Source organism: Purpureocillium lilacinum, assembly GCF_023168085.1.
Source record: "Purpureocillium lilacinum CBS 284.36 DNA, scaffold_4, whole genome shotgun sequence".
Taxonomy (NCBI): Eukaryota; Fungi; Ascomycota; class Sordariomycetes; order Hypocreales; family Ophiocordycipitaceae; genus Purpureocillium; species Purpureocillium lilacinum.
Window position 1 is genome coordinate 4,210,037 of NW_027072114.1, and position 245,374 is coordinate 4,455,410.

The 245,374-nt window shown below is 58.5% G+C and overlaps 73 protein-coding genes across 73 annotated transcripts; 34 read left to right on the forward strand and 39 right to left on the reverse strand.

The window, feature by feature from the left end:
- Window positions 1-1,267: 1,267 nt before the first annotated feature.
- On the forward strand, window positions 1,268-2,072 carry PLICBS_006439 (uncharacterized protein; the record flags this gene model as incomplete). Its single annotated transcript, XM_018327485.2, has 2 exons — window positions 1,268-1,811; window positions 1,864-2,072. 2 exons carry the CDS (start codon window positions 1,268-1,270, stop codon window positions 2,070-2,072), a joined length of 753 nt encoding a protein of 250 aa, XP_018173913.2.
- Window positions 2,073-3,082: 1,010 nt separating this feature from the next.
- On the forward strand, window positions 3,083-4,585 carry PLICBS_006440 (uncharacterized protein; the record flags this gene model as incomplete). The annotated part of the gene is made up of 1 exon (XM_018327484.2): window positions 3,083-4,585. The coding sequence occupies one exon, from the start codon at window positions 3,083-3,085 to the stop codon at window positions 4,583-4,585; it is 1,503 nt and encodes a 500-aa protein (XP_018173912.2).
- Window positions 4,586-5,172: 587 nt separating this feature from the next.
- On the forward strand, window positions 5,173-5,631 carry PLICBS_006441 (uncharacterized protein; the record flags this gene model as incomplete). Its single annotated transcript, XM_018327483.1, has 2 exons — window positions 5,173-5,410; window positions 5,468-5,631. The coding sequence occupies 2 exons, from the start codon at window positions 5,173-5,175 to the stop codon at window positions 5,629-5,631; spliced, it is 402 nt and encodes a 133-aa protein (XP_018173911.1).
- A 201-nt stretch (window positions 5,632-5,832) lies between these two features.
- On the reverse strand, window positions 5,833-6,807 carry PLICBS_006442 (uncharacterized protein; the record flags this gene model as incomplete). The annotated part of the gene is made up of 1 exon (XM_018327482.1): window positions 5,833-6,807. The coding sequence occupies one exon, from the start codon at window positions 6,805-6,807 to the stop codon at window positions 5,833-5,835; it is 975 nt and encodes a 324-aa protein (XP_018173910.1).
- An 894-nt stretch (window positions 6,808-7,701) lies between these two features.
- On the reverse strand, window positions 7,702-9,134 carry PLICBS_006443 (uncharacterized protein; the record flags this gene model as incomplete). Its single annotated transcript, XM_018327481.2, has 3 exons — window positions 7,702-8,533; window positions 8,588-8,905; window positions 8,965-9,134. The coding sequence occupies 3 exons, from the start codon at window positions 9,132-9,134 to the stop codon at window positions 7,702-7,704; spliced, it is 1,320 nt and encodes a 439-aa protein (XP_018173909.2).
- Window positions 9,135-12,549: 3,415 nt separating this feature from the next.
- On the reverse strand, window positions 12,550-13,490 carry PLICBS_006444 (uncharacterized protein; the record flags this gene model as incomplete). The annotated part of the gene is made up of 2 exons (XM_018327480.2): window positions 12,550-13,314; window positions 13,365-13,490. 2 exons carry the CDS (start codon window positions 13,488-13,490, stop codon window positions 12,550-12,552), a joined length of 891 nt encoding a protein of 296 aa, XP_018173908.1.
- A 425-nt stretch (window positions 13,491-13,915) lies between these two features.
- On the reverse strand, window positions 13,916-15,617 carry PLICBS_006445 (uncharacterized protein; the record flags this gene model as incomplete). Its single annotated transcript, XM_018327479.2, has 2 exons — window positions 13,916-15,086; window positions 15,139-15,617. 2 exons carry the CDS (start codon window positions 15,615-15,617, stop codon window positions 13,916-13,918), a joined length of 1,650 nt encoding a protein of 549 aa, XP_018173907.2.
- A 572-nt stretch (window positions 15,618-16,189) lies between these two features.
- PLICBS_006446 (uncharacterized protein) lies at window positions 16,190-17,681 on the reverse strand (the record flags this gene model as incomplete). The annotated part of the gene is made up of 2 exons (XM_018327478.2): window positions 16,190-17,349; window positions 17,408-17,681. 2 exons carry the CDS (start codon window positions 17,679-17,681, stop codon window positions 16,190-16,192), a joined length of 1,434 nt encoding a protein of 477 aa, XP_018173906.1.
- Window positions 17,682-20,961: 3,280 nt separating this feature from the next.
- PLICBS_006447 (subtilisin-like serine protease) lies at window positions 20,962-22,329 on the forward strand (the record flags this gene model as incomplete). The annotated part of the gene is made up of 4 exons (XM_018327475.2): window positions 20,962-21,240; window positions 21,293-21,478; window positions 21,574-22,086; window positions 22,138-22,329. 4 exons carry the CDS (start codon window positions 20,962-20,964, stop codon window positions 22,327-22,329), a joined length of 1,170 nt encoding a protein of 389 aa, XP_018173903.2.
- A 340-nt stretch (window positions 22,330-22,669) lies between these two features.
- Window positions 22,670-24,621, reverse strand: PLICBS_006448 (uncharacterized protein; the record flags this gene model as incomplete). The annotated part of the gene is made up of 2 exons (XM_018327474.2): window positions 22,670-23,916; window positions 23,973-24,621. 2 exons carry the CDS (start codon window positions 24,619-24,621, stop codon window positions 22,670-22,672), a joined length of 1,896 nt encoding a protein of 631 aa, XP_018173902.2.
- A 3,003-nt stretch (window positions 24,622-27,624) lies between these two features.
- On the reverse strand, window positions 27,625-28,734 carry PLICBS_006449 (uncharacterized protein; the record flags this gene model as incomplete). Its single annotated transcript, XM_018327473.2, has 1 exon — window positions 27,625-28,734. One exon carries the CDS (start codon window positions 28,732-28,734, stop codon window positions 27,625-27,627), a length of 1,110 nt encoding a protein of 369 aa, XP_018173901.2.
- A 1,927-nt stretch (window positions 28,735-30,661) lies between these two features.
- Window positions 30,662-32,494, reverse strand: PLICBS_006450 (uncharacterized protein; the record flags this gene model as incomplete). Its single annotated transcript, XM_018327472.2, has 2 exons — window positions 30,662-31,558; window positions 31,619-32,494. 2 exons carry the CDS (start codon window positions 32,492-32,494, stop codon window positions 30,662-30,664), a joined length of 1,773 nt encoding a protein of 590 aa, XP_018173900.2.
- A 587-nt stretch (window positions 32,495-33,081) lies between these two features.
- PLICBS_006451 (uncharacterized protein) lies at window positions 33,082-36,114 on the reverse strand (the record flags this gene model as incomplete). The annotated part of the gene is made up of 6 exons (XM_018327471.2): window positions 33,082-33,270; window positions 33,333-34,883; window positions 34,972-35,157; window positions 35,241-35,747; window positions 35,809-35,863; window positions 35,951-36,114. 6 exons carry the CDS (start codon window positions 36,112-36,114, stop codon window positions 33,082-33,084), a joined length of 2,652 nt encoding a protein of 883 aa, XP_018173899.2.
- A 2,398-nt stretch (window positions 36,115-38,512) lies between these two features.
- On the forward strand, window positions 38,513-40,792 carry PLICBS_006452 (uncharacterized protein; the record flags this gene model as incomplete). The annotated part of the gene is made up of 1 exon (XM_018327470.1): window positions 38,513-40,792. One exon carries the CDS (start codon window positions 38,513-38,515, stop codon window positions 40,790-40,792), a length of 2,280 nt encoding a protein of 759 aa, XP_018173898.1.
- Window positions 40,793-41,048: 256 nt separating this feature from the next.
- PLICBS_006453 (uncharacterized protein) lies at window positions 41,049-42,056 on the reverse strand (the record flags this gene model as incomplete). Its single annotated transcript, XM_018327469.2, has 1 exon — window positions 41,049-42,056. The coding sequence occupies one exon, from the start codon at window positions 42,054-42,056 to the stop codon at window positions 41,049-41,051; it is 1,008 nt and encodes a 335-aa protein (XP_018173897.2).
- A 1,857-nt stretch (window positions 42,057-43,913) lies between these two features.
- PLICBS_006454 (uncharacterized protein) lies at window positions 43,914-44,411 on the reverse strand (the record flags this gene model as incomplete). Its single annotated transcript, XM_018327467.1, has 1 exon — window positions 43,914-44,411. The coding sequence occupies one exon, from the start codon at window positions 44,409-44,411 to the stop codon at window positions 43,914-43,916; it is 498 nt and encodes a 165-aa protein (XP_018173895.1).
- Window positions 44,412-46,321: 1,910 nt separating this feature from the next.
- PLICBS_006455 (uncharacterized protein) lies at window positions 46,322-48,146 on the forward strand (the record flags this gene model as incomplete). Its single annotated transcript, XM_018327466.1, has 3 exons — window positions 46,322-46,504; window positions 46,588-47,346; window positions 47,403-48,146. The coding sequence occupies 3 exons, from the start codon at window positions 46,322-46,324 to the stop codon at window positions 48,144-48,146; spliced, it is 1,686 nt and encodes a 561-aa protein (XP_018173894.1).
- Window positions 48,147-48,461: 315 nt separating this feature from the next.
- On the reverse strand, window positions 48,462-51,107 carry PLICBS_006456 (uncharacterized protein; the record flags this gene model as incomplete). The annotated part of the gene is made up of 1 exon (XM_018327465.2): window positions 48,462-51,107. The coding sequence occupies one exon, from the start codon at window positions 51,105-51,107 to the stop codon at window positions 48,462-48,464; it is 2,646 nt and encodes an 881-aa protein (XP_018173893.2).
- Window positions 51,108-51,382: 275 nt separating this feature from the next.
- On the reverse strand, window positions 51,383-53,052 carry PLICBS_006457 (uncharacterized protein; the record flags this gene model as incomplete). Its single annotated transcript, XM_018327464.2, has 2 exons — window positions 51,383-52,548; window positions 52,680-53,052. 2 exons carry the CDS (start codon window positions 53,050-53,052, stop codon window positions 51,383-51,385), a joined length of 1,539 nt encoding a protein of 512 aa, XP_018173892.2.
- Window positions 53,053-54,613: 1,561 nt separating this feature from the next.
- Window positions 54,614-56,394, forward strand: PLICBS_006458 (uncharacterized protein; the record flags this gene model as incomplete). The annotated part of the gene is made up of 5 exons (XM_018327462.1): window positions 54,614-54,851; window positions 54,935-55,132; window positions 55,200-56,039; window positions 56,093-56,325; window positions 56,383-56,394. 5 exons carry the CDS (start codon window positions 54,614-54,616, stop codon window positions 56,392-56,394), a joined length of 1,521 nt encoding a protein of 506 aa, XP_018173890.1.
- A 112-nt stretch (window positions 56,395-56,506) lies between these two features.
- On the reverse strand, window positions 56,507-57,562 carry PLICBS_006459 (uncharacterized protein; the record flags this gene model as incomplete). Its single annotated transcript, XM_018327461.2, has 1 exon — window positions 56,507-57,562. The coding sequence occupies one exon, from the start codon at window positions 57,560-57,562 to the stop codon at window positions 56,507-56,509; it is 1,056 nt and encodes a 351-aa protein (XP_018173889.2).
- Window positions 57,563-58,627: 1,065 nt separating this feature from the next.
- PLICBS_006460 (uncharacterized protein) lies at window positions 58,628-61,875 on the reverse strand (the record flags this gene model as incomplete). Its single annotated transcript, XM_018327460.1, has 3 exons — window positions 58,628-60,814; window positions 60,870-61,244; window positions 61,336-61,875. 3 exons carry the CDS (start codon window positions 61,873-61,875, stop codon window positions 58,628-58,630), a joined length of 3,102 nt encoding a protein of 1,033 aa, XP_018173888.1.
- A 2,034-nt stretch (window positions 61,876-63,909) lies between these two features.
- PLICBS_006461 (uncharacterized protein) lies at window positions 63,910-64,914 on the forward strand (the record flags this gene model as incomplete). Its single annotated transcript, XM_018327459.1, has 1 exon — window positions 63,910-64,914. The coding sequence occupies one exon, from the start codon at window positions 63,910-63,912 to the stop codon at window positions 64,912-64,914; it is 1,005 nt and encodes a 334-aa protein (XP_018173887.1).
- Window positions 64,915-65,537: 623 nt separating this feature from the next.
- Window positions 65,538-67,574, forward strand: PLICBS_006462 (uncharacterized protein; the record flags this gene model as incomplete). The annotated part of the gene is made up of 6 exons (XM_018327458.2): window positions 65,538-65,804; window positions 65,895-66,244; window positions 66,313-66,494; window positions 66,572-66,867; window positions 66,937-67,204; window positions 67,267-67,574. The coding sequence occupies 6 exons, from the start codon at window positions 65,538-65,540 to the stop codon at window positions 67,572-67,574; spliced, it is 1,671 nt and encodes a 556-aa protein (XP_018173886.2).
- Window positions 67,575-79,378: 11,804 nt separating this feature from the next.
- On the forward strand, window positions 79,379-81,256 carry PLICBS_006463 (uncharacterized protein; the record flags this gene model as incomplete). Its single annotated transcript, XM_065600943.1, has 3 exons — window positions 79,379-80,007; window positions 80,077-80,345; window positions 80,706-81,256. The coding sequence occupies 3 exons, from the start codon at window positions 79,379-79,381 to the stop codon at window positions 81,254-81,256; spliced, it is 1,449 nt and encodes a 482-aa protein (XP_065457015.1).
- An 870-nt stretch (window positions 81,257-82,126) lies between these two features.
- Window positions 82,127-83,900, forward strand: PLICBS_006464 (uncharacterized protein; the record flags this gene model as incomplete). The annotated part of the gene is made up of 3 exons (XM_018327456.2): window positions 82,127-82,334; window positions 82,412-83,353; window positions 83,425-83,900. The coding sequence occupies 3 exons, from the start codon at window positions 82,127-82,129 to the stop codon at window positions 83,898-83,900; spliced, it is 1,626 nt and encodes a 541-aa protein (XP_018173884.1).
- A 305-nt stretch (window positions 83,901-84,205) lies between these two features.
- On the reverse strand, window positions 84,206-87,643 carry PLICBS_006465 (uncharacterized protein; the record flags this gene model as incomplete). Its single annotated transcript, XM_018327455.2, has 6 exons — window positions 84,206-84,396; window positions 84,456-84,821; window positions 84,888-85,454; window positions 85,514-85,578; window positions 85,631-85,879; window positions 86,742-87,643. 6 exons carry the CDS (start codon window positions 87,641-87,643, stop codon window positions 84,206-84,208), a joined length of 2,340 nt encoding a protein of 779 aa, XP_018173883.2.
- Window positions 87,644-89,821: 2,178 nt separating this feature from the next.
- Window positions 89,822-90,424, forward strand: PLICBS_006466 (uncharacterized protein; the record flags this gene model as incomplete). The annotated part of the gene is made up of 1 exon (XM_018327454.1): window positions 89,822-90,424. The coding sequence occupies one exon, from the start codon at window positions 89,822-89,824 to the stop codon at window positions 90,422-90,424; it is 603 nt and encodes a 200-aa protein (XP_018173882.1).
- Window positions 90,425-94,086: 3,662 nt separating this feature from the next.
- On the reverse strand, window positions 94,087-95,184 carry PLICBS_006467 (uncharacterized protein; the record flags this gene model as incomplete). The annotated part of the gene is made up of 1 exon (XM_018327452.2): window positions 94,087-95,184. One exon carries the CDS (start codon window positions 95,182-95,184, stop codon window positions 94,087-94,089), a length of 1,098 nt encoding a protein of 365 aa, XP_018173880.2.
- A 516-nt stretch (window positions 95,185-95,700) lies between these two features.
- On the reverse strand, window positions 95,701-96,562 carry PLICBS_006468 (uncharacterized protein; the record flags this gene model as incomplete). The annotated part of the gene is made up of 2 exons (XM_065600944.1): window positions 95,701-96,221; window positions 96,277-96,562. 2 exons carry the CDS (start codon window positions 96,560-96,562, stop codon window positions 95,701-95,703), a joined length of 807 nt encoding a protein of 268 aa, XP_065457016.1.
- A 14,141-nt stretch (window positions 96,563-110,703) lies between these two features.
- Window positions 110,704-111,834, forward strand: PLICBS_006469 (uncharacterized protein; the record flags this gene model as incomplete). The annotated part of the gene is made up of 1 exon (XM_018327450.2): window positions 110,704-111,834. One exon carries the CDS (start codon window positions 110,704-110,706, stop codon window positions 111,832-111,834), a length of 1,131 nt encoding a protein of 376 aa, XP_018173878.2.
- A 1,990-nt stretch (window positions 111,835-113,824) lies between these two features.
- Window positions 113,825-114,973, forward strand: PLICBS_006470 (uncharacterized protein; the record flags this gene model as incomplete). Its single annotated transcript, XM_018327449.2, has 1 exon — window positions 113,825-114,973. One exon carries the CDS (start codon window positions 113,825-113,827, stop codon window positions 114,971-114,973), a length of 1,149 nt encoding a protein of 382 aa, XP_018173877.2.
- A 385-nt stretch (window positions 114,974-115,358) lies between these two features.
- PLICBS_006471 (uncharacterized protein) lies at window positions 115,359-116,792 on the reverse strand (the record flags this gene model as incomplete). The annotated part of the gene is made up of 1 exon (XM_018327448.2): window positions 115,359-116,792. The coding sequence occupies one exon, from the start codon at window positions 116,790-116,792 to the stop codon at window positions 115,359-115,361; it is 1,434 nt and encodes a 477-aa protein (XP_018173876.2).
- Window positions 116,793-118,018: 1,226 nt separating this feature from the next.
- Window positions 118,019-119,887, reverse strand: PLICBS_006472 (uncharacterized protein; the record flags this gene model as incomplete). The annotated part of the gene is made up of 1 exon (XM_018327447.2): window positions 118,019-119,887. One exon carries the CDS (start codon window positions 119,885-119,887, stop codon window positions 118,019-118,021), a length of 1,869 nt encoding a protein of 622 aa, XP_018173875.2.
- Window positions 119,888-121,431: 1,544 nt separating this feature from the next.
- Window positions 121,432-122,568, reverse strand: PLICBS_006473 (uncharacterized protein; the record flags this gene model as incomplete). The annotated part of the gene is made up of 2 exons (XM_065600945.1): window positions 121,432-122,210; window positions 122,331-122,568. 2 exons carry the CDS (start codon window positions 122,566-122,568, stop codon window positions 121,432-121,434), a joined length of 1,017 nt encoding a protein of 338 aa, XP_065457017.1.
- A 638-nt stretch (window positions 122,569-123,206) lies between these two features.
- PLICBS_006474 (uncharacterized protein) lies at window positions 123,207-123,739 on the forward strand (the record flags this gene model as incomplete). The annotated part of the gene is made up of 2 exons (XM_018327446.1): window positions 123,207-123,215; window positions 123,272-123,739. 2 exons carry the CDS (start codon window positions 123,207-123,209, stop codon window positions 123,737-123,739), a joined length of 477 nt encoding a protein of 158 aa, XP_018173874.1.
- Window positions 123,740-123,873: 134 nt separating this feature from the next.
- Window positions 123,874-126,307, reverse strand: PLICBS_006475 (uncharacterized protein; the record flags this gene model as incomplete). The annotated part of the gene is made up of 6 exons (XM_065600946.1): window positions 123,874-124,339; window positions 124,398-124,751; window positions 124,809-125,143; window positions 125,233-125,531; window positions 125,590-126,078; window positions 126,286-126,307. 6 exons carry the CDS (start codon window positions 126,305-126,307, stop codon window positions 123,874-123,876), a joined length of 1,965 nt encoding a protein of 654 aa, XP_065457018.1.
- Window positions 126,308-130,261: 3,954 nt separating this feature from the next.
- PLICBS_006476 (uncharacterized protein) lies at window positions 130,262-134,600 on the forward strand (the record flags this gene model as incomplete). The annotated part of the gene is made up of 5 exons (XM_018327443.2): window positions 130,262-130,459; window positions 130,539-130,726; window positions 130,862-132,098; window positions 132,155-132,913; window positions 133,014-134,600. 5 exons carry the CDS (start codon window positions 130,262-130,264, stop codon window positions 134,598-134,600), a joined length of 3,969 nt encoding a protein of 1,322 aa, XP_018173871.2.
- A 348-nt stretch (window positions 134,601-134,948) lies between these two features.
- PLICBS_006477 (uncharacterized protein) lies at window positions 134,949-136,370 on the reverse strand (the record flags this gene model as incomplete). The annotated part of the gene is made up of 2 exons (XM_018327442.2): window positions 134,949-135,989; window positions 136,077-136,370. The coding sequence occupies 2 exons, from the start codon at window positions 136,368-136,370 to the stop codon at window positions 134,949-134,951; spliced, it is 1,335 nt and encodes a 444-aa protein (XP_018173870.1).
- Window positions 136,371-136,976: 606 nt separating this feature from the next.
- Window positions 136,977-137,458, forward strand: PLICBS_006478 (mitochondrial zinc maintenance protein 1, mitochondrial; the record flags this gene model as incomplete). The annotated part of the gene is made up of 2 exons (XM_065600947.1): window positions 136,977-137,292; window positions 137,358-137,458. The coding sequence occupies 2 exons, from the start codon at window positions 136,977-136,979 to the stop codon at window positions 137,456-137,458; spliced, it is 417 nt and encodes a 138-aa protein (XP_065457019.1).
- Window positions 137,459-137,669: 211 nt separating this feature from the next.
- Window positions 137,670-138,864, reverse strand: PLICBS_006479 (pre-mRNA-splicing factor slt11; the record flags this gene model as incomplete). Its single annotated transcript, XM_018327440.2, has 2 exons — window positions 137,670-138,665; window positions 138,727-138,864. 2 exons carry the CDS (start codon window positions 138,862-138,864, stop codon window positions 137,670-137,672), a joined length of 1,134 nt encoding a protein of 377 aa, XP_018173868.2.
- An 843-nt stretch (window positions 138,865-139,707) lies between these two features.
- PLICBS_006480 (delta(24)-sterol C-methyltransferase) lies at window positions 139,708-141,033 on the forward strand (the record flags this gene model as incomplete). Its single annotated transcript, XM_018327439.2, has 4 exons — window positions 139,708-139,920; window positions 139,983-140,017; window positions 140,074-140,395; window positions 140,458-141,033. 4 exons carry the CDS (start codon window positions 139,708-139,710, stop codon window positions 141,031-141,033), a joined length of 1,146 nt encoding a protein of 381 aa, XP_018173867.1.
- Window positions 141,034-141,667: 634 nt separating this feature from the next.
- On the forward strand, window positions 141,668-143,404 carry PLICBS_006481 (uncharacterized protein; the record flags this gene model as incomplete). The annotated part of the gene is made up of 1 exon (XM_018327438.2): window positions 141,668-143,404. One exon carries the CDS (start codon window positions 141,668-141,670, stop codon window positions 143,402-143,404), a length of 1,737 nt encoding a protein of 578 aa, XP_018173866.2.
- A 4,384-nt stretch (window positions 143,405-147,788) lies between these two features.
- On the forward strand, window positions 147,789-148,859 carry PLICBS_006482 (uncharacterized protein; the record flags this gene model as incomplete). Its single annotated transcript, XM_065600948.1, has 2 exons — window positions 147,789-148,175; window positions 148,293-148,859. The coding sequence occupies 2 exons, from the start codon at window positions 147,789-147,791 to the stop codon at window positions 148,857-148,859; spliced, it is 954 nt and encodes a 317-aa protein (XP_065457020.1).
- A 242-nt stretch (window positions 148,860-149,101) lies between these two features.
- On the reverse strand, window positions 149,102-149,758 carry PLICBS_006483 (uncharacterized protein; the record flags this gene model as incomplete). Its single annotated transcript, XM_018328309.1, has 1 exon — window positions 149,102-149,758. One exon carries the CDS (start codon window positions 149,756-149,758, stop codon window positions 149,102-149,104), a length of 657 nt encoding a protein of 218 aa, XP_018173167.1.
- Window positions 149,759-150,386: 628 nt separating this feature from the next.
- Window positions 150,387-151,577, reverse strand: PLICBS_006484 (uncharacterized protein; the record flags this gene model as incomplete). Its single annotated transcript, XM_018328308.1, has 1 exon — window positions 150,387-151,577. The coding sequence occupies one exon, from the start codon at window positions 151,575-151,577 to the stop codon at window positions 150,387-150,389; it is 1,191 nt and encodes a 396-aa protein (XP_018173166.1).
- Window positions 151,578-152,298: 721 nt separating this feature from the next.
- PLICBS_006485 (uncharacterized protein) lies at window positions 152,299-157,487 on the reverse strand (the record flags this gene model as incomplete). The annotated part of the gene is made up of 17 exons (XM_065600949.1): window positions 152,299-152,980; window positions 153,034-153,229; window positions 153,314-154,147; window positions 154,254-154,569; window positions 154,615-154,648; window positions 154,705-154,882; window positions 154,932-155,086; window positions 155,158-155,350; window positions 155,412-155,880; window positions 155,936-156,021; window positions 156,067-156,132; window positions 156,185-156,356; window positions 156,408-156,536; window positions 156,588-156,646; window positions 156,698-156,821; window positions 156,957-157,402; window positions 157,463-157,487. 17 exons carry the CDS (start codon window positions 157,485-157,487, stop codon window positions 152,299-152,301), a joined length of 4,164 nt encoding a protein of 1,387 aa, XP_065457021.1.
- Window positions 157,488-161,243: 3,756 nt separating this feature from the next.
- PLICBS_006486 (uncharacterized protein) lies at window positions 161,244-161,858 on the reverse strand (the record flags this gene model as incomplete). Its single annotated transcript, XM_018328305.2, has 1 exon — window positions 161,244-161,858. The coding sequence occupies one exon, from the start codon at window positions 161,856-161,858 to the stop codon at window positions 161,244-161,246; it is 615 nt and encodes a 204-aa protein (XP_018173163.2).
- A 753-nt stretch (window positions 161,859-162,611) lies between these two features.
- On the reverse strand, window positions 162,612-163,682 carry PLICBS_006487 (uncharacterized protein; the record flags this gene model as incomplete). Its single annotated transcript, XM_018328304.1, has 1 exon — window positions 162,612-163,682. One exon carries the CDS (start codon window positions 163,680-163,682, stop codon window positions 162,612-162,614), a length of 1,071 nt encoding a protein of 356 aa, XP_018173162.1.
- A 2,143-nt stretch (window positions 163,683-165,825) lies between these two features.
- PLICBS_006488 (uncharacterized protein) lies at window positions 165,826-167,202 on the forward strand (the record flags this gene model as incomplete). Its single annotated transcript, XM_018328303.1, has 4 exons — window positions 165,826-166,561; window positions 166,675-166,889; window positions 166,994-167,086; window positions 167,164-167,202. The coding sequence occupies 4 exons, from the start codon at window positions 165,826-165,828 to the stop codon at window positions 167,200-167,202; spliced, it is 1,083 nt and encodes a 360-aa protein (XP_018173161.1).
- A 135-nt stretch (window positions 167,203-167,337) lies between these two features.
- Window positions 167,338-168,634, reverse strand: PLICBS_006489 (uncharacterized protein; the record flags this gene model as incomplete). The annotated part of the gene is made up of 5 exons (XM_065600950.1): window positions 167,338-167,483; window positions 167,575-167,674; window positions 167,790-167,878; window positions 168,017-168,479; window positions 168,512-168,634. 5 exons carry the CDS (start codon window positions 168,632-168,634, stop codon window positions 167,338-167,340), a joined length of 921 nt encoding a protein of 306 aa, XP_065457022.1.
- Window positions 168,635-169,138: 504 nt separating this feature from the next.
- Window positions 169,139-169,996, reverse strand: PLICBS_006490 (uncharacterized protein; the record flags this gene model as incomplete). Its single annotated transcript, XM_065600951.1, has 1 exon — window positions 169,139-169,996. The coding sequence occupies one exon, from the start codon at window positions 169,994-169,996 to the stop codon at window positions 169,139-169,141; it is 858 nt and encodes a 285-aa protein (XP_065457023.1).
- A 2,136-nt stretch (window positions 169,997-172,132) lies between these two features.
- PLICBS_006491 (uncharacterized protein) lies at window positions 172,133-174,109 on the reverse strand (the record flags this gene model as incomplete). The annotated part of the gene is made up of 1 exon (XM_018328299.2): window positions 172,133-174,109. One exon carries the CDS (start codon window positions 174,107-174,109, stop codon window positions 172,133-172,135), a length of 1,977 nt encoding a protein of 658 aa, XP_018173157.1.
- Window positions 174,110-181,602: 7,493 nt separating this feature from the next.
- Window positions 181,603-182,982, reverse strand: PLICBS_006492 (peroxisomal membrane protein pex16; the record flags this gene model as incomplete). The annotated part of the gene is made up of 2 exons (XM_018328297.1): window positions 181,603-182,630; window positions 182,817-182,982. 2 exons carry the CDS (start codon window positions 182,980-182,982, stop codon window positions 181,603-181,605), a joined length of 1,194 nt encoding a protein of 397 aa, XP_018173155.1.
- Window positions 182,983-184,562: 1,580 nt separating this feature from the next.
- Window positions 184,563-187,412, reverse strand: PLICBS_006493 (uncharacterized protein; the record flags this gene model as incomplete). Its single annotated transcript, XM_018328296.2, has 5 exons — window positions 184,563-185,316; window positions 185,408-185,642; window positions 185,703-185,821; window positions 185,894-187,056; window positions 187,203-187,412. 5 exons carry the CDS (start codon window positions 187,410-187,412, stop codon window positions 184,563-184,565), a joined length of 2,481 nt encoding a protein of 826 aa, XP_018173154.2.
- Window positions 187,413-189,973: 2,561 nt separating this feature from the next.
- On the reverse strand, window positions 189,974-191,584 carry PLICBS_006494 (uncharacterized protein; the record flags this gene model as incomplete). Its single annotated transcript, XM_018328295.2, has 3 exons — window positions 189,974-190,336; window positions 190,395-191,386; window positions 191,473-191,584. The coding sequence occupies 3 exons, from the start codon at window positions 191,582-191,584 to the stop codon at window positions 189,974-189,976; spliced, it is 1,467 nt and encodes a 488-aa protein (XP_018173153.2).
- Window positions 191,585-192,150: 566 nt separating this feature from the next.
- On the forward strand, window positions 192,151-193,540 carry PLICBS_006495 (transcription factor iws1; the record flags this gene model as incomplete). The annotated part of the gene is made up of 3 exons (XM_018328294.2): window positions 192,151-192,690; window positions 192,744-193,222; window positions 193,285-193,540. The coding sequence occupies 3 exons, from the start codon at window positions 192,151-192,153 to the stop codon at window positions 193,538-193,540; spliced, it is 1,275 nt and encodes a 424-aa protein (XP_018173152.1).
- Window positions 193,541-195,981: 2,441 nt separating this feature from the next.
- Window positions 195,982-196,878, forward strand: PLICBS_006496 (uncharacterized protein; the record flags this gene model as incomplete). Its single annotated transcript, XM_065600952.1, has 2 exons — window positions 195,982-196,277; window positions 196,767-196,878. The coding sequence occupies 2 exons, from the start codon at window positions 195,982-195,984 to the stop codon at window positions 196,876-196,878; spliced, it is 408 nt and encodes a 135-aa protein (XP_065457024.1).
- Window positions 196,879-199,497: 2,619 nt separating this feature from the next.
- Window positions 199,498-201,259, forward strand: PLICBS_006497 (serine/threonine protein kinase, CMGC group; the record flags this gene model as incomplete). Its single annotated transcript, XM_018328291.2, has 4 exons — window positions 199,498-200,263; window positions 200,339-200,408; window positions 200,484-200,742; window positions 200,819-201,259. The coding sequence occupies 4 exons, from the start codon at window positions 199,498-199,500 to the stop codon at window positions 201,257-201,259; spliced, it is 1,536 nt and encodes a 511-aa protein (XP_018173149.1).
- A 739-nt stretch (window positions 201,260-201,998) lies between these two features.
- On the reverse strand, window positions 201,999-203,464 carry PLICBS_006498 (uncharacterized protein; the record flags this gene model as incomplete). The annotated part of the gene is made up of 3 exons (XM_018328290.1): window positions 201,999-202,956; window positions 203,102-203,337; window positions 203,441-203,464. The coding sequence occupies 3 exons, from the start codon at window positions 203,462-203,464 to the stop codon at window positions 201,999-202,001; spliced, it is 1,218 nt and encodes a 405-aa protein (XP_018173148.1).
- A 730-nt stretch (window positions 203,465-204,194) lies between these two features.
- PLICBS_006499 (uncharacterized protein) lies at window positions 204,195-207,833 on the forward strand (the record flags this gene model as incomplete). Its single annotated transcript, XM_018328289.2, has 4 exons — window positions 204,195-204,203; window positions 204,284-204,785; window positions 204,849-207,720; window positions 207,782-207,833. The coding sequence occupies 4 exons, from the start codon at window positions 204,195-204,197 to the stop codon at window positions 207,831-207,833; spliced, it is 3,435 nt and encodes a 1,144-aa protein (XP_018173147.2).
- Window positions 207,834-208,457: 624 nt separating this feature from the next.
- On the forward strand, window positions 208,458-209,578 carry PLICBS_006500 (uncharacterized protein; the record flags this gene model as incomplete). Its single annotated transcript, XM_018328288.2, has 2 exons — window positions 208,458-208,533; window positions 208,593-209,578. 2 exons carry the CDS (start codon window positions 208,458-208,460, stop codon window positions 209,576-209,578), a joined length of 1,062 nt encoding a protein of 353 aa, XP_018173146.2.
- Window positions 209,579-209,962: 384 nt separating this feature from the next.
- Window positions 209,963-211,615, forward strand: PLICBS_006501 (uncharacterized protein; the record flags this gene model as incomplete). Its single annotated transcript, XM_065600953.1, has 1 exon — window positions 209,963-211,615. The coding sequence occupies one exon, from the start codon at window positions 209,963-209,965 to the stop codon at window positions 211,613-211,615; it is 1,653 nt and encodes a 550-aa protein (XP_065457025.1).
- Window positions 211,616-211,925: 310 nt separating this feature from the next.
- On the reverse strand, window positions 211,926-212,765 carry PLICBS_006502 (uncharacterized protein; the record flags this gene model as incomplete). Its single annotated transcript, XM_018328286.2, has 1 exon — window positions 211,926-212,765. One exon carries the CDS (start codon window positions 212,763-212,765, stop codon window positions 211,926-211,928), a length of 840 nt encoding a protein of 279 aa, XP_018173144.2.
- Window positions 212,766-213,520: 755 nt separating this feature from the next.
- Window positions 213,521-214,712, forward strand: PLICBS_006503 (uncharacterized protein; the record flags this gene model as incomplete). Its single annotated transcript, XM_018328285.1, has 5 exons — window positions 213,521-213,776; window positions 213,827-214,118; window positions 214,196-214,243; window positions 214,428-214,490; window positions 214,565-214,712. The coding sequence occupies 5 exons, from the start codon at window positions 213,521-213,523 to the stop codon at window positions 214,710-214,712; spliced, it is 807 nt and encodes a 268-aa protein (XP_018173143.1).
- Window positions 214,713-219,064: 4,352 nt separating this feature from the next.
- On the forward strand, window positions 219,065-220,288 carry PLICBS_006504 (uncharacterized protein; the record flags this gene model as incomplete). The annotated part of the gene is made up of 1 exon (XM_018328284.2): window positions 219,065-220,288. One exon carries the CDS (start codon window positions 219,065-219,067, stop codon window positions 220,286-220,288), a length of 1,224 nt encoding a protein of 407 aa, XP_018173142.2.
- Window positions 220,289-220,611: 323 nt separating this feature from the next.
- PLICBS_006505 (uncharacterized protein) lies at window positions 220,612-221,410 on the reverse strand (the record flags this gene model as incomplete). The annotated part of the gene is made up of 3 exons (XM_018328283.1): window positions 220,612-220,885; window positions 220,949-221,163; window positions 221,213-221,410. The coding sequence occupies 3 exons, from the start codon at window positions 221,408-221,410 to the stop codon at window positions 220,612-220,614; spliced, it is 687 nt and encodes a 228-aa protein (XP_018173141.1).
- Window positions 221,411-224,820: 3,410 nt separating this feature from the next.
- PLICBS_006506 (uncharacterized protein) lies at window positions 224,821-225,326 on the forward strand (the record flags this gene model as incomplete). The annotated part of the gene is made up of 2 exons (XM_018328282.1): window positions 224,821-224,870; window positions 224,948-225,326. 2 exons carry the CDS (start codon window positions 224,821-224,823, stop codon window positions 225,324-225,326), a joined length of 429 nt encoding a protein of 142 aa, XP_018173140.1.
- Window positions 225,327-227,421: 2,095 nt separating this feature from the next.
- On the forward strand, window positions 227,422-229,003 carry PLICBS_006507 (uncharacterized protein; the record flags this gene model as incomplete). Its single annotated transcript, XM_018328281.2, has 2 exons — window positions 227,422-227,464; window positions 227,520-229,003. 2 exons carry the CDS (start codon window positions 227,422-227,424, stop codon window positions 229,001-229,003), a joined length of 1,527 nt encoding a protein of 508 aa, XP_018173139.1.
- A 1,582-nt stretch (window positions 229,004-230,585) lies between these two features.
- PLICBS_006508 (uncharacterized protein) lies at window positions 230,586-232,374 on the forward strand (the record flags this gene model as incomplete). The annotated part of the gene is made up of 3 exons (XM_018328280.2): window positions 230,586-231,239; window positions 231,297-231,592; window positions 231,720-232,374. 3 exons carry the CDS (start codon window positions 230,586-230,588, stop codon window positions 232,372-232,374), a joined length of 1,605 nt encoding a protein of 534 aa, XP_018173138.2.
- Window positions 232,375-233,794: 1,420 nt separating this feature from the next.
- On the forward strand, window positions 233,795-235,261 carry PLICBS_006509 (uncharacterized protein; the record flags this gene model as incomplete). The annotated part of the gene is made up of 2 exons (XM_018328279.1): window positions 233,795-233,893; window positions 233,963-235,261. The coding sequence occupies 2 exons, from the start codon at window positions 233,795-233,797 to the stop codon at window positions 235,259-235,261; spliced, it is 1,398 nt and encodes a 465-aa protein (XP_018173137.1).
- A 2,227-nt stretch (window positions 235,262-237,488) lies between these two features.
- PLICBS_006510 (uncharacterized protein) lies at window positions 237,489-237,848 on the forward strand (the record flags this gene model as incomplete). Its single annotated transcript, XM_018328277.1, has 1 exon — window positions 237,489-237,848. The coding sequence occupies one exon, from the start codon at window positions 237,489-237,491 to the stop codon at window positions 237,846-237,848; it is 360 nt and encodes a 119-aa protein (XP_018173135.1).
- Window positions 237,849-239,771: 1,923 nt separating this feature from the next.
- PLICBS_006511 (uncharacterized protein) lies at window positions 239,772-240,464 on the reverse strand (the record flags this gene model as incomplete). The annotated part of the gene is made up of 1 exon (XM_018328276.2): window positions 239,772-240,464. The coding sequence occupies one exon, from the start codon at window positions 240,462-240,464 to the stop codon at window positions 239,772-239,774; it is 693 nt and encodes a 230-aa protein (XP_018173134.2).
- Window positions 240,465-245,374: the final 4,910 nt, after the last annotated feature.

A 245,374-nucleotide genomic window follows, 5' to 3' on the forward strand; every position in this document is an offset into this window, starting at 1 on the left:
CAGGGCCGATGATTCGACAGACTACTTCAAGTCAGCAGTGTGCGTGATCCTGTTGATCCGACGACGGGGACAGGGAGAAATGGTGCAGTACAAGACGGTGATTTGCGCGAGCTACCGAGACTCGTTGTAATGAAAGGCGGGTGCGGGAAAGTGACTTACGGATGCTGCCATAGAATGCAGACAGACAGCGGTAGCAGGAGTTTCGAAGCTGAAGTAGCGAGTAAGCGCTCGCCCTTCGCCGAGAGCCGTGTTACCGCGTTGGCAAGTGTCTGGTAGATGCCGCAGGCGCGATGGGTAGAGCGGATCGCCAATTTATACGAACCGGCGATTCCTCATGCTGACCGCATAATCGCCTCCCTGACAAGACCTGTTGGTAGTGTCTGACACTGCCAGCATGAGTCAGTCAAACATGAGCATCGGAAGAGAGGAACAAATACAAGAAACAGAGAGTGTTGCTCACACGGGGCGACTGGCGGCGGCGAGCACGGTGACCCACGAGTTACGCCTGGGCCTGGCCTGCACGTGAAGGCCAGACAGAAGCGGCTGGAAGATGGAAGAGGAACAAAAGGTTGGAGCTATGGGGTGGCGATTGAGAGAGGTTTTATATCTGTTTGGATTGAGCAGTGATGCCAGTGAAGCACAGCGCCTGCGGTCCGTTTACCGTGGTTGCGAGTGAATGATGCAAACGTCGGCGTCGGCTCAACCGTGAAATGTTCCGGGCGAACTTGATCCGGTTTGCGGCCAACCCGGCGGCGCTGGCTCAGCCGCATACCGCCGAGAAGAGCGCGGAATGCCCGTTTGTGCTCCCAGGCGTGGAATCTCTTGTCTGCCCGCGCGTTTGTCTCGGGTCGCGGTTTGCTTGCAACACGAAGATGTCGAGAACGAGTGCGGCTATGGTCTGGCGCTTTGCCGTGGAAATCGAGGCTACGTTATAGTCACCGAAGATCTGGGACGCTGGCCTGGCAAACTGCAGCAGTCGGCATGCGGATGGGTTCATTCGGGTAAGCCTGGGGTCGCATGAACGAGAGAGCATCACATCCGCGCGGCGATTTGCGACACCGCTCGGCGGTCTCGGTTCTCCGATGCAGCCACCTTTCGACTCTGAGCGGGCATTTAAGAGGGCGCGGCCAAGCACCAAACCCGTGATCGTTTGCAATGGCTCGATGGCAAACGTCTTCCGTTGCGGCGTTTCACGGACTGAATCAGGTGTCGTCATCAAAACCAACACACAGAGCCAGAGACTTACAAACAGCCTTCAAACGCTACAATGGCACCGCCTGCGGCAGCGACCCGGGCCCTCGAGGCCAGCGCCCGCATCCACGACCTCCTGCAACGCCTGCACGCGGCGTCCGAGGCACAGGAAAAGTCGCTGTCCCAAATCTTCTTCTACGTTAAGATGCTTGCGTCGTATTACATTTGGGGCTCAGGCTGGTCCGCCTCGGCTGACGACCACATGCGAGACAAGTACGTCTCGCTCGAGCAGGACAAGTGCCAGTTCATGTACCTCCTCGCCCGGGCCATGGGCGCGCGCAACATTGTGGAGGCCGGCACCAGCTTCGGCGTGTCCACCATATACCTGGCCCTCGCCGTGGGACAAAACGTCGCCGATGCGCGGGCCGCCGGGGGGCGGGCGACGGGCAAGGTCATCGCGACGGAGCAGGAGCCGACCAAGGCTGCGAAAGCACGCGAGCACTGGAAGCAGGCGGGCGACGAGGTGGAACCTTGGATTGAGCTGCGCGAGGGTGACTTGCGCGAGACGTTGAAGGTCGCTGAGGGAATGCCGGAGCAGATTGACATGCTGCTGCTTGACAGTATGTCGTTCCCGTATCGGCCGGAATGGCATCCATGGCTAACGGGTCGCAGTCTGGACGCCAATGGCACTGCCCGTGCTGGAGATTGTCAAACCACGGCTGCGCAAGGGAGCACTTATCCTAGCCGACAACACGGTCATGGCAAAGGCGCTGTACAAGGAGTTTCTGGCCTACATCCACAATCCGGAAAATGGTTTCAAGACGACGACGACGCCGTACTCCGGCGGGCTGGAAATGATTGTGTATCTACCGTCGAACTGACGACGGGATGAAGTTGTGAGGAGCGTTGACCAGACGAGAGGCGCACGAGAACATGGAGGCGCAGGATGCAGAGACGCTTTTCCGGGATGACGATTACCATTTGCAAGACTTGCTTACCTGTCCACTCATTCAATGGCAACACGGTTATTACACCACGTGAGTCGAATTCAATGGTGCAACTTGGCTCAGTGTGCAGTCTGGTGAATGATAAGATGCCAAGTGCCTGACAGAGCTGAGCTCAGAGCGACTGCGAAGAGAGCGACAGAAGCAATCGCAGAAAGTTGAGGCGCGTTACGAGATGGATGAGGGACCGGACAGCAAAAAGAGACCAAGACCAGAGGCTTGGTAGTTGTTGCACACCAAGTGACTCCATCCCACAACACATGTGTTTGTGCAGGCCTGGCCTCACCCCAGACCGCTCGGACGCGGGTGCCTGTCACAGCGAACCCTTTGCTCATCTCGCGAGCTTCTTGGCAACCCCATTACAGCAGTCGCCGAACCACCCATCCCACCATCCACGCCTGGGGGGGCCCCTGACCCTGCCCTACGACAGTGGATCGCCGGCGGCGGCGTCGAGGCGCGGGATTGGCAGCGGGAGCGGGCCTGCGTCCCGTTTGGCTCTCGGCCGGAGCCAGAACACTGCGCTAAGAATAGGCAATATTCGACCCTGCAGGGGGGTCGATACTGGAGATGGCGAATCATCCCACGCGCGGGTTGCCGTGGTTCGTGAACAGAGGCAGGGCAGGCAGGCTAACCGTCGTGGACCGGTCCAGGCTAACGGCAGCCTGGTGGGAAAATATTTGCTGGGAGCCCGGATGACTGGAGGAGTGAGAGTGAGCCGCATCTCCAGCACCACCCGAGTCGCGGGCGCTATGAAAACCACGGTGGCGCCACGACAAGAAGACCACCCCTTGTGGTGGCCTTTTTGATCTCTTCCGTTCCGTCTTTTCCACCCAGTCTCTCGTTCCTCATCACTTTCCCGCTTCTTCGCGGGTGCGACCATAGCCATCATGTTGCTGGCTCTCGGGCGGCCGCAACGTCAAGGCGCCACCGGCGGTGGTGGTTTCACCGCCGTGTTCGCCGTGTCTCTCGTTTGGCTTCTTGCCCTGGCCCGTCTTGCCGACGCGGCGCAATGGACGGTCACGTCATACTACGCCGTGTCCATCACGACGTACAGCTACACGTACCGCAACTACCAGTACACGACGACCCGCGTGTACACCGACAGCAGCCTGTACTCGCTCAAGGCGAGCGCCACGACTCTGCCCGCCTCGGCCGCCGTCTCGACCGTCACGCTGGGCGACTACGACGGGGACGTCGAGACCGTTCGCATCTACCTGCCCATATCGGCCGTGCCCTCGTCGGATCTCAGCGTCTATGGCGACGACACTGACCGCTCTTCGCGATACGTCTACACATACTACGTGCAACCGATGGCGTACTCGGCGCCGTCGTCTTGCCCGACGCCCTTCACCGTGACTTCGTCGCGCACTCTATCCCTGCCCAGCGCCGTCGCCGCCCAGGTGACGCCCACGTCCACCACCAGCACCGTCCGCGACTACGGCGACGGCACGCTCTACACGACGGTCAAGGCCTACATCGACAAGACGTACTGGCCGACGGGCAGTTCGCTCTCGAGAGACTTTACGTACAGCTACTACGTCTCCAACTGCCGGAACCCGCAAGCCTCGTCCACCACCAGCACAAGCTCGCGATACCGGGGAGGCGACGTCAGCGGCCCCGGCAACAGCAATGGCGACCTTGACAGCGACAGCTCCATGTGCGGCGCTGACGGGTCCGGCTGCGTCGGCGGGGTCCCCATCTGGGGTATCGTCCTTGCCGCGGTGCTCCCCTCCGTCTTCCTGTTCGGCTTCGTCGAGTCCTTCCTCTGGTTCCGCAGGCTCATGCTCGGCAAGAGCACTATGCGCTTCGCCACCATCTCCTGGATCCTCCTGTGCCCGCCCATCATCTTCCTCCTGCGGCGCGTCCCGCCCCGCCTCGTCGAGGACCAGGAGCGCCTGCGGGAGCAGTGGACGGGTATGACCGCCGGCAGCAAGTTCCGCCTCTGGGCGAAGCTGGGCCTGCGGCACAGGTATCCGTTTGAGCTGCTCGGCGAGCACGACGACTGGAAGCCCGACGGGTACCTGGACGAGAGCGACCTGCCGGCGACGTCGGCCATGGGTGCGGCGTACGGGACGCAGCCCATGGTGCAGCGCCCGCGAGAGTCGCTGCCGCCGCCGGTGGCAGGACGAAGCGCAAGCGGGCGACAGCAGCAGCGGAGATCGCAATCGCAGCGAATGTCGACCGGCATGCCCACGATCCACGAGCAGCCGCGCGTTCCGCCGCAGGCACGACTTGCCGGGGAGAGGTCGCCGTCGCCAGTCGTCTCGAGCGTCTCCGACGCGGCCCCTGTCTCGGAACCGACGCCGCCCCCGATGCCGCCCCGGAGGCCCGACGGGCACTCTGAGGCTGGGCCGTCCAATTCCAGACCTGATGGTGGCTCGCAGGCATGAAGTACGGCAGTGAAACGACGACGGTTTTCAGAGGTTTCTTGGAGTTGATTTGAACGGTCTGATACCCAGGCATACTTGAGCGCGTGCATTCTTCCTGCTTTTCATAGACGCATAGCCCGCAATAATGTCAAATCATTTTCATCTCACCGAGGCGCCTTCGGCGCTTGTTTTTGAGGGACGCAGTTGCAGGGCTGACCCGACCCTACTTACATGTTGAATGTGGCGTGCGGCTGGAATGCCCTTCACTGCAAGACACTGATTCCTGCGCCGACCGTGAATGTGGGGTGGCTGACGAAATAAACCAGGCTCAGGTTTCACACATTCAGACGCTTAACAGTCGTGGCTTTATTGTCGACCATTGGGACGGGCTGTAGAGTTTCACGCAACCCCCCTTGGAACCGAGATCCAGCGAGAGGACAAGTCGGTTCAGCGGAGGGGCACCAAGGAAACGTCACGCGAAGGCTGTTCCCCCGCTATAAAGCCTCCCGTGGTTGCATGTTGCTTGACCATTCAGACAAAGACCCCTACTGTCCGGGCGTTCAACATTGGCCTGTCCATCAACCTCACCAAATTCAACAACCAGCACCATGACCATTGACCACGTCGGACTGACCGTCTCCGAGTCCAAGTTTCAGGAGACGCTACAAGTCTACCTCGAGGCCCTGAAGCCACTCGGGTACACCAAGACGCACCAGTTCGGCGACTACGTCGTCGGGCTCGGGTCTGCGCAGGGCTGCCCGGACAACAAGCCGGTTCCCGACTTCTGGCTCACGGGGGCCAAGGACGTCGGTGAGAGCAAGACGCACGTTGCATTCAAAACAAACGGTGAGCATGCCGGGGTGAGTTATGTAGTCTGTGCCCGAGGTCTAAAGTCAACCACAGATCGTGCGACCGTGGACGCTTTCCATGCTGCGGCGCTCAAGGCTGGCGCGAAGGACAACGGCGCACCGGGCGTGAGGGCCATGTACCACCCCAACTACTATGGGGCGTTCTTGATCGACCCGGCGGGCAACAATTTCGAGGCCGTCTGCCACCTGCCTGCATAGATCTGGGACCGGACTGCTGCTGGCTGGGTGCCTCCCGCCATCGATTCTGTTGAGGTTGTACTTGTAGCATTGCAGGCGAATGAGAGCTGTGAGCGTCGGGATCAGAGTTTGAGGGAAACGATTGAATACAGAGGAGAAAGGGAGATAGCCTCCAAGACGCCCAATCCTGTGCGGTGCACTGGGCTCTACGGCGGTTGCACGTCACAGCTTCGTCAAGAAGTGCTCAATCGCCTCGTTCGTCTCCTCGGGCCGCTCCAAGTGCACCCAATGCCCCGAGTCCACCTTGACGACCGTCAAATCCGCTGCCCAGGCGGCCAGCATCTGCGTCTGCTGGTCTGCGCCGGTCTCAGGCTCCCTGGGTACCACAAACAGCACCGGCTGCGCAATCTTTGCATCCTCGTACCCAACTTCCTCGGGCGCGAATCGGTTCTCGAGCCACATGCGGTACCACCGCGTTGCGCCCGTGTAGCCGCCTCCTTGGCCAAACGCCGCGAGATGGAGCCGTTGGAGGTCCTCGGTGTACCATTCCCCGATGGGCACCCGTTTGTCTTTGGTGACGAATTGCTCCATCCGATGTAGAGGGTGGAACCACTCGACCCAGGACGCCTTGTCGGCGGCGAACATGAGGCTCATGGCCGCGCGAGGGTTCTCCTCCAGCGTCGCTTGGGCATCGGTGTCAGCACCGCCGAGCCATGGGATGTACCCGAGGAGCTCAAAACCCATCGCCTGCTTCGTCATGGTGTTGATGGCGTCGACGTTGAATGGCGTGCCGAGCTTGGGCGGGCCGACGGCGAGGAAGACGAGTGCCGTCCATCTCTCGGGATGGTATGCGGCCATGCGCGAAAGCAAAGTCGACCCTACATCGTGGCCGACGCCAACAACCTGCGTCAATTCGAGGTGGTCGAGGAGCTCAACGATTCCATCACCCATGGGCCGGAGGCGGTAGCTGTCCACGTCGGTCGGCTTGCTGCTGCTACCATACCCCAACAAGTCCACCGCAAGGATCCCGTAGCCGAGCGACGCAAAATGCTGGATTTGATGCTTCCAATCAGGGATATGCGAAGGGAAGCCGTGCAGAAAGAGGAGAGTCGGTAGCGCGTGGGTCGGTGCGACATGGACGTAGGAGATTGTGTGTTGACGAGACGTCACAAAATCCTGTCGGGACGAGAGAGCCATGGTGAGCAGTCTCAAAGAATTGAGGGAGCGTGCATTGACAGACGAGGTCGTCTTCCGTTAGATGAGTCGTCGGCTGCAGTCTTGAGGCGGGGAGTTTTCGGACCATTTCAGCGACCTTTACCGACATTCGTGCTAGTCTAAATCCTTCGCCAGCGGTCCACGTCATAGAGCCCCGGGCAGGTCTTTGTGCATTGCTACTCTGCAAGGTTCCATTGACAACAAATTTACGCGGCATATTTACACCGGGAGCTCAAAGTTGTTGCTTGTCGCGTTAAAGCTATGCGTTCATCTTAGGCAGACATGGAGTAACACGACCCGAAGAGAGGGAGGGGGGCTGCTCGCAATAGGGATATCTGATCGGCAGTATACTTACCATACGGAATAGCCTGTCAATAATGGTACAGCTATTGTATGCTGCGATTCCCGAAATTTCGATCGCGCGTCATGACGACCAGAACTTGACTGGAGGCAGGATTCAGCGGCCGAAGGAGGGTACACGTCGAAGGCAGCATCGATAGCAATGAAATAATGTATGTCTTCGTGGATGACGACCCATGGCGCCATTCAGGTTTAACTATTCCCCACTATGCGCGCCCATGAAATACGTAACATTGGCAAGAAAAGGGCTGGCGCTTCGGTGCATTTTGTTGGGCCAGTTCAAGACGTCTCTGATGTTCATCTTGGGTTCGCCCCAGTCTGGACGAGTGAGCCCGAGACGATGATTCCACACTGCTCCGACAGCAGATGCCCATGTAGTAGCCCGGAGGCTCAGCTTATCGTGCTACCCTTCCTCTCGTCGTAGTACAAAACAGCGTCCAAGAGTGCCTGTGTACCGATGGCGCTGTGGGATGTTAGTCGCTTCTGACCAGTCGAGCGTAGCAAGACGGCCGCCACTCACCAGTCCTCTGGGCTGCAATACTCCTCCGGGTGATGGCTCACGCCGTCTCGGCATGGAACGAAGATCATGGTCGTCGGACATCTGCTGCTCGTGTAGACACTGTCATGACCTGCCCCGCTGGTAATGGGGAGCCAGCCGTCAGGGCCGACAAGCTCAGTGGCCGCCGCCTCGACCGCCTGTATGCAATCCCAATCGAACTTGACGGCCGGGGAGTCGGTATCGAGAGTCCAGCTCAAGGCTACCCCCTTCCCGTCTTCCTTGCTTATTTGCCGAAAGGAGTCGAGGCACAGCTTCTCCACCTCGGCAACGACCCCGTCTTCCGGGTGCCGTATATCCAGGGTGAAACTCGTCTCAGAGGCGATCGTGTTGGTGGAGGAGTTTGTTGGAATCTTGACAATGCCGGTCGACGCCAGCGCACCGTACTTCTTTGCGATTGCATGCGAGCTCGCAATCATCTTGGCCGCCGCGAGCAAGGGGTCGCTGCGGGCTTCGAGGGGTGTCGTGCCAGTGTGGGCGTCGCGGCCGACGACTGTGAAGGTGAACCACTTGTACGCCTGAGCTCCAGAGACGACGCCAATCTTCTTGCCCGCGCGCTCGAGGATCGGGCCCTGTTCGATGTGCAGCTCGAAGTGAGCGGACAGAGGGACACCTGCTGCCGCGTCGCTCGAGCAGGCCACGTCGCCCAGGTAGCCGTGCTTCTGGAGCTCCGACTTCATCGTTGTCGCCGGGTCGAAAACGTCTGCCAGATTCCAGGCCTTGTCTATCGGGATCGCACCTGCCCAGACGCCGGACGAGACCATGGACTTGGGAAACCGGGCTCCCTCCTCGCTGCGACGCGTCAGTGCTGGTGACCGCAACTGGCTCATATCTGGCGTGGCTCACTTTGTCCAGTTGACGAGGCCAATGTCGAAATTTGTCTTGTAGCCGTTCTCTTGCAGCGTGCGGAGCGCCTCAAGACCAGCCATCACGCCTAGGATACCGTCGTAGCGGCCGCCGCGTGGCTGCGTGTCGAGATGGCTGCCCATGGCAATCATCGGGGCCTTGACCTTGCCCGCGCCTGGGCGCTTCGCAAACATATTGCCCATTTGATCAACCGTGAGGCTGCAGCCAAGGCTTTTGACCTCGTCGGCGAACCATCGCCTGACGTGAGCATCGTCGTCTGTAAGGGCGAGACGAGCCATTCCCGTCTCCGTCGGACCACTGTCCCGGATCAGCATCAAGAGTCACAGCACTAGGCGACCTACGGAGCAGAAACACACCTTCCATATCGATGAGCGGCACCCCATTGGCATGTGTCGTGCAGCGTCTTGTTGAGGCGGTCGGCGTTGATCTTGAGGCCCGCGGACTGGCGGGGGCCGGATGTGGAGAATTGGCGGACGTTCAGCGCGGCGTTTGCCCAGCGCGTCATAATCTGTCGCCGGCCAGCCATTGCGTGGGACATGACTGCAACCAGGACGTCTGTAAATCTCAACAAAGTACTTTCCGGAGCTACGTTGATGCCAGGAGTTGATGAGGAAGTGAAAAGTTTAACTTGCGAAGCCCCGCAGTGATGTCGCAGCTTTTGTTCCGTTATACATGACCCGGTGCGCCCTCTCGCCGTCTCTTCATCCGTGGAAGAGTGGGTAGCGATTCGTGACTACGTTGGCGCCACATGTAGAGGGGTCAGCTGTGTTCTATCAAGCCAAGCATCAATGATACGTCGCAGCGATTGCTATTGAATGGCGACGACATCCTAGAAACAAGATTACTATGTCGCGATGGCAGAAATCGCCATACAGAAACGTGAAGGTGGTCCACTACCCGCTTTTTGCGCTCCCTCGTAGGTTATTCGCCTGCGGCGGCGGTACTATCTGCGACTGCAACACGAAGAGCGTGCTTGTATCAGGTCGAGGAGGTCGGTCGCCTGGGCTTTACTGACTGACCATAGGGACCTGCATAGAGGCCAAGGGTCGTTTGTCTTGAATGATTGCGATTGCTCATTGATGACTCCCCTTGGCTGGCTGCAAGAACAGGCGCAGTAGATAACTGGTCTTGCTCGACCGAGACCAGACTCCATGTCAGCCTGGACAGCTGGGCTTGGTTGGCTGGGCAGTCTCATGAAGGGCGACTGCTGTCAGTCGACTGCACGTGCAGAGACGGCAAGGATATGAATTATAAAGAAAAACTAGTCTTAGCTATCTATTTTTACCCTTTAGTTCTTCTCGTCCCCCTTTCCCGTCTGTTCAATTCCTTTCGTTCCTCCCGCCCCCTCCAGTCCGCAAACGGCTTGCCTATAGATGGGTCATCGACGATCACGACATTGCCCACGGACGGGGCGAACTGAACAAGGGGTATTGGCCAATCTTTTCTTCAGAACAGACACCGCTGGGCACTTTTCCTTTTCGCGGGAGGCACTTCGAGGTCACCGGAACGGCAGCAAACGGCCATGCAAGTCCGACTAATGTGGAAAGGGACATGAACTTCGCAACGGTCTCGCAGGCTGAATAGGCACCCGCGATATCTGCAAAGTTCAATTGTAACGACGTCTGTATAGCAATTTACTTGCTTCTTTGTAGTTCATCGTTGACTGAAATCCAGCCACTGGACCAGCAGGCGCGCCAGGGGCCCTCCTTCCTCAACCACAGGCTCTACGACCACGTCTACTCCTTCCACGACCAGAGCTCGACACCCACGACCACACACAATGGCTCTGTCGACGTAGCTTCTTGTCCTTCTTGCTCCCGTCTTAAACACCGTCCGAAGCTCTGGTCCCCTGTGTGGCACCGGTCCTGTCTATTCCTTCGGCCTGTCTGGTCTGCGCCCTCTTATCCTGTCTCGACAGGGCCATCGTACCGAGCGGCCCTGCCACAGTGAGGGGGCGCAAGCGTGACTACCCTGCCCCTGGCACCCATCGGCTCTGCTCTGACCTCCATCGATTGCACAGTTTGGGATGACCAGGGAACCGCTGGAACGATCGGTGCCACTGGCCCCATCATCAAGCCCAGGCCGCGTCCGGCTGATGGTGACCCGGACGCTCCTCACCGGATGTCAACCAGGCTGGCGCTTCACTACGCTCGGCCAATCCTCACAGACATGGAGTCGTCCGTGCCAGTGCCTCCGTCACCAGGCCTTTTCTGCTCGAATGCGACCCAAAGGCCCCTCGTCGAAAGTCCGCCAAAATCGCACAGACACACACAAGGCAGAAGAGCAGCTTGAATAACCCCTCCGAGGACCTTGTGGACGTTGACATCGGAAAGGCCCGGGGGATAATCAGGAGAACGACAATAACTGCATACCCATCGACGACGCCAATGGCTGCACTGTCGTTCACGAAGAATATCCCAACCCAGATTCAAAGTATGAATCGTTCAGTGCTGAAGAGCACGGTTCTGCCATGGGCATCAGCAAACTCAATATCACTACGGAGTTCAAACTAGAACATTCTCTTTCGTTCCCTTCGTTCCTTTCGTTCCTTTCGTTCCTTTCGTTCCTTTCGTTCCTTTCGTTCCTTTCGTCCCTTTCGTTCCTCTCGTTCCTTTCGTTCCTTTCGTTCCTATCGTTCCTATCGTTTCCGTTGAGAACGAAATGGTCATGCCTCTCACACAACCGGCACGGCCGTAAGGGAGAGCTGATTTCGACGACGGCCGGCACCATCGTCGTAGGGCGATGTCACGAGAGGCGATGGCCTTGCAAACGCCCGCGATCACAACCTGGCGCCTCTTGAACTTGACGCCGACTCGCCTATCGTACCGCTGCAAATTGTTAGTTCGTCATGTACAGCTTGAACGTGACGAAACGCCAGATGGGCCCCCTCGTTCTGCCACTGATAGCGGAATGCGTCCGGCTCAGAGAGAATACGGACTTCGCGAGCTGGAAGTCGAGAATATCTTGGTGCTACAACGCGTTATTCAATGCCACCATTCTCAGCACAGTCTTTAAGACTAGAGGATCACACCAGAAACGGGTAGATCGCTGGAGCAAGCTCGACCCAACAGAGCTCGGTCACATGCTTACCGCAATGAGAACTGGGACTATGAGTTCGACCCTCGAAGGCGCGATTGCTGATGCGCTCAAGGAGCCCATCTTTTCACCATTATCGCGCTATCTTAAGCCTGCGATTCGGGCACATTTTAGCATGTCGACACTCAAGAAGATTGCCGCACGCTACGGGCTATCGTCGGTCGAGTTTAATTACTTCTTGACTATCCCAACATTCGGGCGGTCGCTGCTTCTACCCATATCACGTCCTCTCTAGGCCCCAGGCGCTGGCAATTAGGTGGCACGACGGGTTCTTGGTGACAATTGCGAAGACCATGCTCGAGACGATGCGGTCAAATTGCAAAAAGTGCGCCGAGGGTAAGGGATGTGGCGAGAAGATACTGGACTGGGAAGGTGTTATCTGCTGGATGGCAGCCTTTTATTGCAATAAGATCAAGGGCCTCATGGAACGACTGCCATACGCTACCATGGAGGAGATCTTATTCTTCAATCTGGATCGATGGGGTTTGCCAATGGTACCGTGGGTTAGGAGCCCACTCAAGGCATCCCTTTGCAAAGGGCCAGACCATGGAATTGCGATACTCTTCGGTGTCACGACGCAGCTTGGCGCCGACTTTGACGCGCTAAATATTGACTTTATACGTTTGTCGATTGCCTTCATCACTATCCTCGCCAATTTCGTAATGCGGAAATATGCTGTAGGCTCCTGGAGGTAATTCAACCTGCGCCCTCCCGCGTTCCTCTCGTTCCTCTCGCTCCTCTCGCTCCTCTCGCTCCTCCTCTCGCCACTTAACGTCACTCTTCAAAGTAGCGACCAAATAGAAGCGTTCTTAAAACCAAGGAGCCCTTCTTTATAGCCCTAGTCGCTACACTCTAGAATACATGGACCCTCCCGCTTCGGCATCAACGGCCGTCGCTTTCTCCAAGCCAACCACGGTAAACAGCTTCTTTGGTGTGAAATCCTTGCTTATGCCCGAGGTGCCCGTCTTCTTGAAGTGCTGCAGTGAGGACTTGATGGCCTCGTACGCGGGCGCGATCGTCAAGAAGGGAAAGATGATGATCTTGAACCCAAACTCCCTGGCCTGGTCCGGCGTCCACGACGGCGTCGCCCCGTTCTCAACCATGTTGAGCAGCACCGGTGTCGGAGCGAGCTCGCGACAGACACCCCTCGCCTGCTCCTCCGTCTGGACGCCCTCGAGGAACGCCACGTCGGCGCCAGCCGCGACGGCGAGCTTGAGCCTCCGCACCGCCTCCTCGTAGCCGTCCGTCTGGAGGGCGTCCGTGCGCGCAATGATGACAATGTCCGAGTGCACTCTCTTGCGCGCCTGCGCAGCGGCCGCGATCCGCTGACTGAACGTCTCCGCGGACACGACCTCCTTCCCGCCGAGGTGCCCGCAGCGCTTCGTCTGGATCTGGTCCTCGATGTGCAGGCCCGCGACGCCGCTGCGGTGGTACTGCTCGATGGTACGGGCAATCATGTTGGGCCCGCCGTAGCCCGTGTCGGCGTCGGCGATGAGAGGCGTAGACGGGTCCAGGTTGGCAATCATCTCCGCATGGGCGCGCATGTCGTTGAGCGAGGCAAAGCCCAGATCGGGCTGGCCGAGCCGGGATGCGCTCGTGCCAGCACCAGTCTTACGTCTGGTCAGCGACATATCGAGGCAGTCACGGAGCCGAAACGAACCATGTAAATACAGTCAAAGCCAACCTCGAGGGCGATGCGGGCGCTGAAGCCATCGTAGACGCCCGGCGCCACGACGAAGGACTGGGGGTCCTCGACCATCTTGCGGAGTTTCGTCGCAGCAGCCATCGTGAGAGTAGCGAGTCGGCCCGTGAGGGAAATAAAAAAAAACTTGTATAGCTGTGTGGATGAGGGCACGACACTGGATGGACAGGCATCGTCTGGGCAGCACTTATACGCGACGGCGAGGTCTTCTGGGAGACCGATATCGCTCGGGAATGCCACGGGTGCAACGCAAAGATGACGTTCGCCACTGAGCGAAATGCCGGGCGGATGAGTGGCCACGGCTGTCAGTGCCGCCAGTAACCCCGTCCTGGGGCATGCGGGCCGATGGTGCCCTGGTGGCGGCTAAAGTTCAACTACGGCCCCGTGGTGCCCGTGTACGTGTAAGTGGGCATGTGTTCCACTGCTCGGCGCGGATCTTTTTGTTGCAGGGTCGCACTTATTAAACGCAATGAATCCGGCTATTGTGATGCCCATGACCAAAGACTCGCTCAGACGCCCGCAAGGCACGAGAACCGGTTGTCGTGTCCTGACAGGTATCCCGCCATCCCTCCGCTCGCCCGGTCCTCCCGCCCGCCGTCAGCTTCCCACCCGGATGGCTTGATCAGATCCTCAATGGCCCAGGATATCCTCTCCGCGCCGAGTTTCGCACCGCCAATGTTGGGCGCCGCCGGGCCGAGCTGCAGCGACGCCAGCCTTCCGGCCACGAACAACGGCACTCCGTCCGCCCACATCAGGTCCTCGTTTAGACAGGGAAAGCCGCCGAAGCCTTGGATGGGGTGCTTGTCCAGCATGCCACGCAGGTACGGCAACGCCCGAAAGTCTGTCTGGATGCCCGTGGCAAAGTAGATGTAGTCAAAGGCTGGCAGGCCGTCGACGGGAGGCTCCGTCGACACGGTCCAACGTCCCGCTCCGTCTGCCTCGCAGTCCGACTCTTCAAAGCAGACATCGCTCAGGGCGGTCCTCTCAAAAAGCGCCAACTTGCCTGCTGCGATGTGCTTCTTGAGCCGCTTGTTGAACAAGGGCGTGATGCTTCCGCCGCCACGAGCCTCCTTGATGATGGCCAGCCGCTCCTCGTCCGAGTCTGCCGTCCAGAACCGCGCCTGCTCCGCGTTCTTGTACTTGCCCATCCACTGCAAGTCCACGTCAAAATGCTTGATGCGCAAGGGGCCGCGCATCATGTGCCAGACCTTGGTGACGCCGCGGCGGATCGCCAGGTCTGACAGCTGCGCGGATGTGAGACCTCCGCCGACGACGAGGATATGCGTCGGCCGGCCGGCCTGCATGCGCGAAGTGACGACAGGGTCCGGAAACTCCTGAATCTGCATGCTGTGGCAGGCCTGCCGGAGCTGGGCTTGGTTCGTGGGCATCGAGGGCAGGCGAGGCAGTTGAGGGCCATTGGCAGGACCGACTGCGAGGACGACGACCTTGGCGTACCGACGGACGCCGCCATCCGTGGTGACGGTGAAGAGCCTCTCGTCGTCGATGGAAACGCCATTCACCACGCCATAGTCAATGTCGTGTAGGGCGCCTTTTTGAACCAGGCCCGCGCCGAGGTTGTATCGCGCGACCACGTCGTCGCAGTTGTCGCAGAAGAGGGACTGCGACGGGGTATAGTAGTCGTTGCGATCTCGCAGATTGATGGCTACTCTGGCCTCTTGCCTAGGGTTGATGGATGAGCAAAGTTGCACCCGAAGACTCGACAGGTGCTCACTTCTTCCCGCAGGCCTTGCTGCCGGCCAGCTTCTTTTTCGCATGCTTGCTCATCTCCTTACCCACGCAGTTCCGAATCTCCACAAGCTCCCCCTCGCGCTCTTCGCGGTAGGCATGGGCCAGCAGTGCGTCTCGATCCAAGGGGTCCACGTGCCAGAGCATCGGGCTGCGGAGGTGAGAAATATCAAAGGTGCGAAACAGCCGCCTCCAACGGCCCAACCACGACTCGTCCGTGGCGTCGAGTACGAGCATCTTGTACTCGGGTCGCGCTCGCGCACGTCCTCTGTTGGAGACCTTGCCGCTTCGCACGTGCTTGAGCGAGACGTTGCTGCCATACTTGCCGATCCAGTGGTATCGGCGATGCTCCTCGTCGGTAAAGAGCGCGGCGGGCGTATGCTCGCGCAGTCGAGCCGCCGTGGCAAGACCGCAGGGCCCTGCGCCGACAATGATGACATCGTATACTTCGCTCTCAGCGTCCATGGTATTGCGATACAGGCGCGAAGACAGTCCGGTTTGGCGTGTGAGATTCGACGTACGTATGTACAAGACGATCCGGCGGCCAACTATAGATATTGCAAAGAGTGTCAGAGTCCGTTTCGGGTACCCTTGTGGCCCATATGAGGACCACACAAACGTGACGCAGTATACCCAAGGCCTCGTGCGTGCGCCGCGACTCACCTTGATGGCCAACGTGGAGGGTCCGACCTGGACCATCAAGGTGGATTGAGGTGTCGCGCCAAAAGCGTCTCGGCGACGTGACGATTCGTGCCTACAAGCGACACCTACCCCAAAGAAAAGTAACATGGCCGCGACGACGCGCCTGTGCCTCTCAGTGCTCACCGTGGGAACGCCGGAGCGCACCGTTCAATCCATCGCTCAAACCCACCACACCGACGTACATCACGTAACCAGCATCCACGACACGCCATCGTAACGATACCAATCGTGTATTGATGGATACGAGGCTATCCGTATGCTAGGGCGCTGAGACTATGTACATGGTTTGTCGTGGCCGCGTCCGTTGGTCCATGTCGATTTGGCCGCCTCGCTCCTTATTTCGACTTCCACTCCCCAGCCAGCCATCGGTTGAAAAAGTCGAGGGCTGCCTCGGGCTGGTCCATCGGGGTCATATGTCCCGCACCAAAGACCTGGAGGAAGGCAAAGTTCTGCGCTGTCGTGATCTTGCCGTAGTCTTTGCCGCCCGCGGCGGTACGGAGCGTCTGGGGTTGAGCGCTGTTGAAGGCGTCCTTTCCAGGCCACGCAAGCGCCTTGGTCCATGCCTGGTTGCCCAGCCAATTGCAGATGAAGTCGGCGTCGCCCGCGTAGATGAGCACGGGGATCTGCTCGAGCAGCTTGGGCACGTTGCGGTGCTCGGGAAGCATCCAATCGCCGTGGGCGGCAAAGTTGCGGTTGATGTCGTAGTTGCAGCTCTCGAAGCTAGACACCTCGACGCCCAGGGCCTCAATCACTTCCTTTTTGTTGAGATACTGCGAGATCCACTCGAGCTCGTCGTAGCAGAGGTTGCTGCCCTCGCAGTTCTTGCGGACGTCGTACACGTTCTTGCCCGTCTGCTGGAACGGGCCGAGCATGGCGTTGTTGCAGTACGAGGTAGCGCTCGAGCATGCTTGCGGGTCGCTCGAGTTGTAGCATGACTGGATGAGCGACTGGCATCTCGGCAGCGCATTGTCCATCGACTGGCAGTCGCTTTGGCTCAGCACAGCAGGGTAGCCGCCTTCGCCGCAGGCCATGGGACGGTAGTACTTGTACTGCGTCAAGGGGTCCGTCAAGCCGTTTCCAATGAGCGCGCTCTTGAGGTTGATGTTGCGATCGCTATGGGACAGGATCTCTGCGGAGAAGACGGGAATGTAGTGGCCGGCATACGACTCGCCGGCAATGTGGAATGGCTGCTTCGAGTATTCCGGGAATTGTTGGAAGAAAAGAGTCAGCAGGGCGTATATGTCTTTCCCGGCGGCCTCTGTGCTGTCCACCTGCTGCTTGCTGTAGGAAAATCCGGTGTTGACGGGCTGGTCAAGGAAGATGACGGATGCGTTGCTGTTCCAAGAGTGCGGGTTGTTGACGACCTGGAGATTCTGATCAATCTTGGCCGGGCCGAGCTCGAGGAACAGGCCGGTCAACGACGAGCATCCGGGGCCGCCGTTGAGCCACAGCACGACGGGATCATTCTTTGGGTCATTGCGCGACTCGAAGAACCCTGCGCACGGCGGGTTAAACTTGCTGGTCTCATGCACGCATCCTGGTCGGTGGCTTACAATAGAACAGATGCTTGTCCTGCTGGTCGTCGTCCAAATAGCCGCTGTACTGCTTGACCTTGTCAACGCCCAGCTTGGACGGGTCGACTTTGTTGACGCGTAAATTGTAGTTGGAGAGTGCGTCTTTGCTCGCGCCCTGGACGCTCGAGCCTCGAACGATTGCGTCCCAGTGATCGTCGGGTCTTTGGGAGCTGTCCTTGGGCTGGCTGCCGACGGGGCGCAGCGCGAGGGCCGGCAAGGCGCCCAGAAAGAACGCCGCCAGCGTAGGCTTCATGGTCAGAGTCTCGGTGCGAAAGCAGAAGGCGACGTGGATGTTTTGACGTCGGTTCCAGAGTCAGGTTGATGCGAACTATGGTACCGATACAATCGAAAGCTCAACAGCCTGGGGAACTGGCAGCCCAAGGATGTAATGGGACGGAGAGCAAAAAAGCATGCGAGCAGCGTACCCGAGGACGATGAGATGGCCATGGCAAGGGATATATGTGTTCGCTACGCCTGACAATCGTCGGTCGGGGGCAATCGCACCGCACGGCGTGCCGCTCAGTCCTTGTCGTGATAGCATAGTTGCCGGCGAGTCATCGCTTGCCGTCGCAGTTTCCGTGGAGAGAACCACAAAGTCATGAGCATCACTAGGACTGGACAGGAAGGTCCCGCAGCAACCACGGCGCGACTGCCAGTGCCATCGCCTCCGGTCCGGGTGCGATTCCCGGGGGTGACCTAGGACGCAGCGGTGCGCAGGAAACGATCATCTCCATAACAAGCAGGTCTGCGCCGGCGCTCAGCATCGAATGGGGCGACTTTTTGTCGTGATGAAGGGGGCGTACCTAGCGTCAGATTCGATCAGGCGTCACGGAACCCGAAACGACTGGCCCGCAACATGAATGGCGAGGACCGATGCCGCACCCGAACCATACTCGAGCTTGCCGCACTGCGCACCAAGTACGAATACGTATGTCCCTGTGCGTTGGGGGGCATCTGCTGTGATGATGGGCGGGTCGGGTCGCCACGCTGCGGCTGACCACTGACTGTATCTTCAGATGGCAGACCAGGCTGGGCGCATGCCTTGGACTTGGAGGTCGCAACTCGCACGGCGCGTGGCCGCTGGGGGGAGGGGCACGGTCGTTTCAGCGCCACGAGGCGGGACGAATCGTCGCAGGTCCAGTGGCTTCCGGGGGCTGGAGCAGCAAGGAAAGCTTGGAAAGGTCCCCTGGCCAAGCTCGCCAAGCCCGTCACGCCGTCCGTCGGTCGCGGAGAGGCTGAGGGCACCCAGCTTGGCAAGATGTGCCGACGATCCGTTTCGCTGTGGGGTGCAGATTGGAGGGTGGAACTGCCGGTTCGGCCAAATGCCGCTGTGCAGCTCGCTCGCGGACGGAGAGGCTCGGGTCTTGGCTGACGGGTGGATGAAGGGCAAGCCATGCCAAAGGGGCGCGGGAGCCTGCGTGTTGCGTGTGGCAGCAGAATCGGAGTCTCCGGGTTGGGCAACAGAGCAGGTTGTGTCCTTGGTCGGTGTCCGGCCAAAGTGCCTCCAGGACGTCCATGACGCTGGCTGGCCTTTTTCTCCGCCCAAGCGATGTACGTACCAATGATTGGGAAGCGTGCCTCTTCTACCTGAACCCAGCCAAAATGAGCCACTGGTTCACATCGCGCAACTGCTGCTACATGGTTGTACGCTGCTTCAACAGACCCGGCAGCCATTTTCGGGCCAGGTCGTAAAGTACCCAGCGGCCACAGTACACCCCGTTTGCTACGGACGGCTTTGCCGGCCGCGACGCGCGCGCAAAGCATCGCCGACATCCATAGTGTTGGAACTCAACTTGGGGAGGATCGGATTTTTGGCTGTCCGGCGCCTGCAACGGGTCAGAGGCCATCCTCCCCGCAGCGCAGCGACGAGCACCTCGTTTCGTTGCCATGTTGCCCATCAGAGATCCAGCACCTGCAAAGAGCGACTGCGACCGCGGGGCTGGCTGTCCCCGTTTACGCGTGGGTATGAGCGCGCCCATTCCGCTTCAAGAAGCTGGAAACAGCCTCTACTGGGGCACCGCACATGTGATGTGCAAGCTCTCGCTCACGTCCAACATCGCCTCGTCTCTGTGTGCACTTCTCGTCGCTGCTCGTTCGCGTTCTACATACGTACGTGTCGTGCAGATCACGACACCGAGGCTCACAAGTAGGCTACCCTACGGCATGTCAAACAGGAAGGCCTACCAGAGCGATCGGCGTCCGTGACACGCATCAATGGATCGGGAAGGCGGCGCAAGTGATCGGCAGCGCAGGCGGGAGAACCCACGGCTCGAACCTTGCCGGCTGCTGCGAAGAGCCAGGCATCCAGACCACCAAGGTTCAATGCGACAGCTTGATTACACCGCCCAGACCCTCCCACGGATATCGCCAACAGGGTTGTGCCACGGACCTCCGAGTCCATGTTTGCTTTGGTCCACAATATCTGCCTCTCTCGCCGAGGGTGAATCGCGATTGAAGAATCAACGCACCGTCGACGCTTCGCAACATAAACACCGACAACGTCGAGACCTGATTACGTCAAGGCCAGACTCTCTCACACAGTCGCCACCTTGGATCTGCGTATCAACAAAGAACAATCGATTTCTCGGGCACTCTGAGCTGGTGTCCCTATCAGCTTGAACTTGAGGAGCGGAATGATCCTGGGGCCGCGGCAGAGTTGTCGCAGCCGCAAAGGGCCGTCCCACAAGCAGCGCGTGGCACGATTGAGCGCCACCTCGAGTGCTGCAAGACTGGAGTCTGGGGACTGCCGTCGAAGTGGAGACGAGATGGGGGAAGGATCCTGCCGCCCTTCGCTCAAGCTTAAAATAGCAAGTCAAGGCCCGTCCCGATGGCTTGGAGCAGTCAAACGCCCATGACGCCCGCATCGGCGGCATCAAATTCGTCTGGTGGCTTTTCCGTGGGCGACTCGTACTAGGATTTATCAAGCAGCTGCCAACGCCGTCTGACACACGCATCGCACCGCGTCTTGGAAATCGTGTCTATTGGAGGCATCCCGTGGGAGCTGTTTGTTGCCCCTGGTGTCACGGAGACAACCTCCTTTGCCCCAAGCCATCGTAGCTCCGTCGGAGAAAGCCAGTCCACTTCCACTACGCTTGGACTCATGACGATCGCCACAGCGCAAACTCTCGACATGTTGTCGCATCAAGGAGCTTGCCCGATGACCACCAGCCTCGAACGGCAAAGGCGGGCAGACCAACAACGTAGACTAGGATTCATACAGAAGCTGGCGTTGCGTTGCGTTGGCGTCAACACACTTCCCAAGTACAACTCATCATATCGAAGACAGGATCATTGCAAGGCGCGCCGTCGAATTTTGTACAATGGAGAAGGCAAGAGAACCGCCATTCCTCACGAGGAAGGTCATAGTCCATTCCCTTGAGCTCACGGCCGCTCCTCTTCGGAATCTCGACGTATAAAGACGGACACAGTCTTCAAAACTCGAGACGAAACTCTCGCTGTTCGCCAAACGCTCAGGCTCACTCATAATAATATTCTGGATCCATTCGAAATACCAACTCGCAACGGCCAACATCATGCGCTTGTCTCTGCTTCTCTCGATCCTCCCCATGGTGCTGGCTGCGCCGGCCACCAAGCGTTCCGAGCCCGCCCCCTTGCTGGTTCCGCGTGGCAATCACCAGCTCATTGCCGACAAGTACATCGTCAAGTTCAAGCAGGGAAGCGCCCTGTCTGTTCTTGAGGATGCTTTGAGCTCCTTTGGTGGCAAGCCCGACCACATGTACGACAGTGTCTTCAAAGGATTTGCTCTTCACCTGAATGAGCGTATGCTCAAGACTCTTCGGGACCACCCTGATGTGTGACATTTTGTTGTCTTGCTGTCCGCTCTTGCGCTGATGATGGGTCTAGGTCGACTATGTCGAGCAGGATGCCATGGTCACGCTCTCCGGGTTTGAGTCTCAGCCCGATGCTACTTGGGGACTATCGCGCATCTCGCACCGTCAGGCAGGCGCTTCAACCTACGATTTTGATTCGAGCGCCGGGGAGGGCACGTGCTCTTATGTCATTGATACCGGCGTTGAGGCCGATCACCCTGTACGTTTTCCGATTTGACGGGAGGCGATGGGACGAGTAGTGCACTCGTGCTGCTTCCAAGGGAGACCCATGGAGTCTTCACTAACACGTAGCAGGAGTTTGAGGGGCGTGCCGAGCTTCTCAAGAGTTTCATCGACGGGCAGAACGCTGACGGAAACGGCCACGGCACGCACGTCTCCGGAACGATCGGCAGCAAGACGTATGGCGTAGCCAAAAAGACCAAAATTTATGGCGTCAAGGTCCTGGACGACCAAGGTAGCGGGCCTTACTCCGGCATCATTGCCGGGATGGACTTTGTAGCCAAGGACGCAAAAACGCGCGGTTGCCCCAAAGGCACCGTAGCGAATATGAGCTTGGAAGGAGGATACGCTGCGTCCGTGAACAACGCGGCCGCGTCGCTAGTGCAGAGTGGAGTGTTCGTCGGCGTAGCAGCGGGCAACTCAGCCAAGGACGCTGGAGAGTCGTCTCCGGCATCGGAGCCAAGCGTTTGCACGGTTGGGGCGACGGACAGGAACGACAACAAGTCGTCCTTTTCCAACTACGGAGACGTCCTCGACATCTTTGGACCGGGCACCGATGTCTTGTCCACCTGGATCGGCGGTCAAATTGTGAGTTTTGGCCACACGACCACGCGGGAGGCTCACTACTGACACCAACAGAAAACGATCTCGGGCACGTCCATGGCTACGCCGCATATCGTAGGCCTTGCCGCGTACCTTGCGGCGTTGGAGGGAAAGACGGGCGGCTCAGCCTGCGACCGCATCCAAGAGCTTGCTACCGAGGGTTCCATCAGCGGTATTCCGGCCGGCACTGTTAACCTTCTTGCGTTCAACGGAAACCCGTCGGGCTAGACGAAGCACCTGCAGGATGGGCATCAAATCGCAGGCAACAAGGTCCCTCAGGCCGCGGCTCTTCTTCCTACCTCATGTCACGAGCTGCTGACAGTAATCGGAATTTCATTCAAAGTGTTTGAGTACGATCGGCAGAATGTACGTGACATTGCGTAACTAGCAATCACTTGACGGTGATCTAGACAACTTGACATGAGACGAGATGCTAGAGCTGACGATCATTGGCCCGTCGCAACCACTCTAAACGTCGTACATGGATGTGTAGCTGCGTCGCGATGCAATGAAAAAGGATTGAGTGGCTTCCGGTTACCTTCAATAGCAGAGCAAGGCGGCGGCAGGCCTAAATGTCACCATATGCATAGAGACCCTCCTCGAGCCCCTTGATCTGCAACGCCAGAAGCCTCGAGAAGAAACGGCAGAGTGCCAGGTTGCCGCCGTGCAGCCAGAGCCCCGGATGTCCACTCTTCTGCCAGACGGTCCGCATCTCCCCTTCTTCGTTCAGGCCCCAGGCATCATGGACTTTGTCTGCCACCGCGTCACCAAACATGACCCTAGTCTGCGTCCTCATGTTCTCGTAACCCGTCGCGAGGATAATTTCATCCGCCTCCAACTCGGACCCATCCGCGAAGCGGATGCCGCCGGGGAGTATCTCGGAGATCTCCTGGCCTTGCTTAATCTTGATCCTGCCATCGGCAATCAGCTTTGCGGCGCCGACATCGATGTAGTATCCCCCGCCGCGTTGGAAATACTTCAAGAAGAGACCCGAGTCGTCCGGTCCATGGTCGACGTTGAAGCCAGCTCTGGCCAGGCCCTCAAGCATGCCCCTGTCGTGCTCCCGTTGACGCGCAGCGACCTTGACCTGCACAGCCTTGAGCACGGCCAGCGGCATGCCCTGCACAATCATGTCGGAAGTGTCGACCGGCGGGGCATCTTCCGAGTAGAGACCCTTGAAGGCAATGTCCAAAATAGCTTTGGAGGACACGACGTGCGTGCTTGACCGCTGCACTATTGTCACGTCGTAGCCTTTGTCGAGGTACTCTTGGGCGATGTCATGTGCGGAATTGCAGCAGCCCACTATCACGGCCCTTTTTCCTACAGAGTCCTTGCGCGCGCCCGAGAATTCGGACGAGTGGCAGAGCACGCCCCCCTTGAAAGCCTCCGCGCCCTTGAAAACGGGCTGGCACTTCATCCCAGAGGCACCCGTGGCCTGGATGATGTGTCGCGGACGAAGCTCTCGCGTTTGCGTTGCCCCGTCTCCGAGCTTGCGTGTGACAGTCACTGTCCAGTTGCCCTCTTTCTCATTCCATCGGCTGCTTGCAAGCTCTGTATTCATCCAGACGTTGAGCTCCATCAACTCTGCGTACGACGCCAGGAACTGGGCCAGCTTGTCCTTCGGGGTAAAGATGGGCCATTGCGGTGGGAAATTGAGGTATGGCAGGTGGTCGTACCATACGGGGTCGTGAAGGACAAGTTGGCGATATCGCTTGCGCCAGTTATCGCCCACACGCTCATTCTTGTCTATGAGTAGTGCCCTGACACCCAGTACCTGAAGTCTGGCGGCCGCGGTCAGGCCTGCCTGCCCGGCCCCTGGAGAGGATTGTTAGCCTGGCAAGGTTGTGAGGGCGCATGGAACTCCAGCTCACCAACGATAAGCACAGCAGGCTCGATCCCATCATCGATGGCAACCTCGGCGGCCCGCCTGTCAGCCCAGTTCTTGCCATCCGTCGGTGCGCCATGCTCAACGCCTGGGGGCCGATGAACAAAGGTACGTTCTGGATGGCCATTCAATTCCCGCAGGCTGGTGTAGATTGTGAAAATCTTCCATTTTCCATCTTCGAGGGCGAGGCGCAAGGTGCCTTCACCCGTCCCGATGGAAGTCTCGAAGCGAAAGAAGGCGTGGATACCGTTGACACCGGCTCCGCCATCTATGGGCATGATGACTGGCGCCCTTGCCGTGTCCAGCTCGAGCCGCTGCAGCCGAAAGCCATCCCTGGATCGGGCACAGTGCTGCAAGAAGGCCAAGATGCCGTCGTTGCCCTTGACGGTGCGAAACGCCCACGACAGGGCCAGGTGGTCGCGCCAGTAGCCGTTGTGGGCGAACAACCCAGACGCCGCGTTGAAGTCGGCCTTCGAGATCGTTGCATTGAGAGCCTCGATTGCGGCCTGCGCCTCCGATTCCGCATTCACGGAGTCGATCGCAGCCGGCGGTGGAAAGTCAGCGAGAGGTACGTTCGTCGACCCGGGGAGGACATGGACGGTCTGCGGCGGAGCGGCAGCGGCGGCAGCGGTCATGTTGTTGATCGATACTGGCTTGCTCGGTGAGGAGGACAGACAGATGGAATGTGGTCTGTGCAGGGCGGGTATACGGCACCGTGTGTACAGAGTCGCCCGAGGGTGTTTGGGTTTTAGCATGAGACGCCGCTGTCGTCGACGCAATGCCCAACGGGGATAGGCACCTTGACAGGACGACTGCGGGGGTTGCGGGGTGGTGGCCGGATGACCGGACTTGTTGCCAGTGCCAACACAATCTGCATTGCTCCATGGGGCTCTAGTACTGTTGCAGTCGACGTCTTTGATTCCTCAGCGGCATGACCCTGCCGCCGACAGCGGAGCGCCTCGAGCGCATAAGCCCTGCATTGCGCCTGCATACCTTATTGGGTCTCCGTAAGTATGTCGTTATCCATGTCGGGTTGCAATTACGGTGCGAAGCACGATCCTCGCATACGTACCATTTCGGCTAACGGCAATTCGACACAGCTGGACGCTCCACGAGCCTGCCTCGACCCTGGCCTGCTTTATTTCGGCTCGGGACGCAGTCCATGCCGGGGTGCATGTGTGTGTGTGTGTGTGTGTGAGGCACCGAGACATAAGCGCAGTGCGTGCGTGGGTTGTGCCTGGGCGTCGCACCGTTTGAGCATTGCAGTGAGTGATGTGTGTCGACGATGCAGCGACAAACTAGATCCTGTTGGAATTCTTGGGGCATGAAACAGGAGACACGGGCCAGGACTCCAGGAGAGCTATAGGACGCTTTGTGATTGCGTGGGCTCGATGCAGTCGAGTGGTCCGGTATTATGGGCAGACCCAGGACAAGTTGTAGAACAAGGCCAGCACTCACAGTTGTCTGGCTCTGTGTAGAGTCTCACTTGGGACAGAGTCCCCAGGCCTGCAGGGTTGCGTCGAATCGGAGTGCGTAAGCACGGATATGAGATGTTCACGACCGCAACGGAGTCCAAGGGACGGAGTGAGGACAACCCAACAACACAGAGAGTGTTGACCGAGCGAGTGTAAACGAGCAAGGGAACAATATGAACGAAAGTGGAATAGATCAAAATGGTATTTTGAGCGAGATGTGCCATTTGGACACCACCCGTTTTCTATTTGGACACCACGAGCCTAAGATGCCTTAAAGCGGCAGCGGTCGTCAAGGTATAGCAGCAGGTCGAAGGCATCGCAGGCTGCCGGGCTGCAGCAGACAATCGAGGCCATCGCGCAATTGAAGGCATCGCGGGCATCGCGGTCTGCTGGGCTGCAGCAGCCAATTGAACGCATCGCGGGCTGCTGGGCTGTAGCAGCAATTGAAGGCATCGCGGGCTGCCGGGCTGCCGGGCTATAGCAGGCAATTGAAGGCATCGCGGTCTGCGCGGGCTGCAGCAGCAATTGAAGGCATCGCGGGCTGCCGGGCTGCCGGGCTGCAGCAGGCTAATGCGCGGCTACTGCAGCAATTGAAGGCATCGCGACTGACCGACTGCTGCAGCAGCATCTGAGGCCATCGCAGCGGGCCAGTTCGAGCCCTATCGCGGCATGCCGCATTTGCCTCTTTCGGAGAGCTTGGCACCTAGTCTAGTGTCTGGATAGGAAACGGGTGGTGTCGAAATAGCTGCTCACTTTTGAGGAGACAGGAGTGAGCGCGTAGTGCGACCGGACACTACCGAGTGGGCGTCGGGCAGACGCGAGCGACAGTGACAGTACGCCTTCCGAAACCGTGCCGAGCGTGGCGAGCTGCGGGTGAGGTCCGTATGTTTGGTTATAAGGCGAACCATGGAACCATGGAACCACCGCGGCGCCAGCATGACTACGGAAAGCCACCTATAGGGTTGCTATCTACGGAGTGCCGTAAGGCATGATAGTCGACTATACTGCCCGAAGTCCGTCAGGCTCCAGCCCAGCCTCTGGCATAGGCCATAATATTGTTTCGCCTTATCTTTATGAAGCAGTCACGCACGCTCTGGCCACAGCCCCTTACTGCATGTCCAAGTTGCCCAGCGCAAGTAGCCATGAGTCTCATATCAGGCCACGAGCCAGGCCATCTACATGGATCCGCAGCAGAACCAGCTTCGCAGTCTATCGTATGGTGTTTATAGACGCTATTACGTCCTGCCCTGTCTATAACCTATTGCGGAACGAGTATAAAAGCACAGCCCAAGGCCGACAGAGAGATAAATGGGTATACAAAGCAGTCTTAACACAAGTTGCAGCACATTCATATCGTAGTCCAGCTGGCCCTCCGAAAAGGTATTTGAGGCCCTTTGTGTTTGTTGGCATGCCTAACCGAGACGTCCGTAGATGCACTCTCAGGGCATTTTGCTTGCTGTTATGATGCCCGTTACTGCAGTTGCAACAGGCGTGAGTTGTGAGGACAGTCACCCGGAGTGCTATTTTTTCAGACCTCCGTGGCACCTAGTGAATAAAGGAATGTACAAGGTACAAGACGACAGGACGTGGAAGAGCGGACAGCGTATCTTGTGCGGGATCCGGAAGCCGGGACCAGGCTCAATTTGCATTTCTGCCGAAAACATGAAGAAGCCGAACATTACGGGTGCGGAGATTAAGGAACTCTGGAAGGTATTGCATGCCAAAAGGTGCCCGACATGTGAGCGGGTGGACATGGAAAATGATCCGGGATATCTCAAGCTGGATTATAACCCACGGACAGATAGCAGTGGGGCCTACCTCTACCGCTGCGTATTCTTCCACGCATCGCATTGCATTGGATCTGCAGACAAGAAAGTGTCCTCGCGGTTGTTCCCGGTATCGTCCAGCCTGCGCTGGTAATTTACAACCCGCCCTTGAATAGGCGTTGATAATCCCTCGACTTGTGCACCTCCCGGGCGCGAAATTGTTGGCGAATTCGCGACCTGTGTTGTACTTGAGAGACGTCCTTTCGGCCTTCCAGGTATCAGGTTGACATAATCGTCCACTACGACATGGGGCCGATAGCCGCACCCGGGAGATGCTTGGTGGCTTGGAACTTGTTACGGGGCTGCACGTGCACAGGCAAAACTGCTTTGAATCTACTCACGATAGAGTACTAAGGGGTTCTCCGTACTTGACCAACACGTGCCAAAGGAGCTTCAGCTCCTGTAGGATCTCTTCGTACGTTCCCCTGTCACGCCACTGGTCTCGATTGTCAAACAAGCCCTGGGCTGCCGTGCCGATTGCCCGGGCGTCAACTCGCGTCGTGGTGACCCTGGCAGCCAGAGATGGCATGCAGGGTCCCCGGAAGTCTGGCGGTATGCTTTCCACAGGCAGCTGAAAGCCGCGGTTGAATCGAACGGGGAACCCGAACCTCTCGCCGATGGCTTTGAGGATCTGGCCGGTATCCCCATCTGCAAACGACCCGTCCGCGATCAGGGCCTCGACGTCGCGGTCGAGGCAGATGTCGCCGTGGACCTGTGCCTCGACCATGTGGTCTAGGTTGTGGCTGGCGTCGTCGGTTCGGAATTGTCTAGGCGTGGTGAGACTCTCGCGTAGCAAACACATGGCGGGGCCAGGCCTGATATCGCTCACGCCCAGCATAAAGTCCCTGGTGAAGGATTCCTCGAGAATAGCCGACAGGATGGCGTCGAACTCGTCAATCGTGCCCCGAAACTTGGGGTCCGCCTGCGAGCCGCCAAAGGTAAACGTCGACCGGCGTGATACTTCTGGCTTCAGTACCAGGTAGCAGGAACCGAAACGAGGAGCCGGGCCGTCTGGGTGGCAGGTGAGATCCAGCGCGCCATACTTGGGTCTCTCGGCCGCCCGTAGTCCTGTGCCGTCATGGTAGGCGCCAGAAAAGAGGCTTTTCTCCCAGCTGTCACGAGGCCCATCCAGCGCTGTCGACACCAGGCCATTCGAAATGCCAGTTTCGAACTGGTTGCGGTAGACGCCGTCTTCCAGCAGCGCCCGCGCAACGACGCGAGACCCGACCGGCCGGTCAGGGTGAAAGTGTATCACAACGTGAGCGTGGTCGCGAATGGCGGCCCTGACGGCATCCGCGGTAGAGGGCTCGACGTTGGACATGTTTAGGATATGCGAGATCGTTATGACTGCGTCGGCGCGCAGGTCCTGCGCTCGCTGCCGGATGTTGCTGATGGCACTGCGCTGCGCAGGCGTCAGCGCGTCGGATTCCGCAACGGCCAACGACATGTTGAAGCGTGAGAAACTTCCCAAAAGATCTCAAGAAACAACGTCAGTTACTTTCATGGGGCGTAGCTGCAAACGGCGGCCGGCCACAATGCGGCTCACAACAGTCGCATCTCGTGTCAACGGATCAAAGAGTTGAGTCACTCCAACACCAGACGGCACATGCCCCGCCAAACCATTTTGAGCAGGTAATAACTGTGCCGTTGTACTTTAGCGCCCATTGGTTGGGGAGCACCAATATGGGGAACGCGAAGCGGGAGCCAGCAAGGGTAGTCAGGGCAAGCCAAAGGGTCAAAACGCTTGAAGCCATTTCAGACCGTGATTTTTACACTACTTACACTACCAGACTCCAGAGCCGGAGGGATAACAGGGGATCGTGGTGAAGAATTCACTCTCATGATGGCACATCAATCGCTCAAACTATAGCGCGTAGGGATTTGGATCCACGTGCACGGAATTCCCACATGCACCACCTGGCCTAATGGCGCACCTTATCGCGTACCTCGCAGCGCGTTTTGGCCGCGCGCCTTTCAGCGGGTTTCAGCAGTGCATTGTGTGGCCAGTAGCCTCGAATCGTTCGACACCTAACAATACAGGGGGTATGGTAGCCATTTATGCTGTTAATTAGCACACTTCAATGTTGGCGGGGTGAAATTAGCTAAACGTCGTTTGGATACCGTCTTCCCTGTGGCTTGCCGTCTCCAGGTCGCCTCTGGCCATAATCAGCCGAATCGCTGCCATGGAGAAGTGCGAGCACTGCGGATTTGGAAGAGCGTAATGTGGCTCCCAGCTGGGACAGCGCAGTATGAAATCATGGCCACTCTTGGAAAATGTGTTTTTTCCGTTTACGATGGGGTAACTATGGAGTTAATGGACTGCCAACAGCCTGTCACGGCCCAGTGTTCATGTTGTCGGGGGTCTCGGCACATCTGACGGCCCCATTCATGTTTGAACTCGCTCACCCGGACGGGTTGCCGTTGAAAGCCAGCAAGTTGACCGTGCCCGACGGAACGCCCTGCAACGCATTTTTGGTCCCCAGTGCCTTGATCCGCGAGCAGAGCGCATCCCCGTTGGATGTGCCCTCCAGTGTCGCCAAGTACGCCGCCAGGCCCACAACATGAACGTGCGGCGTTGCCATGGACGTTCCAGACATGACGCTCTGTCCGCCCAAGTCGTACATGTGCGCGAGTGCATCGCTCATTGATGAGATTGTCAGGCTTCCAAAACCTGCATTCCGTTGGCCGCAAATACAAGGAATTCCTAGTCATATTGATCCGTCGAGTTGTCTATGTAACGGTCTCATCCAGCCCTCGCCGCGTCCACGCCGGGAAAGAGTTATATGCACCACCGGCACGACGACGTGGATGCGTCCAAGTCTGAGTTGTCGGCGATTGAAGCTTGGCAAAGCCGACATGGTACATTTGATGGTAGGCGCGGGCAAGATCTCCGAGGACATTTCCCCGCATGCAAAGGCGGCACTCATGGCTTTTTTGCAAGCCAGGAAGGAGTTTGCGTGCAGTCAAATCTTTGCTCACGCCTGGCCATACTCAATCGCTGCCAACGCGGCACAGCAGGGCTCCATCGTCTGCACTGGGGTCACGTCTCACGAAGAAGTCGCCGCTAATGTTTCGCTCGCACAGGCTGCGTGAAAAGCAACAGAAACGCACGTAGGCTCACATACATGTACAAAGGCACGGATGCCGCCCATGCTCACGCAGGTACATATGAGGCTCACAACATGCCAGGATGGGGGAAACGCGGTGGTATTGCTTTGTTTCCACGGCGCCCGTGTTCATGGCATCGCTGTCTAAGTAGGGCGCTCCATAGCCTATGCCTACAAGCACGTTGCGACGACCTCGGGGAGGACCATCATCTACCTACCTGAAGCCCGGCGTTACACCCCATACCAAGCACTTCACGTCCGTTTCGCTCATCGGGGTAGGTGCGCTCTCTCCACCGGACAGGGCCACCAGGGGCTGCAGTCGGGCTCGCATTCGGTCCCCTCGGGAGGCAGCCGCCCAGTGTCCATGTAGTCCCGGACGTACCGCTTTGTGCATTCGCTCGGGGCGGAGAGAAAGGCGCAATGCCCAACGGATTTTTGCAGCAGGACGCGCGACCCGGGATGGCCGCGCGCCACCTTTGCCGCGCTCCGAAGCGGCGTGACGGGGTCGTACAGGCTGGACAGGAGCAACAGCGGCGCGGAGGGTCGGCCACTGTGGATGGCTGCTGGGTCGTGCTCTGGCGACGTGAAGGGTCCATCGTAGCGGTACTTGGGTCGGGTCTTCCAGCCGGAGCAGGCGAACGGAACCTCGACCCAGAGGCCGCCGATATCCGCCGAGAGGTTCCCGAGCTTCTGCGCGTAGGCACCCCAGAACGCCAGGTCGCGGTCTGTGACATCCTTGGCATCACCACACCGGACCGCCATGGATGCCTGGTCCATCCAGGTATACGCGAGCGCCCTGGAAGCGGAGCAGGTATCTCGGTGGCCGGTGATGCCCGTCCGCTGGAGGAGAAGCGTGTAGTTGCCCTGCAGTGCATCGTGCAGGAGTGTTGCTAAGCCCTCAAACAGGTCCAGCGGGGCATAGAGGGGATCCATCATGGCGATGCGAATCTCGTCGCCGGTGATGACCGTCTCGGGCCCGTCCGTGTTCGCGATAGCCAGCGGGTTGGCATCGAGATCGGCCACGAGTTTGTCCACCCGCGACTTGATTGTGCTCCAAGACATGTCAAACGCTCTCCACAGGGGGCAGTAGGGCCCGGCCTCGAAACACGACTGGTAAAAGTAGTCGACAACATGTGCCGTGTCGGCGAGGTTCGTGGACCAGTCCTGGACTCGGTCAGCCTTCTAGATCGTTGGGACCAGACGTCGTGGGCGATTGAATCGTACCAGATCAACGTACTCCTCGCCGACCACGAGGCCATCGAGCACCATTCGGTGAACACGGCCCGGGAACATGGACAGGAACGTGTTTCCCAAAAACGTGCCATAGGATGTGCCAAAGTACTGCAGCCTTGCCTCGGCTCTCTTGTTGGCGGACTGTGAGCGGAGTTCGAGTCTCTGCGCACTGTCGTCATGACCACCTTGCCTCGTCGCTTTCGCCAGTGCGGCGGATCTCGACGCCTCAATCTTGTCGACAATGGCCAGCATGTCGCGGGCCACTGAGGCGGTGGACATGAACTCTCGGATGGAGGACTGGCCCTTGTCGGCCTCCGCACAGCGCTGCCCTCGCGCTGTCGCGTGTGCCCTGCGTCGCCGCAGCTGCTGTGTTGATCCGTCCAGGAGGCCGAACCCCCGCATCTGCCACTCGGCAAGGTCGCCGTCCGCCTCGTTCTCATAGCAGTTGGCGATGGGCGTGCTGTAGAAGATGCCGCGCGGGTCAAACGACAGCACCTCGTAGTGCCGGTTCCCATCAACCATGCTCTGCAGAAAGTGGCCATTCTTGATCATGTGGACGACGCCCGAGTCGCCGGGGCCCCCCGGGTTCGTGATGACGGTGCCCCCGAAGCTGTCATGGTCGGCGCCCACCTTGGCAGGTAACTTGGCGATGGCAATGGCGACGGTCGCATTGAGTTCGTCGCGGGGGTTGAGCCAGTCCAGCGGCAGAAGAAGTCGGGCGCACTGGAGACCGTCATAGCATGGCGTGTACTCGAGATCCCAAGACGGCTCGATGTGGCTCCAATTGAACTCGCTGCTGCCAGCTGCCTTGTGAACCAGCAAGCTCGCCACGGCCAGCTTCGACGCCAGCGAGACCATGGACGACATGATGATGGGACACCGATTCTGCAGTCGACCGGGCTTGTTTCCGACAAAGCAAGCAGCGAGCCCGTGGGGTCCGATCCCCAACCAGCCGGGCTTTTATCTCCCCGTCCTGCCGCATCACAGAGGTCAGCACTAACGGCAACTGTAGCCCGCCGCCGTTGCGCGCAGATGATTAGACCGAAAGGGCAGGTGAGGCAAATCAACCTGGAATCAATCCATCTGATGGACCGAGTAGTCATGGCCGCGCCGACCGTGGCCGTGTTGCGCATTGTGCACGCGATTTGTTCAAGCAAGTCCATCGCTCATGTCTCGTCGCAACAGCCATCCCATTGTTTCATGCTTTTTGAGCAACGAACGGCGTCCAGTGACTCTATTGTAGCGACATTCCGTCAGAGCGCAGCCCTTTGCAGAAGTATAACATGCCATCATTACATTCAATGTATCCTCCAACTCCGGTTCCGTCCCGTCCGTCCATTCATGCGTTGCGCCGCTGGTATACACACATCTTACAACACCCAAGCCGTCAAACAAAACGACCCAAAGAGAGAGAAAAAAAAAAGGTTCGCTGCCTCGGGCCTGGTCCAAGGCCCTTACAGCGCGTCCCTGGACTTGTCCACTACCATGCTCATGGACAGCAACTCATCCAGGAAATCGCGCTGCTCGCCCCCTTTTCTTGCGTCTTTCTCGCCCGTGGCAATGGCCGTGTACGGGGCGGTACTCTCTGCCTTGGATCGGAGAGTATTTAGCTCTGTACTGCCGTCATGCGCCGCCGGCTGGTTCTAGATGGAGAGGGTCAGTTGTCGCTCACCAGCACAGGCCAAAGGAACATCAGAGTACTCACCTCTTGGACGTCGACCATGATCTCCTGCGAGACCATGATGCCGCCAAAGAGCTGCTTGGTGCTGTGCTGCTGCAGCTCTCCGAGCTCCTCGACGCCGGACGACGCACTCATGGAGCCCAGCTTGTGCCCGTCTTCAAAGCTGCTGTCGTCCCTCGCATGGAACACGGAGCTGGGGTGAGATGGTACGCGCGAGAGCTCTTCCTGGCTCCGCGTAGATGGGAGTCTTGATGAATGCGTCCCGCCGCGCCGCCGCCCCGGAAGCGCATGGCTCATGCTGTCTACGGCACGCGAAAAGGACGACTTGGGCTTGTGCGCACCGCGCGTCGCCGTGCTGGCGCGCCTTGCCGAGTCTTCTGGCGGCACGTACGACATGTCGCGATGCACCATGTGCGAAAACTCAACATGGTGAGGCGATCCCTCGTACGTGAGCTGGCGCAGTTTGAAGAAGTTGAGCGGCGTGAACTCGCACTGCGTCGACTCGACGGTCGCGTGGATGGGCAGCACGATCCGGAAGGCAATGAGCGTGCACGTCGACGGGCGCGGTGTCTCCTCGCGGGTGAAACAGGGCACCTGCACCTCCCGCGGCAGAAGCGTCGCCTCGTCGAAGCGCGCGTCATCGAGGCCTTGCCGGAGGGCGGAGATGGCGTGGCGAAGGTCCGACGCGAAGAGCCTCTCTTGCGTCGACGCGTGCTCCATCGTCTCCAGCCTCTGCGCCAACGCAAGGACGGTCATGCTCTGATGGCGAGCCAGGAACCGCGTCTGCCACGGCTCCAGGTGGTCCATCGGCATGGCCACGGTGGGTAGCAGATTCCTGGCGTCCTTTTGGGCCAACACGTCGAACCCGCTGCGGTCCAGCCTCGCGCGGACGGCAAACATGCCCAGGTGGACGCCGGGGCCGAGCATCGCGGCCTTTTCGTTATGGGTCGACATGGTCCGCAGGCGTGCTTCGAGGTCCTGCGCCTTGATCTGCATGCTCGAGCGGATGCCCCCGACAACCTGATGGACCTCGGCGAAGCGGTAGCCCGCCGCCTCGAGGTTCTCGGCATCGCGCTTGTGGTCGACCCGCCGCACAAGAAACATGAGGCAACCGCGGCCGTACTCTTGCATGTGCGTGGGAGAGAGCCCCTTTTCGGCCAGGCTTTGGAAGATGGACTTATCCTTGGACGACTGGTCGGCCTGGTCCGGCCCCTGGCTGCTGTCGTTGCCGTGCGCCGTCATGGGCCGACTGCCGAGCGTCGAGCTGTCGCCGGTGGTGAAGATTTCATCCCAGAGCACGCCGACGTTGGCCAGCGTTTCTCGTGTGCGGGTCGCCAGCGCGGTCGCGGCAAGGCAGAAGAGCTCGCGCAAGATGATGTCGTAGTTGTCGACCAGCAGGCCGTCGTCGCCGACCAGCTGCACGCCGGTCCTGCCGGCAATGTTGCCGTCGGGCGACAGCCGGCCAATGTGGTCGGCCATCTTGGCAACGACGGCAGCAATGGTGTTCCAGTTGCGCGAGGCCCGAAACATCCAGTGGAACAGGGGGTGGCCGGTGCTGAAGATGTCGTCGTTGGACTAGTTATTCGAGACACTGTTAGCAGGCGGGCCCCAAGCACAGGCAACCCTTCATGTAAGCGCGCAGTTGGGGATGGGGGACACCAACCTTGGGCACCAGCGTGTCGGTCACGACCTCGGTGGGCAGAAAGCCTTCTTGGTTGACCATGATCCTGCCCTTGCTGTCGAAGACGGCGGCCGCCAAGACGACCTGCTGCGACTTGCTGGCGTAGTCTCTCCTGATCCAGCTTGAGTACGCGGCGCTGGCCGTCATGACGATGCCAGCGGCGACAGACTACAGTACATATCCGTCAGTGGCAACGTCACTTTCCAACGTGTTCACGGGCCCAGGCCAGAGTGTTGTCACCAAAAACATACCAGGCAGATGACCACAATCATGGCCTCTTGGCGGGAGACGCCCTTGCCCGGCGAGTGCAGCTCGCGCAGCCGGTAGCTCGTGCCGACGGCGGCACACCAGTGCATGCCCGACACGGCTCCGGCGAGGATCATGGCGCATCCCAATCGCTTCCACCAGACGCCCTTCCACGTTGCCTCGAAGACGAAGAAGACGGCGAGCGCCGTCGCGCTGGCCGACACGGCAATGATAGCCGAGCCCACCACATTGGGGACCTTGTAGGAGCTGGTGTAGTTGCTAATCGAGGAGTCGGCAAGATAGTGCATGCCGCAGATGGCGCCGCCCGACAGCAGGCCCGCAAGGCCGATGCGCCACCAGCGGATGCGCCCGTTGCCGCTGACGGCGAGGAACGCGAGGATGAGCACGAGAATCGGCACCAGGATGGAAAGGACAGTCAGGCTCGTCGAATACGCGATCTGGAAGGACTCTTGGCCGTTGAGCATGTAGATGGCTCGGTTGCCAATAAAGTGCTACGGGTGGCGTCGTTATTAGGGTGAAAAGAGTCACTCGCGAACGAAGAGCGAGACGTACCATGGACCAGATGGCGATACCGCCCATGGAAATCGCGGCGCCGACCAGTAACAGTCTTGTTCAAGTTCGTCAGCCATCGTTGGACCAGACCTTGACGTGCGCCAGTGGTAGGAGACGAAAGGGGGGGGCGCTCGGCACCTACAAGTTGTGAAGTCCCCTGTGCGACGTTCGACGTCGGATGAGTTCGAGCGTCGTGCTCGTGCCAATCAAGCTGATGGCATAACTCAGACACACAAACCCAGCATGGAAATCGTACGGGACCAGCTGGCCCCCGTACTGCCGCAGCAGTTCCTCTGAGCTCGACATGGCGGCGACCGGAGGCGTGCTGCAGTGTCTGAGACGACGATGTTGACTTTGGGAGCCGTCACGAACCCGGTCGGTTGGAGACGTCCGCGGGTTCGAGCAGGGCACTTGCTACATATCTACGCGTACGCTTCTTCGCCTGCCCGCCCGCAGCAGACAAAAGTCGCTAGTCATCAGCGTGGTGTCTGGGTCCGGGCAAAGCCGAGTTGTGCTGGAAAGGACCTTGCCAGTCGAGTGTGGGACTCGACGGGGCCCCAAAGGGCCAGACGCACTGATGCGAGCTGAGCGACGCGACCACAAAGACCCCAGAATCCGTGCCGTCACTCCAGTCCTCATGCTCTGGAGTCTGCACGGCCATGGCCCTCCGCAGGACTTTCCGCTCGCGTCGAGGCGGACCAAGAGTACGAGACTGGTCTAGCACACCCAAGGCAAGCATGGGCACGGCCAGCTGGGTCAAGGTATACCCCTGTCCAGAGCCCTTTAGCGTTGCCGAAGGTGGGTGCTCCGGACCGCGTCATTGGGAACTAAGGTGCTAGTATGCTGCTGAAAAAGTAAAGTCGGGGTCGTTGAGAAAGCCACAACTACGAGGCAAACCGGCGCCTCTCCAAGCCCCCCTTGCCCTCTTTAGGTCATTGTGCGTGGGTGATGCGAATGCAAGGACAAAAGAAGAAAAAAAAAATACCCCCTCCGTCCACAGGGACGTCTCCATTGACGCCACCGGCGACAACTATTCCCTCACCATCCCGTCGGCTTTGCTTTGTCGAAAGAGCAAAAGCCCCCAGAGCAGGATTTCGTCGCTGTGCTCTCTTTCCTCATCACATTCGCGTACGTACGGAGTGGGTAGAGCGGGGGAACGAGGGGCATGTGCGCAAGGGAGGGGGGGCCGCTCGCTTGAAGGAAGCATTCGAGGGAGGTCTATGCGACGCGGTCCAGCTCGTCGTCCGTTGCTCCAAGAGGCCGTGCAGTGAAACCGGAGCGCCACCGCGCCGATCACTTTGTCGACAGCGTTCCGACAACCGAACAATGAGCACAGGACGCGCTCGCCCCTGACCCGATGGGGACAATATCGAGTCGAGCATGTCTGGGTTGACAGCAACGTCCGGGGGCCCGGGCGGAAGGCGGACGGATCGCGCACGTGCAGTCACTGGGGGGGGGAAGAGTCGTCGATCGGCAACATGGAGTCTCGGCCCCTCCATTCGGCAGCCTTGGCCGACGAAAAAAAAAAAAAAAAAACAAGCCCCCTCCAAGGCCCCTGGGGGTTCCTGTCTAGCAGGCGGGCGGGCCTTCCATGGGTGGCGCGCTGGGTGGGCGATGGGGCCAGTTGAGCCGAGATCTAAGTCATACGCGCCGCGTATTATTGATTCCTCCACCCAGATCCCCTAGATCGACCACGATACCGGGACGCACAAAAGTGGATTCACGGACCCCAGGTCGTTGGGCGCCCGATGCCATCCGATGAAAGTTTCCCCGTCGACGCGCTGGCAGGAAGCACCAGACGGGTTGGATCGCTGATGGCACCAGACGACAGAAGAAAGGGGCTGGGGCCATCCGGACAGGCAAGTTGCCATCCCAACTCTTCCCTGCGTACAGTACCAGCAGCACACCCCGACCGGACAGAGCTGCGCGGACCCAACGAACCCCAACCCGGTCGTCGACCCCTAGCGCGCCCGTTTCAGTCCAGTGCTAGGCCTGTCCGGGCGGTCGCTGTCGTATGCGAGAAATAACGAGCCGGCGCCACGAAAGCCTCAACCACCAATCGCGAACAGTACGCCGCACCACTATTTGTGCAGCTTTGAAGACCGCACGGGGCGCCATCAGAGCGCACGCACTGGTCTAACGTACCCGTCGGCAACGAGGCCGCAGCCACAACGGTGCGCGGCAGTCTGTTGCGACTGACTACTCATGTCTGGTGGCCAAGCCATTATAGTACAGACGGTTTGCGCAATGACCCCCGGCACTGCATACAATGCTACCCCTCCTCCACCCATTGCAGAACGCCCAAATGGGGGGTTGCGGTGGCCCACGATTTCCCATTCTGGCTCGTCATTGTGACCAAAACTCCTCAGCTCTAGCCGCAAGGGGTGTGTTGCGGACTACGAGGGCTTTCGTCCGTACACGTAGGGAACTCCAGGTCTCGTCCGATGATGGAGGGCGCCACGGCAAACGATTGTATATAACGACAGCTGAAGCAGTCTGAAGGGGGGTTCCCTGCCTTATCGCGCGCCTCTTCCCCACTCAACTGTCAACGCACAACCTGGGATAGCTTCAAACAGAGCTTTTTTTGCCTTTTCTTTGCCTTTTTTCTGGCCCGCGGAAGGTTTCCGGGGACACCGCCACAAAGCAACTACCAGCATCCACGTGCAGTCATCAGTTGTTTGCCCCTGGCAAAGAGCGCCCAATCATGCGCATCCTCCTTCTCTGTACCGCACACAATTCACTGTCGCAGAGGCTGTCCTTGGTCTTGTCCAAGAAGCACTCTGTCACGGTCGAGTATGCTTTATCCGAGGCCACCATGATGGAAGCGGCTCGGCTGGCCCAGCCGCACCTCATTGTTTGCCCCTTCCTCACCACACGGGTCCCTCGAGAGGTGTACAACGCCTACCTCACCCTCATTGTACATCCTGGCCCTCCCGGCGATGCTGGACCCAGCGCTCTGGATTGGCTTCTGATGGGCGACGACGGTACGGAGCCCGACAGTACCCGCTTGCTAGAACCCAGTCGGCAGAGACTCAGCGCCAAGGGCCGCAGCCACTGGGGGGTCACTGTCCTCCAAGCCATCGGAGAGCTCGACGCCGGCCAGGTCTGGGCGTATGACCAGTTCCCTGTCGATATCGACGAGCCCGGACTCACCAAGTCAACCTTGTATCGTGGGGCCGTCACTCGAGCTGCCATAACGGCTGTTCTCGCCGCCATAGATAGGATCGAAGAAGAAGCACCTTCCCGTCTGGAGGAACCCTTTGGCTCGCCACTGACTCCACCAGAGTCGCCTTGTAATGATGAGCAATCGTCTGATCCACACGGAGCCATCGTCAAGATCCACCCCGGCCTCGTGGCCCGTGGGGAATATGCCTTCTTCTCTGCCGGCTCTGGAGAGCCCTTTTGCGGTGGACAGACGCACTGTCGTCCACTGCTCAAAGCGGCGCATCGCGACTTTGACCCCAACACGCATCCAGCAGTGGAGATTTCGCGTAGGATCCGGAGCGCAGACTCGCAGCCCGGCTGTCTCAGCGCGCTCTTTGGTCCCAAACTGTACCTGTATGGTGGACTCGTCGAACCGGCCGTGGCGTCAGATGTCTCGCCGGGAAGCATCATCGGCATCCGTGATGAGGCCGTATGCGTTGCGACTGCGGACCACAAGGGCGTCTGGATCACCCATATTCGGCGTGTCAAGGCAAAGACGGATCCAGAACTCTGGCCAAAAGTCCCAGCCGCGGCTGGCCTCGCCGAGCTTGGCATCATTGAGAACCCGAGGTCATCGTCACAGGTTGTGCCTGGCACCGCCGCACGGTCGCCCGCGAACATTGATGAGTGGACAAAGGACAGCCACACCGCTTTCCAAGAGATATGGGTGGAGTTTGCCGTTGATGAAAACAGGCACGTGGCGTACGTTCACTTTGCGCTGTATAACGGCGCCATGAGCACCTCGCAATGCCGGCGACTCAGCGAATGCCTGAGAGCCTTGCTCCGCGTGGCCGACAACCTGCCTCTGACTGCTGTTGTGCTCATGGGTGGTAGGTCCTACTTCAGCAATGGCATTCACCTAAACGTCATCGACGCGGCGCAGGATCCGGCATTGGAGTCGTGGTACAATATCAATGCCATCAACGACGTCGTTCAGTTGATATTGGGCGACTTTCCCTCCCGCGGCGTCACCATGGTCGCGGCTCTGCGCGGCAATTGCGCTGCCGGGGGTGTCGCTCTAGCCGCCGCGTGCGACGTCGTCCTGGCTGGCGAGCACGTCGTCTTGAACCCTGCGTACCGCGCGTTGGGTCTCCATGGATCCGAGTTCCACAGCCTGAGCTATCCGGGCCGCTGCGGCGCAGAGAGCGCCGCAACACTCTTGCGATCGATGACTCCTCTGAGTGCGGACGATGCTCTGCGCGTAGGCCTCGTCGACGCCGTCGTCCCGGGCTATGGCGACATGCTTGACTCGGCGATTCGGCAGCGGGTGGACGCCATGCTCGCGCCGAACTCGTGGCCGTTCCGCAACATGTCCCTCGGGCGGTGGAAGCGCAATGCCGACTTGTCTGCGGGCGCGCTGGCCCGAGCACGCGCCACAGAGCTCGCGCAAATGTCCATGGACTTTTGGAGCGCGCGTTCACAGCGCTACCATGAACGTCGCCGCGCGTTTGTGCGCAAGGCAAAGCCCCCGGCGACGCCCCTCCGCTTCGCTACGCATCGCAGGGGCCAGTCGAGGCTGGACCAAGAGGAGCATGATTGCTTCGACTCGGTGGAGTGGTTCGCGGAGAAATCGAGAGCGGAGGCAAAAAGACGGCTCTGTGGGCAAATTTCGCAACTTCTCGATGAATTTTCGCAAACAAAGTCTAGCGACAGCCCACGTCCTCTCCTCGTGGCGGCGTCGGAAGCACCACCGCTGTCTGTGCGCGTGCCTGGCCGCGACGAGAGCGTCGATCGCACAGCTTCTTCTGGCCTTCTTTTCCCTTGTTATTATACCCTATAGCCTCTCATTCAGACACAATAATTGGCCGTATTCATTGCTCCATGGTCCCTGGCTTCTAGTAGAAGACAAATTGTCATTGCATCAAATGGCAGACCACATGCCTCCTTATTACTGCGATCCGTCGCCAGAAAAACGAGAGCCGTGACCACGGACATGGCTAGTGCAACGTGAGATACAAGCTTTCAGCCATTGATGATGTGGCATGTGCGAAGTAGCGGTGCGTGGACGGGACATGGCCCCTGCGTCCAGTATGTCCCTATTCGGCCAGGAGGCGTTGCACCTCCCTGCTGATGACCTTTTGGCCCTCCTCTGGCCCAAACTCCCCGCCAGCCAGATGGCCCCATACGCTCTCAATGATGACAAGCCGCCCACGTGCCAGGTGCTTCACTTCTTCCTCGCTGTCCTCGGGCGGAAAGTACAAGTCCGTTCGAGACGGCATCAGGAGGACCTTGGCTTTGATGCGTGCCAGCGCTTGTTCCAGGTTTTCCCCAGCCGGGCCCTGGCCTACGGCCGCGATGTCGCCTCCGACCCAGGTGGTCAGCATGCACAGCAAGTCATGCGCGTCCAGCATCCCCATTTCGTCATCCCAATTCGTGCGCAAGTAGTCCTCGACCGAGGCGCAGCCGAGTCTCTCCCAGCTGCGCTGTCGGAACCACGCGGAGCTCAGTGCCCAGGTCGAGTACGCCCGCGCGAACGCTACGGTGCCTTTGCGTGCCGGCTGACTGTACTTGCCGTCGTGCCAGTCGATGCTGTTGAGCAGTGCTGTCTTGGGTCCCTCGAGGAAGGACTTGTTGTGCCAGCTGGTGCGGGCCGAGCTGGCGAGGACGGCGATGCGCTTCACAAAGTCAGGATACAGCGTGGCCATATAGTATGCCTGCTGGCCTCCCATGGAAAATCCAATGTATGCCTCGAGCTGCGCCACTCCAAGGGCTTGGCAAAGTGCATACTGTAGACGGATGTTGTCCTCATATGTGACCTTGGGAAAGCGAGGGCCGCGCAAGGAAGCTGGCGCGTTGGACGGAGAGGAGGAGTCGCTGCCTCCGAGGAGGCCGCAGACAATGACAAAGTAGTTCGCGAGGGGCGCATCAGAGCCTTCATACAAGAAGTTGAGGGTAAAGTCGACGCGACCACTGAAGCATGTTGGTATGAAGACAGCCGGGTTGCTCGGCGAGCCAAAGGTCTTGTACGCCAAAGTGAGGTCTTCGTTTTCGCATGGAGCTTTGGCGTCCACGTTTGGGACCGGGTCTATTGTGAAATACTTCATCGCGACGAGATCTGATTAATGAACTTTCTGCCCGACGGGATCGACGCAATACTTATCACGCGTCGCTGCATGGTCTACATGTATGCGGTGTGCTGAATGACGCTTCCTGCCGAGGGAAAGAAACTTGATATTATTTTTCCCGTTCGAGCCTGGACTGGCTTCCTCTGGACCGACCTACTACAAGTTGAGGTTGAGCATTAATAATGGAACGAGGGGTTCAATTAGTAATGGAGCAGCGACAGAGCCAAGAGATCGCAAGCCGTGTTGACTATCGTCTACCATGTCGGCCAAGTATGGGAGCCGGTGGGATACAATTTGTCATGATCATGGCAGAATCAGGAGAGGAGGATGTCATGTTGAAGTGTGAGGATTCTGCGTGGCAGACCACGGCAATATCACAACCGCATACACCAGCCCGCTCCGGTAGCAGCTTTCAGCTGACTGGAGAGGCAGGCGTCGAGAGTTGGCTTCCAGCATTTGTCAACAAAACAGAAGCTAAGCTTTGGGCCGCTTGAGGATTTTCCCTGGTCGCTCGGAAGGGATTCGCAGTCACATGGGGATAGAGAATGGCCTTTGGGAATCTGGATCACCACGCATGGCAGGCCCTGCGCATGGGCCACCCTACACCACAACAGTGAGCCTCTCAAGCTGGACGCGACACTTCAGAGCTTCATAGCACCGGATTCACTGCCTTTTTATGCTCTACTCAACCAAGGGGAGCGAACGAGAACATGGTACATTATTGAAGAAGCGCACTTTCCAGGCAACAAAAAGCACAGACAGCCTTCCACCCGGCGAATTACCCCAACGACACCCCTCTACGTTTGGTCGTTCTTCTCTTGGGAACCATCGTCAAAACATCATCCTTCAACAACGCGACCAAAGTATAAAGACGCATACACATTGGTATTCTTTACTAGAGTGTCAAGGAAGAGCTTCGAGGTGTCTGCAGGGTTCTTGAGATGCCGGCGTCTTCATCGCAACATTTGGTGTTGTGTGTGCAACTGGCGCGTTTCCAATTTTTCTTCGCGGTCATCCAGCGACATGGAGTCGCTGACAACGGCGCCGCTACATGTAAGAGCAATCGCCAGTTCATGCCGTTGGCCACGCCTTCAGCTTCTGCCATGCACTCAGCACCCGTCTCCCCCATGGGAACAGTCCTTGCAAAAGAACGGCAGAGCATCGCCACATGGCGCCTCCTCCAGCTTGTCCCCGGACCCGTCCCTGTTCAGGCACGTGCAGGAGCCGCCAGTGCGGCGCCGAATCCAGAACCTCTCACTCGACTGAGCCTCGAGGACATCGTACACGGCGTCGGTGGGCGTCGCCGGGACAGGATAGATGGTGTGTCCAATTTGTCCGCAGTATGCCTGCGCGTCTTGCCAAATGAGAGGGGTGGGTATGACAACCACTGTGGACGTCTGGGCCAACGCTGTCGGCCAAAGCAGGATCGCGTAGAGGCCGTACGAAGGTAGCCAGGGCATCTTGTTGGCTTCAATGGTGCTCTTTCGCGCCTGCGGCAGGGGTTTTGCCAGTGCAGTGCATATGCAGGCTTCAGAGCGAGAACATCTCTCACGCGCGCTGGCGCTTACTGGGATGCCGGGTTTAAATAAGATTGCATGGCAATGCATCGTATTCCGCTGCCAGTACGATGCGGAGAAGGTTGCATCCCGCGGCTCGACACAAATCCGACCATTCGCTCACCGAGGCCAGGGCTGACGGGCCTCAGCTGGCTCCATGCCCTTTCAGCCAGCCCATATCGCGGCTCCGGTCCTGCAGTTGAGGTCACTGGGCACAGTCGGGCCGCTTAGCCATGAAAAGACTGCAGTTGACCATGAGTTTGGAAGCCAAGGTTTCCCCTTACTTTCCGCTGCCGCGGGCTTTTGACTGCGGTGTTGTGGACGCGCTCGCGACAAACGCCTGGTGGGTGCGACGGCGCTCGCTGTAGCTCTGACCCCTGTTTGAGCGACTCTGTCTCGATAGATGACTTGAATCACCGCTTGCATAACTCCCTGTGGAACCGTATCTCTGATTGGACTGATTGTGGCTTGATGCGTGGCTTGGGCCGACGGCCGTGCTACCTGCCGACATGGAGGAATAACTCGGGTTGCGACCCTGACCGCTGCTTGCACCGCGTTCCTCGCTCTTCAGCTTCTTCCATGTTTTCTTCTCCTTTGACGTCGTGTACGTATCATAGAACCCATACGTACTGGGATCGTCGTGCTTGTCGCGCAACTTCTTGGCCGTCTTGGACTTTTGCTCAGACGTCATGGCGCCGTCAAAGAGAAGCAGGGCAGCCGCATCCATGGCGCTGAACGTCCTGCTCTTCTTGTTCTTTTTGCCCGTCCTATCAGACATCCTGTATAGTCGAAGATGCCAAACTGCTGCGTAGTAATCTCTGGGTATGCTCTTGGCGGTCTTTCTACAGGTTGTGATTACGGATCTAGGTTTCTTGGAACTATATGGACAAAGGGAAAATCCTGCGCTCTCTGAGATTTCCGAGTTAATATAGCTGCGGCCCTGTGGACGCTGCATCACATCATTGTTTAGCCACTGGTGACGGCGGTACGTCACTACAGTGGAAGCTCGTGGTGATGCAAGTCTACCAGTATGACTGATGATGCTCGCCCTGTGGACATCGACTTGGTCGGCGCAAGTGATCTCGGCAGCCGCGGGGCGGCAGCACGGCGACCGCGCCATTGAGATGCTGCGTAGTTCCTACGCCAATCTCTAATGACAGCTTCCTCCAGGTGCTGATGTTTACAAGCTCAAACACCAAACATCAATGCCACGCCGGAATCACTGTCAAGACCAAAAGGATTCCTTCAAGACGTTTATGCATTATTAATACTCGTGAGACTTTCTATGGAGGTATCGAAGCAAGGCATTTCACGAGAAGGTGACGGCAGTTTTGAACGTCTCTGTCCTAAAATGGACAAAAGAAGACAAGGTATGTCCTCCCTTCGCCTTGCTCAATTGACTGGAAGTAGGCTAGCATTTGCTCCCTCATCGGTCGCATCCTTATCATGCGAAGTCTACAAGCGGCCCCCAATTCACGGACGGGGCCTAGTTGAGCACAGTACATTGAACCAAATAGTCGCACGATAGTAGCGCCGTCGCTGACTACTGAAACGTCAGCATTTCTGGCGCATATACTGCTGGATTGCTTGTCTACTAGATCGACTGTTGGCATGACTGCCGGATTGACTGCTTGATTGACTTCATTCGTTTCGTGGGTACTCTCGTCAGAGGGGCAATCAATGAAGCATGCAGTCAATCTAGCATAGCGGACCAACGGGAGGGCAACGTGACACGCACGCTTGGAATCTCATCTCGTGTCGTCCCATGGCCTCAAGGCACCAAGTGCTGCGTTTTGACAGCCTGGTAGACTCACTGGCAGCTGTGTGATGTTGCACATCGCGCACGCTGAAGCCACGCTTGTTGGTCGTGCTCGTCGCTGCATGGTCGACCAGGCGCACACCCCATGACGTTAGCCCCCCAAAAAGACCACCTACCCATCACTATCGGCTCCCCGCCCTCAGGCATGAGGAAGTCGGTTGCGGGGAGCCTAGCAGTTGGCAATGTGTGGTTGCATTGCAACAATTCCATGTCTTCCCCTCGCCACCGTGAGCGACGACTTGTCTTAAAGAGGCCTCATTGAGCGACGATACCTAACTACGGCGCCCCATGTCTACAGACTTCGTTGCGTGCTGTGTGGAATCACAACCCTGTCTCAGCACCGGCCCCTCGCTGCGCCGCGCCTTACAGAGACGGTGCGTGAGCCCCAACACCCTGGAGTGCACCACGGGTCGGGATCACGGCTATTAATCATCAAAAGGCTATCCAAACACGAGCCCGGGTTCCTGCATATCTTGCATCTACCCGATGCTTATGCGCCATTTGTTATCGAGGTTCGGGGAACTCACGTAAGATCAGGCGTCAGACGCCGGCTTTGTTTGCTGCACCAGACGACGTGTGTCGGGCTGATATGGGCTTCGTCCGAGCCCTGGATCGCCACCACGCCTGCCGGTCGTCAGAATGGGGCGGCACAGAGGGCAACTTGACGGTAGTATTGTCGACTCCGCATCCATGTCAAGGACTCACCCCGTTTATTCACTTGCCGGAGCACGAGGGCTTGAAAGGGGCCGTCCCCGTGCAGACACAGATCCTTTGCATTATAAGCCTGGCATCCCGGCCACCATTCGCGCGCTGAGCGAGTCAGTACTCAGTGGACCAGCATCACATCGCAACGCGCGACCCCCGTAACAATGGTTGTTCTCAGGCCGGAATCCGAGTTTGGGCATGCCCCGCCCCCGCAGACGCCCTACAGCATCGTCACCAACCTCCCGGGATGGGACGTCGCGCGCACCATCCGCGATGGCGACATGTCGGCGTTGTCGCGCATCGTCCACATCTACCCGCGCTTCTCGCCGACGCACTATGCAGCCGAGGTACCGTCACTACCGTCACTTCGTGTGGTGCTCCGTCGCGTGTTCCCTCGCTAACCCGTCGGCAATGGGCCGCTCTGTATTAGCTGGGCAAGGCCATCGCCGACAAGCTCGGCATGGAGGGCTCCGTCGCCCTGCCGTATCTCAACCCGGAAATGGGCCCGTATACGCGCCGCCACATCACGCTGGAGCAGCGCAAGGAGCACGTCATGAAGGCCGACGACATTCACTTCAAGTGCGTCGACGTCGGGGGCCACCGGCTCTTTGTTGTGCTCTACGACCCCAAGCACATGCTGGGCGCCATGGCGACGTGGAGCAACCCAGGCATCGGTCTGTCCATTCGAGCGGGAGAGCAGCTCCTCAAGGATGTCGCCACGATCAAGGAGGTCGAGATGCCGGCTGCGATAGACGCCGCGATCGCCGACATGCCGGCGCCAACGTGGACGCCCGAGGGTCCCTCGCACCAGGGCCTCCGCGAGCGCATCGTCGAGCTACTGCATCGGGCTCCGCTGGACCCGACCAAGGTAACGTGCGCGCCCAAGGATGTGTATCTGTATCCTACAGGCATGGCAGCCGTCTTTCACACGAGCAACGCCCTTGTGCGCTTCCGCCCGGGGACCATTGTCGTTCTCGGCGTCGTCTTCCACAACACGTACCACCATCTGATTGAGGAGTCACCGCACGGCTGGAAGCATTTCGGCCGCGTCGATGAGGAAGGCATCAACGCGTTCGAGTCGTGGTTGGATGAAGAAACCAAGAGCAGCAGAGACGTCAGCCACGTGCTCGTCGAGGTGCCTGGGAACCCCACGCTCGACACTGTCGATGTGGCGCGCCTCAAGAAACTGGTTCGTCTAGGCCTAGCGAGTGCCGAGAGATGTTTGGAGCTGACCACGCTGGACAGTCGGAGAAGCATGGCTTCGTCCTTATTCTCGACGATACCGTCGCCGGCTTCGGCAACGTCGACATCCTTGCCGAGTCGGACATTCTCTTGACCTCCCTCACCAAGTCGTTTAGCGGTCTCTCCAACGTCATGGGCGGCTCCATCGTTCTCAACCCGCTGTCGCGACACTATGCGGCCATATCCCCGGTGTTCTCGTCGACGCACCACAACGAGCTCTTCATTGCCGATGCGGACGTGCTGCTGGCCAACTCGCAAAACTTTTTCGCCCGCACGCGCCGCCTGAACCGCAATGCCTATGCCATGGCGACGTTCCTCGACAGCACCATCGGTAAGGCCGATTCTCCCGTAGTTAGCGTCCAATATCCGGGACTCCTGCCTAGCAAGGCGCTATACGACAAGTACAAGAGACACAGCACCAAGGAGCTGCCCGAGCTGGGATACGGCTGTCTCATGACGGTCAACTTTGAAAGCGTGGCCACGGCGAGGGCCTTTTACGACCGGCTTGGGTTCTACCCGAGCCCGCATCTGGGCGGCCACGTCACCCTCGCGCTGTGCTACAACATGTTCATGTTCTCCAAGCACCCCGAAGAGAGGGCATACATGCGTACGTGCGGTGTCAAGGAGGAGAGCGTGAGAATCTCGGCTGGATTGGAAGACGTGGAGGACCTCATTGATACTCTGATGGATGCCCTGGATGCTGCAACGGCGTTCAAGAAGAATGGCGACAAGAAGCTCGAGTCCTGAGATTCGGCGCCCAGAAGGGTGGCGCGATAGATTCTGCACGGGATAGAGAGGTCCAATGCGAAGCCCATATCGGAACGTCGGTGAATACTGGCATCGGTACCCGACGCCAACGACGCCTGATCCGGGGCGCGAGACGCAAACTAGTGCGGTAGAGTCGCGTTCACTCTGGCCTGCGTGTTGGTGTTGAAGCAAGTGTATATTGGCATGAGAACAGGGCTCAGCATTACGAGCTGTCTATGATGCTATTCGCGGTCGCTTCAATACAACACCGACCGACGCCATCCCCATGACCGGGACATCGAGTTTGGTCTCGGACTAATACCGTTCTATGAGCCATTGTCTCCGTGCTTCACTGTCCATCGTCCCGAGAAACTCCGTCTCAATCTCCTTGACCGCTAGGTACCTGTCCACCAGCTCCTCGCCGAGCAGGCCGCGCAGCGTAGTATCCTTCCGAAGCGCAGCGAAAGCCTCTGTGAGGCTGGCAGGAAACTTTTCAGTCACCCCAAACTGCTCCCTCTCCTCGTCGGAGAGCGTGTGAGGTTCCTCCGTGCAGTCACTCCATCTCAGGGGCGTTTGGCTCCGCACTCCATCCAGCCCAGCCAGGAGGATCGCTGACATGGCCAGGTACGGGTTAGCCAGTCCATCGACGCACTTGAGTTCCCAGTGGCTCCCGTCAATCTTGCGCAGCGGCGCCTCTCGGTTCTGTGTGCCCCACGTAATCCAGGTGCCGCCCGCCCACCACCCGTCCCGCACTCGCTCGTAGCTCGCAGGGTTGCTATAGGTAAACGCGGCTATCGCTTTGAGGTGATGCAATATACCGGCGTAAAAGGGTTCGTAGACGTCCTTGCTCTCGCCGCCAGGTGACGAGATGGACATGTGAACGTGGCCCCCCGTTCCGCAGTCGTCGGCAAAGGGCTTGGGGTGCAGAGTGGCTTTGTATCCCCGCGCTGTCGCGCAGCAGGAGATGACATCGCGCGCAAAGAGAAGAGTGTCGACGGCCTCGAGGGGTGTCGACTTGGGCAGGATAATCTCGTATTGCCCACTGGCGCTTTCGGCATGCACCATCTCCACGAACACGCCAGCCGCCTCCAACTGCTCAATCGCGGTCTCAATGACTGTCGCGACAACCTCATGATCCATTGCGCGGGCAATGCACCACTGATGGCCGACTCCTCTGAGCGGCTCATATCCGGAGTCGGCGACTCCCAGAATAACAACCTCGACCTCGAAGCCAATCTCAAACGTCAGCCCCTCCAGTGCCGCCATTCGAGCCGCTCGCTGCAACGCTGACCTTGGACATAGCGGAACGACGGAGCCGTCCTGTTCTCTGAAGTCGGCCATGACCGTAGCGTGTCCAACCCTCGGCCCGACGCGGAGGCTGCCAAGGTCGGGATGCAGGCGCCACTCCCCCACGGCGCTGGCCCCTGACGCCCGCGCACCAGTTTGCGTCATTCCCAAGCAGGCTTTCGTAATGCCAAACGAAAGGCCTTCCTTGCCTTGTAGCAGGGATTGTACGCGGCGCATGGGCACGGCACGCATCCGCGGGGTTGCCGTCATGTCGTTCCAACAGACGCGCAAGAATTGAACCGAGTCGTCCAGTTGCAGAATCGCTGACGGAGGAGTCGTTCCCCGTACAACCAAGTCAGGAGACGCCTGCGGGTGCATTTCCAGCTTTAGGTTGTAAAGTCTGTTGGCGTTGTGGAACAGGAGATCCTCGACGACACGTATGGCTTGCGCCCAGCTCAGATCGCCTTTGTGAACATAGTCGCACAGCACCGTCTCAAAGACCTCCCGCATCTGTGTCACGGCGAGAAAGTACGTTTCGGGAAACCAGTGGCCGTCGGTACTCCACAGAATCTTGGACGCGGGGCAGAGTTCTAGAATGTGTCGCACGACATTCTCCTGCCCGTCCCTGCTGAGGAACGGAAAGACTTCGCCAATGTCGGCGTGGACGTTGGCGTACATGGCCGCCAGGTAGCCCGTCTCGCGGGCAAAGGGGTAGCCCGAATGCAGCAAGACGATCGGGACCGTGGGATATTCCTCGATGAAGGCTTGGAGGTGCGAGGGCGACGAGGTTGTCAACGTAATGTCGTTGTCTCCAAGGCCGGTGTGAAACTGGATTGGCTTGTTGCCGTGGCTGGTCTTCACGAGGCCGGCAACAAAGTGCACGAGATGTTCGTTGAGGCCAGGATGGTCGACACGCGCGAATGCCTCTGCGCCGGGCGCTCGGCGTTGCTCGAAAATCCCCTCAAACGCGGAGATTGCCTGCTCAGCATTTGGCGTCCGTGGAATGGCCAGGCCTGTACGGTAGCAAATGACCGACTTGAAGCCGACAACCTCGGGATCCGAAATGGCGTGCAGGATGGACTGCTCAAACGTTCGTCCAAACTCCCGGTACGCCTCTTTGGCGGAGTTGCACGTCGTGCAGGCCGCCTCAATCAGAGGGGCCGCAACATGCTCAATCCGAACAATCCTTTTGGCGGCGCTCGAGGTGAACTTGTCGAAATGCGAGTACGGCTCCGCTTCGCCCGTGCCGTCGAGCCCATCGTCCACCAAGACGCACTGAATGCCGAAAAGACAGGTCGCAATCCACGCATCGTAATCGCTCTGGCGCCGTTGCTCGATGGCGGCTGCGACCGCTTCCCACGTCCGGTCGCATCCGAGTATCTCCGAGAGCTGCTTCACGGCACGGTAGTGCGCAAGGCCGTCTTTGCTGGTGTGGAGAGCATCGCCGTGGGCCTCGGTCGCGATGGACAGCAGCGGGTGTCGCCCCAGCGCGTCGCGTTTCAGCAGCGGGTGCGCATGATTGTCGATGATGGGCGTGGACCGAATGGCTCGGACAAGGGCTTCCCGCCCTTGGCCGGCGGCGATGGCTGCCATCAGCGTTCTCGACTTGGCACTCGGAAAAGGTGCCTGAGGGCTCACCGTGTGATGATGGGAGGCGGGGCACGTAACATTCATATGTGGCGGGAAGGGTTGTAGGTTACTTTGTCTCAGACGGCCTTGATTCCATGTGAAGCCTGATCCCAAGTCCGAGTCGTTCTGTCTGCTTCAGCGGGCGTAAGCGCCCCACAGACACTGGCTGACGGGGTGTTTCCGGCTGACTAGAGCCTCTACTCTGGCGGGCGTTTGGGGGTCGCCACCTCTCCCTATTCTTAGGACCTACAGCAGGAGGGGGGCGCTAGATGCCACTGGTGGTGAGGCTGTATCGCAGGTGTTAACTATAGGTCAAACTGTCAGATTGCGGCGTACGCAGCCCCGTCACCTCTCGGGTCGCTCGCTCCTGACCAAATCGGAATCCCCTCTACTGGATCCTGACTGTATCGGATGATTTGCCCGCGCCCGAACATGGACCTGTCCCAGCCTCTGAGAATCTCCACTTGGTGGCCAAGCTGCCTGAGCCCAGCGATGGTTTCCTCGGACATGCCCTCTTCCACACTGACGGTCCAGTCCTCAACACCCTCCTCCATCATACGAGAGGCAATACAAACCCTGGGTGCGTCAAGCGCTTCCTGGAGGCCAAGTTTGCCGACAACGAGCCCCAAAAGGACCTGGACGTGGCCTTGTGGCTGCATAAATCCGCCCATGACGCCAAAGGCCGAGTGCAAGGACCCGTCGCTCAAATTTGTTGTCATGCCGGGTGTGATGGTATGGTAAGGCCTTTTCCGTGGTTCGAGTTTGTTTGGATGGAATGAGTCGAGGGAAAAATTGCATCCTCTGTTTTGCAAGGTAAAGCCACAGCCTTTGGGAACGATGCCGCTTCCGAAGCCGTCGTAGTTGGAGTTGATGAACGATGCTGCGTTGCCGTCCGAATCCGACACGGCAAAGTACACCGTATCGCTGCTCTGCAGTGCCGGAGAGGAGAAGGGGGTTCCGTGGTCCTTGTGGCGGATGGCTTTCGTGGGATCAAACAGCGTAGCCCGTTGTGCGAGATACTCTGGTGACAGCAGCTCCTGGACTGGAATCTTGGCCGTCGCCGGGTCTGTAATGTACCAGCTTCCATCCGCAAAGGCCAATCGCAGCGCCTCAATGATGGCGTGCAGGTATGGTGCCGAGTTGAAGTCTTGGGGCTGGAATACCGGTACCTTGCCCTGCTTTTCCATTTCCTGGATAATACCCAGAGCGAGCAAGGCGACGAGCCCTTGACCGTTTGGAGGCTGCTCCCACAACTCTACTCCATCGTCCCCGAGGCCTTGGCCGTAGAACTGGACGGATATGGGCTCTGCCATCTCACTTCCCATCTCCATATGGTGTTGCAGGTCCTCTTCGGTGAGCACGCCGCCCAGGTCCTTTGTCACGTTGATGATTTCGCGAGCGATCCTGCCAGAGTAGAATCCGGCTTTACCTTGCTCACCCAGAACACGAAATGTCTGCGCCAGGGTTGGGTTCCTCATGAGCTCCCCTGGATGAGGCGCCCTGCATCCGCCTTTTGCTGCCGGGTCCCGTTTCAGCATTTCTCCGAAATTCGGTGAAGCCGCCTTTAGGAGCTTTTCCGATGCGCGCCACTATTTCTCGTCAGTGCCTCGTTGTCACGGATGTCGGTCGGTGCGGCAAGACTTGCGTTGTGACTGGCCACTTCTGACACGGGGAAGCCCTTTTCGCCAAGTTGAATGGCAGGCTCGAGGATCTGTGATAGCAGCAGCTTTCCACTCCCAAACCGCTCTACGGTGTCGACCCAGCCGGCCGCTGCGCCGGGAACGGTCACGGAATGAACGCTCGTCAACGGAATCTTATCACCCTCTGATCGGTCTTCAAGACCCAGAGCAGCTCGTACGGAGCTGAGGGAGCACTGCTTGCCCGAGCGTCCGGAGCCGTTCAACGCGTGGACTTTTTTGGCCTTGGCGTCCCAGTACAGAATGAACATGTCACCGCCGATACCCGTTGAGCAGGGCTCAGTCATGTTCATTCCAGCGGCTAATCCAAGTCAACGTAAGCCTTCTGCTACTTTGTAGGCGGCAATTTGTGGGAGTTGTCACGTACCAACGGCAACCGCCGCGTCCTGTGGGCATTCTGTTAGTGTTCACAAGTCCGAAGGGATTGACATTTCTTAGCGGAGGGCTCACCGCAGCATTTCCACCCGACCTAAGAATCTCAATGCCGCATTTTGCTGCAAGAGGCTGCGTGCACGCTACAATGCCTTCCGTGCTATAGACTACACTTCGTCGCGATCCGAATTTGGAAAAATTGCTCGATGGTGGCTCGCCGTGCTGGTGGTGTTTGCCATTCATGGTGACTTATGACAAGGTCGAAGCTTTCGACAAAAGTATGTTGTACTGTTGCTTGATGAACATGGAAGGGCCGATGATGAGCCTCCCGTTTTTTACACCCCGCCTGTGACGCAGCAGTGATAGCTCGAGCATGTACCCGGCTTTCGTCCGATTGTCTCTCGGCGTTGCATGTCAATGGCAAGAACGCCGAATGCCGAGGGCGCAACAGTTCGTGCGATGCAATCAATACGAAAAGTGGAGAACAACAGAGAGGATATACATCCTCCACGAGTGTCACGAAAACGGACGGGAGACGGACTGCCGCTGGTGAAGGGCTTGCCACTATTCTCACGCAGGCCAGGGTGCGATTGTGGGTTGCCAAGCGGGCTAGCGTCTGGGATGCGACGTAACGCTTTCAATAGCAATTTGCGGACTCGGCATCCGGCTGGGTATGCCGGGCCTCAAGTGAAGCTTGTTGACCAGGTCTTCACTTGGAGCGGTCCGTCTCTTGCAAGTTGCGCGACCGTGTCATGCCACTGAGTCGTAGCGATGCCCTTTCTCGGCGTCGCTTTCAACATGACCGTCGTGGTAGGTGTATCAAGGCAACATGAACCGAAAGATTCGAGGCTCTCCCGATGCCGCGCATACGATCATGCATGCGCTGTGCGCCAAAGTTGCCGGACACCTGGAGTTCACTCGGCGCCGGCCATCGGGTTCCGCGGGGCAAAGTGGAGAACTGCCCAGGCCGAAAAAAGCGGGCCTACGGCAACACGTTCCGCACCGGGTGGTGTGGAGGGCCTCCTGAACGCTGCGATGATAAGCCCTAGAGAAAACAGGCTGTACTTGGTCGAAGCAAATAACCTTGCAATCGCCTCGTCTCGTGGAAGCGATAGCCCGACGGGCAATGCCAGCCAAGTCGTCAAACGCGCAACCACTACCAATCCGGGCAGCAATTTCCCCGCCCTCGCCATGATCCCAATCCCCAGATAACGCCTCCGTACATCGGTCTTCTCTGGACTAGTTCGGATGCCGATAATCTTTTGCGGGGGATCTGCGGGGAAGGCTGGAGGACAGAGTGATGAAACCGTGTGGCAGCCACATCGATGCGTCAAGCCCACAGCGACTTATACTGTTTATAAAGGCGCCCATGCCAATGGTCTGCGCAGCTCTCAGACGCGTCATAACGCCTTTAGCATGCTACTTTCAATCTGACCTCTATCTACTTCTTTTTGTTGCAAGTGACGTGAATTGCTCAGCACCATGCCCCGGCGCAGCGACGGTGACAACATCTCCGGCGCCATCGAGCTCGAGGATGGAGGCCCCACGAAGCGCATCTCCACCAGAGATGTGGATGCCGCCTTGAAGTTCCTTGATAATGAAGGAACCCGGACGGTCATGACCGAGAGCGATGAGAAACGACTTGTCCGGAAAATCGATTGGCGCATCATGCCGCTGTTGACATGCTGCTACTTTCTCCAATATCTTGACAAGACGCTGCGTGAGTGAACTCCGTGCCACCTGCCGGGTAGCGCCCATCTTGGGCCGGGTGCTAGAGACTGATGATCGGCCGGGTCACCCCAGTAAACTACGCCAATGTCATGGGCATGAAAGAGGACACTGGCATCACAGGCAACCAGTTTTCCCTCATGGCCACAATCTTCTACATCAGCTTCATCGTGTGTGAGTTCCCGACCGGGTACCTCATGCAGCGCCTGCCTCTTTCTCGGTACCTCGGTGCCAACATTATGCTCTGGGGCATTGTGGTGGCTGCGAATGCCGGTACGTGCTGCAAGTCCCGTCACTGTCTTTCCTTGGTCGTGCATTAAACCTCTATATGAATCCGCAGGAGCCCGCAACTATGCCGCGTTGGTTGCACTTCGAGTGCTGCTAGGCTGCTTCGTCGCCGTTGTCGCACCTGCGCTCATCCTAGTCACGGGCATGTGGTACAAGCGCTCGGAGCAACCCCTTCGCATGGGCATCTGGTACCTCTCCACTGGCATTGGACAAATCGTCGGCGCCCTGGCATCGTATGGATTCCAGTTTTACGGCGGCCAAACGTTCAAGTCCTGGCAAATCATGTTCCTTCTCTTTGGTCTAATTACCATTGCTATTGGTCTTGTCACTGTGTGGATCTTGCCGGCAAACCCCATGACGGCCACGTTCCTTTCGCACGAGGAAAAGGTGTGGGCCATTGAACGGCTCCGTGAAAACAAGACTGGCATCGAAAACAAGCACTTCAAGCTGTACCAGGTACTCGAGTGTCTGCGGGATCCGCAGGCCATACTTCTCTGCCTCATCAACATTCTTTCCAACATCCCCAATGGCGCGGTGTCCAGCTATCAAGCGGCCATCATCGAGGGGTTTGGCTTCTCCTCCAAGGAAACCGCTCTTCTTTCCATTGGGTCTGGTGCCGTGGCCATTGTGTCGACACTGGGCGTTGCCTGGTTTGGCGGTCGATTCAACGCCAGTGGCGTGGGCATCATCTTTTTGTTGGCTGGTGGCGGCATTCTTGGCGGTGGGCTCATCGCCTTCTCGCCGAAAGACAGCCAAGGCGTGCAGCTTGCTGGCAACTTCTTGACCAACTTTATTGGATCTGCCATGACCCTTCTCTACTCGTATTCGTCGTCCAACTTTGCCGGCAACACGAAAAAGGTTACCATGAACGCCATGCTTCTCGTCGCCTTTGGTAAGGACACAAAGGGCTGTTTACTTCGCGAGGAGAAGCTAATAGACAAGTAGGCATCGGAAACATTATTGGTCCCTTGACGTTTCAGGACCACGACGCTCCGAGATATATCCCTGCCAAGATTACCATTCTGGCAACAAGTTGTGCTGGGTGTCTCGTGACCCTGGCATTGATGGGCTACTACTGGTATGAGAACAGGCGACGAGAGAGGCTCTCCGCGACAACGGAGCACCAGGAGAACAGCGAGTTTTACGATTTGACCGACAAAGAGAATATTGAGTTCAGGGTAAGCTGGGAATCTTGCCCCCAGGGACAGGCAAGAGTGTTTGCTAACAGGCATCAGTATCGCTACTAACTCATGTTGAGGGTTCAACGCCAGGTCTCGGAATGGGTTGCTCTCGCACGCCACGACGAGCCACTTGCCAAATTGTGACCTAAGTTACTAGCTAGCTACCAGAGACAGACATCTACGCCTTGTTCATCATAAGTTTCCACGCTGCGTCGCGCACGACTGCTTGAAGCCACAGCGGCAATGCCCTTGTAATGGACAGAGGCCCCAGGCTTTCCGGCACAAAGCTTTGCCCTCCCACACATTCCACGACATGTTCCACCACCCTCGTTGCCACCCTTTCTGGGTCCATGGCGCCCTCCGAAATCTTTGGTCCCCACTTGGCGATGATGGGGGTTCGCGTCCATCCAGGACATACCACGCTGTTCAAGATGCCTTCCACTTTGTGGATGTGCTTGAGTTCACCGATGAGGCACTCGTGAAAGGCCAGGATTGCGCTCTTCGTCGCAGCATAGTCGCCTTGCAACGGCATGGCCCCAAATGCCGCCAATGAAGCCACTGCGACAATGTGGCCCTTGTTGGCGGCGATCATGGCCGGCAGGAACTCTTGGCATGTTGTCCAGTGCGCAATGGCGTTGACTTGAAACGTCTGCTCGAGATTCGCGCGTGACAGTTCGATGATGGACTTGCGATGACTGATTCCGGCGTTATTGACGAGCACAGATGGTTCCCCAAGGGTATCGTGTATCTGCTGCGCGACGTCCCGAACACTGCGCTGGGACGTGATGTCGCAGTAAAAGTAGTGGATGTTCGGGTTCTCGTCAAACTCGGGAGGCGACGCCTGTATGTCAAGAACCGCAACCTGGATGCCCCTTGCTGACAACAACCCGGCGATAGACTTGCCTATTCCACCGCACCCGCCTGTAAGGACGACGATTTCGTTTGGAAAGTTCCATCGAGACGAGTCGGACCGCGACTCGTTCGTATTGGCGCGATGGTCCAGTACGCGACTTGCTGTTCGAACGCTTCCCAGAAAAAGGATGCCGAAGAGTATCGACCTCAGGTGGGCGATATGAATGGGAGCGCCCGTCTGTACCACGTTGCAAACGGTGTCTCGAAGAGGCGAAGGGACTGTGATGGCCGCCAAGAGTCCTCCAGAAATGAGGGGCTGACCGAGAGCGCTGAGGATGTACGACACGGGCGTGTAGGCCACCTTGGAGATTGGATGGCCCATGATGGCCGCCTTGGTGGCTGGCGATGACCGTAGGACTGTGAAGTCGAGTCGCTCACCCGGAATCGAAGAAGCTCTCGGACGGAGATGTGGTGAGTCTGGGTTCAGAAGAGGACGCCTTTGGCTCTTGCGATTGATTTGCCCCTGAGGAATGCAGTTATAAGGGGCACTGGCTTTAGGCCTTCTCCCGTCCATAAGTATCCGCAAATACCAGTTGGTAATGGAATCAGTAGTCGGGCCATGTTGCCATGGCGGTGGTAACAAAAGTCTCCGAGGCTTGAGTATCATGTCAGCATCCAGTCGCCATGTGGGGAAAGACAGCCTCCATGTCATCCCAAAGAGGCATTTGCCGAGACGACTGCGAACTTGAAGTCAGCTCTCACGACATGGGAGAGTCCCAAGGATGTAAATGGCGTTGGCCAAGTGCAGCGTTCACGGATTGCCAGGAACGGTGCACGCCCCTTATTCGATCGTTGTCTTCATGTTGTTAATTATGAAAAGGCTCATCCCGAACCTTGTCTCTTCTTGTACCATGTTTTTCTCCTTTCATTCGTCCTGCGCCAGCAGAAACCGTGGTGTTAATAGACTTCAGTGTGCTTGTGCCGCAAAGTTGAAGCCACCAGAGGCTTTCCGCGCGGTCATTTGCTGAGCGCAGTAGGGGGCCCCATGCAAGCTGGCCCTCGCGCGGAGTTAGGGGTTTGGGGTGCTGCCCATGGCGCGCGGTGTTTGGCACCGGATCTGGCTCTTCTCCCGCCCCGCGTCAGCCAACACAGGTCGCCTCAGTCGGCCCGCCCGCCTCTGCAACCGGAACTGGTTCATGTTCCCTCATCTCGTCGTGGTCTGGTAGAAGCCCGGCTCTTCGGTACTGAAGCGGCATTGCCGAAGTCTATCTGTTTGAATGCATGGCGAGGGCAACGAGAACATCATCCAGAGTCAGACAAGACACACGCCTGTAGTCGCTGTTCGCGATCAAGTTGAGGCATTGATACCAGCAAGCAGTGGCCTACTGCCCCACGGCACCCGCCATAGGCAGGATGCACAGGGGACAACTTCTTCTACACTCGATGCCTACGTGCTGTTGTACTTGACATGAAATGGTGCAGAGTCACTCGTGTCCCAATCACGGGCGTCGTCGGCATGCCCAAAAATTCGTAGAGCCCGGACGACAAACTTGTACTCTCCCTCGGGCACGTACTCGCCAGAGTCCAGCATGCCGTCCCACGTGAAGAAATTAACGTCCTTGGGCTTCCAAAACTGCGGAAACCCATGCAGTTGCCTCTCCGTGGGCGCAGTATGCGCTGTCGAGTTTGGTTGGCTCGTAGCATGACCTGGCCCTGATGGTACCGCCGCGACGTAGGCCTGGATCTGCGAGATACCGGCGTCGGGTGTAATTGCGAAGCCGAAGTCGTAGCCCGACGGCTTGCGAAAGAGGTCACCGCTTCGCGAAAAGGTGGCGACGAGTCCTGACGACTGCCCGCGGTTGACGCCTCCTTCCCAGAGGTCAACGCTGTCTGCGGACAGCACGCGACGCTTACGGATGGATCCGGCGATGCCCTGGTAAGGCAGGAAAAGAGACGAGCCATCAGAGCCGTTAATCGATATATAGCCAGACCAGACGGGAAGACGACTGGCATCGAGTCCTTTGGGGTCAGATGCCATCACGCGGACGGTAACAGACTTTCCCGCCGGAACAGTCACGGTGGTATGATTCAAGAATAGCCTGGCAAAGCTCGGCACCGTCTCCGGCCCCCTTTTCGGAAAGCCGTCCAGTTGGCCGTCAGAGTGGAAGGCGTAGGCCGTGAGCGCAGGAAAATGAGCCAACGTATACACCACCTCGATCGTGGCACCATTCTGGATCACAAAGTCAATCCCTCGCACGTCGCTTTCGGTGTCATTAAAGTTCAAGCTCGACGGCGTCAGGATTGTCGTGCAGTACGCGGCATCATAGGCCCGTAGCAGGCCGCCTCCTTGTTGCGCAACCGGTGCAAGATAGGGCATGAAGCCATTTGCCGTCCGCAAGGGCTGGGGCTGCGAGTTGGAAACCAGCAGGCTCTGAACGACGGCTGGGTCCAGGGAGCCCCGCGCCTCGCCTAGGAGAGCGACGGCACCTGCGACAAACGCAGCTGCCAGAGCACTTCCTGAACGGAGACTGTACCCAGTTGGTGTCGCGGTGAGGATCGACTCGCCTACCGCGAGGAGTTGCGGCTTCAGGCCCAGGTCCCAACTCGGGCCCCATGATGTCTTGTCGCTGATGGCCGCTTCCACTGGCTGCGTAAAATATACCCAGCGCGTCGGCTTGCCTGGATCTGGCAATGTCACATCCACGCGCGATCCCGTCTTGATGGCGTTGATGATGTCTTCTGCGGTACAGGACTTGACCATGCCAATGGTAGGCAGCGTGTCATCTTCCTCGCTCAGGTCAAGGCGGGTGGGAAGCGGCGCCTCTGACCCCGGGTACAGAAGAACCGCTTCGGCGCCCTTGCTCGCGACATGGCGCACCTTGACCAAGACGTCACACCCACCCGTGGGGACAAGGACAATCTTGTTTCTCAGGTCTGGAGTCGTCTCCGGAAGCGGCTCACATGCATCTCCGGCGAGGGCGTCGTGACGAACGGTGGAATACACCTTTTTCGGCGTGCTTCTGAATTCTCTGTTGTACATGTACCGGGTCGGGAAGTAGTCAAAGGCCACTTCGTGCGGCGACAGGTCATCCGGGCGACTGACAACGTACCGCGCTTCGCCAGCCTCTGCCACGGAGGCCTGGACGCTATTGCCCATGGTGCCGACGGAAATGGCGCCCGCCGCGGCAGACGGATCCGACTGCGAAAACATGCCCTGCTGGCCACCATCGCCGGCACCGACGATGACGACGACGCCACGGGCCGCAAGGTCGGCCACAGCAGCCGCAAAGGGACTTTGGGGCCAACCGCCCTGGGAAGCATGGTTCGAAACGACGATGATGTCGGCTCCGTCGCCATATGCGCGGTAGATACCATCCAGCACATCGTCCAGGTAGAGCGTGTGGCGTCTATTTCTGGATGGGGCGTACAGTCGAACTTTGGCACCGGGTGCCACGCCTGAGTACCCCAAGGGATGCGTATCAGCTTGCGCTAAGACGATGTCGCTCAAGTTTGCGGCAGGGCCATGGTCATTCGCATCCCTTGGCGCCGGGACGGTTCCATTGTGAACATTGCCAAAGTGAGCGACACAGCCCGCTCCTACGCATCCACCTAGAGCGGTGTGCGCCCAAGCCACCTGATGCGAGTCGTCAGCAAGCCGCCGAACATTCACCGTTGTGACGGTGTCTTACGCTGCTGTCAACAATGGCAATGGTGAAGCCTTTCCCCGTGAGGCCCCTGGCGTGGAGCTTGTCCACCTGGCTGGCAATGTGGGATGTCAGAGTCACATTGGCGGATCTTTCGTCGCCCAAGGAGACGACTGGCAGCTGCCGCTTTGTGAGCTCTTTCGCGTTGTCTGCACCGGTGGAGGCGCGACGCAGCCAGTCCGTGGACGATCTCTCCTCCTTGATCGGCCAAGTGCCGGTGACGCTCGGCATCTTGGTAACCTGCTCGACCGCGTCTTGGCTGGGGAGGTCCGCAGACACTGCCTTGAATGCAGAGTAGTCGAGCCGTCTACGCACCCGCCCTCCTAGCGCCTCCATGACACGGGCAACGCTGTCCACGTCCTGTTCATATGGAGCGTAACTGTCAGCAGATGCAGCTGTGACATGACGCCGGGATGGTGCGAGAGGTAGCCGGGTAGAAAGGAGCACGTACTGCGCGAGAATGGAGCTTGAAGATCAGGGATCCGGGCGGTTTGGGATTGGTGCCCCGCGGGGATGCACGATGGGAGTTGGGCGATGCGATCTTGGGATTTGCCCCTCGTGCTCGTAGAACTTCCGGGGCATCCCCGTTATCTTCATGCATACGCGCCGTTGGTGATTTGGCCTTGGAATTCGTGCCCCGCGACGTCATGACATGGGAGTTGGGTGACGCGATTTTGGGATTGGTACCCCGTGATGCCAGGATACCCGGAGCATCGTCCTCTACTAGCTGCGACCTGGGCGATTCAGCTTTGGGGTTCGTTCCTCGAGAGAACATCAAATGGGAATCGGGCCACGAGGCCTCGTCTTCGAGCCCTTGCACCTGGGGCAACTTGGACTCGGGATCGGTACCTCGAGATGACACGAGCCGGGGCTTGGGCGATGCCATCTTCGGATTGGTACCCCGTGCTTCCAGATGTATTGACGGATCGTCATCGTCAAGAAGCTGTACGCTAGGTGATTCGATTGTGGGATTGGTGCCCCGCGAGGACATGGCGTGGGATTTGGGCGATCCAGATTTCGGATTGGTACCTCGTGATGAAAGATACTCTCCTGGAGACTCGGTTTCCAGCCATTTCGCGTTAGGGGACTCAGCCTTGGGGTTGGTGCCTCCTCGAGGCGAGACAGATCGGGAGTTGAGCGATGTGATTTTGGGATTGGTGCCTCTCGGCGACAACAAATGAGACTTGGGTGCACCAACTTTTGGGTTCGTCCCTCGAGGAGACACGAGGTGAGAGTGGGAGTTGGGCGTATCGGCCTTGGGATTTGTTCCTCGGGCCGACATGGATTGTGTGTTGGGTGAAGTAGCCTTGGGGTTCGTCCCCCGACGAGCCACGACTGGGGACTCGAAGATGTGTACGGCAGTCTTGGGATTGGTACCTCGGGGGTAAACACTATGGGCCTTAGGTGAGGCATTCTTGGGATTGGTGCCGCGCAGCGCCACACGCAATATCCGTGGAGTCCAATGCGGAAGCGGTGTCCACAGCGACGCGTACCCGGCCGGTGGCGGGGGAGCATGAATCGGTTCAACCTTGGGGCCGCCGCTTCCCTCAGGCGATGCAAGTTGAGGGTTGGGGAATGGGTCCTTTGGGTTGGAACCTGGCGGAGCTAGACGTCGTGCGTCAAGCGCTGCGATTTTGGGATTGGTGCCTTTTGATGCCAGACGTCGCGCGTTGGGCGTTGCGATTTTGGGATTCCGGCCTGGTGCTGCGAGACCAAAGGCCGCGAGGAGCGTTATGATGATCCATAAATACTGCATGTTTTTTTTTGTTCAATGCGTGATTTCTTCGGTGAAAGAGTCGCTCATGTGAGACTATAATTTGATGCATAGGCCTTGAGGAACGTTGAACTTGTTGAGGCAGCTGGTGCGTCGGAGGCTTCGACGACGATGTCGAGTCTTATACATGCTAATCTGCGAGCCATAGTGCCTCGCTTGCCTCGGTTCTCTTGTCCCATGGCATTCAGTTCAGAGGGGACCCACGCATACGTGGTAAAAGGTGCATGGCCGAGTTGAGGCCTGGCCTTGCGCTCAGTCTTGGGTGCCGCATGGTTGAGCAATGCAAACGGCATTGTTGTTGTGCACAGCAGGAGTCGCACAGCACCCGACGGTTTGTATGCGCAGCAAGCATCCTCTATACATGTATAAAATGGGTAATATGGGACCTCCAGTGTTGTCCCGGAGACGCAGAGAACACTGGAGGCTGGGCGTGCCGTCATGACCCGCTGAGGGCAGCTACCATCGAGTAGACGAAACCATGTGAAGTACGAAACACAGCTTGCATTCGTCGCGAAGCGCGACGGAAGTCAACGTTTTTTTCCAGTCTACTGTCGTTCTCGTCGTAAAGTGTCCTGTCGCCGGCCCTCAATCTCAAAATGGCCCACGAGTCTCGACTCCCAAGTCACATATTGCAACATTCGTTATTGAGTTGGGCCCGGCAGAAGCACAGCAACTCTTCGCGGCATAAACATTCAAAGTCGCGCCATGCCAGAGATTTCTCTGAACCTTGAAGTACCGACATGCACATGCAACGAGGGGCATTGGCATCAAAGCCATGGAGCCGCCTGGAAGTTACCCTCGCTGTATCAAGGAAGAGCATTGGCAACAACTGAACGGATGTCGCGCTGGCTGCGCTCCATGTTTAGGCACTGGACCAATGATTCACGCGTGAGTCCACAGTGGTCGCCGCCCAGGGTATGCTCCGTGGAGCTTATGCCGCAATGACTGGATGGCCAATTCTGCCCAGAGCAGTCACGGATTGTGGGATGGCTGGAGGAAGCGTGTCGTTGCACGGAATTCGGAGGTGACGATTCTTCGCTGGCGGCGTTTGTAACGCCCGAGAACCCGAAACGCAGCGCTGTTGCGGAGCGCGGTGAGCAGCGACGCCACAACTCCGCAATCCGCATCATCATCACCAAAAAACATCCCAGCCTAGCATTCCCACAATGAGATTCTCAACAAAGCGCCCATGCTATGAGCGATCTCCGAGCCATAATTGTCGGCCTATAATTGTCGCCAAAAGCATGCATCATGGTTCCCTACAAGGCAATACAAGCCTCCAACGCACTCATCAACGATGCGACGGCCCCACGCGTCGCCGTCTTCGTGGGCGGCACATCAGGCATCGGCCAATACACCGTCAAATCCCTGGTCGCTACGGGCGCGAGCATGAGAATCTACCTGGTTGGGCGCAAGAGTTCTGAAGATCGCGCGCGCGCCTTCATACACGAGTTGCGGGCAATCAACGCCACAGCAGACGTCATTTGGACAGAAGGCGAAGTCTCGCTCCTCGCGGAAACGAGGCGCATCTGCGACATCGTCAGGAGTCAAGAGTCGCACGTTGACTTGCTCTTCCTCACCACAGGCTATGCACCATTTGGCCCCCGCAGAGAAACCGCAGAAGGCTTGGAGGTCGCCCAGAGCTTGGAGTACTACACGCGCCTGCTGTTCATTCAGCACCTGTTACCCCTCCTAAAGCAAGCAGAGGCCCCGCGCGTCGTCAGCGTCTTGGGCGGCGGCATGGAGCGGGCGAGCGTTGACGTGGACGACCTCGGCCTGAAGAAGCCTGGCAATTTCGGCGCCGTCAAGGCCCAGATGCAGTACACGGCGATGAACACGATGGCTCTGGAGAGTTTGGCCAACGTGCATCCCGCCGTGACATTTATTCACTCCTGGCCGGGGTGGGTCAACACGGGCAACGTACGAAGGGGCTCCGAGCCGAACTCGATCGTCGCCTGGCTCATCTGGCTTCTGCTTGAACCTCTGATTGCGCTATTCAGCTTCAGCGACGAGGAGTCGGGGCAGAGGCACCTGTTCGAATGCACCAGCGCGGCCTTTGGCGGTCGCGGCGTGCGGTGGCAGGGCAAGCCGGGTGTCAACTCCCTGGGGAAGTCAGAAAATGGCCTGTTCCTCGTCAACTACAAGTGCGACAGCACTCCGAATGCCAGGGCCGTGCGTTTGTTGAGGGAGAGGGCGCAGACGAAGATCTGGGACCACACCCAGGAGGTTCTCCAGCCATACCTCAATGTGCTCTAAGCTACAAGACATGTAGCCAATGTCGTCTTCTCAAAGAATCGCGGACCGTGTTTCCTCCATTGTGCCTTGGGAAGAGAGTGTTTCCCAACCCTGTACCAGACGAGATCAGGCGAAGGAGCAAGGGTGAATGTGGGCATTGGCTGCGTTAATGAGGGCGAAGCACCACCGTTGACATCTGAGAGTCGAGCACTGGGTATCGCGTATCCGGGGTGGATTGACACTGAGCCCGAGCCTTGACTCCTGGTCAGCCACGGACAGGCTAATAAAGATGCAAGGTACTTTGTCTACGTGCAGCATGAAACAATCCATCATGCAGGCCCTTGCTGTCAGTCGTAGAAACTCCCTGCTCATGCTCCGCAAGTCGGCAACCCCCACGTAATAAGGCCTAATCAGGAATCAGCACTCGCAAGGAGCCACACTTGGCGCGTCCCCCACGGACCCATCCAGAACCATCACCACACTGGCGTCAGGCCTGTGGGGTCCAGTTGGGGCAACGGGGGGAAGGCGGGCGGGCGGGCTTCGTCTCCCGCATGAACGAGGCGGTCGACAGCCGCTTCCCACTCCGCGCAGACAAAACGTCACTCTTGCACTTCACGGCAGCTACGCGTGGAAGGACAGGCATCATGGCATCCGACATTCTCTTCACTTCCGCGACCGTCATCAGCGGCGACGAGGCCGCCGTGCCGCGGGTCGCCGACGTGCTCGTGTCCGGCGGCGTCGTGGCCCGGATCGGGGCTCCGGGGTCCATCGACGCCGAAGCCGGTCCGGCCCGGCGTGTCGATGCCACCGGCCACGTCCTGTCGCCGGGTTTCATCGACATGCACGCCCACTCAGACCTGTACTTGCTGACGCACCCGGAGCACGAGGCCAAGATCACGCAAGGATGCACGGTGTGTTTGCCCCTGGGTCCCCATCAGCCGGTTACATGGACGGCGCGAGAGAAGGACTAACACGAGCAACCCCTGCGCCTGATGCAACAGACCGAGGTCGTTGGTCAGGATGGCATCTCGTACGCCCCCGTGCGCAGCGAAGAGCAGATGCGCGCCATTCGGGAGCAGATCGCCGGCTGGAACGGTAACCCTTCCGACGGCGAATGCGCCGCCGTGCCCCTGCGCGACGTCGGCATGTTTGCGTGGCGCACGCTGGGTGAGTATCTGGACTGCCTCGAGCGCAACCGCACCGCGACCAACGTGGCCGCGCTCGTACCCCAGGGCAACCTACGGCTGCTCGCCTGCGGGCCCTACGACACAGCGGCCAAGGTTGAAGAGATTGATGACCAGGTCAAGCTGCTTCGCGAGGCCATGGACCAGGGTGCCGTGGGCATGTCGAGGTACGTGACGTGTCCTCTGTGGGATGGAGATGATAGGATGCTAACATGTGAATTCCCTCAACTTGCAGCGGCTTGACGTACACGCCCGGCATGTACGCGTCTACGTCGGAGCTCGCCGTGCTCTGCAAGGTGCTCGCGGACGAGTACCCGGGTGCCTTTTACGCACCGCACCACCGCAGCTACGGCTTCAAGGCCATTGAGAGCTACGCAGAGATGCTGGAGCTCGGCAAGACGACCGGCTGCCCTGTTCGTAGGTCTCTCATGTTTCGTGTCTGCGTGCTATGCCACGAGCGCGCAACAGGATCTCCCGGCTGACCTGGCTGCCAGACCTGACGCACGCGACCTTGAACTTTTCCGAGAACAAGGGCCGCGCCCCTGAGCTCGTGTCCATGGTCGATGAGACCCTGGCCAAGGGCGTCGATGTCACGCTCGACACGTATCCGTACCTGCCCGGGTGCACGACCCTCGCCGCGCTGCTACCCAGCTGGGCGTCGTCGGGCGGACCGGCCGAGACGCTGAAGCGCCTCGAGGATCCAGCAACCCGCGAAGAGATTCGCGTCGCTGTCGAAGTCAAGGGCTGCGACGGCGGCCACGGCATCCCGACGAACTGGGACGAGATACAGGTGCGTCTGAGCCAACTACCCATGTCCAACTTCTCACGCCTGGACCTGCACACTGACGGAATGCGGTAGGTTGGCTCGGCGAGCGACCCCAGCATCGCGTCGTGGTCCGGGCGCCGCGTCGGCGAAGTGGCGCGCACCCTCGGCCGGCCGGCCATTGACATCTTCTTTGAGATCCTGCGCAAGGACCGCCTGGCGACGAGCTGTCTCATGCACGTTGGGCACGAGGAGAACGTGCAGCACATTATGCAGCACCGCGTGCACATGGGAGGCAGCGACGCCATCCTCCACGGCGAGACGCTGCACCCGCGCGCCTATGGCACCTTTACGCGGTACTTGGGTAACGACTCCCTCAGACGGTGCTTGATCGCGCGTTCAAGCTGACGACTTGTGTGTCAATAGGCCACTACTCGCGCGACCTGGGTCTCCTCAAGCTGCCCGACATGATTGCGCATTTGACCTCTCGACCGGCCAAGCGCCTCGGCGTGTATCCGCACCGCGGCTTGTTGGCTGAGGGGTCGGCGGCGGACCTGGTGCTCTTTGATCCGGAGACGGTCAAGGATATGGCGACCTTTGAGGAGCCCAAGGTGCCGAGCCGCGGCATTCGATTCGTCCTCGTCAACGGCGAGGTGGCGGTCGACGAGGGCAAGATGACGGGTGCGCGAGGCGGCAAGGTCCTGCGCAGGAAAGAGGGCAAGGTGGTAGGATGAGCGGATCAGTTTAGTACTGGTGCTGTATGGGGGCTTTTGATGATTGTTAGGGGGTAGCTAATGCGGCGGAAAGTATAGTAGTTTCTTAGCTAATGATTTTATAGTAGCTAATAATTAAAAGATCGCAAATTATTAAGAATAGCTAAATGATTAAAAGGCAAAATATAGCTAATTAACGTAAAGCCGATATAATACTATTAGCCGCGCTAGATAGCGGGTATAGAAGTTATAGTAAAGTCGCACTCGTATTTAATTACCCCTAAAGAGATATAGAGGTACTTATAGCACCTACCCTTAGAATTACTATACTATAGCGGCACTAGCCGCTAAAATATCCTCTAGTATAACCAGCTATTAAATATAAATATCCTCATGCTTAACGTCGATACGTATCGCCTATACTTATACGTTATTACTCGCTATTTTACGTAGCCGTCTTCTATATATATGTATATATAGCTTATTTAATTTTAGTAACTTTAAGCGATAGCGAGAGAAATAAAGAGATATATTAATTTAGAGCTATTTAATATCTTAATATACCTATATAAGCCTGCCCTATACGGGCATTACGTATAGCCTTATAGGCTAAATTGCGCTAAGCCTTACGATTATACTAATAGATTTAAGGGCAGGTTCGGTATATAGTAAGTCTAGAATTAGGTTATAAATAGCCTTATTAATATAGATAGGCATAACGACGAGGAAAATAAAGTATAACTCTTAAAGTATATAAAGAAAGATATACTTAATATAAGCGGGACGGGCCGTAGGTATCTCTATCGTCTAGAAGGTTATATAATCGCCTTAACTAAGAACCTATCTTTAGTTATCGTTCCTAGCGTTTAAAGCAAAAAGTTAGCGGTATTTTTATGCTAATTAATTAAGCTTAAAGGCGACCCTTAGCGCTAGGGAGATATATTAGTAATCGCCCCTTAAGTACTAGTGCTAAGAGCGCTCTTAGGGCTACTATACTAAAGAGGCCTATAAAACCTAGCCGTTAGGGCTAAAGACGAACTCAGTATCCTGTCGACTAAAATAGTATCGTCTAAGTGCCTAGTAAGCCTAGAAAGGGATAATATATAAATAACTGCTTAGCTCGCTATAGGATAGTCTTAATTAAGCCGGTTAACTTAATTAGCTAAATAGGCTAGCTATAATATTAGACTATATAGGTACTTACCTAATTACTATAAAAAGTCCCGATTAAAAGGGTATTATATTATTCCTTATAGCTAAGAGATTATATAGCTGCCTTTACTTTAATAGGCGGTAAAGACTAGAAACGATAAAATAGAAGAAAGGGGTTAAACTTATATCTCTATCTATATGGTTTTTATTGCCTATTAGACTAGCTACTTCCTAAAATCGAGAATAAAGAGCTTACGGTATTCCTATAAGTATACTTAACTAAAGTAAAGCCGAAAACTCGATAATATATTAATATATTACGTTAATAGCTTCTATCTATTATTAATTAAATCGTTAAGTAAGTTCTAAGGTAGAATATACTTAATAATTATATACCTTTTACGCCTTATTAATATAGCTATATCTACGTCGAACTTATTATCTTATTATCCTTCTATAAGGTTTATTATCTTCTTTATACTTATTATTTCCCGCTAAGAGACGAATATCTTAAAGATAGTTAGATATTTATTTTAAAGCGCTATTATAACTTAAGTTAATTTAAGGTCGTTAATAAAGAACGCTCGATCTATTATAAAGCGAATAGTCGTTTAAATAATAATCTTTTAAAGTAATAACTTCTCGATATTTAAGAAATTAGTCTTATATATATACTTTTTAAACTACTTAAAGAAGCTATTAGTATCTATTATAATACGTAAAATATATAATAGCTATTAAGGAGATATAGAATTTTAGGAGTACCTAGCTTATTATTTAATAATACGAGCTTTACTTATCGATATAGACCTTTACTTATTAAAGTATTAATATTAATTAATAAGGTATATTCTTTAGTTATAAGTAAATAGTAAACTCTTATATAAATATTAAGCCTTAATATATTATTTAAGTATTAAATAGCTTACTTATCTGTAATATTAAATAGATTTATAGTCCCGATACTTAAAGTATTATCGATAATAAGAATATAAACTAATTTATTAGCTATCTCTAAATTAATATCGTCTTTATATTAACTAGAGCCTAGTTATAAGCTTCTTTACCGAGATATAGGCTAAGAAAATAAAACCTATAAAGAAGCTTACGAGATATACTATAAAGTACCTTATAAAGAGGCTCGCGATATAGCTAGTCGCTAGATAGATTAAGACATTAATAAATATAGTATACGAAAGTTAGCGCGAGTAATAACGATAATTCCTATTATATTAATATATTTATCTACTATTAACGAAACTCTTATAGTTACGCTATTACTTTTAGTAATTTAAGTAAACATTTAAACGATAAAGTCAACGCTTTAAATACCCTCGCCCTTATTTAAGTAAAAACGATCGACTTCCTAGAAAAAGGTAGCATTAAAGTATTCTTTATATACTTACTCTCGAAGTAAGTAAGGTATAATAACTAACTACTAAGCATACTCTATTAAAGTATAGCTCTCGAGGTAGTAAAGTAGCGACTAGATTCGACTTTAGCCTATTAAAAATAGCTAATAATATAGCCTTTAAGTATAATCCTTTTAAGAATCTAATATTAAGATATTAAGAAAAAGAGAGTAAAGAAAGTAAGTAAGGCTATTAAACTTAAAGTAAGTAATATCGATAGGGCGATTAAAGATTATATTTAGGTAAGGAATAAAGGATAAAAGGGCAAGGCGATTTTCTTTAATGCCTTATTAAAGGCTATACTATATAATATTGTTAGTATTAAATACCTTACTTAAGAGCTTATTTATATAAGACCTTATTTTAATAGCTTAGAGATAGTATCTTCTATAAGTAATAATATCGAAATTTAAAATATCGTTTATTACGCTAGATTTAGCTACTTATTTACCGATAAAGTAAAAATAATAAAATTTATCGGCTCGAAGTCTATAGAATCTATAGTTTATAGCCTATTAAGGCATATCGTTAAGGTAAGCTAGAATTAATATATAGATTATAATATCCTAGCTATCGATAGTCGTTTTAACGCCGATATCTAGCTCTTAGATTAAGCTAAGTAAGTAGACGATATTATTAAAGTTCGAGCTATATAGACTAAATATAATTAAGAAAATATTAAACTAGCTTTTATACTTATTAAAGCTTAATCTAGCAATAATAAAATAGACGCTAACGAGAGAATAATATATATTACGATAGAGGCTAAAGCCGTTAATAAAAGCTATAACTAGGCATAACTATATAGGCCTTTTAGCTATAGCGTCTAATAGAGTATCCTACTTTATATTAAAGAGCTCTTAGCTATATATTTCGAGCTTAAGCTAAGCTCGAATTAAGTAAGTATAGTAAAGAGGTATAATCTTATAGTTAAAGGTAAGGTTAGAGTTAATAGCTAACGTTAATAAATAGACTATAGCTTAACGAATAAGCTACTCTTCCTCGGTAATTATTATTAAAAAGGGGTTATACTTCTAAAAGATCTTAACCTTCTTTTTAGCCTTTACTTACTATCCCTCTTAATTAATAACGCTTAAAGCTAGCTTTTATATTATCTCTATAACGTCTTAATAAGGCATAAAGTTATTATAGCTCTTACCTTAATAATAATCGTAAATAAAAAGGTCGTTAATTATATCGATAATATAATTCTCTAAAATAACTATTTTAATATAATATAAAATAAACTCATTATTTAATAATACTAACTAAAAGCTTATTATAGAAAAGGGCTAAGTAAGTAATAAGCTATCTAACTTATTAAGTACTATAAGCTCGTAAATAATAAGAATAATATTACTTTACTCGATAGATATAAATTACTCCTAAAAGTCTTAACTTATAGTAATAACCCGCCTATAATATATAGATTTAAGTATCTTAATAGTTATATCGATATAGATATAGCTCTTATTAAAGTAGTAATAGTAGATAAAATTAAATAGGTAAATAGAGTTATTATTAATAAGGTTTAAGTCTAGGCTTAATAATTCTAGCTTAGATAGAGCTTCGAGCTAAAGATAGGTATATTCTTTAGAGGTAGTTTTAATTAAAGAGGCTTATATAAGCGAGTAAAAAAGCTCTATAAGGTTATCTATAAAATAGGCTAGACCTTAATATATCGAATCCTAGGCTTTTTAGGTTAATATAAATACCTTAAAGAAAGAAATAAAGTCGACTATATATAGGCTTATAGTTAATATTAATTCTAATTCTTCTTTTTCTATATACCTTACTATAAGTAGCTTCTCTAAAATTAAGGGAATTTTAGTAGTCTTTATATTAATTAAAAGGAGTCGAGAAGTAATATAGTTTTTAAAAGTATTAAGCTAATTCGATAGCCTAAAAACCTCCTTAATAGTCTTACTATCTTTATCTTAAATTAAAGCTATAATTTCTTATAGCTTAACGTACTTATTATAGTTAAGGCCTATTAAGTAAGTAAAGAGGCTAAAAATAAGCTCTAGGTCTAAAAGTTATATCTCTTTATTTTAGCGATACTTAATAAGAATCGAAAGGTCTTCTTTAAAGGTAAAGATTATTTCTATATAATTACTAGCTATATAGATAACTAAGAGGGCTAAGGAAGAAGCTTAAAGGGCTTTAACCCTTAAGTCTATAATATTAGCCTCTACTATAAAATCCTCGATAAATAGAATAGTTATCTCGACGGGTTCTAGCTCTAGCTTATTATATAAAATAATATCCTTAAGCTCCTAGCGGTCGAACCTAGCTAATAAAAGTATTATATTAACTAGTTCGTCGATATCTTAGCGTAAAATATCGAGAATAGCTATTAAGCTATTAATATATACTATAAATAAGTAATGAGGAAAAGGAGTAATCGAGAATTACTATTATCCTCTAAATTAATATTATCTTCTTAGCTAGAGCTCTTATCGGTAAATATAGCACTTTTAGGCGCGGAGGCTAGTATAGAGCTAGGGCTAAGATCGTTAGTAGAAAAGGGGGTATTATAGCCATTATTATATAAAGGCTACGCTATACTATAAATACCCTACGAAATAGACTATAAAGTAAGTACCCGCGTTAAGGTAGCTTTAGATCGATAGCTTAGGCCTTTTTAATATTATTAAGAAGTATTAAGTAATATCTTATCGATAATTACTAATATAAAACGAGAGTAACGTATAATATAAAAGCGACTATTAATAAAGTATTACTTTAAAAGCTATAAAGTCTATATATATTTATATATAAAGCTCCGTCTAGAAATCTTTAAGTTTTTATTAATAAGTACTTATTAAATAGGCAATAGGGTATATAAGTCGCTAATAGTAGTTACTATAGCGGGCTATAATAGCCTAAATAAGCGCTATAGCGGCTAGCTTAATATTAGATAAGATAGGATAAATTAAATAGGATAGATATATATTATAATAATAATATATATATATCTTTTTACCTAAGAATCTTAGAGATTTAGAAACGGTTTTTAGTAAGCAGTCTATATAGTTTATTTTTCCCTCTTTATATACTATCCTTATACCTTTATGCTAGCCTTCTTATGCCCGCTTTAATTATACCTTAAAGCTAGAAAACGCTATATTTTCCTTCTTAAAAGCTAAGAAACCTTTTATTTCGTTTTTTAAGAAGTTTCTATACCTTAATACTATATAATTATATTATACCGCTTAAGAAGGGTTCTAAGGCTAGTAAGGCTAGGTACCCTTCTCTTCTAGCTAAAGCTAGACTATCTAGCTAAGAGTATAGCTCCTATAAATAAAGGTAGTATTAAGCTATATTACCGAAAGGGCCTATAAGTATTCTTTTAGCTATTAACTGCCTATTCTATAATTTCGACGTTTTAATTATTAACTAAAAAATAAGTTATCGCCTTATAATATAGATCTATATACCTTAAGCTCGCTTAGCTTTCGGCCGTTTAATATAGTAAATTCCTTATTACTAGCCCTAGCCTAGAAGATATCGAAGCTATTAATTATATTACTCTTAGCCTACCTTTAGTCGACCCTTAGAGATCGACTTAAGCTACCTCTTAACGTACCTCTTATATAAGCGGCTAGCTATAACCTTAAAAGAGTATTAAGACCGATATCGATAGTATTTTTAGCTCGCTTAATTACCCTTCTTTTAACGATAATATACCTCTCCCCCTACCCTAAGCTATATAAAAGCGTAAAAGTCGAGTTTTTAATAACGATATAGATATAGAGTAAGGCCTAGAGAGTTTTATTTAAATAGGCCTTTCGGCTTTCTATAGCGAAAGCCCTATTCTTAAAGTTAATAAAGAGGAAGCTAAAGCCTAGGCTCGTAGATATAGAGTATCTTATAGTCTTTATAATATACTTACCGTCGAAAATATCTAACTTACGCCTCTCTAAGAGGTATATAAGCCCTTTTTTAGGCCTATTAGCTACTTAAATCTCTAAGAGCTCTAGAATTAAGGCATAGCGCTATTATACCTAAAGGTAAATAATAGCTATCTTATATATATCGAGCTTTATAAGCTAACTAGCTCTTAGAATCCTTATCTTAGACTTTCTTCGGACCTTATAATTAAAACTTAAGCTAATAGCTCTATAGATATCTTTATCTATAACTAAGCTATTAAAGTTAGTATAATAAAGCTTAGCTAGCTAGCTTATATTAATAAATTCGTATATATATCGAAGTACTTTACTTATAATAAAGTTCGATAGGCTTTCCCTTAGCTATTAATAAACTATAAGCTTTTCCTTACGCTTTAGGCTAACGTAAAGTCTCTTTATGCCTAGATTAAGTACTATACTCTTAAGGCCTTTCGACGATATACTTAGCTCCTAGCTTAATAAGTAGCTAGTTTAATAGAAATCTAGCTCGCTATAGCTTATTTTCCGTATAAATTAAAGGGTATAGAAGACGCTAATAACGACCTTATATATTTACCCTTAAATTAGCGCATTAAGCGCTATAAAGGTCGCCTTTATAACTATTTACGTTAATCTCTTAATAACTATAGCTAGTAATCGACGTTTCCTTATATAAAAGGCATTCTAGACTAGAATATAAGTAATCTTAACGATAAGATATCGCTAAGATATTATTATATTAATAATATCTATATTACTTTAATAATTAAGTCTCTTATTATTTTTTACTTAAAAAGGGAAGGAAATACTATTATTAATAAGGCTTTCTCTATTAAGGATAAGCGAGCTATTAGCTATATTTAAGATATTAATACCCGCTATTACGCTAGTACTTTATATAATACCCTTACTTATAACCCTAACTACTATACTATTAATTAGGCCCTTTATTACTATAAGGAGGATTCTATTATTATTAATAGCTATAATATATATAAGCTAACTATATTTACTCGCTCGCTTTAATAAGCTTAGTCCTAGCGCCTATAAGCTCTACCCCCTATACCCCTTTTTAGCTATAAGGTATTAATTACGAGCTAGTAAATTTTAAGCCCTATTTTAGCGCTCTTAAAAGAGTCTAAAAGCTATAAGAATTTATTAATACCTTTACCTCCTTAGCATTAAGTTAATTACTATATACCTTCTATAATACTTACTTGCTAGACTTAATTTACTTTAGTCCGCTAGTCTATATTACCTTTACCTCCTTTACTATAGCTTCTAATTCTACTATAATTAACTACTTTATAGGCTTAGCCTATATATATATAGCCTATATATATACAGCCTTAAGGAGCCCCTTTTTAGCTAGGCGTTTCTTAGTTAATTCCTTAACGCTAGTCGTCTCTTTACCTTTCTTATAAGCCTCGTTATTCTAGCCTTAGCTTTATAAAGTCCTTATCTCTATATATCCTTACTTACTAAGTTATAGAGGAGCCTCCTTTACTCTTAGAAAAAGAGGATATTTATAGGGCTATGCCTCTTCTTATACTTACTTATAGTGCCTTTCGCGAGCCTATAGGTATACCTACTATAATATAAGCTATAGAGAGTACCTTATTCCTCTTATTGCTTCTTACGATAGAGGAGTTATTATATATTAGCGCCTATACGTAAGGAGAGAGCCTAGCTATAGAAGAGTAAGATATACTTACTAGCTAGGTTTCGAAGCGTACTTATATAACTTCTATTTATAGAGAGGAATTATAAGATAAGCTTTAGTAAGCTACTTATATACTAATAGCGCTATCTATTATCTTAGGCCTATTAATATTATATATTAAGTATTAATATAAATAATACTTAAATATATAAGCCCCCTTTAATCTATTTAATTAAAATATGCCGTCTCTATATAGATAGGCGGCTTTTTAAGCTAATACTATTTATCGCTAGGAAGTATAAGCGCCTTTTAATCTAGACGAGCTTTTTATAGGTAATATTAATATAATATATATTATAGATTAAGAAGATAAAGAGTAAGATACTCTACCTCGTTAAAGCTAATACTAGTCTTAACGCTAAGCTTAAGTAAGTAAAGGAATATATATAAATTATATATTATAGTCTTACATTAAAGCTATATTAAAAGGTGCTTATTATAGTATATTATAGTCTATTAGTTATATAAGGGTAGAATTAAGAGGGATATATATTAAGTAAAATAGGTTATTATATTAAGTATTTACGTTATCTAGAAAATATAAAAAAAAAGAGGAGGTTATAGGGTTAAAGGTAGGCTACTCTAGACGCTAGATAGTCGATAGTAATATATTCTATAGCCTCTTAATCTTTATATAGATTATATAATATATAGTATTAATGCCTATTTACTTTATATCTATATTATATATACTTAAAGCTATATATATACTTAGTACTAAAGGCTATAATATTTAAGGGGCGCCCCTAACTATATAAGTATATATAGCTAGCGCCTCCTTAATATATATAGCCTTAAATATAATTACGTTAAGTATATTATTATAATTACGTATTTAAAGCTACTTTATATTATATATTTATAGCGCATACTATATTCTATTACGAGCGTATACTTTATCGCGTTAGTTAAGGCGGTACGCTTAATAGCCTCGCTTAAGGGGCTACTTAAGGGCTACTTAATAGCCTCGCTTAAGGGGCTACCTCCTTCCTCGCTAATAATAGAATATTACTACGATATTCTATTAGCCTATTGCCTTTTAATAATTATTATTTTCTTAATGATTTAGCTCTAGTTAATCATTAAGAATTAAAGAATAATATAATTCGTTCTAATTAAAAGATATTATTACTTATATATTATACCCCTTTTTTTAACCCTTTACTAGTAACTAACGATCAATAAGCGCTATAGACCCCTACTACTATTCCCTAAGAGGATGAGATAGTAACGTGAATGATTTATAATGAGACGCCGTGTTATCGCTATGCTTCTATCGAATAGGCGCGTGGCCGCGGTTCTTTACTCCCATGTTCTGGTCCTTAGCAATCCTGCCGCTACTCCCCGACACAGTCAATCGCAGAATATACGCACTTCGAACTGTTTTAAATCATCAAGGTCGTGATACATGCGCCTTGCCTACACTCGCTCCATGTCGGTATATTGCTCTGGCGATCTATTAGTGGTAGGATGGATGCTTACTCAGGACTAACAGAAAAAAGGGGGGAGAGAGTGAGTGGGGAAGGAGGGAGGGAGGGAGAGAAAGTATTCGCTGAGAAGCAGTACTGCATTGTTGGGCGAGGGTTGGCCGGGAAGGCTCGGTCCATGCCAGAGTCTAGGGTCAAGGGATCTGGTGATATTGCTGAATCAATCGATGGTGGAGGACTTGCTCGAGCTTCACGGTGTTGACCTAGTTGGCCGTAGGCCAGTACCATACCGCGAAGCAAAAGGGGGACTGAACCATTTTTTTCGATGCCACCCCGAGTCGCATTGCACTGGCAATATGGTGATGACATGTTTTGACAGCAGCGGGGCGCCTTGGCTGCCCGGCTACAGTGGTATCACTGCCGACACTTATTACCGGGACTGCGACGACGAAGTGCGAGCACGTTACTGATTTGGAGTGACGCGTCTCAATGCCTCTACCATTATTTAACTTCGACTCGCTGCACGTCGCAGTGCCCGACGAACGCAGCCTCTTTACTATACTGACCAACCAAGACTTTCGCCTGCCATAACAATGATCGACCCAGCCGTCTCGTCTGACTGTAGTCCGCTATGCGTGGGTCCCCGAAATCGCTTCCGGTCGTCGCGTTACTTTCTGCCTGGGTTATCCGGATGCCAGGCCGTTTGTTGCGGTGTTTCCGTTGAGGCCGCAACATGCCATATTAGCACATTATTAACGACACGGAATAGCATAGCTGTCTTGACTTTGTGTTGGGCATATGTAATCTCTGCCCGGTTTCTCGAACTATAAGGACGACCCGTATAATATTGCCCCCATCGACTACGGCCACAAAGAGGAGGTGTATACGGGCAGCCGACGTTGCATCTCAACGTTGCGTCGCCTGCGCTCATTAGGTGGCTCTGCGCAGTCTTGTGTCCGTCCCTCCCTAGGTTGGAACGCCCCGGGAAAGTTGTTTCCACCATGGGCCGCTATTATAGATATAAAGGTGGGAATTGCTCTCTCGGCTCGAGCACCACCCGAGGAGATCTTGGACGCACCAAAAGTGAAATGGAGCATCGCGTCAACCGTGTCAATGCCCAGAGCCACGCCATTGGGGGCAGGGGGGGTTTGCTTTTGCACGGTTGGGCAACACCCGAGCCATGAATGCAATCACGGCGACATGTACCCGCAGAATCTTTTGCCGGGGATTACCGCGATGAGCGCCTCCCCAACTTTCGAGAATGCTTCGAGGCAGAACGGTGGCACACCATGTGGGGTGGTTTGGCGATCCGCCGGCACGCCGCGGTCGCTGGTCGGTCTTCTGCTGGAATATGGCGGGCTGCAAGCCGTCGTCCCCGCATCCGCCGGAACCGTGGCTGGCGGAACAAGAGCAGGGTCTTGCATGGCTGTGATCAACATGACTCGCGGCACAACTCGTACATTCTCGGCGTGTGAACCTGGAAGCAAGCCAACCTCGTGGCCCGGGTCGCGAGGACTTCGACCTTTTTGAACGTCGATTGATCAAGAGACTGCCGGCTCGCCCCAGACCTGAGGCCCGTTCCGCCGGAGAACGACACAATGCCTGCGAGAGCTCCGCCTCCTCCCCGTCGGCTCCCCACCAGAGTCACCACGGCCTGCCAGAGATGTCGTCGCAACAAGTCACGCGTGTGAACCCCTTGCCCTCCCCCGGACAGAAGAAGTAGCTCACTCAATTTGGCGGCTGTAGTGCGACTCATACCGGCCATGCTCCCTCTGTCTCCGCGCAGACGTGGATTGCCAGCCTGCTTATGGAGAAGGGGCCGTCGAATCCACCGGCAGTTCCCCCAGCAAGCAGACATCCCGGAATGGGAAGAGACCAAGGTAGGTCTGGCAACTGCTTTCGGGAGAGTCCCCGCATGGCCTACTGATGGATCTCTTTGCCCTTTGCAGGCAGTTCCGGCGCCATCCAAGCACGACAGCTGGGCCCCCGTCGCCCCGAACGGGCCAGTCTCGCGATGCAAGGCCAGGAGTTGGCCAACTCCGCAGGCGCCAAGACCCTGTTGAAGCCGATGCGCCTGTATCGGCTGAGGATCGTTGTTCGCAGCTTGCTGTCGACTATGGCGAGTCGGAGTCGGCAATGGGTATTGCCAGAAAGGTGCGCGTTTACAACCCTCCATGGCGTGACGCGCGCTGACAGTCTGCGCGCCGCCCGACGTCAGATGTGCAAGCTCGGCAGCGACCACATGAGTACCTATGCCACCTCTGCCATTCCGGACGGCGAGCTTCATTCGCCATCATCCAGAAACGACGCAACGAATGCCCGCGTCCCCATATCAGCCATTCTTGGCTGTCGATTCCCCGACCGGCAGCTCATTCATTCTCTGCTGGAAGACTACTTTGAAGCCGTCCACTGGTTCTCCTTGGTGGTATGTGAGCGCCGGTTCCGGCGCAGCCTCTCGTCTGTAGACGAAGGCTACGCAAGCCCGTCCGACGCACCGTTCCTTACCCTCCTCTCCATTGTTCTAGCCATGGCCGCTTGGTATCGATCCAAGCGTATCGCAGCAGAGGACTGCCGAGAATGGCAACAATGGACCAGTGACTTGATCCACATTGTTGAGTCTCGAATGGTCTACATCATGGATGATCGGTCGGTCACGGCCGTGCAGACGTGCATCCTCCTTGGGTCACACCACGTCTACCATGGACGACCAAACCTCTCGTTTGCCCTCCTAGGTGCAGCCATCAAGATCTCCCATGCATTGGGTCTCCATCGGCATATCGCGCAAGGCGACGCTGAGGATATCGAGGAGCGGAAGAGGGTTTGGTGGACGGTATACACGTGGGATCGGTTCGTACTTCGGGCCAACACCGCGGCCATTCTCCTGTTTTTCTTTTCTTTTTTTTTTAACGCGTCTAGGTTCGCTTCCATCTCCTACGGCCGACCGATGACAATTAATGACGAAGACTGCGACGTGCAACTGCCCACCGAGTTCGCCGAATGTCCGTACTTTGTGCAAGAATCCACAGACGAGCACGGACTGGATCGGGGCATCGTGTACTCACCCTACCAGACGGAGCTCAGCAAACTCTACCGCATCGCGTCGCCGGCGCTGAGAAACATCTTTGGCTATCTGTCGCCAGGGTCCACTAAGCAGAGGTTTGAGACCGAGTATGCTTCCCTCGCCAGTGAAGTAACGACGGAGCTCCTTGCCTGGCGGAGCCAGCTCCCTCCACATCTGGTTCTGGATCTGGAACAGGATTATCGTCCCGAGAGCAGCAACCAGCGCTTGAGGGCTCACTTGTTGCAGTCCTTGTCGCTGCAGCTGACTTTCGACAACCTCTTGATTGTGCTCTATCGACCTTTTTTGGCCAGGCAGGTCGACCATTTGTCAATGGAGTCTGCAAGCCTGCATGACAGCCCACTACAACACGCTTTCACCAGCCATGGACCTCCAGGGCCGAGTTCCGGCGACAATGTGAACCCACACACAAATGATCACATTCCGATAGTGAATCATGCTGTTGGGCATTCCGAGTACTGGTTAGACGCGGCGATGGGGACCACGCGAATCACGGAGCTGCCCAAACTTGCGGCGCTCGCCAAAGACAGTCACCTTGTCGCGTTCATGGCCATCAATGTTTTTCACGCTGGGATTGTGCTCATTCTCCTCGCATTGTCGGACCCCTTGTCGGATAGAGCACAGCAATTGAAGCGGATCGTCTCGCGCGTGCTTCGTCTACAAGAGGCAATGGGTGAACAGTCGGCACTCTCTCGGCAGAGTGGCATGGTCTTGCAGAACCTCATTGCGCTGCTCGTGAGGCGAGAGGGTGATGCCATGCTGGGACGTCTCGCACCAGCCATGGTACAGGCTGGCGATCGCCGCGGCCAGGTTTCGCGGTGCGAGGATCACGCTATGGCTGAGGCAACGCCGTACGGCGCTCCGCTTCGAGCCCATACAGCAGAGGTGTCTGGACATGCTTCCGCTATGTCACCGGAGGGACAAGTATGGCCAAACGTTGGCGTGGCACAACGCCTCAACGAGAGCCTCGCATCTGTACAGCACGGTAAGACGACGGATGCCCACAACATGTTGTGAGACGGGGCGCTACTAACAGGTACCGCCAACTAGCTTTTCCGACGACGGCTCAGGAACCACCACTGCAGAGTAGCATTGCGCCAGCCCACGGCAGCATGGCCTTGTTTGGAGGTGACGGGCCCCCTCACAGCGGGGTTGGAGGCGATTACATACCGTCCGTAGAAGCGCATGAGGCCGAAAGCTTGGGGAACGAATTCTTCTGGCTTTGGGACTTCAACTGGGGCGGAGGCTACCCGCAAACATAGCGACAAATTTCCTCCCAGATTCCCTCAGCACTTGTCGTTTAGTGGCACGTAATCCTGCAAGTTGCAACCACCTACATCCTTGCCCGCGCTGTTGGCTTTGTGCAGCAAGTTGAATCGATAGTAAAGGGGGAACACAACATGCTTTCGCTTCCCGGGTACCGGATGGGCCCGCACCCGAGACGAGTGAGCATTGTCAAGTCGCGGCCTCGCCCGGCGGTTCCGCCGGAACCGTTGGCGGCGCTGGAAGGCGGGTGGGCCAAGCTGAAGCCGACGGCCCAAAGCCGAGATCCACTGCAACGCCGTCCTCTGTTCCGTGTGGCCGCCGGCCACCCATGGCCCCCCTGCCCGCGGGCACGAGCAAGGTTGAGCGAGAACCTCGAGTCATGGTCCCTTTTCCGCAACCAAGGCTGGCTCTCGACAAGATTGGAAGCTGGTGGTGCGCATCCTCCAGGTTTTTGCGCGTGGTGACATTGCGGGGATAGGCCACCTTGGGGCAGGGACTTGGAACGCATAAAGTCTATATAATCCGGGGCCCCGGATTATGATACATCTTGGTCCAACTCACAGATGATTAGAGTACCCGGGGACACGAAACAGCAACAACACTTGATCGAACCCACTTGTCATGGAGAAGCCAGCATCACCGACGCGCTTGGAGCGAGTCGCCCCGGACTCGGCCCAGGTTGGAGCTCCCGTGGTTGAGACCTCCTGGCTCGAGCGCAAGGTGAAGCCGAGTCGCATCAACCATCGGTATCCTTTCAGGGGGAAACCTCTTTTGTGGATGACATGTGCTTTTGGGAGCTTGGGCGATGCTCTTTTCGGATACGACCAAGGTGCGTCCCAGTCTCCCCCATCTGCGTGCTGCTGCCTTGCCTCAACCATCGTCACTTGTACTGATCGTACACGTCAGGAATCGTCGCTGGCCTGCTGGTCAACCCAGTATTTCTAGCGCGGTTCTTTCGCGACCATGGCGGAGCCGATGGGACGAGTGACAATATCGACCCGTCCATCACGGGCATCCTCGTGGCCTGCTTGCAGATTTCGGCTGCCGTTGGCTCGCTTATCGCTGGGCGAGTCGGAGACATGGTCGGCAGAAAGAAGTGCGTGCGTCTCGGCGGCTTCATCTACTTTGCAACCGCCTTCCTCCAAGCCTTTGCACCCGACTTCAAGATGTTCATTGCCGGCCGGACCATCCAGGGATTGGGCGTGGGCTTTCTCTCCATGACCGTGCCAGTCATTCAGACAGAGATTGCCGCGCCGCATCGCCGCGGCCTCATGGTCGGCATCGAGTACACATTCCTCATCGGCGGCTATGCCCTGTCTACGTGGGTTGACTTTGGGTTTCATCACCTGATTCCACAGAGTGAGTCATGGCAGGGGCCGTACTTTATACAGATGGGGCTGGCCTTCATCCTGGTTGCCATGTCCTTCATCCTGCCGGAGACGCCGCGCTGGCTCGCCTCTAACGGGTTTCCGAAAGAATGTCTTCAGACCATCGCCGACTTGCACACACCCGACGGCAACACGCAGTGCCCTGAGGTGCAGCAGGTCATGTTAGAGATTACAGAAGCGGCGCGATACGAAGCCACCCTTGGGCAGTCGTCGTGGTTGGAAATGTTCACGCGCTATCGAAAGCGCACCTTGGTGGGCATCACGGCCCAAATGTTTGCCCAACTCAACGGCATCAACGTCATCTCATTCTATCTCCCAACGACGCTGGCCAGTGCGGGTTTTACTCAGGAAAAGTCGCTGCTATACACGGCGGCCAACTCCGTGCCCTATGTTGCCGCCACGATGCTCAGCTGGTGGCTAGCGGATGCATGGGGCCGACGACCTTTGCTTCTGCTTGGCGGTGAGTCCTGGCCCGTGGTTCTCTTTCTTTCTCACGCAAGTGTACTGACTGACTGACGTTACGGATCAAAGGCGTTCTCATGGCCATAGCGCTGTGCATGGTTTGTGCCTTTACGGAGGCGACTTTGCAAGACCCCAACGTGCGGGCACACCTCATTTACGCTTTCGTGGTGATCTACAACGCCATTTATGGCTTCACTTGGGGACCAATTCCATGGCTTCTACCTGCTGAGATATTCCCGCTGAGGGCACGGAGTAAGGGCATGGCCCTAGCCACGTGCTCCAACTGGCTCTTCAATTTTGTCATTGGCATGTCCGCACCGGATGCGTTCGCAGGCATCGGCGGCTATTACTACGTCATTATTGCTGGCTTCTGTCTTACATCGGTAGCACTCGTGTACTTTTATTACGTCGAGACGGCGAGCCATACTCTGGAGGAGGTTGCGTTAGCTTTTGGAGACAAGGCTTTCGCGGCGGATGACGAGGTCATTGTCGCCACGGCTCGGCTTCATCGCGATAGTGGTATCGTGAGAGCATCGGCAGTGTGACCCTTGGTGTGGGTAATCACATAGGCGAAGTAATGAGAGCTGGGTATGTACAGGCAGAGTATAGAGTGAGTCCAGTGGTCACTTCGTGGCCACGTTGATATCTCTGCGGCCGGCTCGAGGCTTGGGCCATAGTTGTTACTGGTGAGTATGCTATCGCGTTTATCGCCTATATATCATGTTGAGGTAGCTTCTGGGCCGTCTCCATGTCCTATCAGACCACTAACCACTTCTTGACCTGAAGACCAGGACTTGGTGATCAGGTAGCCCGCCCGAACTGGTATGTTGCAACAATCCTTGGCCATTTCCTACCTCATCTCTACTGAGCGCTCGTCGTGTACAGCGCTTGTCTCCACGGCCGCAGCGGGCTTCTTGAGGTCTGATTCTATCGGATCATCGACACTACCGCCGAACATGAGATCAATCTCTTCCAGCGACAATCCCTTTGTTTCCCTAAAGTAAAACACGAGTGCGGGAAGAGTAATGACGAGGTTCCAGGCTGCGCACCCAATTAGCTCACCTCTGCAAAGTGGAAGGGGGATCGCGAAATGAGCTTACCCACAAAGAGGAAGTAAAACTTCCATCCCAGCTCTTTCAAAGCAATAGGGCTAACTTGCGCCCAGAATGTAGACACAAGCCAGTTGCCGATGCCGGTGGCAAAGGCGCAACCCTTTGCGCGGATCTGGTATGGCATGATCTCGGCCATATATATCCAGCTCACTGGTCCAAACGAGAGAGAAAAGAAGATCGTAACACAGAACAAAAACGCAACCCCGACGATACTTAGACTGTGTTTGTCGCCATTCGTGTTCTGGCTGTTGATGGCGCTTTCGCAAATCAACGCTAGCGTAATGGCGACAACTCCGCAAATGAGCGACTTCCTGCGGCCGAATCGGTCCGCGATGAAGACGATGAAGATCAAGTCTGGAATGCCGGTAAGCAAACGGGTCAAGGAACCTGATAGTGCTAGGAGCGCGGCCGGAAACTCACTAGCAATGGGGCCGCAGCAGTTGTAGACTCCGGCGACGAGAAGCTTCGTGTTGCCGGTAAAGCCCAGCGACTCGTACATGACGGTTTGGTAGTACCCGATGACGTTGATGCCCGTGAATTGGGTGAATACCTGGACAAACGTGCCGAGAGCCAGCCTCTTTCGCCATTGGGGAACGCGGAACATGATGAGCCAGCCTGGCGCCGTGGCGGCTTTCTCGGCATCAATGGTCATCTTAATCTCCTGGAACTCGGCCTGAATCCAATCTTCGTTGGTGCCATCAAAGTGTAGCGTTCGGAGGATGCGCATGCCCTCCTCAAGACGGTCGGTAGCAATGAGGTGGCGGGGACTCTCGGGAAGCCAGAGCATGCCAATACACAACAGCGCGGACGGGAGCGCTTGGAATGCCAACGGGAACCGCCACTGGAACTGCGATGAATCAGGCATTTGCTGGCTGCCGTACCCGACCCAGGTCGAGACGATGAAGCCAACGCCAATCATCTGCTGTGCCAAGCCGACAATAAGCCCGCGAATCTTAGGATTCGCGCACTCGGACTGATATACGGGCACTTTCCGTCACTCTTAGTGGGGTGTTCAAGGAAAGGGACACTTTTTGCTGTCTGCTTACCGCTCATAGACAAGAGACCAATGGCGAAGCCAGCGGTAATACGCCCAACGAGCATCATGGCGAGACTGCGAGGGGTTAGATCTGAGCTTCCGTAGCTAGCACCAGAGTTTCACGTACTGCCAGGCCGCTGCTTGCAACAGAGCGCCGACGGTGCAAATCAAAGCGCCGACGCCGATTGTCCTGCGCCGTCCATATTTGTCCATGATGACACCTCCAAAGAGGGCACCGAAGACGGCACCACCACTGAACGTCGAATTGATGGCGCCGACGATGGGGGAGGTATCCGTTGTGTCAAAGAAATTTTGGAAGTTCTTGCTGGCGATGACGTCCGTCATGACGCCGCTGTCATAACCGAAGAGAAACGAGCTAGTCTACTATTAGCGGGTATGTCTTCAGACCTTGTCGTGAACGGATTCATCCCGCACCCTATGGCTGCGAAGCAAGCCAGGCCAATGTTGTAGGCCGTCCCCATGTTTACGAGGCAAGTTCACAGAGTCGCTTTGAGAGTTGTCGTAGGTTTAGAGTCAAGAAGGGGTAGCAGAGGCTACACGTCTTGACGAGTCGAGTGCAGGGGAATTTATGGGCTGTGAACCTTGGGCTATCAGCCCGGGGGCTGCAACACGGAAGTATTTATATATACAGCCGATCCGGGGTACGTGAAGCGGGGGACAAACGAGCGGTGCATCATGAGCCTGGCGAAGTTTTTGTTACATTTGGTCTGCTCTCTATGGTGCGCTTGGTTGCGCGGTCCGGCACGCCTGAGCTGGTCTGTTCTGTAGATCAACTGCCGGCCGTTTAGCCAAGGCTTTGTGTTGAAAATAGAGTTGGAGTCGTGGTTCAGGGGAGGGGTATGGGTTGTCCACCCCCGGTGCAGTGGGACCGGATGTACCCGCGATTAGGCTAAATGCGATGCTTCAGCACATGGCATGATTCCGTCAGCAGATCATCGTAGCATGAGGAAAAATGTCCCGATGCCCCTGATGAATGCTCTTCTTCAATGCCAATGGTATGTTGGACGTGTCAGCTAATAATGGTCTCAATACCGTCAGTCTATGTAAACGATGGCACGCCCGCAAGGTAAAAAAGGGTAAAAACGAGTAACAACGCAGCTGGGGATCACACGCCTCAAACTCCTCGAACCGCCTTCGCGCCTTTCCAAGTCCGGCCCTGGAGGTGCCTGACACATAGCTTCGTTCCCTCATCTGGATAATACAGCCAACAAGCCCACCGTGCCCAGCTGCCCTGCTTCATCTGGTCCCTCGCCCGTTGACCGATGAGGTCCTCGATGAAGCCGCCTCGCTGGATGGCCAGACGTGTCGCAAACACGCGCTCCAGATAGTGCGCTCTCGAAGCGACGTGCGGCTTGTCATGCCAGAAGAAGAGGGGTGTTAGCGGCAACGAGTCGCCATCGTCGGAGGCCGCAAAGTCACCCTTGAGAGCGGCGGTCAAGGTGCGCAAGGCGGGGAACTTGACAACGTGATTCGAGGTCGCGTACGAGCGCATGCGGGTTGAAGGGAGGCATACGTATTTGACCGGCCTGTCGGGTGAATCTTCGTCCATGGCGCGCAAGATCGACCGCAACGGGATGTCGGCTGACAAAGGCCAGTCGTGCTGCTGTACCCATACGTAGGGTGTGTCTGCAATCCTCAGGGCCGAACGCACGGCCAGCCCGAAGCCGAGGCGCCGTGACGGCTCAATGAAGGTGATGAGGCCATCCGCAGTCCGAGAGATGTGCAGCCCGACGGGGTTTCCCCTGCCTTCAAAGCCATATTCGGCCTCGCCGACGAACTCGACCAGGGGCTCCGAGGCAGAACCGCCGTCTGATGACTCTTCTTCGCGAGCGCGGCGGTACTCGCTGAGCACGAGCTGCTTCACATTCTGTTTGTAGACATTGTACTGTGCCGCGCCATCCGCTGTCACGACCCCTTTCTTCAGCCTCGGCCAGGCGCCAATGGTGTCGTACGTGTCCAGCACAAGGATGACGGGGCAAGCCAGCAGGTCGGGGCAGTGCGTGCGGAATGACCTCGCGACGGCGGCCACGAGATCGGTCCCCGGAGCCGAGGGCGTAGGAGAGGTGGTGATGATGACAGTCACATCGTCAATGGACATGCCTCGGGCGGCAGGCGCCATGAACTCGTTGCGAAACGAGTTTTTGTGATGTGGTGGGGCCGCCCTGCTGCCAATGCAGGAGAGGTGCGTTGGCAAGATGGGATGATGGGTTTTGCATGGGTTGGGCGCGGTCGAAGTGGGGGCTGCGGAGACTCGGATAATCGGAGACGCACGGAGCCTTACATAATACACTGTGGGGCCGTACCAAGACCGGAGCCGGGATCCCTGGTGCCGGCCCCGTGTAAGTGAGGCAGGAGGTTATGGTATTAGTCACGCTTTGCTATAGACCAAGGGAGAGAGCGTGAGGGACACAAGAGGTATGTGCGGCCTGATGCAATGCATTTCTCTGTGGTAGAGGAACTGGCTGAAGCTCGAGGGCCATGACCTCCGCCACCAGATGGCTCCCACCGTGATACCCAAAGCCATGCCTAGCGGGAACGAATCTTGTTGTCAGGACGAAACTGTCTATATTTAGCACTCTTGTCGGCGGAAAGGACCCCAGTTGGCATGTCTGACAAGACTATCCCTTCATCCACGTCACACAGGCATTCACTAGTGCTGCTGAAGCCGTTCTCGCAGATTAATGGTCAGTCCGTGTGCACCCACTTGAGACCAATGGTACGCTCGTACCTACAGTTCTATCGCCATTGACATCGCGCTTTACCTTGGCATTAATGTCTCTCCGGCCTGCACTCCCGGGACGCTCTGTTGCGATTGCTGCCATGAGTTCGGCTTGGGATCGTTCGGTCCAATGAACTCAAATACAGCTCCGGTAAACGGCACCTAACATCCAACTCGGGAGGGCCGCACCGCCTTATGCGCCAGATACCTTCACTGGACGTGCGGCCGCCGAGGGTGGGGTGGGCAGCTGCGGGCTTTCATACACTGGACTTTTACTCGGGACAATGACAGGGCGACGGCATGCGCCCAGACCACTCCACCGGGTTTGGCCGCTTGCTGCTGTGGGCAAATTGTATGGCTGGATCCAGAGCCAATCGAATTCATGTAGAGGCTCAGCTGTCCCACAAGCCAGGCGCAGGACAGCTGGGGACAGGTTTGTCAACTCACTCTGATGGGCGCGGCAGCCCCGTGCGGGGTGCTACGGTCCAAAGACGACATGTTCATGCGGGGTAAGGTTTTGGCGCTGTCGGCCGACCTCATTCCGAATTGCGGCTCTTGCGAACTGGTGGGATGTCCATCGTTGCACGACACCAGGGAAAGTTGGCGCCACTGGCTGGACTACTCAGCCGCACTCAAGCTCCATCACTTGTTAGTACAAACTACCCTGTCGGGGCCGAGACGGCGAAAGTCCCTAGGCTTCGACACGTCACCATCTATTGTACTACAGGATCAAAACGCCAGTCTAGGCAAGACGAGGGCAGCCGGTATTCGCGCATCCGTTGCGGTAGTCTGATTTGATACGACCATATAATAGACCGCGTAAGTCACTTAATAACGAGGTGCATTGTGGCTGTAGCTCATATGTACGTGACTGCGCCGTTTTGCCACCGACTTTCCCTTTCCACGACACGATGAGTCCGTTTCAACGATGCGATTGAAGGTTAGCATCCGATTGCCTCCCCTGGACAGACAAAGGGAGGTAAAGCCTCAGGAACCCATACATGTTCCGTCAGACCGGGGGCCGCGACGAACCCAGACCGATGGACCGGAGCGGCCCGTCTTAGTCACATAGGCCGTTAGTCCTTCACTGACGCAATCGGGTACCCCGGCCCAGAGCCTCTGGAAGCATTCACACTTGGTTTGGTACACTTTCCGATATGGCCTGGCCCACCGGCTGGTGTGGCACATTCGGTTGTCGTTGATCCGGAGGTCTCGGTGTATCTTGACACCAAGGCCCGAAAATCGGCCACTCCGTAAAATGGCGATACTAAATATGGCGATTACTATCTGGACGTCTACGCCACAGCACCACATCCACCGCCAAAGGGGGCGTCAGCCGCAACTTACACGACACACCCAGCTTCACGATGTTCGTGCCCTCAGGCGCACATGCAGAGACGTCAACGCCTTCATCTTGCCAGCGCCTTTGTTGCAGGCCGGATCAAGTATAAGAATGCAGTCATTCCCCGTCCTCGGCCAGACCCAGATCATCAATCAATTCAGCATCACCAAGCTACAATACCTCCACAGACATCTACAGCCCTACAATTATTCGACCGTATCATCAACCCAGCCAAAATGAACTTCATCATCAAGTCCGCTCTTGTCGCCTCTGCCGCCCTGGCTCTTACTGCCAGCGCTGCCCCGGCTCCTTCTTGCCCGCCAGGCACCGTCCCTGCCTTGAGCAACTACGGCGTCCAAACGACCCCTGACAACGTTTGCGTCGTGCCTGGCACTTGCTACTACGATCCGAGGGGAAACTGCGCTGGCTTCGACGGCACCTTTGGATGCGCCGCCGATGGCTGGTGCTGCCAGGGCACCGATCTCACCTCCGCGAAGAATGGCAATGTTTGCGTCAACCCGACCGTTGGCCAGGCAAACCAAGAGCCTCCCCCTTCCAACGCCGCCATCAAGGCACGAGACGGTACCGCGTCTTGCCCCCCTGGGACCATCGCCGCAAAGAGCGACTACGCAGCTCAGACATCCGCCGATGACGTCTGTGTTACGCCAAAGACGTGTTATCCTGCCAGCGGGGCCAACTGTGCTGGTCAAGATGGCGTCTTCAGCTGCGCAATCAATGGGTGGTGCTGCCAGGGAACTGATCTCACCGCTCCGAAGAACGGCAATGTCTGTGTTGATGCTACGGTTGGGCAGGCTAATCAGCAGCCCAACTCTATCTGAGCTAGAGTTAAAGGGAGTAGAAAGTTCTTGGAAGTGACATGGTAGAGTTTACAGATTAGACTACACTAGAATACTGCTTATTCACTTTGATTCGCACCGACAGGACAGCTAACTTGCACATTTTGCCACCTTGATCTGCAATCCAATACGGCGACCGAGCAAAAACGTTGTATGTGCAAGTTGACCAGAGTCTGCGAAGTATGCGAATCTATAGACGATACAGCTTGCATGAACTATCAAGTTGCGGCAGCCTTTCCCGTCACCTTTGTGATGTTCACTTCAGACTCGGAAAATCTCCTCCCGGGTACATCGCGCTCGAAGAGAAGGTCTAATCCGGCCGTCGTCCGGTTTTTGGGCTCAGGAATGAAGAAGTAGGTGAAGGGTCAGCCTAAAGTGCAAGTCCACCCAAGAAGAATCCTGCGCGGGCCCCCCAACCCTAAGCAGACGGGTTGACTTGATACGAGGCGATGATTTTGCTGAAGATGTTGAGGCAGGCGTACGTGAATCGAGCGATGACGACCGACTTGCTGCGCCGGAGAGACGGTGGGATTTCAGAGATCAAGGGACACGACGCTTGAAAGCACTCAAAAATGGGACACGCAATAGGCGGTGAGAAGATCAGGCATATTAATAATAACTTTGCAAGGGCGAGTTCTTTGCTCGGTTTGCCGATTCCAGTCACTAGCCGAGACTCAGAGGAGCAAGGGTAGGCGGGTTACCACTTAGGGGTTCCGTTATGAGGCATTCAGCGTGTCGCCACCATACTTATAGCTCGCTTGTCGGTCAGGGATTTGGTTGGTGCCACGTCCCCGAGTGTTGGTTGGCTGTTCGTCCCTTCCAGGCTCCCTCAAGCCGTCGAAGTTGTGATTAAAGGGGGCCAATTATGTGCCAGGCAAGGTGCCATTGCGAATAAGTTGTCTTCGTTAAAATATTTGAAGCGCATGTAGTCGAAGTCTGGTGTCAGAGCTGGGTTCAACGCGGACTATACAGTAATGTGTACGGAGTTATTACCAATGTTTCGCTCCAAACCTGTCGTGCGACGTGCAAGGCCACTCCCTTGTCCTGACTCTCCACTTTTGCCCCAGGATCGTACTTATTCATCATCCCTGCTCGTCTACGGTAGTACTACCAACTAACACGAAGTACCAACCAGGTAAACTTTAGCCTGGCAACACGATAAAACGCAGCATCACGGCCACTGCACTCTTGAATCTCAACGATGAGCTTACTTCGTCGAGCTGCACGGCTAGAAATATCGCAGTTATGGGTTTGTTTCATGCTGTTGAGGATCGACCGACACCAAAGGAGGTATACAACTGGCGACTATATAATGAAGCCATTATCATTGCAACTGGATCGATCTTGTAGGTCCACGAAGCGCGCCGGGACTAGCGACCAGCCAATCTGATATACTTGTAGATTTGGCTACGATTCCGCCTTTATCGGAACGACGATTGCTCGGAAAAGCTTCGTAGAGTCATTCGGCGTTCGTAAGGAGCAGGCCGCCGACATCTCGAGCAACATTACGTCGGCTTTTCAAGCTGGAGCCTTTTTCGGCGCGATTCTTTGCTTCTTTGGTGAGCGCAATCGGCGACCTGGCATCAGCTAGCGTTATCAGCGGCGCCCGTTGCTTCTCTGTTACTGACACTTACCAAGTCACTGAGAAGGTCGGCAGGAAACGGGCACTACAGTACAGTGTGGTCCTCTTCCTCATTGGAGCAGCTCTCATGGTAGCGGCGACAACGCAGCTGTCATACATATGTGCGTGCCACACTACGTGGAATATGTTCAAAGGTTGACTTAGAAAAGATTCTGGCCGCGCTCTCACTGGCGTAGCTTGTGGTGCCATTACTGCCACCGTCCCAAGCTACATCGCGGAGCTATCCATCGTGTCCATCAGAGGGATTCTTACCGGACTGTTTGAAGTTGCTTATCAGATTGGCACCCTTGTCGGATTTTGGATCAACTATGGCATCAATCAGCACATGAATCCTAACTCTTCGACCAGCTGGAGGTTGCCCATGGCAGTTCAGTTCATTCCCGCCGGCATCCTCTTTGTCGGGGGATTCTTTCTCCACGAAAGCCCCCTGTGGCTGATGCGGAATGACCGGGAAGAAGAAGCAACGCGGGTCTTAGAGCATTTGAGGAGACTGCCTCGGGATCACCCATGTCAGTGCCCAGATACCCTTTCCAACTGTCGACATGCTGACAATATGTAGATGTTGGGGAAGACCTAGACATGATGCGCGTCAGACTATCGGAAGAAGCAGATCTCGCACGGAAGTACGGTCAAGGTTCGATGGCCTTTGCAAAGGGAGCATTGTTCGAACTATCCCGCCGAGGTATGTGGAATCGGGTGCTGCTCGTATTTTGCGCTTTTCTTTTGCAGAATATGTCCGGAGCCGCAGCCATCAATTACTACTCGCCGACACTGTTTGCATCTCTGGGCATCAGCGATGTCTCCCTCTATACGGGTGTGTACGGCTTAGTCAAGGGTACGTTTCGTGCAGATGAAACTGCGTCTAGATGCTGATAAGCATCCAGCCGTGGCTTCAATAATATTTTACGGGCTGCTTATAGATAAGCTGGGGCGGCGCCTGCCGACTATCGTCTCATCGGTCGCTTGCTCACTTTGTCTCTGGTTTGTTGGGGCTTACGTCAAAGTTGGACATCCTGCCGATGTCATCAAAGCTGGCAAGCCTTTGTCACCCTCTACCGCGGCAGGCGGCCAGGCCGCAACGGCCATGATCATGGTATACTCAACCTTGTACGTCTTATTCAGGTCCTCTGTTATCATTTGCTGCTAAAAGATGATTTTGCGTTTCAGTTGGTCATTTGGCCTCAATGGCATTCCGTGGATCGTGTCAGCCGAGATATTCCCTGGTGTCCTGCGAAACTTAACAGGGACTTGGGCTGCGATGATACAATGGTTACGTAGCTTAGATGTTCATTTCCCCCCGGCGACTGACTGTATACAGGTTGGCTCAATTTGCAATTACGAAAGCCCTACCGTACCTCTTCAACGCGCTTGGCTATGGCACTTGGTTCTTTTTCGCTTCCTCGATGATTGTGGCGTCAATCTGGGCGTTTATTTTCCTACCAGAGACCAAAGGACGCACCTTGAATGATATGGACATAATCTTGTAAGTATATTCGCGACCTTATGATTCCTTTACGTTATTAATCCGCGGCGTTACAGTGGATATGACAGGCCTAGGGAGTCACTGCCGCGGTCTGTCCCTTCGATAAGAAAGGAGGTGGTGGATTAATAACAGGGAAACGCTAGAGTAAACAGAGAGTCATTGACTTCAAGCTCTACATTAGTGACCAGCGGTTCAACAAGGTCTCGAGATGTCAACGGCGTAAAGAAACCCACTTTCGGTTACGGTTCAATGCTCACGCTACAAAGGGGTACGAGGCAGTTACAGTGCCTGTCGACACATGTAATTGGATGGCGCAGCCCCCCGATGATGAATCTGCATATAACATTGAAGATCTACTCAGCGATTTGCATTTTGCGACCCACGCGCTGCTATTGACGCAAAGATTCGGACTGAGTGACGACCCTGATCTGTATCTATATGGCTTGCTGGTCATGCATTGGAGATCTCCCTCCTCTAGGGGCGAACGTACAGCGTGTTATCGCCGTCGAGGCAAAAGATCTACATGACTGCTGCCATATCTCGTAGAAAGTCGTCTCTGTAGTCGAAGAATATGCTTGCATGCGTCTCATTCTCCTTCACCTTCATGGACACGCGCTCGTCAGTCTCGCCTCTGCGACTTACCAGTCTCCTCGCAATCTCGTTGCCATGTTTGAGCGGCACGTTCCGGTCTGCATTGCCATAGAGAAGCTGCACCGTCAAATCGCTGCGAATGTCTGCCACGTCGAATCCCGGGTCCGATGCAAGCAGCTTCATGTCCTGCAGCCAGAATTGCGTGCCTTGCGCATGCACCTCCTCTCCGGTCCGGATCTGCACCTTCATCACGTCCGCATCGCCAAAAATACGAGCGTCTTTTGGCGGTAGGGTCGCCTGTGCGTTTTCGAAGCTCTTGATCAACATGTCCATGCGCTCCTTTCTACTGCGATCCAGCCTCGCCGTTGCTTCGCGGTTGAACCACCAGCCGAGAAAGCGCGGCGTGTAGCGCGATGCATATGTCCAGCCCAGGTAGTTCATGATGTACATGCCCCAGTAGCCGATATCCGCCGGGCCCAGGCCGCAGACGATTGCGACGACTTTGAGCTTATCGGCGGGTAGCGCTCTGGCACAGGCCAGGGCATACGGGCCGCCTCCCGAGACGCCAAGGATGCCATATTCGTCCGCGTGGAGATGCTGTGCGAGTTGTCGGATGTCGCCGGCGTGAGACAGCAGCGTCCGGTTTGGGTCCGCGGTCGATTTCCCTATCCCAGGCCGATCTGCGGCGACGACGCGGAGGTTGTTGGCCTTGGCTGCCTCATGGAGATATGTGGCTTCAATGCGAGAGCCTGGCCAGCCGTGGAGGAAGAAGACGGTTTTGGCTGCCGGATTTGTCGACCCGAACAGGGCGTAGCTGAGCACGCGAGCGTCGGGGAGCGTCAGGGTCAGAGGCTCCGTGCTGTCAAGACGGTGGCGGCATGTTGAAAGCGTCGCGTCGTCAACTACAGGTGCGGCGCGTGCTGTGACGCTCCTCGTCGCAAACTCCGTCACATGCGTGGCGAGAGTGGCCACCAAAGTCACGACGATGTCGAGGATCGCAAAAATGGAAGACACCACAAAAGCCATTGCGAGCCAGGGCCAAGCTTCAGAAGCGTGCGTGGGAAGAGAAAAATGGCTCCTTCGACTTGGATTGAATGGACATGCCGAAGTGCGTTGTTCCCAAGCCCTGTGACGTGGGTCTAATGCAGCATTCAGCGCTAGGGAATGTGAGAAGTCTCCGAGTCCATCGGGCTGCCCCAGCCACTCTAGTCAGCAAAGACCAACGTCCTGTTGCGAATCATGTACTGCCAGTGCTCCGTAAGTGCTGCACATGACATACTTACGGCTTTCGCGGAAGGTTCAATCGATGCAGATTGTCGGGCATTGGCGAGCTCTATGCCATCATTTCCTCCATCTACGATGGGCCTGTGATTTACCCATGATCCAGCGACAACGGGAATGGCGATGGTGAGAAGGGAAAGGCCAACGGAGATGGCGGGATCTTGTGTTCACGGATGAGGAAAACATGCACCGGGACGGATACCTTCTCACTGGTGCCAACCCTTCGTGTTGAGTGCCCTCTTCTGTGCCCTCTTCTCCGTCTCACCACGGCTGGACCCCGTCTTGCGTCACGACCTTGCCTACATCCGCGTCCCGCTCCCCTTCCACCACTTTTCGAATCAGGTCGCCGCCCGTCGCCGGGTCCCCCGCGCCCGCGGCCTTGAGTACGTCCGCCCCCCGTCCTCCGAGGTTCGTGGCCAGGAACCCCGGGCTGATGCACCACGTCTTGACGCCGTCGCCGTGGAGGATCCAGTGCCAGGTGAGCATGAGCATGTTCAGTCCGGCCTTGGCCGACTTGTACCCCTGGTGGCCCATGAGACCCGTCTTGGGCCAGCCACTCACCGGCTTGGGCGCCCACGGGGGCATGAAGGAGTCGAATGCTCCGTTCAACGTCGACAGCCCGGATGTGAGGAAGAGCAGGCGTGGGGCCGAGGAGCGGATCAGTAGCGGCGCAAACACCGTGGTGGTGACCTGCGCACCCGAGACGTTGACGTCCCAGGCCTTGTTGAAGACGGCGCGAAAGTTGGACGCGTCGGCCACGAATCCCGTGTCAAAGGCCGCGCCTGGTAGACCGGGTTAGTCGAAGTGTTGGAAAGGGCGGCCAAGGAGAACACGAACCGGCGTTGTTGATGAGAACATCGACCTTGCCGACCCTCGACTCGACGAGCTGCGCGGCAGCGTTGATGGAGTCATCGTCGGTCACGTCAATCTGCACCGGCTCTACCGTGCTCTTCGTCTCCGCAAGCAGGTCCTTCAAGTCGGCCATCGCGCCGTCAGCGTTGCTCCGCGAGCGGCTGCCTAGGAAGATACAGTACGGCTTGTCGGACTGGAGCAGGGCCTTGACGGTCTCGAGGCCAATGCCCTGGTTCGCGCCGGTGATGAAGACGATTTCCCTTTCAGCCATGATGATGACGAGTGATCGATGAAGGCGCTAACCGTTGCTGTCTACGAGGCAGCATAGCGGCTTCAATGGACGCAGCGCGCGCAGCAACACTGCTCTATCTATAGATTCTATACATGCTCGAGCGGCGGGGCGCCGTCGCCGGACATAGATGCGGCTATATCCGAAGCAGACGGATATCGGCATTTCCAAGATGCGCGAGCGACGTTTGGCGTGCATCGCGACTTCTCTTGAGCGGGGGTCCTACTGGCTAAAACCAACAATCCACGCAAGTCCATGACGCGCCTAGCTGGGCATGTTGCCCGCAGTACATACTAGTGAGCGCTGGCGCCACCCACAACGCCACATCGGAGATTGCCACGATCAACTGGCAACCAGATTGCGTGCGGAGCAAGTTTGCAATAAGTTGGAAACGAAGGCTTCGCCAGTAGCTATCTGTTCCTGCACCGAGGCTTTATGGAAGTTCGATGTACATAAGCAATCCCGAGTGGCTCTATGATCCAAGGGCTTGACTCACTAGCAACCCACAACCGCACGACTGCTATTCGTCACATATCTGAGAGCAATCCATGCTGATCGGCAAACTCGACCGAATGGGATTTTGCAAGACGAAGCGTCACGGCAGAAACTCCCACGGTCTCTCCTCACAACATTGAAACGATTGGAACAGCGAGACAAGAGGGTCATCAGAATGCCCGAATGGTAGGCGGGACCACGGCTACCGGATACGTGCACTTCTTGTATTTGTGGTAGCTACTGGACTGCACCACTTCTATTTCTCCGCTGGTTTGACCACCTCGCTGCGTGTCCCAGGGGAAAGTGTTGACTCCCTTTCATGCATGGACACTGGCCCTCGTTCCTTCGCATCCCGCTCGCTGGCGGTTATATCACGCATCATTATGGCCCCAACCCAGGAGACCACAGACAACGCAGTGGCAGCAGTCATAATAGTCCTAAAAACCTCTCCGTATGAGCGGATTATGGCGTTTCGAATAGGCGTACCAGGGCCGTAGGATAGCTGGACGATCAGCGAACTGTAAATTCGCGTTTCTTCCTCGGGAGACAAGCCCATATCAGCAAGGTTCGACGCCAGGCGTGCCGGAAATACATTGGTCCAGATTGCTCCCGAGATAGCGAGGGCGATGGAGGCACCAATCATGCTAGACAGGTAGGCGAGCGCGAGCCGCATCGAGAGTGTGGATGGAGAAGCTCCGTCGAGTACGCCAATGTACGCACTCACCGCGTGAATGCCACTTGAGAGGGAGATCAATACTTGGCATGCAATGATGCCGTTGAGAGCCGACTCCGAGCTCGACGACGTGAACTGGATCATCATGCCTGTGCTGAGAGTATAGATTGCCAAGGCTGACAGACTAGTTGTCCTTGCCCGACCGAGATGTTGCATAGCACTTGAAGGTAGCACACTCTTGGTCAGCATAGGCTTCGAAGTATATGAAAAGGGGGGGAAGACACGTACATGCCGGTGAGGATTGCCGCCACTCCGGTGCCAACGTAGTTCGTGTTGGCTAGGTAGCCGGCCTCACCAATAGTCATGTTGTGAACGACTTGGAGCTGGGACGTAAAATACGAGAACCAACAGCTTTTGATCGGTCAGTTTCCCAGCACGTCGTGCGTTTATTCGAACACTGACAACAGAGTGATTTGAACGCCAAAGACGCTTAGACACGCACCCCACACGACGCGGTCTCGGAGTAGCTCAAAAGGAAGGAATTTTTGCGGCGCGATGTAGCACTCGTATAGCACCAATAGAACCAAGAGCACGAGTCCCAGCGTAATCATAGAGATTGTCGATGCACTTTTCCATCCGTGCAGCCCTGTAGCGGCAAGGTTGAATGGGAGGAGGAATATCGTCACGCCAACACACGCCAGGACAATGCCGATCACTTTTCACAGAGGTTAGCTTGTCTATAGAATGCGCACTGCTTGGATTGATAACTCGCCGTCAAAGTCTCGTAGGTATCGTGCTGATGCGCGGAAGATGTTGCTTCGTCCCCGAGGGTCTCGAGCCTCCAAAGGTGACGATGTCGCCATGGCCTTCCGTTGTTGGCATAAGAGAATGCAAAAGACGGGTCCTGCGATGGTAGGCAGAATGGCGAGGAAGGAGCCAAAGGCCAACTTTGTAAGCCCGCGGGCATAGAACGCTTGCGCGGCCCTTGGGCCTGCAAACGTACTTGCAATATATGGGACCTTTGTCAGTGCTATTGCCATCGGACGATATTTAGGTTGTGCTTGGTCTGTCACAAAAACAAGGAGGGTATAGAGGATGCCGCCATAACCAATCTCATAGACGACCTTTTGCGAAGAAATTGCAACGTTAAAAGCCAATCGTGACTGCACGGGGAGTGGGAGGCATTTCTTACTACCGCGGCTGTGTACATGGCCACATTTTGACAAAACATCATGAGTAGTAGCCCTGAGAAACTCCATTAGCTCGATGCGTCCGCTACAAGTGATGCGATGGTCTCGTCTGGTACGTTACCCAAAACAGTCACTACAACCGTGAGACCGAAACCTTCCGCCATCCCCCATAGGTCTATAAGTCGAGAAAGAGCCAGTGAGACGAGCCCGAGTATAATGAAAGCCATCTGGGAGGTGACTGGGATCAGTGAATGGGAGGAGAAACCGCTCGTGATGTACGGAGTCATGGCTGTAACAACGTGCTGCGTCATTGCTACAGTAAAGAGAATCAGGTAGGCCCTGCATAAATGCCCATATTAGCCGGATTACACGTTTCGTCAAAGAAATAGCATAAAATGATTACGGACCCCGTATACGTGATGGCATAAAGCCATGTCGATGAGAGTTCCATGGTGCTCTCAGATCGTATGAAGGTAACGTCAAGTATAAGTGGAATTGTAACCACGAAGGCTTTGCGTAGCTTTAAATGACTTGGAAAAACAACGGGACTGGTAGCACTCTTTATATATGAGAGAACTACTATTCGCGTATGCGCATGCCGGCGTGGCCTCAACCAGGGCGCACTGATTGTTCCCGAGAGCGGTCTTGGCTCGGCTCCGACCCATCTTTCCGATACATAGAAACTTGACAGGGTGCGTAGTAGACGAGGTATTGCAGAGGTGGCCCACTGCGCCTTGTCCCTCAGGATGACTTTCGACCACCAGATATTTCCGTCGGACCAACTTTGGTGCCGTAGAAGATGATCTGATAAGATTACGAGAGGTGGGGTGCGTAACTCTTAACTCCGCGCTAGCTAGTTGAAGTTAGCATCTATGGGGGCTGAAGTCAGCCGCAAGGTCCATGATTTCTTGTTGAAGACCCGAAATCGGCTTCAGCCCCTTCTAGTCACAGTTCTCCTTCAACCCGTCGATGTGCAACTGCGACGCTCTGTCCTGTTCACTTTTCGCGGTCAGCGAGACTCGCAGTCGAGCGTCTGTCGTTCATTACATGTCTACGATCGGAGTGAGACAATCCGAACGGCCTCCAAGGCGCCCCCAATACTTGACCAGATCACTCTGGTGGCGTATGGATGGGTCCTGGTACCGCCCTGACAATATGACAAGTGAAGGGACTTGAATTCGGAAAGAGGACTCTCAACATGGCCTCGGCTGGCGTTTTGAAGTTTCAGGTATCGCGAACACGGCAAGAGAGTAGCGGCCAATCCTGGACGAAAAAGGGCGCTTCGCGGCAACGTCGGCCGCTGAACTGTCTAGAATGCAGAACGCTGAAGGTCTCTTGTGACAGGAAATCCCCCTGCAGCCGCTGTAAGTGGCGCGGAAAGGCCGAAGCGTGCTCGTACGCCCCTCTTCATCACACAGGAAGCGAGAATCTCGACCAGGGCGAGCAACGAACATGGACCCATGGCTTCAGCAATGATCGAGCGACCTCGAGCACGTATACCGCCCCCCAGCGATCTCCCTTGTCCCGAGACGATACGTCGCTCGAGAACCTGCGTTGCTTGGATCAGATCTGGGTTGGGTTGAACCCCCTCTTTCCTCAGCTGGCTTTTGAGTTGCGGCTCGCAAGCACTTTGACTGGCATGTATCAACAATTATCATGCGTCTTGGAATTTATGAACAACCCATTGAGGGAGCCGAGCCTTGTCCAAAGGGGTCAGACCCACTGGCAGGGTATTCTACACCAGGTACCAGCTCTCGGTCCCAAGTCTCGCCGTAGTTGACATACGGACTAATTCTTGACGTCGATACATAGTGCGCAGTGACTTTCCCTAGCCTACTCATTGATCCAGCATCACATACAGCTTTTGGGTCAAAGAGTCCATACCATAAAAGCATCAGCTCAGTGCGAATACCCAGTTTTCCATTTGAGATCCATATGAACGACCCTCCGTTGTTCAAATCGCAAATCATCGACAAATACGTTCCGTCCAAGGACATCACCAAAGCGCTCGTTGGGACGTATTTAGACACAATCGAGGGAGTCAACCGCCTCTTTCATATTCCGACTTTTGAACTTGAGCTGAAACACTACTGGGAAAATCCGACTTCTGCAAGATACGACTGGCTCGCTCAGCTCCTGGCAGTACTCGCTCTGGGCACTCGAGTCATGGAGGAGAGGATACGCCAACGGCTCGTAGCCGCCACTCTACCTTATCCTGTAGAACGTTACTTGCGAGGAGCTAGCAAATGTCTTGCTCATCTGTCGTACCCTTTTCACGCCAGCTTAGAGACGGTAAGAACGCTGTGTCTCATGGCGACGGCAAAGAAAGCTAGCCTCTTTTCGTGCCACGAGCGGGACGCATGTGGCCCCTTACTGGAAACCGCTCTGTCGATGTGCCTCATGCTTGGCTTAGATAAGAGGATGAATGATGGAACGTCCGCTCGACGAACGTGGATAGGCGTCTTTATGGAGACTCGTGTTTGGACAACGGTACGATATATGTATCTCCACCACGTACTACATACTGGTGTCGCAACACACTTTCCATCTTCAGCAATGGAACCATGCATGTTGGCAAACGTCAACGACTGCGACGTTGACGCAACATTGGCACCGAACGAGAGAAATCACAGCGCCAAAGAATGGACCGATTCGTCGGCAGAGCTCCTCCTTTCGAGATCACTGTCATTGGCCTTTACTCTTGTCTCGCTGGCAAATCATCCAACGGCTACATGCCCCGAAGGCGTGGATCTCATCTCCGCGGATGCTCTCGTCAGAACTTTATTGCGGAAGACGGACAAGATCTATTTCGAGGTCGATTGCACGTGGAAGCGCCTACAGCGCTGCATGCTCATCGTCTTCTTTCGCCGGTTGCTCATCACCATCTACCATTTGGACTCTCCGCGGATCACCCAAAGATCGCTCCTGCAAACCTCAGCGACTTCGAATTTCTCACGACTAGCAACGACGGAGTGTGCCATCTCCATCTTGGTACAGCAGAGATCTATGTTGGAAGATCCTGTGCTCAGTGACGCTGGCGGACGAGTTGTCGCGGAGCTGTTCAAAGAGGACTTTCTTTTTGCATCTCTTGTGATTGGGAGCGAATGGACACGCAATGCAAACGTTTCCTCATCGCTGGCCCGACGTGGCGAGCCCTCCAAGACAGTACACGGGCCGAAGACCCGCTTTGCAAGCAGGACCGTTCTCCATGGGCTATACTGGTGTCGAGAACTCTGGGCGCAAGATATGGAACGGTCAATCTGCAACTTTGCAGCATACTCGATGTTGGGGAGGTTGCTGGACATCCTCGGGGGCGATTGTCCACGGGGAGGCGGGCGTGGAAATTCCAGCCCACAACGGTGACGTGAACACTGCAGCTGGGTCGTGTTGCTGTACGTATAAAGTAATCCTAGATTTATAGAGCTTCGCAGAGGGTCCATATTGAAGTTGAGAGGGGCATCGCTTGTCTCCGTGGCAGTCAGCTACCATGCCGCAGAGGTGAGTCTCTTTTCGCGAGCGAGCTCTGTCCATGAGCCACCGAATGCAGCAATCCGCAGGTCGTTCAGCAGCAGGCCGATCTCATCCATTCTACAGTCAGTCTGCGATACCGTACCACGCAATTGACATCCTCACGCTCCTAAGCTCTAGTCTCGTTGCATTACGTGCCACCGGGAGTCGTCAATCCTCGCTGGCACACCGGGCCGGCAGCCCCGTACCTCCGTGTCCGCGGCCGTGTCCGGCCCCGGAGCCGCCGGCCACCGCCCCACCGCCTCCAGCTGGCCGCTCCGGGATGAGATGGACAGGTGCGGGCATCTCTGACAGAGACTGACGTGAGCATTCCCATGACAAATTCCATACATGCTACACAACGCACATCTTGGCACCCTTGCAGAGGCAATGCAATCCGCGGCGGTGGAAGCTCGACCCCACGGGGTCGCATCGACGTCCTGTAAGTGGCGTACATTCGACAACCGCACGGAGCGGTCGGCATGGAGTGGGCGGCTACGGCAGCGGCGGTTCCAGCAATACTACCTGCAGACGTACCTGACAAACATGGACAGACTTCACGGCGTGCGGCTCGGCTTGCCCGACGGTGCCATCAACTCAGTGCGGGCAAAGTACAGCATCACGAACGGAAAGTGAGGCATCGTGCACAGTCTTCCGCTTGTCCCCAATCATCCCGGGCCCCTTCTTCCGCCCGGTTGGGAAACCGTAGCAGTAGGCAGGACGAGACGCGGGGAGCGGTTCATGCGCAACATACCGGCATATGTAGTAGCATTGCGCCGCTGCCGCCGCACGCCCGCCCGCCGTATTCTCCCGGGCTTCGCAACACACACTACTAGCACCACCACCACCACCACCACCACCCACCACCAGCAAGTTTGGCGTGCGTCGAACCTAGGACGACACCGGGTGAAATGGTGAGAAACAGGCAAACCGAGAAGCGGAGAGGTAGAGAGGTAGGGGAGGCTCACGAGCCCATCGACAATGACGCTGTGGTGTCTCACCTCGTGGTTGCACGCGCGGGAGCACGCCCACGCGGGCATCATGCTTGCGCGCAGTCAAGTGACCACGGCCGCAGCGATCCCCTCCACCATCCCATCCTCTATCCCACGCACACGCGAAGAGCGGTTTTCACAGGTCGACGGAACGACTTGGAACGTAGGGCTACCCCCACGGTTCATCATCCGACGCAGTCACGCTGGTCGTCGGAGCCCTTCCATTCCATGTGGTGGTGCTGGCCGGGCGGTCCCGGAGTTGCACAGCACCGGCTTTGCGACAACGTGCTGCGCCAGACGCGGGGTCGTCGTTCTTGCACAAGCTGCGACTCTTATCGTCTTTGCGAGCGTAAAAAAGGCCTCAGCCGTGACGCCGGCCCGGCGGAAGAATATGCACAAACGTGGGAACGCACAGAACAGACGGTGGATCCGATCCACGGCTAGGCAAGGCAAGGGCATGGCATGGCAAAGACGCACAGCACGGGGTATGGCATGGCCCCTCGCGCACCAGCAACGTGCGTCACGGCGTTCGTGGATCGATGTCCATACCTGCGCACATACACGCCTACGAACGAACGAACGCACCTGCGTCGGCATCCCGCCCGGTCCGGTCCCCTCGGGACGGAGGAACTGAACTGAAGTACCCCACGGGCCGTGGAACATCTGCGGAGGCGACCATATGCATGCAGGCATTGCACGCGCCGCGCCGCGCCCTGCGTCAGATGCGTTTCTAAGCGGGCGCTCGGCTCGCGCGGGAGCGGGCGAGGGCGAGGGACACCTCAGTGAGAAGAGCGAGAAAGCGAGGACCTTCGGACGACTCGAGGCGCGTTTCCCCGTAAACTCCGCGCGCGACGACCAATTCCGAATCCGAGGGCCGGGACGGACGGGGTGCGTGAGCGAGGAGCAGGAAGAGGAGGAGGAGACGCAAGCGCCGTCACAGTTCACACTTCGCAGTCATCCATTGGAAATCAAATCCAGGCGGACCGCCAGGAAAGGCAACTTTTCCAAAGGGGATGGGGAGCCACGGTCATGCAGGCCATTGGCACGGGAGGGATACAAGGAATGGACCTCTGCTCGGTGCTGCTAGACACACCCCTCGCGCTGCAACTCGCGGCGCCAGCGACCTCCAGGGCTGAGTTCAGGCAGTTCGCACCAGCGGGCGCCCACTGAAGCCCAGAGCAGGCCGCTGGGGCGAGACACCAGACCACGTCGGCCTCTTTTGGGCTCCCGTCTGGATGAACGCCCACCCCCCCTCCACCTCAGGTCTCCCAGGCCCCGCGCCGCTTTGTGCGTCCAGCAGCCGCAGCCACAGCACCCCCCAGCTGCGTGGCCGCCGTGACCACCAGCCCGGGTCCTTTGCCCCTCTCTGAGCCGCTGCCGCAGGCTACCCTCGCGGATGACGTTGTCCATGGCCTCGCCGCGGCGGCGTGCGAACGCGCAATGCGCACGCAAACGGGGGCAATTCGTCGCCGCTGTGCCTCCGGCCGCATCCAGGCAGTTACGCGACACGGGTTTGCAGGCGATTGCGCTCCAATGTGCCCCCAAATGCGGCCGGCCCAGCACGGCGCGCATGGCTGGCGCTCGCACGGAGGGAGGGAGACACGTCCATTGAATGGAGGCATGAGGTACCTAACAGCCCCGAGCGGGCGGGTGCAAGCGCAAGGGCACGACCGACAGCCCAGGGCACGGCACGGCAGGGGGGGCCCCCCAACCCGCCAACCTGGGCAAGTCGCAGCGACCAGCGGCGCCCGGACGGACGCCAGCGTCCGCGCAGGGCACTGTCCACTCTCCGCTGCCCACTGTGTCCAGCGCAGCGCACGGCAGTTTGGGGGCCTCTTATCGATAGGTACTCGTGGCCCCTCCCCCTCCACTGCATCATGGATCGCTCTCGGCTGCTGCGCCACCCCTTGCGATGCGCTAATCCCGACCCGGCATCGTGCCACCTGCTGTTTCGGCTGGCCAGTGGCCGGGGTTCCATCTTGTGACTCACCTCATGCATCTGTGACTGTTTTGCGTCGAGCGACCCTCTCCAATCGCCGCCGTGCGCCAGTCACAGAGAGGGACGTCGTCTGGTTTGGCGCCTGGGTCGGGTCGAGTCGAGTCGAGTCGAAAAGGATTGCGTTCTGCGCTCCGCCGGGCCTCGTCGTCGTCGTCGCCCCGTCGTGTCTCGACGAGGGTGGCGGTCGGCCCACGGCGTGCGTGGCGACGGGAACGCATGGCTCTTTGCGCCGTAAGCTCTGCGTGTGAGTTTGATATGCGCCCCGCTGGAAGGCCCAGCGGCGTGTACTGTGCACCCAGGACCTGTCTGTACTTTGTTCAATTATGTGCGGTGCGGATCCCTGGATGACATCCCGCCGACCCCTCCATCTTATGGAGGGGTCACGCGGCAGCGCCTCCGTCTGAACGACTTTCGAGAATTGGCCAATCGCCGCGCGCCGCCATCGTCAATTGAGTGCTCAGCTGCCTCGCGAGCGTTCCCGAGAGGAGGCCTCTTCCCATTCCCCGGGGCAGAGGGCAATGGACGTTTCCGCTTGCGCCTGCAGCTGCGCTGTGGCGGGCTGCTTGCTGGGCCGCGCCGAGGATGGGGGCCGGCACACTTCGCAGACGGGGAGGAGCCTGCTGTTGGGTCGACCGTTGTCCGGTGCATCAGAAGTTCAGAACCCGCGACTGCAGTACTGTAGCCTTCAAGTCAATTCCAACTTGGCCCGCCGACGATGGATCCCAAGTGGACAGGACTACGAGCGTAATAGCGAATAGGCTTGCCCAGTCCCCGAGAGAGAGCCGCCGCGGCGCATGTCAAGAAACGGGGTTGCTCCGTCATCATCGTCTACTGTCCGCAGGTGTCCCTCCGCCCCTCCGCCATGGGACACGTTGTGGCCCCCCTCGGTCGTGTTGGGCATCGACAAAGGGGCCAGAGAAGGAAGAATGCAAGGAAGTTGAGGCCGTTGCCCCTCCCTTCGGCGCTCACACCCACGGCGTTCGTGTCGCGTCCACGGGCCACGGCCGAGCGCGTTGGCGATGGAGGAGCAGCAACTCGGGGCCGCCTTGCTCGGAGCAATGATCGCGGGCGAAGCGTCTGTTCTGGCACACAGGCAGACACCTCAGGTAGCGAGCTGCTCTGCCAGCAGGTCGCAGGCAGCACGCCGGTGACGCGCGCCCGGAGCGGGAAGCGGACAACTCCAGCGGGATTGCTGGCTGGCTCCAGAGTGAGGCGGGGTTGGCTCACGGCGGCGGCCGTCGTGCAACCTCCATCCTGCCTGTCTGCGGCGGGCGCGGCGTCACGGTGGTCCCCCCTCTCGCTGCCCGCCTGCACACCATCCACACCCACTCGGCCCATGCCAACGGATGCGCTCGGGGCCACTCAAGGGCGCGACGGAGGGCTGGTGGCTCTTGACTGGGCGGGCAGCGCGGGAGAACGACCGACTTATGCCAGGTACCCTCCGCCCATCCTTGCCGTTGTTACCACTTCCCGTCGCCACGGTGGGCGCTCTGTACCGGACGAGTACCGTAACACATTGGCGTTGCTCGCGATGCTGCGTAGGCATGAAAGACCGCATCGTGGGTTCTCGCCGCCGACTTTGGTGTCCTCTCGTGCGGCCCCCCTTTTTTCAATTCTACCAGCCAGCCGCCTTCGACGTCCCAGGCCGGCGTTCAATGTGTCGCTGCCGTGTCTTTGTTGGGACAAGCCGAGGAGCTGGAGGGGAAGGGCGGCGGAGGGAAGGGGGTCGAGATGCGTGCCTCGCTTGGCATCGGCACCGGAGATCCAGGGCTGGCGCCCGTCATGGGTGTTGGCTAAGGGCCAAGCCTGTTCTTGATGCGCCGAGCTGTGTTGCACTGTGTTCCATGTGCCCTGCTTTTATGGGAGCTGCGCTGCTCTGCTGTTGCTGCGTTGTGCTGGACTGGACCGCTGTTGCCTCGCCCAAGCCACCCAAGTCGTGCAACGATGCGCAAGCGATGACAGTTGCAGGGCAGGGCAGCACCTGCTTGCTGTGCGGACGAGGTCGCGGCAAGAACCGCAGTCCTGCAGAGAAGGAGCAAGCGCATCCCCATCACATTCATGGAAAGTGCAAAACTGAGAGAGAATGCGAATGGCGGGCACAAAGCGTGAGGCAGGCGCGCACCGCACGTCAACCTTCCACATGGCTGCAACCACCACTCGTCCAGTGTTGTGGCGGCAGGTGGTGCTATCTTTGGCTGGGGCAGGGGCCCAATCATGGCGCGGCATGGCGTCTGGTGTGCCTGATGACCTGGAGTGACGGCGGCACCTGACTGGCGGAAGGAGGGGGTGGCACTAGTAGCTGCCTGGTGCGTCGCTGGCTTCCAGGTTGTCTCCCAGGGCCAAGGGGCCTTCGTCAGGGCTCCCCTCGGCGCCTCTTCCCTGGACGACCGCATCACCAACGGGGCACACGACGTGGACGAGAAGCGCCAGCCCTGCGTCCCAGGACCGGGACCGGATGGCGTCGCATAGCCAATTGCTCCTGAAATCAAAGCGCGTCCAGGAGCGTCGCTGCATCTACTGTTGGACGTCTGGCGAGGGCATTGCTGCTTCCTTGCAGAGCGTGCCTGTGATTCTTTGTTGTGCGGCGGGGTGATGTGAAAGGGCAGCGAGAGGGGCCGAATTGGGCGGACGGAGCGAGCTAGCCAGCACGCAAATGAGCGGTGACACAACCGTACAGTGCTTGGGGGAGCCGCAGACATGCTACGATTACAACGTGGAAGCTTCCAGTGCGCAGTCAGGCTGCCCCGGTGGAACACAGCGGGCCCTAAAGAGTGCGGCTTATAGAGCATGACAGTATCAAGCCGCGCAGTCGACCACGGCGTTGGCGACAACGGGAGGGGTCGCTGTGTGGAATCAGCAGTCGACAGTGGAAACGCCGCCCGTCGCCATCTCGCGCTGGGGCACCCGCATCGCTGGCGGTCGAACTCCAGGTCGTCGCTCTGCTGGGGCGACTGCGGACACCCCTAGGTATGCGCTGCCCCTCCAAGCCCATTTCCACGACACGCCTGCCTGCTCCTCCTCGCCGTCGCCCCTTCGTCCTCGGTCACCCTTCAGGCTCACATCCACCTCAGGCTCGCACTCGCGAACTTGCCTAGGTGGCTAGCAAGACGAGCGTACCCGCCGGGCCATTGTGTCGCGCCCTCGTCCGTCCATCCAGTTCTGCGTTGGCGGTGGTGCCCTGGTGCTGCCAGTCACTGTACGACGGCACTGCTGTTCGTCCGCCGCCCAGGTCCACCTCCAACCTCGCTCAAGCCATTGCCGCTTCTCTATTTGGCATTGGTGTCAGTCCCTTGTCCGGCTTGTGCCTCGCTGCCCGTCTGTCTCTGCTCGTTCCGTTTCTGCCGTTGCAGCTCTGTCGTTGCCAGCAACGGAGCCTCGATACCGGTGGATGCCGGACTCTGGAACGCGCGGCGCGATATTTGTTGCCTGATGCAAACGCCCGTCAGCGCCCCCCATTGTCATCCTCCATCGTCGGCCATCCGCTCCGCCCACGGTCACCGGCTGCCTGCACCGCGCCACGAAGCGTGTTTTGTACCCCGGCAGAACGCATTTCGTCGCCCGCCAGCATCAGCATTGGCATCGACATCAGCACACGCGCGCGCGGCATCGGCCCAGACTAGGCAGGCGAGCAAGCAATCAGACAGCCCCGGAGGCAGACAAGGCAGGCCACCGCCCCAGCCCGTTCCGGCGCTCTGTCGTCCGCATCGTGAATCTGAGCGACCTGGGGCGCTGCTCGCTCAGCTCCTCCAGCAGCAAACCGCAACGAGGCCCAATCACCGAGGCCCAGCCCGCCTGTTTGTGTGTCCTGGGATTCGCGCGAGGGGGCGTGCGCGCATTGGCCCCAACGTCGCCTCCCAAGGCACCGCAATTGAAGAGGCGCTCCCGTTCTTCCCAGCCTGGCGCTCCCCCATCCGGTCGGGTATCAACGACAAGGCCCCATTGTCTGCCTAGCCACGTCCCAGAGTGGCTCCTCAGGCCCAGTCGCAATCGCAAGGCAAAGGACTTTCGTCGTCTGTCTGCCTGCGTGTCTGGTCAGAGTCATCGACACACCCAGTCGTCGTGGCCTGACGGTGGTCCGCCATCTGGCCCGGCAGAACCACAAAAGGGCAGAGATTCCCTCCCCGTTGCGTGCGGCGTTTCGCAATCGCATTGCATGGCATGCATGAGAGTCCAATTTGCCAATGAGTACGCCCAATTGCGCACAGCACCCTATCGCCGTTGACGACATCAGGCGGCGCAGGCCATTGAGTTGAGCGGGCGCGTCGTGATTGCTCACGCCCACGCTCGGACAGTCACTCGGCGCACGCCCCTCCCTAGCGGCGTCGTCGTGCCACACCCCGATTGTCTTTCTCTCTCGCAAGACTCTCTCTCGCACGACCACACACAACCTTCACGCTTACACCCCCCTCCCCTTCAGCGCTCACGGGGCTGCTCCGTCACCACCTCACCACCGAGCCGCCGCCTTGGGCAGTGCCAGCGCCGTGGGCCAGCTGCGGCAGCCATAAATCAAACCGCGCCCGCTCTTCCACGGGACACCCATCGCGTCACCGCCGTCTTTCTTCCTGCGAACCGTTTCCTCGTCTCTCACCATCGCCTATCCCCTCGTCGCGCTCGTCTCGGACAATCGACTCGATCGTCGCCGCGGCACACTCCAAACTCCGGGTCACCTCAGCCCAGCAAAAGTTAATTCCGGACTCCGGATCCCATCTCCGAACCAGCCCATCGCAGCGCGGCGAGTGCACGCCCAGGCCAAAGACACAAGCGCTAGGTACCTGACGAGTACCGCCTACGGTGCCTGCCTGCACCGCAGCCGACTTGGTCGCGGGCGCCCCTCACCGCAATCACACTCACTGGAGGCACCCACCTACACTGGGGACCACATCCACTGGCATTCCGTCCAGTCACCCAACGGGCGCGGCGCCTTCGCCACCCGGTCCACGTCACTCTTCTAGTGGTCGCAGGCCTGGTGTCACCACCGCCCCAGGCTCTCACCACCGCCGCCAGACACACGCCAGCGCCTGCGCGCCGCTCACAACCTTCCAATGGCTGACAAACCAACACTCTATTCCACCGCCTTCGACAAGAGTCACAAGCCGCCCGTTACTTCTACTGACGCATCGTCGTCTGTTCCGTTTTCCTTTTCCTTTTTTCCATCAACCTTTCCCCGTCATCATCAACGCCTGCCTGGGAACGCAATGGCTTCCAATTCGCGTCCCAACCCGCCGTCGCGAGGCGCAATGCCTCCGCCGCCTGTGCCCTCGCACACAATGGACAGGACAAAGAAGTTCGACATCAACAGCCTCATGTCGCCCCCCGAGGCGGTCCTCGACAGCTTCAGCCAAAACACTTCCATCGCCCGCAGAGCCTCGGGCAGCCACGACGGCCAAGGCGCCGCCCAGCCAGCCTCTGCGCATCAGCCGCTGCCCATGTCGCCACCGGTGTCGCCGTACAGCAAACCGATTGCGACGACAACCGCACCGCCCGTCTCGCCGCCCTCGAGCCAGTCGACTGTGCATGACCCTCTCCTCTACCCGCACGACGAGCATTCGCCCGCGAGCCCTCCGCAGGCACCTCTTTTTGCGCCCGCCGAACTCGAAACCCAGCGCATCGTCGACCAGCATGTTCGCGCCCGCTCAGAGAGCATCTTTGCGGGCGTCGCACCACCGCGCCGCGAAGACTACGAACTCGCCCTCACCTTTCGCTCACACGTCATGAAGCACTTCACGGCCGACCGCAAAGGGTGGCTGCGCAAGAACCGCGCGCTCCTCGAGGCCGACCGCCGGGCCGGTGCGCAGCGGTATCCGACCATCATGCCCGCGAAGCCCCTCGTGGCCAAGCCAGTCAAGCATCGCAACACGGACCGTGTTTCCAAGACACAGGGCGGCGGCCAGGGTGGTGGTGGTGCCCCGCGGCCGATCCGCAACAACGTGCCAGGCACGGCGCCTGCGAGATCCGCCACGGCCAGACCCGCAGGAGGCCGCGTTAGCGCGACGCCGGAGCCATCGCGCCGGATCGTGGCGCCCAACCGCGAGGACAAGGACTTTGAGGCCCTGCCCGACTACTGCCCGCCCCTCGACACGCTACCCAATCGGCCCAACAGCCTCAAGGTGGATTGGAAGGGACAGCCGATCGACCTCAGCAACGACCCGCACCGGCAGCTGCTTCACCCAGACGAGGTGACGCTGGCGGGCAACCTGCGGCTCGACTGCGCGACGTACCTGACGAGCAAGCGGCGCATTTTTGAGCGGCGGCTGCAGTGCCTGCGCATGGGAAAGGAGTTCCGCAAGACAGACGCCCAGCAGGCGTGCAAGATTGACGTGAACAAGGCATCGAAGCTGTGGACCGCGTTTGATAAGGTGGGCTGGCTGGACGCGCGGTTCATGCGGCAATTCCTGTAAGGGTGACCTCTTGCATCACGCCACAAGATGGACGGACATTCTCTCCTCATGATTTGACGGTTACGACACGACACACATTTTGCATGCGACAAGGCAGTTTGCACGACCCTCTTGTTTCTCCTTATTTTTCCCTCTTTTTCTCTTTTTTTTTTCCATTGCACCGCCACGGCACACATGTTGCCTGGGGGCCATTCCATGCCGGCTGCGCCGGCAACGGTGGCCCTCTGGCCCGGCGACCGGACTTCGGATACGACTACTCGGTTTCATAATTGGGCTTCGGCACACCTCTTTTTTTCATAGCATCGGCAACAGCACGGCACGGCACATTGGGCAACTCGATACACACAGCACAGAGACACGAGGGACCTGGCACGATACCCGGAGTGCGCACACGGCTGACCCCCACTGCGATCACGTCACCCCACTCCACCTTTTTCCTTTGTCCTCGCCTCGTCGCGACGGTTTGTTGACGTGGTCTCGCCATGACCACTTGCTGCATTGAATCGGCACGGGTTTTGGGCTATGCATGCTTGGCGTTTGTCGCTTGGTCTTTTGGCACGGAGACAAGATTGGATCCGAGGAAAGGACGGGGGAGGAAAGGCAGGGTGCCATTTCGGTGGTCGCCAGCAGCAGCAGGACAGACGGCAACGCGTTGGCGTTTGGAAGGGAAGGAGACGTGGGCGGACGACCCTTGATGGGCTCCGCCCGGGCGGTCGAGGATCTTCTTTTTGGGCGGCATGGCACTGGTGCCCGAGATGGACATACCCAGGGATGAGGCCAGCGGCACAACCCGCTCCGGTCGCGCAATTGACACATTTCTTGGTCCTCTTTCTTTCTCTCTTTCACTCAACACGTATTGGACAGGACGAGACGGGTACTGATAGGTAGCGGCGCCACATCTACAACGATAGGTACGTGGATGTGGCGCCACGTCAATGTCATATTTGTCGGCCTGTCCACAAGACAGTGCAGCGCCATTGGGCCTCGAGAGTGGTGAAGACGACGACTGTGAGCCGGACAGGCCATCGGGGCCCGCGGGCGCAGGGTTCACGGGCCAGGGGGGTGTCGCGCGTCGCTCCAGGCCGTGTCGGTCTCCCGCACCGGGAATCCGGGAGCGAATGGGCCTGGCGTCCGCTGCGGGCGCCTAGCCTGGCGGCGGGATCGGGCATTTGAGGGTGCCAGGGGTGTTTGTCTTGCCAGGGAAATTTTTTTCCTGCGACAAACCGCTGGCTCCTCCTCAGGGCGGGCCGCCTCAGCCCTACGGATGGAGAGGGAGGGAAGCGGGAGGCCCACGAGCCACGAGGGGGCGTGCGTGCGGGTGGGGCGGCGGGCGGGCGGTAACTAATCTTGGGAGGAGGGGCGTTGGCTGGTGATGATCTGCTGAGGCTTGTGATGTGGCTGGTGACGGCGACGGTGATGAACTCGGCCGCGGTGAAGGTACCGGCGGGATGGGCGAAGATGATGCAAGCGGGGTGCGGATGTGCGCGGGAGAGGCACTGGGGATTTAGATTGGAATAGGATGTTTGGTTGTCTTGGTTGCGAGGTTTAGGAGTGTGAATCCCGCGCTCTGCAGACGGTGAATGAGTTGTGGCTATCTTGAGTGTAGGGTAGCTTGTGAGTGAAGGCGGTCACGACAAAGGAGAGGAAATACTGAACAGAATTGCACAAGGTTCATTGGGAGAGTGATGTTTTGTTCCTTCAATTCGAGACTTGTGTAGATGGGTGGTCGTCGTGCGAGGCTGACTTGGCTCGTATCTCCCCTCGTTACCGGGCGCACAATCTCCTCGCCGTATCTCGTATGGCATCGTGAAGCCACGAACAGCACACACCGCCCATCTCTCCACGAGTCACACAATTTACAGCATCGCTGTCTCACCGCGCGGCTAATCATTCCCATTGCTTCTCCCGCTCCTGCCGTCCATCTATAACCCGAGGCCAACCCTGACTTTGCAATAAAGCCCACAGCTAAGAGGCATACTGCAACATCACCATGGAAGCCAGTCCCGAGCAGTTCCTCAAGCTTCCGCACGGCGGCCGCATCTGCTACCAGACCTTTGGCCCACACGCCGGCACGCCGGTGCTGCTCCTCTCCGGCGGTGGCCAGTCGATGCTCTCATGGCACGAGGATCTTATCGCGCAGCTCGCCTCTGCGCTGTCCCAGTCCAATCCCTCCTCCCCCCCGTCCTCGTCGTCGTCGCCAGCGAGGGACTACCTATTCGTGCGGTACGACACGCGCGACACGGGCCGCTCCACGCACTACGCCTGCCTCGACGACGAAGCCCGCCGGCGCTACACCCTCGACGACCTGCTTGCCGACGCGCTCGCGCTGCTGGACCACGTATGCGCCGGCGTCGAAAACGCAGCGAGGGCGGCACACCTCGTGGGCTTCAGCATGGGCGGCGCGACGGCGTGGATGCTCGCGGCGCGGCATCCGCACCGCGTGCGCACCATCACGCTTGTGTCGTCGAGCCCCGTCGGGCCAGCTGGAGATGTAGCGACGGGGATCCCGTCGGTGGATGAGGCGACGATGAAGCGCGTCGAGGCAGTGGCGCGGCCGGCGGACGGGGAGGGGTGGATGACGGATAGGGAGTCGGTGGTGCGGTTCCTGGTGGGGTTTGAGGAGGCGTGCATGGGGGATGGGGAGGAGCGGTTGACGGATGAGGAGGAGAGGGAAGGGGAGACGAGAGCGGGATGGGCGTTTGATCGCGCGGCGAGGGTGGCAAGGGATGCGAAGCAGCAGATGGAGGACGAGGATCAGCGCAAGGGGAGTAAGAGTCAGGATAACGGGAGGCTGTATGAGCGCGGCGAGGAGCGTGCCAACGTGAGCAGCTTCTTCAACCAGGCGGGCGCGGCGTGGGCGGCCTGGCCAAGGGAGGAGCTGCGGCGCGTGGCCTGTCCCACGGTGGTGGTGCACGGCGACGGGGATGGCAACGTGCCGCTGCGGCACGGGGAGGTGCTGGCGGAGGAGATGAGCGGCGGCGAAGGAGACGGCGGCGCGGGGCCGGTGGCGACGAGGCAGAGGACGAGGCTGGTGGTGGTACGCGGGATGGGGCATGGGTTGAGGAGGAGGCATTGGGGGGTGGTGGTGGAGGAGGTGCGGCGTGTTGTTGCGGCTGCGGAGGCGGCGATGCGTGGCTGATGACGGATGATGTGATGCTCGTGAGGGCTGTTGAAGTTCCATGATGGTGGTTGAAGCCTGTGGTGAAGGGTGGGGAGGATGCTGGTGAGTGTGTGGAGGACGGGACATGATGTGTTTAGTCGCTTCGAGATGAGTGTTGAGGTAGACGGTTGCCTGGTGTTGGCGAAACAAGCTCTTGAAGATGTCGTGCTGAGTTACGAGCGAGGCTGATGCGTGTTGTTTGGGATGACACAAATGACAAATACGGTATAAGTGACTCTTTTGTCTTCTGTGTTTCCTGTTCACACAACTCTGTTCAGCACATCGCCGTCAGTATACTCAACGCCAACCCTCATCATCATCTCAACCACCACAAAGCCTCCTCATCCACACACGTGCGTGCAGCTCACACCATGGCCGCGACGTGCAGAATCTCGCGCACGCACTCCCCGGGCCGCTCCATGTTCACCCAGTGGCCCGCCCCCTCCAGCAGCACCGTCCCCGTGTAGCACCCCCGCTCCACGCTCTCTCCTTCCTCCATGGCCTCCAGCGCCCCTGGGTCCTGGTACGTGCCCCAGTCCTTGACCCCGGACACGTACCGCGTCGGCACGGCGATCCTGCCCGACGCCAGGGCGCGCAGCTCCGCCGTTGCGGCCGGGTTGCCCGTCAGGGAGGCGTACCAGCGCAGCGCGTCGGCGAAGGTTGTGCGTGACCACTCTGCCGTGTAGACGTCTAGGTCGCGCTCCGTGAGCCACTCCGGCGCGGGCGGCCAGTTCTTGGCCTTGTCCTTGTCCCTGTCCCTGTCCTTGCCCTCCTCGTCGTTGGTGGTGGCAGCGCCGGCCGCCTCCCTCTCCGCCGCCATGTCGAGCGCAACATTCTCCCGCATGGACACGCCCGCGCGCATAATGTAGTAATGCGGCATCACGGCGAGGCGCTCCGCCGTCCACGCCCCAAGCGGCCGCGGCTTCCCCCCGCCGCCGTCCCGGCACGCACCCGACTTGAGATGGAAGTAGCCGCGGAGGAACTCGCGCAGCGGCGGCCCGTCCCGCGGGTAGCTCCACTCGGCGGCCGCGCCGGGCGCCCCGTTGTACCACTTGTAGTGCTGTCGCGGCGGGTCCAGGGCCTGCAGCGAGGTGTGCACGTCCGGGTCGCGGAGGGTGTCGAAGCGGTTTGTCGGGGGGATGTCAGGAGCGGGCAGTGACGCGGACGCCGCTGTGCCAAAGGGGGCCTTGGGGGCGCCGCGGAAGGGATGCGCCATGAGGACGAGCGACTGGATGAGGTCGCGCCGCGCGAGGGCGCAGACGGCGGCGGCAAAGGCGCCGAGGTCGTGGCCGACGAGGGTGTGGACGGAGCGGTAGCCGAGGGCGTGGACGAGGGCGACGACGTCGCGCACCATGGCGAGGGGCGTGAAGCCGTCCGCCGAGAAAGAGCCATCGCGCGGCAGCTGCTGCTGTTGCGCGGCTGCAGCGCCATAAGAGCCGGACGAGCCTGAAGCGCCCGAAACAGCGCCGCCGCCGCTGTGGGTGCGCCCAAAGCCGCGCAGGTCAAATGCCACGGCGTAGTAGCCCGCGCGCGCGAGGCCCGGCATGACGAAGCGCCAGTCGTACGCGAGGTTGGGGAAGCCGTGGAGGAGGAGCACGAGGGGCGGGCGCGGGGCCGGCTCTGACTCTGATGCCGAGGATGAGGAGGACGCGGCGGGGATGGCTTCGAGGACGTGGTAGCGGAGGCCAAAGGGCCGGGTGTCGACGAAGCGCGACGTGATGCCCGCGGGGAGCGGCAGCGGCGGGAGGGCCGTCGGGTCGCCCTGTGTCGGTGGGGGGTTGGAATCGTCGTGGGCCATGATGATGGTGGATGCGTGTCGTCCGCGGTTGCACTGGTGATGATGATGGTGTAAGAGAGGCATGCGTTGACGACGAGGGGCACGACGCCGAGGGGCACCTCGTCATGTTCAATGCCCGCAAGCGGCATCTACGTCGGCAATCGTTGCTTATCCATTCATTCTGCCGGCCATTTCTCAAGCCCTCGTCATCAATTCACGTGGCACGCCATCGCCGCATCGGCAGTCCGGCCGACCCCTCGGGCTTGCTCCATGTTGGCGTCCCGGGAACGATGGAATGGGAGCCAGCGCTGCTGCATCGCAGGCAAACCCGTAGCAGTGGCGGCTCCTCTCGTCTCTCACCAAACCATGCAATAAACCAAGACAATGAAGCCGACAGACGACGGCCCAAGAGTTGCTTTGGCGCCAAGCTCACCCATGCCGTTGCCGAGGTCCTTGTGAGGCATACTGCTGAGAATCTACGTCGGGGGACCATCTCAGCAAGGTGTTGATGCAGAGAATGCGTGGTTCGTCAACATCTCACCACCTGGAGCAGTCCACAAGACGACTCGCTGCAAAGGGAGAAGTTCGCGAGTGAGCGTCGCATCGAGTGCCATTCGTATAATACAAGTATCTATGACCTGGGCAGCGTGCCGCCTTGCAGGCCTGTCATGCTTCTCTCACACCAAGTAAAGTTACAGTGCTGTGCATTGCCTGGCTACGCACGCACAAGTCATTCCCAAAAAGCCATCTAAAGCCATCTTCGCTCTATCCACACGCCCCTTGGCCTTCTTCCCTCTTGCTCCGCCGCCGGCCAGCAGCAGGCAGCAGCAGTGTCGTCGGTCTGGCCCCAGCCGTTGGTGCAGCTGCTAAAGATGCGACGCCCCTCAGCTTGACGGCCCTCTTCTGTGTCTTGGAAGGCGTCACATCCGCGTCGACTCCGCCGAGGCCAAGGCGGGGGAAGCCCTGTTCCGTGAATGTAGTGGACCTTGTTCGCTCAAGGTTGCCTGTCGGCCGGGCAGCAGTCATCGAGTCGAGAAAGATGATATGTGCAGACTAGGCGGCAGGCCGTGGGGATCGTGGTCCCGCGGCCGGGGTATCTTGCCACCTCGTCTGCCTGGCGCGCCCCTCTCGCCATCGCAAGCAGATGCCCGAGGCACCTACACAGGCCATGACGCGTCACAAAGTCCTGCGTCTGCCTCGAGTGGCCTGCTGCCAACCACCCTGAAAGAAACACGCCCCTGCGTGCTTCAGGTAAAGTCGTACACCATCAGGCTCTCGCGCCCGTCGCGCGCCTCCTTGAGCACCACCACCATCTCGTCGTCGAACCCCACCCAGTTCTTCTTGTCCTCGCCCGTGTTGGAGCCCCTGGAGCTCGGCCGCCGCTGGTCCCCTCCGGCCATGCTCCCTGATGCGTTATCGTGCTGCCTGGGTTTGACCTCTACGCTGCTGCCTCCGACCCGGCCCTCGAGTTCCCACACGCGGATCTCGTCCCCGCGCGTGCTCACGCTGACGGCCTTACCGCGCGGCGTGATTTCTGCGTCCGAGATGCCTGAGGTGTGCCCCCACAGCCGGATGCCTGGCGAGATGGACAGTGACGTGGCCGTCGACGTGCAGAGGTGTAGGACCAGCGTGTTGTCGGGGAGCGTGGCTAGAAGGTAGGGGTGACTATAACAGAGCCGGATGGGGCCGTCGTCGTCGCCTTGGTCGCGTGAGCCGAGGCCGTGCTTGGGTGACCGCGCCGCGGTCCGCGTGGGCGTCGACTCGGGAGAGGGTGTTGCCGACTTGCGCGTCTGTGTGGGTAAGGTATACGCCACGCGTGAAGAGACGACATCTGGCCGGGACGTCTCGGTCGGACGTATGTCGAGGTCCTGGACGCCAATGGCCCAGCCGCCGACGGCATCAAACGTGTATGCGATCGAGGCCACCACCGAAGTGGCCATTCTGCGTATCGACAGGGCGAGCGGGAGGCGCGTGCTGTGCGACTTGAGCGATGTGAGTTGGCGCGGCTGCGGGAGCAGGGCGTCGTCCGCACCCTTGCCCCGCGGAGCGGGCGGCTCGTCTTGCCGCGGCGGTGCTCCGACGTCATCCGGCTTTTCTGTCGAGCCTTGCTCACGATCGTCAAATGTGTAGAGGGTGATGAAGCCCAGCCTCGTCGCCGTCAACACATATGGGTGTCCGTACGCAACGGCCACGAGCTCGCCAAAGTAGCCCTTGGCCTGGCGGTGCACGAGCGTCAGCTTCCTGCGCTTCGCGTCGAACCGCCAGATGCCAAAGGTGCCGTCCTCGAAGCCCGCCGAAATGTCCAGCGTGCCCCGCGCGAGATGCTGATCGTCGACGGCTAGACAAGTCGGCGGAGACAGCACGCCGTCGGCAGAACGCAGGTGCCGCTGGGCAATGGCCTTGCGCGTCTTGAGGTCCCAAGCACGCAGACCCGACTCGGCGTCGGCAGTCACGGCCAGGCCGTCGACGACCTTGACGAGGGTCTGCCACTCGGGCGGGGGGCTGCGCTCGGCGGCGTGGACGGGCACCTCGTCGACGGCGCAGCGGCCGCGGGCCCAGTTGTGCCGCAGGCGGTATTGCTTCTTCCAGTCGACCGAGTCGGCAATGGCGGCGGCCGGGTCGTTGGCACCGGCGTCGGCGTCGACATCGCCAGGAGCGGTGAGGCCCCCGCGACGGCCCCATCCACCGTCGGCCCACAGGAACCTCTGGCCCGCGTAATGGAGCTTGCTGGAGCTCCGGGCGGCCGTTCGGAAGCCGGGGATGCGGTGGGCGCGCGGCAGGATGAAGCGGCGGTAGTAATGCGGCCGCCAGAGCTGCGAGTCGGCGGCGACGCGGTGGAAGCGGTGCGAGACGGGCGAGACGTCGAGGAGCGCCCGCTCGTCCATGAAGGAGAGAATGCGCAGCAGTAGCTCGTCGGAGAGCGTGGCGAAGAAGTCGCGCCGGGGTGGGGGGTGGTGGTGCCTCGTTCGGGCTGTCGGCGGGACCAGAGGCGAGCGGGAGCGACGGCGCTTCGCGTCGCGATGTTGGTCGCTGTCATCGTCGTCGTTGTCGTCACCGCCGTGTCGCCCTCGGGGGACGTCTGGGTCGGGCGAGCGGCGTCGCTTGGTGGCGACCATGGCGTCGGGGCCGCCGCGCACCCAGCGGCTGGGCGCTCGCGTGTTTGCCAGCTTGGATGCGGTGACTTGGGGTTTCGGAAACGCTGCGAGGGTTGCAGAGAGATAGAGGAAGACGGATGAGCGAGAAGGCGTGAGCGAAGCGAGGATGCGGCGGGAGGGAAGCACGGGGTTAAGGCTGGCGTTGGATGTTGGATGGAGGAGGCATGAATGCCGCCGTGCATGATTATGTGATGGAGAGACCTCCCAGGATCCATGGATGCCGCTGCCGGAGCTTGATCGTCCCGGCGCGCCCCCCGCCAAGGCCGCCCGTCTGGGCGTGGAGCGGAGTGGACGGGAGGCCCAGTTCAGGGCAGCAGCGGGTGGCGTAGTGAGGGGGGGGGGGTTCCAGTGGAGTGGCTGGCAGCTGGCGGGCGAGGCCTGGAGACCTGGAGCAGGTGCGCTAGCAGGGGCAGCTCAGGTCTGGCTGGCCGGTCTGTCCCAGAAGGGCGGGCACCCAAGTTACCTGCGACGTCGGCACCTCGCGCATGCATGGATGGCATCGCGCATCCACCTCATGCAACAAGCACAAGTACCTTCTGGGAAACCCTCTCGCCATTTGGGCATCTCGGCATGCCCCGTTTCGGCCAGCCCTGCCTGTCCGCCGGCACGGCACGCCTTATCAAACGCGAGGAGATGCTGCAGTCCTTGTCGCACATCCAGTGTCCACCGTCCAGCAACCGAAAGGGCATCATACCCACCCCCCATATCGACGTGTCTCGGCGCAGGCTCCGCTTCCAGGTTGCTTTTGAGGAGGGAGAGGGGCTCAGAGGGGCAGGGAGGGAGGGCCTGGGGCGCTGCAAGCTCCGCCGCGCTCAAGCGCCCCGGCTCTGCGAATTGCTTCTTCGCGACGCCGCCGCGCGCCGGCCCGCCCAGTAGGAATGCTCCAAGAGCCTGGCCCGCAGGCACAGGGAGAGACTTTTCATCAAGTTGTGGGCTGACTTTTACAAAGAAAGCGACCCTCCGAGACTGCGAGGCGTGTCCGAGAGACGCCTAAAAGGGCAGTTATCGGCTGCCTGGCGCCGCGGACGGAGCAACGCACGGGCAAGGGATTGACGATGGAGGATGTTGGTGATGATTATGATGCCATACCGTGCCATGCCGTGCCGGACCTGTACCCTACCGGACCGTGCCGCGCCATGCCCAAACCACACGTAGTAGTAACTTAGATGCCATGAGCCCATGCTCGGTTCAGCTGCCGTCCAACATCATACTTGTACGTCCCTACCGATGCCATGCCACGCCATGCTCTCCGGCCCGTCTCCGCGGCCTCCCTCCCTTGCGGGGCATCCATGGATCGCTTTCTCCAAGCGAGCTGCCGTGCTGCATCTTGCATAGGTACTGTACATGGGCCAAACTGTCCAAGACTCCATCCCCTCCTCAACAAAACACCTGTCACAAATCAACGCCCGAGAGCTGCGCCCTGCCCAATGCCGCCCCGTCTCGTACGGGCAGTACGCCCATCTCTAGTAGTCCGTACACACGCCGCCCCAAAGGCGAGTTACTCGTCACATTCCAACCCGCGCAAACAGCTCGTCGTACGCCTTTGCGATCCATCCGTCAGCTGGCCCGCCGCGCGCCACGACGCCCAACCCGCCGACCGCCCACAGGGCCGCCAGCGCGAGGGAGACGCCGTGCACGCCCAGCCACTTGCGCCGCCGCTGTCGCTTCGTCCGCCTGTCCACCGCGACGCTCTCCTTGCCGAGCCACCCGCGCGTCGACGGCGCCAACCCGAGCCACCGGGCCATGCCCCAGACCATGTGTCCGCAGCCGACGCCGATCATGCCCGCGTACGCGAGCCACGCCGCCGCCGGGTGCCGGGCGAACCCGTGCGCGACGTACGCGAGCCCGATGTTGGAGCTGTCGCCCTCCACCGCCAGCGGCAGGAGCCGGTTCACCACAACATGCGCGCCGTAAAACACCGCCATGGCGTAGCCCGACATGGAGATGTAGCTCAGCGGCGGCCACAGGCGCACCTGCGAGCCCGGGTAGCCGCGCAGCATCCTCCGCAGCCCGTACAGGCCCGGCGTGCCGCCTCCGTACCGCTTCATGTTCTGCCACCGCCGCAGCAGCCGGAGCGCCACGCCCGACCCGACGTGCGCCACCACCGGCAGTGCGACGAGCAGCGGCTCGGCGATGCTCGTCTGGTAGATTTCGCGCGTCATGAGGAGGTAGGTCTCGGAGCCGGCGACGGAGCGCGTCACGGCGGGGATGAGGGATACGTTTGCGAGGTGCAGCGACATGAATACGGACATGGCGTAGCTCGAGTACCGCTGGATGCGTGTCACTGTGTTGGCCGTCTCTCTTGTCAGCATTCGTCATCCCCTCGACGGGCTGGCCCCCTGGCGAGCTGGGCAGCCCCGGAGGAGAGGAGGAGGAGGAGGAGGAGGAGGAGGGCGAGACAGACGGTAAAAGATGGCGCCATGCCCGCCGCTACCGCTCAGACCCGGGGCGCCTGCGGTCGGCCCGGCCTTGTCAGCGCTCGCGCTGGCCCCTTCCCATGCCTCGAGCGGCTCCTCGTCGCTCAATGGCGCGGGCGGCGTCGACTCGGTCGGTGAGTCGATGGGCGACGGGTCGAGCTGCAGGAGTGAGACGAAGGTCTGCGCCGAGTCGCGGCGATCGTCGCGCCGCCCTGGCGCGTCCATCCTGTGGTGGCGTTGGCGTGCGTCCGCTCACGCAGAGGACAGGGAAGAGGTGGTGGACGGACGGTGGTGGGCGGGCAGCGAGGAGGTGAGGTGAGGTTGTCGCAAACGTGAGGGCGCGTTGGGCGGGAGTCTCGAATGCGGTGTGACGTCGGGCTGCGGCGGCGGGGATGGGGGCTCCCCTGGCGCATTGGATCAGTACCTACCACCTAGGTCCGGGTATTGTTGAGGCCTGGTGCCAGACGGCCCCAGTGATGTCGGGTGCCGAGGCCAGAACCTTGGAACCTTGGAAGCTTACGGTGGCGGCTGTCAGCGCACAATTCCCAGCGTCTCAGTGGGTGGTGCCTTTGTTGGGCAGGCCCACGGGTGAGGTACCGACTGGAGCCAGCGGGAGCCCGAGCCTCCAGTAAGACCCACCCACGTACGTGCCCTCAGCGTAGTCGGGACTGAGGCATCCATTGTTTTTGCCAGGCAGACCTACCTAGGTACTGTATCTTAGCTTCCAGGACGACATTCACAACCCTCCACCATCCCAAGCTCCGTATTACAGCTGTCCCGGCCCCCGCCAATTTCCACGACCAGCTTCCCGCAACCTTCACGCACTTGCACTCCGTCCATCACGCAACATCATAACCGTCACGATGCCTCCTGTAAGCTACCATCCCGTACGGCCCGTGAGCGAGAACCCAATGTTAACGCTGCGCAGCGCCACCAGACGCTCCCCCCTCCCCAGACGACGGCGGCCCGCGAGGCCCAAAAGTCGTTTTACTGCACCCTCTGCTCCAAGGGCTACTCGCGCATGAACGAATACGATGCCCACCTTAGCAGCTACGACCACAGCCACAAGCAGCGCCTCAAGGAGATGAAGCAGATGGTGCGCGACCCCAACGCCGGCGTCCGCGCCCGCAAGGCAGAGGCCAAGGCCGACGGCCTCGTCAGCATCAAGCTCGGCGACAAGGACAAGGACGCGGCCGTCAAGAAGCCCGGCTTTAAGCGCGGTGGCTTCAAGAGCGCCTTTGCGCCCAAGGAGGAGGAGAAGCCCGCCCCCGAAGTTCACATCGCTCGACCCGAGCCGCCCGTCGTGGCGCCCGTCGCCCGCGCCGCATTGATGGACGACAGTGACAGCGACAACGAAGGCTACACGTGCTACGACCCGCGACGGCCGACCAACTAAGTGGCTTGCTTCACCGTCACACAAGACGCAACCACAAGCAGGCGATTGTACGAAGAGACGAGCGGCGCACAGTGTCATGACGGGGGGTATTCTCATTCTCCCTATCTGCGTGGGCGCATCAACGACGTTACATACTACATGTTATTGGGGTGCTGCAATCCCCACCGGTACGACTCAATCTGCGACAGATCCTCCTCGAGCAGCCCCATCATGTTGCGGTTGCCCGAGAACCAGTCGGCAATCTGGGCCACCTGGCCGTTGACGGCCGGCGGGCCGCCGCCGTTATCCTGCGCCTGGGCCATGGCCTGGTCCTCGGACGGCATGAAGCCCAGCTGGCTGAGGTACATTTCAAACTCGTCGCCGATAGGCACCATGGTCTGGTCCTCCTGCTGCTGCGACTTGGCCTCGACGTATAGCGCCGCCACGTCGCACATGACCTGGCACAGGCGGTACAGCTTCTCGATGGTCTCGGACGAGTCGCGGGCTTCGTCGAGCGACGTGACAAACTCTTGGAGCAGCTTGAGGTCGTCGAGCGACGACGTCTCGATGATGTAGCAAAAGAGGACAAAGAAGGGCGCAAAGGGTGTCAAGAGCAGGTTCCTGGAGCTAGCATTAGCAAAGACATGTCCCGCGGGAGCCGTCTTATCCTCAGACGCACCAGTGGACGTAAATGGACCGGAAATAGCTGCCCAGGTTGGTCGACTGCGTGCACTGCTGGTGCACCTTCATGGCCTTGCGCGCGACATCGAGGCACTCGTCGCAAAAGCGGCTCACGGACCCTTCGGGCGCGGGGATGACGCGGTACACGAGGGTCAGCGTGACCTGGAACTGGACCTCATCGCCGCGCAAAAAGAGGTCGACGACGTCGGACGAGTTGACGGCGCGGAGGTAGTTGTACACTTGTTCGCGGCACTCTTCGGATTCGACTTCGAGCTTGCGGCAGTCCTTGGCCAGCGCCCGGGCGCGCTCGACCAGCTCGGCCTGCGTGCTCGCCAGCGCGGCGGGGCTGTACCTGCGGGGAGAGTCAGCTATCCGTGGTTCTTATCCTCAGTCAGTATCATCTGCTCACAGTTGCTCGTAGATGCGGCTCTGCAGGTGGCTAATCTTGACCCACAGCGTCGGGATCGTCGACGACTCAAAGTGGCCGAAGCCGTCAAACTCAAAGACGCGCGGAATGTCAATGTCGCACTCGTGGATGACGGGCGCGCGGCCAAGCCGCAGGCCGAGGCCCTTGTCGAGCGTGTAGACGTGCCAGAAGAGGATGCGCTTGAGCTTGGCCGTCGCCGGCGGGTCCTGCTTGAGCGTCTCGGAGCGGTGGTAGCCGGCCGTCTGGCAGAGCTGGGCGGCCATGCAGCTCAGGTGCCAGGCGACAGACGGCCGCGACACGTCGACGGCGTAGAGGGCCTGGCGTCGGTGATCAGCAACGAGTCTCTTACACGGCAGGAAGGATGGCGAAAGCGATCACGGCAAGGACGGCGGCACGCGAGACGTACCCCCAGCAGCAGAGCCTGCACATTCTCCACCTTGGACGACAGAAACAGCGGCGTGTTGGCGAGGCTCGTCTCGAGGTTGGCGCGGCACATTTGCATGTACGAGTGGTACTCGTCGCGCGCCACGGGTTCCGTCGCGAGCGAGTGCTGCTCCATAAAGAGGTTGTACAGCATGGCGTTGACAATGACAAACGTCGCATCGGAAAAGTCCTCGGTCGCAAAGTACACCATGCGGCAGAGGCTCGAAAAGTCGGACAGGCCCACGAGCGAGCACATGATGGTGAAGAGGGTCGGCGGCGCGGCTACATGTCGACGTCAGTACGGACGATTTCCAACAATCCGAAGAACGGAAGCCCCTACCTTTGGCGTGCTTGAGGAGGTTCACGACGGCGGCCATGGGCGGCATCGGCAGCTTGGAGATGCCGCCGGGGGGCACGGGCTTCTGCAGGGGAAAGCGCGGGCCGTGGCTGATGGAGCGGCGCTTCTGCATCTCGACGAGCTGGCTCAGGTTGGCCAGGGCCGCCTCCATCTTGGGGTTGACCTCGCGCAGCGACGTGCGCTTGACGGCGCGCTCGAGGAACTCGGAGGCAAAGGCCGTGTGCGCCGTCAGGCCGCTGTCGCCGCCAAACGCAGACTCCTCCTCGCTGCTCTCATAGTCGGCCGCGCTGGTGGACGCGCCGGTGGGGGCGCTGCTGCTGCCGGTGCCGGGCGTGTTGACAAAGGTGTTGCCGCTGAGGCTGACGCTGCCGGAGCGGGCATGGTCGACGACGAGGGCCGACGACGGCGCGGCGGGCGAGGCGAGCGCCTTGAGCAGCGTCTCGATGTTGCCGAGGCGGGACTCGATCTGGTCTATCTTGCGCTCACCGGGGGGGTGTCAGCATGAGAAGGAGACGACGTCTGCCTTGCCGGGGGGGCGTGCGTGCGTTGGCATGGTCGACGACGGCGACTACGACGACGGCGCGAGCGCAGGAATCGACAGGGCAAGGGCAGGGCATGGGAGACGGGAGTGTTGCGGTGTAAGGCTGCATCCGGCGATGGCATGAGGGAATTGACGACGGGAGGCAGCCCAGCGGAACATGTCCGTGGGTTACACCGTCGAGTACCAGCAGAATACCCAGGGAAGCGCGGTGACGGGGAGCAAGAGCAAGGTCAAGGACATGTCGGGAGGGTGATGTGGTGGTGAGTGGTTAGACACGGCAAAGGGGGCTTGGGCAGGATCGGTGTGAGGTGTTTATGAGCGATTATGACGGAGGGGGGAGGGGGTGTGCGTCTAAGGTGTCCGTGAGCGCGTATAAAAGATGCCAGGCTTGGAGTGGCACGGCGTCGTGCTGGAACGAGCGAGGGATATATGAGCAGGAGCAGGCATGTGAATGAGACGGCGTAATTGCCTCAGCGGGACAATATATAGCAGCCACTCGCCCCCCTTTGCCTCTCCCTCGAAGATGGTCGCAGCAAATGAAGAAGAAAAAGAGAAGGGTACAAAGGAGAAGAGTCGAGACCTACTATTGTGAGGAGATGAGGACGCGTTGGCGCGGCTCCTTGGGTCGCTGGCCGGCGCCGGTAGACGTGCAGGACCGCTTGGCGGTGCGGCAGTTGGAACACGGCCAGTCCTTGTCACAGCGGATCTGATTAAAAAGAGACGGTGACAGGTAAGTAAATGAGCGGCTCTTTCTTTCTTTCGTTGTCTACGGACTCGGCGCCGGTTTCACGGCGGAGAGGCGACGGTTGTGAATAAGTGGGTGGGGAGGTGGTGAAGCGGCCAACGGACAGACAGACAGACAGGGGCGGGCAGTCAGAAAAGCCAAGACGCGTTAAGCGTGCAGGGCCAAGACTACACAGAGGCAAAAGATGACGGGTAGGTAGGTTGGGGTTGTGTGATGGGATGGAGATGTAGATTGAGGTGAGATGCGACGGCAGGGGATCGTGTAAGTGGTGGGATGGCACACGACGACGTGAGATGAGATGGGAAGAGATCAGATGAGACGAGGGTTCAACGTACCTTGCGGAGACGACATTGGTCACACTGAAAAGCGGTCGCAACAAAGGCGCAGGGTTAGCAACCGGCGTCTCACGACGAAGCAACCCAAAAGCAGAGTGTAGGGCGTTCGATGATGTGTATGGCGTATGCGCAGACCGAGGGGGGGGGGGCGTGGTGACAGCCGCTGCCACGCGAGCGACCGTCCGTGCAGGGGGCGGGCCGATGTGACGATGGCCTCACTCACACGCCGAGCACGGTCGATGCGCCACGCCCACCGACACGACCAAACGTGTCACCGCGGTGTACGGTAGCACACACCGAAAAGGGCCAACGCAAGGGGAACGGGGATGGGGATCCGGGACAAGGGGGCGGGGGGGCACACGTACAGCTCTGCGACCAGACCCGTCGTCGGCGGCCGCGGAGGCGAGACTGAGGGAGCCGCCCTGGGGGCCGCTCTGCATGGTCTCTTTTTCTTTATATATAGATTTATATATATATAAGACGGGGAGGGGAGAGGGGGGCGAGGCAGGTTGGTCGCTTTCTTCCTTGGCGAGAAGGGGCGGGCGTGCGTGCGTGCTGGGGGAGGGACGGTGGTTAGTAGCGCACGGTTGGTGAGCGCGAGTGGCTATTGCTGATGATGATGCTTGGGTTGACGAGCCGCTTGCGATGGTTGGTCTGCGCTGCCTTGTCCATCAATCGATGCGGCGGCTGCTGGGCGGAGGGCGGTGGTGGTGCAGGGCTTGGCTCTCCCATCAAGGCTGCTGCTGGTGTTGCTGCTGCTGGTGTTGCTGCTGCTGTTGGTGGTGATTTCGGATGCTGCGGGCCTGCTGTCGTGCCTTGTTCTCGGCGGCGGCCCGGTCGTGCCTTGGCAGGGACTGGCTTGTGGCTCTCGGTGAGTGAGAGGGTGTCTGGCGATGGGGTACAGCGGCTCTCTCTCTGTGTGTGTGTGAGTTGAGTTTGAGTTGTGCTCGGCCAGTTCAGTCTCGGGCGTGTGTGTATTGGGCTGTGATCCTTTGTCTGGGTGCGTAGTGTGTCTGGTGTCTGGTGTGGTTGCGCCGCAGCGGTCGCAAATGGCAGAAACGGTAGCTACCGGCACCTATTCCAGAAGGGCAGGAAGGCCACGGAAGGGGGGGGTTAGGGAAGGGGGGGGCGTGCGGTAGTAGCGGGTAGCAGCCAGAAGCCAAGCGCTGGCTGTTGAGTATTACCCGACCGTTTGTGCAAAGGAATGCCGGAGTGTGTGTCTGTCTGTCTGTCTGTCTGTCTGCTGAGTGCGGTTCGGTCGGTCGGTTTCGGTGAATCACCAGTCAGAAACCTACGCGGCGGCGGTGGCAGCAGGGGGAGGATCAACGGTCGCGGGGAACGTTTGAACGAAGACTGCAGGCAAGGGGGCGGATGGCCCGTCCGCCATATACGGCCCAGCCGGGGGCCGCGGGGCCCGCGGGGCCCGAGCCACTGGTCTGGGTCGACGAGCTGGTGCGCGGGAGGGATGGTGGCGTCCCCGGTTTTCGCTCGTTGGGCCTGCGTTGTGTGTGCGTGTGTGTGTGGGCGGCTTCGAGGCCTGGCCTGGCCTGGTCTGTCCTGCCCGGTGACGATTGTGGAGTTTCTCCCGCGTGGCCCTTTTTTTGTCGATTCTGTCGAGTGATGGGGCTTGGAGGGAAGGAGACTCAGTCATCATCAGCACGACAATCACCCGGGTTCCGAGGGTTGTGCGTTATCGTGGCAAGGGCTTTGCAAGAGGGCAGACCCTTCAACTAACGTTGACGCCAGTGTCTCTCTACACTCAACTGCTGGGGTGGAGGTCTCTCTGTCCCGGAGCCCTCCGTTCCACCCGAGGGCCCCCCGCGGCCGGTGAGGTGAGACATGGCTCGGACTCGGCTCCGGAGGAACAGCAGGCGGTAACCTGACGGACAACCTGACGGGCAACGCCATCAAGAGAATCAAAATGTGGGCGGACGCCAAGTCCACTTTTCCGCCCGCCAGATGTCCATCTCCGCATGTCTACTGACTCTACTCACTGGGTCTAATAACGCGTTATCATCATGTTCGTGTTTCGTACTCGACAGTGGACTTTCGAGTACCAAGGTTTCCCGGGCGGAGCCAGCTCGGCGCCTCCACGACCTCCCCGCTGGCAGCACCAAGACGCCAACTCATCAGTACTCCGTACGGATGCTCGAGTTGAGCCGTGCCTGATAAGCTCCACGTCCGTATTTCCGCTCCGCCATGACGGGGGAGGGGAGGGCATACGCACAGTAAAAGTAATCCATCCAGCCAGCCAAGAGATGTGATTCACGCCGCGAGTTGCTGCTGCGCTTTGCCTTTTTGTACTAGTACTGTAGTCTTTCGCGTCAAACTTGGGTCCAAGCAAAGCCTCGCTCAGCCGGACTGTCCGCCAAGCCGAGTGTCGATTCGCGCCGGGCCATACATGCAGGGGCGGGCCCCGCCCGGAGCGGACATTGAGCGGACATTCGGACCCCCGAAAAGCTTCATCCATGACGGTAACGACTAACGAGCAGCCGGTACAGGCAGGCATGTGGTCGGTTGCTGGCTACGTGCTAACGTACGTAGCTGTTCCTTCGGCTGGCTCCCGCCCATGTACCCCATGCTGCTGCTGCTGCTGCTGCTGCGCATCTCTTCTCCGGGGGGCAAGGTTTTCCGTTGGGCTTGCTTGCCGTTCCTCCTTCGGGGCATTTATCGTCTTGTCTGACCTACTTGTGCATCTTGGCAAAGGGGTGCATTCGTCATCTTGCTTTGTTAATCCATCGCGCCTCCTGCAGGACGCTCGCGTGTCTTGCGTCGTAGGGCTGCCGTACCCGTGGCGGCTCTCCGCATCTTCCTTCCTCCTCTCCCCCATACTCTTATTTAAGCATATCTTGACACAGTCCCGCCTCTTGTTCCAACAGCGGACAACTCTCTCTCTCCCCCGGCGCCTCACGGTTCAGGAACCCTTGCCGCACAGTGGGCATCAACACACGTTGCTGCACCGCAAATGAAAGGCGACGACGGCACCACCAGGCGACAGCACCACCCCCGGCCAGCCCTCACCAGCATTCGATGATGGCCGCGCCGACGAGCACCACTGCCGTTGACGAGGCAGTCGCCATCAAGGTGGCTGAGGATAGCCTCGCCTCTGGCGGCGGAGAGAAGAAGGCGGCCCCCACCAACACCAGCAGCGGCAATGATGATGAGAGCCCAGGCTCGGCGCCGTTGCGGGAGGAGCGCAAGGGCGACGACTCGAGCTTCAAGTACTTCATGGTCAGTAGCAACAACGCGTTGTAGTTCCGAGACACTTCAGCCGTGGGACACGTCGACTAAATAAGAGATTGGCGGACAGCGCGTCTTCACGTACAACGACGGCAAGGGCTGGTTCATGAACGGCGTGGCCCTCGTGTGCATGATTGCCGCGGGTACGGTCCTGCCACTCATGGACATTGTCTTTGGCAAGTTTATCAACGTCTTCAACGACTTTGTCACGGGCGAGTTGACGGCGGATGGGTACATGGACGAGGTGGGCAAGTATACGTATGTCTTCCTCCCCTCAGCCTCTCTACCAATGCTTTGCACGGTCTCTGTTTTTCGTCTGCTCTTCGCCTTCCCCACTCTGGGAAGAGAAGGGGTAGAGAGACAGATGGGAGGATCTCTGCTGACGCTCGGCAGCCTCTACTTTGTCTACCTCTTCATCGCCAAGTTTGCTCTCACCTACGCGTGGACCGTCCTCGTCAACATCACCGCCATCCGCACCACCAAGAAGCTGCGCGTCGACTTCGTGCGGCAGACGCTGCGGCAGGAGATATCCTTCTTCGACGCGCCCTCGTCCTCCGTGTCCGGGCAGATCACCACCAACGGCAACCTCGTCAACAACGGCATCTCGGAGAAGCTCGGCCTCACCATCCAGGCCGTCGCCAGCTTCGTCACCGCCTTTGTCGTCGCCTTTGCCGTCCAGTGGAAGCTCACGCTTATCCTGCTCGCCATTGTGCCCCTCAATCTCATTGTCACCATCTGGTGCGTCGTCGAGGATACCGTCCTCGAGTACCGCATGTTTGACATTTACTCGGAGAGCGGCTCCCTCGCCGAGGAGGCCTTTTCCACGATTCGCACCGCGCACGCGTTTTGGGCGTTCCCCAAGCTCGTGGAACGCTTCGGCACCATCCTTGAGCGCGCGAGAAGAGTCGGCAAGCGCAAGAGCCTCATCTACGCCATCCTCTTCCCCGTCGAGTTCTTCTGCGTCATTGCCGGCTACGCACTCGCCTTTTGGCAGGGCATCCGCATGTACTCGACGGGCGAGATCCAGCAGCCCGGCACCGTCGTCACCGTCATCTTTGCCGTGCTCGTCGCCGCGCAGGCGCTCACGCAGATTGCGCCCCAGACCATTGCCATCTCCAAGGCCACCGCCGCCGCGCAGGACCTGTTTGCCATCATTGACCGCAAGTCGGCCATCGACTCGCTCTCGGCCGAGGGGACGCGCATCGCCGACTTCACGGGCGACATCAAGCTCCGCGGCGTCAAGTTCTCGTACCCGTCGCGCCCCGGCGTGCCCGTGCTGCACGGCCTCGACCTCGACATCCCGTCGGACAAGACGACGGCGCTCGTGGGCGCAAGCGGCTCGGGCAAGAGCACCATCTTTGGCATGCTGGAGCGCTGGTACGCCATCTCGGCCGGGACCATTACGCTCGACGGGCACCGCCTCGAGGACTTGAACCTCCAATGGCTGCGGACCAACATTCGACTCGTGCAGCAGGAGCCTACGCTTTTTAGCGGTACCATTTACCAAAATGTCGTCGACGGGCTAACGGGCACAGACATGGTCGACTTGCCCGACGACGAGAAGAGGCGTCTTGTCCGTGAGGCCTGCCAGGCTGCGTACGCCCACGACTTTATCGAGGATCTTCCCAAGGTGCGTTTCTCGACGACGAGCTACATGTCCCGTAGGTCAACTGCTGACGAGCCCAGGGCTACGAGACGTACATTGGCGAGCGCGGCGCTTCTCTCTCTGGTGGGCAGAAGCAACGCATCGTCATCGCCCGTAGCATCATCTCGAACCCGAAGGTTCTGCTCCTCGACGAGGCCACCTCGGCGCTCGACCCCAACGCCGAAAAGATTGTGCAAGCGGCCCTCAACAACGTCGCCAAGGGTCGCACGATGGTCGTCATTGCGCACCGCCTCAGCACCATCCGCGACGCCGACAACATCGTCGTCATGTCCAAAGGCGAGACGGTCGAGTCCGGCACCCACGCGGAGCTCATCGCCCTCGGCGGCGCATACGCCCGGCTCGTCCAGGCCCAGGACCTGGGCAAGGGCGGCGGCGGCGGCGGCGCGGCCGAGGACGGCGACGAGGAGAGCGAGGAGGAACGGGGAGGAAAGCCGCCCGTGGACTTGGACGTGGCGCTCACGCGGGCTTCCACGACGGGTACTATCCCTGGTGCCGACGGCAAGGAAGACGACGAACAGTACGGTCTGCTCCACGGACTGTTTCTGATCCTCAAGGAGCAGCGGTCCCTGTGGTGGCCCATGGCGGTGACGATGCTGTGCTGCCTCGTCGGCGGCGGCACGTACCCGGCGCTGGCGGTGCTCTTTTCCAAGACGATGCGCGCGTTTGAGACGATTGACGTCAGCAAGGGCAACTTTTTCTCGCTCATGTTCTTTGTCGTTGCGCTGGCCAACTTTGTGGCGTACTTCATCGCAGGATGGCTGGCCAACATTCTCGCACAGGTGAGCGAGCCCCTGAGCCCTATACCCCCCCCCCCCCCCCCCCCCTTTTTTTTTTTGGCGCCATTGGAGGTGAAGAGAGCCCGGCTGACGTTAGAGGCAGACGGTCATGAAGTTTTACCGCGGCGAGATATTCGACAACACGCTGCGTCAGGACATGGCCTTCTTCGACGACCCGGACAACTCGACGGGGGCGCTCGTGTCGCGGCTGGCGTCGGAGCCGACGTCGCTGCAGGAGCTGCTGTCGATGAACGTGGCGCTGCTCGTCATCAACGTCGTCAACCTCGTGTCGTCGTCGGTGCTGGCCATCGCCGTCGGGTGGAAGCTCGGCCTCGTGCTGGCGTTTGGGGCGCTTCCCGTGCTCGTGGGCGCGGGCTACGTGCGGATCCGGCTCGAGTTCAAGTTCGAGGACGACACGGCCGGGCGGTTCGCGCAGAGCAGCGGCGTGGCGGCCGAGGCCGTCATGGGGATCCGGACCGTGTCGTCGCTGGCGCTCGAGCGCGCCGTCGTGGAGCGCTACGAGGAGCGGCTGAGGGGCATCGCGGGCGCCGCCATCGGCAGCCTCGGCTGGAAGATGCTCTTCTACGCCCTCAGCCAGTCCGTGTCGTTCCTCGCCATGGCGCTGGGCTTCTGGTACGGCGGCAAGCTCGTGTCCACGGGCGAGTACTCGACGGACCAGTTCTACACCGTCTTCATCGCCGTCGTCTTCTCGGGCGAGTCGGCCGCCATGCTGTTCCAGTACACGACGAGCATCACCAAGGCCCGCGGCGCCATCAACTACATCTTTCGGCTGCGCCGCCAGCGGCTGCTGTTTGACGCGCCGTTTGACGACGAGGCGAGCTGCGGCGGCGGCGGCAGCAGCAGCAGCGGCGGGAGCAGCAGCCATCACGACACAGACGAAAAGGAGACGGCCGCGGCAACGACCCCCACCGCCAGGGGCACCGAGGTCGTCTGCGATTCCGTCGAGTTTTCGTACCCGCTGCGGCCCAAGATCAAGGTCCTCCGGGGCATCGACGCCACCATCCGGTCGGGCAGGATGGTGGCCTTTGTCGGCGCGTCCGGCTGCGGCAAGTCGACCATGATCGCCCTGCTGCAGCGCTTCTACGACCCGTCGTCGGGCGAGCTGCGCGCCAACGGCGACGACATCAAGACGCTCGACCGGTGCCGCTACCGGCGCGACGTGGCCCTCGTGCAGCAGGAGCCCGTGCTGTACCAGGGCTCGATCCGCGAAAACGTCTCGCTGGGCCTCGAGCGCGGCGAGCCGTCGTCGGCCGAGGTCGAGGCCGCGTGCCGCGCCGCCAACGTCTGGGACTTTGTCGCGTCGCTGCCGCAGGGGCTCGACACGCCGTGCGGCAACCAGGGCCTCTCGCTGTCGGGCGGCCAGCGGCAGCGCATCGCCATTGCGCGCGCCCTGATCCGCAAGCCTAGGATGCTGCTGCTCGACGAGGCCACGTCGGCGCTCGACACCGAGTCCGAAAAGGTCGTCAAGGAGGCCCTCGACCGCGCGTCCGCCGGTCGCACGACCATTGCCGTGGCGCATCGCCTGAGCACCGTGCGCGACGCCGACATGATTGTCGTGTTTGCCAAGGGTCGGATCATGGAGCGCGGGACGCACGACGAGCTGCTCGACACTCGGGGGCTGTATTACGAGATGGTGCTGGGGCAGTCGCTCGACCGCGAGGCTGCGTGAGCGTGTTGATGGCTCGCGGTGGCTGTCTCGTCGAAAGAAAAGGCGAGAGTGCAGGGAGGAAGGGGCGAATAATAAAGGATAGACGTCGTTGGTCATGCCGGCGTTGGCGTACTGGCTGCAGGGTAGCGTGTTCATCTCGGCTCATCGTGTACAGGTTCTGAAACGAGCATCAACACCACACATATACCATACATACACGCGACACAATACACACTTACACATGTACAGTCTCAAAAATGACAGGACCATTCATTCGGGAAGTCCCTCTCAAATGCAATGAGCAACCATCTATTATGTAGTGCCGTGCAGTCATGTACCGTCTACTCTATCTGCTGTGACAAAAGCATTCTAAGCCAGCGTCTTGGCCTCGCCGTCCTTGAGCTTGCCCGCGTCGACCAGGCGCTTGACCTCACCGGCCCAGACGCCCTTGATCTCATCGGCGACCGTCAGGCCGTTGAGCTTGCCGGCGAGGGCGGCAATCTCGTCGGGGTCGATCTTGCCCTGGACGAGCTCGACGTCGTTGAGGACGGCGTCGATCTGGGCGGCCGAGGCGTCACCGCCGGTAAAGTAGTTTGCGTCCTTGACGGAGCCCTTGAGGACGCGCTTGTTCTTCTTGACGGCGTTCTTGGCCGCCTCCTTGGCCTTCTTCGCGGCGTCGCGGTCCGTCTTGGCCCTTTCCTCGGCCTCCTTGGCGGCCTTCTCGTCGGCCTCCTTCTTGGCCTGGGCCTCCTCGGCGGCGCGCTTCTCGGCGGCCTCCTTGTCGAGGCGCTTCTTGTTCTTGGCGGCGTTGGCCTCCTGGCGGAAGCGCTTGATGCGCTCGTCGCCGGCGGACGCGTCGTCGAGCAGCTTGCGCAGGCGGGCGTTGTCCTCGGCCTTCTTCTTCTTGCGGGCGTTGGTGTTCTTGCGCTCGACGTGGCGCTTCTGGTCGCGGTTCTCGTTGTCGTCGGGCACGTCCTCGTCGAGGTACTCAAAGGTGCGCCAGCTGTCAAAGTTGTACCAAAAGTTGTAAAAGTCCTCGACGTGCTCCTTGGTCGAGTTGACGTCGCCAAACGTCGGGACGGGGTGCGTCTTGGAGAAGCGCGCCTCCGACTTGAACACCTTGGACCACAGCTTGTAGTAGTCGCCCTTTTGCAGCTGCTTCTTGGTCGGCGGCTCGACGTCGGCCTCCTCGTCGACCGAGTCGTACTGGCGGCGCTTGGCGGGGTCGAGCAGCACCTCGGTCGCCTTCTGGATGCACTTGAAGAACTGGTCGTCCTCGGTGGCGCCCTGGGCGGCCTTCTTGTCGGGGTGGTGCTTGAGCACCTTCTTGCGGTGGGCCTTTTTGATCTGGTCCTCGGTGGCCTTCCAGCGGTACTTGGAGATGCCGAGGATCTTGTAGTGGTCCTGGGACTGCACGGTGGGGAGAGGTCATGGGTCAGCAATGCTATGGACAAAAGGACTCGTGTTGGTGCTTGGGAGGGGAGGGGATCGACGCACCTTCCAGTCCTTGGCCTGCGACTGCAGCATCATGGGGTCCTCAGGCTCGCTGACGTCGCTCTCGTCGCCATCCTCAATCTTCTTGGCGTTCTCCTGCGCCTGGATGCGGTCGTCCTCGGAAAAGGTGCGGTTGTTGCGGGAGCGGCGGGCGTGGGCCAGGAAGTGAGGGCCGACGGGCTCGATGCTGCGCTGCGTGGCGCCCGACAGCTGGCCAATGGCCTTGAAGTCCTTTTCGGCGCTCCAGCCCTCGGGCAGGAGCGGCAGCGGGATGGTGATGTGCGCAGCCGATGCCATGGTTGCGGTGTGCGGAGCGGCGAGGCACAACACGGGGCAATGGGGATGAGGAGCAGGAAGTAGAGGCGAGAGAGAGGCCACTCGCTGTTGCAACTTTTTTTTTCTACGCACGAAATTTTGGTGGGGTCGATTCCCTGTGCCTGGTGCTGTTGCTGCTGTGGCCAGAGCAAAAAGCGGCGCCGCGAAACCTCGCCGCCTCTTTCTACCGCAGCATCACATGCAGGGAAACAAGACCCAAACCGGCTGCATAAACGGTGAGCAGAAATAAATGAAGAATTCTCAACAACAAAGTACAATTTTGGCGTCTACATCTTCATTTTCGTGGCGCAATTCTGCCGCGGTTGGTAGGTACTTGCGGTGCCGCTTCAGGTGGCTCTGCGGCCGCTTTGGCACCACGACGGGACCAGTGGCTACTACGACGGTCGCCCAGTGAGGCCGCAGCACTGGAGCCAATGAGCGCCGGAAACCGTCCGGATCTGGGCTCCACAAGCCGCTGCTACCATTGGATCATCTTTCTCATCCGCCGGGCAAAGCAGCAGCCGAGCCTGCTTTTTTGCGACAGGCAGGCACGGCACAGGCAAACCATCACGACAACCCGTCAGCACCATGGCTTTGGTAGCATACCGGAACCTCTTGCGCGCCGCGCGCATAGCCTTTCAGGGTCAGTCGCCACTCCCGCGGCGCCATTCTCGCGCCATCCTCGTCCGCAACATGACTTCTGACCAAGACATCACCACAGGCGACGCCCCCGTCCTGGCCGCCGCGCAGGACCAGATCCGCCACGAGTTCCGCCAACGGTCGGCCCTCGACTCGTCGAGCTCCGACACGCAGGCCGCGCTGCAGCACGCCGACGAGGTGGCCAAGATCCTGCGCGAAAACGTCGTCCAGGGCAAGAGGGCCGCCGACGAGGAAGCCACCTACAGTGCGTCCACTTTCCGTCCCTCTCCGTCCCTCCCCCAATAGGGCGCGCAAGCTAACGGCGCGCAGAGCTGCGGATCCACGAGCACACCGAAAGGGGAGACAACGAGAGCATAAAGATGGGCAGCATGGGCACGCTGGGCGGCGGGGGAGGATGCGGCTGCAAATGAGGCCTGCTTCATAGACTTGATTGAAAGGCCTGGACTTTCTGTACCACTACCTGTACAATACAGTATACGCCGACAACATGATACCCTCTCATTCCAACGAGATGCATGACCCATCGCTTTTGCCCTTCTATCCGCTCGCATTCCCATTCAAATTACATAGAAACCCAAACGCCGTACACCGACGAAATGCTGAAGAGGATGGCCATGGCAGCTAGTCGCCCGAGAGGCTGGCATAGTTGGGCGCCTCGTCGGCCCCCGGCGGCGCGGCCACGGTCGGCGGAGCGGCAATGCGAGCCTGGCCGCTGCCGCCTTGCTGTGAGGAACCGCCCTCGATGGCCCGCTGCTGGCCACCTGACTTGGCGATGCGTGCGTCGCGCAACATTTGGCCGCGCTGCTCCCTGTCCATGGTGCCAATGGCCTTGGGCTGGCCCCAGCGTATCCGCAGCGGACATCCGGCGATGACGGCGCGGCCCTGGCAGGCGGCCGCCGCTCTCTCGGCCGCCTCTCTCGTCTCGTAGTTGACGAATGCGCAGTGCGACATGTGCGAGCACACCAAGCTCTTGATCTTGCCGTGAACTTTGAAGAAGTCGCGCAGTTTGTGCTCCGGCAGGTCGTCTTCGACACCCGTCACGAACAGCGACATGATGTTCTTGTCGTCCGGAGGCAGCCAGTCCTTGGGGCTCGGGGGCAGCTGGGCTGCACTGGGGAAGCGGCCCTTTCCGCCGCGCGGCCTCGCCCCGGCGGCAGCGGCAGCGCGCGAGTCTCGTGTTCGGATCGGCCCCGGCCCTCCGACGCCCGCGCCTACCGCGGCATTGCCCCCGGCCGTGCTGCCCTCGGCCGCCGCGAGCTCCGACTCGTCGACGGTGCGGCCCTTGCGAAAGTACGGCTTGCTGGCGGCGAGGCGGCGGAGCAGCTCGCGGGCCTTGTCGTCCGTCTTCTCGTACTCTTCGATGCCGGCCTTGCCCTCCTCGATGAGCTTCTCGTTGTTCTGGGCAAAGTACTCGCGGTTGATGTCGGACTGGGGCCCGGGCGCGACCATCTTGAGGGCGGCGTCGCGCACGGCAATGGGCAGGCCAAAGGACAGGTCGAGCATGCAGCTCTGGCAGCAGTTCTTGAGGCGCGCGCACGTCAGGCAGATGTTGGTGCGCTTCTTGCGGCCCTGGTTGCGGTCGGCGTTCCACGAGAAGACGGTAAACGGGCGCGTGCACTGGGCGCGTCAGCATCAGGAGCCTTGACAGACATCGGGGGCGACAACGGGGGACACATACCAGTTTGCACTCGGCGCCATAGTCTTCCTTGATCATCTTGACGTAGGGGTTGTCGGGCAGGCAGTTTTCGCAGACGGACGGGAAGTCGGTCGACTCCCAGCCGGAGCGGTTGAGGTCCTGCTTGATCTGGGGCGGCATGGTGACGGATGCTGTGGCGACGACGGCGACGGCGACGGGCGCGCGACGACGCGGGTGATGATGGGTTGGTGAAGCAGCGACGTCGACGGCGTCAGCGCTGTCCGTCTGTGCCGTCAGAATCTTATCGCTGGCTGGCCAGCACACGCGCGCTCGGTCAAGGAACAGTGCCGCCACCGGCAGAGCGTGGTGCTGGGCGCTGACTAACGCACTTGGAATCTTATCGATACAGGTGGGGCTCGAGCAGCCTCGTTGCAGTGCAAGGCCCCCTTTTTGGAGGCTCGTTGGCGGCCGCCAGGGCCTGTGGCAGTGCCACTGCTGGTCGTAGAGCCCCTCATCAAGCCTCTGTAGCGCAAGACCTCCAGCCGTCCAGCCATGCCCAGAGGCGCCTCCAGGGCGTCGTCGAGGGCCCCGCTCGCATCCAGGCGGATTGGTTCGCATTCATATCCAGGGTTCGCGTTCGTATTCGTGTCGGGACGCGGCTGCGGCTCCACCGCCTGCCCAATCCTGCCCTCCCCCGGACCCGGGCGGGCAGCAAATCTCAGATTGCGGCCGCCCCAGCCAGCACTAACGACAGTGGCAGCGCTGGCCGGAGCGCAGTAGTCAGGGGCAGCCCAATTGGCATGTGCGAAAAAAAAAGAGAGACTGAGAGGCCCGCGAAATTGCGACGCGAGTCCCAGGTCAGGCCATAAAACCTCCCGCCTCCACTGGGGATCCCACGCAACGCCCGCAACGCCCACCTCTCTCTCTCCCCCTTCACGCATTGCCGCTGTTTGCTTCTTCGTCCATTGCCCTCACTTCACTGCCTGCCGCCCGCCCCCCCGACAGACCAGCAGAACCTTCAACATGGTTTCCTCCACCGCCTCCAACCTCGAGCGCGAGGACCACAACCGCGATGCCGCGTTCAACAAGGCCATGCACGGCAAGTCGGCCCAGGCCCGCGGTGGCATCGCCGCCATGTTCTCCAAGGGCGCCGACGCCAAGAAGGCGGCCGTCGACGAGTACTTTAAGCACTGGGACAACAAGCCCGCCGCCAACGAGACGGCCGAGGAGCGCGCCGTATGTCCAACCCGTGACCCCGTCGAGCGCGAGCCCCCCCGAGACTGACCACACGCTTCCAGGCTCGCACCGCCGAGTACGCGACCCTGACGAGACAGTGAGTGACCCTGCCGGCCGCCGGACATCCAACACATCCCTAACACCCTCGCGCAGCTACTACAACCTCGCCACCGACCTGTACGAGTACGGCTGGGGCCAGTCCTTCCACTTCTGCCGCTTCTCCGTCGGCGAGCCCTTCTACCAGGCCATTGCCCGTCACGAGCACTACCTCGCCCACAGCATGGGCATCAAGGAGGGCATGAAGGTCCTCGACGTTGGCTGCGGCGTTGGCGGCCCTGCCCGCGAGATCGCCAAGTTCACCGGCGCCCACATCACCGGCCTCAACAACAACGACTACCAGATCGAGCGCGCTACGCACTACGCCGCCAAGGAGGGGCTGTCGAACCAGCTCGACTTTGTCAAGGGCGACTTCATGGTGGGTCCTACCCCAGATACACCCATTGCGGCAGCCTGTATGCGCTTGCTAACATGCGGCAGCAAATGTCGTTCGAGGACAACACGTTCGACGCCGTCTACGCCATCGAGGCGACGGTCCACGCGCCCACGCTCGAGGGCATCTACAGCGAAATCTTCCGCGTGCTCAAGCCCGGCGGCATCTTTGGCGTCTACGAGTGGCTCATGACGGACGAGTACGACAACAACAACCTGCACCACCGCGAGATCCGCCTCGGCATCGAGCAGGGCGACGGCATCTCCAACATGTGCAAGGTCAGCGAGGCTCTCGACGCCATCAAGGCGGCCGGCTTCGAGCTGCTGCGCAACGAGGACCTGGCAGACCGTCCCGACCCGTCGCCCTGGTACTGGCCGCTGTCGGGCGAGCTGCGCTACATCCAGTCGGTCGGCGACATCTTCACCATTGTGCGCATGACCACCTGGGGCCGCACCATTGCCCACAACCTGGCCGGCTTCCTGGAGATGATCAAGATTGCGCCCGCCGGCACCAAGAAGACGGCCGACAGCCTGGCGCTCGCCGCCGACTGCCTCGTCGCCGGCGGCCGCGAGAAGCTCTTTACGCCCATGTACCTCATGGTCGGCCGCAAGCCGGCCCAGTGAGCGAGCAGACGTTGTATGATTGGGGCTGGCGTTGAGGCGGGATCGTGCGACAGGGAAGCAAAGGAAAATTCGGGAAAGCATAGAACCCGGACGGAAACATGCATCAATATGAGCGTTTCGACAAGGCCACGGGGCATAGGGAGTTCCGCACGGACATGTATATACACACGACATTAGAGCCTTTAATAATCTAGACCTTTTCTGTCTCTCCAAGGCGGGCACTTGCATGCCGCGAACCTTGCACCAGCGCAGGAAGAGGGAGCCGGCCGGTTAGGCTGAGCGGGCGTGGCTTGGGCCTACTTAGCGTTGGGGGGCTGAGGCGCATCCCGGCCGTCAGGCGCGCCGAGTGACTCAAGAGAGCCGTAGCTACGTCGCAGCGCAGCACATCGTGTATAAGACAGACCTATGGAGCGACCGAGATGCGGACGAAGCTGCAAGCATGCCATTTATGGATACGTTGAAACTTGTTGCGCTACCGACAATTGACCCAGGAACTCTGTTGGGACAGACGACACAACTTATATGACGGAGCTTCGCGACGACTTACACAATCAGCATCCAATTCCGCTATTGGCTTCGATACACACCGAGAGAGATATACAAACTGTCTGCTCATCTTGCCGGCCCTGTGGCCATGGCCGAGGCCGGCGAGCCCTCCGACGACGACCTCGTCCAGCTGTCCGTCCTGCGCGACGAAGAAACCGACGGCCTGGTCGAGGCGGGCCACCTCGGTGCGGACCGTCGATGGGACGCGCCGCTCGAGTCAACCGTCACCTTTGAGTACGGCGAGATGGCGCTGCACATCACTCCCGGGCCGGCGTACCCCATCGCGCAGCCGGCGTGGGAGATATGCAACCGCAGCATGCCCGTGGACCCCGTCGACGCCCTGCGCAGGCGCTTGCGCGGCATCATCGCCGAGGGCACGCTCGTCAACACGCTCGAGCGGCTGCACGCCTGGGTGGATGCGTGCGACGGCTCCGAGTTCGACTACTCCAAGGTCGTGACGCTGATGGTCGAGGAGGCGAACCGCGCGATGGAGCTGTTCCGCGCGGAGCGGCTGCGCAAGACCCCCGTCAAGAAGACTCGGCACGCGACGCCGCGGCTCGACTTTGATATCAAGCAGGGCGTCGACATGCGCACGCTCTCGTGCAGCGAACTCGCGCAGCGCTACCTCGGCGTCACGCCGCAGGCCGTGGCCGGCATGATCCCGCCGCGGTACCGCGTCCAGCACGTCGAGGAGGTCCTCCGCAAGGACCTCGCCGTGGGCTTCGACCGCGCCCTCGCACAGCTCCGCACGGAGCTCTCCTCGCTGCCGCTGAGCACGCTGCGCCGGCACGCCCCGCCGCAGCTGTGCCACCGCAGCGCCCGCGTGGCCGACTACGTCGAGCACCTGTCGCGGCCGCGGCTCACCTTCCACGGCACGCAGCGGCGCTTCGTGTCGAGCATCGTGCGGCACGGGTTCCTGCGGCCGGGCATGCGCGACCCCGCGACGGGCGCGGAGCACGGCGTGCGCTGCGGCGCGACGTACGGGCGCGGCATCTACAGCTCGCCCGACGCGGGCTTCGGGCTGGCGTACGCGGACCGCTGGTGCGGGCGGACCACCCCGGGGAGCTACTTTGGCGTCAAGCTGATTGTGTGCGCGACGCTCATGGGCCGCGCGCGGCTCATGTTCCGCGACGACGGGTGGCGCGACAGCGACGAGCCGCACGAGGGCGCCGACTCGCACGTCGCCAACGGGGGGCTCGAGTACGTCGTCTTCGACCCGCCGCGCATCCTGCCCGTGTATGTCGTGCACCTCGACTGGGGCGACGGCGACAACGCCGGCTTCTTCGCGGACGTGCCCGACGACCCGGCCGAGTACGCTGCGTGGGCCGCCGCGCAGGCGAGCAAGGCGCGCGGCAAGACGCACCCGCGCCTACACGACGGCGAGGCGCCCTCGCAGCTGTTTGCGGGCGACAGGCAGCGCGCAAAGGAGGCCGTGTTTGCCAGGGCGGCCAAGTACTTCCCCTACGGGTACGGGCCCGCGTCGGGGACCAAGTTCCAGGTGCTCGAGGTGGGCGAGGTGTCGGAGGACGAGGAGGACTACGGCGAGTACCAGGAGCAGCGCGTCGTCGACGAGACGGGCCGTCGCCATGACGGGGACGGTGGCCTGGGTGCGGGCGGATACTGGAGCTGGCAGAAGATGGGCGAGCTGGAGGACCACGGCGAGGAGGGCGTCGAGCGCGACGAATACCTCGCGCAGAAGAGGGCGCACGGTCCGTCGTGGAGCGACGTGCTGCTGCCGGAGGAGGGGGAGCAGCAGAAGGGGGAGGACGTGGAGGACGATGAGTATGAGTTTTGCCTTGGGAGGCTGATGGGCGCAGAAGAATGACTGCCGCCAAGAGTTGACACTTTTCCATGTACAACGAAGAGAGTTGTGATACCCAGAGCCTTCTTGATGCTTGCCTGGCATGCAGGAACCTGTTTTCACGTGAGTAGTGTTACCCGCAGAGCCGTATTTTTGCCGTCCTACGTGCATGTTTTCGCTAGCGTAGCATGGGGGTACATGTATGGCGCGGCCGAGATGTTAATTGCGTAGGCATGGGATGGCACTGGCGCGCTGATTATTGCTGTCGTTGCTGTCGTTGCTACTGTTGGTGCTGCGGGCGGGCTCTGCAACTAGCAAGAGTTGGCTCTACGAATAACACTACTCTTTCACAAAGGCTAAAGCATCAATCGATTGTGTCCTACATGCTATAGAAAGCCTACGTACTATAGAAAGCCTACATACTATAGAAAGCCTACATACTATAGAAACCCTGCATACTATAGAAACCCTGCATACTATAGAAAGCCCGACCTCCAGCCCACCTCGTGCTCTGACCTTGAAGCCATATGTGCCTCCCTCACGTCCCCATGCCTCCTGACCTCCTAGCCTCCCCTTTCCATGTCACCTTGAAGCCATACGTGCCTCCATCACGTCCCCACGCCTCCCAACCTCCCAGCCAGCCCCCACTCTGACCTTAAAGCCATATGCGCCTCCCTCACGTCCAGTCGCCACTCCCTCCGGCCTCCAGCTTCCCTCTATCCTTACAACCACCCGTGCCTCCCACACGTCACCACCAGCGCGTCCCAACCTCTAGCTCCCCTCTTCGCTTTGAAGCCATTCGTGCCTCCCTCGCTTCGTCACGTCTCTTGCGCCAAGCCTTGACCGAGCATGGTCTTTTACTTATCTGCCGAGGTATCCGACTCGTAGGCGGGCGCCACGGCGGAGGGTAGGCCCGGGACTATTTCGTGGCTGGTAGAAATCGTATCGCCAACTATCGCCAGGCTCGCGAAGTTCAACCCCAGACCATCATCATCAGTAGAAGAGGCTTCAGCTTCCGGGCCCGAACCATCATCAGAGGAAGAGGCTTCAGCTTCAGCCCCCGAACCATCATCAGAGGGATGTGCTTCAGCTTCCGCTGCCTTTTCATTTGCTTGCTGGATAGCCCGCTCTCTCTGCTGCTCTGCCCAGTCTATGCCGTTCCGAAATGCTGCAACTCCCTCTCGGAAAGCGTCGGTATTATGGGTCAAACTCCAGGTGTCCACCAGTGTCATGACATATCCAGGTTGGTCCTTTTGCGGAAGCGGTGGAATCAAATGGGTGGTGTACATTTTGAGATGGCCGTCGTGGTATGTTGCCGTGAGGTTGTAGGCCGTGTTGTCATACTGCTGCTCCGACCGCCCATACGAGTGTAAGCTGTGGATACCTCTCGCGCCGAGTGCTCCGACATAGCATGCTTGCCGTCGTACAACTGACGGAGGGACATCGGGGCCTTTGGCGAGGAGGAAGAAGTTTGGAGCCACCGGAACATTGCCCTGAGTGGAAGGTACAATACGGCCCCCAAGCTCAGCACATACTTCTGCATGGAGCTGGTCGGGTAGCGCGCCGTAGTATCGATCTGGATTTCCGGGTACGAGTGACCCATTGGTCAAGGCGTCAAGGTTCCTGAATTGCTTTTGCCTTGCAGCACACGTGCAGCGTCGATCGTTTACGTTTCCTTCAATGATGGAGACGACCGTTGCCGTAACCTTGGTCCCTTGTTGTAGTGCCTCTGCATCCCGGAATGCGTCAAAGTGTCGGTCTGTGAACACCGTTGGGTCAAGCGAGGGTCGACGGCGTCGGAAAATCTGCTCGCGAATTTCGACCAAATTATCAGGTTGCGGCAGGGCGACGCTGCCAGGGAGAGTATGTCCAGGGGGATAGACCTCATAGCTAATCAAATGGTCCTGGAAACTGGTATCATACGTGCTTGTGTTTCTCGCGGTGGTCGTGTTTGGTGTCGCGATGCCCTTGGGAGTCTTAACAGGAGTCCTAACTGGAGTCCTGACCGGAGTCTTAACAGGAGTCTGGAAGCCTCTCTGTTGACGACTAGAGGTAGACTCTCGCCTGCTCATAGCGTACGTTGGTTCGGTACGTCGGTACTGCGGATGGTTAGCTCGAATCAAGGACTCTAAACGCAAGTGCTTACCCCTCTAACACCCCGTAGGTCTGGACCACCTCGTGAAGTAAAGCAACGAAGTCGCTTCGATTCAATCGGTGAGCAGCTGCGCAGGTAGCTCTCGGCGGATGGTTGATCAGCAGTCGACTCGGAGACCCGTCGGTTGGCAAGCTGATCACTATGCCTCGGTGTCGGCCTTGTCGTCCTTCGGTTCTGGTGCGGTAGGGGTCCGTAGCACTCCAACGCTCGCAGCGTGTTCTTTGTGAGGTGTATCTCCGGGAGTTCTTCCCAAAATCTCCTTGGTGGAAAGTCTGGGCGGTGCGGCCTGTGACGGACCAGTTGCTGCTTCTTGGATGGAAGCCGAGTCGTGTCTCGGGTTGCCGATGAAGGAAGCTGGCGTTTAGATCAAAGATGGAGTGAAGTCCACTGGCCGCTCCGGTGCTGTGGTTTGCGATAAGAGCACCACGGAGCTTCGCATGGCTGAGCCGATGTTGGAGGAGAAGGACATTTATGTCTATGTCTGAGCAGTGCAAGTGAAGGGAGTGACTGACTTGATGACGACCGACGTGGACGCGATCGTGAAGTCGCTGTTGGCCTCTGGTCGGCCGTGCACGCAGAGCCTCAAATGTTGGGTCGGGTCAGGCCCTGGTTTGCTGCACTTACAGTACAGTACCTCAATGATTAGCTGCAGGCAACTGACATAGGTAAGGGGCATCCAATCAGGCATCCTGAAGCCTCGGAAAGTACATCCGCCTCGGCCAACTCGGCCATTCTCCGCGGGCAAAACAACGGAATCTTTTTTTACTCGCAGCCCAGTTGCACCTAGCCTACTGTCATGGTTTGCTGGCTCTCGTCTGGCTAACCAGATGGAGAATGTTTTGTTGGTCCGTGAAGCCATCGACAGCAAACGTGAAAGTTCATGGTCCGTACTGTATTTGTCCATAGCCGCGTGAATGTCACACTCACAGAACTAGCCGTTCACGGTCGGCCTGGCCGCAAGGCATCATCAGCATGTGCATCATCAGCTCATGGAGACACGGGTACGTTTCAAGTGCCGAAACCAACCCGGTTCTCAACTGACAGCGTAAAATGCGCGACCTCCATCAATCGGTGCCGTTGGAGAGGTATGGCGTTGCTCAGCAGATGGCAGGTTGATCCCAGTTCAATGGCTCATAGTAGGTACAGTAAATGTGTCCATTCCAGTGAAGCAAGAGGCCTCCGTCGAACAGTTCCAGTGAGGCAAGAGGCCTCCGTCGAACAGCATTCGGGGTGCGAAGAGGCACTGTTCGTTGGTCACATTATGCATGGAGGCGGTCAGTCATATTGACGCCTGGGCCTACCGTCTTCCTACTCTTGAGTCACCAGCTCGTTAAAGCTGACGAGTGGACTGTCCATGTTGGCTTCCGTAGGGATGTTAGGTTGACTCCCTTGCGTCCCCCTGAATAAGAGGCAGTACTGCAAGTACAGCCTCTGCACGTCCCGAAGAGTGAAGTATCGGGAGCGACCTTGCATATGCACACCACAGAGAGTGGAAAAGGGCAAAGAGTCATTTCTTTTGCGAGAGCAAGCTTGCATATGCAGGACTATTTGTGAGACGGATCGCGGGATTTTCTTACGCAGGCAGGCACTCCCTCACCTGGCAAACCTTTCTCCAACACCCATCATAACCACTTTGAGGGCTACAGTCACCCGTCGACTGTGCTCGTTGCAGGGCGGCACAACAAATGCGAATATCCAGTCAAACACACGCCCATCGAAAGAACGTTCTAGAGCTCGATAACCGCCTGCAGGGCCGCTCTACGTAACCAACAGGGCATCCCAGTGGCTCGTATACGACTGCATGTTGTGTGGGATGTCATAGCCCACACTCCGCAACCACCAAATTTTCACTCAATGCCCAGCGCCGCCGCAGGCACGACCCGGGGCCATGCCGATGTGGCCGTGTGATTCCCGGGCTTGCAACAGGCCTGTTGTTCGCGTGCTTGGCGACTGCGAGCTTTGCGACCGCCATTTGTGCTCTCTGCATTTGGAGCCCCCGTCGCACACATGCCCACATTGGAAGGCAAACCTCTCTCAACCATTGTAGTTGGAAGATTAGGCACTGACATATGGGCCCGGCAGGACGGAGAGACGTATGACTCTGCGACTCGTGCCGCCGAAGCTCGAGAGCTCGCGGCGCTCATCGCCCTCATTGACCTGGAGGCGCTGGCGAGGCGGGCCTCTCGTCTTCGCCATGGCATGCCCTGCACGGCCCCCCGTCCGCAGTACGATCCAGAGACAAGGAGCTCTGTCATGGGCGGCATGAACTACCACATTGAGCTATGCCTCGACGATGGAGTGTCGTGGATCGCACGTATACGCAGGTTCAACGCGACATCCCCGCCGGCACCTTTACGAGACTACATTTTACGCAGTGAAGTGGTCACTCTGCGATTTCTCCAGGGGACTGCAGTTCCAGCGTCAAAGGTGTACGACTTTGCACTAGAAGGCCCGGAAAGCCCTGTCGGCGTCGGGTTCATTCTTATGGACAAGCTGCCCGACAAGTCCTTGCGGTGGTCGCTGGCGACGCCGGAGGAGCGGAGACGAGTCATGGACCAAATGGCGAACACCTTCATCGAGCTTCATAGCCATCCCTTTGACCTGCTCGGTTCTCTCCTGGATACCCCCGGTGGTTTGGCCGTGGGCGCTTTCGCCCGCGAGTCATTGACTGACTTCGAGGGGTCTAACATGACAACCATCGGGCCGTGCTCGTCCTGGCAAGATTACCGGCTAGCTTCTCTGTAGCTCACACTGAAGGTGATTTCACGAGAGGAAATGTACACGCAGCGACCAGTGGACGCCTACCTCATCCATCGATTCCTCACCGACCTGGTCCCGACCATCACTCCGGCCTCAACCGGAGACATCAAGTTCTACCTCAAGCACGCCGACGACAAGGGCGACCACATCCTCGTCGACGACGACTTCAACGTGACAGGCATCATTGACTGGGAATGGGCGCACACGGCGCCTCCGGAGCACGCCTTTAACTCGCCCGTCGGCTTCCTGCCGGTCTCGGAATTTTATGGCGGCAACACTGCCATCGGCGGCGGCGAGGCAGTCTTTGCGGAGCTGCTCGAGGGCAGGGGCCGACGAGACCTGGCCGAACATGCCAGGAACGGGCGGGTGCAACATTTCTTTGACTTTTGCTGCGGCTATGACCTGGAAGACTGGGATGGGTTTCTCGGGCTGTTTAAGGGGCTGAGATGTGCGGTCGGGGTGGACGCGGGGATGGAGTGGAAGGAATGGAAGGCGGTTACGTTGAGGCGATATGAGGTTGACCAAGGCCTTCGTGCGCTTTTGAGTCGGGACGCAGGCAGCTGACCCAGCTCTGGCGTGTGCGTCTGTCACGGCCGGATGCATGTGTTTGCTAAGTTGGACACCAGGTGCATGTGAGGCTATTTAGCAGTACCTTGCGCCAAATGGAAAACCATTGTTTGGAGTACAGAAGTCAAGAGTTGAGGGTATCTACTCCGTGCCTCGCGATGCACGACAACATCATCTCACACAAAGCCACTATACTTAGCGGCCTTGACCAAGCACGGTACACGTCTAGACGCGCAGCATCACGTCTTCCTCCGCGCCACGATGAACGGCCGGTGGTCGTTTCCCTTGGACGCGTGCATCTCCGTCTCCATCACTTCGAAGCCGGCCTCCGCGATCCGCGCGCTCAGATCAGTAGCCGTAAAGACAGCCGCGTACGGCGCCTTGCCCACGGCCCGCATCACCGGCAGCGCGAGCTTCACGAGCGGGTTCATCTCGCCGACGCACGGCGTCTTGGTGATGAGCAGCCCATCGTCCCCGAGCAGCGCGTGGATGCCCTTGAGCGTGCCTGAAAGGTCGCGCACGAGATGCAGGTAATTGAAGCCCAGCACGACGTGGAACTTGCAGTCGCCCTTGTCGTTTTCGGCGACAAGCGACTCCACGGTGGCGGTGCGGAACTGGAGGCTGGGAAGCTTGGGGTCGTGGCTTTGCAGCTTTTCGGTGGCAATCTTGATCATCCGCGGGGAGATGTCGGTGGCCAGATACTCGTGCACGCGATCCGCGAGGCGCAGAGCGGTCGAGCCCGTTCCGCATCCAAGCTCCAGAACACGATGCGTCGGCTGAAGTGAGCTGCAGGTCCGGTCGAGGGTCCGCTGGTAGCCGGCTTCGTCCGACACGGCCGACTTGGAGTACGACGGAGCGGACTTGTCCCAGAACCGCGCGTCGTCCTCGAGTGTCATCTTGAGCGGCTACGGCTTGTGAAGCGAGATGTAATGAGAAGAGGATTTGTATGTGAGGCACCGTTGCCGTTGCAGCGACTCCAGCAGCAGACGCCCATACGGGGCCTTCATACTTTATGTGTCCGACAAGTTGCCATGCATAGGAGTCATAGGACCCTGCGCCTATTCGGAACAAGTATTGGTTCGGGTTCCGGATTGCTCGCAGCCACCGACGCCAAGGCTCGGGATGGGAAAGGGGTCGTCATTTGACCTTCAGCCCCGGGCGAGCTGAGCGTCAGGGCCACTGCGTCGTGGCCACTTCCATGTCAAGTCCCGTTCCTACTCAAAGCGTCTATCTTTTTCTCATCTCGATCGGCAAAAGAATTGGGCGCGATACCCTGTATTATGCTCTCAACTGCCCCAGTACCGGCTGAAGCGACGGGACTGATTTGGAGGCCAAAAGTCACGGTCCACCACCGAGAACGGCCGCGCTACAACAATGCGCGGGCATTGCGGAGGATAAAGGCCATTGTAGGCTTCTCAATGAGCATAGACCCTGGCTTTGGCCTTGCACTCACGCGTTTGACACACGTCATCCTCTATCGGACGAACCGCATTCTAGCCTAAAAGGTGCAGTTCGCAGCTGAGTCTATGGCGAATGTCCGTGCCTGTCCAGACGCTCAACCTCCAACGAAGCCAAAATGAAAGCCGATTCCCCGAGTAAACTGTTGGGCACAATCGGCTGCGATGTATAGTACTCATACGTCGCTGTCGAGTTGAGGCTGCAAACCGCCACCGTCTTGTCGAACCCAATGGTGCCGTTTCCCTTGCCCACGTCCGTGACGAACGCGTTCGTCGCGTAATTGTACGCCTTGACCGCAACGCTTTGCAGGTGGTGCGAACGGTCACTAAGGATGTCTAGCCTCAGCGCCTTGAGGATGGAAAAGATAAAGAGGACTGTGCTGGAGCTCTCGAGGTAGTTGCCGGCGCGCCCGGGAAACATGGGCAGTTGCCACCACGCGCCCGTCTCCTTGTCGGCGTACTCGACGAGCGAATCCACAATCTGGACAGTGATGTTGCGGATCTGGCTGCAGAGCGGGCGGTGCGGCTCGCCCGACCTGCAGCAGTCGTAGCGCTCGTATGTCTGCACCATACCAGCGAGGAACCAGCCCAGCGATCGGCCCCAAACATACGGACTTGAGCCCGTGACGTTGTTGGCCCAGACCGCCTTCCGCGACCAGTCGTACCCGTGAGCGAGCAGGGCATTGTCCGGTCGCCTGCAGTGCGCCTCCAGCAGAGTTACTTGGAGTTGCATGTCCGTCTCGTTGGGGCGCGTGGCGCTGGCCATGAATGGTAGTAGAGAGACCATGCCGTCGAGGTAGCTCCATTCGGTGTAGACGTAATACCAGAAGCCTCCATCGGGGTTGCGCCGCTGCAAGGCGAGAGATGTGTTGATGGCTTCGTACGCCGTCGTCGAGGCCGGCGTGACAGACAAGCCGGACGACACGGCACGCTCGATGCCGGTTGCCAGGGAAAAGCGATCGAGTGGGCGGCCCGCAGCCCAGGTGGCATTTGTGTACGGCCGTGATGCGCTGTCGAGCACCCTGACGAGATACTCTTTGTCGCTCTCCTGGCACGGGGAGTCGCGGTACTGAGTGGCAGTCTCTTGCATGGCCAGCGCGAGAATGCCATTTTCGAGCGTGCTGGACGCCGCGCCGGAGGATATGACACCCTGTTGTCGCAACTTGATGCTGTCCAACATGCGCCGCGAGTATGGTTGTCCGTGCCCCAGAGAGCCGGCCGCCCCGAAGGCAAGGGCGACGAGTGCCGCAGCGTGCATGATTGCGCGTCGGACAGCGAAAGACTGGGCAGACCAAGATCTCGTAGCCGGCAAGTAGACGAATGAGCCGGCCTTTTATCCCGTTTCACAAGGGATGAGATTCATTCACGTACGTGATCGCTTCGTTCGAGCTGCAAACACACCCGGAGGGTTGCGTTGAACCCTCACGCCTTTCACGCCTCGTAAGATCGAACTTGTCTCCGCGGTTAGCGTCCAATCAGTGCCATCGTCGCAGCTCATCCTTGCGCGAATTGACTTTGGGCTGCGCTTTGGTACAGTAAGCTGAGAGGGCAGCAAGGTCCGGTCGGTGTCCGAGACATGGATGAGCCATCTGCGTGGCCCGGCTAGTTCCGCCATAGACAAGGCCTCTCGCTAGAACAAGGGCGAAGAAACCACGAAGTCCTCGTGCAAAGGGCATGGCGTTTCGACGAAACGAGTCAAGGGACGTTTATACTATATCGTGCCTTCTTCCCACCGTACTCACAAATGGCACGAACGATCAGCGGCGCTCCCCAGGCTCATTGACGTTGACACAATTGACAATGTTGCAAAACGAACGCAGATTTTTGAGCAACTTCGTGAGTCCGACCTCGACCGTGTCCTCGGCGCTCGCCACCCTGTGAGCGGCTTTTACTTGCACCAACACCTCAACGCCCGCGCCCTGATCCTCGCTATGACCTCAGAATGGCATGAGGCCGATCCACCCAACCAGCCCCTTGGGTTAGTAAATCGTTCCGCCGCCCACATAGTCATTGGCGCTTGCAATGGCGAGGTTCACGGCCATGGCAAACGCGGCGAGCTCCCTGTTCACCGTGCCGTTATACCCCTGCTGGAGGTGCCCAACATAGTCGAGCAGCACGACGTTGGGGTAGCTCCACGGCGTGAAGGCATTCCACGCCTTCCAAAACAGCGCATCGTACGGCCATCGCGTCGCAAAGGCCTCGATGCCCATCGACGACGTGATGGGCACGTTCTCGATGCCCTGCAGCGTCAGCACCCACTGCATGACGAGGAACTTGTCGCGCAGGTCGGACGCGACAATGTTGCGATGCGAGGCAAGATAGGAGAGCTGGTCGCTGGCCATGTCCGAGATGGAGTCGGTGTCGGACCAGTGCCCCTCGCCGTCCCAGCCAAACGAGTCGGACGCCTTGTAGATGCCGCGGTCTGGGCGGACCGGCCCATCGTCGGAGATGATGATGACGCAGGCGCTTCCGCTGCCGATGAACTCGTTCATTGTCTTGTCCGTGAGGTCGCCCGTCATGCCGCCGCAGCGGTGCGTCAAGCCTTCCAGTAGATCGAAGAGGTGGCTGTACTCGCCGTCATTGAAGCCGCGGTAGTTGTCGTCGGTGTTGTAGGCATGCGAGACGTGGAGGATGACAAGCTCCGCATTATCGGCCATGAAACTGGTCCATCAGTGACTTAACCTCGAAAGAAAAAGGGCTTACGTATCACATACGAATTGACCTCGTTTACAATGTCGGTAATGTACTCTCCGTTTCCCCCCAAGACAATGTCAGCAGGGACGTTGTAGTGGCCGACCAAGTACTGGCCCCCATTGCCGACAACGGGCCGGATGTCAAAGAAGCGCGATCCAGCGCGCAGCTGGTCGTAAATGTTGAAGTGCTGTGTGTCCGTGTTGTCCCTCGTCACAACTGGTGCTTGTTAGCTTATCCTCGACCACAGACGACAAAGTGAAAACACTGGCTCCCCAATGCGAGCACAATCACGGCACTCACATGCGGTGTTGCCATTAAGCGTGGACATTCCAGCATCATGCGAACCGATCATGCACACATGTCGCAGCTTTCGTCCACCGATAACGTTGAGAATGGCGCTCATCCAAGCGATCGGAGGGTTTAGGCTCGTCCAGTAATGGCCGTACTTTTCACTACCTGTGACAACAAAATTGAATGCGCGATACCCGCCGCGGTCCCCGAGTTCTGTCGACGACCCCGACGACTGATCGTCAGTCCTAAAGTTCTCAAAATAAAAGACTTCGTGCATCTTGTGGCTGTCGCCACTGTTGGTGCGCGCCCAGATCTGAAACGTGCTGTCGGTGCCGTCGATGCGATAAAACGCCTCAGCCTTGTCGTCGACAAAGCTTGTCCTCGTCCCGTTCTGATACTGCTGCTTGTTCTGCCTAGCTGAGCCCGCGGGGACGCTATCAAAGCCAAACGGATCAACCTGGTATGTGTGCGTGTGGTTCAAGTGGAAGTCGTGGGGCGAGCCGTTCAGGAGGGTAACGTAGGTCACCAGACTCGAATCGTATCGACCGGGCCATGTAATGATATCGGACCGCGATGGAAAGTATTCGCCGTCTGGGACACTGCCATGCCAGCGCGCATAGTGGTTGGAGCGCTTGCGGGCATCCGGCGTTCCCTGGATCGGATAAAAGACTGTGAGTTGACTCCACCAGGGATGGGCGCCGATGGCCTGGTTGGCGCCCGCTGGGATCGCAGAGCCGTCCGAAACCAACATATTTTCCCCTCCAATCGTGATGAGGTTATGGATAATGACATTCTTGGTGTTCTTCAAAAACACCATGGTGTTTTGGCAGTACCACGCATCGACTTGCGACGGCACACAGTTAGCAGCGACCAGACGTACATCAGACTCGGAACGGGGACGTAGGCTTACTACAAGTTTGGCTGTAGGCTTGAAACCACGAATACAGACCAGCGCCGGCGATGAAAATGTTCTCTGAGTTGGCGATGAGCACAGCCCAGGACGCATCGCAACCCACCTCTCCGGGGCTGCACTGGAACTCTGGGTCACCTGCTATGGCCCCGATAGCATCTTGAAACGGCGCCGGAGGCTGCGGGCTAGGCTGATAGTAGGGCGACTTAGTTTGTATCATACCGGCAAAGACGTTTTTTGCGTTGTGGAAGTTGTACTGATAGTAGACGGAATGCTCCGAGGCCGTCCCGTATAACCAAGTAGCGGACCGGCTTTCCACGAGAAGTCCCCTGGCGTTGTATACGGATACCATGGCCTGTACAGGTCAGCGGCCATACTGCACAGCTCAGCTTGCACTCACCATGCCATTTCCATCATCGCGTCGATCTGGATCACTGGTCGAAAAGTTAGTCTCTGGAGATACGCAGTCTCAACTGGCAATAGACTGTACTCTGACATGTGGTCTGCGACCCAGAGCCAAACATTTTCTAGGTAGGCGCTCGCAGACGGTGTGATGTGCATCATAAGACTTCCCACAGAGCATCCGCTGTTGACGCCCGACGTGGACGCGGGACATTCACTCGGCGTCAGGCCAGTGCCCGTCGCTCCGCCGAGACGGAAGTGCGTATCTACGTCTCATCAGCATCTGGTGTAACGACATTCTTGTGTGGATCGTACCCCACATGCCCGCAGACCCTTGCTGATCCGCGAGCAGATTCCATGCGACGAGCACGGCTCCGGGTGTCGCTCCTTTGGTCGTGAACAGGATGTCCTGGATCTCGACCGATCCCCGATCACCCTGGTTTCCGACGCGGAACATGATGCGCGGCTCTCTGCAACAAAACACACATGTCAGCAACAAACCTCTGCATCCAGTCTCTTGGATGCCGTGATCACGACGTACGTTGCATCCGAAAAGTTGGGCCCAGAGGCAGCGAGCTGCGACCAGGCCTCGCCAACGATTCGCGTTCCTGTAGGCACTGTGACGGTATCCGTCAAGATGTATGTGCCCGAGTCAACAAATATGATGGAGTCTGATCCACTGAACTGGTCAAGAACACGCTGAAAAGCCGCCGTGTCATCCGTCGCCCCGTCACCTGGTCCCATGTTAGCCGAGAAGCATCATGAGGGGCCCGCGTCATCATGCGCAAGTCGCACCTTTGCAGCCATGGTCCTTGACGTGCACAAATGCGGAAGCGTCTACGTCCTCGTACTGCGGTTTCGCCCTCTCAAAGAACGGACTCTTGGGCAGACCATTTCCCCCACCTACCAACGTCGCTTCGCGTGGTGTAGCAAAGGAGTATCCGAGCGACACGTCTCTGCTCGTGCCCGTGAAGTACACCGGCCCCAAGGTCCACGTGTCCAGCGAGGTCGGAGAGCCCTGGACATACTCGTAGTTGCTCGTGTCGTACACATAATGCTGCACGTTTGTGAAGGCGACGTTGTCTAGGGTAATGCCCGTGGTCCCCGTGTTTCGGTCCTTGGATGCTGGCTTCGTCAAGATGGCAGTGTTGACGTTGTTGAACTTGGAGTCCATGATGTACACGGACCCTATGCTGTCGGTGCCGTCGGAGTTTGTGAGACGGAAGCCAGTATCTACGTTGTTCATCTCGACCGATTTCCATGTCTGCACACACCATCTCAGTGATGAGCCAATCGCCGCGATGGAGTGAAGCACGCACCCATCCCCAGTCCCAAATCAACTGGACGCCAGTCTTGCAGCCGTTGAAGGTGAGCCTTTGCGCGGTGAACTGTTGACTGCCCCCATCTGTGTGGTGTCAGTGATGGCCACAAGGTCTTCCAGGCCACATACACAAGCCGAAGTTGCCACCTGTAAAGGTGACATCGCTGATGTGACCGCCACTACCGTTTTCCGCGACTTGGTCAAAGCCATCAGTAGAGAACTTGCAATCTGAGACTGCCCTACTCACACATGCCCTGCTGGGTAGTGCTTGGGTTGTCGGAAGGATTCGTTGAGATGAGCTCAACAAACTGCAGGCTTGTCGCTTGGGCGACTTGGTAATGGAGCGCGCATATGTATGCACTCTGCGATGCCGGGCGGATGTCGATCCTAATGTTTCGTATCTGCCGATAGAAACTCGCCTATGGAGCAATGTCAATCGGTGTTGTATACAACGAGCGGACGAGACTCACCGTATTGATATACCATTCCTTGGCGCCACCATCAGGTCCAGTCCCGCCATTGGGAACATACTCGTCTGTCGCAAGGACTCCCATCCCGACAAACGAGGGCGCCGCCAGGATTGTCGGCCAGGAAGCGGCCTACGGAACGTATGAGAGACTGCCTGGAGAACAGACCAAAGACACACTTACATCGCCAATCAACTGCGTGCCGAACACAACATCAATGGTGCTGCTGACCAGGTACGTCCCTGAGGCGAGTCAGCGAGACTGGTCCAATCGTCTCCGGCAAGCGGCCTTACCTCTGGGAAAGTACACGATGGCATTTTGGGTCGTGGAGCCGTAGCAGCCAGCGGCACACCGCGTACTGCTGCGGTCGTTTAGTGACGCCGCCATCATGGCATCCTTGATCGCTTGCGTGTCGTCCTGCAATGCCCGTCGCGTCGTGAGTATGACTGAACCACCGCTTTGCAACTCTGGGCACGTACGTGTATGCCATCGCCCCAAGCCCCAAAATCTTGAACGTTCCGGAAGACCTAAGGCACAGTGAGCGCTCCATACCCGACCGATCGACCTTGCATCATGGGGGTGCACCTGGTAGCCAGCATCCCCGCCCCATGGAATCGTGCCTTTGCGGTCGATGTTCTCCATCCAGAACGAGCTGGACCTCGTGGTCTTTGTGATGGTCGTCGATCCATTGTTTGCTGCAAAGGCGTCGACCTCGGCAACGAGAGCAGCAGCGTGGGCAATCTCGGCTGTGATGTCCAAGAGCGGAGCGGGCTGAGTGTCTTGTGGCGCCGTAGATCCGCTACGCTTGAGCTTTGTCCCAGGTGCAAGCTCGTAAATGTTTCGAGCGGGACTCCTGACACGAGCTTCATTGAGTTGGGCAGCTCGCTCCAGGGCATTTCTGACAATGTCTCTGGCCTTTTCGACATCGGACAGCGTGGCGTTCTCGCTCAAGAGGCCAGGTCGTCGAGCAGCAATGGTACGTCCTTCATGTCGAACCTCTGCAATCGGAGATGCAAGTGCAAGCCAGCAGCAAAAAATGAGCAGGAGACGTAAGGCACGATGCAACATGCTCTGTAGCGCCATGGTCGCGGAGGTGGCTCCAAGTGCCACCAGCTTTGATGTCTATTTTCTGCCATGGTCTGGGCGGCCGCAGTGTTGTATTATGCTAAACTCGAAACCAGAATCCGCGCAGTGTGCCTCGTGGCGAAAGAGCGGAATGGTATCAGTCCGACGCATGCGACGGATGCAGCTCATGGGGTCACTCTCCTACTCTTGTTGGGAGCTCGTCTTCCTTCTCTCACCGCGCCTGCGAGCATATGAGTACAGCATGAGCCATAAGCGCGTGTGTGATGACGCCACAAGCGACAGTCTGGATCAGCCGGCAGTTCTTGATGTGTGTTGGTATCGCCAACCAACAACACGTGCCGTCGTCATCGTTGCGATTTGCTGAACGAAGCAGGCTTCCACAGCTGCGCATCGCGTGAGCCTTCGCGTTTCGCATGACCTGCACTGCCGATCAATGGCAGCTCGATATCCGCTGGTGTCTCTCTTGCCGCACGGTTGCTACCGTGGGCAGAGTTGGGTGCTCCTCTCCGTGCACGTTTGCGACCGCTTTTAGCAACATCCGCAATGTCGCCAGTCATGCCTTCACACCCGGCCATCGCGAACAAAGAGATATTGAATCCTTATCTTCATCTAGCTCGATGCCCGTTGGAATACTTTCCCGGAAGAAAGAGGATGAACACGACCTTGCCCTGTCGCGCGACCACGGGTTCGGGCGGCTGTGCTGCTAGAGGGCGACAACACCACCATACTGTCCACAAACGTCTTCTCGGTCCTCACCATGCAAAGCGTTGCTGTGAGAGGAAGGTGGTGTTTATGAACGCTGCCTTCAAGTGTTCGTCCCGTCTTACTGGCAGGCGATCCGCCGGGAAATGTGGTCAGACCACCTCTCATCGGCCCTATACCATCTCGTCGTATATGACGAAGGCCAGGGGAGCTAACCTATTCTTAGCGTCAGCACCCGAGGCCAGAATTACTTCACTTGACTGTGTCTCATCATGAACCTCTTTTCCGTCCATAAACCATGGCTCCGTTTGGCTGATCCTGTATCTATTCTATATGAGACAGGAATGTTCCGTAACCAGAGGCAGTAAAGACACAAACATAATCCGAAACAGCATACATTTGCACCAGCAACTCGAGCCATCACACGAGTCGGAAAGCTGTGTTGGCTGCCGGTCAGCTCGGCCCGTGCCAACAACCTTGGCGTTCGGAGACATATGAGCACACCACGAGATCCTCTTCCATTTACAATGCCCTCACAGACTCTCTCCGAGCGGGCATACGGCCTGGTTCGGCTCTTCTTCATCTTTTCCGGACTAGCGCTTCTTGCAGTGACCGTCTATCTCGCGGACAGGTTGGGTCGGAGACACCCCGAGCAGATATTGAAGCCGAATATCGCTGCGGTAAGGCCGGCGAAACGGAGCACGGAAAGTGCGGCCCGTGACTGACGTTTGCCCAGGCCTCGATCAGCATTGTCGCTGACGCCCTTGCCGTCGTTCTCTTCTTGCAACAGCGCTGCCGCGTCTTTATCGCCGTGGTAATTCTAGACATCGGCAGCATCGTTGCGGCGTGCCTAGGCATTCCGGCGGTGCTTTCGAGTGCCAATCGATATGCCGGCGACGTCAGCCCTCGGCACAAACGATGGCGCGCCTCTGATCTGATCGTGCTTGGTCTCACGATTCTAGTTTTGTGCGTGCCGTCTCGGCGAAGCCGCTGCGTACGTGTACATGTTTGTTGACTTGGTGAACAGATGCGAGCGAATCACATCGATATGTATGCTCATCATTGTGCGTCTAGCCAGGCGTACGAGAGAAGAAGAAAGTTCGGACTGTGAAGAGATACGAGAGGTGTAGGAAATACGAGAGGTGTTAGAGGTACGACTCACGAGTGACGCGACGGAAATGGAACATAGACAAAGCGTGTAAGAGTAACACCAGTAGCATAATGATATCCATCCTGAACTATGCTGCATCGCCTTTCCAGGAGGGGAGCCACGTCTTTCTGATAGGGTCTTAGGCGGAGTCCGTGAAACCCCTGCTTTCAGTGTTGCGTTTTCGTGAGTCGTTATGACATTTGTGTTCGTCTGCTTTCATGTTCCTTGGTCCCTGAAACAAAGCAATTCGTCACAAGCGGCTCCGTAGCTGGTACTACTAGCACGCCTTCCTTATCGGCGACATGTCGAGAGACCACTGCGACACTTCTGCTTCACTTGCACCTTCAGCCGGCCTTAGCAATAAAAGCTCACGCCAGCGAAGGATTCCGGCATCAGAGTTCGATGCAACCAAAAGGTTGGAAGCGCACGGCCCAGTTGCGCTGGGCAACTCAGAGCCTTATGTAACGGGTCTTATCTTGCTGCTATCCAAGCTAGCGTCGGCTCTGGCATACGCCGGAAGTATGACACTCTATTGACTCTTGTTCTTGGGCTGGCTTGAGTAATTGCCTTTAGTATAAGGCGCCAGTAGCATCGACTCTGGAGCTGGCCGCAACCCCAAGGCACGGCAGTGGCACTGTCTAACGTCGCCGTACTACGGCATGTACGGTTTTGCGTGTACCTCTGTTAAATGGGTTCGCTACCAAGGCATTTCTTTGGCCTTTGACTTTCAGAGACTAGCCTACCGCAACACTAAAAGTCGTGAGGCTCCTCGACTGAGGGGCCCTCTTCACGGGCTTGGACTTTCCTCGGGCGACCATCCACCCTCGTCTCTCCTGTTCTTCTTTCATGTATTCCGAGGAGGCCCAGGAGCCTCTCAAAGATGCCTGGTTCGTCAACAATGCTGAGCTTGGCGCGTGGTCGCAACGTAGGAAAAATGACCGTAGGCGGCTCCTGGTCGACGCCCACCGCACGTCGAACAAGCTCAATGTCGTACTGTCTCAGGCAATTTTTCATGACACACCATAGCTCCATCCACCCTTCCCTGTCCTCGTTGCTCCAGAACCAGAAAAATCTAAAGTGATGCATTGGGCCATATTTCATTACGTGGCTCACCATTTCATGCATGGGCAGGCCATGTCCCAAAGCAAGTCGGATGTACCTCGACATTGGCATACGCTCGTGGCCATATCCGAGAAAGCAGTAATACCGGTTTCTTCCAGGGTGAAGATAGCCCGCTGGATACTCGCGAAACACCCGAACCTCGCTATCAAGAGGCCCTCGGAAGCTGCATTCGGCTGCAGCAACGGCTGGCCCTCCATTGGCTCGCCCGTGTCGGCAGCAGCTTTCTGGGATGGCTCTATGAGACATGTTAATGACGTCGATAGTGGCTGCGCGGGAGAATTCACAACTTTATGTCACCGAGCATCAACGCCATGCCGGAGTCACGTTTGAGACAAAAGCGACATTCCTAAAAAACAGTTTCTTCAGGATGTTCATTTTTTATGGGGATATCGAAGAGTAGTCGTGCGTCATGGCTTGTGGTTGATCCTCAGAGGTTGCGCAAGTCGGTGGATACTAACAGCAACGCTATTGACTGGAGGATCGTGATTGACAACCACCAAACATCATATCACATTCTCTCTTCGGCCACTGCCTGCCCAGCCCCTACACCTTGTGCCTACGGAAGGGGGGTTGGTAGGGTCGGGACGTCTGTTGGGCAATGACAAAAGAGGTGGCAGCGGCCATTGCTGGGTCTACATGGTGCACGAAAGAGCGACAAGTCACGGGCCAGCATTCCTAAAGACTAGCACTCCAGAATGTGCTTTTTTTTTGCTTCTTCGTGGGTATCTGAGCTCTCTGTGAATGGTCTACGGGCTGCCCATGGCAATGGTAATGGGAGTCTAATGCCGGCGCGAGCGACGAGACTTCTTCGCGTGCGACGGCGCAGCTTGACCGCTGCCGCTGGGCCCTTGCTGTGGCGCTGTGTCCCATCCAGCCACCTGCAGGTCGTCGGGATACGCCTGCACGTTGGGATTTCCGTTGTAGAAGTCGGCCATGCCCGTGGTCATCTGGGGGCCAGGGCGCACCTCTTCGAGCTGCATCTGACGCGTTTCCTCGGCGTGGACCTCTTGATTCAGACCCTCTACAATCCTGTGGCTTCCCTGGCCATGAGCGGACTCCAGGGCATCTCTTGCCGCCATGCAGTATTGGTCTGCTTGCTGGTATTCCTGCGCAAGGCGAGAATAATCTGCATCCTCCGGGGAAAGTCCCTGCAGTTCAGCGTACAGCCGGGCCCGCTCGCTCTCCCATCCGAGGAGACGGTTGTACGTTTCCCACGTGGTCTCCCACACACTACGCGCTTGCGAGCCGGCCGGCGCCGCGTATTGGTACATGGGGAAGGCGTGGAGGGGGCCGTAGCGGTCTACGAACTCGCGGATCTCGCTCCACGAACGATTGCCGCCACCTAGAACCATGGCGGCGGCGTCGAGGAAACCTTGATTACGGGAACTGGGCATGGTGATGGAGGTCTCGTGTACCGACTCTGCTTTCGATTACTGTTGATAAGGCCAAGGCGGAAACGGAGAAAGAAATGTGTATCGTGGCAGGCAGGTCTTGCAGAGTATGTCAATTGTTGGACTGGGCTTGGATATCACAGCCATCTCCATGGGTGTATATATACCTGGCTCCTGTTGTAGAGCGGTTTGGAAGATGAAACGGGAATCATGGAACGAGTGCAGTGACTCGCAGCCGACCGCTCCATGCCCGCTAGCTACGATACGTTGTCGCGATGCGTTGCGCAACATCTTTAGTGAGCAAGTGCCTCGTGGCACTTCAGTGTAGAGTGAAATGTCATACATGGAACAGAATGAGCGAAGGGCTCACTTGATCCCGCCGTGAAGACGCCTTTGTATGGAAGGGTGCACAAAGGACCAAAGTGTATAACCGAGCCTCTTGCTTCGCGCCAGGTTACGCAACACAAGAATGACGGAGCAGGAGGGCAGAAGGCACGACGAAACAGGCGAGTAGCCAGCACACAGCTGTCAGATTGAAAACACTATTGGTCATCGTTGCTTGGGGCATTGGACTGTGCCAAGGCTAGGACAGGGGCATTCGTTTGCTTTCCGACGACGGAAATGGTTGTGGTTCACACGATAGAGCCATCAAATTGGATAAAGCAACACCTCCCTTGATTACAGCATGTCTAGCTAGACCTTGGCCATTGTCCACGTTCGCTGAGACAGGCGCTGTCCCGTTTCACCAAACGGATATCACTTACGCTTCGCCGCCGTGTCTTCGCTCTCGATCGTAGCGAGTCTCTCCAAGACCATCCGCCTCGCCCGCTCTTCGTCTCCTTCCGTCCGTTGCCTCGCCTCCTGCATCGTCTTCTTAAACTTGGCGTTGGTCCGATGAAACGCATCCAACAGCCCCGTCGGCCCAAAATTCTCATCAAAGGCAAAGTGGTGGAAGTCGTGCTGCAGATTGGACGACATCCACGGAATGTTGTACCCGGAATGGGAGCAAATGGTCCCGAACTCGAGAGAGACGAAAATAAAGACCTGCTGGGCCCAGTGGTGCGGCACGATCATTGCGCCGAGGACGTTGGGCAACAGGTTCGAGAATACGTGCTCCGTCATGGAGCAGTACGTCGAGGCGATTCCCACGGGAGCCGTGAATTCGTGGTGCTGCTTGTGAAACAAGGAGTAGAGGCCCTTGGAGTGAAACGACCGATGGATGTAGTAGAAGCCCACCTCCGTGCAGAGCATGTCGAAGATGACGGTAGCGACGGTCCGCAGTGGCCCTGGCAGCGCCGCCGAACTGACTGGCCTGATCTGACCGAGGTGAACGGTGAGCGCGACGAGAGGCAGGGCGACGAAGAACTGGTTGCGCAGCCCAATGGCGAAGATGCGCAGGTATTCTTGCCCGCTCACGCGAATAAAGGGTTGCGTCTTGTACTTGAACAGCCACCTCGGCCACCCGGTAAGATCGGGGATCGCGAACACGGCACCCCAGACCCAGAAGAAGACAGACGTGATAATGAAGGTGCCCCACAAGTTCAAGTTGTACTCTCCGTATGTACGCTCGAGGTTGTCGTACACACTGCGGCCATAGGAGGACGAGTTAAACAGCACAAACGCGGTGATGAGAACGGCGTTGGCGGTCAGGGAGCGGAGCTTCGAGCCATTGCCGAGTGCCGTTGTCGCGTACAGCCATCTCTCTTTCTGAGGGATCGGTTTGCCTTGGAGGTCGGTCGGAACGGGGCGCTTCGACGTGCGGTACTGAGATGTTTGCGCCGTGGCAGGCGGCGCTGCGCGCGCGCTCTCGGTTTGTGTTGAAGCCATGCTTCGTCTCTGACTCTAGACTGGGGAAACCGCGGACGGATGTCAAGTCGAGTGATTATCTCCTCGAGAGGGGAAGGGTTCTGAGAGTTTAGCCGCCGACCGTGGTGCGGGCAGATCTCATGGCTGTTATTTAGTTCGCCGCCAGAGCGGCCAAACGAGCCTCGGCTCGAAGCCGTCGCCTCGCACTAGGGATGGCGGGAAATACCCGTCAGACGCATCACTTGTGGCTGCGGCGGGGAGAACGAATGAACGCTCGTGACAGCTGCCATTCCATGCTCGCCGAGCATGACGCCACGGGTATCCCTATGGCATGGCATGACACGGGAGCGCATGTCCTTACGAAAGGCCCAAACATGTACCGCGATGGCCATCTGTTGTCTGTTCCTCCGGCTCCGATCCGCCTAGTTGGCCATCGAGCCATACGAGAGAGCCAATCAAGCGCCGAAAGACTGGGGCTTGCCGTGTCTCTGGGTTGCGGAAGTCGGCATTGGGTGGATGTACGGGGCCTGCGGGCAGATGGGCTTGAGCAGCGGGGCACAGAGGGCCTTGCCACCAGTTTATACGACTGGAAGGAGTTGGGCAAGGCATTTCCCCATCTCCACGATGATGCTCCTCCCATGGTGCCATAGCAAATGTCTTTCAACCACGCTCACGTGGACAGCCGAAATGTTTCGCAGACGCAAGACATCTGGACTTGTCGGACGTATTTTTAGCAACATGACTGGATCGTGTGTCACTTGCCCCAGGGCGAGAGAGCACCCTGTCCACTGAGACTACATGTAGTTCCCACAAACGTACCAAGTTACAAGACACTGAGGCGACTGCGCAGCTCCAATGTAGGCGTGGCCCGAGTTGTGATCATGTCAACTCGTGAGACCGCCGCACGGTCTGCGAGCTATGGGAGATGCGGGACGAAGCAGCGCGCGACACAATGGCTTCAAACGGCGATGCTCGGCTCGTCGCCAAAATTTGCGCGCGTTTCGGCCAGACGCATTGGCTGGGGGCACAGCAAGAAGTCGCCGGCTTCATTCTATGCACACATGCCTACATACACCCGCGGGTTGGATCGGGGCGCAGAAAGTGCGATAATGCCTGGAATGGAGCGCAAGAGAGCCCATGTCGAACCGCTTCCGGAAACGAGAGCATTGCTCACACAGCCCAAATGGTCAGAGAATTATCGACTTCGTCGAAGCAGACTGTCAAGATGCGGCGCAAAGATGCTTGACTGGCGAGGAGCGGGCGACTGGATGCATGTCGCGTCTTTCCACTGCAACAAGAGTATTGAACATGCTCAAGTAGCAGCTGTGCTTCCAGCCCGGCAACAGAAGAGATACTACTCTCCAACCTGGGTCGATGAAGGCCGTCGACTACCAGTTGTCGACTGTACCGTGGGCTATTAGCAGGTCGCCCACGGCATCCGGTTATAAAGGACCACACTAAGATGTCGCTATCATTGATCTACATGCTTTCCGGTGTCTCATCGTCTGCATGATCCAGTTCTCGTGCGATAATCTAGATGAGCATCGTGCCAAAAAACGCCACTGACACTGAAGATGGCGCTGTGGCACCATGTCAGCCCCGCCTTCAGGTTCTGGTCCGTAGACGAGAGTTGGAGGCCAGGCCTCCCTCCGATGCTTGGTCGGAGACACTCTGCTACCAGCGGCCGAGCGAGGGTGCGTCGATCTCGTTGGCCGCAGAAGATGGGCTTCGGCGGGGAATGGCAGTGCTGCCGCAAGTCGGCATTGAAGCCTTGGGGCCAGTGCTGTGTTCAATGGCCACCCGTGCCGATTCGGGGAATTTACCCCGCGGGATTCATATCTGACTGGACTGGGCGGCAGGGCACTCAACTGGCTGCCGGGGGCCTGATGCCGTGGCGGCGTCGGGGTCCCTTTCCCTTTTCGACTTACACGGCAACCCAACTGTGATGGTCTGCAGCAGGTCTGCAGACCATCACAGGTCCTACATTAACGCTCCATGTCCGGTCCGATTACTGTCCTGCGTGGCAATCTCTACATGTCAATATTCAAACCATCTCGGCCGCCCATTCTTTTCTCCTGCCTTATTTGCCTCACCTCATGGTTCGCTCACAAACGAGACACTGACAGTCATCGAGCATCACCACCGGCCGTCCGTCCACATCACCATGCCTCACGCCGCCGCCGAGCAGCTGCAGCCCACCATCGCGGGCGTCCACCTGCGCGTCAACGACGGGCCCCTCGACCCGTCCTCCGTCCGCCCCCTCCGCGCCTCCCACCCCTCCGAGCCGCTCGCCGCGCTCCGCGAGCGCTACGCCGCCGACGGCTACCTCTTCCTCAAGGGCCTGCTCCCGCGCGACGACGTCCTCGCCGCCCGCGCCGCCTACTTCACCAGCCTGGCGCCGACCGGTGTGCTCAAGCCCGGCACGGCGCCCGTCGACGGCATCTTCGACGCCGAGGGCGCGTCGGCCGCCGACTTCCCGGGCATCGGCGCGGGGAGCGTCAAGAACGCGCGCCCGGGGGGGTCGTCGTCGGCGCGGTCCGTGCTGTTTACGGACGCGGCGCTCCGGGCGCACACGGAGCCGTGGTACGCGGGCGGCGGCAGCAGCGAGGGTAGAGACGGCAGCGACGGCAGCAAGGACGGAGCAGCAGGCGGCAGAGGCACGCGTGGGTTCGCACGCCACCCGGCGCTGTACGACTTCGTGGCGCGCTTCTCGAGCTGGGGCGAGGACACGCTCGCTGTGCGGCGCTCGCTGCTGCGCAACAACACGCCGGGCAACAGGGCCATTGGCGTGCACTACGACCAGTCGTTTATGCGGTACGGCGAGCCGACGTCCGTGACCGCGTGGGTGCCGATGGGCGACGTGCGGCTCGAGGGCGGCGGGCTCATCTATCTCGAAGGAGGTGCGTCGCCGTCAGCCCACCATCTCTTCCCTCTCCCCCGAACCAAAGGCGGCCGATGCAGATCCCCGCCGCGGGAGGACAGTACGAAGCAGCTAACGGATGATATGCGCAAGGGGAGGCGCTGGGCGCACAGATCGAAGACGACTTCGCCGCCAAGGCGCGCGCGGCGGGCATGTCGGACGAGGAGACGCGCGACGCCTTCAACGCCAACATGATGAGCACGGGGTTCCTGAGCGACGGGCCGGCGGCGTTTGGCCGGCAGCACGGGCGGCGGTGGCTGGTGGCGGCATACGAGGCGGGCGACGTGGTGCTGCATTCGCCGCACATGGTACGTTGTGTCGGGGGGGCCTCGAGACATGTCTCCCGTCCCTAACCTCTCGTCTGTCTGAGGCGGCATGCGCTTACATTGTTGGTGTATTCCGCGTGGTATAGATCCATGCGTCGACCATCAACGACGACCCGGACAACCGCATCAGGCTCGGCACGGACCTGCGCTTCGTCAACTCGGCGCGGCCATGGGACACGGTGCGTTGCGCAAACTCCTCTCCCCCCCGAGCCACCCGTGACTGTTGCATAGAGTCTTGGGTCCTGACGAGTTGCAGCGGTGGTCGAACCACTACACGTTCGACGACGGCCTATAAGGTTGTGCGCGCAAGGAGGGCGGAACATGAACCTTGCACCACTGGTTCTCTCTGTCCCCAAGCTGGCATAGTTGTAGCCGCCCCTGTTGCTGCACTGCGACAGATACATGCAATGCAGGAGACAGACACCTTCTGTCAAGACTCAACGCCATCGAACTCGGCCCACTGCTCCCGCAGCGTCTTCTTGACGAATCCCGTCCGCCACTGCACGGCCTGCTGCACCCTGTCCAGATACAAGAGCGCGTGCTTGCGTTGCAGTGTATGACTGATGCAATATCCGCCTACATAATCCATTTTGTTGGTCGTCCAAAGTTCACATCAGCCCCGAGTGTCTGGCCGTCCATCGTACGAGCATGGTGTTTTCTCACTCACAAAAGTACAGCATGTGCGCAGGGAGGTAAAACGCATTCTTGGCATGGTCGTTGGCCAGCGCGAGGGCCATGAGGATCCCGAGATGGCGTGCGATGGTGCCCTGTGTCCATGTCTGCGTCAGTCACAGCCCTCCAAAAGTGTTCAGCAATCAGCACATGTTCTCTCGTCGACACGACCGGAGCGCATACGCCCCCTGACCAGCCAACCACACGCACACCCATCTGGCTTTCTGCCCTTGCCTTGGCCGCAGCGTACCCGTAGCCCACGGCCAGGGCGTTGCGTCGCTGTAATTGCGAGACGATCTCTGCCGCGAAGTAGGCCGATTGCTTCATTCCGTCTCGTGTCAGCTATCGTTTGGACGTTGCCAGTCATTAATCAGAGGGGGAGAGAGAGAGACTGTGTGGGTGTGTGTTTGTAAGAGAGAGATCAGCCGTCGACATACCGGGCACGCCCGCAATCATGTACAAGAGGGTAAACGGCCTGCCGCCCTCCAGATGCGCCTCGTCCCAGTGCCCCGGCACAAACGACGCCAGGCGGGCCTCATACCAGGCGTCCAGCTCTCCCTCCAGCTGGGCGAGGCCACCACCACCACCATGACCACCACCACGACTACCATCGTCGGTGCCAACCTTCCGCGCAGGAATGCACATCTGCAAGATCCGTCCAAACAGATACACCACCCGATTGGGGACGCTCTTGTCGTCGCCGTCGTCCTCAGCCTCATCCTCGTCCTCGCCACTACCACCACGGGTGCCATCGCGAGGCCCGCGCCTCACCGCCGCAGAGCCCTCAAAGGCACGCGGCGGAATGTCGATCCTCTGCTCGCGCACGATGCTCACGTAGATGGCCCGCCGGAGCTGTATCCAGCTCGCCGCCTCGGCTAGCCCTCTGCCGCCCTGCCGCCGCTGCTCCCGATGTTGTTGGTGCTGTTGTAGACGCTGCCGCCACCCTCGCTGCCCTTGCAGCTGCCCTTGCCGCCGCCGCCGCCGCCGCCGCCGCTCTCCTCCCTCCGCAGCGCATCGTCGTGGCTCGCCCACGCGAGGATCCCATACAGGACCATGCGCTCCCTCAGCGCGACGCGACGCACCTGCAGCGCAAAGTTCCGGGCTTTGTCACAATCAGGCGCATGAGCTCCGCCTCCCGTCGCGTGAGCAAGCCATTGGAAGTCGCACTCGCCTCGCCGTGGCGATCCTCAGCTGGAAACGCTGATGTTGGTGTCGTCGCGTCGATACTGCATGGCCACGTCGTCGTATGCTACATATAGTTATAAGAGGAACTATAGATACCCTTCCCTATGTCAAGTACGTTTATAGAACGCGTAGTTAACTTATATTAGCAGGCTTTAACAGTACATGTACAACGCTTATCTGCGCTATACCGTAAGGCATAGCAGGTGTAATCCTCGGGGCGAAGAGTTGAAGTGAATACAGATTACTGCACTCTTTAAGATAGCCGAGGAGAGACTCAAGAAGCAGGTCCCCGGAACCTAAATAACACAATATATTCATGGTATGGAACATGTACATGTCGCGCCCAGAGCAGCGGCGGCCCGGGCTTGGGCTCATCACAACGCAACGGCCGCGCAAGCAGACTCGGCGCTGCCTTGTACGTCCCGCCCCTTCTTGTCCTTGAGGAAACAATTCCCGCCCTGTCTTCCGACCTCGATTATGCTCGTCAAGTTGGAGTTGTACGTGACGCCCTGGCACTTGGTGCCGCCGCCAGACTTGGCCCTGCTGTTGTACTTGACGCACGCGCCCATGCAGTCCTCAAACGTGTACACGGTCGTCCGCGCAATGTCGCGGATCTTGCCCGAGCCGTCGGCCGCGTCCTCGCCGTTGGGCCAGTCGGTGAAGCAGTACTGCACAAAGGTCACGTCGTCGCCGGCGTGGTACGTCCGCGGCGCCGTGAAGTTGCAGCTGTTGTCGGCGAGCCCGTGCGTGCCCGAGGTGACGGCTGCCGTCGCCGCGGAGCCTGTTGTCGACGACCGCGTGCTACTGCTGCTGCTGCTGGTTGTGGCGGATTGTGAACCGGTCGATGATAAGCCCGTGGGCGTTGGTAATGGCGGCTCAGAAGGCGGCTCGGTGGTGTTGACGGGCTGAGCATTGGCGTTCTTCAGCCCGACGCCGACGCCAACGCCAATGCCGATGCCGAGCACAATCAGGATTATCAAGGCGACGACTATCCAGAACGCGGCGACGGGGAGGCCAAGGATTCGTTTTCGGTTGGTGTCTCCATTTTGTGCATCCTTTGTTGTTGTTGGTGGCACCACGACTTCCGGGGCCGCATCTCCCGTCTTCTCCCACGGCGCCAGTTGCTTGTACTGAGATGTGTCGCCATAGTATTCCAGAGGCGGCTGGTACGTTGTCTGATTCGGCACTGCCTCTGGGCCGTAGCTATTCTGGAGCGGGTTACTGCCAGACATCGCGATCCTCATTCAGCTCCCCCGTCGACGACCAGCCGGGCCGGATAGGAGTTGTCCTCTTTTGAGCGGCGCAGCGAGGAGCTCGCCGAGAGTTTGCAAGGGCAAAAGAACCCCAGGGGCAGGCAAGCAGGCGGAAACGAAGGAGCCTCATGGGCGGCTACCATGGCAGCGGGCCGCGTTAAGCTTGATCATCGATCCCAATGTATTTCGCCCCCCCATCCCCTTTCATCCCATGGGAGAGCCGCCTTGCCGTCTTGATTGGCGACATGCACGCCGTGAGACCTAGGATGAAACGGGCCAAGGACGCGGGAAGCACCCCAGTCGCTTGGAGCGTCTACGCGCGCTTGTCCGACTCCCCATCGAGAGGGCGGCGGTTGTGCTGCTTGCTGCGTTTCAACGATCCAGACACCAATCTCACAACGGCCGCCAGGTCCCGAAGTGCATTCTACATCCCGGCTTCAAGTGACTCGGAACTCGTCACGAAAGATATTCTTGCCGTCGCCTCGATCGGCACAATACGCCGGGCGACACGAGCAAATTGCCTGCATGCTGCAGCTGGGTCGACCCTCAAGTAGCGTCGACTAGCTGAGCTGGGGTATGCTCACACGGGGTGATGGAGAGTCCTCGCGAATACCCGTCTCGCCCTGCGACGCTTCGCTCTGGCTCTGCAAAGGCATGTCCGCCGCGTGCCGCGTGCCCGGCGCCGAGTCGGCCCTCCGCCGCTCCAGAGGCCGTGGGCCTTCTTCTCCCTCAGCACCACCCTCAGCATCACCATCATCAGCGCCAGCACCACCATCAGCAGCCGCCGCCGCCCTCCTCACGGCCCTCTGGTCCCTAAGCTGGAACCTGCCCTCGAGGCAGCATTCCCGCCCGCCCTCCTCGCAGGCGCGGCACCGCGCGTTTCCCCCCGCCCGCACGACGCACTTTCTGTGTCGCGCCCGACACGACGCGCACCCGTGCGAGGCCTCATCATCTCCGGGCAAATTGCCTTCAACTCGGGCGAAGGGAGGGGGAAGAGGCGCATTCCCCTCCCTCGCCCGCGTTGCAGAAGGTTGCAAAAGGGCAAGACGGAAAGTCGGTTGCCGGGCGCTGCATTGGTCTGGACGGGATTCGAGTGCGGCAGCATCGTGGGAGCCGCAAGCCGCTGGTGTAAGGTGTACCCGCGGACGAGCTGGGTACTAAGTTGAGGGACGCAGCTCGAACTGCAACACCACTATTATGCGTGCGGGGTGATGCACCGGCAGCGTCCCTACGCCTCCCACCTCCCACTACACCCAGAGGGCGGACGCTCACCCGAACTGCGGCATGCTAGGCTGCTCCCTCCCAGTCTCTCGTCACATCTCCATGAACGCGCGAGATACATACGAAGTAACGTCAAGCCTAAACCTTGAGCTAACGTGGGCCACGACCCCGAGGCTTTGATTCAGAAGAATACCACATGTCATGACCATCAACAGACCCCGTGAGCATCAAACCAAGACTGCCTCTCTATTTCATTGCTGTTCTTCCCTCCTCCGCTGCCCATATATCCTACATGGCCCGAAAGCCCCATGGCCAGCAGCGTGTTTGTTGTACATGGCCATGGATGCATCAAGGCTTCTGTTTCCCTGCTCCTCTTCTCTTCTCTATCCCGTCCAACCAAAAAAAAAAAAAAAAAAAAAAAAGAGGTATCCTGAAAAAAGAACCTCTCACATCTCGCAATGGGCTCGCCAAACGCCGTTGTTATATCCAAAAGGGGGACCGACTGGGGAAGAGGGGGGCTAAAACATTACGTGATAAGGGAAATGGTGAGCCAGTAGGCGGCAGCCGTGCCTGTTGTCCGATGGCGTGCTGTGGAGGATGGAGTGGGAGAACTGCATAGCTTTCCGACCGTTCTTTAGGGTATTATCATTATTCTCCGGGCCTTGTGCTGCGAAGTCGCTGTGAGGGGGAAACAATGTCTCATCGAAAAAAGTCGAGGGAAGGGACTCGTCGCGTCCCGAGGTATACGTGCATTGCATTGTAAAGTAAAAGGAAAGGGACAGGGGTTGAACAAAAAAGAGACCTGCAGGTGGCTTCAAGGCAAAGAAGTAATAGCAAGCGCACTGGATTGTGTCTGAAAATGCAGCTTCTTCGTGTGCGGGTGCCAGGCTTGCATCAAGACGTAACGCGAGGGTCTCCAAAGTATTGCATCGTGCCCCAGTCTCCTTGGGTAGTATTCCCTTGCGGTTGGGGTGTGGTGTTGGCGCTGATCGCCACGGCGCCGGCAAGGCTTTCCCAATCTTCAAAGACAACGGGGGCCGGAGAGTACTCAAAGTCCATCATGGAGTCGCCGGCGCCGGCGGGCGCCGGATTTGACGAAGCAGGCAGCTGCGGCAGCTCGCGCTGCTCCAGGGGTGAGTGTGAGGCGGCCAAGGGGGACTGAGACGATGCCAGGGGCGAATGCGAACTCGATTCGGGCGACGGCCGCGACGCCGTCGAGAACGGCTGGGACGGCACAAACATTGTGCTTCGAAACGGAGACGTGTACGGGCTCTGCTGGCCGTTGGGGCTCGTCGACGGCAGCATCGACTGGTGCGCCTGCGTAGGCAGCGGCTGGAAGGACATGTGCGGATCGTGCTGCTGCGGAGGGAAATGCTGCGGCGGCGGAGGAGGCATGCTGGTTGAAAACTGCGGGGATGGCGTGGGCGGCACGGCGACGATGTCGGCCAGCTCAAACGCTGACTTGACGATCCACCGGGCCTCGCCCTCGTCGCCCGAAAAGAACTCGAGGAGATCCTGGAGCTGTCCGTTGTTCTCCTTCTCCAAGAAGCCCTGGGCGCGGCCGGTCCTGCTCGGGTGCCAGCTGAACTGCGGGCGGCGGCCCTGGTACTCGGCCAGCTTGCTGTTGACCAGGGCGTCCCAGGCCTCGTGGATCAGGGGCTGGTGCAGCAGGCCGTAGACGACCCTGGAGTGCATCCAGTCGCCCTTGGTGAGACCCGACTCGAAGTGGCGGGCGACGTGCTCGACGTGGCGCTCGCGGGCGGGGTGCAGGGCGGAGCAGAAGCCGCAGGCCCAGTACTTGCGCTTGCGCAGGAACTTGACCACCTTTTCGGCATGGGGGCACGTCTTGCAGCCGTGGCACTGCTTGTGGTGCTGGTTGAACGAGTTGGAGCCCCAGAAGCTGCGGTTGCAGCCGGGCTCCGGGCACGGGTACTTGCGCCAGCGCTCGTGGAACTCGTCCTCGTGGCGCTTCCAGTCGTACTTGCGCTTGAAGCTCGTCTCGCACGAGGTGCACCAGTAAATGTTTTGGCGGTTGGGACTGGTGGCGGTGGCGGCAACGTGCGTGCCGTTGAGCATCGGGACGCCAGCGCTTGGCGGGGGCATCGGCAGGGGCGCCATCGACCTGCCGCCCGTCGTGCCCGAGTGCCAGGAAAAGGAAGACTGCGCCGAGTTGGTGGACCATATGGAGGCGTGGCCCGACGAGCCCGAGCTCACCGAGGAGATGGATATGCGAGGTCGGTGCGCGTGGGTAAACGGCGCCGAGGGCGGCATGAAAATCGACGCATCGACGTCGGCCACCGAGTTCGGCAGGGGGCGGTCGCCCGGCGCGTTGGACGTCAGCGTCGAAGACGAGGACCATGGGCCGGAGCAATCGTCGGCCAGCGCATCGGGCTTGGACGGGGCCGACGTGGGCGCCTGCGTGGTCGTGGACGGCAGAGGCCCGGTGACGGCGACCATGGACGTGGGGCCCGTTGTCGAGGCCGACGGGACATGCGTGGGCGGAGGCGGTGGCGGGCACTGAGGCGGCGGCGGCGGCGGTGGATGCTGAGGAGCAAGTAACGATTGTGACGGCTGTGTTTGCGGTTGTGATGATGAAACGAAGGACGGGTTCGCTGCTGGAAACGAGAGCTGTAGCGACTGGCTGTCGTCGACCCATTTGTGAAGGAGGTCCTTGGACAGGCCGGAATCGATCAGGACCTGCAGGTTCTTGCGCGCCTCGGCGAGGACGTCTTGGGGCGTGGCATCCGCTTGCTGCTGCTGTTGTTGTTGCTGCTGCTGCTGCTGGCTGTGCTGCGACGGCGACGAAGACGGCTCCTGCTGCGACGGCAGCGGCGTTGGCCGAGGGAGTTGGTTGTTCTGGCTCTGGTCCATGATGGATAGCGAGGGCCTCACATCGAGCATGAGTCGACGGACGGTTCAGCGGCGAAGACAATAAGCGAGAGGACGGCGACGACGATGGCGACGCTCACAAAATCGGATGGGCAAAACGAACGTAGAAGGACGAAGGGGGGAGACAGCGCGGGATGATTGAGTCGAGAGGTGAGGTGGGAGGGGGGAAAGAAGACAAGAAAGACTGGGATAGGAGGAGCGGGAGCGCGAGGAGAAGAGAGGAACCAACGACGGGCAGGAGAACGTGGGTGTAACAGGCCCGGGAGACCGACAAGGAACTAGGGAGGTGGTGGTCGGCGGTCCTGGGGAGAGCGCGAGTGTGTGAGGGGACCAGCGACCAGGCACGGGAAACGGACGAGCAGGGTTGGTGCGCGCGCGCCCAGGTGCCGCACTGCCAATGCAGGTCAGGCGCGAGCAATGACCACGCAGGTCGAGGCGAAAGCAGACAGGCAGGCAGGCAGGCAGGCCACAAGCAGGCCGGCGGGCGGGCAGCGAGACAGGCAGACAGGCGGACAGGCGGACGGATAGACGGGCATGGAGGCAGATCAGCCGGGGGGGGCGGGCAATGCTGTGCCTGAACTTTATGGATTCAAGGAACAACCTGGAGGTTTTGCATGGAGATCCGCCCAGGGCCTTGTCCAGGTCCAGGTACCAAGCCCAGGGGGACGCAGAGGTACAACGGGCATTGGGGCTTGGTGCGCAATGGGACTCCATGCTTGGCTCGAGTGCTAGTGCCAACAGGGAAGGGGATTCTCCGCGCGTAAGTATTAGTATTATTATTAGTACGGGAGGGGAGGGGGCGCCAGGGGGTGCCGGGAGGTGTGCGTGGGAGGGAGTGAGTGAGCGTGTGAGTGTGTGTGTGTGTTTGTGGTGGGTGAGCGCGCGCGCGGGCGCGCATATGTGTGTGTATGTGTGTGTGCGCGTATCTGTGAGCGAGGCGCTCGCCAGTGTCGTCGGGTCCCCGAGGCTTCGAAAGCCGCTGTCCTTGCGGTGCTCTGCGCTGCTGGCTGATTGTCGTCTCTTGGGGGAGGAGACCGGACATGCACGGAGTATCTCGTCCTCGGGCCCCGGCCAAGTAGGCATGTACATGCAGTCACTCCATGCCTCACATGTGTGTATATACGCACATACGCACACGCGCACACACAGACATGCGTACATGCGTCCATGCACGTCCGTCAACCGTCTGCGCGGGACGCCAGGGGATCTCGAGTCCAAGGCGTTTGTCCTGCTTCGCCCATCTGTGCGCTGGCGGGACGCCGCCGTGACCGCGGGCTTGCCGCCGTGGCAGGAGAACGCATGACCAGCCGTTTTTCTCGATGGTCAATTCATGCACAACGGCACAGCTGTCGTCGGGCGACTCGACGGCGCTCGCTGTCGCCGAGATTCGCGTCCAAGTCTGCGAGTGGCACCTCTGGCCATCTCATGGCTGACGGCAGCAATCGTCTGAGGGTCAGGCTTTCCATGAGTCTGCCAAAATGACGGGCTTTGATGAAGGATGGGGGCCGAGGGGGCGTGCGCCGACAAGGCCCCAGCGCTCGTTGCTTTGTCGCCTCCGGGCTGCCGGCCTGCGCAGGATCGAGTCGCGCGAGCGAGCGAGCACATGTGCACAGGGCTCGCAGATAGGACCTACTTGCCTTGCGTAGTATGTGAAGCCCAAGCACGCTGCGGAAGCGCGGAACACAGGCAGCGCGGCGCGACAATCCCGTGCTCGGGCTCGCACCTGGCAGGCAGCTCCAGCCCACAAGGGGCGCGCCAACGAGCACAGCAGCCGACATGGACGGCGTGCTTCACGTTTTGGCGGCGGGGTGGATCCTCTCTCTTCATTGATGAGCAGCTGTTATGCAGGCGTGCATGCATGGCAGCATGGAGATGGCCGGATTGGGCGGTGGGTTGGGCCCTTGGGGGCCGGCAGGGCGTCAGGTCATGGACGTGGCCGCACGCATCGCCTGGGAAATTTCGTGCGCCCATCCTGTCCCTCCATCCGTTCCGTCGGTTGATAGACAAGGCCATTGTCGCCTTCTGGGTCCTTTGCCGGCGCGTGTCTTGCCCTCGTGTGTGTCTCGTGTGGCTCGTGTCTCGTGCCGCCCACATTCGGGAGGGCATTGACGGCGACAGCGACGACGACGACGACGACGACGACGACGACAAATGCCATCGGCCATGCCCGTCCGCCCGTCCGTCCCCTCGAGGTGCCCCTGGGTGCGGCATGCAGCAGGCGGGGTGGGCCAGGCGAGTGGGCGCACAACATCGTCAGCCACCTCCAGCCGGGCCTGGGGCAGCTCCCCGTGCGTGACGAGGTGTGATCGGCCGCCAGTGCTTATCCACCACCCACCCACCCGGTCGTGGGCATCCTAGTACGAAGTAACTTGTGGTTGTCCAAGTGTCTGTCGCCTGCGAAAGGACTCGACGACCCGAATGGGCCGTGGCGCGTTCCAGAGGCACGGATCGGGGGCCGCTGCTGGGTGCTTCTTGTTTCGCCATGTCGCTGGCGGCGATCCCCAAGCAGTGTTCCGCCGTCGGCCCCAGGCACGTGTCAAAGAGGACCGCGCAGAGACCGTGTCTCGTCCGCATCTGCAAGCGCTCTGGTCTGGCACCTCGCGTGCAAGCGCTCTCCGGTCTGTACGCGCCCGTTTGTCGTCGTTTGCCTTGGGTCGACGGGGTTGCACAGAGACGGGACGTGGTGCGTGACACAGGCCGGACCTGAGTCGGGTGGTCGGCGGCTGTCACCAGCAGCATCCCAGCGCTGCCGTTGGGATTGGGATGCCCTCGGTGGACGATTCCGTGACTCTGCGACGCCGTGCATGGCTGCGAGGCAAGGCCGGCAAGTGTCGCGAGGCGATGCAGTGTGCGAAGCTGTACCGTAGCCCCTGCCAGCCAGTGGGCGGTTGAATGCATACCGAGTACGTACCTCCTGACGTCGTTTGTCAGGGTTGCTGCGAGGCCAGGGATTCACCCGGCATGCGGGAGCGACTTTCGCATCCTTGCATGCTCGTAGCTTGGTCGCCTGTCTGCTTGCTTGCACGTTGCTACCAAGTACGAAGTTGCCGTCCCCAAGGCATCCAGGCCACCAAGGCAGAGAGAGAGAAGTTTGTCAGCGTGCCTGGGTTTGGTCCCCGGCGGGGAAGGAGCAGCATGCCGCTTTCCAAACACGTCCCTGAAAGTTGACACCAGCAAGCAGGTATTATGTACGGATACTCTGTGCCTCGTTCCTGCCTCTCTTGTGGCGAGGGGGTCCCTTGCTCTTGCCTGCGCCTGCCTGTTCTTGTCTGCTCTTGCCGTCGCGGCCAATCCTGTCTGCTGCGTGCTGCCCGAATTGTCTCTTCTGGCTCTGGCCCTAGCTCTAGCTCTCTGCTCTACTCTGCTCTGCGTCTGCTTCTGGCTCTGCTTCTAGTTCTGGCTCCGTCCTGATTAGCTCTGGCTCTGACTTTGGGTCTAAGAGCGCTCGCGGCCAAGGCTCTTGCCAAACGACCAATACTGGCGAGGAACGGCAAGACTCTCCCTCTCCGCCACCTGCGTCCCTGTCCCTGTCCACCCCGCGGAGCTCGATACCAGTACCTGACTACATACTACTCCGTGAGTCCGTACCTTATGCTCACTGCCTTCCCCTCACAGTAGGTACCAGGTAATAGGGGCGCTTTCCTGACGAGCCCGCATCCATGCTCCCGCGTCCCCTTTTCTCTTGCAGTCCGTCCCTTGCCCGACTTCAGCCCATGCAACGTGTGCCAGCTACTCCTCAGACTTTCGTTCCGTTGCCTCCTCCGGCCCCCGTCAAACCCCCTCCCCCCGGCCGGGATTCGCTGCCTCGTGCCGCCCCCCATCGTCACCATCTTCACCACCATCTTCACAGCCCATGTCCGCATCGCCTTGGCTCCCCGTCTGCTTTCTTTTTCCTCGGCTTCATTCAATCGTCACGGGGCCATGACCCCATCTCGCTCGCTGCCGTCTTGCGGCCCTTTTTCCGGCCAGCATCATCTCCGACGTCTCGCAAGCAAGCCGGCCAACTCTTGTGTGTTCCTCGCGATGATGCCGCCCACGCCCTCCTTGCCAAGTACCTAGCAATGGCCTTCCTGCTTCCACATGGAGCAGCACACTGCACGGCGCAGCCGCATCAACACCTGAAACATGACGCCAGAGGTAGCCTGGCGCCCCCCTCCGTTCGGGGAATCCGCAGACATGCGGCAGCGATGACGAACTAGTCCTGCTGCAAGTTTTCTGTCCTCTGGCCCAAGGTTCTGGCTGACACTGCGTCCCAGGGCTCGCCTTCGCGCCACGCTTCGGCCGGCTGTTTCGAAACACCTCGATGAGCTCCTGGCAACGACGAGATGAGCCAATGGCAAACTGCCCAGGAGAGCTCAAGGTTCCGCACTGGCCGTTCCCCACCATGGCCCAGACAGGCACTGCGAGACGATGTGACGGGCCTCGGGCCCCCCCTCCTTCTAAACCCTTGTCGACAAGGCGCCATGGCGCCCCTGTCGGCTGCCGACGGGTACCTGGTTTGGTGGGCTGGCTCTGTGCTGTGCTGTGCTGCTCTGCTTTTGCGCTGCGCGGCTCCACACGGCTGCTTCGCAGATGTCTTCGCGGCTGGGGCTGGGACTCGCCCCCGGCTAAAGAACCTTTGCTCGTATGCACGGAGGAGGTACGAGCATCGCACGACCACGACTCATGGTCCTCTTGCGCTACTGAACGTTATCCTCACCCGTCCCACGACCAATTGCTGATAGCTGCGACTAGGTCATGCAGCAGCGCGACGACTCTCCACACGCCGACAGGCTATCAACAAGCTCGACCAAATGCAATTCAACAGCTGTCGGTCCGGTTCGCCCTCAGCTAGCCATGTCATTCACGAAGGGGGGCGCGGCGGGGAGAAAAAAAAGGTGGTCGTGTGGCTTTTGTTCTGGCCAACAATGGCATTCTATCGGCCGAAGCTGGCCCCAGCAATGTTCGTCTTGCTCCGTCACCACTTCTCATTCCGCTCTTTCATGCCTCCTTGACGTGACCGTGCAGGCCAGGCCTGGCCGAGGACGCAACGCACTGAGTATGAGTCCGTACAGTACGCGTTACTACAATCATACGCGTTGGCTTGGCCTCTTTTCTTGGACAACTGCTCTTGGTCTACGACTCGGCGGCCGAGGCACGAGCCTATGGATCGCTCGGCCCAAGACTGGTCTCGCGTGAGCGCAGGGTACCATGTGGCCTTATTTGTCATGCCCAGTAGGTATTTTGCGGCGGTCTGTGCCATCGCAACTCGATGCAAGAAATAAGTCACGGCGCCTGCACTCCTATTTTTTCCATGGTCCGTGGATCTGCACGGAATTCACCGCCAACATTGTTGTCGTTGCCGAACCGAAATCTCGGTGGGTATTGGCGAAACGATGGGCCTGAGGCCGCCGGCACGCCTGCTCTTGGTCTGCCTCACGACACGGTCCAAGGCTCTCATCTCATGTCCCCGATGGCCGAAGTCAATGATCAGCGGACGGGGTGCCTCCAAATGGGGAGGGAGCGTCATGTCAGTTCGCTGCCGAATTTTCCCTATCCAGCAGCACCGGCTATGTTGCGGAGTACTGCCGCGAAGAGTGTAGGCGTCAGGTCCTCCATCGCCCGTGCGACGCTTTGCGGATGGCGCCGTCTTTGCGGGCTCCAGTAGATCATGCACGGGAAGCGGATCCGCAATGACGCCAGGCACACAGCGCGCTTTGGAGGGGGTCCGAGTCAAGATTCGGTCGGGGCCACAGCGAGATGGGGACGGCCTCCTCACGGCAGCGACGCCGTCGTCGAACTGCACGCTGCCACCGTACTGTTGGAATATACCTTTGCACATACATAATAATACATATGCTTTCGTCTCGCCAGAGGGCGGTCCACTTCCCGCTCGGGCCGGCTGCCGGCGGTGCAATCACTCATCTCTTTCGCAATGTTGCCGTGTACGTACAGCAAAGACGCGCCGCTCTACGAGTCGACGCGCTCATCAACCCACCCCACGAGGAAGCCAATTTCCCCTTTTCCACATGTGGGCTTGTTTTTGTGATCTTTTTTTTTTTTTCCTTCATCAAAAATCGTCCCCGCTCCGGTCTCGTGGCCGGATGGTATGTTGCAGAGAAGAGCAACCGATGGAGCCGAGCCATGGGACGGGCGTAGGTTCTGGCATCCAGAACCAAGTACTACGGATGGAGTAATCCGTACCTTTGCAGGGAGTTATGGAGCTGCTACTTGCACAAACTCACGGTACTCGTACAGACAGACAGACATCATCATATTGCTACCTACGTGCATGCTCGTACGAGTACTTGTACACATGTACACCTCAGTGGGTTATCTTCTTTTTATAGACTTCTAGGTGATGCTCCGCCTCGGCTGGGCGAGCAAAGAGGGAACGCGCGCTGGCTGCACAGCCTTGTTTTCGAACTTTCGAAACGCTCGGCTCCAGGTCTGTGCTCGGGCTGGGGCAGGGAAAGGGGGTAGCATGTAGGGACTACCATGTCGAGCGCGCGCGCGAGGTGGGTGAAGGGGGAAGGGTTCGTCGGGTTCGTTCGCCAAACCCATGCCATGGGCACAACCGAATTCTCCGAGCAAGTCTGGAAATCCGAAAGCCGACTCCACCTGCATGGCCCCAAAGATGAAACACCCGCCTCTCGCCCTCGCTCAGCCCCGAAGCCTAACACCAAAAAAATAAGGGCGTCAAATCCAGCCGCCGACCGGCCAGATCCCGCCGCGATCGCCTCGCCGTCCCTCTCAGACACCAGGACCAGGGTTCGTCCGTGGGCGCCGTCGTCTCTCGTCTCGGCCGGGCACTGCCACGCCAACTCAGATCGGCGCCGCGCCCGCTGCCCCATGCCGTGCCATGCCATGCCATCCCACCAGTTCGCCCGTCCGAGCCTGGCCCAACTCGATCGACTCTAGGAAAAAAAAAACACCTTGCACTAGTAGTACACCTTTATGTCTGCATGTATGGATCTCGCATCGCAGGGTCCTCCCCGGCAGCGGCCTCGGGCTTCGCGCCACGGCCGTGCTTTCTGCGGTTCCGCGTCGAGAGGCCCCCGGACCTTGGAGCGCGCGGCAGGGACCGAGGCCGCAAAAGCACTCAAACACGGGGGGGCCGCAGAGCCGCGGTCGTCGGCAGTGCCAGGGATCTCCTCGCGCGGCTTGCACAGCCCATCGCATCGCGTCTTGGCCGATCCGACATGACCCTGCCATCGGGCTTGGCCGGCACCTCGACGGTCCAAAGGTCTGAACTTTGAGCCGGGTACGTAGCCGCATCGAGAGGTCGGCTGTTTCACCAACGACGCCATCTACCAATGTTTCGACAACGCGGGCCACCAGCGGCCGCCACGCTTGGCCCCGACGCTCCAGCCACCGCGCAAAAATGTTGTGGAACTGCACGGTGAGGTCATGGCCTCGACGAGACACGGACAGAGGAAGCCGTGGCAATCGCCGCGCTGTTGCGGGCGCGGGGCAAACCCCCCGACCCGTTGTCATCAGGCGCTCGTGCTGAAGTAGTAGTTCTCCCACAGGTATTCGTAGTCCTCGAGTATGCCGGCGATGAACCCCGGCATGCGCCTGGTGACGCCGCCGACGACGCTCTTGGTGACGTTGTCATAAAAGGCGCCGCGCATGGTCCACCAGCCCATGGCCCAGCCTCTCTTGTTCCACTCGTCGCGCTCCAGCGTGGTGGTGCGCAGGCTGCGGTCGCGGAGCTGGCGCGCGGCATACTCGACGGCCAGGCCCACCAGCCACGGCGTCCACGACTTCTTGTTGCGGCTGCGGGCGAGGGCGACGGCGTAGACGAGGGGCGCGAGGATGTACAGGACCTCGGCGGCCTGCCCGGCGCCCTGGAGGGTGTTGAGGAGCTTGGCGGCGGGCTTGATGTCGTCGGCGGTGAGGACGCGGCCGAGGAGGTAGGAGCTGATGTCCCCGGGCTCAGGGAGCGAGGGGAGGCTCATGCCGGTCCTGGGCATGGTCCATTCACGCTCGTGCGGCGGCTTGTGGCTCTGGGGGCCGCCAGGCACCTCCCTGGCGGCGGCGCTATCCGGCGCCACCTCGTCCATGAGCTCGCTCTCGCTCCGCGACGAGGCCTGTTCGTCGGCGCCGGCGGCGAGGGCGTCGTCGTCGTCGACGTCGTCCTCGGGTATGGGCTCGCGCTCAGGCAGGCACGGAGTGACGAGGGGCCGCGAGCGAGTGACGCGGAGGAGGAGCAGGCGGCAGACGGCCTTGATGGCCTCGAGGAGGACGACAACCCTCCAGCGGGCCCGCTCGCCGCCGCGGCGCTTGGCCGACATCTCGCAGAGCAGCTCAGTGTAGACGACCATTTGCAGGAGCATGGCGACGCGGCGGTAGAGCTTGCTCTTGTGCGCCCAGAAGCGGGTGTAGCGGGCGTGGGCGGAGCGGACGGGGGGCACAGGGAGGCGCGATACGGCGCGGGAGAGGAGGGTGTCGTGATAGAGGGAGAGGAGCTGGACGCCCGAGTGTATCGACTCGGACGCGATCTCGGCGTCGCGGAAGCGGCCTGCGGCAAGTTTCTGCGTTAGCTTTTGCTTTTCGTGGCTCGCGCGACGGCACGGCATGAAACGGGGTGGCAAAGCCAATTCCAGTTCTGCCGTTGATGTCGCCTGCTCTCCCGACGACGACGGCTGCTACTGCCGCTCTGGAGGCAAACAGAGTTTCAGGCCTCGTCGAGACGGGGGCTACGTACCGGGGATAATGTACGTCAGGCTCCGCAGGGCGCTCTCAATCTGCGACACCTGGCCGGCGTTCTTGGTGATGAAGTCGTCGTACATGGCGAGCCACTGCGGCGGCAGGCTGAGGATCTGGCCGGCCGTCGGGCGATGGCGCGGCGGCGGCGGCACCGCGGACGACATGGTGCCTGCGGGAATTGCGAATAGGCAAGCTGGCTCGTGTGCAAAGGGCGAACGACGTGGTCGGCGTGCTTGATGGACGATGGGATGACACGGGGCGCGCGGCTTTGTCGTTCAATCTAGTAGCCGCGGCACGGGGGGGGGCGGGATAGATGAAGAGGAAAGGCTCGGTTCTCGTCCTCAACACGACATCGCCGTGGTCTTGCTCGCTCGCGATGGGAACGGACGGGTTGGAGGGGACAAGAGAGAGCCCTTTCGCGATGCCCGGCAGAGGACGTCGTGGCGGGAATGGATGGATGGACGGTGAAAGCTGAGGCGCTGCCGCTTCTGCTGCTGACGATGACGATGGAGCGGCCCGAGGTGCGTCCAGTCGTGTGGGAGAGACCCAGACACGGCCAGGACAAGACGGGGGGGGAGCCAGTGAGAGCTTGTCGCTGGCTGCTGGGCTGCCCCGGGCCGAGGTTCGATTCCATTGGTCGGCACTGGTGGGTGTTGCACGGGGACGGCGGCTGGGCGGGTCGTCCATCAGCGCCCCGACGGCCGGATGCGAGAGCCACACCGACAAAGGCGAATTTGCGCGCATAGTGCAAGCGGCCTACCCTGCACAGAGCCGGAACCGAGCGGATAATGGTCTGCATGGGCGATCGTAAAGCCGAGTAAACAATTGAGATGCGCAGCGAAATTTTCATGTTTGTTTTTTTCTGACTGACGATAATTTTCTCATCTTTTTCGATGTCCAAAGGTTGGGGTGCCTGAGGTTGTCTGTCTAAGAGGTGTGGGATGGCATGAACGTGTTGTTCACTTGTCGTGCTGGAGGTTGAAGTGTAAGCCCAGGAAGGGCAACACCAGGCAACCAGCTCCAGTATTCCTCGTCTGGCAATCCATCATCAGACAGACACCTTGATTATTCCCGTCTTAGTCCATAGCATGGCATGACGTGGCATGGCATGTACACACGCTGCAGTGCATTCGACACATACACACACAACACACAGGAGCCCAAGAAGCGCAGGAGCACGCGCTCTCGATTCATCCATCAAGGAACTCCCAGCTAGAATTTCACAGACGGCGACCACGCACCATACCGCCGCGCGGCGTCTGCGTCTTCATCTTTGTCCTCATCCTCGTCATCATCAGCCCGAATAGTACACAGTCCAAACGACGAAACCCACCCTCTCTATTTTGCTCCACGGAAACGCACAAGGCCCTCCCAACCACATCACATGTCCCCGCCCGGAAAGGAATTTCCAAACGCCTTGCCAGCCGGATGTCATTGTCGGCGTCCCTCCCTCATCCCTTGGACCCCTGGGGGCTGGGCAGACAAGGGGAACCGAAGCTGGCCATGATGCCAATCCTCCTCTTTTGCCATGCGCTCTCGCCATTCCGTTGAACGAGAGGCGGGCCATATCCCAAAGGGGAAACCTCACACTACAACTCCTGCTGCTCCCGCCAGAAAATCACTATAGCCAGGATAGTAAGAAGAAGAAGCAAAGACCAGAACCCCAAGTCCCCGTGGGCCGCTACCAACGGGCGGAAATGCATCATCACGACGCCGTGCCCAAGCCCCCTTCCCAGGACACCTGCTACAGCACCGCAAAGCCCGCCTCCTCAATGTCCTTGCCCGTCGGCAGCACGGGGCGGCCCTGCATGGGAAACGGCCAGAAGAGCGGGTTGGCCATGCTCTCGGCGGTGCGCTCCACACCGGCCCCGGCTGTCGCGCCGCCGCCGCCGCCTCCGCCGCCCTCGACCACGACCTTGCCCGTGCCCCAGTCGCAGATAAAGTCCTCGCGCCCGACGTTGGGCGCGAAAAAGTTGAGGCTGCTCGTGTACGGCCGCACCAACCGGTCGTACTCCTCCGGGTTGAGGTTGACGCCGCCCGTGTTGATCTCGACGTCAATGTTCCACTTCTTGGCCAGGTACCGCAGGATGTTGAGCGCCTGCTCCGCAAAGTGGTGGCACGGCGCCATCTCCGTCAGATCCGCGATGCCCTGCTTGAGCGCCTCGCTGACGTGCGGGTCGATCTTGGCCGCCGCCTTCATCGACTCGTCCGGGCTGCGGCCCCCGCGGTCGTCGAGCCCGCCTGGCGCCCCCTTGCCCTCGCCCGCCTGTGCCGACGCCGCCCCGATGGCCAGGTGCATGATGGACGACGTCAGCACAAAGTAGGGCACAAATGACGGCGTCCGCTGCAGCGTGTACAGCTGCGAGTAGGACGTCAGCAGGCCCTGGATCGCGTCCGCCGCCTGCGAGCACACGTCCCGCGGCAGCACCTTGGACCCGATGATTCGAAGCTTGATGAGCGGCCGGAACAGCAGCAAGATGGCGAAATGGTAGTACATGCTGTGGTTGGCGAGGGGGGCGCGAGCACGCCGTCAGCATACATACAAGAGCCCATCTTCACCACTGACACACACTCGGGGGGTTGACTCACTGCGCAAACAGCACGGCCGGCGTAAAATTGTGGCCGAGCCGCAGCACCTCGGGTATCCTGTCGTACCAGTTCAGGTACTGCGTGTAGATGCTCAAGAGGTCCCGGGCCGTCAGCGGCTTGCCGGGCGAGTGCAAGATGTACAGCGACTCGTGCACCAGTTCGCTCAGCTCGCAGAAACACTTGTACACGGACCGCACGTTGGACGGCTGCTCGCACGACCGCTGCAGCGGCGCGCCTGGAGACGGTGTTAGTGAGCCGTCCCGGCCGCGCCGTCTCCGGTCCGTAGGCGGCTTACCGTCGTCGGTGTATGGCACCCATAGCGAGGCTTCAATGTCCATGATGATGGCGGGCTTGGGCGGGAGGTGCGGGAAGCACGAGCACTGCGGCAGGGAGCCGGTGGCCAGTGACCACGCGCTGGAGACGCCAGCTCGTCAGCCTCCGCTTTTTGGAGGTAGTTGTGGGATTTGGGTATCGGCGATAACTCACTGATCGAGGGCGAATGCACCCCAAAAGGTCGCCGACTGCACGGCCAGCTCGTCCTCGTCCCCCTCGTCGTGGATGCGGTGCAGGCCCATCTCGATGGCGAGCCGAATGCTCTGGCCGGCATAGTACCAGCTCTCCGAGTCCCGCCCGCAGCTGGCCTCGCGAATCGACATGATGCCGAGGGCCTGGATCGTCGTCAGGGAGTGGTGGTCCGTCTCTTGATAAAAGAGCCGCTGGGATTCCTTGAAGAAGTGGTCGCCCGAGGAGTAGGGGTCGTTTGGGTTCGCCCGCGTCATGGGCTGCCTCGAGAAGCGGCAGCCGAGCGCGAGCAGGGCGTTGACGAGTATGGGCGAGCAGTAACGGTGGCGGGCGTCGCGAAAGTCGCGCAAAAAGTGCTCCTTGCTCAGCGACGCAAACGTGGGATACTCCCAGCAAAAGTAGAGCGCCAGCAGGTGGTGGACGAGGTTGATGTCGTTTGTGATGGAGGTCCACGTCTCGGCGGAGCGCCCCGTGTCGCCGCTGAGGGGCGAGAGGATCTGCTCGAGCCCGCGGTATCGGGGCATCGAGTCCGACATGTGGTCCGTGTCCATGCTCTCGGCGGCCCAGGACCCGACCCGGGACTGCGGCGGGCGGCGGACGTCGGGCGCCCAGTTCATGACGTCCGGGTGCGAGCTGCCCCTGGACGACCCGACGGCGCCGTGCGGTGAAAAGTGCCACGAGCCGCCGACGACCGACTCGTTCCTCACGGTGGGCAGCTGCGCCCCGATGGGACTCAGGTTGTCCATGCCGAGGCGCAGAGGCGGCAGCGTCGGGCCGGACATCGAAGACCCGGCAAAGAGCGACACGGAGCTCGGGCCGGCGCCGCTCAGGTCGTGGTCTCCGAGGCGGCTCAGGACGGGCAGGGGGCCGCCTCCCGAGGGCAGGACGCCGCCGAGCCATTCCGAGATGCGGTCAATGGACTGCCCGCCGCGCAGCCTCTTCAGGACGTCCTCCCACAAGTCGGGGCGGACGAGGGCGGAGAAGACGGCGTCGCTGGAGCGCTGGCGATGGCGCAGGCTCTCGATTTCGGTGCGGAGGTTCTCCTTGGACTGGCGCACGGGGATCTCGTAGACGCACTCGACGTCCTTTTGCAGCTTGCAGCGGCCGCATGGCTTTTGTCCGTCGCACTGCGAGAAGGGGGGGGAAAGAGCCCAGTGGTCAGCACGCACTGTACATACACGCACACACGCACGAAGAGAGAGAGAAAGAGGGAAGGAGAGAGAGGGAGGGAGAGAGGGAGGAGAGAAGCTAGAGCGGGGAACGCAGGGCTCACCTTGGCGCGCTTCTTGCGACACTCGGTGCAGGCATTGGGTGTGACGACGCCGAGGCCGCGTCTCCGCTTCGAGTTTTGGGCACTCGACGTGGAGCCGGGCGTCTTGCCTGCGGTGGCCTGCGAAGTCGAGGCTGTGGTTTGGGGTGTGTTGCCCGTGCTCGGCTGGCTGGGGCCAGAGGGCGTCTGGCTGCTGCTCTCTCGACTGTCCATGGCGACGAGGAGGAAGAGGAGGAGGAGGGGCGGCGGCGGTTCGGGGGGGGAGGTGGAAACGATGCGCCGGCGCGCAACTCAACTCACTGGGCGATCCAGAGTCGTGCTTTGTTGGTCTTGTATCGGCGCGACGTGAACGACATAGTGTGGACGCAATGCGCAGCCCGGTGACGTGAGGGAGCTATCGCGAAGGTCCAGCGAGATGGGTGTGGCGTTTCGGCGGCGGGCGGCGGTGGCGGCCGTTGGGTGAGGAGGAGCCGGCGGCAGCGGAGGACGGGCGCATGAGAGGACCGCGGCGGCGACGGCAGCGGCAGCTGGTAGAGGGATTCGGCAGTGCAGGCGAGGACGACGAGGGCGCCAGGAAGGGTTTGCTGGCGGTGAGGCTCGGGGCGCCAGGAACGCGACGGTGGAGGAATCAAGGGCCGTGACAGCTTCTCCGCATCGCGTGCCGTCACAGGCAGCGCGGAGTGGCACGTAGGGGGATCCGGCGGTCGGGCCGCTTGTTCGCTGTCGTCGCTGTCGTCGGTCGGCGTGGGCGGGCGGTGGTCAGCGATCCGCGGCCGAGGGTTCGCGGTGCGATTGCAGGCGAGGCGGACAGGTGAGGTCGCTGAAGGGAGGTGCCGAAGCTGAGGGTGGTGAAGCTAAGGTATGGAGGCAGCTCCAGTGCAACAGCAGCTGGAGGGGGCGGAACGGGATGCAAGCAATCAAGGCCGCAGCGGTAGGTTGGTCTGCTCTGCACTGCGGGGAGGGGGGCCCGCCCGTTGTGGCTCCCAATGGCGGCTAGTGTAGTTTGGGGCGTGGGAGCTGGAAATGGAACCGTGCCGGATAGGTAGCACCTAATACCTTGCCTTACGTGTGTGGCGTGCTGCGCCCGGGGGGAGGACAATTGGTGGGTGGGTACCTACAGTACCTAAACGCGAGTCGGGCGGCGCTGGGGATGGCGATTTCAAAGCAGCATGGCGGGCCAAGAGATGGGAATGTGGCGCGGGAAGCGGCAGAGGCAGATGGATTGTCGTGTCGTCCGCCCGCACGAAGCAATCTCACACCCTCACCTCATGCAGATGCAGGACGGGCAGGGGTCAAGTTGTGGCCGGAGGCACACGCGCGCAGAGCAGAGGGCTCGTTGCACAGGTTAGGTAACCTAACGTGATGCGACAGAGGGCGAGGTGCCCGAGGAGGGTTGGCCCCCCCCCCCCCCCGGTCCACAGTCGCCGGGCCGCCAACCTTCTGAACTGAGCAATGACCTCAGCGACCGACGAGGCGCCTGCGCGGGCAGGTGGGCGGCCGGGCAGCCACCTACTAGGTATGCAGGCACCCGACGGGACGTCGATGCAGTGGACGCTGGGCGGTTGCATTGGATCGGGCTCCCGCCGTGACGGCGCGGGCACACGGACGCATAGGTACCTACCACATCTCACACGCCTAACACCCGCAACCTGGATATTGAATCCCCTCATGGCTCTTAGCTACCATATGCAACTGCAATTTTTGGACGAGGTGTCACGGCACGCCGGGAGCGCTTTCGTCGAGCCGCGGCGAACCGAGGTGCATCGAGGTCAACATAAAAGTCACCAACTGACTCGGGCAGCTCCTGGGCTCCTTCTGTCGACATGTCATTGGATCCAATCCCGTTCCAACATTGCCTGCCATGCCTCGTTTCTATGCCACTGCCCGCAGAATCCTCACAGGGCGCCGTTCAGCGACGTCCATGCCGTGGTGGGGGCCCCCAGCACACGCGCGGTTCCCTACTAGTACCTACCTACAGGTACTCGGTAGCAGGTCCCCAGTGGACCCGCCGTACAGCGGGATACCTCTCGACGCCGCCGGAGGGAAAACTCCTTGCCCCGGCCAACCGGCGGGACGGCGGGGCCTGCCCTCTGCGCAACGGCATCTTTGCCGCAGGTAGCGGGTACCTAATCATTTGTGAGTCCCGTCTGTGACCCTCTTTAAGGACGCTGTCCTGCTTCTGCCGAGTTGCTGCTGTTGTTGCTCCGATCGCGATCCGCCTCGCCGCTGCGACTCCATCGCCGACGGCAGAGTGACATCTCGCGTGTCTGTCCGCACTCAACTCACCCCGACGCCCGCATGGATGGAACCCGCCAGAGGCCAATTGACCAACAGCCGGGACCCATTCTATCTACGTGCCGTCTGCGCTCCTCCCAACCTTCGAGCAGCTTCCCCTGGGGGTCCTGCTCACACGGCCCCACTTCACGATAGCCTCACAGCACCCGTTCAATGCTTTGTCTGCCCGGCGATAACGCCTGGTCTCGGCGCGGCGCGCCCACGTTGCGCATTGCGGCTCGTACGTGCCACTTTGATTCCAGCTCGGCCCGCCCGCCATTGGCGACCGTGCCGTGTATGTGTCTCCTATCGAGTACCCGTGTGCCCTCATGCAATTCGCGACGCGCGTGCCCCGCGTGTGCGCCAACATGTCCTCTCCCCGCCCCTCCCATGCATCGTACAATCACGCCTGTATACATAAAGAAAATGGGCAGTTGGACAGCTGCCGCTGCTGAGTGACCATTGCCTCCCCGCCTGCGCGCGCCTCCGAATGCGCCGCCTCAGTATGCTCCTCTGCTCAGCGTCCGCCCGTACTTGATGGGGCTCAGTTGCCGCTCTCCGCGCTCCCCTTTGCTTGGGCTCCGCCGTCCCGATGGCGTCTGGTACGTCAGCGCCGGCTTCAGGTTCAGCGGCGAATTGTCCGTGTCGGTGCCTTCGTCGAGCATGGCCCGCCGCCGCATCTTGGGTGTCTGGACCGGCACCAGCATGTACCCAGGCGTGATGCCCGGTGACCGTGGCCCATCGAGAGCCGCCTCGTGGCCTTGCGGTGGCGGCCGTGGCTCCGCGTGCGCCCTGCTGTTCGACCGCCCCAGCGAGCCGACGTTGACCGTCGTGCAGATCAGGACGAATCCCAGGACAATGCCCTTGAACACGTGTTAGCAAACGCAGCCATGCCCAAAGGGTCATTCATCGTGTACCTACCCAAGCCTTGAGATTCATGGCGTCCGTAAACTCGTTGATAATCTCCGCCACCTGCTTGACCGTCACCTTGACCCTGATGATGGACTCGGGGTCCTGGTACATGCACTCCTGCCACTCGGCGCAGAGGGCCAGCAGGCCCGGCCGGTCGCCCTTGATGCACTCGTTGATCTGGTACTGTGTCCGGCACTCTGCCACGCCCCTCTCAAACTCGAGCCGCGCCGAGGCGTTGGCCCGCTGGATGTCGTTTCGCACCGTGCTGAACACGGACCAGCCGACATACACCAGCGTCGAGATGAGAAAGAGGTTTGCGCCAAACTGCATCCACCGCTGCATGTGCTCCGGTGTGTTGGGGTACTTGTTGAGGGCGTAGAAGAGGGATTCGAGCGTGCCCCTCTGCTGCTCTTGGTCCCGGTCCCGGTTCCGGTCCCTCTGCTGCGACTTCTTGGAGCCTCGCGGCGCCACGCCCGTGTCCGAGTCCGAGTTCCATGCATCGCTGTCGTCTTGTCCGTGATGGCGGCCGACGCTGCCGACGTCGCGATCGTAATTGTGACGCTTGCGCTTCCTCAGGCCCACGGAGCGCTCCCGCTGCGGCCGAATCTCCCCCTTGCCCGCGGCATGCTTCTTGAGCAACGGCCCGGCTCGGCCGTACCGACTCGCCTTGTCGACCTTGAGAGGCGCGACCGTACCGCCCATGACCACGTCGGCACGGTGGTCGACCTCGGGCGTGTCGTTGGGGTAGTCGGACGCCTCCGTCAGCGCCGGGCTGTCTTCGGCACCGGAGGCTTCCGAGAAGACGAGCTCATCGACCGGCCTCCTGGGGGTCGTGAATGCGGGATTTCGAAAGGGCGGTGCAATGTTCTTGGAGGCGACTTGCGGCGTGAAGCTCGAAGTCTGCGGCGGCGGCGCCTGTTGTTGCGACTGGGGTTTGGAGGGAGTCGAGAGATTGGCAAACGGATTGTTCGGTCTCGACGCCTTGAATGGGGAGCCAAACACTGCGCGCCGGAGCGTTAGTCTGTCGTTCCGAGCATAGCATCGACAGCCTGGACTGCTGGGGCTCGAGATGGGATGGCATGCGTACTTGTGTTTCGCGAAGCATTGTGCGCCGCCTGCGCAAAGGGACTGGTGGGGTCCAACGGGCCACGATCCTGATACTCCCAGTCCATGGGACCTTCAAAGGTCCTGGACTCCATGACGGACGCTCAATGTGTCGCTGGCTGCTGGTGCTGCTGCTGTTGCGCTGTGCTGACACGGACGTCGTGGATGATGGTTCGAAGCGGCAAACGTGCAGAGCTAGGGAGTGGGAACATGATGAAGCGAGGATGGGCACATTGCTGGAGCGCTGGCCGCTAGGTACAGGAGCAGCCACTGAAATGGGCCTGTGGCAACCGGAACGTCCCAAGTAAACAAATCCGTCGCGGTGTGGGGCCTCAGGCACTCCAGGGCTGGTTTGATGGCACTGGCAGACTTGTTGCGGGCCGCTTATGTCAGCGAGCCTCGCCATCCATCCCTGCTCCACCAACGGCTTTGTGCTGGCCTGGTAAATCGCTTGTGCATCAAACTTGGAGGACGGCCAGCTTCCATCGACCCAACACCGCCGTCTGCATCGCTCGACACCCTTGCAGCATCTTGAGTCGCCTCTAGGAGCCTCGATAGGCGAAAGCGAGTGTCCCAAACATCCTCCTAAATCTCTGCGAACCCCACCCGATCCATCTCGAGCCTTTGGCAAACGCCGTTGGGGAGACAACCAGCTGTCGCCATGTCCGACGCCGAATCGCCTGCTGGCTCACCAGCCAACGAACCCGTCGATGACGGGCAGGAGCGAGAATTCGAGGAGGAGGTGGCCGCTGCCGACTCGGACCGCGACTCGGATCTGCTGTCCGAGGTGGACGAGGACCAGTTTGAAGACTACGACCCCGAGACCGCCAACATTGAAGATCGGCCGGTGGACATTGATGAGGATGCGGCGCGCACACTGAAGGCGAGCAAGCGCAAGAGGGCAGAGGGCGAGGCGGCGAGGAAACCCAGAGAAGGACGGAGGGAGAAGAAGCGTCGAGACCGGGACGACGATGTCGCCATGGACAACGAGGCCGACGCCGACGGAGAGGCACCGCAGCGGAGATCGAGACGCGCCGCAGAAGGAGAGAGGCGGCGTCCGAAAAGGGACAAGAGCCCGGACGAGGGACCCAACGAGGAGGATCTCAGCCCGGAGCAGAGGAGAGCGCTGGCGATCGAGCGAGCCCTGGACGCCGCCATCAAGAAGCCGGCCGCCACCAAGAGGAAGCGCAAGGACGAGATTGTACGTGTGCTCCTTGGCGTGCAGGCTGTCATGACTAACTAACAGGCGGGTAGGACCTCGAGGACGAAATCGACGAAACGCTGGCGGAGCTCAAGACGCGGATGGACAAGGCCTGCGTCGACGACAACGCGGCGCGCGGGGCCGGCCAGCCTGCGCTGCACAAGCTGAAGCTGCTGCCCGAGGTCGTCGGGCTGCTGAACCGAAACAACGTCCAACATGCCGTGTTGGACCCCGATACCAACTTTTTGCAGCACGTCAAGTTCTTCCTAGAGCCGCTCAATGATGGATCCCTGCCGGCGTACAACATTCAGCGCGACATTTTCATGGCGCTCACCAAGCTCAGCATCGAGAAGGAGGCGCTCATGAGCAGCGGCATCGGCAAGGTGGTGCTCTTTTACACGCGGAGCAAGAAGCCGGAGCCCAGCATCAAGCGCATGGCGGAGCGCCTGCTGGGCGAGTGGAGCCGGCCGATTCTGAAGCGGACCGACGACTACAAGAAGAGGCACATTGAGACGCGCGAGTTTGACTACCAGTACGTGTTTGGCGACCAGCTCTGCGCACGCGAGGGAGAGACGCTGACCCCATTGATTACAGTGCCGCCAAAGTGGCCCAGCGCCAAAAGTCTGGATCGCAGTTCAGCCTCACGCAGCGGCCTGCCCAGTCGGCGCGGGATGCGTTCCTCGCGCCGGCGCGCGCCGACAATCAAGCACGGATGGGCCATTTGCCGCAGAGCTACACGATCGCGCCCAAGAGCACGTTTGACGGAACGCGGGGCCAGGACCACCGGCCGCTGGGCGCCAGCGGCATGGAGGCGTTTAGGCGGATGACGCAGAAGAAGAAGCGGGCGTAGCTGAAGCGGGAAATGGATGGTTAGGCGGTCTGCGTGGAGTGCTTGGGCGTTTCGGGACGATGCGCTATTACGGGCGGCGGTCGGTATATATTCGGACGTGCAGGGTAGCAACGATTTTGCTCTTTGTGCGACCTGCATCAACATGAACATCAACAGGGACAAGTCGGCTGCGCGAGCGGGCCGAGGCGAAGGGGACGGCCACGAGGGACGGATAGATCCTGGCGCGCGCCCGAGGATTTCGGAACCCGTGGTGTCCCGTGGTCGGTGGTGACGGCCATGTGACCGGAGCGGAGGGCCACATGCTTCGCGGCGCCGTCACATCCTGCGCCGGTGTGGTGCTGCCGTTAGGGCCCCTATCAGACTGGACGGGATGGATCTGCCGCGGGGGTGGAGGACTGCTCCAGAGCTGCGGCTGAGAAATGGGCACCTACATGCAGGCCGTTGCCGTAGTCAAACATTGTCTCGCATGACCAACCAAGCAGCAAGCAGCAAGCAACAAGCAAGAGTGGTGATGTCGGTATCCTACGTCCTGAGGTGTGTGACAAGCCGGATGGCGGTCGGGAATTCGGGGTCACAGGCGACGGGTCCCTGGTGCGGCTGGTGGCAGGCGGGCGCTGACGTCAACGGCCCATAGGTATGGTAGGGAGCCGGCCCGCATTCTCCAGCACGTGCATTTGTCGGCCCAGCGTGTCCAGGTTCCCAGCCTCGTCGTCGCCTCCCCTCCGTTCTGCCTTTCTCCTTGCAGCACAGCAAGCAATTGCCGATCCGCCAGAGCGCTATTACAGGGGGCAGCGGCACGGCGGGCCAGTCAATCTGCGACAGGGAATCCCCGCCACCAGCCAGCAAGCCGATCGATGCTGCGCTGGCCGGAGTGCATGTCCGATGCGGTTGCATGCCCTCTAGGGAATCGATAGGGGGGGACAGGGGGGCGAGCGAGCCCGAGACGTGGTCGTCGCTTTGTCCGTGTGCTCTCATTTAGACTTTGTCGTGCACGATAGAGCAGCAGTATGGTGCTGCTCGGCGCCCCCGTGTGCGAATGCGAGAAGGCATCTGCAGCGCCTACAGTATTAAGCCCTCCCCAACAATCACGGGCAATTTAGCATCAGCGCTGCATGCCTGCTCCAACAAAAACGCCGAGTCGGGTGCCACTACGAGGAGACCTCTGCTGCTAGGTTAGGTGACGAGCAGCCACCGAGGGCCTACCTACACTACGCGTGCGAGTAGGCGATCTTGCCGGCTGCACCCGCACCCGCCGCCGCGTCCGCCGGAGGAGCCAGGAAGCCTGTTTGTCTGCTGATAGAGGCAGGTCGGAGGGGGAGGCAGGAACGACGGGAAGGGGCGGGGTTATCTTTTGCCTATCGCGCCAGCCATCTCCCACATCGTCGCCATCGGCCGGCTTCTTCAACTCTACATTCCACCTCCTCCTCCGCAGCCATTGTCGTCGACGCCTCGGCGAGAGGCACGGAATATTGTCTTTGTTGTGGACATCCATCTGCCAACCTTTGCACGATTAGACACGGTGACCGAGTCACCAGCGAACCGGCAGGCCACATTGCTTGGATTGTACCGCCGCAGACGGCCCTCCAAGGGCCCAGGTCAAACAAGGTGAGTGACGAATTGGCTTTCCTTGGTACCCGCAGTGAGAGATGCTCCGACGACGCTGTGTATGATTCGGCGTCGCCTACCGTGGTGGCCAGCCCGGTGTCGAGCCGCGGACACGGAGGGGACGCTTCACCTGGGAGAGCCGCACGAGAACATGGAACGCCTGGCATGCGCGCGCCGTGATGTGATGCGCTGCGCTGCGCTGCGCTGCGATGCGATGCGACGTGGTGCAGTGCGGTGCGATGTGATGCGCCCCAACCAACGCCTGGCGCCACGAGCTTCGCGCGGGTGGCGGCGGGCTGGCGTCTTCAACAAATTGCGCCATCTAGCGCTCCCGCGTCAACAATAATTCCTGGCGCAGGAGGACAAACAAAACACGTCAAGCACCGGCAACCGCAGCAGCAGCAGCAGTACCAGCAGCAGAAACAACGCTGACTTGGAAACAGTCGCAAACAGCCATTGAAGCGCAGGGTAATCAAGGCGACAACTCAGAATAGCAGCCCGCTGGTCTCTCGTCACTCACACACCCCACCAACGCGCGGGCGAGACGGGACCGTCCGCGAACGGGTCCCCAAGGTCCCCAAGGGGGTGGCCACTCCACCACACCACACCAAACACCAGCCATCCGGCCGTCCTCCATTCCATTGTCCGCCTCGCCTTCTCCTTCTCCCGCGCCGTCCGTCGAATTCACCCTGAGGCGACGGATGCGCAGCGCGACCCGACTCGCACGAGGAGCATCTGCTGCGCCTCGCGATCCCGACCCCCGGCTTCGACCCCGGCCCCGACGCCGATTGCGAGCGCCTCGGCGACGGCAAGTTTGAGACCCCGGCGAGCCAAACATGCTTGCGGCGACCCGGCACGACGGGCGCGCTGTGCCCGACGACACTGGTGCGGCGACGGCGACGGAGAAGACGAGCACGATGGCAGAAGCAACGGCCATGAATGGCAGTGGCAGCGCCCCGGCGGACGAGGCGCAAAAGACGGCGCCGCCGCTCGCCGCCGTCGCGAGCTCCAACGGCGGCGACGGCGGCAGCTCTGTCGCCAAGAAGCGCAAGAAGGACGGCCTCAAGCCCATCATCACCAAGGAGGGCGCCACCGGGACCGACGAGGATGAGGACGACGAAGACGAGACCGGGTGCGTACATTTTTTTTCTCGTTCCACCTCTTACCTACCTACCCACCTACCTACCTACCTGTGTGGTGCTGTGCTACTACTCTACTCCATCCCCTTTGGTTCGCGGGGGTTTGTTTTATACTTTGCGGCGCGGCGGCGACGGCGGCCGTGCGGGCTTGCTAGCCGTTGGTGTCCGTTCCTGGCCCAAGCGCCGTCACCAACCACCGGGGTTCCGGCTCTTGGATGTTGTTTGCGGCGACGAGGTCACTACCACCTCCTCCAACGGCCTTGGTTCTACTCGTACAGTCACCGAGCGCGCCTACGTTTCTGCCCGTCCGCTCTCTTGGCGAACACCCACCCTTGTCTTGCGATGAAGTCGTCGCTTGGCGACCCGTCTTTCGTCCGGCCGTATGCCTCCCAAGGCAGGGTGGTAGGCAGAACAAGGAAAGCCCACCAACCCCTCGGGCCAGGCCAGGCTCCCAAGCGGGGCTGCGACGACATCATGGACAGACGGTTGGACATGCGGCTGGCAGAGAGGCGTGATCAAGACCAGACGCGCCGGGCCGTTCAAGCGATCGGCTCGGTCAGCGGCCACCATCAGCCCCCCTGCTGGCTGGCTTAGGCTGGGTGCACATGCACCGCATTTGCCGTGGGCGGGCGCTTCGCATCGCCTCGCGGCACATGACGCCGTGGCTCCGGGAGCCGTGGGCCAATTGCCAGTGGCGGCTGGCGCTTTCCCCATGGGCTGGGCAGTGCGCATGTGAGCTGGCTTGCGAGGTGCTCCCGTCCTGAGGTGTCTGCTTTGCTCGCCAGTTGCGCGGCGCTGCGCTGGCAACCTGGGCTCGCGATGACGACGGTGGTGCCGCCGTGCCGTGGGCGGATGCGACGTGGGCGCAAGGCGGACCGCACGGGGGATGAGAGAGGAGGGGGTGGTGGTTGCGGATGCGGTGGCTGGAGAAACCTAATTCGGGGCACCTCGCGGATTTCCATTGAGGGATGGACGAGGCGCTGTTGATGCTCGACTGGCGGGCTCCCGGTCCAGCTCACTGGGCTCTCTTGCCGTGACTTGCAGCGCGATGCGGTGCGGTGTCTACGGGACAGATACAGCGCAGCACGCACGCGGCAGCTCGCGTCGATCATCCGTTGGGTGAGGTGGCCGGGTGGGTGTTCCAGCGGAGGGTGGTGGCCCCCTGTGGACCTGCGTCCTGTCGAGTGTCGAGTTGCGCTGCGCCCGCTGATGAGGGAGCCTCCACTGCCTTAAGGTTCTCATTCAAAGCCACGGGCAGGTGCCGGGCGCGCAGCGCAGTGCCGTGCAGTGCACGTACCGCGACGCACCGCTGGGCTCTTTTTAGCGGCATGGATAGGATCATGGCGCATCCCATCCCCCGCTGGATGCGGGTGACTGACCGCGGTGCAGCGCGCCCACTGCACTGCACACTGATCGTCGAACGGGGATCCGACGCAAGTGTCTTGCTTTCCCCTTCCCGTCGCCGTCGTCCCGCTTTCGCTCGCGGTCTGCCCCTCCCTTCCATGCCCGGCCACCTAGTCGTGCCCGTGTTGATCGCTGCCCCGTGCCAGTGGCTCCACTCCCGTCAGCGGTTGACCTCGTCAGGCTCCGTTCAGCCCGTCACTGCCTCAGTGCTTCAGTGGAGCCGGGGTCGGGCGCCCCAGGCTGGCCAGCCCAGCGCTGCCGCCTACGTTCGGGCAGGGCACGACTAGGCAGTGGGCACTGTCAGCTTCCAGGTTGTCTTGCTGCCCCTCCACTGCCTGCCTGCCTGCCCGCCTGCTTGCTGGTCCCGGCCCCAGTGCCGGTACCGTGTTCCTCACGGGCTCCCATCCTTTGCCTGGACTGCCCAGGTGCTGCTGGCCGCTGCTCCTCCTCTCCACCTGGGGTTGGTTACCTGGGCTCGCCACGCCTGTCCATCGCATCCCGTGTCGTCTCTCGCCCCATCTCCACTGCCCGTGCTGCCGCCGTGGCTGCTGCTTCGCTTCTTCACATCCATCGTCTCCTCATCCATTCTCTTCCCTCAAACGCCTCTCTTAGCTCGCCTCGTTGCTTGGCCGTCGGGCTGCTCCTGCTGCTCCTCTTGCTACTGCTCCAGACGTGGGGGCGTCTCCGGTGCCACCGCCACCCCGTTCGTCCGTTTCGCCAGCAGAGCCCGCGCGACCGCTCCAGCAAGTGCCTCAAAGCTCCCACCCAGCGCAAGCGCAAGCTCGACTCTTTGATCCCGCATCTCTTCGTCCCGACCCGGCTCCGTCTTGCTCTCCCTCCTTCGCACGCGCGCGCGATCGATCTGCTCTTCGCCCGGCCCGAGCCCTGCTGGCAAAGCAAAGTCGCTCTCGCAACGGAACGGCGGCGGCGGCGCGAGCCATGTAGGACGGGTGCCGTCGCATATAATCACTCATCATCATGAGCTTTCTTAAGTCGAGGTTGCTACCCCCCCACTCCCTTCTCTGGTGTCACTGTTTTTGTTTACTGCCTTGATCGCCGTCACTGTCACTTCGGGGTTTGATGCTCTGCTTTGGTTTCGGACACCCCTTGCTCGCTTGTCTTGGCCGTGGGGATGGCTGGCCAGCGGCTGCGCGCGCGCCTCGGGTCCTTGCATCGGGCATCGTCAGTTGCGTCGTCGTCGGCGTTGTCGCCGCAGCCGCCGCCGTCGGTGCGCGACCGCCAATGAGTCGAGGTCGCTGGAAGTCAGCCAGCCATCCCAGGCCAGCCCGCCCACCTCACTTCACTCACTTGGGGCTAGTCCTCTCTGCCCCCCCCTCGCAACGGCGGTCCATTCAACACCCCTCTCTCCCTCTCTGCCTGCCTGCCTGACCGTCCCTCACCTCACCTTGCGTCCTTGACGCTGCCCGCCCGCCTCCCCGTCACCTCCGTCAAGCGCGCCAGCCCAGCCTGTCGGCGCCCCCGCCATCCATCCCACCCGCGCCAGCGCCAGCGCCTGCAACCAGCACCAGCACCAGCACCAGCACCAGCCCGCTTCAACTCGCCTCAACGCATCCTCTGCTCCATTTCATTGTCTCCCCCCATTGCGCGCTCGCCCGCCCGCTCCGTGCCCACCGGCCACAGCCAGCCCGCCACACACACCTTTCTCACCTTTGCTTCTAACCCCCTCCCCCCTCCCCCCCTCCTCCGCCTGAACCGGACGCGCGCCGCATCATCATCGCAACCAAACTCTTCGCTGACCTCTCGCCCTCGCCGGCGCGCGCATACAGAGCCCACCAATTGTCCGGCGCAATGGCCCATTCGCCGTCATCGTCGTCGGTCGACGACCCCGCCGACAACACGGCCGACGAGGAGGATTCCGAGGACTACTGCAAGGGCGGCTACCACCCCGTCCAGATCGGCGAGAAGTTCAAGGACGGCAAGTACACGGTCGTGCGCAAGCTTGGATGGGGGCACTTTTCCACCGTCTGGCTCTCCCGCGACAACAACAACGGCAAGCACGTTGCCCTCAAGGTCGTCCGCTCCGCCGCCCACTACACCGAGACAGCCATCGACGAGATCAAGCTCCTCAATAAGATTGTCCAGGCCAAACCCGACCATCCCGGCCGTAAGCATGTCGTCAGCCTCCTCGACTCCTTCGAGCACAAGGGCCCCAACGGCACCCACGTCTGCATGGTCTTTGAGGTCCTCGGCGAGAACCTGCTCGGCCTCATCAAGCGCTGGAACCACCGCGGCATCCCCATGGCCCTCGTCAAGCAAATCACCAAGCAGGTCCTCCTCGGCCTCGACTACCTCCATCGCGAGTGCGGCATCATCCACACCGACCTCAAGCCCGAAAACGTCCTCATCGAGATTGGCGACGTCGAGCAGATTGTCAAAAAGGTGGTCAAGAACGAGCCGGGCGACAAGGAAAACAACCGCAACGGCCGCCGGAGACGGCGGACCCTCATCACCGGCAGCCAGCCCCTGCCGTCTCCCCTCAACGCCACCTTTAACCAGAACAACCTCTTTCCCTCCTCGGGCTCCCAGCCCAGCCTCGCCGGCGTCCTCAACGAGGGTGCGTATCCGCCCTTTTGCTCCCCTCGTTGTGTAGAAAGAGACCGTACCCCTAACGCTCGCTCGTCTTTGGCAGGCACCACGAGCACAAAGGACTCATCACCGAAGTCGGGCGACGAATCGCAAAAGCAGCGGGAAAAGTCTGCGTAAGTCCTCCGCTACCCCCGCGCCCGCACCCGTCGAGACGCGCCGATGCTGATCATCCTCCCCCCCCCCAAAAGTGACATCCTCTCGCGCGAAGTATCCGGCATCTCGCTCGACAAGTCCAGCAGCTCGTCGGCCTCGACGGGCGACAAGCGCAAGGCCGAAGACCCGCACGCCTTTGACGTTATCAGCGTCAAGATTGCGGATCTCGGAAACGCGTGCTGGACGAACCACCACTTCACAAATGACATCCAGACGAGGCAGTACCGGTCCCCCGAGGTCATTCTCGGTGCTAAGTGGGGGGCCAGTACAGACGTCTGGAGCATGGCTTGCATGGTACGTCCCGCGCGCCGCCGCAGCGCATCTGTCTGGCTTCGGCGAGAGGCGAAGCTGACCAAGACCGCCGCCGTAGGTGTTTGAGCTCATCACCGGCGACTACCTCTTCGATCCCCAATCGGGCACAAAGTACGGAAAAGACGACGACCACATTGCGCAGATCATCGAGCTTCTCGGTCCGTTCCCCCGATCGCTATGCCTGAGCGGAAAGTGGAGTCAGGAGATTTTCAACCGTAAGGGCGAGTTGCGTAACATCCATCGGCTGCGACACTGGGCGCTGCCCGACGTCTTGCGGGAAAAATACCACTTCAAGGAGGACGAGGCCAAGCGCATCTCCACCTTCTTGACGCCAATGCTTGAGCTGGTGCCGGAGAAGCGGGCCAACGCCGGAGGCATGGCGGGGCACGGCTGGCTCGAGGACACGCCGGGCATGAAGGGCCTGCGGATTGAGGGCCTCGAGGTCGGCGGTCGGGGCGAGGGCATTGACGGGTGGGCGACGGAAGTACGGAAACGATGAGGAGCCGGCACGCTCGCGGACAAGGGCCACCGCCACCACACCAGAGGTCCGACTCGTCGTCACCACCCCTCGTCGCTGCGCTTGGCGTGTTGATTGTCTGGGTAGAGACACGGCGGCCCGTGGGCCTTGTAGTTGCCCGCGTTTCGGGGAAAGCTGGAAGACGTTCTGGGTCTTGCTTGGACGACGGACGATCCATGTCCCCTGGACCTCGGCTGCGGGATGAGCTGCTTGAACGGTGCGGCTGCCCCCAGCGATAGGGTTATGTTAGCTGGACTGGATGGAAGAGAGACACAGAGAGAGAGATGCTGTCACAACGACTTGACTTGACTTGTCTGGACGGAAAGGGCATGGCAAACGGGAATCGCAAGGACACAGAGAAGGGAACATGGGACGACGGGGGAGGGTATGAATGATAGATAGACTTTGCACATGACGTGTGGTGTCTTTTTGTTACGTTTATTGCCAAACAGCACAGCGGGGGCTGCCCGAGCGAGTGAATATGCCTTACTCGGTATTGCCATCATGGGGAAATGGACTGGAGCTGCGTGAAAGTGGTTACAAACACGCTGATGCGTCTGTCACTGCACTGCGCTGACGGGACCGTTGCGTGAGGGTTGAGGAATGGTGCTTTTCTTTTTATATTCTTCTTTGACCGACTGTACGCCGCGCTTTCTTGGGAAGCAACGCCTGTGGACTCCTAATCTGTCTTGCAAAACCATCAACGCGCCGCGATGCTCGTTTATTTCTTGTTCTTGCGCCGGGCCCTCACTCCGGCCGCGGGGCCGCCGCCGCCGCCTGTTTCCGAACCTGTATTCTTGGCATCCTTCTCGCTCACCTCCGCCGCGCTGTCCTCGCCGTCCTCGCCGTCGCCCGTTTCGTCGCCGGAAGCAGACGCAGCAGCATTGGCCCGCCCGTCGAGCACCTCCTCGACGATGCGGCGGCCCTCGTCGACCTCGCCGTTGAGCGCGCCGCAGGCCATGCACTTCCAGGGGCCGAGCTCGGCGAGGGAGCGCGTGCCGGGCGGGGCCTGGCCGTTGACGAGGCGGCAGGCGCGGCAGATGAGGGCGATGCGGTTGCGCGCGGCCGTCTCGTCCTCGCCGAGGAGCACGTCGAAGATGCGGTCGTACCAGTGCGGCTCGGAGGCCTGTGGCGGGGGCGCGTACGCGTACTGCTGCTGCTGCTGCTGCGGGGGGTACGTCGACGTCGACGACGACGGGCCGTCGGCGGCGGTGAAGGGCTGCTGCTGGTGTGCGAAGGCGTTGGGCGCAAACTCGGCCGTGGGGTCGAGGGTGTCGTCGGCGCTGCCGACGGGTCGGCTCGGGCTATGCTGTTGCTCGGGATGCGAGGGCGAGGGCGACGACGGCCCGGGCGGCCGGCGCTGGATGTTTGCGGTCGGCGGAGGGGGCAGGTTCGTCCTGCCGGGGGTGGTGCCCTTGTTGCCCGCGCCGCCGCCGCCGGGGCCGGCTGCCGCCACGCCTTTGTCGTCCTGCCCGCCGGGGCCGCCGCCCTTCTTCTTCTTGCCGCCGCCCTCGCCGCCGTACTTTTCGATGAGCTCGAGGGTGGAGTCGTACTTGGTCGCGTCCTTGAGCTTCTGGATCGTCTTGGCGCGCTCTTCCTGGTGCTCCTTGAGGCGCGCCGAGACGCTCTCGATGCGAAAGGTGAAGTATGCCGTCGTCAGGGCGCGGACGAGATAGATGCTATAACACGGGGAGACGGGCACGGGTTAGCTAGCGATGTAGAGTTGGCGGGCGCGTGACGGACGGACGGGGCCAGCAGAGGGTCGTGGGAAGAGGGGAGCAGGAGGATGAGCTTTAGGGTTGGAGAGGGGAGGAGGGGTCGTACACGACGGGCCCGCCGGCGAGGGCTGTCCACTCGAGGGCGCCGAGGTTGGCATAGCCCACGACGAGCAGCAGGACGATGGCGTAGACGGTGTAGGCAAAGGCGAGGTAGAGGGTCCAGAGGACCTTGACGCGGCGGGAGCTGGCGCGGAGGCGGTCGAGGCGGGACTGCGAGTCGGCGATCTTGACGGAGAGGGTGGACAGGGTCTTTTCGAACGAGGCGGTCGAGGACGAGTCCCTCTGGCGACCGGGCAAAATGTCAGTCTTTTCGTGGCACGCGTGACGGAGAATGGCGCGGGAGAAGGGGAGGAGCTGTGGTGTGTGCATATCTCTGTCGACGGACCTTCCACGGCCAAAAGGACACCATTTCGGCGGGCTCAGTTGATGAGCGGCCCCGGGAAGGGGAGAGCTTGGTGTCTACACGCAGCAGCGCCTGAAGAGACCGCCCGCTGCTGTACCACGAGCAGGAAGGAGTAGAGGAGATCGTTTCGTATCGTGGAGGAAGCGGCGCGTGAGCTGGGCGCTGGGGAGAAGAGCGCTGCGCAGCGGGATGCTGTGAGGTCGAAGCTCGACGAGAAGCTGCTCGAGTGACGGTGATGCGGTGGGTGGGTGGGCTGCGGCGCTAAAACAGCACAGGCCCCCCATGTCGCCCAGGCAGCTTAGTAGGTTGGAGGACGGGAGCCTCCATGGCGACGGGTGACTTCATTGGCGGCCGGGGCCACCTCACTTGGTCCCCAGCGCCCGTGGACGTTCTGACGGCGCACAGCCCCCCCGGGCCTGCAGCAGCCACACCTCCATCAGGCGACCACAGCGGTCACTGACCCGCTACGCCACAGTACAGGACACCTGTGCTGTGTTCCTGCGCTGGACTCCATCGTCCAACTCGGCTTCACCTGGTGGCCAGCACGAGCCTCGGTCTTCCCCAACATCCACTGCCCTCCTACCCTTTGGCTGCCGCGACGATGCCATGCGCGCAGCTGTAGACCTCTAGTTTCTCTTACAGCCTCCGACAAATTGTGCTCCGCTCGCGTCGCTTCATGGTTCCGCAGGCGTAGGCGTTTGGATAGCGGTCGACCGACAGAGGTCGACGAACCATCATGTTTCAGGTGCGCTCATCACCGCCCCCTCGAGAGACGGAGACAACCTCCTCGACGCAGGCCAGCTGCTGACATGGCCGCGTGTGCAGAGAATACGAGGCGCCATCGACCGGACCATTGCCGAGGAGCAGGCCCGCCAGCAGAAGATCACCGATGGGGGCAGCGCCGCAAGTGTCTCCCGGTCCGGCTCGACGTCTTCCCGCGGCGGCGGCGCGAAGCGACCGGCGCGCGCGAAGAAGCCCTCTACCGACATTACGAACACCGATGCCGCCCCGCCGAATCCCGACCCGGCCGTGTTCGCGGCGGCGTTTGTGATTGACGACAGCGACGAGCCCAGCAGGGCGGGCACGCCGAAGCCGCAGGTCCCCGAGAAGGACGGCGTCGCGGTCAAGAACGGGGAGGGCGAGCCGAACTCCAAACCCGACGATGCGGACGCCTCAAAAGCCGCCGCCGGGGACAGGGCGAAAGGCGACGGCGAGGATGGCGCAGGACGGGGCACGTCGTCGTCGTCGTCGTCGTCGTCGCAGGACCTGAGCCCCGAGATCAAGCAGCGCCTGCGCAAGCTGGAGAAGCTCGAGGCCACGTACCCTGGTAGGCTCTACCGAGGTCCCAATTGCCCTTGCACGGCGCAGTTGTGCCAATGACAACCCACAGAACTATTGCGATCCTACCGAGTCGCCCACAAGCGCGCGACCGCCATCGAGCCCTTCGAGAAGGCCCTCCGCGAGAACACGCCATTGACGTCCATTGGCGACCCGGACGCGCTCGTCGAGTACCTCAACCAGCTGAACCTGCGGGGCGACATGGTCATGCAAGAGCTGAAGCGCGTCTCTGCTGACAAGGATGAGCTCAAGAAGAAGCACGACGAGGCCCAAGATAAGCTCGCCCAGGTCCAGGAGGAGCTCGACAAGGTCAAGGCGGGCAAGTCAGGCGACGACGCCGCCGCAGAGGACACGGACAAGCCCACGGCGGACTCTGCGACGACGGACACCAAGGAGGACAAGGCGCCGGAAAAGGTCAAGTCGCCCGTGGCATCAGTCATTGGCATGTTCTCCCCCAAGCAAAAGGCGCAAGCCGTCGAGGAAAAGACGGACGGCGAGGACTTCTTTTCCTACGACGAAGAGATTCCCCAGCTGCAGGCCGACGTCGCGGCCAAGACGGACGAGATTGAGCGGCTCAAGACCGAGGCCGAGGACCTCAAGAAGGAGCTCGCCGCCGTCAAGGAGAATAGCGCCGGTCTCGTGGCGAACCTTGAGAACGCGACGAGGGAGCTGAGCGAGTCGCGCGATGCGGCTGCGTCCCGCGACTCGTGGCAGTCGCAGCTGGACGAGCGGACCAAGGAAATCTCTACCTTGACAGAGAAGCTGGCCAAGGCCGAGGCACAGCTGAAGAAGCTCGAGGAAGAGGCCTCGGAGGACAAGAAGACTCACGCGGCCAAGGTCAAAGAACTCGAAAGCACCTTGGCCACGTCCGACAAGAAGAGGGCCGACCTCGACTCTGAGCTGTCCAAGGCAAACGCAGCCAAGACGGTGTCCAAGAAGCTCATTGACGACCTCAACACACAGATTGAGGGGCTCAAGAAGGACAAATCGGAGGCGCAGGCCAAGATGGATGCGCTGTCCAAGAAGCTGGAAACGAAACCGTTGTCTACGCCGGCGGCGAAGCCCCCCGATGCTGCGCCTGCGCCTGCGTCTACACCGTCGACCGCGGCTACGTCCAAGAAGAAGAATAAGAAGAAGAAGGGCAAGGGCGGTGCGGGCCCCGCCGCAGCTGTCGCCGAAGAAGCTACGAGCGAGGCGACGGAGCCGGCGGCCGATGTTGGTGATGCACTGGGGAGTGCCGCGCTCGAGGCGGAAATCGCCAAGCTCAAGGACGAGGTCAAGGACAAGGACACCCAGATCGAGAAGCTATCGCAGCGACGCAAGACGGAAGAGGACCTCCGCGAGGAGATTGAGAACCTGCAGGAGAACCTGCTCAACATTGGCCAGGACCACGTCGAAGCCAAGGACAAGATCAAGGAGCTCGAGGCGGAGAAGGCGGCGCTGAAGAAGCAGATTGCCGAGCTGGAAGAGAAGATGGGCGCCTCGACTACGGATGCCGCCGCCAGCGCCAAGCTGCAGGCCGACATGGATTCGCTACGAAAAGACTACGACGACCTCAAGGACAAGTCGGCTACGCTGCAGTCGGACCTGGGCGCCGCACAGCAACTGGCGCAGACCCGCTTCAAGGACCTCTCGGACCTGCGAGAGGTGCTGCAAAAGGCGCAGCCGGAGCTCAAGACGCTGAGGCAGGAATCTGCCGAGCTCAAGACGGTCAAAGAGGACCTTGCCGCCAGGGTCAAGGAGCTCAAGGAGATGGAGAAGAAGGAGAAGGACCTGAATCGCGAAGCATCACGGGCGCAGCAGCTCTCGACAGACCGCGAGACGGAAGTCAAGGGCCTGCAAGAGAAGCTCAAGGCGGAGGGCTCCGGCAAGCAGCAGGCAGAGGAGGCGAAGCGCACGGCAGAGCGCAACCTGCGGCGCGCCGAGGCAGACAAGGTGGAGCTGAGCGCAAAGGCGGAAAAGGCGGAGCGAGAGCTGCAAAAGGCGCAAGACGAGGTCAACAAGCTGCGCCCCAAGGTCAAGGAGCTGGAGGAGCAGCTGCACAAGATGAAGCGGGAGAAGACGGCGGCGCAGGAAGAGGCCGAGTTCAAGGCGCAGCAGTACACCAACGCGCAGAGCCTGCTGGGCAGCATGCGGGACCAGACGGCGGAGCTGTCGACTCAGCTCAAGGAGGCCAAGTCGCAGGCCGAGTCGCTCGAGGAGGAGCTCGGCGAGGTGCAGCGGCTGCTGCAGGAGCGGACGCGCGAAGGCGAGACGATGCGGCGGCTCCTGGCCGACGTGGACGAGCGGGCGGACGGCAAGGTGCGGGAGATGCGGGGGCGGATGGAGGCGGCCATCGAGGAGCGGGAGCGCATCGAGGACGAGTCGAGCACGCTGGCGCGGCGCAAGTCGCGGGAGACGGAGGAGCTCAAGCACCGGATCCGGGAGCTGGAGCGCGAGGTCAAGACGCTGGGCAACGAGCGCGACGAGCTCGAGGAGCGGCAGCGCGAGTGGAAGCGGCGGCGGGAGGAGCTCGAGGCGGTGGAGAGCAAGGCGGAGGCGGAGACGGAGGAGATGCGGACGACGGTGTCGCAGCTGCGGTCGGCGCTGGACGCGTCCGAGGGCCAGCTGCGCGACAACGAGAAGCAGCGGGCGGACCTGCGCAAGATGCTCGACGACTCGCGGCAGCGGTACGAGCGGATCGCGCGGGACCTCAAGACGGCGCAGGCCAAGATGCTGTCGAGCAGCACCGTCGGCGGCTCGTCGTCGCGGACGTCGACGGACTCGAACCGCAGCGGCGGCGTCAACGGCGGCAGCGGCGGGAGTGGCGGCGGCGGCGACACCATGTACCTGAAGACGATTCTGCTGCAGTTCCTGGAGCAAAAGGACGGACGGCTGCGGGCGCAGCTGGTGCCGGTGCTGGGCAAGCTGCTCAAGTTTGACAAGTAAGTGGAAAGCAGGCGATGGAGCGTCACGTCACGGCTGGCTAACACGGAGACTTCACAGGGCGGACGAGCAGAAATGGCTCAACGCGGTGCAACACATTGAAGTGCGATAGCGAGCATGACGGGGCGCGTGTTTCCGCATGGACATTGGGCGCGGCGTTGGAGGGAGGACGCATGGACGGTGTAGCCATGGAACGGGCTTTTTGCTCGCTCGCGCACCTGTAGTGGGATATTGACCTGTCTGTCTAAACAAGAGGCCGTCGTGACCGGTGCCGACAATGCCCTAGTAGGCACTTGCTGTACATGAATATATGATGTAGTACCGTGGACGCGGCCATCCGGCAGTGGGTTTTGGGTGCGCGTGTCAAGTCGAGCCGTCACCTTGAGTCTAAGGACTGCCACAGAGACCTGGGGGCGACGCGGACGCTTTGATCCGGGCGTGTGGCGCAATGATCGGGTCGGTGACCTCACGCTGCCGCCACGGATCGAGATGGAGCGGCAGGGGGGATGAATGACGCCGTTGCACAGGGCGGACGGCGAACTCAAACGGCGCTGGCTGGGGAGTTTAAATAGACGTGCAACAGTCGACATGAGGTTCGTTGCGCCGCCCAGACTGTGAATGTGTATGAATTGACGCAATTGCCTCGACCGCGTCCTACAAACACACATCATCATTGACCGATCGACGGAACAGTAGGACCAAACACGACAGCCACGACAGGCAGAAACGCTGAATCATGTCGGGAGACAGAGGCAGCCATTTCCTCCGGGGCAACCTGTTTGACCTGACGGGCAAGGTCGCCCTCGTGACGGGTGCGTTTCCCCGTGTGATACTCTACAAATGCACCGTCGCTCACAGCGCACACACGCAGGCGGAGGATCGGGCATCGGGCTCATGATCACGCAGACGCTGGCCTGGAACGGCGCCAAGGTCTACATTGTCGGGCGGACGGCGTCCAAGCTGGAGCGTGTCGTGGAGACGTACAACACCCGCGATCTGCCGGGCCGCATCGTGGCGCTGCCGGGCGACGTGTCGTCCAAGGAGGGCGTGCGGGCGCTGCACGCGTCGTTTGTCGCGCACGAGGAGGAGGAGACCAAGGCCGGCGGGAAAGGCGCAAAGCAGCCGGCGGCGGCGCTCGACGTGCTGGTCAACAACGCGGGCGTGGCGAGCGCCAAGGTCGAGACGGACGCCAACGCGAGCGCCGAGGACGTGCGGCGCAGCCTGTTCGAGGCGGAGCAGAGCACGTTTGACGACTGGAACGGCACGTACAGCACCAACGTGACGAGCGGCTTCTTCGTGACGGCGGCGTTTGCGCCGCAGCTGCAGCGGGCGGGCGAGCGCGAAAAGGGCTGGTCCGCCGCCGTGGTCAACGTGTCGAGCGTCTCGGGCCTCATCAAGCACTCGCAGCGGCACTTTGCCTACAACGCGAGCAAGGCGGCGGCCGTGTACCTGACGCGCATGCTGGCGGCGGAGATTGCGGGCGGCGGCGGGGAGAAGAAGGGCGTCGGGGTGCGCGAGACGGAGGGGGGTGGTGAGGGCGGCGGCGGCGATGGTGATGGTGATGGTGATGGCGATGCCAAGGGCAGCGTCAAGGAGAGCCGGCTCAAGATCCGCGTCAACGGCATCGCGCCGGGCGTATTCCCCAGCGAGATGACGGCGGGCGAGAGCGGCGGCGACCAGAAGAGCGAGCTGGACCGGGGGCACTTTGCGAGGAGCCACGGCGAGGACGTGCCCGCGGGCCGGCCCGGCGAGGAGCGCGACATGGCGCAGGCGGTGCTGTTTGTGGTGGGGTGCACGTACCTGAGCGGGCAGACGGTGGTGGTGGACGGCGGGTACACGCTGGGGGCGGGCATGTAGGCGGGAGGGCTCGCAATAGAATATCCATTGTGGGTGGTGCGTCGTGATGCCGGTGGTGATGGTGGACCGTGGTGGATGGTGGTGGATGGTGGTGGTGATGGTGGTGGAGGTGATGGATGTGTGGTGTAAGTGTTAGGCACCTAGTAGCTAGCGGCAGCGGCAGCAGGGCAGCGGCTCGTCCCCCCCAGGGCCCCCGCCACAGCGGGATGGTTCGTCTCGATCGGGCAAACCGCCAGCCTCTCCTCCCTGCATCGCCATCAACCCCATCCATCATCGTCAGCAGACATGACGCGTCGACATCCCAACCCCGACTGACGGCATATTGTATCGTCAATGTATAACCTACCTATTCGCATCTTTCAGCCGAGTCCGTAAACACTCACCATGGGCGCCGTCGTCTCGCTCGTCGGCGATGGCCTCCTCGCCGCCTCCGACGTGGCCAAGGCCGTCGCCGCCCTCATCGGCAAATACAACGCGCTGCTCGCCCGCGCGTCCTCGGACCCGGGCCTGCCGGTCCCGCACCCGACGTCCCCGTACTGGCTCGTCGACCCGCCGTACCCGGCGCTGGCGGACGTGCAGAGCGAGACGCTGTCGCGCGAGGCCGACGTCGTCATCATCGGGAGCGGCATCACCGCCGCGGCCGCGGCCAAGTCCCTGCTCGAGGTGTCGGCATCCGCTTCCACTCTCACTCCCGCCACCGCTGCCGCCTCCTCCCCGCCGCACTCACCGCTGCGCGTCGTCGTCCTCGAGGCCCGCCAGCTGTGCAGCGGCGCGACGGGGCGCAATGGCGGGCACATCAAGTGTGCTCCCTACGAGGAGTTTGCGCGCCTCCGCGGCAGGTTGGGCGCGGAGCGGGCGCGTGACGTGGTGCGCTTCCAGATGAGGCACTTGCCGGGTCTGCTCGAGGTGGGCAAGAGCTATCCCAAGGCGGAGGTGAGGGAGGTCCAGACGGTGGACTTGTTTCTTCGGCAAGAAGATTTTGACAAGGCTGCCGAGGAGGTCGACGCGCTCAAGGCGTGGATGCCCGAGATCGAGGTGCGCGTGCTCCACGGCGAGCAAGCGAAGGCGCATGTACGTGGCTTTTCATCAGTCATCACCGTAGTCAAAGGGACGCTGACCGAGCAGATTGGCGTCAACGACATGGTCGTCGGGGCCCTGTCGTACAAAGCCGGCGCTCTCTGGCCCTTTCGCCTCGTCACCGGCGTCTGGAACGACCTGCTCGCCCACCATCCCAGTCTGTCCATAGAGACGCACACGCCCGCCGAGGCCGTGTCGCGGACAGGGTCCGATCCGTCTCGTCCCTACGAGGTACAAACGCCCCGCGGCGTAGTGCATGCCCGCCACGTCCTACACGCGACCAACGGCTTCGCGCCGCACCTCGTGCCCTCGTTGCGCGGCCGCCTCACTGGCGTGTTGGGACACATGACGGCGCAGCGGCCCGGCGCGTCCTTTCCGCGCTGCGACGGGAACCGCTCCTGGTCCGTCATCTCGAGCCCGGGGTTCGACTACGTCACGCAGCGGCCCGCGGACCCGGAGACGGGCGAGCCTGGCGACGTCATGGCGGGGGGAGGGCTCTTTAACAGCCGCGAGCAAGGGCTCGACCAGCTCGGCGTGTGGGACGACAGCCGCGTCGACGCGCTCCCCGTGATGCACGTCCGCGGCAGCATGGCGACGGTGTTTGACCCGCGGTGGGGCGGCGGCGGCAGCACGGACAAGGTCTGGACGGGCGTGATGGGCTTCACGGGCGACCTGATGCCGCTCGTGGGCCGCCTGCCTGGTGGCGACGAGAAAACGAAGAGCGACTCGGGAGAGTGGGTCGCCGCTGGCTTCAACGGCGAGGGCATGGTCTGGGCGTGGTTGTGCGGCACGGCCGTCGGTGTCATGATGCTGGGGATGGAGGAGAAGGACTTGCAGCCCGGCGCGGGGCGGCCTGGCGGCAAGCTGGACGCTTGGTTTCCGCGCGACGTGGTCCGTGTCGATTCCGCAAGGATGAGGAGAGCGGACCTGAAGAACCTCGCGCGGGCGGCGGGCCTGTGAGCATGCGAGCATGTGTCGTGTGGAAACCCCCTTCAAGCTATGAAGATGCGGCACCTGTTCTGTATGACTGACTATTCGTCCCGTGAACTTTCCGAGAAACTATATTACTAGGAACGTCACAGCTACTGTATCGCTCGAACATGAGAGTCCAACTTGACGGCTCGCATTTACTTATTACCCCGTCAACCCGTTGCCCGGAGCACCAACACACCCCTTGCGGACCCAACACTCCACGTACCCGTGCGCCCACCGCTGTCTAACCGGATTTCGGCAGCAGCCTGGCCACGCCAAAGGAGGCAACGCTCTTTCTCTAGTCCTCGTCCTCGCCGAGGATGTCGGAAACCAGCCCCAGCGGGAGGCCCGCCACAATCTTGTCAGTGTCCCTGTACGGCGAGCGCTTCCTGCCCTGCGCGGCGCCGACGACCTGCGTGTGGTACCCTTCTCCAGACAGCTCCCTGCCCGTGCCACGCGTGCCTACGAGCGGGAGCGCGGCCACGATCTCGTCGGCGTGCTTGACTGTCTCGTCTAGGAGCGGGAGGTCCAGCAGCGGCGGCAGGTCCGCGACCTCCTTGTCCGTGTCCTTGTACGGCGAGCGCTTCTCCGTGAGCTGGTCGTGCTTCACGTAGTCAAGCCGGGAGAGCGGGCCCGAGTCCGGCCCAGGGGAGCGCCCGCCCAAGAGCGGGAGCGCGCCCACAACCTTGTCGACGTGCTTGCTTGCCTCGCCTAGGAGTGGCGGGAGGTCCGCGACCTGCTTGTCCGTGTCCTTGTACGGCGAGCGCTTCTTCTTCTCCACGAGCCGGTCGGTGTCGGTGTAGTAGCCGTGCTTGGAGAGCTCACGGCCGGAATCAGGCTCGGGGGAGCGCCCGCCCAAGAGTGGGAGCGCGCCCACAACCTTGTCGACGTGCTTGCTTGCCTCGCCTAGGAGAGGCGGGAGGTCCGCGACCTCCTTGTCCGTGTCCTTGTACGGCGAGCGCTTCTGCATGGGCTGGGGCTGGACCTCGCCGCCTGGGCGAGGGAGAGCCAAGGCGCCCGTGGCGGCAGCGATGAGAAGCGAGACGCGCATGATGATGATGATGGACCTCGAGCGAGATGTGTTGGCCTTGGGAAAAATTTGAATGTCTGACGGGGGGATGAAATTGATGTCTTTCATGTTGCTGGCGGAGGGCGGATGTGGCAATCCCAATTTATAGAAGCGTCAGCACAAGCCCAATTGATCGCGGAGTGCACCACCCAGTATTCCACGTCCTCTCTCTTCACATCGCATTCCAAATGTCACGGCTAGAAGCCGCGGTTCTGGGACTTGCCGTCGTCCTGAGTGGTTTGCGATAGATTTCTGAAATTTAGCACACAGGCTCTGGCCAGAAAACGCCCCGATCAAATGCGCTCAAGACTACTCATATTATTGAACATGAACTCTGGTCGACGGGAGGACCCTTCTCAACTATTCGCTCTACCATGGACCGCCTTGTTGCATGGGCCATTCAGAGACAAACGACGCACAATCTCGTAGGAAACATGTGTTCTATGACGATTTCTAGTTCGAGGTGATGAATCCGGGTCCCCCATCTGCTCGTGTGTCTCGCCGCCACGTGCGCTGGTCCCGGCAGAATCTGACACATGACATATCCCGGAGCCAGTTCCGTCGTCATTTGCGTAGCCTTACAGTGCTTAGAATAGCCTCTGACATCTCGTACGCTCTCCTTTTTTGGGCCCGTTGAGGAGAGCCGTCTTGGGACATTGCGTCGGAAAAAGGCCGCCGTCACGACAGAGGTCGTAGAAGACGGCCCCCCGGCCACCAGACTCCACGACACTTCCACTCGAGCTCCCCCTTTCACCCCGACAGACAGGATAGGCCCCTCCCCCTTGAGTCTGGTCAGAGACCCCGTCTTGGCGTCGACATCCAGAATGGAAGCCAGCAGCCTCTACAAGCGCTGGTCGGGGTACATCCCCATTCTGCCCTACAGCACGGACGTTGCGGGCGCCAAGGAAGAGCAAGCGCGGGACGAAGGGAACGATGCGGGCACACGCCGGAGCAAGACGTCCGTCTGGCTGACGGCGGTCAATGTTCTGCTGTTCCTCCTCACAGCGACTATGTGGTATCTGCAGGGCGGTCCACGGACGAAGGCCCTCAATGCCGCGTTGAGGGAGACGTCGAGCTACAGTACGTGAGCCACTTCACACTTCTTGCGGTACCTATGCTCACGGGCGCAGCACCCATTTTTGACATGATTGATCTGGAGCCGAGCATCAAAAAGATCAACGGCACCGTCAAGCCGGCCGGCCAGCCCTCCATCGCGCGGCAGTTTCCGAACGCGGCGGCGGACGAGCGGTGGGAAGAGGACATTGAGCTCATCCGACCCATCCCAGTCACCCGCGAGCAAATCATCAAGATGGGCAAGAACCCCGACACGGTGGCCAAGCTCGAGGATCACATCTGGGGCCTCGGCGACAACGCCTACGTAGCCGCACTCGACCTTTTCCACAACTTGCATTGCCTCAACTCGTACGCGCCGCCCATGACTGAAGCCAAAAAATAAATAAAAAACGCTCTATTCCGGTTTCGAGCTGACGACTCTGCAGGCTGAGACAAGCCGCATATGGCAACTATTACAACCAAACCATGGGTACGTATTGGCGTAGCCGGCGTTGAGACCATAGCTCACTCATGGTTCCCAGCCGAGGCCACAAACTTTTACGCCAGAGGCGAGACGCACCTCAACCACTGCGTCGACATTTTATACCAGCATATAGCATGCAGGCAAGCACGCACTGCCTCAGTCATTACCACAAATGTACGCTGACAAAGATACAGCAACAACCTCAATCTCGTCACCAGACATTGGACCGAGGGTGCAGAGTATCCATTTCCAGACTTGTGCGTGTGGCCACCTCACGGGGATGACATGGACTTGTGGCAAGCAACAGCGCGGCTAACGTTCGGACACGCAGCTCTATCAACGCCCATTGCATCAACTTTGACAAGCTGGTCAAGTGGCACAAAGAGGCCTCGGTCGACATGGAAAAGTACGTCGAGGTCATGAGGAAGCCAAAGGGCGTCAAGGAGGAGCCGGCGGAGACATGGCAGACGGGGCCCTGAAATGCTTTGCTGTCCGTTACTAGTTACATGTAGGCTCGTATTCAATAAGCTAGTATGTTAACTTGTCAAACGCAAGGCGGTCGGAACGGATAGAACTAACTAGTGACGGGTCTTTTCTAGTATCGCAAACCAAGTCTCACCACAACTCTGCTTATTGATAGGACAACGGAAGCAAAGTGAAAGTGACAGTTCGTAATCGACCTATGAACCGCGGTGAGTGCTTCGACTTAGTCAAAAGGCTCAGTGGCTACTACTGGCGCATCAATAATCCTCAAGCCGTTGCCCGCCAAACCTCGTTGAGTTGGGTCTGCAAAACGTTCAACAAGACGTTGGACTGCAGAGAATTGTCGATACTAGGCCCAGCGAGTGAGAGCCGGGACTCAATGGCTGCTCCATGGGTTGCCAACGCGAGAGCTGGGGCCAGCTTGAGGTGCTGATGCAAAGACAATAGAGTCAATTCATTCGACATAGCTCAGACGCCGAGACCGCGGCAGAGCCCCTGCGCGGTTTGGATGAAGGGCTTCAAAGGTTGAGGCAATGTCTTGTGGAAAGCTTCAGTCGATCCGTAGGGATTGTCATAGCTGCATGAACTCTCTTTTGCGCTCGATGTTATTTCTGGCCCTACTGCTATTCTCGTTTCTATAATATCCACTGACCACATTGCTCAGTGAGACCAAACAGACACGGAGTTCCACTGCGCACGTCTCGCTCACAACACATCGACCCCGTTGCAGGCCAACCGTGTACGGCTTTCAGGTGTACATGAGGAGTCATGTTTTTCGGAGGGTCCATCTTTGGCAACCACAAAGGCTCCATTCACAGCCTTCGAATAGTGCTGTGCGGCATTCGTTGACTTAAGACCCGCTTCATGTTCAGACCAGCCGCCGGAGCGCTGGTGGTCTGCAACGCGAACCGGGCCGAATACTCCGTCATCAAACAAACCCCAAAGACATCAACTTTCGGCGCCGCGAGCCTCAACACGTTGACGGCTCATCGTCTGGGAGCATCTCTCCGAAAGACGACTTTTTCTTGAGCTGCGAAAGGGTCGATGGCGGGAGAAAGAAATCGCTGAGTGGCGGACGTACGTGTACAGTAGCGTCCTGCGGCTGTGTACTTGGAAGTGCAAACTTGCGGGGATGGCGGAAAAGCCGCCAATTTTATTTACCAACTTGTTTAGTGCGGTCGGGCTGAGACGTCGAACAGTCGCTTCGGTGAGGGGTGCTCGTGCTCTTTGAGATTGACTTCCTTCGGGACGTGGCCTCGGATCGGGATGTGGAGTGCTGCGGCACTGCTGCCACGAATGGTACTGGCGGCGCCCGTGCCTGTGCCCTTCACGCCCTCCCTCATCAGTGGCCCTTTGGAGGAGGAATCTTACTCTGGCCTGGAATAACTTGCGCAGATATGAAAAGTCCCGACCTAACTTGGATGTAGAGCTGGGCAACTCCTCTGTCGTTGCATTGTCTGCAGCGATTGCGACGCGGGCTCGCCGGGGCTTCATCTCCAGTCCATCGGCGCATGCCTTTGCGACGTTCAGTGTTCCACTGCGCTGGGCCCGCCTTTGGCCACAGCCGCTCACGCGGGGGGGCGCCAAACATCGATCGGGCCGCGCTGGCGGCACATCCAGAAGCGTATCGGTGTAAGTGCAAGCCGCTCCACCATTGCTTTTGCCCAGCCCGTCCATGGTCCCCCAATGCCGGAGGGTCACCTGGATCATTCAGCTACTGTTGACGTGGCCGCGGACCTCGACGCAAGTCCAGCTGCGTCGGACCATCGGCAACTACCACGGCACTTGGTCTCTCAGCTGCCGCCTTCTGCGCAAGCCACGACCTAGCTCTTTAAGCTTAATCGTCAGCGCCAGCGGCGCTGTCTCCGCGCAGTAGCACTTGGACGTTTCTGCGCCACCATGGGGATGCCATGTTCAGCCGCTGTACGGAGTACGCTGGTCACCGTACGGCATGGACTCTTCCTGATACCTCTCCTATCACCCCGGGCCGTCGGAGGCGAGGGATGAAGACGAGATAAAAAGAGGAGTTGGTTCCTACGGGATCGAGACCGTCCTTGATCCCCGATTCCTTGCGCCCGTACATGCATTCGTCCCACCCATCAATTTCTCCATCACAAGCGCAGACCAAGATGACACCCTTTCGAGCCCTCATCACGCTTGCTTTCGGTAAGAATGAGCAGACGCAACAGCATGCTAGCCCCAGCGCTCGACGCGGCTAATCGGTGGAAACAGCCGCCACGGCCTGGGCCCTGCCGCAGACGGGCAATGAAGCGCGTACCCTCACCTGCCTCAAGTGGTGCCCCGACAACTTCCCCAACCTCGGACTGGCCTGCATAGCGCAGGCTGCACTTGGAAAGGGCCCGTGTTATGAGTGCGGTCCCAAAAGCACGTCGACGAAGAAGAAGCTCTGCAACCGCAAGTGTATTGACACGTCTGCCGACAAGAACAACTGCGGCGCCTGCGGAAAAACCGTACGTTGTCCACCTCGACATGTACCGCGTGTGGCAGCCAAATGCTTTTCGACACGATCTTCTTTTGCCACATAAAGCGTCCATGCTAGTTATTCGGGATGACGAGCGCTAACTTTGCGTACAAGTGCTCAACGAGTTGCGTCAACGGGGTGTGCAGCTGCAGGGCCATCAGAGGTTTGTTCGGGCCTGCCCGTAGAGTGACTCTCGTCTCCTGACTGGATTGCAAACAGAAAGTTGCCAAAGCTCCACAGCTGGGTCCTGCTGCACGGGCCAGTGTAGCACTTCTACGCTTGGAGGCTCGACGGGATTCTGTTGCCAGCCCTCTAATCGTATGCTGCCAGTAACCAAAGCCTGTCTTGTGGCCTTTTGCTCACGAGATTTTTCTTCTAGAGCCCTGCGACATCAATGACCCCGGGGAGTGTTGCAGTCAGTGCTGCAAGCGGGTTGGCAATCTGGAGGAGTTTGTCTGTTGTTAGGCGCATGTGGACGTCAATTGCGAGATCCACTTCTCACGCGCATTCGATTTGATGTCATGTTGCGGAGCGCGAATTGTGTTGTCGCAGCGTGACTGACAGTTCCTGCCTTGTAGCAGCCGAGGTTTACCGGATTTTAACGGAGTTGAAGTCGGATACAGATGGAGATGTTCGACGGAGAAGGCGAAGGTTTCTGATAGCTTGTGGTGTGAGACATCGCGCAGTGTGAGGGGGAGGCTCGCATTACATTGGGTTTGCTTTGAGCGGTAGCGTTACGCGGACTTTTAGGTCTTGCCGCATCGGGGTGCCATGATGCCTTCATCCACCCGACAAACATGGTGTACACTGTAGTCCAGGTCATTGACATATACACGGCCTACCAGGCTACCACATAGTAAACACGAAAGTGAAGCGAGACAGTAGGCTGTTGTTCAAGCACAAGTGGATACCCTTTTGGCCGAGCTTGGTGAAACGGCGAGGGGGAGACCTGGTGTGTAACGACAGCACGACTGTCCAAGGCTCAGTCAGGCAAGAGAGGCAATAGCTGTATAAATGGGCTGCGGCTGCTACTGTCGCTATCGGTCAGAGACTGAAGCTTGGAGAGCTCAATTGGCGATGCGTCGGGGGGAGTCGCTGGGGAACTGTCCCCGCAGGCTCGGCGTCACGTGAGCCGTCCAGCTGGCCCCGGCCTGTGTGGCCAACTGTTACACGGTGATAGAAAGAGACAGCTAGAGTCTGCCTTGGGTGTAAGAACACGCGCGGTGTGATCAGGACGTCGATGATACGACAGGGCCGAGCGGGCGAGTCGTGTCGAGCTGCAGACGTAGATGCAGCGTCGAGGTGCCCCCCCCCCCCCCCCCCCCCCCCCCCCCCCGGGGGAAATTGATGGGATCCACAGGCGCTTGCTGCCATAACTGATACAAGTTGCCGTTACTGCCATTGCTGCCATTGCTGCCATTGCTGCCATTGCTGTCGTTGCTGTCGTTGCTGTCGTTGCTGCTATGGGCTCTACAACTAGCAAAAGTTGGCTCTACAAATAGCACTACTCAATATAAATATGAGAGATACGAATGGACGTGCTTCAGCTCAAGCGCATTCTGCGGCGTGCCTAGCTACCAATAAACTGAATCCGCTGATGCCTTTCCTGGCAGGGCTCACGTGACTGGCTCGTCCGCCGCCAGCGCGAGTTGCCGTTGCATGCTCGGGATTCGAATAGCGGACCGATCCACCGCCTGCAGCAACTACGTAACCTTAGGACACTCGTCAACAGAGTTCAAAACATCCCATACTCCAGTGAGTCCAGTCCAGCGACAGACACGCCATTCAGACAGGATGCCTCCCCAGAGCCCCTCAGCAATCTGCACTGCACGTGTATGGCGTTGGGTCCGGCCATCACGACTGCGAATGGACTGTCAGCTGCGGCGAAACCGGCCAAGTTCCGTCCTGACCTTCTCGCCCGCGGTCGTGCGCGCCCCAAAGCCCGCGGTAATACGAGCGTTCCACAGCGGCCATCCGTGGCCCCGCCAGCCAGCGCCCACGGAGCGAACAAGTCAAGACACTGATCTGTATCAATTGGCGCTCGACCTTGCGCGAACGCCGACAAACGGAAATGTATCCATTGACTACATTGTCGTCTCGCGGGATGGTGCGCAAACGTCGCAGCGCCGCACAAAGTTTGACATTGCCCAGGAGTACGGTCTCAGCACCCGGGACTTGCGCACCTTTGATCTTCAATATGGCGCGCTCACACACTTCATCATTCGGGAGCGCTCCATCCTCGCGCACCTCTTCGATCTCCGCCTCATCATCCAGGCGGATAGGATGCTATGCTTCCCTGTGAAAGGCGTTGAGGACAGCGTCATTGCCCGCGTGTTCATGCACGAGGTGCAGAACAGGTTTCGCGCTGCTGCTGCTGCTACCCAACCGCATCAGGGAATGGAAGAGCAGCCCTTTGAGCTGAGTGTGTTGGAAGCGGCCTTGTCCGCCGTCACATCATCACTGGAGGCGGAGTTCTTGCAAATACACTCGGAGGCAACGAGCGCCCTGGAAAAGTTTGACTCGAGGCGCGACACCCCTGTTCACCGGGACGACTTTGAGCTGCATCTACTTCGCGATCTGCTCGACATTACGCGCAGATTGGCAATCGTCGAGAAGCGGGCACGCCTCACCCGAGACGCCGTACAAGACATCCTCAACGAAGACGAGGACATGGCCGCCATGTACTTGACAGACAACAAGGATGGGCGGCCTCACCCGAAGCACGACCACCAACAGGTCGAGTATATGTTCGAGGCCTTCTTCAAGACCAACGACACGACCGTGCAGGACGCCACCTCCACCAAAGAGAACATTCGGCGAACAGAAGAGGCCATTCGCTCCATCCTAAACGTTCGTCGAAACCAAATCATGATTCTCGAGGCCAAGATTGAGATTGCCATGCTCGGCATGTCTTTGGCGACACTCGTCGCAGGCTGGTACGGCATGAACGTGGTCAACTTCTTCGAAGAGAGCACGTTGGCTTTTGCCGTGCTCGTACTGTCATCGTGGCTTGGTATCGGCGTCATCTGGAGGTATGGCCTACGAAGACTGCGCAAGATTCAAGGAAGCCGCTACGTAAGCTGGCGATAGCATGGCTTTGCATGCGATGATCCTATGGTGGAGGCTCCGTCTATGGCTTCGGTTCGCACCTGACACGACAGTGAAGTGTAGTCGGGAGATGCCCCGTGCAGGGCGGCAAATCGGATCATGAATAACATCGTCTGCGAATACTGTGGCCAAAATTTCTTTTTCTCGAATATGTGGAACATAAATGTACGGTCTGAAAGAGAAGCGCACTCGCTACGGCCGGCCGAGCTCACCAAACCACTCACGCCTCGTCGGGGGTGCATCCAGCAGCCGCCTGGGGTCCCCATCCCTTGCTCCGTCTTCCTTCACTCGGGTATTCAAGCCCATCAGCTGGCATTGACGCGGCCGATGAGGAAGCGGGGAGCCTCGTTGAGAGCCTCGTCGCCATACGAGAGATGGGCAGGTGTAATCGTCAGCGTTCCCGTGCATACGAGGTCGCCGACGGCGCAAAAGACCTCGAGGCGGTCGCTGGGGTAGTTGGGGATCTGGCCCCTGTTCTGGAGATTCTTGGTGTAGCCAAAGAGTACCGTGCCGACAACCTTGCCCCTGACGCCAGCGTTGAGGTCTCGGATGGATGCCGCGGTGAGAGCAGCACCTTGGCTGCATGGCGAGCGTGTTAGTGAGTGACAGATGGCAGGAGACCGCAGCGAGCCGGGACCATACCTGTATCCGCCAGCAACGACCTTGGCATTGGGGCACTTGGTGTTGGCCAGGTTAAAAAGGCGAATCATCTCGGCAATGGCGGCGCGACTTGTGCCGTCGGGGAGGAAGTTGTCGCCAAGGCTGGCGGTATAGGGGCCGCCGACGCCTTGCACCCAGACGCCGTTGCTCCCAAACTGCCTCTCTAGCCCGTCCGCAACGCTGGGTCCGAGAGTACCCTAGCAAATCAGTGCCATGAAGACGAGGCGGAGAGTCAGGCCATCGTACCATGTTGCCCGACTCGGTTGAGCCTCGAGCATAGATGAAAATGACACCGGGGCAGGTACCGCCGGTTTCAAGCTCGTTTCGCGTCAGTCGGCTCTGACGCACCTCGAGATCTCTGACCTCGACGACCTCGTCGACCTTTGCGGCTGGCAGCGCGCAAGAGGCACCTGCGAGCGCGATGGCGGCGTAAAGAAACTTCATTATGAAGGCGTGGAGTGCAGCGTGGAGTGCAGCGTGGAGTGCAACGTGGGGTACAGCGGATAAGACTAGAAGCGAGAGTTGATTCTGTGCTCAGTTCCTCTCAAGATCTCCAGCATAAATATTTGACGGGCGCGGCATCATGGCCTCTTTATACGTGTTTTGCCCATCGTCTCTCGCTGTCCCCTGAGCTGAGCTCATTCCGAGTTCCAGAGTCACCATCGTGCCGAGGAATAGACGCATTGGCCGAGGCTCGTTGACGAAACCGTAACCCTCTTGCATCGCGATTCAATGCATGGCGTACAGGTCGTCAACTACATGGCCTAAGAGGAAGGAGGCTCAACGTCGTCGGCGCACCAACCACTCCGGATCGTCGTTTATGGCTAAAATAGGCTAATCTGAAGATCTGGGGCTCGTGGGTTGTGGTACTGCAGCCCGCATGAGAAAACGCGGGGAACCGGTCGCAGGCTCGCAGCCCAGGCCTTGGCAGCGCAGCCCTCGGTCGCAAATACCGAGGTATCCTCGCAAGAGTCGCTCGACCGGGTTAGGGGAATGCCTGATGATGAATAAGCTACATGTAAATGTTTGAAGTTGAACACCAAGAAGCACGACGACATTCTTCGAAATGGCCAGGAGGAGGAGATGCGCCCAAGGCTTGTTCTCGACCCTCGGACCGCGGCATCGATCTCTGATTTGTCGATCCCATCGCGGAACCAACGTTTGGCTACGGTGAGGAGGTATGCTCCCTTTGAGACGAACCTCCTCATTGCCGCAGAGCAGCACTCAGGTCAGGGTTGTGTCTTGTGAGCGCTTTGACAGCATAGTGTCGCCAATGATGTTTGCACCTGGGGAGACATCGGCTGTGCATAGGCGGGCGGATGGCTCTTGCTTTCGCCACTACAATTCGCCACAGAAAATGACCAGTCTATTTCGGGCTCCATGTCCGATGTTGTATTTATCAAGAGAAGCAGCGGTTCGAAGCCTGATTCGGCCAAACAAGAGACGGTGTGGCGACGACGGCGACATGGACGCATAGCATCTTCCGTCCCTCTCGGAGCAGCAGAGATGGACGCATAGCATCTTCCGTCCCTCTCGGAGCAGCAGAGAACGTCTCATTGCAACAAGGCAGTGCACCTCTGCCTCCGGACGTCAAGAGCTGGAAAGCTAGGTGTGCATGGTACAGTCATGTCTTGTCTTTTCGTGTACCTGATTCCGAAAACGCGAACCTCGCCTCTTTCCGACGGATCTCAATTGACGGTGACGGGTCTGAGCCACCGAGGGGCCCACGAGTATGTCTCCTCACACCTTCAGGCTAGGCTCCAAACCATTATTCTAGAGTAGCTCATATATATGAGGCAGTGCCGAGGCTTTTCTTTCCTGACCAGGTCGTTCCAGGTGCATAGCTCCGTGCTGTGGCGTCTCTTCGGCAACCCACACACGCTCAGTTCACACAGCACACAAAGTCGCGCCCGCCGGGACAAACCGGGTCTGCATTGGATGTGTTAGCTATGATCACAGAGCAGGCAGGAGTGGGGGTGTCTTGTTCACCTGGGAATACTGTCCCGGTGCATTGATTGCGCCAGCTGCAACTCGTGTGGACATCACCCCCTCGACACGGTTTGCCTATATAGCAACCCCAGACGTTGCCGGGATCGTTTGGGCAAGGATAAGACCCTGGAGCGCCCTGTAACGGTGCACCACCCCATGATCGGCATTTGTCTCTGTCCATGCAGATGCACCAGCCGACGCCGTCTGCGCAGGGGCCGTTGATGGCACCCAGCGCAGCTGGCAGCAGCGCCAGGACGAAGAGCGTAGAGTATGCAGTTGCCAACATTGCGATACTTTGTCTCCTTGACGTGTCGTGGAATCTGACGATGTGGTACCAGGACGATGTAAGCAAGCCGACATGGATGGAGGTGAAGGCGGGCCTCCCTCGCAGTAGGCTCTGAAGCCCCCGTCATTTATATATAAAGAGTGCGCAACTTTTCGTGCTCAGCGATGGTTCATCCTTTTCCGCCTTGCACCAGCAATGACTCCGTTTCGTGTTTCGTACAGGCAGATGGCGCTGGATCACCCCCAAATGGGCATGATCGTCCGAGGCATAGGCAGCCTAGCGTAGAACAGCTGAAGTCGCCAACCAGGCGGTCCTTTTGTGTGATTTGACGGATGATGAGGCAGTGCTGCAAGGCTCACCCGGTCGAGGGCGCAAGGTGGGCAGGCGGTTCGTTGTGCGACGTAGCCAGTGAAGCGGAGGCTGCGACGCGCCGCACACATACCCTAGAGAACCACGTATTTTTGACATCGGCCTACCGATGGATACGCTGAAAGGGCCAAACCCGAAGAACACAGTGCCTCAGCCAGTCAAGAGTATGCCATAGTCCGTGGAGAATCATCTCGTTGCAGCCGTTACTGGGCTCTTCCAGGCTCTCACGGGCCAGAGCAGAAAGCAGCTTTAACCAGCCCAACACCAGTTGCAGCGTAACACACCTCGTCGGTCGCCGCAGAAAATTTGTGGGGACGAGCGCTATTAGCCACCTCTTCAAATTCCCTTGGCCAATTCCGCGCGATAGCCATCGGTCTCTTGCAGCCTCCATGCGGCGCCAGTTGTGGTGCAGTCTAGCTGTGGCATCTTTCGGCCGAGAATACTCACCGGTCCGGCGGAGCCGGATTGCGGCCCCACCAGGCCCCGGGCTTCGGGGGCCGGGGCTGCCGTGACGAGCCCCCCCGCTGCGGAGAGGCTTCACGCACCCTGCCGTGCTACCGGGGGGTATAAGACACTGCGTCGTATTCATCGATGCGACACGCGTGTTCCCGCCCCGGAATCTCTAATTGGACTCGGGATTTGCGGCCACGGCCGTTGATCGTTCTCCAACCCTCAACCGCAGCTTGCGGCTGCGCAGTAGCTGCGGCGGAATGGCGATGGATTGCTTTCCTTGCCTGGGTCGTCGCATGGGAATTCATCCTGCAAGGCTGAATGCCTTGGACCTGAAGGCTCCGGCGCGTCGTCCACTTGCCATCGCTCCACCCAGCTGAACCGTCGTGAAATGACGGCTGGCAGTGAGGCTGCGGCGACTCAACGGCGATCGTTCCCGCTGTCAACCCGCCCGCCATCCCCACCCGAGCGTGCCGAAGTGGAGGCGCCACCACCAAGTCAGCCGCATTGCGGCGACTGCTGCGTACCCGATAGCCTATCATCAGGAACACAGCGAAGAGCCGCGACCAGGAGGAACGACCATGACGTATGAAGCACACGGCGAGGATTGTAGATTCGCGGGGATATAAGAGGAAGCTTGGGGCCGTTTTTTTACACTGACGGAGATCATTAACACCTGACTTGTTTCCGCGCAAGCATTCATTGAACCCCACCGTTCGTCTCCAGCACACACGTACACAACTCGACTAGCACCGCCAACATGCCCGCAGAAGGCCGGATCATTGACGACCCTCCCAAGTACGACCGGAGGTATGAATTCGCTTGGTCGCGAGCCCTGTTGCTCTCATAAAAGCATGGACTAACCCCATGTGATTTCACGGCGTCAGTCGACCGCTCCCGTCCATGGAGCTCGCGTACCAATACAAGCTGCCCAATTGCCCCGGCAAGTCAAGCATCGGACTGCTCGTCACGTTCCCACCGAACTCGTCTACCCCGCCCCACCGACACGCAGGAGCCGCGGCGTCCGCCCTCGTCCTGTCGGGAAGCCTCGTCAACAAGATGAACAACGAACCGACAAGAGTGTTTGACAAGGGCGGCAGCTGGTTCGAGGCGCCTGGCTGCCATCACAAGGTCAGCGACAACTACAGCACGACGGAGACCGCCACGCTGTTGGCAACGTTGGTGGTGGACACCGAGGTCGTGGATAAGGGTGGCATCGCAGCGCTCGTGGAGCTCGACGAAGAGTACAGGGACATTAAGTTCTAGGCCGGGTCATAGCTGTGAATTGACGGCCATGAGCAACGGAGGTTTTCACCCTGCGGCAAACCAAATCGTGCTGGCGTCCCGCTGCCATCGTGCAGCAACTTGGTCGTGTATTTCTGGCATCAGAATTGCGTCGCCGTCTCTCTGCCCAGCCGGGAGCGCCGCCCAACACTGACCCTGCGAGCACTCCTCTCCCAGTTCAGCGACCGGCTGGTGACCCGGACAGCTTTCCCCATCGACGTGCCAAGGTAATGCGCAATTGTGGAAATGTCCACGAGTCGAATCGCGGGCGCGCGTGAGTCAAATGAACTTGACATTTGTTGAAGCCCATTCCTGATCCGCCAATCTTGCCGGCGGCAAGTGTTTTCTGCTGCCAAGCCCGCCCTTTCTGGCTGTGACGCCTCCATTGGTGCGTACAGTGCTTACGCCGTCCACCTGGCACAGGAAGCTGTAGTGAACTATCGCCCTAGACGCAACTTGACCGCCCCCGGTGCCAGTGCCCCACGAGCTTATTCCACGAGTAGGATCCCCCGGAGTATTCTCCAGGCTGTCTGTGTGTCTCAGCTCTCCCCCGCCCGAGCTTCAAGCTCTCTCGACCACGACCGGCCGAGACCACTTCGTGGCGTCAACGGTTCGGCGTCCCGGCTATCCGTTGGCATCTGGGGTAACCGTTCTGCAGGAGTCTGCATGGCCAAGCGACCAGGGTCAAGGCTAAAAAGGACCTCTCCAGGCACCGCTGTGAGGGACACTGCAGCGGCTTCTCTTATGATGAGGGGAGGGCGGAATGAGGACGGCTCACGATGGCGCGGACACCAACATGCCCCCCCTCTCCCCGGCTGCGGGAGAAGCCCCCGCCTGAACGCCTCTGTCCCATGTTCACGACGCCCGCGGAGTTGCTCGACACGGCAACCCTGCAACCTCCAAGGATGGAATTGACCCGACGTCTCAGCACGGCTCTCTGCGCGGCACGATTATTTCACCGCTGTCGCTACCCAGAAGCACCCCATGTTATCGTGAAGTTGGAGCTGAAGTAACAACCCCTGGAGGCGCTTTTGAGCCTGGCGGCTTGCCCGGGGTCCACTGCCTGCTCAGGTCGCCGACGCGGCGACCAAACTCGTCGGTGCACCGCACGATGAGGCAGGCTTGTAAACCTCGAATGCACAGAGCTTCGCAGGGCAGGTTTCGTGCCTGTTGTGCCTAGACCGACGGCGACCACTTGCGACAGAGGCAGCGACTGAGAGTGTGGCCGACGAATGAGCAATTGTACGCATCAATTCGGTAATTCGCCATGTAAACTCTTCCTGGACGACGCCATGACTTGGCCCAGAAAAAGCATTAACCAAATCGCAGAAAATACCCTCTGCGATGAGAGCGAATGAATGCATCCAACATTTCCTTCACATTCGAGTGGCCTTCTCGCAAATCGCAAAGTCTCCCTGAAAGAATGATCTTGCAAGGGGTCATTCATGGGCGGCTCTGGGCAGTCAACTCACCCTTTCGACCTTTGTAACTTAATACCCGGCTGTACTTGTGGGGGTATGCCACCCACAGTCCCCAGGCCTATCAACCCGGAGCCGATTGTGTAGATCCCGTCGCATTGCGGAATGGGCACCAGAGGGGTCTTGATTCTTGAACGTTGTGGCAACGTCCATTGGGCGATCGCAATCAAGCAAGACTTTTTAAGCATTGCACACCCTTGGCGACCGAGACTAAATGGGATATGCCGCGAAAGCCAGATCGTCCCGGGCTACTCCACGCCGCGCTAGGAACCCGAGTAGCCTATGCACCCAACTGTTCGGGACAGGACCTCAAATGTTAGGAAATGAATGGCCAATTGTGATGGAACATAGATGGAAAGAATACGAAGAGACGTTTAATAATCACCGGCTGCGCCGCAATGGTCACAGTGAGGCGGCACAGCGGCTGGGCTGGTCCCGTCGAGCGGCTGGTGGCTGCTGAACTTGGATGCAAGGTTTCACGTCCAACAACAGACACACTGCGATGCATATAATAGCTGCCGCTGCAAAGGCGTACACCCCCTTGATTGTGAAAGCCTTTTGAGAACATTTCTCTGTAGACCGAAGAAATGGTGCCCACCATGGGTGATCCATCGGCCGCTTACACGATCCTGCGGATGTCAAGTAAGCAGCGACTTTCGTCTGGATGGACACGCGCGACAGCAATTGATGTTCTCAGGCTTTTATGAACGCATGTTTTACACATTCCATCGTTTTGGAATTCAGTCAAATATCCTCGTTTCGGCGCGATATACTTGTGGTGACGATCGGCCGCTCTCGAAATGGGCCGTGTACAACGCGCTCGCTTCCGTCATCAAGACGCACCCGGCCCTCCGAGTCGTTGGCGTACAGCGTCCGTCGCCGCGTCCAGGCAGACATAGGATCTTCCGGGCGGTGCTTCACAAGATCGAGTTCGATACCTGCGTCGAATTTGTGGCCGACGACCAGGGCGATGGCGTAACATCAGCAACGCTCGAGGAAGCGCATAATACGTGGGACTGGGCCGACGACGAACCCGGAACCCCGTGGTGGAAGCTCATCATCGTCGGCGGAAACCACATCGTCTTCGTCTATCACCACTTTGTCGGTGACGGAATTTCGGGGGTAACGTTTCACCGCGAATTCCTCGCCGCTCTCAACACACTTGGGCCGTCGCCTGATTCAGGGACCGTATCACCAGACCATGTGGCGTACAGTCCGTCGACTATTCTTCAGTACCCGCCGGAGCCGACCGACATTGCCACGGATACGCCATCTATCCTGAGGTTGGTGTGGAACTTTCTTGTCTGGTGGCTACTTCGGCTCTTCTTCCAGAAGCGACTTCTCTTCGGTGACCTCCCGAGACCCCGTCCATATACTCGATCGCTGGTGGCCCATCCAGGTGATGGAGGCCGGACCACGACAACGGTGGCGACATGCAGAATCCCGGCCGCCAAAGTCAGGCACATCATTTTGGCTTGCCGAGAGAAGCAAACGACCTTTACGCCACTTCTTGTCACCATGCTTAACCTCACGCTATCAACAGACTTTTACCCCAGCGCCTTGATCGGGGCGTCACGCGTTGCCTTTGACTTACGGTCACACCTTTCACTCTCTGGAGTGGCCGATATATCGCCGAATGGAATTATCATGAATGCCGCCGCCGCCGCTGTCCAGCTGCATTGGCTGCCCAAGTACAAACGAGATGGGGCCGTGGATGACCAAGGCTTGTTGCCTTGCCACAATGAGGCGATATGGCAACTTGCGCGCACGTACAAAAAGGACATGGATGCTGGCGTCCACGGCTGCATCCGCGATTGGATGGCTTCCAAACTGGTCGGCCCTGACCTCGAGGACTTCACAGAGACGTCGTTGCCCATGATAGGACACATGGTCAGCGACACCTACCTGGTATCCAACCTTGGTTCCATTGCCGGCCGGCAGCATGGCGTCAGCTTGAGGACAAGGGCAACCAAAGAGGGGTGGGCCATCGACGAGATGCAGTTCTCGGCCGCCGCGACAAACGGACACGCGGGGTCACGCAGTTTTGCCCTGAACATTGTCGGCGTCGCCGATGGAGACACCATCATCAACGCTTCCTTCGAAAAGGGCATGGTAAGTAAGGAGATGGTGGATGCCATACTGGATAGAACCATGATGAGGATAGAACGGCTGCTCGAGTAGAGACGTGACAAGAGGAGTAGCTGGCCGCGTTGGGTACACTCGGGCTTCACGTAACACATACTATGGCAACTACGGGAGGGGAATGGTCTTCCCCTCAACCTCGCGGCGGTCGATGCCGGACTGGCGACATACAATACCGTCAGGGGATGCGGCCCAACGGATGCAGTCGATGGCAGACGTCGAAGCGGCCTTTTCTCCTCCACTCGCTGCGTGACCACACTCAACATTCTTCTCGGCCGACCAGGTGATGATGGAGTGAACCAGATTCCCCCCCCCCCCTTCCCCCCCTTGTTATTTTATCCGACGTGCTCCATGTCAAAACGATGTAGGGTCTGTTCCGAGACCAGTCGCAAAGAGGCAACGCCTTCTATCACGAGTAAAGACAGCGAAGGGGTCCCTTCTCGTGGCGCCAGCCCTCCTGCGGCTCATATCCTGACTGCAGTAGCTTGTCCCCACAAGGTTCGACTAAGACAAAAGAGCCAACCATTACCCCTGCGCGCCTCAAAAGGCGGAACGGCGAATTGCGGGGCCGAGGACAACAATGAGTGCCCTGCAGTGCCCTGCAACTGTGTCAACGGATAGCCGGACACAGCAAAACGGTTAACCGACCCAAGATCGTGCACCCAGCACCGACAAGAAGTTGGGTGAGGATTGGATTGTGTCGATGCCAGTGCAGGCAGTCAGCTCAGCCTTCCCCCGCCAGTTCAGCAATACCAGTCCCACCAATGGTTGCCTCTTTGTCAAGCGTGTTCCATCGGTTCGTGGACGAGAATCTGCCGGCCGGGCTGCCGGGCCAGTGCACGGTTTGCGAAACGAGGCTCCCTCCCCCCATGTCCCAAAACGCAGGGCCACCACGAGCAGTTTGATGGTGTCGTGACACCGTCCAGTCGGGAGTCGCCTGTAACTAGGCCGACGGGCGGAACTAGAAACATCGAGGCTCTGAACAGTGGCGCAATCTACGTAGCCAGGAGGCGTGAGCATGCCTAACCCGGATCGTGCTTATGAATACGAGCCCATGGCCGCATCGATCAGTGGGGCATCTGCTCATGACGGTCGGATAGGCAGGCGACGCGGGATTGTGCCCGACACACTTGTTTGCCTTTTGCATCTTAAAACCCGTACGGCAAGATTTGACGACACTCCACGGGCGAAGTACTACAAGTCCACGGATTCCGGCTTCCACGACTGGCGTTCGTTCTCCTATTGTCTAACAAAACTCCCGAGACACCGGAAAGGTCCAGCAACCAGAGACGCGCATCCGGCCACCATGGAACAGCAGCAAATGTCTTCCCAAGGGCAGGGGCCCGTCACCCGCGTAACGCTGGCGTGTGTTCAATGCCGCGAGCGCCATATCCGATGCGATGGTGGCAAACCAACGTGCTCGCGCTGCATCTCCACGGGAACACAGTGCACATATCTCAAGTCTCGCAGGGGCGGACGACCCAGGCGGCCAACACTGCATGATCAGGGGCATGTTTCCTCTCAACCACCTCCCGCTCCCTTTAGAGCCTCCACAGTTCCCGCCACGGGTCCCGCCGCCGCCGCAGCCGCCGACGAGGAGCTTACCAGTCCACGACGTCCCATGGTGTTGGCAAATACGTGGCATGAAAGCTCCAGCTCGAGTGCGACGCGGGGCAGCTCAAGCTTTGATGGCGACGAAAGCACGACGGCCTCGTCTTCACAGCGCGTCTTCACCTCTGAGCCGCTGCTGGAACTCTACTACAACTACTTTCACGGGTCACATCCATGTGTCCTCCCTGCACAGTTCTTTGTGGTCCGGATGCGAGAGAATCCACCTGGGATGAAGTTGCTGCTCAGCGTCATGCGGTTCATCGGCTCGCTCTACTCACCCAAGGTGGACTCAGCGCCGCTCGAGAACCAGATAACCGCTGCCATGGCGGAAACGCAGCCGTGGACAAGTGGGTACGAGATCCAAGCGCTGGTCCTGTACTCGAATGCCGTATTTTGGTACGACAATATCCCCAAGTCTGAAGAGCTGCTCAAGATGGCGGCCTACAAGGCGGTGGCCATTGGCATGAACCTCAAGGGCTATGCATCAGAACACTCCGGCGGCGACCCTGTGCTGGCAGAGAGCTGGCGCCGAACATGGTGGCAACTCTATTGTACCGATCTGCACGTCGCCGGTACCAACCACAACGAGACCATCTACACAAGCCAGAGAGAAGTCGCTTGCACGGTGGACCTTCCCTGTGAAGAGTCTGAATACGCATCAGGGGTATGTACTACAATGCAATAGAGGTTCGTTGACGAGGCGACTCACCAGAGGTTACAGTGCATCCCCCCCGTTCCAAAGACCATGGAGGACTATGACAATCGAGAATTCGATACAAGTGATGATCCCGGCGATTTCTCTTCGTATGGCTACCTGGTGGGCCTCTTGCGAAGTTTTGATCACGCCGTGTACAGGCTGGCTCGTTCCTCGGAAGCCAACGTCAAGGAAGTGTGCAACAATACGGACACATGCATCGCGGCGTGGGTCTCGCTGCTCTCCCAAGGCAAGCGGAAGCTCTTCCGGGAGGATGGAACCTTTGATGAGCTTCTCTTCAAAGGCCATACCCTCCTTCATGTGTACGTACCGTCCCTGATGCTCCCGATGCGAGTTGTGGTGGGGGCACACTCGACAGTCTCCTCGCTCCCGGTCAACTTCGCGCGTTTCGGCTCTTTTCCCTTCGTGCTTTCGCTGACGAACGTGCAGATATACCGTCGATGTGCACAGGCAACTGTCCACGTTGACATACAACCCGATTGAAAGCACCTCGTCATGTTCTCCGCGCCCGCCTCCGGAGCGGTTGGAGGACATTTATTACAGAGAAGCACCGCTGCATACCGCCAAAATTCTGTCAGCCATTGAGCAAATGACCAAATTGCTGGCACTCCCCACCAACATGTCCCTTCACACGCCCTTCACGATTTGCATGATTGCCACCATCACCATTGCGCACCTCTCTGCCTGCAAGTACCGCCTGCGCGGCCCGCAGCTGCAGCTCGGGCGCGAGCGCATCCGCGTCGCCGTAGGTGCCCTGGAGACCTTTGCGGAAACATGGCCTAGAGGGAAAAAGGTCTTGCGCGAGATCAAGATCATCGCCAAAGAGTTGCTTCGTATTGGGCCGGAGAACTCTGCCAACGTCTCGCAGCCAGAGCTGTGCTCGACGGAGATGATTTACGCGCATGCGTTTGGCAACAGCACCATAACTGGGATTGAGTATCTCATTTCCGGTGCCGATTCGGGTTCCTTTGACAGCACGGCCATGTCCGCCCCGCGCCTCGGCTCGGTGGTCAGCGACACGGGCGTCAGCAATTACTATTCCATGGACTTTTTGAACTTTGTGCAGGCGGACAAGGACAGCTAAAGATCAAGCGCAGACGCGCGGGGAACTTCTGTCAATTTCACTTTGCTTTCTGGTCGTTTGCAGGATACGGGCTCTCCTGGACGAAGCCTGTCGGTGGGAGTCGAACTCTCGTTCACCTGTTTCCATGTCAACTGGGAAACGAGGGTGCGGCGTAACATGGTTCTACTGGCATATCATGACCAAAAACACAGTACATGGCCGCGGTCGCGCTCCGTTGTTGTGGTCGTGAACATCAGTGAAGATTAATGACGTTATGCAAGCCTCGGCGCATGGAGTGGTAGGGGCCTATTTTATGGCACTGTGAATGGGTAGACGTGCGTTTCTTGGGAGAATCCATGACCCCGCGTCTCAAGGTTCTGATGTTGCACATTGACCCTCTGCTGTATATCCATGTCGTGACGATAGGTGAAACTCGCTGGGATTGTGCGCAATGCGCCGGGCCGTTTCGCGACTCAAACAAAGCACAGTGTTGGGAAGGAGCCAAGTCCCAGCATCTCTTTCGCGCCAGGATTGGCCATCACAACACACCGGGCATGCTGCATGATAGAATGAGAACTTAAAGCTAGAGCCTGTCGGGAGGTTGCCCCAGTGCCATCATATTTGAGCACGGCGACAGGGGGGGAGGCGCTTGTACTCCCTGTCGTTGCCAAGACTAGACCAGGAGGTGGCATCAACAACCTCGAGAGTTTGTTACCCGACACGTTGCTTCCATTGATCAAATCGCAAGATCCGTGCATGATGCTCCATATTGAAGACATCGATCCGACATGTATGCCCAAGCAGAGAGGCATTATTGAACACCAGCAACAGCGCGTATAGCCGAGACATGGACGTCGCTATTCAAAAGTGTATATAGCAGAAGCTAATGGTTCCCATACTGACTTGGTGAGCAGATTCCGGTCCCGGGCGGGTGTCTTGATCACTCTGGCGAGCTTGCACTAACGACTGGGTCCCGGCACTCGGCCACTTGGCACGTTCAGGCGCCACATGGCAAGGACAAGCTTTCAATAAACTGGGCGCACTGTCGGTTCGCTGCCGGGTTGGCTGGTCGCGTTACCCACCAGCGAAAAAGGGTCCAGTAGCGTGTGCTCCACAGCTGTTTGCAAGATCGAGTGGCTGAGTGACCCATGCGCTATCCATCTCAGCTTGGTTCGTATACCGGGTCGTCATCCTCCAAGCAGACGATGGGGATCAATCGGAAGCTGGCATGGATCTGGCTGCTAGCGGACGGCAATGGGCTCCGTCTGCTGCGTATTATGCACCTTTTCGTAACGAGAAGCGGAGCAACCCGGCCATCTTCCTTTCAGGGTATTATGTACGAGTACATGATGAAGAAATGTCAAACAGCGCGCTCTGTGCTGGGCGGCGCAGCGACGCACGTTTCCCACCGCTTCCGTGAGACGACGCTGGTCAACAGACCATGGCCTCTTGGGCCCGTATTCGGCACTTGTCCTTTGCCGTCGCGAGCCTTTTATCGCTCTTCAGCGTCATTTGGCTCCAGTTGGCGTACAACGACAAGGTAGGAGCTGCAGCACTGCCCAGAATCGTCTCATGGCATGGATGGGCGCGGCTAACACGTCGTCACCAGTACGGCTACATATTCACTGATTTGGGCCGCGGTCGGCCCGGTCAGGGCCCTGGCAAAGCACATGTCCATCTCCTCGTTCCAGGAAACCAGGCCAACAGCCGAATATGTCGAACGCTAATGAGTGCCATCATAAACGACTATCCGCCACCAGTGGTGATTAACTGGGGGCAAAACGAGGGCGACGGCTCCATGAACGGCTACGACATGACGACCGGGAAGAACTGGGGGGTTCTCAAGTACTTGCGCGCACTACCAACGGCGGCAGAAAAGGACTTGGTCATTATCGTCGACGCTCATGATGTCATCTTCCAGCTGCCGCTCGACATCACGCTGCAGCGATACCAGTCTGTGAATGAACGAGCATCGGCACGACTCGACTCTCAGCACGGGCTAGAAGACGTGACGAGACACAATCTCAGGCAGACGGTCATCATGGGTGCCGAAAAGTACTGCTGGCCGCTCGACCACCGTCATCCTGCCTGCTGGGCGGTGCCAGGATCTACCCTCCGACCCGATGCGTACGGCAATGCTACAGACAAGGCGACGGAGACGAATCGACCCCGCTGGCTCAACTCTGGGACGGTCATGGGACCAGTGGCCGACTTGCTTGCCTTGTATGAATGGGCGCACTTGCTTTGGAAGGCCTATGACACCTGGGGCGGCGATCAAGACTACTTTAGCAACATTTACGGGCGGCAAGAGCTATCGCGACAGAAACTACGCGGCAGCAGGGAATGGGTGTTTGGATTCGGCGAGACGTTCAAGGACGACGAGCTCACGTGGCCACACCTCGAGACGCAGCATACAGACTACCACCTGGGCGTCGATCTAGCCAGTACCGTCTTCCAGGATCTCAATTCGGCTCTCGACGACCTTTCCTCCGTCACACACAGCAACCTCACAGAGGTGGAGATGAACGATCGCCAGCATGGGACAGCTGACATATATCAGACTCCCTTCCCATTCCCGGAGGATCTGCTCCGGGCGCCGCTCCCTACAGAGGTCCGGCGGGACCGAGCAAACAAGACTGTGGCCAACTGGATGGACATGCCGCTCTTCTCCAACTTCCACGCGCGGTCCATTCCCGCGATCCTACACTTCAACGGCGATAAGACCAAGATAGACGACTGGTGGGCTCGACAGTGGTGGACGGGGCAGGGGCGGGAACTACTTCGGGCGCGCATGAGCGACCCTGGATTTGCTATCAAAACAGATGGTATCACGAACAATACCGCACCGTGGGACGAGATGTGTGGTGCATTCGATCGCGAGCTCTTTATCGACGACCCTTCGTCATGACGCGGTGGGCCCGTGATTTGATCGCGCCGACTTCAATTGCACTTTACGCGGTGTGGCACAATGGGACAGCGCGCGATCACGGACATCCATGGTTGCGCCATGCCATCGCTGGTAGCAGGGCTTGGTTTTTCTCCGCAGAACATATTGGCGACTTTGGTTAAGCCGTGTACGGGTCTATTCATGTTCATGCCGCAGACTACACTTTGATAAACTCCCATGTCACTCCGCCGCTCTCGGTCGTCGTCAGGGTTTTGCCGTCTCTCGCGACAGTGACTTGCAGAAGCTTTGCTAGGCACGGAGCCAGCAACAAGTATCCTCCATCCGGGTGCCTCCGTGTCTCGAAATATTGATACTGTTCATGGCGTAACGCATCCGCCGTAAAGTTCCACCAAAAGTCGTGCCCCAAATATCGCCCCAACTCCTGTTCATAGAATCCAAGCCAGCCATTGGTTTCGACACAGACCCAGTAGCAATTCCCGGCCTGACTGATGTCGGCTTCTAGGTGTATCTTTCCATCCACGAGAGTGAGTGCGCGGCTATCACGCCGGTCGATGATCATGAACGTGTCCCCGGAACAAGGGACGGCATCGCGGTCGGATAGCGAGTCCCAAAACTCTTCATTATTTTCGTGGTTTGTCATGGGAAAGCGTGGTGACGTGTGGGTGGGCGGAAATCGCCAGTGACTTTGCGCGAGGTGAGGTCCGGTCTGGTGGCAGCTGGACGCGGGAGGGCAGCTGTTCAGCTGGACGCCGAGAAACGTGGATCGTAATCAGATTGCCAGTGAGACTTGGACGGAGTTATGTAGCCCCAATGAAACAAACGGCAGCAGGCGATTGTGAGAGTGTGCAGCTTTCACTGTCATCAATTGCCTGTAACAGCCCGGCACAGGGTAAACGACTTGGCTTGTATGCTCACACGCCCCCGTCGATGACGTCACTGGGCCATCACACCCAGACGCGACAGCCTTCGACGCCACAATGAAACATCATTCGTCGCCACGTGGTTTGTTCCATCGCGTGAAGCTGCTGTGGAAGCTGGGCAACGCCCTGTAGCCTACGCTCAATGTGGCCGATGGTCCCAGCCGCCGACGATGTTTGGGGCCGTTGACACGGCCACTATGGTTCTGCGCCTTGCCTGAATTTCTGGCACGCGCACGTGTAGCTACAAGCCGCTGTCGATGCCTGCATTCGCGCTTCGAACTATGCCGGGCGGGCTCCTTTCGTCAAAGAGGATCCGGGAGGCGATGCATGTGTGCTGCCCGTGCTTGGAGCCTTAACCATACATGTGCGTCCGCCTGTCCTTCACGTCCAATTGCGCCAGGATCTAGCCGTATGTGTCGTGCGGGAGGGTCTTACCCCTACCCCATTATTATATATACCACTGACGAAAGATACCGCAATCGAATAAGGTCGCATGCGGGTGCATGTTCCGTGGACGACCTCCTCGGAACAGGCAAGGGTCCCTGCATGTACGACCGCCCGAGACGGCGACTGCCCCTTTCTTACCCCACAACCCAGCACTGGCGGACCAAAGCTGTTCTTCGGGGAGAGTGCAGACGAGTAGGCTATCCGGACATCATCTCGGTGATCAAATCGCAGCGGGTGCGCTGGCCCTGCCGCCGCCAAGACAGGGCGGAACTGGCTTCGGCTGTATTTCGCGCGGGCATGGATAACGACTTCTAGCAGTGTTGAGAAGGCGGAGAGATGACTGGATGCATTCCACGCCCGCGCTCTGTCCTCTAGACATGCTGTGCTATCTGGCGTAGAGAAGCAGCACTTGCTACGAAGGCCCCAAGCGACATCTCATGACACGCGCAGGAGATACAATGGTCTCGATGCGTTTTGATCGTGACGGCTGGACACTCGGAGGCTTCATCCAAACCTCCGAGAACATCCAACATTACAGACCGTCGATGCCTGAACCAACGTATGGAGGGCTTTGCTAACCCCGGAAGGGGATTTATCATCAGGGGTAAACGTAATGGGCTCGTATTGCGAATCGTCAGGTAAAATGAGGCATTACATGTACGCATTGACCCAGACGCGGCGTACGGCTTCCTATCCTGGCGAGTTACCGATGGTGCTCTGCCTTTGGTGCTCTCGATGGAGTCCACAGCCAATTTTCTGCGAGGGCGGTTGTACACGCATATATAAAAGACAAGCCCGCGTACAACGAGTGGCGGATGCGCAACACCAGCCCATTAACTCGTACATCGCAGGAAATCACTATGAAGGTTCTTCAAGTTCTGTATGTGGCTGTCAGCCTCCTTGGCACAGTTCACGGCGCCCCATCCCAGGAGCGTCGTGATACCGGCGCCGTTGCCGGCACCTACCCGCCCGTCTGGAAGAGTAACGACGCCCCAGCCGAGGATGCCAAGTATCCTCCTGACTGGAAGCGCGACGATTCCCAATTCGATGCTGCCAAATACCCTCCTGATTGGAAGCGCGACGAGTCGCAGGCCGAATTTGCAACCTACCCTCCCGCCTGGAAGAGCGACAACGCCCAGGTCAAGGGTGCCACATATCCCCCTGATTGGAAGCGCGACAAATCTCAAGAGGGTGCCGCAGCGTACCCTCCGGCCTGGTAAACAATTACCACTCAAAATCTACCTTGGGAGATGGATCATGCCATCCCACGGGGATGTCTACGAAACTCGAAGCGATGGTGGTACGAGTGGTTCAGTACGGCGTATGATAATACGGACCGAACGTTAGGCATACTTAGTTACTAGTCATGTTTCCAATTGTTCATGGTGTTCCCGTGGAAATTTGCAATAGCAACCGAAGCACAATGCTCAGTGTTCTCACTCCCGTCAGGGGACTGGAATCGTGTACACGGTCGCACGTTCAACCTCGCTGATGAATCCGGAGTAGTCTTCCGCTCCGATCGATGCCTGCAAGGGTAGCCCGAATACAGCGCCACATTAACTTCTCGAAGTGTCTCTCGACGGTGCAAAGGATTCCACGCCCGCCGTGAACGCGACACTACTAGGTTGCTGGTCGCCCGCCGGCCCAACAATTCCTCCGCATCGCCAAACACCTTTCCAGCCCTAAAACGCCGCCATTCAGCCTCTCTCCTTATGCATCTCCTCATGCATCGACTGACTTTCCGCTAAGTATGCCATGGTGAAGCGACAAGCCAGCACTGTGGCACCGCAGATGTGGCGCTCACCAGATTAAGATTCGAGACAAGCCACGGCTACGGCACATATGTGCCGAGCCGGGCCATACATCACCGCCCTCGTATAAGTCGAGACAACCAGACTTGGCCGCCACCACGCATGTGGAAAGTCTACAATATGCGGGTGCACTCGTATTCATTCCATTTGATGGAATTGACACACGTATGTTCGAAGACGGTTGGGGCAGTCCGTTCCATTATATAGTGTCCATTGGTACGAGAGGAGCCACGACAGCCTCGCCGTATGCCTGGCACTACGCGTACTGAACCGCAAGGAACAAGCCGATTACAGAATTTCCCTACCCCTCACCTGTCATCATGCGCTTCGCTTTCGCTGCAGTCTCCCTCATGCTAGCCTCAACTAGCTTTGGGACTCCGACAAAGCACGACAAAGACAACGAACGGGCGGACATCTTCCCCAATCCAAATGGCTACTCGGCATGGGCAATTTGCGAGGGACGTGTTACGTCAAGGCAGTTTCCGACCTTGCAGGCGCCAAGAAGTGGCGGCTGCGTCCGTTACTACCGCGGCATCGATATGACAGGCGTGGTCACCGAGCTGCACTTTTTCTTCAAAGACGGTTTCCGCTCAGCTTGTGACTGCGTGGCAAAATGTCTTGAACAGGCCACTAGCTGCAACAATTGGGTCTGGAAACATACTTTTATGGACGGTGATGATGGCAAGAGGTCCTGCACGCTATACAGCAGTCCGAATTTGCCGAGCAACGTAACCTTGGCCTACGACTTGGCGAACAGCAGGGGCTTTGACCCTTTGGCAGACGACAATAACCCACAGAAAGGTGGAGAGTCTCCGTTTACGTTCTTGGACAGTGACAACAAGAAACGAGACAGGTTTGGTGTCTCTGGGTTTACGGCGCAGGATCAGGACGGAGGATTATACTGCTGATCGGTCAATGACACCGGCGGGGCTCTCTCAGCGTATTGCCGAGGCAGACTACTCTACTCCGCCTCTTTTCCTCTGGGCTTCAGCAAAGATTGCAGCATATGCTGAGTGGAGACGGTCAAAGGCGCAGCCATGGGCTCCCATTTTCTAATTTCAAAAGTGCAAAAGTTTTTATGACGGAATGTGGCAATGCTTCAAAGCACCAACAGGACAAATTGAAGGGCCGTTGCGAGTGGGCTAATAACGTAGAATAAGAAGTCACTACGTGTCTTCCATGGACCTCGGTCACGTATACAGCCCTCAGCTAAAGTTGCGTGGTAACCCTGTCCAGTTGCAGAGCAGTCACATGAGTCGGATCGTACAGGCACGAATCTTCAAGACGTCATCGTGGGTTTCTATTTTACCCATAACGGACTGCATAATGAAATTAAAACACAAGAAAATTGCCTTCGCTTCGCAGGTCGCCTTCCGTCAAAGCAAAATCGACAGCCGCCTGCGCGTGCGTGATGCTGGTGTCGATGATGGGCACCCGACTGTCCGAGGCTTGCACGAGTATACCGAACTCGGTGCAACCGAGAATGATGACCTCGGCCCCTCGCATGATCAAGTCGTCGATGGCAGACCTGAACTTGTCCCTCGTCTCCGGGCGGAAAACGTTTCTCGCGAGCTCCTGGTAGAGTGCATTGTGGACGTTGCTTTGGTGCTCCCCCTCAGCCACCAAGACCTTGAGACCGTATTTCTGCTCCAGGCGACCAACAAAGTACGTTCCTGTCATCGTATACCGGCTGCCCAGAACCCCGACAACATTGTGTCCTTGATCGATCACCTTCCTGGCGGCAGCATCCACGATGTGCAGCATTGGGATCCCGACGTTGTTGGCAATGTCTGCGTCGGCGGTATGAACTGTGTTACATGCCAAGAGAAAGAAGTCGGCCCCTGCGGCTCTCAGCTTCTCGCCTTCGGCTGCGAGCAGCCGCCCGACGTCATCCCAGCGGCCGTCGTTTTGGGCTTGCTCTAACAGGGCGAAATCCGTCTGAGTAATCACAATGTTTGGCGTGTGAAGGCCATTGCTGTTGGTTTTCTCCGTAAAGTACTCATTGAGGACACGGTAGTACACCATGGTGCTGGGCCATGCGATGCCCCCGACAATGCCAATGGTCTTCATTTCGTCTGGCAAAGTCTCTGCATGGGAGCAACCCTGTGTGTGTCAATGGTTCGTACGGGTGTAGGTCATGAGACGAGACAAAGGTGAGCTTACCTCGTCTATCCCGGGGCAAGGTGGGCGTTCTTGGCCTCGCTGTCAAGCCAGGCTGTGTAACCGTCGCGCTACTCCTTTGATGTTACCCGCGGGTCGTGACTTGGGCATTTGCCGATGCTTTTAACCAAGCCCGAATGTGCCCTCCTACCTCGCACTCTGCGCCGCCTCCGCATATCGGCTTGCCTCCGGAAAGGAGGACCCCACCGAATGTTCTTCGAACTCGGCGCGCTCTGCCCCGCCGTCAACTGCCACTACCCCGACACCAGGCGTTCTTTGCCAAGCAACCCGGTTTTAAGTGGAGCAAAGAGCCGCTATCGTCTGTTCAGTGGCATCAATCAGACACGTTCCCTGGCTTGCAGTAAGCAGCCTTGGATCCTCGGTGCTGACAGGAGAGCAGCGCGCATTGTCCATTCACTCGGCTTGCACGGCAAGCACGAGCGATATCGGCACTAAATCCTCTACCATCATCTGCTCCGCATCCGGTTGGCACTGAAGATGGTCCGCACGAATCCGAGTGCAGGCTGCGTAGCGAGGCGAATGCCGATCAAGGACACCCAGCACCAGACGCTTTCACAGCGGCACATACGACGGCATAGACGTCATTCTCGGGTCTCTAACACGAGACGGTTAGCCAGACCTGGTGCTATACATACTCTTGCAGCGGGAAATATGGCTAGAAAGCAAGGCTACCTAGGGCGTTACGAACTTACGACAAAGGATTGTGAATTTCCATAGGGTTTTCATGCATGATCATCATGAAGTATCGTAGGGCTCAATGTTGGTTCAAGCTACCATGGACACGAGAGACTGAATGTCGTTGTGTGCAAAGTACTGCTTTGATGCATAGGCCGGCTTGCTGTTGGCCTGCCACGTTTCCGCCTCAATCGCCCTGTAGAAGGCTGGTATAGGTAAACGTTATATCCGGACAACGCGGCTCATGCCCAATGTGTTTCATATGCATAACCAAATATTGTCATGTCAACTTTCCAGCATGTACAGTTATATCCACAAGGCCCCTTGGGTGATCCCATTGCCCCTCCTTTTCTGGCACTCATGGTATATGTGTATCGCCGTTGTCATCGCAATTTTTGTGACGCTATGAGCAAACGCACATCCTGCGACCGGTAAGGATGACCGATGAAGATGTCATACAGATTATCTGCGTCGACAAACCTCGATGCGCGCTTTGCCAGTTCCCATTCGAGAATGACGACTCGGTAGTCGCTGGCAAGTTTCTCACCCCCCATACATCGGATGGACGTATCGCATCGATTAACCCTGTCTTGTCCCTGCCAGTCCTCGACAATGATTGTGCGTCCGTCCCATTCCGCTTCGAACATGGCCGTACGTACGTGGACGAGTCGAGCAGGATTGCGTGGCACATGTGTTGCGGAAAGAGCTGCGGAAGGAGTAAACGCCGCGTACCTTGCGTTCATAGCGGATGTCGCTCGTTGCAACTGGTCCCCATATCATCGGAATATCTCGGCGCCGCAAATTATGACTTCAACCCGCCGGTTCGAGTCGAGCTTCGACGACGAAATCGCATCGAATGGGCGGTGGCCAGGCGACTGAAGCGCGCGTTCTTGCGCCAAATGCCGCAGGAGATCTGCCACATGGTTGCAAGCTATATCCTCTGCGAAATGACCGCCGTCACTCTCCAGGAACGCTCTAGAGACACGCAGCCGGCGACTTTCACAATTGACCTTGCACGGGATGTCTATGTCAAACGCATCGAGATCGAGGGTATCACCTATCTCCAGTCGCTTAGCAATGCATGTCCACAAGACGACAGGAGCTGGTCGTGCATGTATGATACCCGCCAAGCACGTTCTCTCCCGACCATTTGGATCAGGTATGACCATGTGGGCATCAGAGCCATCCACTTTGAGGCGCCCAACGAGGAGCACTCATCGTCCCGTGGTGCCTGTGGTGTGTGGTGGACCGAGGTAGCTCGAACGAGCGGTCTCTCACGAGTCACGATCAAGTCCGACGTGAGGTCTCTCCGACTCGCCACATTCTTCCTCGCCCCTGTTCTAACGTCTTCTTTTTGCCTCAAGGGCGTCAAACTCCGACAGCTCGTGGACGCGACAGACTCGGCCTCTACGTCGTCCGCCCCAGTACCAAGTCATGGTTGGCCTGCGCCCGCGCCTGCGCCCCGACGAACGTACCGACTCATCAACATGGACACGTGCGAGGCCGTCCAAGGCTCCTCACCCACCCACCTTCGCATGAGCTCTCTCGACTGCAACACACCACGAATCGATGGGTACTCGGCCGCTATCTTTGGCTTTCATATAGCAAAGATATACGCGCATCGCTCGGATGACAGTACGAACTTCTACAGTGACATGGATATGGATAGCGTTTCGGATTCCATGCTGTGGATGTATATGCCTGTCGACGAGAACGAACACTTGTCGCAAATTTGGGCCTTCAGGGAACCCGGCTCTGGGCTCATAGGGCTAGTGGTAAGGCACGAAACAGAAAAAAAGGCAGAGCACAAGCACATGCATACAGACTGATCACGATGCCCTCCAGTTTCGCACGAGCCAGGAAAGAGAGTGTCTGTTCGGGCAGTACTTTGTACACCCCAAGATCCGGACCGAGTTCCATCTCCTGTACTCGACAACAACCTCTCCGTCACGAGTATATTTCAGCGAATGGGACCCACTCGAAGACAAAAAACGCATTATGTATATGGGGTTCGACAACAGTGACACCGCCAAAACGGACGCGGCCAAGGAGAACACGTCAACTTGCCCCCCTTCGCTGACAGCCACATCAACGCCGCCTTATACGCAGTCCAACGAGCTGTGGTACTATACGAACTGCAGGTTGGAGAACGTTGCGAAAATCGCATGCTGCATCAAGGAGGCTGCCCCATATAGACCCATCATTGGCATGCTGGTGTACTATGACAACGGCCATCGTGCCTGCATAGGGCAATATCGCCCCGACTGGGTCTTTGACACGATGACCGTTGATTCCTCGACAGTGCTTCACATTGGCCTCGCGAGGACCCGGAAGAATTGGCCATACGTCGCGAGAATTGACGCACATAACGCTACCGCCGGGGCACATGAGTCGCTCTCCTGGATGGACGTTCCCTGGCAGGGCAAGCTTGAGTGGTGGTTTTCACAACGCCAGTGCCGACTATTCCATTACGACTAAACTTCATACCAAATACTCTACCGATACTCTCGTTATAGGTATGCCATGATCACTGAGTGATTTCGTGTAGATGGATTGTTTCTCCCTCCGGTAGTATGCCTATGCTCTCTTTCCGCCATGCCTGACATGTGTCTACTCATTCCTATCCGTTTCCCCTAGCCCTGCCCTTGAAATCCTTGTAGAGATTCCTGTTTGGGCGAACCGATGGCGTCTCTCTTCAAAGCCTGGACTTGTATCGTCTGACGTGACTGCACGTCGACACCGGCGTACGGCTGCATATCGAAAATTAGTAATCTCCCAGCAGAGCAGCGTCAGGGAGCGGAAGACGCGATTCGACAAGTCCAAATCCAAAAGCGAAGGAGACATTGGCCTGTAAGCAGGCCAGTCGACTGGGAGTGGTGCTGGAGGGAACGGCCGCAACGGCGGAGAGCGCAGAACTGCCGCGGGGTTACTCCCGTAGGCACCGACTGCGGTTGGGAAGCGTGCAGGCTGAGAGTTCTGGCGCACCAAGCGCATAGGCGTCCAAGCGGATTGACGACCACCGCACACCGGACATGGGCTCGTTAGCTTCCGCACCTTGGTCGTATCCGTTGGTGCAAGACAGTCTTGCATATCCTAGGCAGCAGTGCGGGGCAAGTAACTTGCTCTGACGGGTGGAAGAGTGATATAAGACGTGGCCCGGGAGCTGTGATATTCCTCCTGCAATTCGCAGGCCTCAACTACCACGGCAGTTTTATTTGTGCTTTACCGTTCCCAGTCATGTACCGGCTACTCATATCCATTACGCGCTACTCGGGCTGCCCCGCAACATGCAACAGCACATCAAGAGCTCTCGTCACCGACGGCTGTCCAGAGTTCGAAGAAAGCTCCACCCCTTGTCCCATTCCAACGGAAGAACAACTCGGTCAAACGAGGAGCAGGACCATGTGTCCAAATCACAGGGACGAAGGCTACAGCGATCCTACTACTCGCTGAAAGCCGTTCCTGGCTCCAAACGCGGCACCCCCCGCACTGCGTCACGGGGCGAAGGAACACTGGCACACAGCCGTGAGGGTTTGTAAGGGCGGAGGAAAGGCATGTATTTGCTATGTGGGGGGGGGGAGCGACACTTTTCGAGGGCCTCAGCCAGGTTCGGTGACGGTATACGTACGCATAGTGGCTTGCACGTACTGTACGAAAATTGATACATAAGCCTCAGCACACTTGTTCAATGTCTGCCTCCCACTCTAGGCCATTCAAGGCAGCCACTACTTCCTCTGCAGTAGATACGTTTCCGTCCCAGCAGCCCTAAATAATCCTTCCACATGCGAGTTGGTCTACATTCGGGAACTTTGCTCTCTGAAACAACGTGCACTTCTTCCTCTTCTAAATCTACATAGGGCTCGGTTCGGACCATAATGAAGTATAAAACCGAGCCTAGAGCGAACACATCATCCGATTCAATCGCCATACGGCTCCAATTCCAATCTAGTAGTTGATATGTTGATCTAGGTGCAATAAGAGGAGCCGAGCCAGAAATTAAACAGCCAGCGAAGTCGGCAATATAGAGATCTAGTTATGCATTCAATAAAAAGTTGCGTAGCGTGATGTCGCAGTAAATG